Raw genomic sequence first — 280,306 nt, forward strand, 5'->3', positions numbered from 1 at the left:
ATCATTCCCCTAATGTAGATCACTTACACGGTTACACAATCTTCCCCATGATGAGTACCGCTGCAGCGTGGTTTATGGATATCATTGCTTCCTTTGTTTGGATTATTTCCTCTAGTCAGTGTCCCAGAAGGAGATGGCAGGGCTAAAGGGTATAAATGCTTTAGTGACCCTTGGCGTGAATTACTATATTGTTTTCCAAAGGTTTTCCTCTTTAAAAAAAAAAACCTGCTAAGAAAAAAATACACATCTCTTTTTCAACCACATAAAAGAAAAGCAAAAGAGTATACTACAGAAATTTCTACAACATTCGGATGCTGATCTTTCTAGACAGCTTGTGTTACATAGATATATATGTAGATGGAGAGATAAAAATAATTTTTAAACAAAAGGGATCATATTCCTATGCCGGTTTTGTAGACGTGTTTCACTCTCTCTTTCCCTCCCTCCCTCCCTCCCTCTCTCCCTTCCTCCCCCCCCTCTTTCTTTTTTTCAACTGAAGATGTTCTGGATTTTTCTAGTTGGTTCTTTGAGTAGCTGTGCCTGGCACTGGAACGATGAAGTGGGAAACTGCTATAAACCAGACGCCCTGCCAACGGTTTTGCCTGAGTTTAGTTGTTGAGGTTCAACAAGACCCAGTGAGAGACGGTGTCCCTTTCACAAAGTCATAGACTCAAAGAAATTGCCCAAGGTCACATGACCAGAGAGTGGGTGGGTAAGGGGAGTGGGGATGGGAGGTGGGGGGTAGGAAGAGTGGGGGGTTATTGGGGGGTGGTGCTTGAGCAAAATTCTTTGAATCTCCAAAACAGATGAATATACAAAATAGTACAAGAACATATTTGTGTTTGTTTTTAATTAGCCTTTTTATTGTACCCTTTTTTTTTCAAGTGAGGATCCCTCACTGTTCCTGCCTCCTAGAGCCTCCATGAGCCACAAGAAGAGGAGAACTCGGGAGAGGTGGGTTTCCACAACATCAACTTACACACAGAACTGAACAGACAGGCACAAAGTCATTATTGAGGTTAAGATGATAGCGAAGGACAAGGGAGGACAGAGGATGGGAAGTAGGGTACCCTTAGAAAATCCAGCCATCCCCAGCTGGGTGCCTTAAGGGAGCCATGGTTGGCTCCAAAACCAAGAGGAATTACAAGACAAAGCCATTTAGAATAGCACGCGGAAGACAGACAGTACAGAAGGTAAGAGGGACAGTTTGGCAACTGGGAGCAAGGGATTGCCCCCTCCACTCCCTGTAGGATTCCTTTCCTCAGCCTCTCTGGTCTGGCGAGAAGGGGCAGGTCTGGGATGCCACATGCTCTAGTTGATTTGGAAGTCACATTTGAGGTCTGTGTGCTGCTGCTGGCTGCCGCCGCCGCTGCCAGCACCACCACCCCTCATCACCTCCTCCTTCTCCTCCTCTTCCTTTCCATTCTTCATATTTATTTTTAATTATGTATACCTTGTGTCTGCGTGTGGGTATGTGCACACGAGTGCAGATGCCCCTGGAGGACACAGAACCCCTGGACCTGGAATTCCAGGCACTTGTGAGCCACCTGATGTGAGTGCTGGGAACCAGCTTGAGTCCTGCAAAAGTAGAGCCTGCTCTTAATTGCTGTGCCACCTCTCCAGGCTCCCCCAGATTCTCTTTGATGGCTGCATTGACCATTTGGTCTTAAGGTGTACATTCTCAGAGGGCCAACAGGTGAGTACCATGTCCTCTTTCTCGTTCTTAATCTTGTAGGCTGCATCATAGAGAGTGTGATGGCGGCCCTGGTCTGGCTTCTGTGGCGGGGTGGGCATCCACTATCTGCCCTGTGTCGCCATGCGGGCCTCCCGGATGGCGTCCTTGTTCTGACTCAGGCAGAAGAACACTGCTTGTGTTTCTTTACCTTTCTCTGGTGCTGATGGTTGGGCATTGTCATTCCACTGGATGCCCTGGTGACACATCAGAGACAGCGACACGAGTGGCTGTGTTTCTGGAAGTGAAGAAAGACAAAGAAGAACAGCAGAAGAACTGAGCCTTTGTGACTGTTTTGTTTGGGGGTTGGTAGGGTTTTTTGTTTGTTCGTTTTTATTGTTGTGTTGTGTTTTGGTTTTTTCTTTTTCTTTTTTTCTGAGACAGGGTTTCTCTGTGTAACAGTCCTGGCTGCCCTGGAACTCATCACTCTGTAGACCAGGCTAGCCTCAGACTCACTGAGATCCACCTGCCTCTGCCTCCCAAGTGCTGGGACTGAAGGTGTGCACCACTATCACTGGGTCTGGTGGGTTGGTTTTGAGACAGGGTCTCATGCAATCTAGTGTAGTATCAAACTAGCTAAGTAGCTGAGGATGCTCTTGGATTTCTAATTATTATGTCTCTGCCTCCGCAGTGCTGGGATTATAGGTGTGGCTACCATGCCTGGTTTATGTGGTACCAAAGATCATCTGAGCCCCAAGGCTTTGTCTATGCTTGATGGTATATACATCAAGGCTTGTATATGTATGAAGGCAAGCACACCATCAACTGGACTCCATCCTCAGCCCTAAGCAATGCCTTCTTGATGAAGCTGGGCAGAATATCTAGCTAGATAGACAATGGTAGGCAAATAGATAATTACAAATATATTAACTCTGCTTTACTTGTTGCAATATTGCTTCCAATATGCTGCAATATTGTTTTGTTTGTATGTTTGGAGACAGACTCTTACTGTGTTGCTGAGGCTGACATTAAACTCAAGATCCTCCCGCCTCTGCCTCCCAAGAGCTGGAATTTATAGTCTTGCTTGTCTCGATGCTACTCTTTTTATCCCTCATAAATTCTTACTCTTTTGGAAGTGGGTTTTCTAGAAATTTCAACTATATTTATATAGTTGAGTCCATCTGTTGTTGCCTTGTGACTTTTTCTGCCAGTCTCAGGCTCATATGTCCATTCTAACTCTAGGGGAAGGCAGTGCTTAAGTTGGCTCTCTCTTCCCAGGAAAGACTACTGTTGATGGATAGGTTCAGCTGGGTCGGAATTCCCTTCCGTCGTTTCCCAGCTATGTACCTAGGAAGGGTTCTTCACTCTGAATGAATTTCGGGTTTCCTGGCTAGTGAAGGAGTTGGAGCAGCCCCAGGTTCTCCAATTTGTCTATGCACCAGGGGCTCCATAAGATGTACTTTCACATCTGCTCCATCAGATCCCAAGAATCCAGACCTCCACACAGTCACAGGAAGCCAAGATCTTCAATGGCTTCCTGCCCAGTCTAGGAGTAGTCAGTGAGAGCAGCCGGCAGCCATGACTGCTAGGCTCCAGGAGCTGGTAGCCCTGTCTCTTCCTCTTTGTTGGAGCCCTTGCTTGGAATCCAGCCTGAGAAGCATCCCTGATCACTGCCTCCCCGGCAGTCGGGGGAACTGCCACAGCCACACTCCTGGGGAGGCCAGTTACTTGGCAGCTGGGTCCTCTGAGGGAAGCCACTCATCCTGTGAGTCTGGATGTGCTCACTGGTGGAAGCAGGGACAGGACCTTCCTCCAAAGCTGTTGCAAGGGTGACAGTGATGGATGGGTGGGTGGAAAGAGCCTGGAGCTGTTCCTTGTGTAAATGGGCATGGATCACGTGCGGAGGACACCACTGTCAGTGTTTTCATCGCCTTTACAGCTGTAGCAGAGGAAAAGACTGTCCTGAGGTCTGTGGGCTGGGTCTGAGAATTAAAGTGATGTAAGGCAGGATAATAGGAGAAGGCAGACAAAGTAATACCAGCTTAACGTGGCACGGGAGAATGCCTAGAACCCGAAGATCCAAGGACCCAGGATTGAATTAGACCAAAGTAGTAAATTAGGAAAACGTGGTAAGGCTAAGGGGCAGGGCTTGGAAGAGTGAGCTGGGTGGGGAAGCAACAAGGATGCTAAAGGTTTGCACAGGTTTCCTTGGGCCCCACATTCTCAGCCTAGAGGATGAGAACGACCCTTCTGCAACAGAGGGACCATCCTTTAAAGACAAGGTCTCACTTTGTCGCCTTGGATGATCAATCCTCCTGCCTCAGTCTCTAGAGTGCTGTTCAGGTGTATGTCACTGTGCCTGGCTCACACAGGAATTTCAACTGTTGTTTTTCCTTTTCTTCCTGGTGCTGAGGATGAGCCTCAGGTCTCATGCATGCTAGCCAAACATTCTACCACTGAGCTAATCCCTCACCTGCTGCTTTTAAGAGCAAGGAAAGTTGTACACCTTTAATCCCAGCACTTGGAAGGCAGAGGCAGGTGGATCTCTGTGAGTTCAAAGCCAGCCTGGTCTACTAAGTAAGTTCCAGAACAATCAAAGCTGTTAAACACAGAGAAACAAAACAAACAAAAAAAATTAAAAAGAACAAGGGAGGTCAAAGTGATCTTGCACCTGCCGTTTTTCAAAGGCCTTTAAATGAAAACAGTCAAGACGCCAGAGATTTGGGGACAGCCTGTTAATGACTTGCTCACTGTATTTGGGCATAGTGGCCTTAGGGAATGCAGGTCTACAGCTGGAATTCCTGGTGTCTGACAACACACAGCTCTGTCATTTCCCTGTCACCCAGGACCCAGGGCACCTGGAAAATTTTTCTTCCTGGCTCAGTGGAGAACTTGTTGTGTCCTGGGTATCTGAAGGGTGTGGGCCACCAGGTGACAGGCAGCCTCTAGGCACAGGGCACCTGCCTGTGTGACTCCTCCCATTTGTGTCCTTCCCTTCCCTCAACAGGCCTGACAGGAATGGACCCATTTCTCTGGTGGCAGATCAATCCAGGCAGGGACTACCCCCATCTGCCTCCCAGACTCCTGATACCTGAGGTGCCTCAAGACATGCCTTCCCTTTCCTGAATCTCCAGATTTCGTCTCTTTTGGTTCCCTTCTAGAGACATCAGGTCTTTCTAACTCAGCCTGGGGCTGCCCTCTGTCACGGCATATTTGATCATATTGTGTGAAAATGTGTCACTGTTTTATTCTGATTGGTTTAATAAAGACCTGAATGGCCAGTAACTAGGCAGGAGAGGTTAGGCGGGACTTCCAGCAGAGCTAGGAACTCCAGGTTAGAATCTGGCACCGGGCAGATTTCACCAGCAAGACTAGAGCAAATCCAGTGTACAGAATGAAGGAGAGATAAGGCAAAATGTATTTAATAGAAACTGATTAAATTAAGTTATAAGAGCTAGTTGGGAACAGCCTAAGCTAAAGCCAAACTTTCACAATTAATAATAAGTCTCCATGTCATTATTTGGGGTCACCAAAGTCTGACAAGAAAGACTGACAACAGCCCTGGAACCTGCCCAACTCACACAAGCCTGAGTGTTTTTTGCTGAGCTTTCTTGTAATTAAAATCCCAGAACCCTGGGCTCTGGCAGCACTGATGAGGGCTTAAAGGTAGGCGGGGTTTCAGCTTTTTGTCGTTAAGGAAGTTGTCGTGGAAATCCCCCCTTTTCCAACCACCTTCAGATTAATAATAATGAACAGTAGGGGTGGGAGAGAGGGCTCCTTTGTTGAGAGTACATACTGCTCTTCCAGGGGCCTGAGTTCCATTCCTGGCACCCACAACTGGTGATTCACAACTGCCTGTAACTCCAGTCCAGGGGATCTGACGCCCTCTTCTGGCCCCCACGGGCATCTGCACTCACATGTACATCATCACCACCCCAACACATAATTAAAAATAAAATAAATTTAAAAAAAAAGATAGGAAGCCAAGAAAAGTAGGAGTTTTTGAGGTCAGGCAAAATGATATAGAGAGTATCATGCCAACCAGGGTTCAACAGTTAAACTTTGTCTCTAACGAGTCAGACAAGCTGGTCAGTGACGCACACCTTTAATCTCAGCACTCTGGAGGCAGAGGCAGGCGGATCTCTGTGAGGTCGAGGTCAGCCTGGTCTACAGAGTGAGTTCCAGGACAGCGAGGGCCGTTACGCGGAAAAACCCTGTCTCAAAAAACCAAAAGAAAACAACAATGTAAACAAAGTAAGAAGTTGGTCAAGGTGTCGCATACCTGTCATCCCAGCACGCAGGACATTGAGGCAGTAAAATCTTGAGGTCAGGACAAAGGCAAAGCAGCAGCAGCATTGGTAGAGGAGGAAGAGGAAACCTCAAGAAGGGAGAAGATATTTACTAAACATAAATCTGGAGAAGCACCAATCATAAAAAGAATTCCTACAACTCAACATACAAGCAATCAGATTAAAAAACGGACAAAGGATTTGAGTAGACTTTTCTTCAATTTAAAAAACACATGAAAATATGTTCAACGTTCAGCATCACTGGGCAGAGCTGGAAGTCAAAACATAGGGAGATACCACTGCATACCCAGTAGAATGGGTATCATCTGTTTCATTCAAAACAAGAAAAACGCTGGGTGATGGTGGCGCACACCTTTAATCTCAGCACACTAGAGGCAGAGGCAGCCTGGTCTACAGAGGAAGTTCCAGGACAGGCTCCATAGCTACTGAGAAACCCTGTGTAAACAACCAAAACCAAAAACAAGGAAAATGAGATTTATCTTAGTGGGAGAACACAGCCACATATGGAAAAGGGAAATAAGCGATAGGGGGATGTGTAGAAACTGGGGGGACACACACTCCCGGAGAAGGAATGGCTGCAGTGCGAAGCAGTCTTGCAGTTCCTCAGAAAGTTAAGCCTAGAGCTGGGGAAGTGGCTCAGTCCATAGAGTACATACCTAGTATGCTTGGGGCTCTAAGTTCAAACCCCAGCACCTGTGAGCCAAGCACTGGGGAGGTGCAGGCAAGCAAGAGGAGCAGAAGTTCAGGGTCATTCTTGACCACATAATGAGTTCAAGGTCAGTCTAAGCTACATTTGAGCCCCTGTCTCGGATGGATGGATGGATGGATGGATGGATGGACGGGTGGATGGATGGATGGATGGGTGGATAAATGAGTAAAGTTAAACTTATAGTTACTATAAAAACTCTCAATTTTATTTTTGGGCATACACCCAAGAGAATGGAAACACACAATCACACACAGACTTGTGTGCACAAATGTTCACAGCAGTATTGTTTTTTTTGGGGGGGGGGTGTTTTGTTTTTTCGAGACAGAGTTTCTCTGTAGCTTTGGTGCCTGTCCCAGAACTAGCTCTTGTAGACCAGGCTGGCCTCGAACTCCCAGAGATCCTCCTGCCTCTGCCTCCCAAGTGCTGGGCTTAGAGGCGTGCACCACCACCGCCCGGCTTAGCAGTATTGTTGTAATAGCCACAAGTCTTCAACTAATGAACGGACAAATAATAAAATGTAGTGAATTCATATAATGGAATATCATTCAGCAATAAAAAGAGATAAAAAATTGTGCCTTTGAGATGACTTAGCCGGGAAAGGCATTTGCCACCAAGCCTAATGACCTGAGTTCAAGCCCTGGGACCCACATGGTAGGAGAGAGCTAACTCCTGCAAGTTGTTCTTTGACCTCCACATGTAGCTGTGGAATGTACACACACACACAAATGCAATTTAAAGAACGATAGATGAAGTACGTACTTTGTGGATGGACCTTGAACACATTACAAAGACAACAGGTCACGCATGTATGATTTCATATATATGGAATGTCTAGGATAGGCACATTCACAGAGACAGATTAGTGGTTTGGGGAGAGTAGGTTGGAAGAAGGCTAGGGAATGACTAATGGGTATAAGGTTTCCTTTGGAGGCGATGGGGATGCTCTAGACCTGGATAGTAGTGGCAGTCATCAACCTCATGAGTGAACTAAAAATAATACTGGACTATACTCTTTAAATGGTGAATATAAAATGTTTGTAAATTATCTAATTGTTTTTTTAAAAAAGGAATCAGTGCACATCAAGTGCTATGAGACCGTTGAGTCCGTGGTAACCCTAGGGGAAATGTCAGCCATCAGGGTAAACTCCTCTAGATCCATGGTAACCCTAGGAAATGTCAGCCATCAGGGTAAACTCCTCCAGATCCATGGTAACCCTAGGAAATGTCAGCCATTCAGTGTGAACTCCTCCAGATCCATGGTAACCCTAGGAAATGTCAGCCATCAGGGTAAACTCCTCCAGATCCATGGTAACCCTAGGAAATGTCAGCCATCAGGGTAAACTCCTCCAGATCCATGGTAACCCTAGGAAATGTCAGCCATCAGGGTAAACTCCTCCAGATCCATGGTAACCCTAGGAAATGTTAGCCATTCAGTGTGAACTCCTCCAGATCCATGGTAACCCTAGGAAATGTCAGCCATCAGGGTAAACTCCTCCAGATCCATGGTAACCCTAGGAAATGTCAGCCATCAGGGTAAACTCCTCCAGATCCATGGTAACCCTAGGAAATGTCAGCCATTCAGTGTGAACTCCTCCAGATCCATGGTAACCCTAGGAAATGTCAGCCATTCAGGGTAAACTCCTCTAAATTCATGGGCTAGTCCAGAGAGGGACAAAGAAACATCATCAAAATAGAGTGTGGCCTTTAGAGACTATTTTATTATTATTTTAAAATTTTTATTTACATGTTTTATGTGTATGGGTGCTTTGCCTGCGTATGTCTATGTGCCATGTGTGCCTAGGGTAGGAGGCCAGAAGAGGGTGTCAGATCCCCTGGAATTGAAGTTAAAGATGTTTGTGAGCTACCATATGGGTGCTGGGAATTGAACGTTGGGTCCTCTGGAAGAGCAAAGTGCTCTCAACTGCCGAGCCATCTCGCTAGGCGTAAGATTATTATTTGTTTGTTTGCTTGCTTTGTTTTTGTTGCTTTTTGTTTTGTTTTGTGACAGAGTTCTCTGTGTAACAGTCCTAACTGTCCTGGAACTAACTCTTGTAGACCAGGCTGGCCTTGAACTCACAGAGATCCACCTGCCTCTGCCTCCTGAGTGCTGGAATTAAAGGTGTGCACCACTACTGCCTGGCTAGATTATTGTTGGTTTTTTTAAATTATTTATTATGTATACAGCATTCTATCTGCATGGATGTCTGCATACCAGAAGAGGGCACCAGATCTCATTACAGATGGTTGTGAGCCACCATGTGGTTGCTGGGAATTGAACTCAGGACCTTTGGAAGAGCAACCAGTGCTCTTAACCTCTGAACCATCTCTCCAGCTCCTAGATTATTATTTCTTAAAGATTTGTTATTTCTTAAAGATTTGTTTTTATTTTCTATACACGTGTTGGCCTGCACCTGCCTGAGTTATGCACCATGTGTGTGCAGGAACCAGGGGAGGCCAGAGCCAGGAATCAGAGCCCCTGGAAATGAAGTTGCAGGCTGTTGTGAGCCGCCCAGGGGATGCTGGGAACCAGCTCCTCTTTTACAGCAGTAAGTGCTCTTAACTCATGAGCCATCTCTCCAGGCCTTAGATTATTTTATCTTATTGATTTTGAGACAAGGGTTCATGTGATCCAAGTCGGCCTCAAACTGGTTATGTAGTTGAGAATGACTTTGAAACCCTGATCCTCCTGCCGCTGCCACCCAAGAGCTAGGATTACAGGCCGGCAGCACTTTGCCTGGTGTCTTACGGTAGTTCTTGCTACTGCCATAACAAATGCCGGCGAACTATGGCTTAAGACAACAAAATGCCTTATCTAGCAACCAGAGATCAAAGGTCTGCAGTGGTTAACTCAAGTTGTCAACAGAGCTGTGCTCCTCCTGGGGCTCTAGGAAGAATTTGTTCGGGCCTACTTCAACTTCAGTCTTTTCCCGGCCCTGGGCGACCACAGCGTGCAGGCACCACCGCCCCACCCTCTCTGGCCCTGACTCTTCTCTCTCCTTCTCTAATGAGTTTGTGATTAAAAGGGTCTGTGGATAATCTGGGATAATCTCCAGATCTCAGGATTCTTAATCACAGCCGACAAGTCCCTTCTGCCATACAAGGGAACACCTTCACAGCTTCCTGCAGTTAAGATAGGTGCATCTCTGGGAAGTCCACAGGCTGCTTAAGTGAGCAGTGTTCTAGTGGGGCTGAGTGTGCTGGGCCTTAGCTGTAATCCTTCTCATCTGTACGGGGTTTAGAGTCCTTCTGTGTGACCTTTTTTTCCTCTCCTTGAACTGATCCTGGGGACTCAATGAAATAAGTACTGAGCCTACACTGTAAGGCAGGGAGTAGCACTCAGGGGACGCACTGGGCCAGGTCACACAGACACAGAGAGGCTCAGGTTCAGAGCTTTTATTATTTCATTTTCTCTAAATATTTACTTATTTATTTTGAAGCAGGGTCTCACTGTGTAAGTCAGGCTAGCCTGGAACTCACAGAAATTCTCCTGTCTCTACCTCCCAAGTGCTGGGTTTAAAGGTGTATGGCACCATGCCCAGTTCATTTTTTTTTTTTAAGTTTCATCGATTCATTGTGTGTGCTGATTACACCCCAGGAGAGCCGAGGGCAATGGGCAGTGGCAGGTTCTCTCCTTTCACCGTGTGGATTCCAGGGAGTGGACCAGGTCCTCAGCTGCGGCAGCACCTGCCTTTACCCACTGCCATCTCCCTGACTCCAAGACTTTTTTATGTATTCAATTCTGAGACAGGGTCTCGTGTAGCCCAGGCTAGTCTCGAACTCACTATGTAGCCGAGAACAACAGCGCTGAGACCACAGCCAGCTTTGTGCAGCTCAGGAATGGCAGTCAAGACTTCGTGCATGCCAAATAAGTGATCCACCAACAAAGTCTTACCCGTCAGCCCCCAAATTAATGATGCCTCTTTTTTTATTTTTTCAGTACTGGAGATAGAACTTAGAGCCTAGTGCGTGCTGGGCAAACACTCTATCACTATGTGATATCCTATAAGATTTTAGAAGTTTTGATTCACTTTCCCCACCCACAGTTCCCAGACCTTCTCTTCCAGAGCAATGTGCTCTTGGTGCCTGCATCAGGGGGACCCCTCAGGCACCTGACAACTTGGAGGACAAAGCTTCCCAAGGTGAGCCTGTTCCTACGGCCTAGATGTGTCCTTAGCAGGCAGTCCTGAAACTAGGAGGGTGGAGGGTGGGATGTGGGCAGAGAAGATTTTTTTTGTGGGTATCCTTGGCACAGAGCCCCAGAATTTAGTGTCCATCCGTCTGGGGCATGTCCTCCACAGCAGCTGAGGCTGGAACCCTGTTTGCCAGGAGCACTCTTCTTCTTAGAAAAGGCTTAGTGAGAATCTCATAATCACTCCAGTGTGGTTTATGGTTTTGCCTTGGGTGCTATTACTGTGTGGGAGAAGAGCTCTCCCGGCCCCACAGATCCCACAGATGCCGGGGGAAACTGCCATGGAACCTCCCGATGCCTCTGAGCACCTCTCCCCCACCCCACCCACCACGATGGTCTTCGTGTGCCATCCTATTCCAGGAACTGGGTTATGCTGCATCTGAAAGCAGGGCTCGGTTCCCTGGCACATCTGCGGCCGTGGAAGGAGATGGGACCCGTGGAAGGGCATGTGATAAGTGAACAGAACTGACCCGTGGGATGGGAGAGGAGGGGATAGTGATCTTGGGGTGCACAATGTCCCCAGCTCTAAGGATGATAGCTCAGGTAGGGACAGGCGGTCCATGAGCCTCACGCTCACTCTAGGTTGTCCCCCAAAAGGATTCTGGCATGGTGGCCCTTATCTGTAATCCCAGTTCTGAGGAAGCTAAACCAGCCTGGACTACAAGGCTAGTTCAGAATCAGCCTGGAGCTATATAACAAAACTTTGTTTAAAGGAGAGAGAGAGGGAGGGAGGGAGGGAGGGAGGGAGGGAGGGAGGAAGGGAGAAAAGGAATTTGAGCCCGGGAGTAGTGGCCAGTGTGTCATCTCTGAGGCCGGAGTAAGTCCACTCTGGAAACGGTGTCCAGCTGTCTTCAGGGCTGAGACTGGTGTAAGGTTCCCACTGAGTGTCGGCCAAGCTCGGGTACAGTAAAGAGGCAATGGCCTGATGTCAACTTCCACGAGGGTGGCAGCCAGATGTGAGGCCAGCTGTAGAGAACAAGTAAGCTCTGTGTGTGGGTGGCCAGCAGTAGGGAGGCTTGGGGATAACCAGGGGGTGACAGAAGTGGGGAGCCAGAGGGCAAGCCATCTGTGAAAGGCTTGAGGTCAGCCTACCCCGGCTCAGGCGTTGGGAGGTGACTGTCCCCAGGAAATTAATGATGCTCTTGGGTGGATCTCTATCCAGGGAGGCTGTTTAACCTCTGGAAAGAGTAGCTGACAAAAATACTTTGCACTTGGCTGGGTGGAAATAAACAGGGACATGAAGCAAGTCTGTACATCATCTGTAAACCCAGTCACCAGCTCCCCCTCCCTGGGCTGGAGGAAACCGCTCAGGGTTGCTGCCTGCTGAAGGAGCCTCCCTGGCTCAATAATGCTGCTGTGTCTTTAACTGGCGCGTCCTCACTTCCTCCTTCTGGGCTTTGGTACCTGTTGTGTACCAGAGTGAGGCTACCACTCCTGTCTTCTGCACTCTTACCGGTTAGCCCACCTCCAGCTGTGTCCTCTAAAGCCAAGTCGCTCTTCTTCTGCAGCTCTCATAACACACTCATGACACACTCGATCACGTCCGCCCCTCTTCCCAGCACGCATAATCTGCTTTTCTGTTTGTTTGGTTTTGTTTTTTTTTTTGAGACAGGGTTTCTCTGTGTAGCCCTGACTGTCCTGGAACTCACTCCGTAGACCAGGCTGGTCTCACACTCACAGAGATCCGTCTGCCTCTGCCTCCCAAGTGCTGGGATCAAAGGCATGTGCCACCATAGCCTGGTTACGATCTGTTTTTAGGACATTCAGATCTAGCTCCAAGGGACACTGACCTTATCCTACCCCCACCCAAAAGTACAGGAATGAGCTTCAGGGAATCCCTATGGTTGGGAAATCATGTGCAAAATTAAACATAGGGCCTTTTCAGAGGGATAAAGGCAGTGGCCATAAAGCCTGATGACCTGAGTTTGATCCCTGGGTCCCCCTTAGTGGCGGGAGAAAAGTGATTCCTGCAAGTAGTCCTCTGGCCTCCACACGTGAGCAGCAGCACGCGTGCCCACACACATATATACACACAAGAAATAAATGAACTGGGCGGTGGTGACACACGGCTTTAATACCAGCACTTGGGAGGCAGAGGTAGGCAAAACTCTGTGAGTTTGAGGACACCCTGGTCTACAGTATGAGTTCCAAAACAGCTAGGACTATACAGAGAAACCCTGTCACAAAAAAAAAAAAACAAAAAAACAAAAAAAAACAAAGAAGAAAGAAGAGAAGGGGAAGGAGGAGAAGAAGAAAAGAAAGAAACGTAATTAAAAAATAATAAAAATAAATGTGCAGATAAACAGATAATCAAAAAAAATCAATGAAATGATTCTTAATGATGTTCTCCTATACTCTCAGATCAGTGTCTAGCCCAGCCATCATCAGAGAGGCATCCTCAGACAGCTGACAGGGATCGCTGCGGAGACCAGAGCCAAACAAACATTAGGAAGAGAGAGCCCAGTTGGAGGTCTCTGACACACAGTGGGAACTCAAGGAATCCCAAGAAATGGGGGAGGAGGAATTGTGGAAGCCAGAGGTGTCAAGGACATCAGAGAGCACATCCACAGAATCAACAAAACAGAACTCATGGCTCACAGAGACTGAAGTGGCCATCTCAGAACCTAAATGGGTCTGCGCTAGGTCCTCGGCATTTATGTTATGGTTGTTGGCTTGGTGTTTTCGTGGGGCTCCTGAGAGTGGCAGGAGGGTATCTGACTCTTTTTTGCCTGTTCTTGGGACTCTTCCTCCTTCTGAGTTGCTTTGCCCAGCCTTGATGTGAAAGTTTGTGCCTGGTATTATTGTATCTTGTTGTGCCATGTTCAGTTGATGTCCCTGGGAAGCCTGCCCTTTTCTGGGGGAGACAGGGTGAGGGGTGCATCTGGGGAGAGGACAAGTGGCAAGGGACCTGGGAGGAGCAGAGGGAGCAGAAGCTGTGGTCAGGAGGTACTATATGACAGAATAATAATTAAAAAAGGAATAAGAAAAGGTAACTCAGCCGGGCGGTGGTGGCGCACGCCTTTAATCCCAGCACTCGGGAGGCAGAGGCAGGCGGATCTCTGTGAGTTCGAGACCAGCCTGGTTTACAGAGCTAGTTCCAGGACAGGCTCTAAAAAACCACAGAGAAACCCTGTCTCGAAAAACCAAAAAAAAAAAAAAAAAAAAAAAGAAAAGGTAACTCACAAAGTAAGTTCAAAGTACACCTAATAAACTTAATAACTGTTTAATCTCAATAAAAATAAAAGTAAATGTGCAGATGAATGGATGATCAAAATGTTGTATCCAATGGAGCACTGTTCAGCCATGGCATGGAAGGAACTACCTGCTAAACAAAACAGCAAGAGCATGTGATTCCGTTTACACGCAATCTCCAGAACAGGCAAAGCATTTAGGCAGGAAGTAGTCTGTGGCCGCTAGGGTCTGGAAGAGAAGAAAAGGTGAGGTGGGTGCATGATGACTGAATTCAGGGTTTCCATCTGGAGAGTGGATGTATTTTAGATTTACCCCGTGCAGTGACTGTACTAAACGCCACCAAACTGTGCAGGTTACAGTGGCAAATTTTATGTCAGCCCTGTTTAGTAACATTGAAGAAAATAAAATGCACATTTCCGAGGAGAAGGCTTTTGACTTTGATCAGATTCTCAAAAGGTTAAGGAGCCCTGGTCTAGTCCAACACTTTCATGGGGTGCAAAGAGAGGGAGGCCCATGGAAGGTTACTTGGGTGGAGCCCAGCCACCTGCCCACTGGCCTGACTGAGCACCCTGCCTTCCTCTGTTCTTTGATCCCACTGAAACCTCCCAGCCAGGCTACCCACAAGCCCTGTGGCTCCACAAACAGAAAAGGCCTTCCAGCAGGACTGGGACTACAAGAATGTTTGTCTTTCTCTCCGTGAACTCCCAAGCATCTAGAGTCCACCCCCCCACCCCCACACCCCCCCACCCTCACCCCCAAGTTGTGTAGAGCTTCAGAAGTAACCTTGGGAGGAAACGGTCTTGTCTCCATTTAAGAAAAAGCTTGTGCTAGTTCCAGGACAGCCAAGGCTATCCTGCTAAAAAACAGTTTGCTGTTTGCTAGGAAGGAGGGTTCTTAGCTGACTGCCTCAGAGGGACATTCTTTACCCAGATGGTACCCTGCATTGACCTTGACCTGGACTTCATGAGATCTGCAACAGTTTGGGGTTCTCTAGCTGACATACTCACGTTTTTTTAAGTTGTATTTTATTCTTTTGAGATAGGGCCAAACTACATTGCCTAGGCTGCCCTGAAACTCACTATATAGCTTAGGATGGTCTCGAACTCAATTTCTTTTGCCTCCTTCTAACCAGTGTTATTCCACATGCACTATCAGTCCTCTTGAGTTTTAATTTTAATTGACAAGTAGTAGTTGCGCATGTCTGTAGGGCACATGTGGCATTTTGATACCCTCCCCTTCCTCTGTCATTAGCTTGACTGAAAACACACAGGAGTCCCCCAACACGGAGACCATTCTCAGAAGTTTCTGTTGGTTCCTCTTTGTTCTGTTTCTTGCTGGTTAACTACACCAATAAAGATAGTTAGGAATGCATACACCCTCCTTTCCGGAGCACTCCCTAGTCCCAAGTTGGGGGGAAAAGACACACCTGGAAAACTGCTTGCCAGAAATGCTGACCACAACAAAATCGATGCACCAGTTGCTTTAACCAACCCAGATTTTTTTTTTTGTCTCTTTTCTTTCTCCATTCTTTTGATTTTTTTTCTTAACAGGATTTTAGCCCATGCAGATCTAATATCTTCTATGTAGTGGAGGGTGACCTTGAACTTTTGATCTTCGTGCTTTAACCTTCCCAGTAGGGAGTTGTGTCTTCTTTAGATCCTCTGCTCTACAGCTCTCACCACCATGAGCCGAAGATGGAGAGCCCAGCACATTCCAAAAGAGCTGTTTTCTTAAACATTTCATAATTGAAATGACTACCTGTCTGGTACCTACATGCCTTCCCGTGGAAAACCACATGGGTATAGGTCAGTGACAGAACCCTTGCCTAGGGTGCAGCAAGGCCCTGGGTTCAATCTCCGCCGGTGTTGGAACACAAAACCACCTTTACCCACACTTGGAGATCCAGCACATCTGTGGTCTCCGCGTTTGTGGGAAGACAGAAGCATCAGGATCCTTTGCTGTAGGACTAAGTTTAAGCATAACATGGGTTAAAGAAATCATGTCTTTATTTTATTTTATTTTATTTTTGGTTTTTTGAGACAGGATTTCTCTGTGGTTTTGGAGCCTGTCCTGGAACTAGCTCTTGTAGACCAGGCTGTTCTCGAGGAAAAAGAAAAAACCCATGAGACTTCCTTGTCATAACGGTCACTGGGGATGAGCCTGTGTTTGCGGCTAGAAGCTCTTCCTTCTCTGTTACTCCTCCTTTTGTTTGTGGACTACACAGTTCCTACAGAGGAAGGAAATCTCACCAGCACGTATTACCTAGGCCCCTTACGGCCTTTCACTCTTGTCTGCATCCCAGAGCCTGCTCCTGCAGGGCCCAGGTCACAGAGCATTTACCTGGTGTATCCTAAGTGCCCCCGGTGTCCCTGGAAGACTCTGTGGGAGTATAGGGGAGCAGGAGGGCTGCCCTTGGAGCATGCGTCAGTCATGGGGTGCAAGATCTAGATGAGCTTGCAGTAAAGTCCTGGCCCTTGTGAGGGGTCCAACCTCAGAAGCAAACCAGGTAATTCCAGAATGCATTAGAGCTCTGGGGTTTTTTTTTTTTTCTTTTTTCTTTCTTAAAAAAAAAAAAACAAAAAACAGATACACGTAGAAATTTGGAAGCCGGGCAGTGGCCAAGAGGTAGGAGTTCAAGGCCAGCCTGGTCTACAGAGCAAGTTCCAGGACAGCCAGGGCTACGTGAGAAACCCTGTTTCGAAAAACCAAAAATAGAAATGGAAAGAGATAGAGGGGATGGGGCGGGGGAGGGAGAGAGAGAGAGAGAGATTAATTTGAGGTAACAGGAAAGTACATCTTCACTTAGGAACCAAAGGCAACATCTGTATGCAAAGATCCCAAGTATGGAAAAAGTTAGGCTGTCCTAGGAAGTGAAGTCCCCATGGCTACTGCGTGGGCCGGGCAGATGACAGGGGCAGGGAAGCTTGAAGGCCGGCCAGCAAGTGATGGTTCAGGGCGGGAGCATCTGGGGGAGTCTGGGTAGGGGATCGCACAGGGCAGCCAAATTACTACTGTCCCCATTCCAGCCACTTTGTTTTTGCCAGCTACTGCAGCCATACTCTGTCCTAACCAGTCGGTGACGCCTTGGAACTCTCTAGCGCCTCCTGTGACGTCAAGAGTCTGACCAGGGCATTCTCCGGGTCTGCGAGCGAGCCTGAGGAGCCGCTCGTGGCGCGCGGGGTCGCATCCTGATGAAGAAGTCTAATGACAAGCTGTCCCCGCCCAAGTTGATCGGTGGGTGCGCGCCCCCGCGCGGGGCGCTGGTTGCTATGGACGCTGCGGCGGCCGCTTGCGGGCGGGGTCGCAGGGGGTGCCGCGCTGCGCAGGCACCTTGGCGGCCGGACGCGCAGGGCCAAGCTGGTAACCTGGGGGCGGCACCATGAAGGCCCTTAAGAAGGAATCTCGTGTCAAAATTCCAACCAGCAGGTTCTTGGAGGCCGCAGAGATTATCAAAGGTTGGCGCTGGAGGCCTTGGGTGCTCAGGAAAACCCTACAGGGATGCTTGGGCTGGGGTTAGGACACTACAAATTCGAGGGAGGGTCACTGAGACCATGGGGTACAGGACACAGACGAAGGAGGGAGACACAGCGCTCTGGAATTCAGTTTTGGTGATACGGCAAGTGAGGGACTAACAGAGACTTCTGGGGTCAGTGGGAGGTGGACTGACTCAACTCAAATTATATCTTAGGGTGGGGCAGGGGACAGGCTTCCTGGTTTGGGTGAGTTGCCTAAGAACTAGCGAGCGCTTGATGAGATTCTTGGGAATTGAGGCAGGGGTCACCTAAATAGTCATGCTGGGGGAAAATCCACCAGTGAAAACGACAGCAAAAACCCTAACTCTACTGGTTTCAAAGTGCCATTTATTTCCTACCACTCGGCCTTTCCAGCCTCATGACAGATATCCAGGCTAACATGGGCTAGCACCATGAATGTTTCTATGACTGTTTGCAACCCACTCCCTTTTTAAAAATGTCCTGCTGGGAATGGAATGCAGGGGCCCTGTGTGTGCTAAGCAACTCTCTGGTACTATCCCCTCACCCTGTTTTCATTTACTGAGGTCTGTCGTGTGTGGACATTGTGTGACTCCAGTCCTCCAGAAATACAATCAAGCGAAGACCCAGAGGAATACCAAAAGACTTATAAATGCAGAAATGGATGCCTATAGGAATTCAGGACCCTCGGAGCTTTTGAGTTAGGCCTTGGCTGGTAGACTTAGAGGAAAGGGTTTTCTGATGTCCACAGCTTGTATGGTAGATCAAAGGAGAAGACACCTAAAAAAAGGAAGGTTTTGCTTCTCTGGGTGTGGAGAGCAGTGTGAATTCATGGATCAATGAACACAGGAACCAGAGGACTCCATGCAGGTGGGCAGGAGCCAGACCATAAAAGGACTTCCCATGCAAAGTCCGAAAGTCTTGTTGTGTGACCTTGCAGGCCCTGAGGGAACCCAGCTTCCTAGGCCTGGTGTAGCAAACTGTGAAGGGGGGGGCAGGCCAAGAGTCAGTAAGAGTCCCCTGGGAGGCCCAGAGAACTAAAAAGACCCTAGTGGGCTTTTTTTTTTTGATTTGTCTTTCTTTTATGTTTCTTCCTAGTATAAAAAGCTAGTGCTGTTTCATGACATACTTTTAATAGTTAAGAGAGAAGGAGAGAGAGGGGGAAAAAATTCGGTTTCCTTTCCCAAGGGCAGCCAAGGGCTCTCCTAGCCACTGCCTCGTGCTCACCTACTTTCAGAGTGACCTTAATCAGATTTGAACTTTCTGCTGTAAACAGATCAAGGAAGGATTTCTTTTCATCGTGTGTTTGTTTTTAATAAGGGAAGGCTTCGATTTGTTAAATAGTCTTTGAGTTAAGAACATGTACCACAGTGAGGAGAGGAAAAAAGAAACAGTGTTTAACAGCCAAGGTCCCTTTCTCCTGAACTTTCTCAGAAGCCTCCAATGTAGCCCGCCCACCTCCTCAGTATGTCCAGTCCACAAGTGTGACCTTGGAGTGTGTGTGCTGTGTGTCTCTGGGGTCTCTGATTCGTGAGCGTAAAGGCAAGCAAATGTGACTGGGGACCTATTTAGAAACCTGAACCGAGTCCTGTGGCTCTCCTTGGCCTTGTTGCTAAGCTACCAGAAGCACCAGGTGCCCCTTCTAACTACAAAGACAACTCTGCTCTGGGAGGGACAGGTCCTGGCTTGGTTCCCTCAGCTCAACCCTGAAGTCAGCTTCCCAAAAGCTTTCAACAACACTGAGGAAGAATGACAACATTTGTGCAAGAAGTAGAAAGGAAAAATCAGATCCCTTCATCTGTCCCCTCTACGGGTCCCTTCTTCCTGACGCCCTCGGCAACTCCTCTTGCCTTAGCAGAGGTATTGCCCAACTGTCCTATTCAAAGAGGCTTGTCTCTGACCCCTGTCAGGACAGAGAACTGGCAGCCCTCTGGCTGACCAACAGCCCCGCTCATCTTGGGTTTCCAGAATGAAGCTCACGGGCCTCAAGTTCAGCGGTGACGCACCTCCACCCTGTGTGGTTCTCCAGATCTCCAGAATACCAGAACTGCCACCAGCCTGCGGACTGGTCCCTCCTGCCTCGTTTGCCTCCAGTCTGTCTGTCTCTCTGTCGCTGGACGGATCATTCTGACATGTCACTGTCAGCATTCCACAATCCTGTACCAGGGGTCAGACCCCTGATCTGGACGCCATTTACTATCCAGTTCAGTTCACCAGCGAATAGTCACGGAGCACCTTTGCCATTGTTGGTTTGTTTTGGGATAAGGCCCCAAAGCCACCATGCTGATGTCCCTCATCCCGATCAGCAGCCCTGCCTCCCCAGCAAGCTTTCCGTGTCATCCAGCCTTGCTCCTACCATGGCCTTACCTGGAATACGGCGTTTGCAGGTCCACCTCTGCAAAGCGTTTGTGCCCTTCCAGCTCTTCCGGGCCGGATAGCTGTCCTTGCAGCTGTTCCTTGAACCTTCTTTGGGGCCTTCAACTCTGCAACTGGCATAGTTGCTCTCTGAATGGCTAATCAAGCCTATTGGCGTGCTTTTTCATTCACATTAAGATCACTGTGTGTTTCCTTCAAGAGGACCTGAACTAATGCCTTGTCTATTACCCCCTTTGTCCTTTGTAGCACATAGAAGGTGTTTGGTTAGCCAGGCCTAGTAGCTCACACTTGTAAAATCAGCCCTGAGAAAACTGAGGCAGGAGAATTGCCATGATTGTGAGGCAAACCTGGGCTAAATAGTGAGTTCCAAGTCAGCCTGGGCTAGAAGAAGTCCCTGTCTCAAAAAGAAAACAGAACAACAAAAGTAGGTACTTGGTGGATACTCTCTAAGATGGACTTCACTTTAAAATGCGTATATTAGTTTAATGAATGTTTAGTTAACCAGAGCACGTACCATCCCCCAATTGCGCAGAGTGGCAGCGTTTATTGTAAGGCACTCAAGATAGTTCAAACCTCAGACCAGAGCTTTCCAGGGCTGCATCAGCCTCAACCCATCAGGGTCTGTTTTGCTAGCTGAGCGTGGTGGGATCTTGGGCCCCAGAAGTCATCAGCAGTGTTGAAGGTTTGTGTTTACAGTATCTACCTGCAATTCTATACTCATCAGCGAAAGGCCTATTCCTAGGGAAGGTGTAGCGCAGGCACGGTGATGGATAGAAGAAACAAACGCCCTGGGAAACATAAATAATACGGAAATGCTTCTGACAGCGGTTCTTCAGCTGACCGCAGCTCCCTCGCGGGTACCCACCTGCTTTGATGTTTGTATAGAAGGGCAGAGAATTCAAAATCAGAACCCAAGCCCGTTGTGATGGGGGCCAATAATCTCAGCATTCAGGCAGCTGAGGCAGGAAGATGGCAAATTCCAGGCCCGCCTGGGCTTCAATAGGAAGATCCTCTCTCAGAAAGAAAACTTGTGCAGGGTGGTGGCACACGACTTTCTCCCGGCAGAGGCAGGTGGGTCTCTGTTCTACAGAGCGAGTTCCAGGAAAGCCAGGGCTCCACAGAGAAACCCTGTCTCCAGGGGGAAAAAAAAGAAAAGAAAAGAAAGCTAAACATCAAAACCCAAGGCAGCGTCTCCTGGTGTGGTGGAAGATCAGACTGAAATGGGGTCAGACTGCTCAGCTCTGCGTGTGTCTGTGTGTGTACACTTTGTGCAGAGACCCTGAGCTACTTCGCCTGTGGAGGAGATGGACTTAGAGTTATGTTTGGAATGATTAAAAAAAAAAAACCCACCTGCAATGTGGACATTTCCTTTAAAACAAACAAACAAACAAACCAGTTTGATTGTGTAAACCAAAGCCCCTGCCTTGGTGTGGTCCTGGTACCACAGATTAGAACACTTTGAGAGGCGCTAGATAAAACTCCAATGTTGTTCTAAACACCCGAAGCGCTGGATAAAACCAAAATGTTGTTCCGAACGTCCTGACGGCTGAGTTTAGGTCCCTTTGATATTTTTGTATAGATGTTTACATCAAACCCTTCTCAACCAGGGGGAGGAAAAGATGAAATCACCAACGAGAGAAGCAAGGTGTACATCTGAAAGAGTTAAGCCACCTCTCTGGAGGTAGACAGAATGCGTCCTGATCAGAGGGCCTCTGGCTGTCACTCAAGTGGCATAAACTCTGGTCCCTGAACTTTTGTGCAGTTGCGTGGGCCACGAGTGGCGTCTATCATTTCAGGCTGAGTTAGACCCTTAAATAATCTTGTCTTCAGTCTTGACCCCCTAGGCTATCTCTGGCCCTGCCTGCCCCTGTCCTCAGGATAGGCTGAAATCCCTTGTATGGATCACTAAGCCCTCCGTGGCTGGACTCCTATTTCCTCCTGCCTTTCTTCTTCCCACCCCCTCTCACACCACTCCAGTGATTTCAGAGTTCCAGGGGGTTCTCCCTCTTCTCTGGCCTCCAGGCCTCTTCACACAGTTCCTTCTGGAATTTTGTTGTTGTTGGGCTTCTTTTCCTCCTTTGCTCTCAGTAGGAAAATCACCTCTTTCTTAAAGCTCCCCCAGCCATCCCTGGGTTGGGGGCCCCTGCGTGCCAGACTAGTGTCCCACGTTCAGTCCACCTGGCCATTTTGTCCCCTGAATCTGTTCTCATCTCAAACTCTGTCTTCCTAGACCTCAGCAAGTAGCTCTGGTTGGCCTGATCTCCCTATATAGAGCAGACTGGCCTGAAACACAGAAATCCTCCTGCCTCAGCCTCTCAAGTGCTAGCATTAAAGGTTTCTTTCTAAAAAAAAAAAAAAAAAAGCACATGATGGTCAGAAGGGGCTATCAGACCCCCTGGGATTGGTGTGTTTGGTGTTACAAATGGTTTTGAATTGGCATACGGGTGTTAGTAATTGGAACCTGGGTTCTCTTCAAGAAAAACAAGCGCCAGATAGCAGGTCTTACGACACTGGTCAGAACTGTCTTGGTGGCAGAGGCAGGTGGATTTCTGTTAAGTTCAAGGCCATCCTAGTCGCTATAGCAAATTTCAGGCCAACCAGGACAACACAGCAAAACTCTGTCTCAAAAAGAGAAAAAGAAGCCCAATGCCAAGCCGCTGCATGTGGTGGCTTGCACCTGTAACCTCAGTGCTTGAAAGGGGGAGTTAGTAGGACCACCAGGGTTATCCTGGGCTACATGGTGAATTCAAGGGCAGCCAGGGTTATATGAAACCTTATCTCAAAAAAAATCAAAGTTAACAGGATAGTGGTGTCGCATGCCTTTAATTTTAGCACTCAGGAGGCAGGGGCAGGCAAATCTCCGTGAGTTTGAGGCCAGCCTGATCTACAGAGGGGGTTCAGGACAGCCAGAGCTACACAGAGAAACCCTGTCTCAAAATAAATAAATAATAAAATAAAATAAGGTAAAAATGAAAAGGGCCAAGCCCAGTGGTGCCCAATTTAAGTCTAGCACTTAGAAGCAGGTGGATCCTTATGAGCCCAAGGCTAGCCTTGAACCTGTGGTGTGAGGGTGAACCCAGGACCTCACTAACCTGCACATGCTTGCTAGGCAAGCACTCTACCACTGAGTTTATTTCTGTATGAATATATGCAGAGTGCTCTTGGCACATATCTCTTTGCTTCTCTCCAGAAAAGAAGCGGGCAAAGGCAGCCGAACAGCCCACTCCCCCCATTCAGGAAGAGCCTGAGCCTGTCAGCAATGTCTTACAAGGAGATGACATTCTTGCCTTGGCCATTAAGAAGGAAGACTTGAAGAAGGTAAGGTGGAAAGGCCAGGGATCTCTTAGAACATCCAGTCACTGTCATGATCCATCCCTCCACTGGCTTTCTGATCCCAAGGAGTCACCAATTCCATGAAAGAAAAAAAAAAGCCATCAAATACAATTTATTTTACTTTAGTATCTGGAGGAAATTACAGGAAGTTAGGTTTTCAAATTTTGAGATTCTAGTAGAGCCACAAAATAGTGAGGTACCTTGTGGCATCACACCCATTCTGCCGACGGGCCAGTAAGTTCTAACAGCATAGTTAGAAATGAGCACAAGGCTGCTGATCTTCAGCCTTTCCCCTTATCTGGCAGTCACCCTTACATAGTCTGTCTGGACATGCCAGGTGTCATTTTCCCTGCTCAGGTCTGTCACAGGCATTTCCAGGTCATGAAGTATGGATGGAGTTGGGGAAGCAGTCTCAGGAATTCTATCAAGAACTGGTGTGTGTGTGTGTGTATGTGTGTGTGTGTGTGTGTGTATGTGTGTGTGTGTGTGTATGTTCCTCCTCCTCTTCCCAGGTAGCATTTTCTTTGGCTTTGTTTCTTTTTTAGCAACACGTTCCTCGGCTTGCAGAAATAGAAGGGAAGCCTGTCATTACACAGAAATTTATCATCCGTAAGCTCAAACCAAAGGATTCTAGCCGGAAGGTCTACCACTTGGTGGCACACCCCGCTCATCCCGATGCCGCCACGAAGCCCCTGGACTACTCTGGTATGGCTTCGCTAGGCCTTGCATTCTCTGGTGGGTGTTGGAAGGCCCACTCTCTGTGAAACAGTCGCTCTGTGGGTAGTTCACAGCTTCTGTTTCTCCATCCCTCTTTCCTTCCCAGGTCCGGGTGACAACTACTTAAGCAGTGATCAGATCCTGCCTCACCAGATCTTGGGGAGTCTTCAGGACTTTAAAAGAATTGCAGTTGCTCGAGGGAACACCCAGGTTTGCTCCCACAGAGCTCTGGGATCAAGAGAATTTGGCAAAGCCATTTGCTCCCCTGCAGAGTCAAAAGGGCATTTGTGGAGATGGGGGTACATGGGTAGGGTTCGAGTGATACAGGTCAGCCTCTGGGCCTAGATGATAAGGTATCCTTTGGGAAGTAGTTGTAAGTTACAGAAGCCAGTTGCCCATCGAAATCACCTCTGGCTGAAGTGGGGGTTTACTGAAAGGAATTGAGAACTTGCCTTGTGAGAACCTGGGTCTGGATAAACTGAACCTCACAAGGTAGCTAGCAGCTCTGGGCCCAGCTCCTCATTTCCCATTTCTGGAGAATGGATTCTGGAGGGAGATGTCCTCCACTGTCCCCTGTGCTACCTTCCTGTCACATAGCACTCCTCTAGCTCAGATTCTTCACTTCTATTGGCTCAGTGATCCTGGAGGAAGTCATCAGTGGATCCTGGAGGAAGTCATCCTAAAGGATGCTGTCCTTTCTGGGCAGAGGACACTGGCAGCGCTCCCCGGGTCCCCTGGTTTGTTTTCTGTCCCTTGCCACCCTACGGTCCTAAAGAGGAGTGATTCTTAGAGCAGGGCAGAAGCCAGGACCTGGCCCAGGTCAGAACTCCCTTCCCTACTTATTCATTCCAGCTGGCTAAGCTGATCCACACCCAGCCCTGTTTGATGACCCTCATCTCAGCTAAAGAAGAGCCGAAGCCAAAGGCCCCAAAGGAAGAGAAGAGACCTCCATGGGCTCCACGTCTTCAGCACAACTTCCTAAAGAACTGGCGACGGCACATTGCCTTGTGGAAGAAGCAACAGCAAGTCCTTAGTGGTGAGCTAAGCTGCCAGGGGCCTGCCAGGCCTCCATCTGGTGCAGGGGCTCTTCTGTGTCTTCTCCCCCACCCTTCCGCAACCGGGACTCACACCGACTAGCATTTGTGCTATCACTATTGAGAGCTTTGGGTTCTCAGGCCTCCGTGGGTCCTGAAATGAGCCCAAAAGTGGACCACCCGGTTCATAGCGCCAGAACCTGTGCTTTCTGTCTGGGTGCAGCGGTAACATTCTTCCTTCTCCCTCTTTAAGAGCATCTGAAGAAGCCCACGAGTGAGCTGCTGATGCACACTGGCGAGAGCTACAGAAGGATTCAAGAGGAGAAGGAGCTCATTGACCGTGCACTTCCAACCCAGCATGATGGAAAAGTGGGTTGTACAGAGAGTACAGAGAGAGGGCAGGAGGGAGGGCAGGAGAGAGGGGGAGAGGGAGGGGAGGAGAGAGGGGAGGAGAGAGGAAGGGGGAAAGAGGGAGGGGAGGAGAGAAGAAAGGGGAAAGAGGGAGGGGAGGAGAGAGGGAGGGGGAGAGAGGGGAAGAGAGAGGAAGGGGGAAAGAGGGAGGGGAGGAGAGAGGAGAAGAGGGAGGGGAGGAGAGAGGGGAGGAGAGAGGAAGGGGGAAAGAGGGAGGGGGAGAGAGGGAGGAGAGGAGAGAGGGGAAGAGAGAGGAAGGGGGAAAGAGGGAGGGGAGGAGAGAGGAGAAGAGGGAGGGGAGGAGAGAGGGAGGAAGAGAGAGGTAGGGGAGAAGAGATGAAGAGAGGGAGGGGAGGAGAGAGACATGGGAACTGGTGCCAACTTGTCTCCAGTTACACGGCTGGGGAGAAAACAGCCTGTCCATTACCAAGCATTGTTAAGCCCTTGGGATCTTTATTGTGTTATATTTCATATTTGGGGGCTGAATAATTTAGCCTGTGGTGGTCCCTGGTCGTCAGTTTATCATAAGAGCCTTAATGTTTGTCTCCTAAAGGTTTTTAATATATATGTAGTCTAACCAAGGACAAAGCACTGTGCTGTGCACATCAGTGAGTGCCTGGGTTGGGATCAGCTCGCCCCATCTCCTGGTATCTTGAAAACAAGAAAGTTGTTAAATGCCCACTCTTCTGCCATTGGGTCCCAGTGGATGCCCCCACCAGCCTCTGCCTGAGGTACAGAGGTGACCTCACTACTCTGTCCTTCCTTTTCAGGGTTTCAAGGCAGCTAATTGGTTCTGGAGTCCATTGGAGTACCTGGGAGATGAGGTGACAGGTCTTCTCATGACAAAAACAAAAACCCAGCGTGGTCTGGTGGAACCCATCACACACATCAGGAAGCCCCACTCCATCCAAGTGGAGACTGGTGAGGAACAGGGCCCCAACCCATAAACTTCTCGTGCCTGGTGCGGGAGGCCAGGCAGTATATGGTGATGGTCAGTATGACTCTGGCCCAAGTCCTGGTTCGGTTGGCTTTGAGCAAGTCCCAGACTCTACCTGGGATCCAGTTCTGGCCTCAGTGAAACTGATAGACGTGGTAAGGGAGGCAGGATAGTTAGGGTCCTGGGCTTTCACCAGCCGCATGCAACTGTTGCGTCCCTGGAATGTGATTAGTCTGCATGGAAAAACATGTCCGTGTAGACCAGTTTGAAAACAAACAAACAAACAAACAAACAAAAACCAGTATTTTAGTAGTCATTTCTATATTTATTGCATAATAGTCTTCATATATGGGGTTAACTAAACTGTGTTAAAATGAATCTCACTTAGAGTTTGGCCAGATTTACCTTTTCAACATGCATATAGAAAATCTGAAGTCACACACACACACACACACACACACACACACACACACACACGGCTTGCATCCGTGGTTTGTATGTAGTGTACTTCCGTGGGGTCGCCATGTTTTAGAGCCCGTCAACCTGCACAGATTCACACCCCAGCTTTCTGAATTTGTATGAGGTGTTTGGCTCCCACTGTCCTTGATCTTCTATCATAAGCATTGTGAGGGGGTTCAAAGGGACATTATATATGTTAAGGGTTTCTGGTTTCTTGCTAAGACTCAAGAGAAAGTAGTTGGAGTTGTTACCGCAAGCCAAAAGATTTGTCTATTTGGCAGCTTATTTTGTGGGATTCCTGTATAGGGTTGCTAAGGACATATAGGACCAGAGAACTGAAGTAGAGTTGCCCCCACGGAAGATGTATTTACCCCCCAATTCTTCTCAGGAGTGCTGTCGGGATGGGTGTTCTCAGGACCCCTGGGCAAAGGGTAGGAAGCAGGCATGTTGGCAGCCTGTGCTGACGGTCTTCCATCTCTATGCTAGGATTACCCGCGCAGAAGGATGCGTGGTACCGTTACACCTGGGACCGGAGTCTGTTTCTGGTCTACCGACGCAAGGAGCTACAGAACATCATGGCGGATCTGGACTTTAGCCAGCAGGTTGCTAATGCCTTCATACCCTGTCCTGAGGTGTTTCAGGTGATAACTGCCAAGCAGTTCACACTGCCTCTCTCTGCTCCTCTTAGGATATCGATGGCCTGGAGGTGGTGGGCCATGGGAAGCCCTTCTCATCTGTCACAGTGGAAGAGCACTCACCCTGTGAGAAGAGCCTGAAGAGTTCCTCTGAAGACACTATGTTCCTGTGAGTTTGAGCCCTGGGGAGAGAGGCAGCTGGAGAGCATGCTTGCCCTGACATCCGCCAGTGTTAGAAATCAAAATCAGAGTGACCTTATCCCAGTCCTGCCAGTAGCTGCCTCCCTTCCTCTAAGCCATTCCAGCACGTCTGCCAGCTGTCTGCTGCCATCGTCTCCTTCCCCACAGCTGGATCCTAGTGGGGGAATGCCCATATATTACTGTGCTACTTAAATGTCCTCACCCACAGAGCCCTCCACAGCTATTAACAGGGAATGGCCCTGGAGAGAGACTTGAAGAGACCCTTGCAAGGCTGATGGAGACTCTAGATTTCCTGATGACTGTGTCCACAGTTCCAAGTGGCGTGAGGGCTCAGCCTTCGGGAAAAGAAATAATGGGTTTTTCTTACAGAGACTCACTGACCAACTTCTCTGACATGGTCCCCATGCCGATTCTCGGCCCTTCCCTGCTGTTCTGTGGGAAGCCAGCTTGCTGGATCAGAGGCAGTAATCCAGACGACAAGGTGAACTGCCCTTTCAGCCTTGTGCACTTGCAGGAAGGGCTTCCCTGATGGATCAGGCCCCAAGGTGACCGTGACAGTCACAAGGAGTCCACACGGTTTCTATATGTGCTTTTATTTGATTGCACATTCTGCATGCCTGAAAATGGTAACAGCAGCACTAACTGAAACAAAAATGAGATCACAAGGCTAGGAAGGCTGCTGCTGGTGGGGCACACCTTAAATCCCAGCACCCAGGAGGCAGAGGCAGGCGGATCTCTGTGAGATCGAGGCCACACTGGTCTACAGAGCTAGTTTTGGGACAGCCAAAGCTATACAAAGAAACCCTGTCTGGGGAGAGGGGAGACAGAGTGCATGTGTATCATTGATAATACCTAGTTTTTACCTCATCCTCAAGCAGGCAAATAAACTCTTTTACATAGATAGGGTTAGATGGAGGTTTTAGGATAATTAATAATAATAATATAGTTTTATATATGTACGTGTGTGTGTGTGGTATGTATGCAGGCTTGCATACATGTGCATGTCCAAATATGTGTGAACCCATGTGTGGGCACAGTGCACATCCCTTGTGTGAACATATGTGTGTAGGCCTGAGGCTGACACGGAGTGCCTTCCCCTCTTGCTTTCCACCTGTGTACTAAGGCAGGGGCTTTGACTGAACCTAGAGCTAATGATTAGGTGAGTCTGGCTAGCCAGCTTGCTCTGGGGACTCTGTCATTACCTCCTGTGTGCTGGGATCACAGGCAGGCTGTCACACTCAACCTGGCTTCTGGAGATCCAATCTCCAGTCTTTGGACCTGCAGACTAACCTCTGAGTCACCTCCCCAAGACCAGTTCTAGAACATTCTTCAGATCCTTAGGAGCAGAAAAGAATTCCAGGTGTAAGAATACTTCCCTTCTTAGTGTTAGTGATAACCTCAGAGGCAATTACCAGTGTAAGGGTTGACAGCACTCAGGGTGACCAAGCCCAGGGGACCAGTGTGAACCCTGGACTTTCAGAGGAGTCAGAGGAAACAGGGATGAATTGGTCACTGTAGGGCAAGACCTCAATATATGCATGTACATGTGTGTACAAGACAGTGCTTGTACCCACTCCCTCCCACAGAAAAACATTGGAATTGCTGTCCGCCTGACATTTGAGACCCTTGAAGGGGAGAAAACGTCTTCAGAACTGACCGTGGTCAATAACGGCACTGTGGCCATTTGGTATGACTGGCGACGGCGGCCCCGTACGGATTTTTTCCAAGACCTAAAGAGAAACAGGACACAGAGATTTTACTTTAACAACCGGGAAGGTACCCGGAAGCTACCCTCCTTACCAGCTCCCCATTGGCCTCAATGACTGCGATACTCAGGTGTTCAGTTAGTACCTACCAGTCTGACCCCTCCTTCTGCCTTGACCCTCCCATTTCTCTCACTAAGTGTGTGGTTTGCAAGCACACGAGAGAACTCCGGGAGCACAGACCTGGGGCCAGGATGACCAACTGTCCCCCTGACTGACTGGAGCTTTCCCCGCTGTAACAATGTCACATATCCTCTGGGGATGGCTGGTGACCAGATGTGGGCGGGCTGGGCTGCAGTGTGTTTTCTACACACAGGTTGATGGCTCGGCTGGCTCCGCCACCACAGCCTCTGCCTCTGTCTCCCTCAGGTGTGATCCTGCCCGGGGAAACCAAACACTTTACCTTCTTCTTCAAGTCTCTGAATGCTGGCATCTTCAGGGAATCTTGGGAATTTGGGACTCATCCTACCCTCCTGGGAGGTGCTGTCCTTCAGGTCACTCTCCACGCTATCTCACTGACCCAGGACCTTTTTATGGAGGAGAGGAAGTTGTTGGAGGTAAGAAGACTTAGAACCTCAGCCACGGGGACAGTACGTGGATCACTCAGGGGTGCCTCCAGGGGTCTTTATTTGTCCTATCCTGGGAGGTGATCTTTCTCACCACATGACAGATAATTCCTCTTGCTTAGGAAATCATACCTTTATGATGTAGAAGATGGGAGGGCGGGCTAGGGCGGGACAACAAGTGACCCTTCCTTGCAGACCTGAGTTAGAAGGGAACAAGATGAATCCCTGAGATCCAGACTTCACAGGGGAACGTGCGTGTGGAGTCCCTAGCTTTTCCCACTGGGGCTGTGAGGCTGCAGTGGATTGAGGTTGCTTTGGCAAGACTTCCAACCCTGAGAGGATGATTTAAATAATCAGCCCCGGTCCCCTTCTCCATTATTAGCCTCCCTGGGGAGTGTAAGGTGAGCGCTGGGGGCTGTTTGTCCCTGTTGGGTCTCAGTGCCGCTCCCTTGTGCCCTGCTTCGTGGGATTCTGTGGAAAGTTGGGTTTTTATGCCGCGCCCTCCCTACACACAGCTGCCTGCTTCGGGCTGGGACTTGGTTCATGCCAATCAGATTGTAACTTTGATAAAGGCCAAGTTCACTGTATTTGCTGACTTGAGGACCTGTGTATGGAGAGATACCCTTCTGCAGGGTTTCTGTGACACTCACCGTGTGGCCAGGCTGGAGCCAAGTTCACTGCCATCCTCACCAGCGCCCTGACTGTCCACTCTGTCTCTCCCCCTTCTTCCAGTGGGGCTACTGGAGGGTCCAGTCCTGTGCCGGAGTGGCTCTCCTCCGGGACTGGCCTCTGCCGGATGCCTTTTACCTTTGTGAGGTGAACACAGATGTTTGGAGAGACCTGGAGATTTTTGAGTCTCGAAATAATAACAGGTCTCTGTGTAAGCCAGAATGACTGACACCCAGGCAGGGACTCAGACTTGACTCTAGAGTGTTCTGACTTTCTCTTTGAGGATACACGGGCAGTGGAGAGCCTAGGCTGCCATCCTGTGCCATCTTTCTTTCCCCAGAGTAAGCTGGCTGCCCACGAGGCTGTCACCATCGCACAGAGGGTGCTGCAGGAGTTACTGAGGGGCAGCTCGACTCCAGAGCGTCCGCCGTCCCCCGTGGATGCCTACCTCACCGAAGAAGACTTGTTCCACTACAGGAACCCTCGGGTATGGGTTGGCCCTGTGCGCTCTGGGTGACTGTCATAGTAAACCCTTCCACGTGCCCAGCGTCTTCCCCAAGAAACGCACCTCCTCATGGCACTCCTAAGAGATAACGAGTGCGGTTTACATCCTTACAGGATGTAAATACGGGAAATGAAGGCCTGGAGATGTTAAAGAGTGTACCCCAAAATAGTTCACAAGTGGGCGGATGCTTAGTAAGACCAGAACAGCATATAATTCTTCCTTTAAACCTCGCCTGTCTTGGAAGGCCCAAACGCGTGTGCATGTGTGTGTGTGTGTGTGTGTGTGTCCCTCTTCTTGGCTGCAGTTGCATTACCAGCATCAGGTGATCCAAGACCTGCAGGAGCTGTGGCAGCAGTACTCCAGCCTGCCCCTGAAGACTGAGGAGGCCGAGGCAGGTCAGGAGGATCCCCTCAACTCCAGAGTGCAGCCTGCTCCGATGCCGTTAATGTTTATGAAGAAGTCCCAGGGAGACCCCCATCACCTGGTGAGCAGCGGGAGCCCGGTAATGGAGGCCCCTCAGCTGCTCTCGAGGCAGGAGATGGATAGCCTCAGAGAACTCCAAGAGCCCTTCCTCCCTCAGAAGACTGGCACCAAGAGTTTTCCACGGAAGAGCATCATGGAGGAGATTCTTGTGGAGGAGAGCCCTGACCTGGAGCCTACCAGGAGCCCCTGGGAGCTGGAAAGCCTTCCCCCGCCCAAGTGGAACCTCTGCATGGAGGACTTCAGAAAGGTACCCCCAAGGCTCTGAGGGGTTGGTGGAGAAAGCCCCTGAGTATGTTGCTCCTTTCTGGAACCAGCTGGGGAGGCTCCAGCAACCTCCCTTTCCCTATGAGCACATAGATGAAACCTGAGGGCCCAGAAAAAAACAGTCTCTTGAGTCAAAACTATTTTTTTTTTAAATAAGAAGATTCTGTGAAAGCCTTGAAGAGTGATGTTCATGGGAACAGATTTTTGCGGGAGGTGTCGGGCTCCCATATGGAAGCGTCTTCCATAGCTTCTAGTTTTGGGGCCCTGTTCTGTGTAACCAGGCCCATTGCTAGAGAACACAGGGACCCTTGGAGTTCTGGTCCAGAATGGTTACCAATGGTGTCCATGACCCTAACCAGGCAGTGCTGACCTTCCCTGAGGAGGCCCAGAGAGAGGATGGCCTCATCCGGCTCAACAAGGCAGCTGTGGAGCTATGCCAGGAGCAGAAGCCATTGCAGTCTGACATCCTGCACCAGATGTGGTAGGTATCCTCGAGGGGACCACCCCAGGTCTCCTTCCCTAGAGCCTGGGAAGGTAGTTCCAGAATCCAGGAGGCTAGGTTTCCCTTCAGCTCCGATGCTAAGAAATGCGGCAACCGTCTCACCCTCTGGAACCTGCCACAGCAGCCCCACAGCTGCCTGTGGCTTCTCTGGGGAGCAGTCACAGCAGAACAAAAAGTTTGCCCCTCCCTCTTCCCCTTGTCTTGTTCTTTCTCAAGGAGCAGAAGAATGGGGGGAGGGGCAGAAGACACTTGAAGAGAGAGGGAACCTCACAAGTTTCACTCTGTAGCCAACCTGCCATTGCCTGGGTAGACTTAAGTGGCTGGGTTTCCATAGGACACAGTCCCCGGGAACTTCATACCGGGAATCTTGTGCAAGGCCCAGCTCTTCCTGTGGAGCCTGAGTCTAGCCATTGCTCCAAGCTGGAATTTAGACTCTGGAGCAAGACTGAGTTCACCCGGGCTTCTTAACACTAGTCCTAGACCTAATCTCTTGTTTGCCGCCACAGGGAAGCCAAATTCCAACGTGAACACTTGCAGAGTGTCAGGGAGGGTTGGCTGCTTGGTAACGTGGCATTTTCCTGGTAGTTTCCCTCGTTGGAGTCCTAAAAGGGAGGCAGCCGAGCCTCTGAAGGTTCAAGGACAGGTGAAGCCTGCTGGCCTTCCTTCAAGGTGTCTTTTCCTCCAGTTTGCAGCTGTGGCGAGATGTGATTGACAGCCTGGTAAGCCAGTCGCTATGGCTAAGGGCTCTTTTGGGCCTGCCTGAGAAGGAGACGGTTTATTTGGACGTCCCAGAAGAGCAAGGTCAGACATTGTAGGGTCTCACCTCTCTGTGGTCTTCCTCAGTCCTCTGCCCTGACGGCAGCAGGACCTTGGCTGTTTATCCCCTTATGGTAGGTATGTGATGGAGTCCATAGATGTGGGGCTCATCCATCTTTGTATCTGTTGCCAGGATTTGAGGCTCACATCAGTGGAGCCCCTTGTTTAGCACATTGAGTCACTGGGAGTTTAAAAATATTGGAGCTGGGATTGAACTGTCTCTTGCTCTTGTCACACAGTCTTGTTCCATAAGGTCACGTGGAGGGCTCAAGGAAGCCCCCCCCCAGCCCTCTCTGCTCTCTGCCTACTGAGCCTGTTTTCCAGCTCACCTTGGCATAAGCCTGTGGTGTAGGCCAGGCCATAGGGGGCCTTCGGTATGTCTCCCACTTTCCCCCTCTTAGGTCATAAGTCCCCTCCAGCCACAGAAGCAAAGGTGGCAGTCGGTAAAGTTGGAAAGGAGGAGCGGAAAGGGGCAGCCCAGGAGAAGAAGGTACCAGGTATCAGAGACAAAGAGGAAAAAAAGGGGGCCAAGACGCCAGGGAAAGAGGTATGTGCAGGTGTGGTCTGCACCCTGGATGGGACTGGGGAGAACTCTTGGAGCGGCTCCAGGAGAGCCTCTGGAGAGAACATCATACCTCCCTCAGAAGCTGTCGAGGTTATGGGGTCTCCATTTCTTCATGCAGGACCGCCTGAACAGCAAGAAACAGAAGACGAAGGATGACAAGAAAGTGGTGAAGTCTGCAAGCCGGGACAGGCTCTCCTCAGAAGATCCGACCACTGACAGCACGGTCCCTTCCCAGGAGCCCATAGACCCCCTGGTCATGGAGAAATATACCCAGAGGTTGCATACTGAGGTGAAGGAAAGAGGGGACCGCACACCTCCCCATCCTCACACCTGCATCTTTCATTCCCTTTATTCCACTGAGGAGCACCTGCTTTTACCTACCAAAAAAAAAAAATACCAGAGAGAAATGAAGGCAGGCCAAGGAAGGTTGCCTTAGGCAGAGGAAGCAGCTGGTGCGGAAGAGGAGTGGGCCAGCAAAGTGGTTAGGAAGCGAAGCTACAGACAGGGCCGGTGGGCAAGAAGGACTTTGCTGCCCCGTGTGAGGCCTTGGAGTTTTCTCTGAGTGACCCCAGAAGTCATGCAGAATTTCTCACTGGGCTTGATATGATGGGACTTAGGGTGCCTCTTGCCGACCTTTGATAAATAGACTCTCAGGAACACAACAGGAAGGAGACCCTTCCCTTTCCAGAGCTGCCTCCCCCCACCTCCCCACAGGTCCACCCTGGCAGGCGCATTTCTTGGGAGAACACCTTGTAGGTGCCTTAGTCCTCTTTCTGTTGCTATAAGAAAAGCTGATTTGGTTTTAGGCTCTGCAGGCCACAAAGCCCAGGAGTAGGGCATGGGAGCGGGGAGAGGGAGAGGGAGAGAGGGAAGGAGAGAGGACACTTGCTGCTTCACTCATGACCCAAAGCAGAAGGGCAGCTGGCCTCGTGTGGAAGGTGCACAAAAGGAGGAGCTAGGACTCTTTTGCTCTGCGAGGGTGGGCTCCTCACGACTCAAAGACCTCTTAAAGGTCCCCAGATTTCCCAGCACTCACACGGGAATGGAATTTTAGGCGAGCTCTAGAGGGGGCGATGTACATTGGAAGGACATGTGTCCGTCTGTTGAGAAGATTTCATCAGGATCTGATCTTCAGCAGCAGGCCTGCAGAGATGCCCCCAGGCCATCTTGGACTTTTTTTACTGCAGTTTTTCTGAGGTGTGGGGAGATCTACAAAACCACATTCACTATGTCATCCTATCTAACAGGGATACTTCGTCTTTCACAGATAAAGCATTGTGGACCTGAGCTTACATTACTGTACATTGTGGGACCACCCTAGGGTCTCATTTGACCAGTTCTGTTTACTGCTGCCTGTGACATCACTGAGTTTTCTGATGGCTGATGGGGTCTAGAAAGTATTTATAGGGCTCTGGGGACTCGGGGTATAATCCCTTCTTTGATTCTATGGTACTAAGAGTCAGTTTTCTTAGGCTGTGTGGTCCAGCTGCAGCAGAAGGCTCAGACTCGGTTTTGGAAGCTTCAGCGTGTAGATCTATGATCTTACAGGAAGGAGAGTTGGCTTCTGGAAAACCAACACAGAATTGGGTCTGAGCCCAGGCCCACTCCAGATCTAAAAAGCAATTACACGCAGCAATTCACTGTACAACTTTGGCATTCCTCTCCGTATTTTCTCTTTTTGCAAGGCCGATACATTGGTGCCTTCTGCAAAGTGAGCGAGCCCTTCGCTTCTGATGTCTGTCCCGTTCTTTCAGGTCTACGGGCTGTTGGATACCCTGATTACTGACATGATGGTCCTGGCAGATGAGCTCAGCCCCCTAAAGAGTGTTGAAGAGCCTTTGCATTTTTGCAGCTGACTCTTGGGCCCACGCTGCCTCCTGGGAAAAGGGTTAGAAAAAGTCAATAAAGAATCTTTAGGTTCCTACCACTTCCGTTGTACCTCTGAGCATGCTGGATCTCCACTGTGTCAGGTGATGTCTGTATCCCACCTGCCCACACGTGGTTCTGGGAGCCACCCACATGTAGGGAGGAGATGTGCAAATGACAAGCCCAAGAACAAGGGGGTAGCAAGGCAAGGAATGAAGTCAGGTGACAGGGCAGATTGTCCCCGCCTCAGGCCCACGTTTTCAGGGTCATGTTTCCTGAAGTCAACACAAGTGACCGAGTGAGAGACTAGGAGCAGAAGCAGAACCAGATCTGGCTTCCCGAGGTCTTCTACTTCAGCTCTCTTCATCCCTCAGGTGGCACTGGCCAAGCTTTCTAAACCCCGGAGGAACTGGGGCCAAGCCCAGACCCACCCCAGGTCTGAAGAAAAACAAACAAAAGTACAACTATTTGTGATAATCCAAGAAAGTCTCACAAGTACTGTTTTCCTCTCCCGGTCTGTTCTCTTTAGCACCCTTGTCCTAAACCAGAGGTTAGGATTTGGGTTCTAGTCTGCTTTCTCCCTTCCTCCAGCTAACATATCTGGCCCGGAGCCAGTTTTCTGCTCTGGTGAAAAATGTAATTTCAGTGGGACACTGAAGGTTTTAAATTCAAAATCAGCCCGAGCTAGATAATGACTCTGAGGCCAGCCTGGGCTACACCTGGAGACAAGGTCTCAAGTGAAACAACGAACGAAACAGCTTTAAGAATTCCCACTCCTTCCTGGAACGAAGGAATGCGGACTGTGAAATAGGTGAAGGGTAGCAGCTGGGACAGAAAGGCAGTGCCTGCTCTGCTCGGGTCATCCTGGGGTTTCTGTTGTAACAAATGGGAAAAAGAAAAACTTGTGGGCTGAGGGTCTTTAGGAGCAGCAGTGGATCAAGGGCAGCCGGCAGCTCGGGGGCACAGCAAAATCCTGTGGGACTCGTACCTCACGAGCCTTCAGCACTCTCCAGGTGAGATGAGGAGGAAGGCGGTTCAGAGGCGGCAGGGCCTTCCCAGAGTCGGAGAGGCCAGGCGAAGCCAGCAGGGAACAGAAAAAGACAACCCCCGGGGGGTGTTCTGCCTTCTGTTTTACAGTCCTCTCGGCTAGGAGGGGTAAGGGCGTGGTAGGGGGTACGAGTTGCCTACACTCCCACCCTTTCCCCCCCCCATCTAGCTAAGGAGGCAGTAGAAAGGTCAACTCGCTGCAGGGTGGGAGTGGGTCAGCCCCAGGTCTGTACCCCTGAGGTCACCGGCTGACACACAGGCCTGCCTCCTCCCCCCCGAAGGCACCGCCCGGCAGACGGCAGGAAGGGGTTAAACACGCCCGCCCGTCATCCTGTGTCCTGTTACTGCTGAGGCAGACTTGCCTGGCCAGCTGAACAACTTTCCTCCGGAGAGTGCTGGCCGGCAGGAGTCGGAGAGGCAGCCGCCTGAGAGGCTGAGCTGCAACCTGCTGGGGACTCTACTGTCCTTCAGAGGGCCCTGTGCCTCTGGTCGAGGGTGGGGCTCCCGAGACCAGGGTCTATGGTGGATGGCTCTGGAGCTGCTCCTGAGGCTGTACCATCCCCCACAAGTCAGAGGTTCACTGCAGAGCCTGCTGGGGCTGGGGTGAGGGAGCCCACACTGGAGGTAAGCTCCCTCCCGCGCCGCGGTGGTGCCCTGCATGAGGGCGGGGGCTAGAGTGGGCTCAGTCAGGATTTAGTCTCTCTCCCAGGCTCGAGAAAAGGCAAGGCAGGGCAGTGGAGGAGGACCTGGAGGCTTCTTACCTGTAACCCTTCCTACCTTCCTGGTCCCTCCAGAAAGGGACGCAGGGCCATCCGGAGGTTCTCAGTGGCGTTCCCCTCAGATCCTGGCATATCTCCGTATTTGCACCTCTAACCTTAGGGTGGCCCCTTAGTCCACTCCAGTGCGCCCCTGAACACAGCCAACTCAGGTCTGATGAAGCCAGACAGCCTAAGGTTAGCTACCATCCAGTCCCACATCCCTCTAGCAGCAAGAAGGACACTGCCACTCCCCCATTGCTCACTCTGGGCTTGATGGGGACAGAAGATGGGGAGGGGTGCTGGCTGGTGGGGATGCACACATACTTTGGCAAATTCGTGTGTGATTGGTTCTTTTTATCTCTCTGAACCTCCACCCTGGGGATGCCATCTGCTTCCTCAGTGCTGACTTTTAGGAATTTCTCCATCCCCCACCCAGCCACCCTTCTGGACTTGTGTCCTGAGAAGTCCCTCCACTCCAATTCCTCCTTGAGGACCCGTGTGGAGGAGGGAGTCTATACTCTATGCCCCCACCCCCAGACCAACCTATGCCCTCTCTCTTACTAGTACCCTCCTGCCTCCTTTCCATCTCTAAAGTGGCCTCCCCAGGTCCTGGCTGCTCAGCACCCTTCCCTCCACCTGGCAGGGTCTGGCTCAAGGTCACTGCAGTAATTCCATACCCGCTGCCGCTGCCGCACCGTCTTATCGGCAGCTGGGTTTGTGTTTCACTCCCTTTTATTCCTGGGCATATTGTGTTCGATAAAACCTTCTGCTTGTAACACCGCTGGCAGGGCTCCCAGCCGCTCCTCCCGCCTTCCTTTCCTCTCAGCTTCAGCTTCACTCCTGCTTCGGACCCTACCCTGCCCCTCATGCTCCTTACTATGTCCCTACTATGTTAAACTCCTTAAGAGTAGAGGAACGGCTGGGGTGGAGGTTCAGGCATCTCCTTTTGTTTCTGGTCCCTTCCTTTCCCAGGCTCCAGCAAAGGTGTGTAAGCAATGTCAATGTCCACCTTGTTCCTAGGAGAAAAATCCAGGTTTGACCATGGTGCCTACACAGAGGGTCCCTTCCCATGAAGGCTGGTTGTACCCACCCCGGCAAAGTGAGAAGGCCTGGGAAGCCAGGCCCAGGTAGGGCTCTGGTAGAGTCAGGAGGTCTGACCTGACTGGTTCTGCCAATTCCAGCAGCCCAGCAGGGAGGAGCAAGTACACCAGGGCAGGCTGCACTCACAATTATTCCCCATCTTGACTCTGCCACTGCCAGCCCGCCCTCCCACTGGGGAGGTGAACACAGGTCTGAGTCACTAGCGAGGGGGAGGGCAGGAGTTAAACAAGTTGTGGCTGTGGCCATTCTCACAGAAGGCCAGCTGGACAGAGAGACACAAGGTAGGCAGCCCTACGGGCCAGGGGGGGCAGTTTCCACAGACTCCCATCCCTCGGCCCAAGACTGGGACCCCCAGGTACTCAGAACGGAGGTGATTATTCCCTTGCAGCACAGGAAGGACAAACTTCCTGTACACAACCTTCACACCTATCCTTCAGGAGGCTGGGACAGCTGGCCCGCCAGAGGGCGATCGGGGAGGGGAGATCTCTGTGGTAGTAGGGGGCTTTCATGGAGAAAGTGGAGGCTCTGCCGACCCAGCTTCTGTGTGTGTGTGTGTGTGTGCGCGCGCGCGCGCGTGTGTGCGCACATATATTCGTGTGTAAAACTATATTAGTGCCATGACTATGGCAGGAGGCTCCTACTTTGAGTCTCTGACAAGGCCTTGGTGGACTCTTATGCCTCCTGAGGCTGTGGGAAGACATGGGGCTGATTGTCCCTTTGAGTCTGCCTCTATTGAGCTGTCAGGTCTGCTGCGTGCCTAGGGCCTTGGTAGTTTGCTTGAATTGCCCCTGTCTTCAGGGAACTTCCGTTCTGGCTGAAAAGGTGGTTCTGAGACAAGTAATCAGATTAAATTAATTAGCTAACTAAGCGACAGGGACAGTAAGTGTTGAATTAGTCTCAAGGAGACTTGGGTATTTCAGTTTTACCCCTGCCACCTACATGCCCTTTGCCGTAGGCGGTCACCATGGCACTCCGTGTGTCTGTGGCGGAGGCCAGGGGGTGTGCCCCAGTACTCACAGATTCCCCACTTTGCTGGTTGCTTCCCTCTCCTCACTCTTCCCTTTGCGTCTCATCTCCAGCTCAGCGCCACCTCCTATAGGAAGTTGCCCACTATTTTCCCTGCTTGTGCGTCCTTTACCCCTGCACATGCCCACACTGGGCCGTGATCATACCCTTTCACTGGGCCGTGGGTATTCTACAAGCACATCGCGGGACTTGGGGAGAGACCCTCAGGAAATAAGTGTTGCGAGAATTAAATTATGAAAAATGGCCATAGGAGAAGAGAGAATAAAGGGCTAAGCTGGAAAGGTCACAGCGCAAATGGCGGAGGAGAAAAGCATGAGCAAGGCGGGAGAGTGACATTCCTGGTGGTCACTGGGTGATCCTTGAAGCCACACATTCAGGTGGAGGGAGCTCTGTGACCGCAAAGGAATCGTGGACAGATTCTGAGTCCCACTGTCCCCATATGTGACTAGATATAGGGATTTCAACATCTTGGTCTGATGGTCGTATAGACGAGAATGCCAAACAGGGTCCATTGAATACTGAATACGGCAGGAAAGATAAAAGTGTCGGCCAAAAGCTTTCACTGTCAGCAGGGACGGTCTGGCCAGGCCATACTCGATGAGGAAACGAACAGTGAGGGAGCCACTGATCCTGAATCCCAGGTCCTCTTTTTCCCAGCCCCATGTGGAACCCAAGGACACAGCCGCCCTGCTGAAAGCAAGGCGGCCCATCCTTCGAGACCGTGACCTCAAGACGGTGGCCCTCAGCCCTCTACCTCCGGCGGGGACGGGGGCTGCCCACCTCCAAGTCCCCAACCATGACAACTTCTGCGCTCCGCCGCCAGGTGAAGAACATTGTTCACAACTACTCAGAGGCTGAGGTCAAGGTGCGCGAGGCCACCAGCAATGACCCCTGGGGCCCACCCAGTTCCCTCATGTCAGAGATTGCTGACCTGACCTTCAACACAGTGGCCTTTGCTGAGGTCATGGGCATGCTGTGGCGGAGGCTCAATGACAGCGGTAAGAACTGGCGACATGTATACAAGGCTCTGACACTGCTGGACTACCTGCTCAAGACGGGCTCGGAGCGTGTGGCCCACCAATGCCGTGAGAACCTCTACACCATCCAGACACTCAAGGACTTCCAGTACATTGACCGTGATGGCAAGGACCAAGGCGTCAACGTTCGGGAGAAGGTCAAGCAGGTGATGGCTCTGCTCAAAGATGAGGAGCGCCTGCGGCAAGAGCGAACCCACGCTCTCAAGACCAAAGAGAGAATGGCCCTGGAAGGCATGGGCATTGGCAGCGGGCAGCTGGGCTTCAGCCGAAGATCTCGGGGCTCCCCCTCGTCCTACACCTGTGAGTAGACCCTAACAGTATGACTGGAGAGGGTGGGTAGCCCAGCCACAGTCCTGGCTCTGTAGCCAGGAACAATAAATGACAGATAGTTCCTATCTCAGAAAGGAAGTTGGGAGGACCCATCCAGATAAAGAATGTAACGTGGTAGCCCGCACGCCTTTAATCCCAGCACTCGGGAGGCAGAGGTAGTCGGATCTCTGTGAGTTCGAGGCCAGCCTGGTCTACAAGAGCTAGCTCCAGGACGGGCTCCAAAACCACAGAGAAACCCTGTCTCAAAAAACCAAAAAAAAAAAAAAAAAGAATGTAACGTGGAAAGCACAATGCCTGCACATAGTAGGTGCTTAGTGATGCAAATGAACTAATGACATCATCAGTTGTTTGCCCCATTAGTTAGCTGTTGAGAGGGCGGCGTGGAGGTCGAAATGCAGGCTCTGGACTTGCTTTGGTTTGGTTTGGTTTTTCGAGACAGGGTTTCTCTGTAGCTTTGGAGCCTGTCCTGGAACTAGCTCTTGTAGACCAGGCTGGCCTCGAACTCACAGAGATCCGACTACCTTTGCCTCCCAAGTGCTGGATTAAAGGCGTGCGCCACCACCTAAGGCTAAGGCTCTGGACTCACATACGATTCATTCTGTTCCTTCCAAGCTGCGTGGCTTGGGCAACCAGCTCTCTGTAGAGCAGAGGTCCACTTCTCTCCCTCTATTGTTTGATCTGAGAACTGAAGGAGACAAGGCCAAGAATGCCCTTGACCCTTTTACTCAGACACCTGACTTTCTGTAAACCCCCACCACTCAAGAGTCCTTGTCCTTGAAAACAAGGGTGGCTGATGATGAAACATTCTGATGGCTTGCCACAGTGGTGGAGGCCTTTGTGACCCGGGGAATACCAGAACGGCCCTCCTCTATAAAGCCCATGATGGCCTACTTGGGCTCCGAGGCTGTGATTTTCTTTGATTGGCAGATCCCTTCCTCCTAATCCCTGTGGCCCCAAGCAGGCTACGGTCCTATTGGAAGAGTTCAAGAGCTGAAGTCAGGGACCTGCATTAAGTCCTGACTTAGGACCATGGCCAGGCACCCCCTGCGTTGTCTACTCCTTGACAAGGGGCCCTGGCATCTGCCTTAGCAGTGCAGTGGAAAATCCATAATGGGTGTCCAGTGTGCTGCCTGTCTCACTGGCGCCTGAATAGCCAGTCTCCTTTGGCTCACCCTCTGTGAGCCCCAGCTTCTGGGCAGGCAGAGGAGTGTGGGGCCCATGGGGACAGGTGTGCTCACGGGAGCCACACTTGTTACAGCTGCGTCCTCATCCCCGCGCTATGCCTCAGACCTGGAGCAGGCACGGCCCCAGACGTCTGGAGAAGAAGAGCTGCAGCTGCAGCTGGCCTTGGCCATGAGCCGTGAGGAGGCTGAAAAGGTGAGACCTGGGTCTGTACAGGGTGTCTGTGGAGGAAGGAAAGAGGTCTGGTACTCACTAGCCTCCGCTTGGGCTCTCCACCCTGGACCTGGAGACCCTCTCTAGTTCCCAAGGCGGCACAGGGCACGTCGATGTGCCTGATCTGTCCCAGTCACGGACTCCAACTTTTGGTGGTTCTCAAGCAGGACTCAGAAGACGTGGTGTGTAGTTGGGGGTCTGTGGTGTACCTTTGGGGCCTGCTCCTCTCTTTGTGCTTAGGAGAGGTGTGTGCTGACATGTTCTGAGAAAACACGGGGACTATTGCTCCCTCTATCAACTGTCCTTCCTCCGATATCTCCACATCTTTGCCATGACTTCTATGGACTGACCAGGCTGGAAACATTCATGCCTCTTCCATGGGTGGGCTAGAGAGGTTGTCAGGGTACCTAGAAGAAAAAGATAGGTGAGACCCGAGTCTGCACAGGGTGGCTGTGGAGGAAGCAAGAAGTTTGGGGCTCACTAGCCTCCACTTGGGAGGCTGATTCTTAAGTTGCATCTCAGACCCACAGCAGGGAGACAGCCACCCTTTCAAGGCCCAGCCCCTTGAGCAAGGGGCATCTCTGTCTCCATGACTCTGCCTAGGCAGGACTGTGCTAGCCCTGGGGTGGGAGCACTGGGCCAAGTTCATCCCTGTCTTCCTCCCTCACAGCCAGTCCCCCCAGCCTCCCACAGGGATGAAGACCTTCAGCTGCAGCTGGCTCTGAGCCTGAGCCGGCAGGAGCATGAGAAGGTAGTATAGGGGCAAACTCGCCCAGGCCACAGGTGCCTACCACGATTCGGTGACGGTGACGGCATTGGTGGCAGATCAAGGGGCACTAATCAGCTTCTCTGCTGCGCTAATTTGGGTGTCTCCCACCTGCTCTCTGCTGACCCCCAATCCCTTGCTCATGCCCTACCTGTCCCTCCTGCAGGGGGTGAGGTCCTGGAAGGAAGATGACTCTCCAGTGGCGAATGGCGCTGAACCTGCTGGCCATCTGCGGCGGGACAGAGAGCCTGGGAGAGAAGAGAGAAAGGAGGAGGAGAAGCTGAAAACTAGTCAGGTAGACAATGGGCTGAGGAGCGCCGCTCAACCAGGACTGGATGTAGCCGAGTTGGCATCAGTACAATGTGCAGAGCAGAGCTTGCTGCAAGCACTAAGTGGGAAATGAAGGTGGCGGGAAGCGAAATGGCCTATCAGAGTCATGATGGAGAAGCCTTGCACTTCCTGCCACTGAATGACTTGGGACGTATGACTGGCCTCAGTTTCCCTTTTTGCACAGTGGGTGTTTTGGACAGTTCCAGCTCTCACACCGTAGGATCACGTGATACTGTGGGTCTGGATTAGGAGCTGGTTCAAGCGCATGGTGCTGAAAATAGGTTCCCCGGGAAGGGGAGCAGGTGGCCACTGAAAGCAAGATAATTTTCCCAGGTTACTCATTCTGTCCCTGGGGTGCCTCTCTCTTCTTCCTCTCTTGTGTCTGTGGTGGCCAGTTTCTCTTGAGTACTAGGCTAGGGAAATAGACTCATTCCGCCCCCTCATAAAAAAAAAAAATCTATCTGTCTAGAGTACCCCTTTCTGGTGGCCCGGGATCTAGCATAGCTCTGCCTCTCTCTGACTGTGTAACTATATGACTCTGGGCAAACCCTTTCCTCTCTCTGGGCTTCAGCTAGTTGGCTCATCTGTCACATAGGTACATTACCTACCTCACAGGGGTGTTATGAGATGGGACACTGGATGGACGAGGAAGCGTTTTATAAATGGGAAATGCTGATCAGAGGTGAGGGGTCATTAAAAGATGCCTGTGCAATGAAGAAAGGAGGGGAATGAGCTGGCGTCGAGTCAGGCCTCCCCTCCCTCTCAGCCCCACCCACTTCTGAGCCATGGTTGCCTCTCCCCTCCACAGTCCTCCATCCTGGACTTGGCGGACATCTTCGCACCTGCCCCAGCCCTGCCTTCCACACACTGCTCTGCTGACCCATGGGACATCCCAGGTGGGCATGCAGGGCTTCAAGAGGCCCCCCTCAGACTGGCCTCTAGGAGCCTCCTCCTTCCAGCCACCTATTGGCAAATCACTTCCTCTCTTTAACTGAGGATCAGTGTGCTGCCTCAGGGAGAGGGCCTTGCTGTAAGGGGGGCGTATCTGCAGATCTTAGCTCCTGAGAAGCTCTACAGAGGGCCTGGTTGCCCTCACTGACTAGCCAAGCCCTGATGAGGCCAATACTCCCAGGTTTGGGGGTCCAAGTTCCTGGTCTTATTTGTTAAACATGGACTTGAGAGTACCACTGGCTCCCAAGTGAGTATCCCACTTGTGAAGTGGGTACCACACCACCCAACCTGGGCTGGGCAAATGAGAAGGGCCCTGGACAAAGGGTATGGGAGTGTTGGGATAATGTCAGTGCTATCTCCCTCTCCTCTCCAGGTCTCAGGCCTAACACTGAGCCAAGTGGCTCTTCCTGGGGACCTTCGGCAGACCCCTGGTCTCCAGTTCCCTCTGGACATGCCCTGTCCCGAAGCCAGCCTTGGGATTTGCTTCCTACTCTTTCCTCTTCCGAGCCCTGGGGCAGGACCCCAGTGCTGCCTGCCGGATCCCCCATGGCAGATCCCTGGGCACCAAGCTCCCCCAACCACAAACTCCCCAGCACTGGAACAGACCCTTGGGGGGCCTCTCTGGAGACTTCTGACGCCTCTGGTAAGTGGAAGGCACATGGGTGAGAAGCTGGGTCCCCTTCCCTCCAGTACCGAGGACAGTCTATGGTGAGAAGGCCGTATCTCAGACCCATCTCTACCCTTTTCTCTGGCTCACTCTATTTCCCTCTTTCTTCCGATTAGCTCTAGGTGGTGCTTCGTCCTTCGACCCATTTGCCAAACCTGTAGAATCCACAGAGCAGAAGGAGAGCCTGGACGGTGCCCAGGCCCTCGCCCTGGGGAAGTCTAGCAGTCCTGTGGGTAAGAGGCCCTGGGATACAGCTGTTTGGTCTAGGGGGGACTCAAAGGGCACCTCTGCCCTCTTCCTTCCCCACCGCCGAACTGATCACCTTTCTTTCAGAACTAGACCCATTTGGAGACACCAGTCCCAGTTGCAAGCAAAATGGCATGAAGGACTCTGAAGCCCTTGACCTGGGTGTTCTAGGGGAGGCGCTACAGTCAGGAAAGGAGGTGCGCCCCTGCCGGACTCCGGAGTCCTTCCTGGGCCCCTCTGCCTCTTCTTTGGTCAACCTGGACTCACTAGTCAAGACACCCCTGGCTGCAAGGACCCGGAACCCCTTCCTGACAGGTAGAACCCTGGCCTGGCGTCTGGGACTCCGTTTGGCCGTGCCACTCCCGCCGTTGCAAAGCCTCTTATCCTCTGTTCTCTCGCCCGCAGGTCTGGGTGCTCCGTCCCCTACTAACCCGTTTGGCGCGGGCGAGCAGGGCAGGCCGACCCTGAACCAGATGCGCACCGGCTCGCCCGCGCTGGGTCTGCCAATGGGACCCGTCGGGGCGCCCTTGGGCTCCATGACCTACAGCGCCTCCCTGCCCCTCCCGCTCAGTAGCGTGCCGGTCGGAGCGACCCTCCCCGCCTCGATCAGCGTCTTCCCGCAAGCCGGAGCCTTCGCCACGCCGCCCGCGACCCTGCCTCAGCCGCTGCTGCCCACGTCCGGCCCGGCGGGACCTCTGCCCCCGCAGGCTGGCACCAATCCCTTCCTTTGAGACCCTTCGGCGCCTGCGCGCGAGGCCACGCCTCCTCGAGGGCGGTCGTGCAGGTTGAGCATTGATCCTGGCTCCTGAGGACCCCTGACAGATCCTAAACGAGCTAGGGATTGACATCTAGGGGACGGAGACTACACCCGCCTAATAAAGACTGGAATCTACGTCCTCAGCTCTTACCAAGTGGACTTTTTGAGGGGTGTGGCAGCTGGGTCTGGACCACAGCACTGATTACCAGCGGAGGCGGAAACTACTTGATAGTCTGAATTCCCTCAGAACCCTCTCAATCTCCCATTCCCATCTTATGTCGGCCTGGTGCCTTCCTTCCCTACGCTCTCACTCATTCAGGCCTCCATCCGCTGTCACACATGGGCTACCCCGCTAGCCAGGGGTAACAGCATTTACTCATTCCTTGATGGGCGATGTACCTTAGGCAGAGAATTTCATGTAATCATATTGCAAGGCACCTCCGCAGTTATATTGTTACTCAGGACTTCAGCGTTTGTAGGGCCCTACCCAAGCTGAGCATGCAGTGCTCCTTGTCCAAAACTGGGTTAAGAATTTCAAAACACAGTTGGATGGATATGGTGGTGACACATACCTGTCGTCCCGGCACTTGAAGGAGGCTGAGGCATGAGGATACTGAGTTCAAGGCCAGCCTGGGCTCATTTTCTTTTTTCTTTTAAAATTAAGACAAGAGAAGGAGAACAATAAACTAAGGGCCCAGCCCTCCCAAGTGAGGTGGCATAGGTCTTTCTTACTACTTCTGCCTAATAGCTAGCTGAAGCTTTGAGGGGTACAGTAGTATGCTCACAAAACTGGAGTGATGTGTGGCAGGAATTCAGAGTCAGACAGTCCGGCTGTCTGTGCCGGATCAGGTTTAATTCAGTCCAAGACTGACTGTCTTGGACAAAATGCTGGGCTCACCCAGGGGGAACCAAGGAGGTCTAAACCCACATCTTCCGGGAGCTAGGACGGCAGCAAGGTAGACACACCAATAACACTGGATAGGCTGCGGCATAGCCAGCCACGGGAAGCCCCCTTATCTTATATCTGACTTTATCATCTTAAATCCCACCCTGCCCCTGCCCCTTTCACCAGGGCTGAAGGGAGCCACCTTGACCCCCAGAGGTCTGGCCCTCTGGAGGGTTGTTGCAACATGTAGAAAACCAAACACGGGCTGGCCCTGAGCTTCTGGGGGTTACCATGGTTATCCATGTGCACCTGGGACTTAGGGCCTGACCTATCAGGCAACCTGATGCTGGTCCCACTCTCTTTGGGGTCACAGACTGTACCTGGGTTTCCTCAGCCTGAAGCACCACCGCTGGTGGAGGTGGCACAATAGCCTGCCCTTCCTGGGTACATGGGCAGGAACTATTCTGCTCATAGGGAGGGAGGCCACAAGACTGCTTGCTGCCAGTAGGAAGGGCAAGGGCAGCTGCTGGGAGGTCAGCTGGGCCTGCCAAGCTCTGCTCCGGGGCCGAACTTAATGATAATCGCTTGGTAATGAGTGGTTAGGCGCTCCTGAGTAAATGACTTTACCTCTGTCTATGCCTCTGTTTCCTTACTTGCAAGAGTTCCTTGTGGGTTTACTATGCAGATGCTCCCAGACCAGTGACTCTTCATCCCCTTCTGTCTTCTGCCCCACCCAAACCCTGAAGGGTCAGTGTGCTTCGTGGCTCTGGGGTTCTGATACTCCCCCATAGCTCTGCCCCTCCACCCCCGGAGCCCCGAAGAACAGGTTGGTGGCCTTGCTTCCTGGAGCTACCAGGCTCGCCTTCCTCCCCAAGGCTGGCCCTCTGCTCTGCCCTGTCTGGGGCACTCCCCATTCCCAGCATTCTTTCCTCATGGCTCAGTTCTCACCCCAGTTCCATATTAACTCCCTGGCTCGGACCTCTCATCCACCTTCATGATGCCATCACCCCAAATCCTTGGCACTCATGACAGGGCTCTTGCCCTCCCTTGGGCACGGCTCTTCCGGCAATGAAGGGTGTGACCCAGGGCACTGTCCACCCCCCCACCCCTGTATGTTGCCCTCACATTCAGACTCAGGGTCAGGAGCCCTGTCTCTCCTCTAGGTCTTCAGATCAATTCCTTCCAGCCAGCTCCTGCCCACCAATATACAGCCTCCTTCACCTCATCCCTCTTGAAATCAAACCCATTGTTTTTCCTCTTTCCCTTTCCTAGCTGGGGCTTGAGGGGCTGCCTGCTCTTTGCCCAGTGTCACCCAGACAACCCTCATCAGCAGAAGGTCCAGCTTACTAAATCCAGAGGACATTTGTCTTTTCTCTTTAGGCATTTTATTCTGTTCTTCTGCAGTGTGCATGCATGTGTGTGGTGTGTGTACGCACGCACACGTGCACACATGGCACAGCACATGTATGTGGATGGATGCCAGAAGACAGCCTAAGAGTCATTTCTCAGGTACCTTCCACCTTTTGAGACAGGGTTCCTTTTCATTCATTTACTTATTTTATTAAGTGTATTGGTGTTTTGACTGCTTATGTCTGTGCACCACATGCATAAATTGAAGACAGTTGTGAGCTACCATATGGATGCTGGGAATTGAACCTGGGTCCTCTGGAAGAAGAGCCAGTATTGTCAACCATCAGGCCATCTCTCCAGCCCAGGATGTGGTTTCTTATTGGCCTGGAACTTTGCTAAGTAGACCAGGCTAGGGCAAAGAACTCAAGGGATCCATCTAGCTCTGCCTTCGCCTCCCCGTTGCTGGGATCACAAGCACAATGCTGCTCTTTTTGTTTAGCTTTTTATGGGTTCTGGGGTTGGAACTCAGGTCCTCGAGTGCTTTATTGACTGAGCCACCCCTCCCCCGTGTTCCCCCCTCTCCCACAGCTCCTGCTTCAGACAAAATCTTTCTTTGAAGCTCACGTTGGCCTTGAACTCATGCTCTCTGTGTCTCGGCTTAGGAGGCCAAGGGGAGAAGATGGAAGCAGAGACACAAGAAAAGATATTACCACACCCAGTTGCTTTTTAGATCCCTGTGGCTCTGCTTCCGGGATGCAAATGTCTTTGGCAGTATGCATGGGCCCCACTGTGTACTCAGCTCTCTGCTCCCAATATGCTATTTTCTCAATGGCTGGCTGCGCAGAAGAACCTTTCTTTTTTTTTTTTTTTTTTTTTTTTTTTTTTGGTTTTTCGAGACAGGGTTTCTCTGTGGTTTTGGAGCCTGTCCTGGAACTAGCTCTTGTAGACCAGGCTGGTCTCGAACTCACAGAGATCCGCCTGCCTCTGCCTCCCGAGTGCTGGGATTAAAGGCGTGCGCCACCACCGCCCGGCAGAACCTTTCCTTTCTAGTCATCAAACCTTGCCACCTCCATTCTACTTGGACGTCTCAAAGGCATTCAGACCGATAGGCCCAAAATGACCTCATGACCTCCTCTGTCTCCATACTCTTCAGAGAAAGGCTTCACCCTGTATGTTGACTCTGACACCCTCTCGTCTCTGTAACTTTACCCCACCCCTGGCAAGCCTCCTGTCTCCCCTGGGTGCTGCCATGACCTCGCTACCCCTGCTTCCACTCTTTCTCCTTTCCAGTGTGTTCCCTACCAGAGAGACCTGGAGCACAGACCTAAGGGGCTGCTCTCCTGATTTCAGCCCCTCAACAGCTTTCTTCTGTCATCAAAACTCCCTTTCTCCCCCGAAGATGTGACTGTGCACCGGATCACCTGTGTAGCTTGTACGAGATCCTGGGTTCCATCCCTAGCAATCCCCCTTTCTCAGACTCTACCTGGTCCGACCCTTCCCTAACCTCCTTTGTCAGCTTGACACCAAACTAGAGTCATTTTGGGAGCAGGAACCTCAAATGAGAAAACGCACCATAGGCTTGTCCTCACCAGATTGGCTTGTGGGCAAGCCTGTGGTTCATTTTCTTGATTGATGTTTGAGGGACCGGTTCACTATGGGCAATGCCACTCCTGAGGGGTTGGTGGTCCCGGGTGCTGTAAAAATACAGGCTGAGCAATCTATGAAGAGCAAGCCAGTAATCAGTGTTCCTCTATGGCTTCTGCTATGGTTCTTGTCTCCTGCTTTGAATTCCAGCCCTGATGGGCTGGCTGCTTTTGTGTGTCAACTTGACACAAGCTGGAGTCATCAGAGGAAGGAGCCTCAGTTGAGGAAATGCCTCCTTGCTGTAAGGCATTTTCTCATTTAGTGATCAATGGGGGAGGGCCCAGCCCACGGTGGGTGGCGCCATTCCTGGGCCACTGGTCCTGGGTTCTAGAAGAAGGTGGGCTGAGCAAGTCAGGGGAAGCAAGCCAGCAAACAGTTCCCCTCCAAGGCCTCTGCATCAGCTCCTGTCTCCAGGATCCTGCTGTGTTTGAGTTCCTGTCCTGACTTCCCTCAGTGATGAACAACAATGCTGAAGCCAAATAAACGCTTTCTTCCCCAACTTGCCTTTTTGCAATGGTTTTTCATCACAGCAATAGAAACCCAATTAAACCAGCTCCTGTCTGCCTCCATCACCTGTCTTTTGACTCGCCGCCCTCCAGCCATGCTGGGCGGCCTTCTGCTGTTCTCCAGTCCCAACTCCTTCCCACAGGATCCTTAAGCCTTCTGTGCCTCCTGCTACTTCTCTCACCCACTGCGAGGTCTCTCTCATTCTTTATAGTTACCGCATAAGTAGGACTTCCTCTCCTTGGCAGAGCTTTCCTGCTTGTCCCGTCTACCAGATCAAGCCTCTTGCTAGATTATACCCACTCAAGGTGCTTGTCACAGTGTGTGACTGAATATTTACTGGCTACAGACTGTGAATAAAGGCTAAGGAGCACACTGGTGTCCAGCGCCTGGTAGAGAGCAGTGGACACGACCTTGGCTAAATAAAGCCAAATGAAGCAAGTGGATAGGGTATGCAATAGGACGTATTGGCTCAGCGTCATCTTCCAGGGAAAGATTCCTGCAGTGGGTGGGTTCTAGGTTGGACCTTGAGATTGGCAGCCTGAACCAAGCAAATTTTGCTGCCTGAGCAAATCCTTCGGTTGGAGTCTCATTTCTCGCTTGTGAAAGGGGCAAGGGTTACGCACAATAATAGGATTCTCTGAGATCTCACGCCCTCCCAAGGGCGAGGGTAATTTTTCCCGCCACTCATTTTATTCCAACGTTTAGGCGCGGAAGCTGAAGGAGCTTCAAAAGCACGGCAGGTCTGTATTTCTGCGCTCTACCGCCGGGCGGCGCTCGGAGACCAGCCACAGTGCCCGAGACTTGGCGAGGATCGGGCTCTGGGTCCGCCCCTCGCAACTACCGCCCGAACTGGAGCAGCAATACTGGGAGTGTGGGCCTGACTGGGCCCTAGCCGCCGCCGGGTCTCCCTGCGTGGGGCTGAGCCTCGCCGCTCGCTGCAGGTATGAGCAGGTCACTACAACATGCCTTGCGCCTGTGGGGCTCGCGATCGTCTCTCAGGCACAGGTCTGTGGTGTCTGCTGAGATCCTTCTGCATGCCTGGCCCTCCCCAACACCATCTGTTCCTTGGTTCCAGCAGGAAGGCTTCCTTTCTTTGCCTCCCCTTATCTGCTACCGGGCTAGCTCTGGGTCTACCCTAACATACCACCTCTAGGAAGCCTTTCTAGAATGCTATGCTGTCCAAAGCTGCCCCGGAAGCACCATGCGCTGTCATAGCCTTAGGTCGCTGCCACTGGCCTGTTATCATTTAGCTGTGTTCCTAGGGCCACTCTCTCAGGCTGAACTCCCTGAGACAAGCCTATTTGATTCTCTGGGTGCTCTGTGGGTGTGGATAGTACAAGACCTGGTCCCACAGAGTGTCCTGTACTCTGTTTTTGGTTGTTGTGGGTTAGCCATCCCTGCCTACTTCTGGTTGTCCTTCGCCTGGCCCAGTCCCAGACCTAACTCCTTTTGACCTGTCCAGACACTGGCAGTAGCCACTCCCTTTTACAGGTCACTGACATGCATGCTAGGGATGCCTGCAGTGCAACCACCCCAGGGAGGGGCCCTGCATGGGTGACAGAACCCAGCTGGAAGGACCATTCTACTCACTGTGACCCGCTGTGACCTCACAGATAGCCTACCTACCGCCAGGTCTGAGAAGCTGGGGGAGCCTAACCTGGCAGGGAGCCCCCAATGAGCCACCTTTCCTCACCACCCCCAAAACATAAGGGGGAGCACAAAGGCCACGGTCTCCCCCGTGGTTCAGAAAGGTGGGCTGGGCTGAGAGTAGGAGTTCCTGAGGCTGGGAGGAGTTGAGCTGATTGGGGTGGGCAAGGGAGAAGCAGTCCCCATTTATATGACCTCTCTGCCTACCCTAGGGGTACCTCCTCCCGGGACAAGGACCGAAGTGCTACAGTTAGTAATTCAGTGTCCATGCCTGCTGGAGGAAAGGCTAGCCGGACCAACTGTCCTCCGCCCACACCTCAAAAGGCCCCCAACCGTCTAATCCATGAGAAGTCACCCTACCTCCTGCAGCATGCCTACAACCCGGTGGACTGGTGAGTTCTGTTGGACTGGTAAGGGCCCAAGCTCCTCTGAGATTCCCAAGGCTGCCAAGTGATGCCTCTTCCTGTTGGACTTAGGTACCCTTGGGGACAGGAAGCCTTCGACAAGGCCAAAAAGGAAAACAAGCCAATTTTCCTCTCAGGTATACACCCACCTTTCCTAATATGGGGTTCGGCGACAGGCAGCAGGTCGGGGGAGGTCTTCTGGGTTCCAGCGACCCTTTCCTGCCCTCATGTCCCTCTTCCGTCCTAGTGGGGTACTCCACCTGCCACTGGTGTCATATGATGGAGGAGGAGTCCTTCCAGAATGAAGAGATCGGGCACTTGCTCAATGAGGACTTTGTCAGTGTGAAAGTGGACCGAGAAGAGCGGCCAGATGTGGACAAAGTGTATATGACTTTCGTGCAGGTGCGCCATCTCTGGTGGCAGTCTCCTCACACCTGTGTATGACCGCTCTCCTGACCCTTGACCCTCTGTCTTTCAGGCCACCAGCAGCGGAGGGGGCTGGCCGATGAATGTGTGGCTGACCCCCAGCCTCCAGCCATTTGTCGGGGGCACCTACTTCCCACCAGAGGATGGTTTGACTCGAGTCGGCTTCCGAACAGTGTTGATGAGAATCCGCGAGCAGGTTGGTGGATATCAGGGAGGGGAGGGACCATGGAGGCTGAGGCCCATGCTGACCTCCAGCTGTGTGTTCACCTCCGGTAGTGGAAACAGAACAAGAACACCCTTCTGGAAAACAGCGAGCGTGTCACCACAGCCCTTCTGGCCCGATCTGAGATCACTATGGGTGACCGACAACTGCCGCCCTCGGCTTCCACCATGAACAGCCGCTGCTTCCAGCAACTGGATGAAGGCTATGATGAGGAGTATGGCGGATTTGCTGAGGCCCCCAAATTTCCCACACCTGGTCAGTGACCTCTGACCTATGTCACGACTGTCTTGGCTTAGATAAGCGACCCAGTGACCCTGGTCTGTCTTGTGTGGCTGAGCGACTCAGTACCTTTCTGGTCCCCAGTAGACCAATGATAACCTGACCTCTGACTAGGCAGTGACCTGTGTCCTCTGAGTGGAGAGTGGAAGTTTCCCCCATTCAGCCTGACAGAGACGGATGGACCAGAGACTGCCTGACTTTCTCACCCTCCTCTTCCTGTTCCACAGTGATCCTGAGCTTCTTGTTCTCCTATTGGCTCAGTCACCGGGTCACCCAGGATGGCTCTCGGGCTCAGCAGATGGCCTTGCATACCCTGAAAATGATGGCCAACGGGGGCATCCGGGACCATGTGGGGCAGGTGAGTGGGAGGCCAGGTTCCTTGGAGAGACAGCAGGGCTGGTGACAGAGGCTGAGATCAACCTAGCCCTACGTCCTGCCTGGCACAGGGTTTCCACCGGTACTCCACAGACCGCCAGTGGCACATCCCCCACTTCGAGAAGATGCTCTATGACCAGGCTCAGCTATCGGTGGTCTATTCCCAGGCCTTCCAGGTGACTTTTGCCCCTAACTTCAACCCTGGCTACCAATCCCAAAGCCTTCCAGGTAACTGTGGCTTCCTCCTAATTTCAACCCATAATTCCGTCTCACATCCTGGATACCCGGGCTTCCCTCCCCTCACTTTCCTGGGTGACTATCCTCTATTGAATCTGAGCCGCCCCAGTGACTTCTGTTTACAGCCTCCCATCCCCTACAGATCTCTGGTGATGAATTCTACTCTGATGTGGCCAAAGGCATCTTGCAGTATGTGAGCCGGAGTCTGAGCCATCGGGTGCGTGTGCACTGAGGCGGGGGGTGGGGGGGGTGGGGGGGGACACGACCTTGCTGCGGGAGGGCTTTGGATGGTGACCAGACAACTCTCCTGTCCCCACAGTCCGGAGGTTTCTACAGTGCCGAGGATGCTGATTCTCCTCCAGAGCGGGGCATGAAGCCAAAAGAGGGTGCGTTCTACGTGTGGACAGTCAAAGAGGTCCAACAGCTGCTCCCAGAGCCTGTGGGAGGCGCCAGCGAGCCACTGACCTCGGGCCAGCTCCTAATGAAGCATTATGGACTCAGTGAGGCAGGCAATATCAGCTCCACTCAGGTGAGGACTTCCGGGGACACAGGAGGAGGACCCCAGGCCCACCAACTGCGTGGGTTCCTTCTGACTAAGGCTGTTTTTCTCAGGACCCCAAGGGGGAGCTGCACGGCCAGAATGTTCTAACGGTGCGGTATTCGCTGGAGCTGACTGCAGCCCGCTTTGGCCTAGAGGTAGAAGCCGTGAGCACATTGCTCAACGCGGGGCTGGAGAAGCTCTTCCAGGCCCGGAAACATCGACCAAAAGCACACCTGGACAGCAAGATGCTAGCCGCCTGGAACGGTGGGGTGGCCCTCTCTAAGGCCTGATCCTATTTGCTAAGGCCTGATCCTATTTGCTAAGCCCCTTCTATCAGCGCATTCTTTCCCCCCAGGTGTCTTTATTTTGAATTAGAAAGGAATAGATGCAGATTTACAGTCCAAATAATCTGCCTGGGCTTGGCCCTTGGAGCCTCGGGTGGGTGGGTGTCCCTGGAGAGATCTTGTTGCCCTCTTACCACCCCTGGCCTCTCTTCCCTCCAGGCCTGATGGTGTCTGGCTTTGCTGTGACGGGGGCTGTCCTGGGCATGGATAAGCTGGTCACTCAGGCCACCAATGGCGCCAAATTCCTCAAGCGGCACATGTTTGATGTGGCCAGTGGCCGCCTGAAACGGACATGTTATGCAGGCACCGGGGGAACAGTGGAGCACAGGTAGGGGGCTGGGTAGGCCAAGGGGGCCATCTTATGTGATTCCAAGCCCTGTTCTTCCCCTTCAATTGCCTGATCAGTCGCTACTCTGCCGTGCGCACACTCAATACTCCTGGACCCCTTGATTCTTTCGGGAAACGGGCTAACTGTAGCCTCAAGAGAGGTGGATGTTGAGGATTGACCGAGAGAAGGCATGACGAGTGTCCTGTCTGCTTATTCCTGGGCTAGCCCTCAGACTTCTCCTTCTCTCCCGTACCCCTAGTAACCCACCCTGCTGGGGCTTCCTGGAGGACTATGCCTTCGTGGTGCGGGGCCTGCTGGACCTGTATGAGGCCTCACAGGAGAGCTCATGGCTCGAGTGGGCTCTGCGCCTGCAGGACACACAGGACAGGCTCTTCTGGGATTCCCGAGGTGGTGGCTACTTCTGCAGTGAGGCTGAGCTGGGAGCGGACCTGCCCCTCCGTCTAAAGGATGGTCAGTGTGGCTGTGGGCCAGTCCTTGGTCCTAGTCAGGGTTGGGCATCTCCTGAGGGGGGGTTCCTCACTTCATGTCTTTATTCTATGTGACTTTGGTAGTCACCTGATATTTCTGAGCCTGCTTCTTAATATTCACACGAGTGTAGTAGCAGTCTTTCCCCAGGGTCAATGGAGAGGTGGGTCTAGCTGTCCTGTGAGCATGCAGTGGTCTTTGAAAGCCACGGATTCATTTGTTAAACAAGAATGCCTTGGTCTCTGCCTGCAGGGAGTTTGCAGTGTGTGGTAGGAACTGAAGACTGGTAACCAGCAAAAGTATAAAATGTAACACACCCCCAAGAGCGTTGAGCTCGCAGAAGGCCTGTGGGACAGCTGTCAACCAGGAGGAGCTGTGTGGTCAGGGAGGCACTTAGGAGAGAGTTTAGGCAGAAGGGAGAGTCCGAGAGAGCCCTAGGAGGATAGGCCGAGTGATGGAAGACCCAGAGACTGGGAGTGGTGTGGGAGGAGGCTGCGGATGCTGGGGTAAGGAAGTGAGGGCTCAGGAGTGGAAGAGGGTTCTGACCTGCTCTGGCTTGAGTGGAAAGAAGTCACTCTGACAGTGGTAGAGAAGATTAGGAACACAGAAATCAGGGTGACCCGTCAAGAGGACTGGTGTTTAGTTTTGGTGGCACTGCTGAAAGCAGCCAGGGGTAGCACCTGAAGAGGGGGACACGGGTAGCACCTGAAGAGGGGGACACGGAGGGATTGGGGCCTGTTCGGGCAGCAGCCCAGAAGGGTGTGTAGATGGATTAGAAGACGTGAAGAAGTTGAGTGCCTCCCAGTCCCCTTGGCAGGATAGAGGGGTCTGTAAAAAAAAAAAAAAAAAAGAAAAATAGCCAGGCCGTGGTGGCACATGCCTTTAATCGCAGCACTTGGGAGGCAGAGGCAGGTGGATTTCTGTAAGTTAGATACCAGCTTGGTCTACAGATACAGAGTGAGTTCTAGGATAGCCAGGACTGTTTCACAGAGAAACCCAATCTCATAAAACAAAACAAAACAAAAAATGAACAAACAAGCAAGCAGCGATCAGACCAACAAGGCATGTACTTCTTTAGACTACCCCTGAACTTCATAACCCAGATTCAGTCTCAGGGCAGAGTCCTGAAACTCAGTGACCATCCCCCTTATGCCACCTCCTGTCCCTTGCAGACCAGGATGGTGCAGAGCCCAGTGCCAACTCTGTGTCTGCCCACAACTTGCTTCGGTTGCATGGCTTCACTGGCCACAAGGATTGGATGGACAAGTGTGTGTGCCTGTTGACGGCCTTCTCGGAGCGCATGCGCCGCGTCCCGGTGGCATTGCCTGAAATGGTCCGTGCCCTCTCAGCTCAACAGCAGACTCTCAAGCAGGTAGGGAGGTAGGGAGGTAGGGAGGTATGTGGACTGAGACCCAGGCCAGGAGGGCAGCGGGGTATGGGAGCCATGAGTGGAGCTCACTAACGTGTGTAGGTGCTTACAAGGTCGGGGGTCTTCTATCTGTGGAGCGGAGGTGTCTGTAGAAGAGTAGTGTCAGAGGAGATGCCTCTGGGCCAGGGACATGCCTGTGAGGTCTTGTCACTGGGCTGTCTTGAGTATAAAGGCAAAAATGAAGGGGCTAGAGCCGGGTGATGGTGGCGCACGCCTTTAATCCCAGCACTCGGGAGGCAGAGGCAGGCGGATCTCTGTGAGTTCGAGACCAGCCTGGTCTACAGAGCTAGTTCCAGGACAGGCTCCAAAGCCACAGAGATACCCTGTCTCGAAAAAAAAAAAATGAAGAGGCTAAATATGGGTTCCTGGTGGCTGGGTGGCTGGTGAAGTGTTTCTCTGTAAGGCTCTACATGGTGGTCTGATTAATTCTGTTTCTTTGTGCTTTATTGCTGTGTCAACTCTTTAGTGTACACCACACACACACACACACACACACACACACACACACACACACACATTTTTCTGGCTTGTGGCCTGGTGTGGGTCAGAGTGTTTTGCCTCAGGTTTGCCTATGAATACTTGTGTCTGTGTGTGCATATGTGTGCAAGTATGTTCTTGTGTATTTATATGTGTGGCATCCACTTTCTTTGGGCATCTGCTGTGCAAGTATATAACTATTCTATGCTTCTTGGTATATTGTGTGCCATCCAGTGTATCAAGTCTTCCGAATACCCTCCCCCCAGATCTGTATATCCAGCACAATGTATGACATTGCTACTTGTGTGCCTTCCTGTGTGTGTGTCTGTGTGTCAGTGTGTGGTTTACGTGTTTCTGTTTGCCAAGCATTAAATCTGATGAATCCTCCTGGTGGCTGAGGTGAGTCCTTTCCCTTCTTAGGGACAGTGGGTGGGTGGAGGAAGGACGGGGAGGTTCTGGCAGATCTGGGGCCTAGCTTCTCCCTTTCTGACACTGGATGTCTTTCCTGTACTGGCCAGATTGTGGTCTGTGGAGATCCTCAGGCCAAGGACACCAAGGCCCTGATACAGTGCGTCCATTCCATCTACCTCCCTAACAAGGTACACATCCCTGCAAAGTTGGGTTCACCCTCTGCCTCCCTTTGTTGCATCTCCCTACTCGGCTGGCTCCCGACATCCTGCCTTTTGGAGGCTTGGGGGAGAGGTCATGTCCCACTGGGCTCTGCAATGACTAGTTCCTACTCCCGGGTGACACACTTTGCTCTGCCACTGCCCCAGGTGCTGATTCTGGCCGATGGAGACCCATCGAGCTTCCTGTCCCGACAACTGCCCTTCCTGAGCACCCTTCGACGAGTAGAAGACCGGGCCACAGTCTACGTTTTTGAAAACCAAGCCTGTTCCATGCCTATCACTGAGCCCTGTGAACTACGGAAGCTACTACACCAGTAACTGCCCAGAACCCTTTGAGCTGGGCCAGAAGACAGAAATTTCCAGCTGATCAGAGACTTAGGCCTTGCAAGACTATCCCCTACAGCCACCACTGGGAACCCTGCCACCAGGTGATGACAGCCATTCTTGTAGCTCCCCCATGGGCACCGGCTTACCACGAAATAAACCTAACAGTGTCCCGTGGTGACCTTGAGACCCTAGCTTCTCTTGCTCTGGCCTGGGACATTCTTCTGCCTCCCCAGCTACCTCCTTTGTCTCCTCTCATTGCCCCTTCACCTTCCGTGGGTCACTAGCCTGATCTTGCCTCTGTCTGTGATTAAGAAGCTTGAATGTAACTGAGTCAGTGGACCAAAACCAAGTACAGGAACCAGAGTGAATACAAGGTGAATACTGGCCCAGGAAGGGAGGCCCCTGTTAGGAAGTGGCCTGCCATCTTCCACCTGGTCCCTTCATTTAAAGCTAGGGAAGGGATAGAGCTCAGCATAGGCTTTAATATTTAACAGAAAGACAACATTACCGTCCACTGTTGAGTACTGTAGAAACTACTATGACCAGAACCAAGACAGCTCTTTGGGGTTACCCATTCAAGCCTAGCATCACTACAGGAGGTCATGGTCATTCTCTGCTTCCTGCAGGATGGTCTGGGGAAGGACTCTCCTTCATGGGGAGCATCTGCTGTGTTGGAAGCCCTTCCCCAAATCCATCTGACTCCTGCTGCAGAGGAAGCTGGCACCTTCCCTGGACCTCCGCCTGGCCTCTCGATGTTAGGAGATGCTCTTGCAGGCCATCCTTGACAAACGATGGTTGGAAAACTCCACAGAGTTGCCATTAGGGAAGGAAGCTGGAGGACATGCTTGGGTTGGGCAGGTATAGAATGAGGGGGTTCTGAGATTATAAAGAAACTATTTCTTTGAGGTCTGCCGAGTTTGATCATTGTCCTAGCCTCCAAGCCAAGCAACACAGATAGCTGGGAGAAGCTGCCAGAGAGACAAAGAGGAGTGGATGGGGAGAGGGAGGATGTCAGCAGCAGGGAGGAATAGAGCAGGAAAGAACCTAGAGACAGGGCATTGTCACACACGCAGCTACACATGGTCCCTGAGACCAGAGTTGTCGCAGTCTGGGCAGCAGGCCCTTGGTGCAAGCCACCAGCCCATCTGGAGGGGATTAGCACTCCGGCCAATGAGGTCAGCTGGCCCCTTTCTTGATGGATCCCACTAAGCCTTGCCAACAAGTCAAAGACCAGACACGTGGAGCCTGCGTTGGGGGCAACAGGAAGGAAGAGTAGAGCATGGGGAGACACAGGTGGCCTTTTTGGCAGCCCAGCACTGGATTTGGAACAATCTGGGCAGTTCATGCAGTCCCCTTGCCCCTGTGGTCCCTTCGACCCTCATGAATGAGATGGTGCAGCAGGAGCCTTTAGCTCTCTCTGGGGCTAGCTATCGGAGGGCCAGCGTTGGTAGGAGTTCAGCCTGACACCCCTGAGTGTACCACGTTCTCCCTGGAGTCTTCAGAATGATGGCAAAGATCGCTGAGGCTGCTTCTTCCCGCCAGGAGGTGGAGGCACAGCTATAAAGGAAAGTGCATTTGGTGTTCTCCATTCACCCTGCCTTCCTTTTGCTTCTCTCATTTCCCTTCTGCTCCCAGGCAGGCACAGGGCTAAGGCATCTTGTAAATAGATTGAAGAAGGAATTACTTCTCCAGGGAAGGCTGGGTTTTCCAGAGCACAGGCTGAACATGATCCTTACTAGATGTGAAGTCGTTTTAAAAGTCCCACATCTCCTCCTCTTTCTTGGCAAGGGCCACCTTACCGCCTTCCATGCCTCCTCTTCTGTCAGCAGGACTGTACCCGGGGCAGCTTTTTTGTGGCCTAGGATCACAGTATACATGGCCTCATGGTTTGGGAGTTATTTCATTTCCCTGAGCCCCAGATTCTTTAACTGAGAAATGGGGATCCCATTTAATTCCTGGAGATGTGGAGGGAACCAAATTGGATGCTTGCGGCATCCCTAAGTAAAAAGTACCACAAATGGATGATTAATTTTGTTCTTAAGGGAACCAGTAAGCAGTAGGGAGGGGCAAAGGCTGCAGGGACCTACAGGGGCTTGCTGAGCAAGGCATATATGGGGTACTCTAGCAAACTCAGAAGAACATTTGGATCATATGTAGGTCTAAGTTGATAGGAAAACAGGCATAAACAAAGGAGGTTTTTGTTTGTTTATTTTGAGACAGGGTTTCTCTGTGAAACCTTACCTATTTTTGGCTGTCCTGGAACTTGCTTTGTAGACCAGGCTGGTCTTGAACTCATAGAGATCCTCCTACCTCTGTCTCCCAAGTGTTGGCATTTAAAGGCATGTGCCACCACCACCAGGCTCATAAAGGAACTGTTTTGTTCCTCTCTTTCCACTTCCCATTCATCCAAAAGAAATTCACTAAGTGCCCTCTGTGTATGTGTCAAACAGTAGGCTAGGGCTTGGCTCAAGGAGCACAGCCTAGGGGCAGAAATAAGTCTACACTCATCTCTGTCCAGACGTCGTACTGTGAGGTTTCTCACCTTTGACCAAGTCAAAGCTGTGTCCTCGGCCAGAAAGAGTGGGTTAGAGAGATGGCTCAGTGGTTATGAGCATTGGCTGCTCTTCCAGAGGACCCGGGTTCAATTCCCAGCACCCAAATGGCAGTTCACTACTGTGTAACTCAAGTTCCAGTGGCATGCAGGTCAAACACCAAAGCACATTTAAAAAAAAAAATCTCCAGACAGAAAGAGCCAGTAAGAAGGGGGTGGTGTTAGAGCTGAAACTTGGAACATTGACATGAAAGACTTCCTATCTTCTCTTGCCTTTCTCCTTCCTTCCATCACTCAGGTAGCAGATAGGGTCCCCTGACACCCTAGGCTGTCCTAGATGGCAGATCTCCCCACTTGCAAACTCAGGGAAGTAGGTCTCAATTTCTCAAGCTGGTGCCTGCTTGTCTCTTTTCTTGGTATGTTCCGTAACAGGGGCAGTCCAGGGATAAAGATGCGAGCCTCTGACCACTGGAGAACTGTGGGGCTGGGCGAGCTTCTGGCTTGCCTCTCCGCTTCAGAGACCGGCTGCCAACCCTAGGGCTCCAAGATGGTGGCCAAAGGGCAAGCCCACCTGCTTGACTGAGGACACTAGGGAGGGAGGGAAGAGGCTGTCAGGTTGTAAGAGCAAGCCTTAAATAGCTCCTCTCTCCCAGAAGGGGCCCCGAGTTCAAGACTGGCACCTCACACTCGGAATGAGAGCAGAGACTCCCTCCAGGAGAAACAGGCACTTAGGGGATCTGCTCATTAGCATGAAATGCAAATTGGCCTGGCCTCCTTTGCACAATTCAATGCTGGGATTTGGCGAAAGGGCAGCTAGGAAGGTGACAGCGCAGCAGCGGCTCTGCCCTCTTCACTCCACCTTGGCAACTGGCCGGAGTGGGAGTTGAGACGGCCCCAAACCCCATGTCGTGGTGCCAAGAGGTCTCTGGAGGATGTGTGGGTGGTGCATCTTTGCCAGGGAACAACGCCTGGGAATCAGGGGCTGCAGGAGGTGGTCCGATCCATTCCTCAGCTTTTCCGCAGTGGCTTGGGCTTTCCTGAGTCTAACGGATGTGGAGATGTTTTCCTATGTCTGATCTCAACTCTCCCCTCCCGCTACCCCCCCCCCTCACTCGCCCACCTCACATTCAGAGCTCCTCCAGTGGCGCTTAGCCCTCTGGCACCCACGGTGTGAGGGAGCTAAAACTGATTGAGACCCCGAATACGGAGAGATGAGGCGGGGCAAAAGCCGGGGTCTTCGCTTGCATGCACACGCCTGGGACGCACACATGAACGCAGGCACCACTTCCAGCAGAGTGGTGGAGGAGAGCAACTATGCCGAGCACTTATCTCTCAGACAGGCTTCCTTTAAGTCATATTGAGAATCTGAGAAAGGGGAGAAACTGAGGCACAGAGTGGAGCTCTGCAGGATGAAGTAGGTAAAGCTCAGCTCACACTCGAGGCCCACAGTGGTCTTCGCAGGTGGTCTCCACTTAGGCTTCAGGTGACCCAGGCTCTGCGGTCTGGTGCCACCCCTGGAGCTACGCTTTTCTAGGATGAAGTCCCCAAGAGGAGCTTCCACTCTGCAATGATCTCTAGAAGCAGGAAGCTCAGAGCATCAGCCAGAAGGGTTAGGGTTATGCCAGGGTCAACGTCTTAGAAGTGGACCCGGGATCTGGACCAGCAAACCTAAGAGGATGGTGGGAAGACACTCCCAGACCACACCCACCTCTACCTTTCTAGCGTCGCCTATTTCCCTCAGTTACCTTCCAGCCTGAAATACCGGGCATTCCACTTTTCTTCCCTTTCTCCAGTCGGGCTCTGGGTTCAAGCGTAGGGTGGGTGATTAACCAGGTGGAGAATCGAATTTCACTGCGGGACCCCGGTAACACCCCTAAGTCCTGGGGTTCTTGTCTCCCTTCTTTTCCAGTCCTGCTTAGAGCTAAGTTCTGCCTTCTGGCTGCTGTCCAATTCGGGGGTGCGTAGGGGCTACCCCAGGACTCAAAGCCAAATACTCTGATTTCTAAAGGCTCCCTCCGGGGGAGTCCCAAAGACCCTAAAGACTAATAGAAAAGTAGGCTCGGTCTAGGCAACTGTCTGATTGGACCCAACCTTCGGGAGCGATCCCAGGGGCAAGAGGAGGGGAGAAAGGCGGTCCTGGTTTTGGGGTGGGAACCGGATTCCAGCTGTGGTTCTCTCCCCCCGGTACCCCCTCCCGCACTGGCACGGCGACTGACCAATAGAAGGGCGGCTCTGGACCGGTGACGCACGGCGATTGGCTGTGAGGTTGGCTGGGGAGAGGCGGGGCCGAGGCTTGAAGTTGGAGTGAGGGATCCAGCTGTGGTGTGCGCCGGGCTGCTCGCCGCCGCTTTCGCTCGCTCGCTCCGCGTCTCGGCCGGAGGAGGAGGCAGTGGCGCCGGCGACAGCTACGGCAACGGCAGCCACGGCGGCGGCGGCGGTGACATCTCCGCCTCCACCCCCGCCCGGGACGGCCCCCCACCGTCTCCCCGCCCCTCCCGGTTCTCTAGCCCGCCGCGGGGCGGAGGAAGGAGCCGGCCCCCACCCCCTCCAAACCCACCCCCAAAGAGATCCCTCCTCCCCTCCCCCCAGCTGCCTCTGGCGCGGAGCCGGGACGATGCTGACCCCTTAGATCCTTCTCCAGCTGCGCCGAGGGAAGAGGGGGCGCCCCTTCCCGGACCCTTGCCCTCTACCGGGTGGCCCCTTTTTTTCCTCCATCTCTCGGGGACTGCTTCGCCGAAGGTAGCGCCAATTCGGGCAACCGGAGCCTGGGCGCGAAGCGAAGAAGCCGGAACAAAGTGAGGGGAAGCCGGCTGGCTAGTCGGGGAGCCCCCGGGAACCCAGGGGAAGCGGGACTCTCGCCAGGCGGGGCTTCCCTCCGACCCGGAGCCCCGCGGGCAGCATGCCCCTGCGGGCAGGGGGAGCAGGGCTGAACTGTCCCTCCTGGGGGCTCAGCAAGCTCTCTAGAGCCCCCCACATGCTCCCTCGCCGGGGTCCCCCGGTTGCGTGAGGACACTTCCTCTGAGGGGCGCCGCTCGCCCTCTTCGGACCTCCCGGGGCCCCGGCTGGCCAGAGGATGGACGAGGAGGAGGATGGAGCGGGCGCCGAGGAGTCGGGACAGCCTCGGAGCTTCACGCAGCTCAACGACCTGTCCGGGGCCGGGGGCCGGCAGGGGCCGGGGTCGACGGAAAAGGACCCAGGCAGCGCGGACTCCGAGGCGGAGGGGCTGCCGTACCCGGCGTTGGCCCCGGTGGTTTTCTTCTACTTGAGCCAGGACAGCCGCCCGCGGAGCTGGTGTCTCCGCACGGTCTGTAACCCATATCCTTCGGGGCACCGCGATGGACCGGATTAGGGGGGTCCACAGGGGGGCGGGTCGTGTCGCCAGAGGGGGCGGAAAGCCAGGTGAGTTGAAGAAGTGAGTCTGAACTGTAGACAGTTGAGAGGGGGGACTGCTGAGGAGGGGAGGGGGCGTCCGAGTAGAAGCGAAGACTGGAGCAGGCTTGGTGGGTACCCTAGGCGAGCCCCACCTCCGAATACACACACCTCAGTCTTCCTTGGGCGGGGAGGGGGGTGGAGGATTGAAATCCAAGCTAGGAAAAGAGAGGAGACGTGACCCTCTGGTATGCAGCTGGATGCTCTACAGATGTGGGCAGAGGAGGGTCGTCATCCTCCAGATGTAGGCAGCTTCGGGAGCCTGGGCTTTCTACTCCAACAGCTCGCCCGCCACGGGTTAGCGAGCTGGGTTTGGTTTTCGAGTTTGGGGGCAGGGGTGGAGAGGAAGCTGCGGGGACGGAGGAGGGGAGACCGCAATCTCCTGGGGTTTTCTTATGCCCCCGCCCCAAAGTTTGCGGCGGATTCTAGGGTCCAGTCCCCCGACCTGGTCCTCAAGGCTGAGGTTTTTACTGACCTAGCGGGAAATGGGGGGGGGGAGGTCCTGTCCCCCGCCCCCCAACACCCTCCCAGTCCGCGGGTTGGAGGCACAACAAGGAGATTTCGGCGGCGGCTGATGTCAGGGGTGCAGAATGAGAACAAGATGTGGTGAAGGGGGAGCTGTCTGCCCCCAGAGCTGGACGAGAGCCCCTTTCAGAGAGAGCCCAATGCGGTCAGCGCCCTCCCCACCTCAAATCTTTATCTGAATGCTGGTGACTAAGGTTGGGTTGGGGAGTTTTGTGCTTTTTTTTTTCTTGTGGGGGGAGATTGACAAGAGCTCCGGCAAGTGGGGGATGGGATTAAGCTCGTCCACACACTACGCCTCCCCTTTCACAAATCAGAGTGCTCCAGCTGATGGCAGACCAGGTATGGGAAACCGCAGTCGTCTGAAAGTGTTGGGGGTCCAGGAGACTGCCAGCGTGTTCACTAAGGAGGACTGAGGTCGGGTACCCCAAGCCTACTCTATGGCTAGGTTTTGGAAGTGCATGCCCCACATTCCAGGCAGATGAATTTTGCTCTTCACCCACACCTCTTCCTAGCCTGGAGCAGTCAGAGAGCCCCTGGTCCTCTAAAACCCTAGCACAAAGCCCTGGCATGACTGACACCCAGCTCTGGGGTAGCAGAAAGGTGGGGTCTAGCTGTATTAATATCCCAGTGATCGACAGCCTCTTCTGCTTCTCCAGCCCAGAGGTTCTCTGGGACTCAGGGTGGGAGACCACAATTCTCCCCTGGTAGCCCTTGAGAGTCCAAGCCGGGCTCTGCTTTGGAGAGCAGGGGCAATGGGAAGCTTGGTGCCGCCCTCACTCTGCAGCGCTGCTGCCTCTAGTGCGGAAAGCAGGGTATAAGCTTGCGTCCCCCACCCCCTGCTCTACACTCCGGAGTCTTTGAAGAGCTCCCCTCATCATCCCTCCCAAGACTTTGCCCCTTCCTTCCTTTCTCTCTGAGCTGAAGAAAGGAGAGTAGGGGATCTGAGGTCTGTGGTCTCTCTAACTGTTAACAGACACATCTCAAATTGTGAGCCTCCATCCCAAAGTCCCCTTCTCTGTGGCAGAGATGGGGATGGGGAAAAGAAGCCCTCCTCTCCACTCCCAACCACACTATGAATGGGAAAAACTCCAGCAGTCCCTGCTTCTCTTCCTCAGGGATTCTTGGGTGACTGGAAGGTCTTGTCTCCTCTCCCTTCCCAAAGCCCCTAAAAGCAGACCTCTGGGCAAGCGTCTCTGCCAACTTGCCCTATCTCCAGGTGGAGGATCTGGAGGTAAATGCTTTCCTGGAAGGAGATAAGTGACACAGGCTCTAAGTGGGAAGAGAGGTTAGGGGAGCAGGCCCAATTGGGGAGGGGGTGGTCTTGGGTGTGTAGAATCTATGTCCCTATATCTAGACTAGCCAGCACACCAACTGAGGGTATGCTGAGAACAATTTCTTGGTAAAGGGGGCTGCCTGCCCGAGTCCCCCATTGTTCCAGTTCCAATCTATCCATCATTCTAGTTCCAATCCTATCCAAGTGACAGGGGCAACTGTATTTCCACTGCCAGAGAGGTACTCTGAACTGCCCTCTAGCCTTTCCTTTCTCTCTTTTTGGTTTCTGAGAGGCTTCTGTTAGCTCCAGGAGTCCCCAATGTAGGTCATGAAGACATTGGTCCTGAGGGACTTGAGGACAAACTTACCCTCTCCAGTTAACTGAAGCTAGTTAGCCCTTCTCCCTACTATACTTTTCTTGGCCCTTTCCTCTTGCGGCCTCATTATGAGGTCAGATTTCCTAGAATGGAGATCTAGACGCAGGTAGGAAGTGTGTGTGTGTGTGTGTGTGTGTGTGTGTGTGTGTGTTGGGAAAGGAGGAAGGACAACAAGATGAAGAAGGGACACAAAAAGTATATGCTCCTGTACTGGGGAGGAGAGGGACATGAGCCCCAAGCAGCTCCGCGGCAGGCCACAGCCTCCTAGGTTACAGGGATTGCTGCCTTTGCAGTGTCTCCCCTCCCGGGAAGGAGTTCCTGAGCATTCCCTCTCGGGCAGTTGTGTCACATCTGGAAGTTTGTGTAGGAGTTTCTCCAAGCTCAGAGCCCAGCACAGCTTTTTCTCATTTGGAAATCACAGGCTGGCATTTGGGATGCCGAGAGAGGAGGGGTGGGAGGGGGGCCAGGGAAGGAAAGGGGAGTCTGCCAGGAGTCGGGGTGGGGGGGGAGAAGGGGGAGGCCTGAGAGGCAGGAGTCCTAATGGCTTCCAGAAGTGAATGTGAGTGTGGGGCTGTGTGTCACTGTGTGTGTCTGAGTGTGTGCCTTTAGAAGGGAGGAGGCCCTAGGAATTTCTCTAGTCTTCCTTGCCATTGTCCCAGTGCCCCCAAGTCTTCCTATTCTTCCCAAGAGAGGATTCTCCACTGGGTCCTCAGAGGAAGTGTGTGTGTGTGTGGGGGGGGGGTGTTGAATCTCCTATGTTCTCTCATCCCAGTTTCAAACCCTAGACCATCTAGAGAAGATTCTAGGGAGAACGGCTAAAGGAGAGAATTAAGTGGACTGGGGGGCAGAGGATCTTTGGCAATTTGTCCCAGATCCTCCATTCTTCTGGGTCATATAGACTCCTTTGCACGCACTCTGCTACACTGCTGGGGGACTCCCCATCACCCCTAGTGCCAGTTGGAGCCATTCCTGGGATTACCCCTCCACCCTGCCCCCCTTCTGCTACTCCCGCCCCAGCTCTCACCCCACCCTGCCTGCCTTAGTTGGGATGGCGACAGACACACTGCTCGCATACACAGACATGCACACACACACACACACACACACACACACACACACACACATGTTTGAATCAGATTTCTGGCCTATTTCCCCTCCCAAAGATTCCAGTGGCATTCTCTCTTGTGTCTCTGTGCCTCCTGTCTCTGTCTCTGGGTGGGGCTGGCTGCCTTTCGGGCAGGCTTCAGTTTTCAGTGTAGTTGGAAACCTCCCTCCCCACACACCCACACACTGGAGCTGGGGGTGCATAGGGAAATAGGCTAGTTAGAGGGAGGGGGCCTCTGTTGGGGAATCCTCTTTTCTGAAAGGGAAAAAAACGAACACAGGCCATCAGGCTGAACCCCTGAATCTTCTTCCTCCCTAAGAAGCACTAGATGTCATAGACCACCATTCTCTCTGTAAGATGGGTGAGGCGAGGACCTGGTCCCCCACCCCTCAATTCTTACTAGAAGGCCAGAATTCCTGGGTCTGGGCCAATTTCCTCCTCAATGTTCTTTAGTCTCACATTTCCAGACTTCTGGAAGGGAGGGAGGTAGCTCGAAGGCCTGCTTGCTGTCTGGGTTAACACCCCGGGCCCAGGGCCTTAGATCTCTAGTTGCCAGGCTAGGCAAAAGCTGTGTCTAGATAAAAACCTATGGAGAAGACTCATCTGTGGATATAACATGCTCTATTTCCCTCTCCCAGGAAGGAGGGGAGGGGAGGAATGATAGAGAGGTCATCTTCTGCCATTCTTTTTCTCTGCTTTGGATGGTGGGCTGTGGGGAGGAGAAAGATCCTCCCCTCTGCTGCTCCCACCCTTTGGGATCCACTCCAGCCCGGACAGTCACCATAGCAACAGTAGACATGTGACTGCACAGGTCTCTCATAGTCACTATGGCAACCACTGTCCCCCGTTCCCTTGGTTACCATGGGGCTCTGTCACATGGTTTCCCCCCCAACCTGATAACCTGTGGGTCTCCCTGCTTCTGTTTCCTTGCATGGGGACAAGACAGCAGTCTGGGCAAGGGGAGCGCATGTGTAAGGGGAAGGGGGGTGTCTCTCTAATCACCGTGGCAACAAATCCACACCACCTGGTGACACATTCTCCGGTTGTTATGGCAACAGAAGAACATCACACAGTGACATACTGCCATGTTCCCAAGGAAACAAGCCCCACCCTGAGAAGGGTGAAAGACCCTCTTAGATATTCTTCTATTCAAATTGTTCTAGATTTGCCTGTCCCTTAAGACTTATCCACAGTGAAGGGACGGTGGAGTCGAAGGCAGGTCCACGGGGACAGGCTGGGTGGCCAAGGGGCCCGGAGAAGGGAATTTTGGCTGAGAGCCTGATGTCGGGTTGTCTGGGTGCAGATTCTGACTATCAGGGGCCCCAGTCCGAGCCAGTAATAAGTAGGAAGAGAAGTGGGGGCCATCCCTTCTGTGGGATCAGCTCTGTCACTCCTCACACCACTGTCATTGCCTGTCACCGCCGAGGGCAGCATCAGGGAAACATGAATGGGGAGGCTTCTGGACTGACAGGTGACTGACTGACTGACTGGTTCATTCATTCATTCGCTTTTCCTGTGCACTGATCATTTGCTATGGACTACATGTTACACTGGGCTCTGTAGTGTGGGTGCTGTTAAGGGTGAAGCAGAGCATCCCTACCTGCCAGGAGCCTATAGCCAGCAAGGGAGAAGAGCCAAGCACATGACTTAACTCCGTGGAGTCACCGCTCTTAGATGTCCTCGGGAGTATCCTGGAGCCCTTCCCCCCACCGTTGTTCTCATGGGCCCCTCCTAGGCGCTGCTTCTCCTGCAGAGAGGGGTGGGCTAGCTTGGGGAGCACGGACCAGTTATTAAGGGTAATTGCGTCCTTTCCTTTCCAAGTGGTGGCTTCCTCCCTGTCCCCATTTTTTTCCAGAGTGACCCCTGGCTGACCCCTATTCTGGAGAGAGATCCGACAGCTACACTCAGGAAAACAGCCCCATAGAAACACTTTCATTTCCCCCTCTCACCTACTTCCCTGCTCTGAATCTAAGATTTTATTTCACTTTTTACTCTCTCTCTTTTTTTTTTTTTTTTTTTTTTTTTGATTTTTTCGAGACAGGGTTTCTCTGTAGCTTTGGAGCCTGTCCTGGAACTAGCTCTTGTAGACTAGGCTGGTCTCGAACTCACAGAGATCCACCTGCCTCTGCCTCACGAGTGCTGGGATTAAAGGCGTGCGCCACTGTTGCCTGACTTACTCTCATTTTTTTAAGGGATGGATATTATGAAAACTGAAATGTCTGAGGTGTACAGGTGGTGACACGGATGTGCACCCAATAGAAAAGAGCCTGCTGACAGGAATGGGGAGCACTTCAAGGTGGCCGAGGAGGAAGTTAGTGCTGGAGATTCAGAGAGTGGTGGGGTCATCTGGGAGGATTGTTACTGGGTCTCTGAATCTTCCTGGTCATCTCTTCATGTCTGGTGAAAGCCTTCTCATGCCAGAAGCAAGGCTAAGACAGGAAGGGTCCATGGACTTCTGGGCCCCAGGTGGACTAGCAGGGCAGGCAGCAGGGGTTGCCACAACCCCTTCCTCTTTCCTTCTGTCTCGGCTTGTCTCAGAGTCCTTTGCTCTTTCTGTCTCACTCTTGTTTTTCCATGAGGCAGCTAGGCTGTGTTGTTGTTTATCTGTGGGGTCCAGGGCCTGGAACCTTCTTTATCTAGAGGTCATCTTGTATATCTTCATGCCAAGGGGTGGAAGGTAAACCAAACCTCTCAACAGAACTCACTACACGGAAAGGCTTGGGGTTTAGACTTCCCTCTGGCCCTAGCTGCTCGGATCTGGCTTAGAAGACACAAGAGGTGTGGCAGAAGCCTGGCCATGTATGGTGCTACTACTGCCCTCTCTGCAGAGCTGAGGCTTCTACCAAGTGCAGGGTCTGGCATGGGTCTTGTTTCCAAAAGACATGAATGTGGCTAAAGGCTAAGGACTTGGAGAAGCCAGGAAGCTGGTGCTTGAAGCCAGAGCCTTGGGTTCCTGTGAAGTGGCAAGGGGAGCAGGGCTGCAGATGTGGGCTCGCTTTCTGATACCAGGGCTATCCTGAGTCCCTGTCTGCCTGCGTAGTTGTAGTGCAGGGAAGATAACGGAGTAGACCATGCGCTTGGAAGCCTCCATCTCATCTTGGCTTCTTGAGCAACTCTGGCATATGACTTGGCTTCGGCTCTCTGGGTCTTGCTGTCCTTGGGTTGTGGGGAATGAAATGATCCACCCTGGATGCTTCGTGGGGCTGTTGTGAGCAGCGATTGTGGCATTGTGTGAAAGTGCGTGGTAAACTGTAAGGCAGGCTTAATCCGACTGTAGGTTTGTGTAACACATTCGCATACATTATCTCACTTGCTTCTCACATCTACCCAGTGCGGTGGGGAGAGGAGGATCAGATTCACAGCAAACTCATGGAGCCTGGCATTTCCACAGGCGCAATCAATTCTATTCCCTACATGGCTTGTGCAAATAGTCAGGGTATTTATGGCCTCCTCTACCTTACAAATGAGGAAGATGGGGCTGGAGAGATAAAATGACCATGGCAGGCCCAGCTCCTTCCAGCTCACCTCTTGTGTTTCCAAAGGCCTTGGGAGGTTAATTGACAGGTAGCTAGTCTGACCTGGAAGGCGTCTTCAGCTCAGGCTTTGGAGAGCTGTTTCCTTGACACCTGGTACCTGGTTCGAGCGCATCAGCATGTTGGTCATTCTTCTCAACTGTGTGACTCTGGGTATGTTCAGGCCATGTGAGGACATCGCTTGTGACTCCCAGCGCTGCCGGATCTTGCAGGTGAATATGTGTGTGTTTCTATCCGTGTGTGTGTGTGTGTGTGTGTGTGTGTGTTAGAGGAAGGGTTGAGTGGTTCTTGGATCGTAAAGCCTGAATTCTGTTCTGCCAGAAGCCCTGGTCCAGCTGGTGGGCATTTGGTGGGGTGGGTGTCCCCTATTCTTCTCAATTTTGGCAGCCGCTACTCCTCACTTTAGGCCTTCGATGACTTCATCTTTGCCTTCTTTGCCGTGGAAATGGTGGTGAAGATGGTGGCTTTGGGCATCTTCGGGAAGAAATGCTACCTGGGAGACACTTGGAACCGGCTTGACTTTTTCATCGTTATTGCGGGGTGAGGGCTTGGGTTAGGGTGGGAGGTCATTGGGCAAGTCTCCTGCCTGTCTGGCTGTCCACTCCTCCAGGGCTGCCTGCTTGCAGGGCTCTGGTCTGTCATCTGAACCCCTACAATGTTCCTTTGGGGTCTGTTTCCCTTTGAGTTGACTGTCATGGCTTGGGGGTATCCTTGTCCCCTAGACAGAGAGCTGATCTTCAGCTTCCCTTGGTGGAGGAGAGGGAAGAGTCCTAGGTCATCCTGCCACCTCGCAGCAGGATTCTTCACTGGCCTCACACTCAAAGGGCCTCCATCCCGGCCCCTCCCCACAGGATGCTGGAGTATTCGCTGGACCTGCAGAACGTCAGCTTCTCAGCAGTCAGGACAGTCCGAGTGCTGCGACCGCTCAGGGCCATTAACCGGGTGCCCAGTGAGTGACCCCTTAGCCCTCACCCCTGGACAGAGGGCCCTCAGAGGAAATGTGGCACATTCATCATGACCTGAGGCAGAAAAGGGCACAGCAGGAACCCAGTCAGAACCTCTAACCCTGGTGGTATCATTAGGAAAGCTACCTGGGTTCCACTCAATTCAGCCAGGCTGTGGGCTGGAATCTTAGAAACACCTCAGATGACCCCTTTCCAGAGGAATAAGGGTGGATGGGGACCAGTGGAGAGACCATCAGACCAGCAAGAGGGGACACCAATTGTTAATGGTCTTTTTGGTTTTCACTGGTGTGACCACACCGGCACTAAACACCACTTCTCTCAAGACAAGGCTACTCCACGCCTTACCCTCCGGCTGTGGTTGCATTTCTCCCCCTCCCCCACTTTCCAACTCTTGCAGTGACTGCTGAGACCATTATCTAAATTAAACCGCATTGGTTTCTGGAGCCAGCAAAGGTTTGGCAGCTTCAGCTCCCCTGACTTTCTGCCCCTCTCCCTTTGCAGGCCCCCTTTGCAATTCCTCAAGCTGCAGATGGTCCCCACTGGGGCCTCAGGAGGGGGCGCTGTGCTTGACTTAATGCCTGATGCTGCAGTAGCCGTGTGTGTGTGTGTGTGTGTGTGTGTGTGTGTGTGTGTGTGTGTGTGATTTGCTTACCTCTGGGAGGACAGAACTGCTGAGTGAGTGGAGGGGGGCATGCTTGATGTTAAAGGGAGAGTTAGAAGAGGGGCGTGGCTGGCCTCCTCTCCCAGGTGACAGCTGCTAAATTGATAGACCTCAGACTAACCACTGCTGTAATTCCCTTAATGTAAGCAAGCCCTGAGGAATTGATCTCAGTTGGAGCTCTGATGAGCTGAAGGGGGATGGGAGGAACTAAGGGGCGGTTGACAAGGGCTGACTGGCTGGTCAGGATAGGGTGGCTGTCGTCTCCGGAAAGGTTAACCAATTGTTGTGTTATTGTTTAGAACCTTTGCCCCAAAGGGAGCAGAGCCCACACAGGGCACTTTGGGGGTCACATGGGCCACTAGAGGTCCATCACTTTGACAGGGGCTTAGGATGTCTGAGTCTCCTAAAGGCTAGTTCAAGTATTTGGGTTAATGAGTCGTAGACCCGGAGTGAGGAATGGATCCCTAACCAGGCTTTTATTTGGGGGTGGGGATGCAGTGACTTTGCCCATGGACATTAACTGCTATGCTCTCAAGAAGACAGAGTTATATCTCTTCAAGAGACCCTGATTTCAAGACCTAGAGCCAGCATGGAACAGACACACAGGGAACAGAATGCAAGACCGGGCAATGGGGGTGGGCTCAGAAGCCTGGTAAAGCGCTGGTCATCTTGGCTGCTTTCTAGCCTTCCAGGATACAGGAGGTCTGTCTCAGTTTCCCCAGTGGCACCCTGGGACCATCATTTAGGAAGGTCAGGTGACTGAGTCTGGTGAGAGAAGGAAGTGGGAGGTGTGTGTGTATGTGTGCCTGTGCCTCGGGGAGCAGGATTTGGAAGCACAAAAACCTAAATTTAAGTCCTGGCGCCTACATTTAGCAGCTCCCATCCTGAGCATCTCACGTCACTTCTGGGAGCCTCAGACTTCTCATCTGTAAATTGGGGGTGATATCATCAGCCCCGTGGTGACAATGAGACAGTGAGGTGGGACTCAGAACCCGAGAGGGCTTTGGAAGCCACAGTTACTGGGGATAGGTGTTGGTACCATACAATAGATAATATGGGCGGGCCAATGGAGCTTCCAGGGCTGTCTGGGAGAGTTAGACATGTCTACCAGTCTCCCCTCCAGCTTAAATTGGGCCTTCTCAGCATCCCCAGTGGGCCCTTGTGGGGAAGACTGCCAGGCCTGTGGCACTCAGCTTCGCTGGACCGGACTGGAACCCCCAGCATGGCTCTTCTGCCCCCACAGGCATGCGCATCCTCGTCACATTATTGCTGGACACCTTGCCTATGTTGGGCAATGTCCTGCTGCTCTGTTTCTTCGTCTTTTTCATCTTTGGCATCGTTGGTGTCCAGCTGTGGGCAGGGCTGCTTCGGAACCGATGCTTCCTCCCCGAGAATTTCAGCCTGTGAGTGGTGGACCCGGTGGGTGACGGACGGGGGTTGGGGGCTGTGGACCTCCCTTGGTCCCTGGCTTCCTGTCGCCACGGATATAACTGTTCTCAAATCTGGCACACATTTGGCTTGTAAACCTAGCTACACATTGGAATAACCTGGGGCATTTTCAAGCCCTGACGCCCAGGCATGCCTTTCGGAGGTTCCCATTGCATTGACCTGGGCTTCAGCTTGGATCTAGGCATTTGAGAAGCCCCCCAGAAGCCAGGCACAGTGGTGTACAACTTTAACCTCAGAACCCCGGAGAAAGGATTGGGCTAATCTGAGTTTCAGGCTGGCTTAGTCTACATAATGAGCTTCCGGCCAGCCAGAGATATGGAGTGAGACACTGCTCCAAGAGAAAGAAATGGGGGGGGGGAGGTGAGGAGGGAGGAAGGGAAGGAGGGAAAGACAGAGACTCCTTGAAGACTAGAGGTATAGCTCAGTTGGTAGAGTGCTTGTCTGGTGCGCACAAAGTCCAGGGTTCAATTCCCAGCACCCTAGCGCTCAGGAGGCAGAGACAGGAGGATCAGAAACTCACAATCATTTGGCTACGTAGAGTTTGAAGCCAGTCTGGAATATACACACGGCACAAGGTTGACGAAGGGTGGGAGGGTGGAGAAACAAACCATTCCTGTGATTTTGACTTGCAACAAAGTTGGAACCACTTCCCTATTGTAGACCTCCGGGCTGGGGAGTTCCCGGCCAAGCTCTCACATCCCTCCCTGCCCCCAGCCGTGTCTAAAAAGCCCTGTTTTGCCCAATCTCCTCTTCCGCTTTAGGTCTGGTTTATCCCCTGTGTGTCTCTGTGCATCCACACCAGCCTTTTTATCCTTGGCTTCTCTGTGGGGAACCCTACTCCCCAGTCTTACCTCTGTCTCTCCCTCACCCCACAGCCCCCTGAGCGTGGACCTGGAGCCTTATTACCAGACAGAGAACGAGGACGAGAGTCCCTTCATCTGCTCCCAGCCGAGGGAGAACGGCATGCGGTCCTGCAGGAGCGTGCCGACACTGCGCGGGGAAGGTGGTGGTGGTCCGCCCTGCGCTCTGGACTACGAGGCTTATAACAGTTCCAGCAACACCACCTGTGTCAACTGGAACCAATATTATACCAACTGCTCTGCCGGCGAGCACAACCCCTTCAAAGGCGCCATCAACTTTGACAACATCGGCTATGCCTGGATTGCCATCTTCCAGGTGGGGCCACATGGGCTGTGGGGTGTTCCCCCAGAACAGTCCCAGGAGACAGCACAGACTGGGGCTTATCCTCAGGGTGAGGGTGGAGACTAGAGGAGGCGCTAGCAGTCCCAGCCCGAGTCAGCTGTCTCTCTCGCCTCAGGTCATCACTCTGGAAGGCTGGGTCGACATCATGTACTTTGTGATGGACGCGCATTCCTTCTACAACTTCATCTACTTCATTCTCCTCATCATCGTGAGTGGCCCCTTCAGCCCTCGTGGGAGTGGGAGATAATGGGGCTTCAGATGAAGTTGTGAACAGAGGGGAAGTTCTTAGCTCCCAAGTCCTGTAGAGGTGGTGGCGTCTGTCACACTGTGGGAAGGCCATGGGGTGAGACGGGAGAAATCTGAGATCAAGGCCAGACTTTACCGCTTACTGCTATTAGGACCTTTTGCAAGTCATCTTCTTTGAGTCCCCACACCCATTATAGGCTTCTGATTCTTTTTACCCATATAGTAGAGGGTTCTCAAACCCCCACAATGTTGTCATCACCTTCCCTAGGGGTACCCAGAAATGGCCAAGTGTGGTTCTGACTTCATGAGCTCTAGGGGAGCTCTGCCGATATGCTGTTGGAAAAGGGATAGATGCTAAATATCTCAAAATGTTTGCAAGCAAAGAATCGTGCACCCAAAACTCCAATTGGTATTGAGAAATACTGTGAGATTTCTTCTTCCTTCCAGCTCTGAAATTCCAAGGCTCTCGGAAAGCGGAAGACAGACCAAAGCAGTATCATTTAATCATTTTAATCACTACCAGTCATAGTAGATGCTTTCATGGCTACCACTTATAGCTGATATTTATTGAGCACTTACTGTGTGCCAGCCACTGTTTCCCGAGGGTTGGGCATTTCATCCTCACCATGATCTCATTGCTACCTTTGTTTTCCAAGGAAGGAAAATGACTTTTCCTCATTTATCTGCCCCTACCATGTGCCTTGTCTAAGCCGTGGATCAGTGTCTCCAGGGAGGGCTATCAGTGCTAACGTGGCTGTTCTTCCTTATATGCTCCCGTGATGTGGCCACTTCAGGGATGGTGGCCTCTGTCTTCTAAGTGAGAACTCAGAGCTCTAGAGGGTTGGCCACTGGTACAAGATCACGTAGGAAGTTGGGGCTAGAGTTGAGATGGCAGCTCCAAGCTACCAACTCCAAACCTAGCCCTTCCATTTTCCCACGTCACCAAGAGGTCAGTGCAGAGACAGGTGGAGGGCTGGATACTGAGAAAAGGAGATTAAGGAGTCGGGTGTGGAGGTGCATACCTTTAATCCCAAAACTGGGAGGCAGAGGCAGAGGCAGAGTCAGGCAGATCTCTATGAGTTCCAAGTCACAGTGCTCTACAAAGCAAGTTCCAGGACAGCCAGGGTTATACAGAGAGACTCTGTCTCAAAAACCCTAAGGGGGTAAAAGTGAATGAATGAGATTAAGATCAGTCACTCAGGACAGCTTCTGAGAGGTAAGGACAGAATGAAGCTACTTCCAAGGAGAGAGAGAGAGACGGTTCCCTAGGCTACCATAGCTTTCCCAGGTGTGAAAGAATGACCAAGCTTGGAGCAAAGCTTGGCTGGGGACCTTTACCATCCCTGACCATTACCACAACGGTGAGGCCAGTGCTTCAGGATAGCAACTCATCTGAGAATTGTTGCCGTCCTCAGACTTGCTTGGGTGGGGGAGGGATAGGCAGGGACACGGGGGGGCCTAGTTTCCACCCTCCCACACACCTCCTGAAAATTCTTCCCAAACAGCTCTTTGGAATCACACTAGTGAAGCTAATTATCATAATTACTAGGACATGCGCACGAGAAAAAAAAAAAGGTCTGCTTTGTCACCACAAATATTTATTTCCATCATTCAGGTTTGTTGTCCAAGCAGTAGGTTACTCAGGGTCCTGGGGAAACTGAGGCATGGAGATGGGGACCAGGGGAAGATGGGCAAATCAGAATGATGGTTTTGTTAGTCCGTAGGATATTGAAATCCTGTCGTTATGAGTCTCCCCCAAGGTCACCCAGCTAGAATTGAAACAAGTGGGAGAATTACAAGTAGATCTCAAAAGGTTTTGCTCCAAGTTGAAGGTTCTCCGTCTCCAGTATTACGTTCATTTCTCCAGCCTTTTCTCCAACTAGAAACTGGGGAGACACCTTGGAGTCTCTGCGCATACACATTTAAAGGCTGGGAACTGGGGCTATCTCAAAGCATTCTATCACCAGCAATAGCAACACCCTGAATGTCCAGAAGGCTCAATTTCAGTCTTACTTGGTCTGTATTAGCTAAGTGATCGTGGGCTAATTTCTTGATCAGTCTGAGCTTCAGCTTCTTCCCTGCTCAGATGCAGAGTACAAAAGTGTCTGCTCCCCAAATTATCATGACAATAAAATGGACAAATGCCTGGACCACTGCAAATCCCCGTGCCTGGCCCACAATGAATTCATTGATTGTGGCAGCTGGCATCGAGATTCGCTTTTCTTCAGGACATCTCCTCTTTCTGGCCCCACCCCTGCAGGTGGGCTCCTTCTTCATGATCAACCTGTGTCTGGTGGTGATTGCCACACAGTTCTCCGAGACCAAGCAGCGGGAGAGTCAGCTGATGCGGGAGCAGCGTGTACGCTTCCTGTCCAACGCTAGCACACTGGCAAGCTTCTCCGAGCCAGGCAGCTGCTATGAGGAGCTGCTCAAGTACCTGGTGTACATCCTCCGCAAAGCAGCCCGCAGGCTGGCCCAGGTCTCTAGGGCTGCAGGTGTGCGGGCTGGGTTGCTTAGCAGCCCCGTGGCCCATGGTGGGCAGGAGCCCCAGTCCAGTGGCAGCTGCTCTCGCTCACACCGACGTCTGTCTGTCCACCACCTGGTGCACCACCATCACCACCACCATCACCACTACCACCTGGGTAATGGGACGCTCAGAGTTCCCCGGGCCAGCCCAGAGATCCAGGACAGGGATGCCAATGGGTCTCGCCGGCTCATGCTGCCACCACCCTCTACACCCACTCCCTCTGGGGGCCCTCCGAGGGGTGCGGAGTCTGTGCACAGCTTCTACCATGCTGACTGCCACTTGGAGCCAGTCCGTTGCCAGGCACCCCCTCCCAGGTCCCCATCGGAGGCATCTGGCAGGACTGTGGGTAGTGGGAAGGTATACCCCACTGTGCACACCAGCCCTCCACCAGAGATGCTGAAGGATAAGGCACTAGTGGAGGTGGCCCCCAGTCCTGGGCCCCCCACCCTCACCAGCCTCAACATCCCACCTGGGCCCTTCAGCTCCATGCACAAGCTACTGGAGACACAGAGTACGGGTGAGAGCGTGGGTGGGTGTGCTGGGACCCCACAGTTGGAGGTTGGGTGGTAATCTAGAAGACTAAGGGTCTGGAGTCTGAGGACCCAGGGCCCAGTTCCCAGTTTCTCGTGCTGCTTCTTGTAGCTCTGGAACCTTCCACCAGTTCCGCTTTTTTCTTTTGAGCCCTAATTGTTTCATGTGTTTAAACGGGAGCTAGGATTACTGTATATGTTACTACAATGTAGAAGGAATGACAGTTGTCACACATGCATGCCTCCCATGTACTATGCCTTTGGCCATCACATCTAACTCCTGCTGCTGCCCGATGATGTGCCCGTCACATGCTTTGCAGGCAAAATCAGCTTGAGTCCTCTGGACAGGTTGGTAATGAGCCTGCATGCATCCTTGCTGTGTGCATAAGAGAAAAGGTGACTAGGAATGTTGGTGAGTGTGACCTCAAGACCACCTGACTCCGCAGCCCACTCTGTGTCCTTTGTCCCAGGGATCAGCGGGGAAATGGTGTGTGACTGTGGCAGTCTGGTGCCTCACAAGGTGACTGCTGTAAACAGAGAGACCTAGAGCAGGAGCAGCCAGTGCTGAAAGCAGCCAGCCTGTGGGTGGAGCCTCGGTGGCCTGGGGGAGTGGGATGCTTGCCGCCTATAGGCTGGCTACCCAGGCAGACACAGTCTGGGACCCGTGTTGCAGGGAGGACGTGGTGACAGAATGCAGCGGCATATGTGAGATGTCCCTTGGGAGTGTGTGTGGAGGCCAGAAAGTGTCAGCACAGAACTCAGAGTGAAAGGTTCTTAGGCTAGCTCTCCCCCTGCCCTGCCATGGGTCATTTCACATGTAGGCTTCCATTTTCCTCTGTGTGGGATTGAGGCTGTCACTACCGTGGGAGCTTACTGATGGCCTGCGGTACACAGATACACTCAGGAGGGGGACATAGCATCTTGTCTGTCCTAGGGGTCAGGCCTTGAGCTGACGACCCCTTCACACTTGTTTACCTGAGTAGTCTCTAAGGTGTCATTCATTTCTCATATTCTGTGACCAAAACAGGATTTAGATGAGCAAGGATGCCTTGGGACATGTCCCTGTGTATATTCAGAACATATCTGGTATACTGTGTGTGCTTGGGTGCATGAAGGAAAGTGGGGGGTATTCCGTGTGTGTGTGTGTGTGTGTGTGTGTGTGTGTGTGTGTATGAGGGTACGAGTGACTGATTTACATGCATTTGGGTATGGTGCTTCTTCCTGGTGTCTGCATAGGCACATATGTGCATGGGTCTATATATAAACATTAGATGGCATGAATTTGTTTGGGTATACATGTGTGTGCTCTGTGTGTGGGTGTGTATATGTGTGTGTGTATTGTGGTGCACAGATTGCATGTGCTCACTATACATGTGCACAGTGTGTGCGTGTATGTGGGTCTGGTATGTGTGGTGAGAAGGGTGCTCGTGTAGCTGAGTGCCAGAGATCCCCTGGGAAATGCTACTCAGCACTGTGTACTGGGTACAGAGCTACACTCTCTAGGGAGGGAAGCTAGTCTAGGTTCCTGACAGAAAGCTCCTAGGACATAGGACATAGCTCCATAGGACATAGCTGTACAGGATCACAGAGGACATGGTGGCTACCTCTCTACCTCAATTCTAGGATCCTCAGAAGTGACCATCAATAGGGTGCCATTGACATTGGGATATTTTGTTATTCAGGAACAACCCATTCACTAAGTGCCTAGCATACTGGTGACTGTAACCCCCAGCCTCTCTCCCACAGCCTCTACATCCTCCTAGGGCAGGGGAGCTCCTGGCGAGCATCTTGATGCTCTAACATCTACTCTTTTGTTCCAGGAGCCTGCCATAGCTCCTGCAAGATCTCCAGCCCTTGCTCCAAGGCAGACAGTGGAACCTGTGGGCCAGACAGTTGCCCCTACTGTGCCCGGACAGGGGCAGGGGAGCCAGAGTCCGCCGACCATGAAATACCTGACTCAGACAGTGAGGCTGTGTATGAGTTCACACAGGATGCTCAGCACAGTGACCTCCGGGACCCCCACAGCCGGCGACAGCGCAGCCTAGGCCCAGATGCGGAGCCTAGTTCTGTGCTAGCTTTCTGGAGACTCATCTGTGACACATTCCGGAAGATCGTAGATAGCAAATACTTTGGCCGGGGAATCATGATCGCGATCCTGGTCAATACACTCAGCATGGGCATCGAGTATCACGAGCAGGTAAGGATGCAGCCTAGGCTGGCTCCAGATAACAGCTCTTCCTTAGGGTTGATTCCTCTTTGTGTTGAAGTGGCTGAGAGAGGGGGATGGAAAGGAAGTGATGGGGTCTCTCGAGGGTGAGTGCAATGATTGTCCTTGTGTGTTTTCTGAATCTAGAGGTTGCCCAGGCAGCTGCAGGTATGTTCTGTCTGGGAAGGCTTCTCAGAAGAAGGACGCAATAAGCCACCAGAAGAGACTTGGGTCTTTGGAGAAGGCAAGGCAGGCAGGAGATGTATTAACTCAGTAAGCAGAGGGTGATTGACAGGCAGGAGGGCCATTCAGGTAGAAGTGAGGGATTGGCGGTGTTGAGTGGCCGTGCCTGAGAGAATATCAGGGAGCAGCCATGAAGCAGTCTTGGCTTGGCCTCAGGTCAGAGCCTTGCTGTGAACTGGGGTAACTCTGGGTAGGTAAGGGTGTCCAGAATGGCCAGGTGACTAGAAATCAGTGAATTTGAGGAGCTGCTCCAAGGAGAAGGGTGTTTGGTCAGGAGAAGAGGCTCAGCAAGGACCGTGAGCTGTCTTCAAATATTTGAAGGACTGTCATGTGGAAGAGGGAAGCTTAGTCTGTGGGTTGATGATGGCTGCCGGCTACAGATCTGGCTGAGAGGAGGAAGCTACCTCCAAGCTGTGCAGATGGAATGTTTGGCCATTCGGGGGACTGCACTGGCCTGGGCTGTCTAAAGAGGTTGGCCAGTCGCAATGTGTGTGTGTAGGTTCTCCCTAATACTGCTCATCTGGGTGTCCTGGCCATCCTGGGGCAGCAGGGAGGGGACTGGCCACCAGAGCCTCTCTTTTCCTGGTTTGGAACTGAGCGTGTATATCCCTCATTCCTGATTCCCATGCCAAGACAGAGGTATTGAGAGCTCGAGACAGTCCAGCATGAAATCGGAGGGGCGTCTCAACCAGTAGGCACCTAGCCAGGGTGTGTGAAAGCAGTAAAATGTTCACTTTCCAGTGGGTTCTGAGACCCCGTAGCCTCACCTCACTGACCTCTGCCCTGGAGATGACATGAGCCTTTGACTCTTAAACTGTCCTGTCTGGCCAGGCACACCCCTCATTAACCCATCCCATTGGCTCTACTCTCTCTTGCTCGAAGGACCCGGTATGGAGGGTATAGAGCAGCTATGCTATGTACGGTTCTTCCTGTGTCAGAGAGGTGTGTGTGTCTGGCTGGAACCACACACCGGCTGTAGTGCCAGTGGGTGGGCATGCATGGCACTGGGTGGGTGTGTTGTGTCTGGGCTGCGTGGGGTGTGGGCATGTATGCACGTGCTGGTTCTGCCGCAGAGAGGTGCTCTACTCTGCCAGGTGGTTGGGGGAGAGTGGGGACAGCATCTTCTCCTTCTGTGACCCAAGAGATGGCAATCTCTAACCTCTGCCACCTCGGATCCCCTAGCCTGAACTGCCACCTCCTCTCTTTCACTCAGGGCCGGCTGTGCCCGTCCTGCTCTCCCAAGGGAGCACATTTCTGGTGCCCTCCTCTCCCCCCCGGGTGGGGGGTGCACCCAGCAGTCCATGCCTGGCCAGATGCTGCTGGTGGAGGCTTTGATTACACGGGGAAGAAGCTGAGTCACACGGGCTCAAGGCAGATGAAGCTGCAGCAAGAGGGCTTTCAGTTAGATGTCAAGAAGGATGCCCCTTTTGGAGAGGAAAGAAAAGTCATTAGTTGAGGTGCTTCCGGCATCTCCTTACCCACGTTCCTGAGGAAAGAGGCGACAACCCTAGCTTCCCCCTTAGCCCTCATTTTGAACGGGCAGCATCTGCTGGAGGGATAAGTTTGTCCTAGTACCTGGTGGCTGACGGCCCCATGAGAGTGAGTGGGAGTCCCCAGCAGGCTGGGCAGATGACTGGTTGCCGCCTGGAAGGCTCAGAGGGTAGGCAGGGTGGCATAAAACCCCAGAAGCTGCCATGGTCCTGTGCTTGCAGGCACTGTGGCGTGAATGTCCCACCATCTGGGCTTCTGAGCAGGCTGAAGGAGAGCGAGAAAGTATGCAGGGCTGAGAGACAGCGACACAGAGGGGCTTAGAGGGGACGCAGGGATGGGACAGATGCTTAGAGGGAAAGATGGAGACCCAGGGGGAAAGGGACAGAAAAGACAGAGACAGAACTGTGGAAGGAGAGACAGAGACAAGGGGACAAGAGATGGAGACAGACATCTAGAGAGACAGAGGAAGACAGGAAGGACACTGAAGACAGAGACAGAGACAAAGGTCCAGATGCAAAGGAGGACAGGGATGGGGCAGGGAGGGGGAGCTCAGGATTCAGATGGAGCTGACTGCAGGGGAAGTGAAGCTGATTGGAAGGAAGGCTTGCAGATGCTACTGCAGTGGCTCTTGGGCCCCAGGCTCCTGGTGTCCCTGTGGGGCTCTTAATGAAGTGATTACATCCATCAATTCTGGTATTGATCAGCTTGGGGAGCCCTGGAGAGGGGATGCTGTAAGTGATCCTAGCCCTCTGCCCCTCTCACGTGCTGTCTTCTCCTACTGCCATCTGCTTTGCCAGTTATTCCCTTTCGTTGCTCAAGACAGTGCCTGTCCCTTCCACCTTCCTCTTGATGGGAAAACATCGTTTTGTTATCTTCCCCCAGACCTCCAAGGCTGGGACCATGTTGACTTCAGCATTCCTCTGATTCCCCTGTCCCTTAACCACTTGCCAGCAGCATTAGTGTGTCCAGAAAGATTAGTGAGAAGGACAAGGACACAGGACACTGGGGAGTACCTGAGCAAGAAAAGTAATGTAGTGTGACTATAGGATGGAGCCAAAGCATGTGTCCCACCAACAGGGGCCAGTACAAGGGAGTCCAGAATGGTGAATTATCAACTTATCCACCTGTTCATCCATCTGCCCATCAGTCTATCCATCCACTCCATTTTATTCCATCATTCATCCATCCGCCCACCCACCACCCATCCATCCATTCATCCATCCCATTCCGTTCCATCCATCTATCAGTCTACCCACCTATCCATCTATTCATCCATCCATCCATCCACCCACTGACCCACCCACCCGTCCATCCATTCCACACACATATCCTATGTGTCAGAGTTGGACTTATGCAGTGGTGCTGATAAATGTTTATTGTGTAGCCCTTAATAAAACAAAATAAACTAAGCTGGCCATCCCACTACTCAAGAGGCTGAGGCAGAAAGATTGAAAGTTCAAGGCCAGCCTGCACCATTTACTGAGATTCTGTATATAAAAAAAATGTAAATATTTACTTATTTATTTTATCTATATATGTGTGTGGTTGGGTAGCTGTGTGTGTATTGTATGAGCAGGTGCTCATGGAGGTTGGAAGAAGTGTCAGATCCCTTGGAACTGGAGTTACAGACAATTTTGAGCTGCTGTGAGGGTTTTGGAAATCAAACCTATGTCTTTGCAAGAGCAGTAAGTGCTCTTAACAGCTGAGCTGTCTCTCTAGTCTTCAGATTTTTTTTTTTTAAATAAAGAAAGGCTGAGAATATAGCTCTGGAATAGAGTGCTTTCCTAGCATGCCCTAGGCCCGAGTTTTAGACTCTAGTACTACAGAAACAAACAATCCCAACCTAATTTGCCAGTTTTCGTGGTGTAAATGTTCCCACCATAGCCAAGGATGTGGAGTTGGAAAGGGATGGACCCTAAGCTGAGTCTACAGGACAGCCAGGGCACAGCCATCCAAAGATGCAGCAAGGCGGGGGGTAGGGGGGACGACAGAGGTGCCAGACACTAAAACCTAAGTGTGGGCATTCGGAATGAGTGGGGCACTGGGTATGGGCTGGCCAAACAAGTAACACGAGATTAAGCTGGGAAAAACTCAGGCCAGATCTTAAGAGGCACAGAAAGGAATCTGGCTTGTGTCGATAGGTTCTTAGCAAGGATTTTTAGCAGGTCATATGACCAGGTTTGTGTTTTACCAGAAACATCCTGGGAGCTGTGAGGAAGTCGAGTGGGAGAGAAGGGGTTGCTGCCGTGGTCCATGCTCTGTTTTCATTTCTGGAGACAGAGAGGAGGGGGCTTGGGAGAACCCACCAGACCCAAATCCTTAGACTTAGCACCAGGTAGCTATTAGGAGGCGGCGGGGGGGGGGGGGGCAGCAAGGCCTCCAGTGGGGAGCAGGGACTTGAGATGATATCTGGGGGCCAAGAAGCGGCGCTGTGCCCTGTGTCCCATCCAGGGCCTTTCTGTGAGTTGGGGTCTTGGAGTCATAGGCTAATTGTCTCTTCTTGGTTCTGAATCCAGTAAAGGAAGGTGCTACCCACTTATTTTAGAAGCAAGATGGCAGCAGATAGGGCTGGGGAAGCTGAAAAACAGAGAGAGACTGGTGTAGCTGGCCTCTTAGGCCAGGAGAGGACAGGATGGGCACAATTCTGCTTGTCCCTAGTGTCCGGACCCATCCTGTCACTGCAGATACACGTCCAGAGAAGGTTTCTATTTATAAGTGGTTGAGGCTGGTTCGCAGCAAAGGAAGTGAGGGTATGATGGGGGTGGGGTCCACACGTGGTATGCCTAGACTGTTGAAGGGGGGTCACAGACTCCTTTTTGGTTCTGTTGAAAGCCGGGAGCACTCTCTCTTCAGACACAGATATGCCACATAGATACTCCAAGCGTGGCATTTGAAGGCAAGGCTTTGTGGATGCCTTCTACCTGGGCCTGGCCCTTGCTTTCCAGATTGTGGACCAGGGCCCGTGGGCCCAGCAAGACTTTGGGTAACAATTCCTTGATGGCCGACCTGCCCCATATTTTCAAGGGGTCTTGGTTGAGGGGAGTAAGTAGGGTACTGTTTGGAGCTATGGGGCTGTGTCCTTTTAGGCATCCCCTGGTTCTAGGCCTCCCCAGTTTCATATGGGGCACACATCTTGGGCACAGCCCACTGGGAGAATTCTAGGATGCCAGAGGGTGGGGGCAGAGCCAAAGCACCCAAGCGGTGTTTTTGTTCCTTTTCAATGGTAATTCACACCCAATGCCAGGTGCTGGCCTCCAGGGGACAAAGGAGAGGTGTTCACACCTTTACAACAGGTGAGGGGGCAGGATGAGGGCACAGCCAGCAGCCTAGCTTGGAAATGTCCTGGCTTGGCATAGGGGCATAAGGTGATCAAGTCAGGAGTGGCAGGAATGGGAGGGAGGGCTCTGAGGAAGCCTGAGCCGCCAGGAGGTGCAGGCCTGGTGGGGGAGGGGTAAGGAAGCTGTTCCTATAGCTCAGATGACAGGCAATGAGAGCCCTGTCAAGGGGACAGCACAGAGAGGACAGGAGTGGGCGGGGCTGTACTCCTACTGACAGGGTCTTTGGCCCTGGCACCCGACTGTCGGGATGGATGAAGGGCAAGCATGACTCCCAGATAACTATGAGGCTCCAACGCAGAATCCCCAGGCACGGTGGAGTGGGAAGAGGGGGAAGGAGCAGGTTCGAAGAGGAGGTGAAGGCTTTGTTTTGGACGTGTTGAGTTTGAGATGGCTGTGGGCCATGCTGAGAGGGCTATCAGGCAGGCACTGGCCGTCTGGATGAGAAGCTAGGGACTTGGAGGACTTTTGTTTAGTGTCCTCTACACTCTCCCTCCAGTGACAGCTGGAGGGTGGGAAGTGAGGTGATGGTGGAGGGAGGGCATCGAGGGAGGGAGTGGGCCTAGGATGAACTCTATAGAATATTGGCTGAGGAGAAAAGAGACCGCTGGAGAAGAGTCCCCTAGAGAGGCAGGAGGTGGCTGCACAGGGCCACCGAGACCAGGTGAAGTCCTGGCTGGATATTGCTAAGGCAGTTACTACCAGAAGGGCTGGAAAAATCCTTCCTCGCAAGGTGAGGGGCCGTGTTGGGGCAGGGACGTGACTTCTAGTTGAGTGTGCAGGGCATCTGTTTGGGGCCAGAGCAGGAGAGCGCCATGTGAGAAACGACAGGGAAAACTGATATAAGGGATCCTAGTGCAGGTGGAGGAGGAGGAAGATGAAGGTGCAGGCTGGGTGTGGGAAGGAACCCAAGGGTGGCCAAGTTTGGGACAGAAACAGGAAAACAGGTAACTGTGGGCCGAGCATAACACAACCATGCGGCCACCCAGCAAACATGGGCTGTTTGGTCAGCACAGCCTTGTTCGTGACTGACTTACTATACTCAGCAGTTCAGAACATAGCAGAGAGGCAGGGACATGGAGACTGACCTGAACCAGAGACCTTACGGGCAGGAACCCTCTGAAGTCAGTAGCATGAGATTGGCCCTCAATAGCCGACCATGGGCTTCAGGCCAGAGGTTGACCAAGAGGGTAAGGAGCAGGACCGACTTTCCTCCTTCCTTATTCCCTTCCCTTCCTTTTTAACATCTTTATGAGAGTCTCACTGTGTAGCCCAGGCTAGCCTCAAACTTAGGCAATACTTCTGTCTCAGCCTCCTGAGTGCTGGGGTTACAAGTGTGTATCACTGTTTCGTTGGCATGGTGCTGGGGGATCAAACCCAGACCCCACATATGCTAGGCAAGCACTCTACATTCGCATCACACACACACACACACACACAACACACACACACACACACACACACACACTTTTTTTTCTTTTACTTTTTTTTTTTTTTTTTTTTTTGGTGAAAGATGGGTTATTTTCTAGCCCGGGCTGACTTAGAACTTAAAATGTAGCCATAGCTGAGAATCACCTTGAACTCTTTATCCCTCTTCCTCCTGAGTACTGAGATTACAGGCATGGGCCACCATGCCAGGCTCAAGGCTCCAGAATTTTAAGTGGCCGGGGCTCGGGTTGGCTGTCTTGAAGCTGAGCCAGCACTGGCAGGGCTATGCCTACCTGGCAAGTATTCAGCTGGGAAACTTCTAGTAGCTGGAGAGATGGTGGGAGAGATAAAGCTAGCTGCTGGCTTAGGGATACAGGGGAAATACAATGAGGGTGCTGGGGGTGAAGTCTGCGGAGATGTGATATCCGGGCTGAGAGCCGTATACGGTCTGTGAGATTGTTTGGGAATTCTTCACCACCCTACCGTCCCCTGATTTCTCACACCTTCCAGGATACTTGCCTTCTCCTGACTCAGGCACCCTTATCTGTCCCTGCAGTCAGCGTAGACTCCAGTTCCTGGGAATAGGAACTGGGGACAGCAAAAACAGGGTTGAGATTAGCTGGGGAGCCCAGATTGGTGAGCAGAATCTTCTAGGATTGGTGGAGCTGCTAGGCGCTAAGGAAATGGACTAGGCATGGGGAGCAGACCGGAGTAGCTTCACCCAGCCCCTTCGTAGCTCTGGTCTGGCTTCTCCACCTTTTCCTGGGAAAGGCACTCACTGCCTGTCAGAACCAGCTCTCGGGCCTCCTGCTGGGACAGCTGCAGTATCTCCTAATTGGTCTTCATCTCCCCTCCAAGCCATCTGCAGGCTGCCACCACTGCAGCCAGATTAATCTTTTTAATACACAGACATGCACATTTCCTCCCTCCCTGCAGAAACATCAATGGCCCCGTGTTGTAGGCCAAGGCTGGTCCTGCTGGAGTTGTGGCTGGAAGCCACTTTCCTTGTGGGCCCTGCAGCCCCATCCTTTCCCACTCACGACATTTTGGGTCTTGAGTATGACCCCCACCCACCCACCCAACCACACACATAGTCCCTGCCCTTTGTGCTGCTGCTACACCAGCTGGGGATATTTCCCACGGATAATTCTTCTTGAGTGCCCCCTCCTGTACTGGCCCACTGACTTAGCTGGCTTCCAGCTCCGTGTTGCTCCTAGCTTTTTCTCCCGCTGAGCTGTGGCTCGCAGAACAGAGAGTTTGTTCTGGCACACTTGAGTCCTGCTTCTACCGTCTGGATTCACAAGGCCACCCGAGCCTGGGCCTGAGCGTCGAGTCTTCAGTCTTCGTAGCCTTGAACTCCCCTGTCCTGCAGAGAAGCCTCACTGCAAGGTGGTGGCTCTCTGTATAACACAAGAGGTTCCGGAAAGTCTGAGCTGCTCAGGGACTTTCCCAAGGTCACACGGTAGAAAGGTTCGGAGTTGGCAGGCCTACTGTCTTTGGGTTCAGTCCCACGTTTATATCAAGAATGTCCTGTCCACAGAGGCCACTTTAAAGCATAGTCAAGGGACTTGGTATGGTAGCAAGCTGCTGACCCTGTTAACTCACTGCACAGTGATGATCAGGGGAGGGCAGGTTGGGAGATGGGCAATGAGGGACTCTAGCCAGCATCAACACAGAGCAGAGGTCCCAGCCTCAGCTGCAAAGGCTCAGGCTGTCAGCCACTTCTTATATAATGTATTCACTCGGCCCTGACATCTAGGAACGGCAGGGGATACCCAGTCAGAGACCAGAGAAAGAGGATCTGAAGCCAGGAAGGGCATGAGGGGAACCTGGAACCTGCCTCAGGGACTGAGTGTGGTAGATGTGGTATCGTGAGACTTGCAAAGAAGCCATGTAACTCGTCAAGCTCCCACACCTCTGCAAGCTTCAGTCTCTTCAGGCCATGTCCTGTCTCTCCATCCCTTGTTTGGTTGGAAGTGTAGAGGAAATGAACTCTGGGAGGCCCTTCGTCCACTGGGTTCTAGCGAAAGTGACTCCACCTCTGCCCCTGTGAGTGGTCAGAATTATGGCTGCAGTCCCTAGGGCCACCGTGTTACTAAGATTGTGTCTGTGTCCTGTCCTGTGTTGGCAAAACATTCCCAGCCTCCAATTTAGTAGCTTGGACCTGGCTTTCTGGAGAAGGAAGGTTTTATGTTGGTTTGTTTTTTGTTTTTCTTCTTCCATGGATCACCAGGGGATGGACTATTAGGTTTTGGAAAAAGAGAGGCCTGGCCCTTAAGTGTGTGCAGAAGAGTAGCAAGGCTGAGGCCAAATGCCTGGTTGTTCACTGTCTACCCATACCAGGCACCCCAGCTTCTCCAAAACTGCTTGGCAGAGCTGGGTGGGGTCTTCAGCCTTTGCTGCCCCACCTCTCTGATGGAGATCCGTGGGATAGCCCTCCAGGGGTCCCTTGTACCTGCCTTCTCTCTGAGCCCTTTGCTGTGTGCTGATAAACTGTGCTAGTATGTGCCCCTAGGCTATTGATGCAGACTGCCTAGGGTCCCCAGGATGAAACCTGTGTACACACAGTAGCTGTTTGCACTTTTAGAGCAAACCCCTGCATATCAAAGATATGGTGCTGTTAGGGCATGGTGGCCCAGGACTCAGGAGACTGTGGCTGAAGGTGTGTGAGTTCAAGGCCAACCTGGACTGGGTTATATAGTGAGACACCTCCCCCTCCCCCCTTTTTCCTTGGTCTACTTGGTTCCAAAAAAGTCTTGAAAGTTACTATGCTTTCAGCTGTTTGGAAGGAGTTTGATGCATTTTGAGTCTTAGTGGATTTTTGAAGTACAGATTGAACTATCTTGTATTCATTTGCATTGTTTGGGCCAGCTGGTAGTGGCACTTGCCTTTAATCCAGTACTTGGTAAGCGGACCTCTGTGAGTTCGAGGCCAGTCAGGTCTACAGAGCTAGTTCCAGGACAGCCAAAGCTACACTGAGAAACTCTGTCTGGAACCCCATCCTAACCCAGAAAAAAATGTTTGGAACCAGAAGTGTTTTAGATTTGAGAGTATTTCCATGTGCATAATATGATATTTTAGGTTCAGGACCTATGTCTGAGTTCATTGATGGTTAATATACTCCTTGTACACTCAGCCTGGTTTAAAAATCATATATTTGAAGAATACTTGTGCTTTTGTTTTGTCTCAATTTTTTGGTTTTGGTTTTATAATAGGATCTTATTATGTAGTCCTGACTGGTTTGGAACTCGCTATGTAGACCAGGCTGACCTTGAATTCACAGAGATCTGCCTGTCTCTGCCTCTGGGTACTCAGGTGTGTGCTGCGAATGAAGGCACGTGTCACCCTGCCTAGCTGGTATATTTGTTCTGACTGTGTCCTGTCACGTGGTCAGGTGGAAATTTCCGCTTGTGGCATCACATTGGTTCTCAGGAAGTTGGAGGTTTTGAATTTGGGGTTTGGGATTAGAGAAGCTCAATCTATGTACTCTCTGTGACCTAAAATCCACCCTTGTGGATTCTACCTCATGCTGCTTTCATGTCTGCTTGTGCCTGACACCCACATCTGTAGCAGATGTGTTCTGCGCTCAGCCGTCATTTGCCTGGATTCCCGGGCTCCTTACTGTCTCTGTGGCTTTGGTCTGAATCCTCATGGTTTAGTGTTATCGGGGTCAGGACAATTCGCTTTCCCCGGATCTTCCTGCCCTCTGTCTTAGAGCCCATTCCCACCATCTCCTAGCTTCTTCTGCTGCCCTAGAGCATACGCAGAGGAAGGTTGTTAGGTGGGTGGCAGGTGAAGAAGCCTGCTCAGGCCTGGAGCCTGTGGCCGTACCTGTGTGTTCAAGGCTCAGGGAGGAGGGCTGTGTAAGTGGAGCAGGCTCACTGACAGTAGCAACTTGGTCACTGGATTTTGGAGTAGAGTGGGGTCAGAAGAGGTCTGAGCGCTGGGCTTTATCTACACTTAAACGGCCTCTTCCCTGCTTTCTGCACTGTGCTGACCCTGGAGGGGCCAAAGGTCCCGCCTTGGTGTGACCCTATTAACTAGAGCTGGTTACCGTGTCCTCTCAGGACTCAGAGCTGGTGAGTCAAATACTCACTCAAGATCTGCCAGAGCAATGGAGGGCCGAAAGAGCTCCCCCAGGAGCTCAGGTGACCCTCAGACACCCAGGCCTGCCTTTAGGAAGAACTCCATGCATGGGCTGTGACCCCCCACCCCCAATGTCCCAGCCCACTAGTGAGAGGCCCTTTCCTTCCAGTTCTCTAACTGCCCTCCCAGCCTGGTCACACAGATTGGGGCCATTAAGATACATTTGGTTGCGCCAAGGACCTGGCTTCATGCTTGAGCAGCCAGACGAGTCATCTGGGTAAACAGGAGGAGGTGTCTGATGGAATGAAGGCCTCATTTGGCTGCTTCTTCCCTTTTCTCTCTCCACCCCCCCTTCTTGGTTTTTCGAGACATGGTTTCTCTGTGTAACAGTCCTGACTTTCCTGAAACTCACTTTGTAAACCAGGCTGTCTTCGAATTCACAGAGATCCAGCTACCTCTGCCTCCCAAGATTAAACGCACCCTTCACCACTGCAAAGATGTGGGTATTTCTTGTAATTCAGCTTCTTGGCCGGGCTGCTACTATGCACATAGGGCTTTTGGTTTGTCGCGGTCACCTGTCAGGTGGGCAGTGAGCCCACTAAGATAATCACATCCTTACCTACATCCCAGCCCACAGCCAAACCATGCACCTCCCTTCTCCCCCAGCTAGGATGATAGCTCCTCTTGCCTACTCACCTCTCCCCGACCCTGGGGCTCTCCTGGGAGACCCACTCACCCTTCGGAGTTCATCACAAGTGCTCCCTCCCATAGCCTTTCTCCGCATCGTCTCCCCTCATCTTGCCCTGAGCATCCAGATTTTCTATCTGGATCATATGTTTTGGCACCACGGCAGGTTCTAAGGTCCCTTGTGGTTATTCAACTGTTTAGTGTATATACAACTTGTTTCTAGCCAGACACGGGGCTCCTGGGAGGCGTGCTTTTTACAGCTCTTTCAATGCCTGGTATATTGCTAACCATACAGCAGGCTCTTCCTTCATACTGGAGGGAAGAGGCTAGTGAGCTGGAACAAGCAGATGAGACAACTTTTGTCGTCTGTTCTGAGGGCCTCGCTAGGATGCATTCATGGTCCCATCCCAGACCTTGGATAGGAACATAAAAGGAATAACCTCAAGTGTTTTACAGTTGGCCAGAGAGGTTGGGAATCTTACTGAAGGTCACAGCATGAGTGGCAGGATAGGGTAAGGATTAGTCCAGATACCATCAGGCACAAGCTGCAGATGCATCCTCATTCTGGGGATTGCCCTCCTGCTTGCTAACACACGAGTGACCAGGAACGTGTACAGTTGCAATTTATCTGGGAGGAAGCAGGCGTAGCCTTTGTTATTTGCAGCAGGCTGCCAAGCTCATGGAGTAGCTGTGGTATATGTATGACTGCACGGACTATAAGGTGGGGTGTGCCCCCATTTAATGTACCTTGCTAGTCTGGGTCTTAATACAGGAACTGAAAAAAAAAATCTTAGATCCCCTAGGAGAAACTGCAGAACCCACACAGTAGCCCCCCAAAAACCTTTAGTCTTGGGACCTGAGATCCAACCCTGGGAATGATCCCAGGGTGGCTGTCCTTCAATACCTTTCTTCTTAGATACTCCCTAAGGTTGCCATTTGGGCTTCTCCTCTCCCTGGGGCCCCATGTTCAGGAGGACTGGGATATGGGACTTGGGGATGAGTCTACTACATACGCCACTGCCCTCTAGCCCGAGGAGCTCACCAACGCCCTGGAAATCAGCAACATCGTCTTCACCAGCCTCTTCGCCTTGGAGATGCTGCTGAAGCTGCTCGTATACGGTCCCTTCGGCTACATCAAGAACCCCTACAACATCTTCGACGGTGTCATTGTTGTCATCAGGTACGACTGCCCCCTCCTGCCTTTGTCTGAAAGAGATTCAGCCAGGATGGCTTGGGTTGGGAGACATGGCCTCAGAATTCCACCCTTTATCTTCTCTCTGGGTCTCGCCTTGCTTTCCTAGAGCCCAGGCCCCTTTTTCGGCTGCCCTCCTTACATCTAGCTCTTGTCCTCGACCCTACCCAGGCCTGGGGTGGGTAAGGATCAGAGAGTTGGCTCTCAAGTGGGGTTGGAGGAAGAATGAGATGCCGTCAGTTTCTCTGCTCACAAAGTGCTTGGAAAACCAACTCAGACGTCCAGCAACTTACTTTAGGGTTTCCAAGACCTGGAAAGAATTCCATCCCCCACCCCCAACCCAGGGCCAGAACGACTTTATTGGTTTCTGGAATTGGCTTTAGATTTCATTAGAAGAGAACAAAGCAAATATTCCACAACTCGATGCTCTTGCATTGGTGGGATTTAAGGAGAGGGCGGCCTGTTGCCAGGATGTGATCTCTGGCTGAGAGGGGAGGGTCAAGCAAGCAGGAGCTGTCACCTGGATTTTCAGCTCCTCTGAAGCCAGACGTACTGTGCCTGACCTTGTTCCAACCTGTGCTGGGAAGCTGGGTCTCAGAGGTCACCAGTGGGTCCTCAGAAAGGGAAGTCAGGCTGCAGGGGTGTAGGGACTCAGGCTGCCTGCCTCCCACAGTGTGTGGGAGATTGTGGGCCAGCAGGGAGGTGGCCTGTCGGTGCTGCGGACCTTCCGCCTGATGCGGGTGCTGAAGCTCGTACGCTTCCTGCCGGCACTGCAGCGGCAGCTCGTGGTGCTCATGAAGACCATGGACAACGTGGCCACCTTCTGTATGCTGCTCATGCTCTTCATCTTCATCTTCAGGTGAGCACACTGCTGGCCAAGAGTGGGGTGGGACTAGAGGCAGGAGCACAGGACCCTGATCCGATCTGGAACTTCCTGTGTCTCCAGCATCCTGGGCATGCATCTCTTTGGTTGTAAGTTTGCATCGGAACGGGATGGGGACACGTTGCCAGACCGGAAGAATTTTGACTCCCTGCTCTGGGCCATCGTCACTGTCTTTCAGGTTCAAGGGTCGTAGGGCAGGGGTGAGCTGGGGAGGTTGGGCATGCAGTCAAGCCCTGACTCCTGTCCCCTGCCCACAGATTCTGACTCAGGAGGACTGGAATAAAGTCCTCTACAACGGCATGGCCTCCACATCATCTTGGGCTGCCCTTTACTTCATCGCCCTCATGACGTTTGGCAACTACGTACTCTTTAACCTGCTTGTCGCCATTCTGGTGGAGGGCTTCCAGGCAGAGGTAACCCCCTGCCCTGCCCATCTCACCCTAAGAGGGCAGTCTCCCAACTCCCAGAAGGGATGACTGTCCCTTCTTTCTGCTGCTTACCATGAGGCCTGGGAGACTCTCTGGACTAAGCCAGGGTGGACTTGGGGTGGGGAGTGCTGGGTCTTTTGAAGCTGTCATCAGGGGTGAGACAGGAGATGGCTGTGTGGGTTGTAAGTTTGCAGGTTGTAGGGTCCTTTTAGTCAGCGAGGTCCTTCCCCAGAAAGACAAGCCAAATTTGAGGACCTAGGTAGTCGAATCCCAGAACATGGGCCTTTATGGTACATGTAGGGAGGATCCATCTGAGCTGAGGGGTGTGGGAGGCTTGTGTGCAAATCATCTGAGCACAGGCTGAGCTGATGAAGATGCCACCAGGGCCCCAGGCAGGGCTGAGCTGCCCAGGGTGAGAAATGAGCCCAATTAGCTGTGGGCATGGCAGAGATGAGCGTCCTATTTCCAGCCCAGACTCCATCACCTCCGTCACAGGCAGCGTTATCAATTAATATTGATTCACATTGATCCTGCCCTGGCTGTGCCAGGGCACAGCTTCTGTCCCAAAGACCTACCTCCTTCTCCCTCAGCTCTGCCCGTCTTCCCACCCAAGCTCTCATCCCCACTCCGTCACGCCAGCACCTCAAACAGGGCAGGTTGACCCAACCTAAAAATTCACCAGGCTGGGCCTGGAGAAGCTCTTGGTCCAGTTCTCGCTGGGTGACCCGGATGGAAACTCCCGCTGCGGCCTGGTCTATAAATACCTAGCACACGGTGGAAAAACAAAAATCTATTTTCCGACTCTTTCCCAGTCTTGCAAGGGAGGGCTGTTCCCCCTGGGCCGGGCTGGGCTGAGGGGGTGTGCGTGTTGGGCACTAGCGGTGTGCAGGAGGGAGCATCTGTCCCTCACTGGCCCTTCTCCACTTCCCTTTCAATTGTGTAGTTATCCATGACCACATTTCCTCCCTGCTGAGTGACAGCAAAGGCAGCTTGAGGTGTGTGGGGGAGGCTTTAGTGAGAGGTGGGTGGGTCTCCTGCACTGCCAGTGTGCCGCTGGCGCTGTCCTTGCCATAGGACGCTTCTTTGAGGTTTCCCCCTGGATCTGAAGATTTGAGAGATACCACAGGGTTCTCCCAAGAGCGTCATGATTGGTAGCCACTAGCTGCCTGCCAGAGTGAAGAGTTGAATGGGGAAGGGTCTCTTCAGTCCCTTCCAAAAACAATTCGTGATGACTGAGTTTATTCTCAGGCTCTCAGGGGAAAAAAATCCTGAAGGAAGTAGAAAATACCCTAGCCTATCCTCCCTCATCTAGCTCCCATGGCAGACCTGGGGTGTCCAGCATAGATAGCTAGCCCCTTCCCCACCAACTGGCTTTCACAAACACCTTGCTACATTGAATGCAGCTGAGCTGGCCTGGTTGCTAGGCAGCAGCAATGACTGAGTGTGGGAACAGAGCTGCCAGGCCCTTATGTCTGGCCTGGTCACCCTGGCCCTGCTGGAGGCCTGAGAGCTTTCCCAGCATGGGAAGGACTGACAAGGGCCTCACAGGAAATTCCCTCCTAAGCCTTCGTAGTGTAAGTGCCCTTCCCGGGGAAAGTGTCACCCAGGGCCTGGTGCCTTCAAGGGCTGGGTTGGGGTTGATGCTTCAGGTAAGGTGTACAATAGAGGAAGAATTTCAAGGTTAAGCTTCCTCTCCCTGGGGTGGGGTGCAGCTGGAGCCCTGAGGGGTTGGACCAGCGGCCCCACTGTCCTGCATGGGGTGTCATTCAATGCTCATGACGGGCACCTCTGGAACCTCCTGTCCTTTCCTCTGTAGGGTTTCGGTAGGTCCCACAGTCTGGCAAGGGGGGCTAGTTTTGGGGTCGTGATAACCTGGAATACTGTTTTGCTTTTATAAACAAGACAACCCACCTCAGTGGAAGGAGCAACTGCCCCATTTTGGCGAGCCTCAGCGGGAGACCTCAAGGGTAGTTCTCCTGCTGGCCTTAACATCCTGCTAAGAGTGGGTAGGGGTGGCTTTGGGGACAGAGCCTGCTTGGCTGCTGATTTCCTGATTCCCAGGGGGTAGTGCCCTGAATTCCTGTATATTTGTCATCCATGCTCTTAATTAGATGAACAAGCAGCAGGCCCTGTGTGTAGCCATTAATTGATACTAAACGACATCATGGCCGCCATCCCACTGTTACTTGTCCCTTCTCATCCCACCCTGGGCAATCGCACCCATTCTGACTGGAGAGGACTTGGGCTGAGAGTCTTAGAAACGATGAGACTGGACTCTGCCCCACATTGAGGCCCTGGTCCTATCTTTTATCCGCTTCTCCATCCTCTCCCTCCGCCCATTCCTACCCCTCCAGCCCACACTGACACCTTGGAACAGAGAGAGGGATCTGTGCTCTTAGCGGGAGATGTGGGGCGCAGCCCATAGTCTCTAACTGCACAGGATGGGGCAATTTCCTTAACTTCTGTGACCTCAGGTGCCCACCCTGCAGGATGCTTGTAATGGTGCCATCTCCCACCTTGCAAGGACGTGAGCTTTGCTCATGAGCCGTTGAAGGCTGGGCATGGTGGCAAACGCACCTGTAATCCTAGTCCTGAGAAGGCAGAGGCAAGGGGACCGTGAGTTCCATTCCCGTCCGAGCCGTGCAGTGAAACCTTGCCTCAAAAGTCAAGGACCGTGGATGCATTCAGTAGAATGCTTGCCTGGCACGGTCAAGGCCACGACTTTGACCCCTAGTTCCACAGAAAAGCACGGTGGCTACTCTTACAAGGATTATTGGAGGACTTGATCCTTGCTGCACTTGCCTTCCCTCTGTGGCCTCTGCCTTCACCCTTCAGATTCATTCAGGCCTGGGAGCCTGAGGCTGAATTCTAGAAGGCTGTCCTGTCCCCACTCTCCCTACCCTGTGTCCTTCATTTCCTTTTCTTCATCCTCTTGGGACATTGCTGATCTATTGAAGGCCTGAGTGCCTGTGAACAGCAGCCCTCCCCTACCTCCCCCTCTCCCTGTAGGAAATCAGCAAACGGGAAGATGCGAGTGGACAGTTAAGCTGTATTCAGCTGCCTGTCGACTCCCAGGGGGTAGGTATGCGATCACGAGTCGGCATGCCCCTGTGCCCAGTGCCCCCTCCACTCTGCCCCTGTGTCTCTGTGTTCCTGTTCATGCTCAGCTGTCGTGCAACCTGTGGTCGCCGTGGTGGTCATTGGTGTCATGAGGTTTGCTTTGATTTTAAGTCCCTTCCCCACTCCCCCCACCTTAAGGACACGGAAGGGAGGAACTTTTTTACTTCTACCCACATCAGGGTGCAGAGGGCACATTCCCATCCCTGCCAGGCCTGTGGATGGGCCAGAGAAGGAAGGGACTTAGAATCCTCTATGTGCACACGTATGTGGGCACCGCATGCGTGCCTGCCCGCACCTGGGTCCTGAAGGAGCCTGAAACATCCGGCCTCGGTGGAAGTAAGACCTGTGGTCATAGAACATGCTCCCTCATTCTTTCCCCCATCACCCCTTGCCCTGGTCTCCACTGGAGGTCCCATAGATATCTCAGCTCAGTACAAGTCTTTGGAGGATGCAGGGATGGATGTAGCTCTGGTCATCCTGTAACACGATTTTAAAGCCACCTTTGAGTCTCTGACCACCAGTCACTGAATTAAATTCTACCAGCCGTCTCTGAGCACGTCTCTCCATTTGGCCCCTCAAGCCAAACCTGTACTTTGCTGTTTCCTGCACTGACACTAGAATGTGGGGCGAAGTCAGGCTTCTCATGGGACCCCATAGGGCTATGCATCCCTAGCAGCCCCCTGGAGATCCCACTTGATAATTAAAGGCCTCGTTAGGGATGTAAACTGAGTTAATGAAAATGATCCCCTGAGATGCCAATTATCCAGTATTTATGTCCTTATCAAAAGTAGCAATCAAGTATTTTTTAATAACTTCTTAAGGAAGAGTGTATAATTACTGGGAAACCTACTGACCTGCTAAGAAGGAAGGGAAAAAAATCTATCCCAGAGACCGAGAGAGAAGTAGAAATGGGGCCAGGAAGAAGCTGGAGCTTGGGGTAGGTGGAGGCCAGGGGTCAAGGGACTCACGTACCATCTTTGTGCTAAGTTGCTCTGGCTTGGGTCTTTCTGTTTCCTTCACAGATCCACACGTATGAGGTTCAGGGAGGGATGACATGAGGAGAGGGGAAGGGGTCCTGAGTAGGCTTTTGGAATTGGGGCTGTAGTGACCACTTCACCCTGGTTCTCCACCCCTCTGGCTTATGCCACCTGCCCATCCAGACACCCCTTGTCCCCTCAGTTAGTTTTAGTGCCAGTCCAGCCAGGCTGCCTGTGCTGTGGGCTTGGTTATCCATGGCCTTTTGTAAGGTTTGGCTGGTGGGAGGCAGAGGCATCAGCCATGGGAAGCCCCAGGCCCCCAGCCTGGGTGGTCTGGCCCGTCCCCATGCATGCCTCCTGTCGTGGTTGCTGGTTCCTGTGGTCTGTGTGTGGTGTGTTCATGTGATGAGAGGGAGCCCTTGTCCCAGACTGATGACACCTCCCTGTCCAGGGTCCTAATGATCCACCATTCCCTGACCCTAGGGAGATGCCACCAAGTCCGAGTCAGAGCCTGATTTCTTTTCACCCAGCGTGGATGGCGATGGGGACAGGAAGAAGCACTTGGCCTGTGAGTAAAGGCCCTGAGGGGAATAGTCTCTGTCCCCGAACCTGCCTGGATGGACTCAGGATCTCCCCTCTCCTCCCGCAGTGGTGGCCTTGGGAGAACACCCAGAGCTACGGAAGAGCCTCCTGCCACCCCTCATCATCCACACGGCTGCTACCCCAATGTCACTGCCCAAGAGCTCCAGCACAGGTGTAGGGGAGGCACTGGGTCCCGGCTCTCGCCGCACTAGTAGCAGTGGGTCCGCTGAACCTGGAACTGCCCATCATGAGATGAAGTCACCGGTAAGGGATTGCACGTCGGTGTCCCACTGTGGGAGAGAAACAGGGCAGCAGGATGACGGGCTGGACAGAGCAACCAGGGCTAGGGAAGCAGTGTTCTTACCCAGCGCCCCTGTTCTCATCCCATGTGACCCTGGGCAGGATTAACTTTTCTGGGCCCCTCCTATAGATCAAGGATGGGGTACACATTCCCCCTTTATACTTAAACCCTCATTTAGCTCCTGCTACCATGCTAGATTCTGCTGTGGATATTGTGAATGAGATCTTTACTGGCCAAGTACTGTGAGAGAGGTACCATCATTGCTTCCATTTCACTGATGGGGACCCCGGTCTCAAGTGGCTGGAGTGAGTGACGAAGCCAATTTGATAGTGCAGAAGACTATACTCATACTGTCTTTTTATTTATTTTTATTTTTAGGCCTTTACCTCTAATTTATTATTATTTTACTTGGCATTTTGAAGCAGGGTCTCACTACATAGCCCATGCTGGTTTTGAGCACATGACCCTCCTGCCTCAGTCTCCCAGAGTACTAGGATAAGAGGTGTGCACCATCAGCCAAGACTTTATTTATTTATTTATTTATTTGTTTATTTATTTATTTTGCTTTTCTGAGACAGGGTCTCCCAATGTAGCTCTAGCTGCCTGGAATTCACTAGTAGACTAGGTTGGCCTTGAATTCACAGAGCTCCGCCTACCTCTACCTCCAGGGTGCTAGGATTAAAGGTGCATACCACCACATTGGCTAGCTAAGAGTTTTTTTATAATTGCTATATTATTGTATATGTTTATGTAGTAAAGTGTGGCATTTGGTGCATGCGAATATGAAATGATGTTATTAGGCTGTTAATAACTATAGCATCTCACATACCTTTTTGTGTCATAACATATGTCTACTCTCTTACCAAATTCAAAACATGCATTACGTCATTGCTCTCTATAGGCACCGTGCTACTATAGGTGTACTTCTTTGCTCTGATTGACATTTTGTTCCCTTGGACCAATAACTCCGAGCCTCCCAAGCTCCATGGGGCACCCACCGTTCAGCTCCTGGATACATTCATTCCTTTCAGAATCCAAACTGAGATCATGGGAAAATCTGCCTCTCTGTGTCTGGCTCATTTTACTTAGTATCCTTTTCTCCAAGGTCGCCCACGTTCCTGGCAGTAACAGGATTTTTTTTTTCCATTTTTACTATTTGGATTTAAGTGCGTATGTTTGTGTGTGTGCGCGTGTGAACATGTGTGGAGGCCAGAGGTCAGTGTTGGATGTCTTTCTCTATTGTCCTCCACCGTATCTTTTGAGAAAGAGTCTCCGGCTCAAACTGGTGCTCGCTGACTGTCGAGACTGGCTGGTCAGCAAACTTGGGGGACGTGCTTGTCTCCACCCCTGACCCGGTGCTAAAGTTACAGCTATGCACAACCTGGCTTTGTCCATGGGCGCTGGCTACCCGCACTTGGGCCCTCATGCTTGTGTGGTAGGGATTTTACCCACTGAGCCATCTCCCCAGCCGCCTTCTTTTTAAAGGCTGAGTGTTGTATATGTGCCATATGTTCTTTTTAGTTAAAAAATTATTTCTATTTTTAATTATAAACGTGTGTGTGTGTGTGTGTGTGTGTGTGTGTGTGTGTGTGTGTATGCAGTGCTCTCAAGGGTTCAGAAGAGTGTGTCTTATCCCCCTGGAACCAGAGTTATAAGCAGTTGTGAACCTCGTGATGTTTTCTTTGAGAGAGCATTGTATGTTCATAACCACTAAGCCATCTGTGTAGCCCCATTTTTAAAATCCTTTTGGCTGAGGGACACTTTGCTATTGTGAGCAGTGATGCAATGAACATGAGAGCAGAGCTGGGATTTTTTTGCATAGTGATTTAGAATATTTTCTCTCTATACCTATAGTTGTAGAATTGCTGGACTATACAGTCATTCTCTTTTTAGACTTCTGAAGATCTTCCATATGGTTTTCCACGGTAGCTGTACTAATTTATATTCCCACCAACAGTGTGCAAATGTTCCCTTTTCTCCACATTGACTTGGACCATAGTTATTCCAACAGGTGTAAGGTACTTAGTGCTTTAACTTGTATTTGGGGAGTTTGGAGATGGCTCGGGAGGGAAAGCACTTGCCACACAAACATGAGGACCTGAATTTGAACTCAGGACACACAGAGAGAGAGATTTCATATATACACACAATCTCTCTCTCACACACACAGATCTTATACACATATACACATTTCATATACACATACACTTCATACACACACACATAAATCTCATACACACACAGATCTCATACACACACACACACACACACACCTCATACACACATAAATCTCATACATACACAGATCTCATACACACACACACAGATCTCATGCACACACACCTCATACACACATAAATCTCATACACTCAGAGAGAGATCTCATACATATACACACACAGACTTCATATCCACACACATACAAAGGTGGAAAAGAAACGATTAGCATTTCCCTAACGGCTAGGATACTGAACATTTTCCATGTTTTTGCTTGCAGGTTTTGTCATCTTTTGAGAAATGTTTACTCGGGTCCTCCATTCACTTTTGTTTTTTGTTTTGTTTTGAGGCAGAGTCTCTGTATCAGGCTAACATTGAGCTTGAACTTGATGTGTAGCCAAGGGTAGTCTTGAACTCCTGCTCCCTGTCTCTAATTCCCTCCAAAGTGCTGGAATTATAGGCCTGCATCATTGCACCTGGCCTTCAGTCGGATTGCTTTGTCAGTGGTTCTCAACTTTCCTAATGCTACGACCTTTTAGTACAGTTCCTCATGTTGTGGTGACCCCCAAACATAAAATTATTTTCGTTGCTACTTCATAACTGTAATTTTGCTACTGTTATAAATCATAAATATAAATATCTGTGCTTTCTGATGGTTTTAGGTGACCCCTGTGAAAGTGTCATTCGACCCCAAAGGGGGTCGCAACCCACACGTTGAGAACCACTGTCTTTCTTGTTACTGAGTTCTTTCTTGCCGTTATTTTATGCTGCCTCTCGGTAATGACAATACTCATCTACCTGTTAAATGAAAAACAAGTGTTATTGCTTGAAAAACAGAGGCACGGAGAGGCTTAATAACTGGAAAGTTGAAACAGGGTCGGAACTGAGGCATTGGATTCCAGACTCTTGATTAACATCGCTTCTCCCAATGTCCTTTCCAGGGAGGCTCACAGGCTAGGGGTACACATGAGAAATGAAGATCCTTGTAGCCTCAGCTGAGTTCATTTCTCCTCTGCTCACTCCACAGCCAAGTGCCCGCAGCTCCCCACACAGTCCCTGGAGTGCTGCAAGTAGCTGGACCAGCAGGCGCTCCAGCCGGAACAGCTTGGGCCGGGCCCCCAGCCTAAAGCGTAGGAGCCCAAGTGGCGAACGGAGGTCCCTGCTGTCAGGAGAGGGTCAGGAGAGCCAGGATGAGGATGAGAGTTCAGAAGAGGAGCGGGCCAGCCCAGCAGGCAGTGATCATCGCCACAGGGGTTCCTTGGACCGTGAGGCCAAGAGCTCTTTTGACCTGCCTGACACCCTGCAGGTTCCAGGCTTGCACCGCACAGCCAGTGGCCGAAGCTCTGCCTCTGAGCACCAAGACTGCAATGGCAAGTCAGCTTCAGGGCGTTTGGCCCGGGCCCTGAGGCCAGATGACCCTCCACTGGATGGAGATGATGGTGATGACGAGGGCAACCTGGTAAGATCCCAACAGGGTACAGTGACCCCTCACCCCTTATCTTGAGAGAGGGCAACCTTGCCCAGGCAGCAGTATAAGGGATTTGTCACCAGGAATGCTCAGTTTGCAATCTGACCTCTGAGCAGCCTCTTTCTCTCTGCCACCCTGCAGAGCCTCAATCCCGCATGCTTGTGGCCAGGGCTGACTGCTCTCCACTGTCCTTGGTGGATATGAATGGTTTCAGGCAGATGTGTATGAATCTTTCATGGCCCTCCCCCTGTGACTCAGGAAGACCCATCACTCATCTCTCTAAACTGATCGCTCCCCTCCCCTCCTGTCCCCCTTTCTCGTCTGAACCTCATCACAAGCCTTGACTTACAGCATGTCCTCAGCCACTTCCTCCTCCCCCATCCCATTCACCACCCCTTTAACCCTGAAGATGAGCACAAGGACAGGGATGCAGGATGCAGGGGTAGCCCATGAGAAGGGGCCATGCCTCCTCTGCCCAGGTGGATCTGAGCAGACAGCTGTGATGGGTACAGTGTTTGATAAGTGATGCAGCTTCCAAACCCAGCAGGGAGGGGAGGAAGAAAAGCAGGGAGCTGGGCTGGAGGCTGGAGGCTGGAGGCAAGAGACCTGGGATGCAGAGGAGGAGGAGTGGATGAAGGAGGACGATGCTGGGGGGCTGGTGTGTAGGGAGTTGAGAGGTGGTTTTAGAGATAAAGATAAAGAACAGGGCAGAGGGCTGGTAGAGGCTGGGAAGGATGGACCAGGCTCAGGGCTGCTCAGGAGACAGACGTTGATGATTTGGAGTCCTGGTCCTGCTCACACCCGGTGTTCCTTTCTTAGAGCAAAGGGGAACGAATACGAGCCTGGGTCAGAGCCCGGCTTCCTGCCTGTTGCCGAGAGCGAGATTCCTGGTCTGCCTACATCTTTCCTCCTCAGTCAAGGTCCGTTGTGTCCCTACCTGGGGATGCCAGCCATGGGGATGCCAGCATGGGGCTGGGTCCCAGGGTAAGGCAGCAGGGGTAGTAGTCTGCAGGTACCTCTCCTTCCAGCCTTTACCTCTGTCCCTGGAGCAGGTTCCGTCTCCTGTGTCACCGGATCATCACCCACAAGATGTTTGACCACGTGGTCCTCGTCATCATCTTCCTCAACTGTATCACCATCGCCATGGAGCGCCCCAAAATTGACCCCCACAGCGCTGTGAGTCACCAGGGTGTAAACACGTCTGTTGAATTGTGCTGAGTGCCAGGTTCCTCCTGGGTTAGCAGTCAGAATAAGAAAAGTAGGAGAGAAAGCTCAAACTGTCCCCAGTCTGCCTAAGGTCACACATCACAGACATGGCAAGGGGATAAGCCAGGGCTCCCTTTAGGTCTCCTGGACTCTAGCCTTTGTTTCTGGTCCCATCGCCAAGATGCCTTCAGTGTCCTCTCCTGCCTCAGTTTCTCTTCTACTGGCATAACAACCCAGCTGGGCACTTTATTGCATAAACACACACACACACACACACACACACACACATATATATATATATATATATTTATATGTATTATCATATCTTCTGAGCCCTGTCCTGAGATGAGGTGACACATAAGATTGATCCTGTATGGGCAGAACGGTACTGCTTTCCCTGTGCCTGGCCAGGAGTCTCAGTGTCACTGTGACTGGTACATTGCTCGGGGACATCTCACACACACACCCCACCCCGAGGGTAACACAGAGCTGAATGGAGGAGCTACTGTTTGTTCCCTGAGGTCTAACCAAGTCTCAAGCAACTATGCTTTGGGGGGCCTTTGGAGGGTAGGAGGTACGTTGGTCACCTCTGCTTGTACTCAGAACAGCAGAGGTCAGAGGTTTCATTAGCTAGACATCCTTCCCAAGGGCCTCAGTTCTTTGGATGGGCCCAGCCTATTCTAGGAGCTGCCTCTCCCAGCCTGGCATCAGAGCCCTTCCCACTGGCAACAGTTCAGGTTCTAGAAGGGTGACAAGGTGGCCCTGTTTCCCCCTCTTGACAATCTGCACCACTTGCTTCAAGGTGGTCAGAGGTTCCCTCACTCCTCCTTGCTGCTTTCCCCATCGCTGTTCAGATAGTGCTGCTGGGACTTGGTTTCTATTCGGGTGGGCTCCAGCCAGGCCAGGAGAGGGGGAGAAAGCCTGAGAGCTGGAGGGGCCTGCCCACCAGGACTAAGTGGGTAGGTGAGAGAGTGCCAGCACTGGGGACTCCCTTTCCGGGATGGTGCACCCCCTATGCCTGCCTGCTGTCCACCCAAGACCCATACACCCTGACACAGTCTCTCCGCCTTCCCACTTTGTCTCCATCCTTTGCCCCTCCCCGTTACACACACACATGTTCAGTACTGTTGGCCATTCCTCAAGCTCCCCTCTCAGCCATAGGGCTGACTTCAGCCCATAAACGCCAGGGCACTGGGTCACCACCACCAATGCCCAGCATAGGCATAAACGTAGTACCTAGGATAGCACAGTCTGTGCCCAAGCATCCCAGCCTGCCCGCTGCACCATTTCTGGGGCTCACAGCAGGAAAGCAAGTGTGTTGGGTAGAATGGCTGGCAGGGTTGGAGATCTAGTTAAATCCTGCTCCAGTTTCAAGAAAGAAATCAAGGAACCAGAGATTCAGATAGCAGCCTATCCCATCTACAGCACACAGCAGAGGTTCTTCTGTTCTGGGCAGGGGCAAAACTTTCCCCAGAGCCACAAGTGAGGCCGGAGGTGACACGGTGAGGGAACAAGTCTCTGGAGCTGTTTTGATTTCTTCATGCAGAGCAGATCTGGTTCATGGGTTGGGCCTCCTGACGGGTGGTTCCCGCCTTCTCTCTCCTGCAGGAACGAATCTTCCTGACTCTCTCTAACTACATCTTCACCGCGGTCTTTCTGGCTGAGATGACAGTGAAGGTGAGGGGGGTGGGGGTAGCACTGGTTCGGGCCCTCGGATCTCCGGTGGGTGTGGGGATACTAGAACTCGTAGGGTAGGAAGGATGCCACGGTGGAGGGCAAGGCTGGGGATTGCAGGGAGAGTGCCAATGATGTGGTGGTGTCCCCAGGTGGTGGCACTCGGATGGTGCTTTGGGGAGCAGGCCTACCTGCGCAGTAGCTGGAACGTGCTGGATGGCTTGCTGGTGCTCATCTCTGTCATCGACATCCTGGTATCCATGGTCTCCGACAGTGGCACCAAGATCCTTGGCATGCTGAGGGTGCTACGGCTGCTACGAACCCTACGTCCACTCAGGTGACTCCCCCACCTTTCCTAACCAGCACCCCACAAGGGAACAAAACTCTGCCTCCTGGCTATGACCCCACAGGTAGTTCCGTGTTCCACTCCAGACAACACTCAGGTCACTGTTCTGGTCATTTCCCTCCAAAGTCCACAGCCACTGTGAGATCTGCACACCCCTTTCCAGTGCGGCACACAAGGTCCACAGCCACTGTGAGTTCTGCACACTCCTTTCCAGTGCAGCACACAAGGTCCATAGCCACTGTGAGTTCTGCACACTCCTTTCCAGTGCGGCACACAAGGTCCATAGCCACTGTGAGTTCTGCACACTCCTTTCCAGTGCGGCACACAAGGTCCACAGCCACTGTGAGATCTGCACACTCCTTTCCAGTGCGGCACACAAGGTCCATAGCCACTGTGAGTTCTGCACACTCCTTTCCACTGCGGCACACAAGGTCCACAGCCACTGTGAGATCTGCACACTCCTTTCCAGTGTGGCACACAAGGTCCACAGCCACTGTGAGTTCTGCACACTCCTTTCCACTGCGGCACACAAGGTCCACAGCCACTGTGAGTTCTGCACACTCCTTTCCAGTGTGGCACACAAGGTCCATAGCCACTGTGAGTTCTGCATACCCCTTTCCAGTGTGGCACACAAGGTCCATAGCCACTGTGAGTTCTGCATACCCCTTTCCAGTGTGGCACACACATCTGTACAAGTCAGCTCTGTTGGGAGCACAATATAAAAAATCATAACCCCACCCCCCATCCCATGGCCTCCAGCTGAAGCTTTCCCTTCAAGTCCCCTCAGGGTGATGTTCTTGCCAGTCCTGTGAGTGACACATCTTCCTACTGTCTTTTCTTACCTTCTGCCCCCTCAGGGGTCATCCCTGCTAACTCTTCCAGCAGGGGATCTTCCTTCCCCAGCCAGGCGGCCCCAACCTCCTAACTCAGAATTTCTCCTGAGTGGGGATGATGCCACACCCATGTGCTCTTTCTCTGTCTGTACCGATCATCTCCTCTCCCCTGTACCTCTCTGCATGCCCCTACTACCGGCTCCTGGTTGTCATCACCCCCACCTAGTCATCTCTGGGTATTGTCTCCCTCCTGTTGAGTCTTCTCCACTTCCAGCCTGATCAAGAAATATACTTGCTAGCCTGAGAGTGGAGGTGGAGCTGTGGGAGCTGTGGGTGCCTGTTTGGGGACTGCAGAGGGGGGAAGTCCTCATGGTGGGGGCTCTGTGAAAAGGGGACTTTCACATGGCATGCTGGGAGGGCGGCGTGTACGGACAGCAAGCTATGGTTAGGGTGGGAGGAAGGGTCCTAGCAGGGAGTGTTTGAGCATCCACCACCCCTCCTCTGCTCTCCAGGGTCATCAGCCGGGCCCAGGGGCTGAAGCTGGTGGTAGAGACGTTGATGTCCTCTCTCAAGCCCATCGGCAACATTGTGGTCATCTGCTGTGCCTTCTTCATCATTTTTGGCATTCTGGGGGTGCAGGTGTGCAGGGATGGGTGGCCTGGGGAGTCTGTCTGGGAGAGCCTGGGGAATCCCTCGTCTCCTCTTGGCCTTGGGTTAAAACGTCTCTTTCTTCCGGGGCCTAGGCTTCAGGCCCCTTTGCCTGATGGGAGTTTTTCGGAAAACTAGGACCCCTTAGGGTGAACCCCCTCCAAAGGGGGTTTCACAGAGGCTTCAGGCCCATTGGTAACTGTAGCCTGTTGTCCCTACCCCCTATGTCTTGATCACACACGTCAGTCTGCTCCAGGATCTCCCGCTTTCTTTGCTTCTCTGAGCAGGGTGGGCTGAGTGCCAGGTCTGGGGATCTAGGGCCCAGACAGCTGGGCCAGGTTAACGGAGTGCTGGCAGGCAGGCGGGTGTAGACCCTAGACAAGGCAGGAAGTGGGGGCTGCCTGAGAAACCTGGCTTCGGGCCCAGAGAAGGAACTTGGCTCTGGAGGAAAAAGAGCCATAGCAGCCTGCAGGGTTCAGCAGACACCCCAGGGAACTGGGGGAGCCCCCTCAGCCCATCTTCATCTGCTAGTGTCCCCACTCCAGCTGCAGGGAGGACAGCTGACTGTTGGGCAGTGTGGCAAGTCCTCGGTGACTGAAGCTACTCTCCCCTCCTTCCTCCTTCTGCTTCTACAATGCCCACTGTGCTCTGGGGAGGGGCTGTTCCTTGATTTCCTAGAAATTCTCTAGCCCCAAGGACCAGGCTACATTTACCAAGGCTGTGCAGAGCCTCTCTAACCCACCCCCATCCCACATGTGGTCTGGGGCCAACCCCTTTCCCACTTCCCTTGGTTTGGGAGAGTGAGCCATTGTTGAATTCAATCCCATGGGTTTATGTTTGCCCTGAATGGTTCCCTCAGGCCCCTGATCCTCCTGTCCTTCAAATCCCTTCCCCTAATACCCCAGCAGGCACGGCCTGGGCTATTCTGAAGCAAGAATAAGCTTTCTAGGCAGACCCAGATGTAAGACCTTTTCTGCTGCTATGGTCTTAGTGAGTGAGTGAAGGTCTCTGAGCCTCAGTTTTTCTCTCTCTAAAGTGGGGCTTATAACCTTTGCACCTCATAGTTACTATGAGAGGTAAACCCTACTCAGTATGGCCCCTCAAACTTGAGCATCCATCAGAATCACCCAGGCTTCTTGTTAAAAGATGGTGGAGCCCACTGTAGCATACATAGCTGATCCAATAAGTCTGGGTAGGTTAAAGAAGCATTGTTCTCGGGTGACTTTTGGACCCCCCCCCCCCGCCCCAATCCTGAGCACCACTGCTCTTGGTAGAGGGGTAATGGCTAACTCTCTCTTTCCACGTTGTCATTCTTCCCTGGGAAAAGAAAGAGGGCATCTACAGGGGAGCTTCCTGTCAGGGTTTCTGACTGACCCCAGAGGTGAACAGCCCCGTAACTCAGGGCGTGTTACATCCCTGGACTCAGAGCTATGGTAGGGTTGGGAGCCCCAGGCTCACTCTCTTTCTCCCACATGTGTGTCCAGCTCTTCAAGGGGAAGTTCTTCGTGTGTCAGGGTGAGGACACCAGGAACATCACCAACAAATCGGACTGTGCTGAGGCCAGCTACCGATGGGTCCGGCACAAGTACAACTTTGACAACCTGGGCCAGGTGAGTGATAGGTTTGGTATGAGGAGGATCCTGGGGGGAGGAGGACAGGACACTTCCATCCTGAGCAATGTGTGCCAAGTCAGCCAGAGTGGGCAACCACAGAGTCTGGCCTTCAGCTGGTTCACTGCCACTGTGTCCCAGGGCTAGTGAACCGGCACACCCCAGTGAACAGACCACAAAGGCCTGTAGCTTGCCAAAGATGGAGGGATGGAGGCTCAGAGAAGGTAGGGGACTGGCCCAGGGTTCCAGGGTCTCATGGTAGAGCAGAGAACACATGTGAGGTTGAGAGCAAGTTAAATTTGATATGAACCCTGGCACCATCTTGGTCAGCTTTGGGCAGCCGACCTATGGGGACCTCCAATTTCCCATCTGGAAAAGAGTTCACCCTGCTGTTTTCTTGGGATTTGTAATGTATAATTTATGAAATATGTATTTGCTTACCTCATCAGGGTTTATTTTTTCAGAGGATCCCTTTTCCTCCCCATTCGTGGAAACAGATACATAGACAGTGACATAGCCAGGCTGGGGCAGCCCAGGGTTATATATTTGCCTACCATTCTTGGGAACGTGGGTTTGATTCCTATTACTGCACAAGAAGAAAATGAAGTGGCTGGTTCTTGCTGGTTTGTTTTGGTTTCTAGACTTTGAGGGCCTTAGGAGCCTCCACTCTAGATGAGGCCAGGGACTTAGTTATCTCTCATAGCTTCTGACCAACCATGGGACCCAGGACAGAGTGTTCTCCTGGGACTTGGAAAAGGGATCCCAAGATATTGCCAGGAGGTGCTTTGGTGGCACGTGGTGGGTAGTCTGGCCACACATTCTAGATTTCAAATGGTCTGTCATTTCCTCTCCTATCCCTCCATCCCCCCCCCCCCCCAGGCTCTGATGTCTCTATTTGTGCTGGCCTCCAAGGATGGTTGGGTTGATATCATGTATGATGGGCTGGATGCTGTAGGTGTGGACCAGCAGGTAAGGTGGGGATGAGAAAGACCGTTTCTGGGTTCAGGTCATTCAGCCTGGGCTGGTTGCCAAGAGTAACCAGGCGAGCATGGGTCAGAAGAACATGCTGCAGCTTACTGCAGGGCTGCATCTGTGAACCTTCAATAAGTTTACTTTTTTTTCCCCCAAATAATGGGCGAACAGTTAAAAATTGGTAAATTTGGCATGAGAAGCCCAAAGGTCTGAGAACACGGGGCTCCCGTTCCCTCAGGACAGGAGTCAGCAGGAACAAAGAAACAGCTACTAGATAGAGAGTAGCCATCCTTGCCTGGTGCCAGCTCACACCAGCCATTCACTTGTCAGATCCCTGAAGCTATTTAAACTCTGTACAAGTCCAGCCAAGGTGGGCAGCACCTGAGATGGCCTCCCCGTCAGGCTGAGGTGACAACACGGCCTTCCTGTTCCCCACCAGCCCATTATGAACCACAACCCCTGGATGTTGCTGTACTTCATCTCGTTTCTGCTCATCGTGGCCTTCTTCGTCCTGAACATGTTTGTGGGCGTGGTGGTGGAGAACTTTCACAAATGTCGGCAGCACCAGGAGGAGGAGGAGGCGCGGCGCCGGGAGGAGAAGCGGCTCCGGAGGCTGGAGAAAAAGAGAAGGAGTAAGGAGAAGCAGATGGCCGGTCGGTAGTCTTTCCACGTCTCTCTGGGTCATGCTTGACCTTGGCCTTGCGACTGCAGGGGGTTGGGAGCTGGGGACGGGGGGGGCTGGGAGAAGTGCTCCCAGCCCCCCTCCTCATCTCCTTTCCCCAACAGCATGTCCGCCTTTAGAGCCTGCATGAAGCAGACCGGGTCAGCTCCATGGGGAAGGAGCTGTCCCCACTGGAGGCTCCCTCGGTCTCAGCCTCAAACTCCCCAGAGGATGCCAGGTAGAAACTGACACTTAGTGTCTCAGTTGTCTCTCAGAGGAGGGACATCCACCTGACCTGACATTACACCTCCCTGTAGTGGTGTCCAGTGACCCAGGGATTAGCATAGGTGCCGATTCAGATCAACACAGGCTTGCCCAGAAAGTATTCTAACCTCTGTGCTTTCTCAGAGGCCTAGCTGCTCAGCCAGGGCTCAGGTGAACCTGCAAAAAGCCAATGGTTGAGAATGAACTTTAGAACCACAGCCTTTTCCCTTTCTCCAACAAAAATGCCTGGCTCCTTGATGGTTGGTAGTTTTCTTGCCAAAGAAGAAAGAAAAGAAAAGCCGGGTGTGGTAGCACAAGTCTATGATCAGAGCACCCAGGAAGCAGAGACAGAAGGATCACAGGTTCAAAACTAGTCTGGGCTCCACAGTGAGTTTAAGATCAGCTTGGGCGAGACAATGAAACCCTGTCTCAAAAAGTCAAACAAAGAAAGGAGGAGGGGAGAAGGAGAAAGTGAAAAGATAGGAAAAAAGGCTTCTCTCGTACCTGGAAAGATTTTAAACTCACAGGAAAGCTAGATGACCATTCTTTGGCCCAAGACCACCTCCAGGCCCTGACCTGTGCTCCCAGCATCTCTTGCACGGGGCAGGGGAGGCTTCATGCCTCTCACCTTCAAGCTTTGCCATGGACAGGCTGAGACACATGGGAAAGACACACAGAGTTGGGAAGGGAGGCGAGCAGCTCTGTCGCTGCTTTGTTTCTGGCGTGTGTGCAGGTGTGTGTGCACCTGGCTCCCATTCGGGGCTCCTGTCTGTCTGGTGCTCTGTCATCTCCATGCCTCTCTCAGTCACAGCCCACGTCCTTCCATGTGTCTCTGTGTGTGGGTTTCAAAGCCTTTGTGTGTCTTTCTGTGTCTCTCCCTGTTTGGTCTGTGGGTTTCCCTCTCCTCCACCCGCTCACAAACTGTCTGCCTTCCGCCGATCAGATGTGTGCCGCGCTCTGAGTTTCCCTTTGGTGTGTGGAAATGTGAGTACCACCAAATAAATGAGTCAGGGGCTCAGTGCCTCTGCCTGCTTGTGCCCTCAGCTGCATCTCCTGCTGCCGGCGGCAGGTGCTTGGAGGAAGGGGAGAGGGCCGAGTTACAGAAAAGGATGAGTAGGATGGAGCTAGAGATGCTGAGGGAGGATGTGGAGGGGGACTCTGGCCTCCAGGTGGCCATGAGCAGGTGCAACTCCCTGTCTCCCACATCCACCCTTCAGAGGCCCCCCTCTACCCAGCTCTGGGTTGGGGTCCGGCCTTGGCTTTCCTGTAGATTCCAGAGCTGAGCAGGTACCCTCTCCCCAGGGCCACGCTCCCACTTCTGCTCCATCCACCGCACACCCCTTGCAGTGAGATGCCTCAACATGGCTTCTGCAGATGGATTGTTTAGGCAGGAGGCCCTATAGCCCCTGCCTGGCCAGCTGTCTCCACTTCTGGGGTCTGTAGCTGTTCAGGTGCAGCTGAGACCACAGCGGGGGTGGGAATGGACACGTCTGTTCTGATGGCAATCTGCCTGCTCCCTTCCAGCACCTTCCCACCCCTGTCACCCTGAAGAGTTGGATAGAACATTTGTCTTGTTCGGGTGCCAGAGTCTGGGGTTGGGCAGCCAGAAGCGATGGCTATTGCTCAGTAGACCCTATTTGTAGGTAGAATAAGGGTTGGAGCTGAGGGGGAGTGAGCTGCTGAGGGGCCCTGCCCAGCGCATCTGGTCCGGTCAATGACCAATGTCGTGTTTCGTTCTTTTAGATCTAATGTTGGACGATGTAATTGCTTCCGGCAGCTCAGCCAGCGCTGCGTCAGGTACTGCGTCTGGGGTGTGGGTTCATGCGTGTGGGGACATGCTCTTTGCTCCCTCTCCATGGCTCATTGATTCTATACTCTAGGGGTGAAGGGCTGAGGGTCCTTGGGGCCCCAAGAGGGCAGAGTCGGAAGCGTTGGGTCTGCGTCGTCGTCCACCACCCCATCCCCCCCACCCCAGGCCCATGCTAAGCTGGATGGAAGTGAGGCGGGCCTGGCCCCCTCTGGCTTCACAGTTCTTGGAGGGTCCGGGTCTTCTGAAGAGGCCCCAGGATTCTGCACCACCTCCCTGTTCTCCTGTCCTCACCTTTTGATTATTAAGCTGCAAATCTCTCTGCCTTCTCTTGTCTGAAGGGGAGCCTTTCATCCAAGGAAGAGGATGAGAGGAGCAGGGAGGGGAAGGATTTGTTTTTAAAATGTAGCAATGAATAATTGAACCAACTCATTAACAGTCAAGTAATCACGGTGGCCACCTTGTCGCTACAAACATCAGGAACTGGGAGCTGACAGAGTGCCTTAGCTACAAGCTTCTCCCCCAAAAGCCAGAGGTTTGAGAACAAGTTGAGTCCCTACCTCCAAAAGCTGTGTGTGTCTCTGGGAAGACTCCCCAGTGCCTGCCCCTCACCCTGTGCCCGACTCTGTCTCTTAGTCCCCTTATACTGGTCCCAGATGGAGGTTGGGAGGATCAGAGTCTCTGGCAAGGGCTGTGGGGCCTCATCACATCCCCTGACGTCTCCACCTGGTGGTTCCCAAGCTGTTTATCCCAGGATTCCCCTTCTGGCCTCCTCCCACAGATTCTGCAGTTCAGAAGACTGTCTGAAGTCGGGAACATGTGAATAACGGCTTTGTTTCCCTATTTTTACTAATCAAAGGCACTTTAATTGCTGATCAGAGCTTCTGAGCCGCAGAAGGTCATACACCTAATGGTGGTGAAGAGAACTGTTTTGCCGTTAAATTACTCTATGGGGTCTTCACATGAGCGAATGTATGACTTCCTTTAAGCCTTGAGAAATTTTATTGAGAATGAAAGGTTCCCCACATGGCTGCTTTCTCTGTTGCCAAGGGCTTGGGTTTTCAGCCTGGGAATCGCTGATGATATCATTCCTCACTGCCCAACTCAAGCAGGCACCATCCCCGGGGGAATGGGCTGCGGGGTCTGCGAGGGCTCAGAGACCTACCCATGGGGTCTTCTGAGCCTTGGCAGGTCATCATCTCCCGTTGCTATGGTCCTGAGCTATGGTGTTTGACATTGGCTAGTGTCCCTCTGGGGGCTCAGGAGTCTCTGGCTGGTTTGTGTCTCTATTGCTAGGTTCCCCGTGTCTCCATGTTGAATTGTTTTCCGAATCTCTGACATGGTAGGGGATGTGGGGAAGGCGGGAGGAAGCAGTCTTCAGCTTAACCCTTCTTAGGTGTTGGGCAGCAGGTTGGTGTGGAAACTGAAGAACCCTAAACACCACCCAATCACAGGGCTGGCCCACTGAGGCTCTGCCCCCAGGGGACTGCCCTGTTAACCAGCATGTGTAGACACTCCTGTCAAGGCATGCCATTCCTGCGCCACAACACACACTGACATCCTGTACTCCTACCCAGGGCCCCCAGCTTGCTCCAGCTGGCATGTGCATTGGTCTCTTTGGTTGTAGCAACAACCTAGACTCTGAACAGGGTCTCTTAACATCTTACATCCCTCTTCTCAGGGACTGGGGTCCATCAGGGTCTAGGCCAGAGCTTGCCAAACTTCAACATGAGTAAGACTTACATGGAGAGATAGGACAGGGCTTCCAGAGACTCACCCTAAAGGTCTCCCACAGGGATCTTGTCCCTGAAATTCTAATAGACTCCCAGATGCTGGGGTGCGGGTATGCCAGCCTACCTACCACGGTGACAGGCGTGAACTCAAGTCTCTAGACTAGGATTTCTGGGGGTCCAACATATGAACCCCACTTCCTGCTAAAATATCTTTACCCACCCTTCTGCTGCAGCCAGCAGAAAATATCACGTGCCCCAGGGAAAGGTGAAAGGGAAAAATGGATTATGGAGACACTAAACAGACACCTAGATCTGAAGGGAGAGAGAGAGGGGTTTCTGAGTGACAAGACCAGCCCTGTGACCCTTGACCTCCAGCACCAGCTTCTACCTCAGCCACCTCGAGTCTCCATCCCCACTCATCCTCTCTTCTTCCCACCGGGCCAGGACCCACAGAAGCATGGCTTTTGTTGTGAGAGGGCCTATATCTCTACTAAAAGCCTATTTGTCCCCTACCACTGTCCTTGGCAAGCCTGTCACCCTGGCTGTGCCTTGGGTTCCTCATGACCTCTACTAACTCACTGTGCCCGTTGCCGTCACTCACAGGCCCCTCTACTCTCCTCATCTGCCCCTGGCCTCCCTAGGGGCCTGGTGCTCTTTTCCCGCTGGTTCACTCTGAGCCCTATTCTGCCCACAGCAGTTGCTACCAGCAGGAGGCTGGGAGGTCAGGCTGGAGGCTGGGGTCTTGCCATCTCATCCTGGTGTTGGGCCACCTACTCTCTGGGTCTCTCTGGACAGTAGAGGGGCTGCTGGAGGACAAGCCACTCTAGTTGGCTCGGTGCTCTTTTGACTTGTGTGCTAATGGAGGATTTCCTGGATGCCTGCCAATGAGGGCTGGGGGCTCAGGTAGAAGAGTATTTGGGACCTGTGGCCATGAAGACATGTTCTGCCTCAGTCATTCCCTGTCCCCTAGCCCCCCTCCCTCCCGCCCAGTTGCCTGGAGGGTCCCTGGCTGAATGCAGCCCCCACCACCACTCAGGCTCCTGAAGCAAGGCTGGAAGGCATGGATGTTAGTGATACCTCTATTTGGCTCTGGCGAACTTACGATAGTCAGGCTGGGGTACCAGAGGACGAGGGGACTTCTCCCTTCCAGCCTCCCCTCGACATTGTCTCTACTAATAATGGGGCTAATAAGGAGCCGCTTCTTTTAACCTAATTGTATTCAAACATTTTAGTTAATTCTCCATTCATATTTTAGCATAATGGTATCGGGTGTGCTCGGCATTTATGGAGATTAATGCAGAGAAAGTTCCGGCTGCTAAAGCAACACAGGGTGACTAGCGCCCTCTGGTTCTCATGGTACTGAAGGAAGGGAGGAAGGAAGGAAGAGGCCCTGGCTGGCCCAACCACCCTCCACTATCGGGTGTGGATGACCTGCGGTCTCATGGAGTCCCCTGCCTCCGGCCTTTCCACTCCCTATACTCTTGGGTGTCGGGAGGGTGGCCTGAGCAAAGTCACACTTGACAGGCCCATCTCTGAAAACAAAGAGATGGGTTGATGCACCTCTGATGTGCACCTGGCCTTTAGGGGTCTGTGCCCCAGGTTATCCACACCTCAAGGCCGATGTGGAGTCAGGTTGAATGGGTTTTGCAAACCCAAAACTGCCTCTTCTGGGCACGCTTCTTCCTTTGGCTTTTGGTGGTGACTCGCCCCCAAGCCACTCCCTACCTCAGTTTACCTCTCTGTGAAGAAATCCTCTGCATGGGAAAAGATAGTTGTATTTGAGCTGGCCTGGGCCCAAAGCTTTCTGCCACCCCCAAGCCAGCTGGTTACTGGCATGGGCCTCTGTAGCCCCCGCTGACTGGCTTCTGCCAAGACCTCCTAAGAGGGGAAGGGCTGTCTGGGACCTGAGGCGGGCCATGCTTTCCCTGAGGGGGGGTGCTCTCTTCCCTCTGTGTGACTTCCTGTGAGACCTATCTGTTGGCACATTTCCAGATAGCCTGTCCCCACCTTGGCCTGGCCCTTACTTCAGCACCTGGAGGAGGGTCCTCTGAGATCTGCCCCCAGATTTCTCTGGCCTGCTCGGCAGGATAACCCAACAGTGTGACTTCCCTAAGGGGTCGGCTAATTACAAGAGTAACCCTATGCCTGTGACAGATCTCAGACAGCGCTTCCAGCCCAGCCTGCAGTGTCAGGCCACCCCAATACCCAGGGTAGACTGGGTACTGCCTCATTAGAAACTGGGTGAGTCTGTGGGTGGCACCCTCCCAGCTTGAGTCTGGGACAGAGCAGAGCCCTGGGCCTCCCCTCTACCCTCCCCACACGAGGCTGTGGGAAGTCCGAGCCATTGTCCTCTGGGGGCCCTGTGGTAGGTCAGCAGGCAGCCAAGATGTCCAATTTCCAATCTCTGGTCCTATCGCAAATCCCAGATCCATGTAATCCCTTCGGCAGGCCCCAGAGGCTGAGCCTGGAGAAGGCATCGCAGCCTCGCCTCTGTGGCTGGAGCTCCCTCTGAGCCCGATTAGATGGGATCTTTCATCTTATCGACCCACCTTGCTACTGAACATGGAATCAAAGGTGTTATAAGAAACTGGCACAATTTAGAGACTGCCCTAGGATATGAGCTCACCCAGTATCTAATGTAGGGGAGGGGCTCTGCATGTCCCTATCCCATTCACCCCTGACTGCAGGCAGTAGAACAGATGCTTGACTGGGGACAGGGCAAAACAGCCTGTCTCCTGCAAAAGGCACTGCGGGGGGGGGGGGGGGAGGTGGGTGCCATTGGGATGCTGGTGACATGGAATGTTTCAGCACTGGCGGTAGAGGCTGTCGGCAGGGAAGGGCTGTGGGTGGAGGGGTGTGGGGGGCAGGGCCTGATGTTTGCTCTACTCTCTTTCCTGCCGCCCCCCCCCCCCAGAAGCCCAGAGCAAGCCATACTACTCAGACTACTCACGCTTCCGGCTTCTTGTCCACCACCTGTGTACCAGCCATTACTTGGACCTCTTCATCACCGGTGTCATCGGGCTGAATGTGGTCACTATGGCCATGGAACATTACCAGCAGCCCCAGGTAAGAACAAGTGAAGGGCCAATAGCTTTGGGACCTCCCCAGAGGAGGCAACAACCTGAACTCTGTGTGCCAGGCAAGCGTTGGAAACAGTGCTTGGGTCTTTGTACCTGCAGCAGTCTCCTTAGAGGTGGCTATACCCTTTGTTTTATAGATGAAGACACTGAGGCCCAGTCGGTTGTCTTGACCAAGATCACATAGCTAGCACGTGGGGGATCAGTACATTTTTATCGAGCATTTAGCGTATATGGCTCTGGGCCTTGGACAGTGAAGAAGACAGACGGATGTTGGCCCTCAAGACATAGATTCTAGTAAACCCAAAAGCTCATCTGTTTCCAGCCATCCCTCTCGTCTACCTTCTAGCCCTCAGTTTCCCCATCTGTACAAGGAGGAGGTTAAGCTGATAATATGCACGCCTCTCTCCAAACTTGACGCTCTGTGCCTTCTGGCATAGTCTCATGTGCTCCTCACCACCTCTCAAGGAGAAATTAAGCACCATGAATTGTCATGGGGTAGTGGTCAGGGATAGGCTGTCATGGTAGGAGAGGGGGAAAGAAGGCTTCCTTAGCTTCCTTCACCCTGCTTCCCCACTTGGGGAGGTACGGTGATAAAGGGGTGGGGCAGGCTTCAGCCTTGGACCTAAGGAAACCCTGCACCTGGCCCCACCCCTGACAGATCCTGGACGAGGCTCTGAAAATCTGCAATTACATCTTCACGGTCATCTTCGTCTTGGAGTCGGTTTTCAAACTAGTGGCCTTTGGCTTCCGCCGTTTCTTCCAGGACAGGTAACAGAGCAGAGGGGTCTGGGAGAGTTGAGAGGAAATAGAGGTGTGTCTCCTGGGGAAACACCCAGAAGGCTTTGAGCCTAAAGACCTTTCTTAACTCTGTGAGTCCAGCTGCCATTCTTGGACTGACGGTGATGGTGGTCACGGATCCAGGGCTTAAGGGATGGGAGGGATGGATTCGGAAGTCTGACAAGGGATGACATAGCGGGTTTTGACAGAAAGAAAGCACTGTGAGCTTGGAACCAGACTGCCTGGGTTGGATTCAAACCCTAGTTCCTCCACCTAGTGACTGGTGACTTCGGGCATTGCTTCAATTCCCTCCTCTGTGAAACATGAACTATCTCTTTCCATATCAGAGTTGTGGTATGGACATAAAGCTCTTAAAACAGTGCTCGGTGGAAAGTAAACATATCAATGCTGAAAACAAAGTCAGATGAAGCTTGTAGTCTCAAGCCTGCTGGGAGACCGAGGCTCAGGCTTGTAGTCTTAGCATGCTGGGAGGCTGAGGACAAAGGATTGCTGAAGTTGAGGTCAGTTTGAGCAACACAGAAGAACACCATGTTGGGGGGGGGGGAGGTTAGATAACGATTAAAAATGAAAAGCACAGGTCCCCTCTGTTCTTTTCTGAGCCCCCATGGCACCCTCCACCACCCCCTTCCCCCACTCATAGAGTTGCATTCCCCATGTTCCAGGTGGAACCAGCTGGATCTGGCTATTGTTCTCCTGTCCATCATGGGCATCACACTGGAGGAGATTGAAGTCAATGCTTCACTGCCCATCAACCCTACCATCATCCGTATCATGAGGGTGCTCCGCATCGCCCGAGGTATGTCCGGCTTTCAACACTTGTGCCTGCCTTCCCACAGTAACCAGCTTGCAGGGGGAGATGGAAAGAGTCGGTTATGGGAATGGCTATGGGTTCCCAAGGGCTTTTTCACCAGCCCCCGCCATAGGGGTTTGTCCAGCACGAGTGGGTTGGGGTATGGGTGGACCATCCCATCAGCTACAGCCCAGCCTGGCTCTCCCAGCAAAGTGATGGGAGACCTGGAGGGCGCCAGTTCTTGACACTGTCCTGTTCCTCAGTACTGAAGCTGCTGAAGATGGCTGTGGGCATGCGGGCGCTGCTGGACACGGTGATGCAGGCCCTGCCCCAGGTAGCTGGGAGGTGGGGTGGGCAGAAGGGAAGGGTCCTCCTGGGGAGGAGGAGGTGCCCTCCGAAAGGGCAGGGGGCTCAGGGAAGCTGACTGGAGAGCCAGCAGCATCTTTTCCATTTCTTTTCCTCTTCTCCAGGTGGGGAACCTGGGACTTCTCTTCATGTTATTGTTTTTCATCTTTGCAGCTCTGGGCGTGGAGCTCTTTGGAGACCTGGGTGAGTTGAGATTGGGGACGGTGGAGGAGTCAGGGCTGGAGAGCAAGGAGGAATCCTGAGACTAAAATGCCTTCTCTCCTTTACCCTCTTCTCCCAGAGTGTGATGAGACACACCCCTGTGAGGGCTTGGGCCGGCATGCCACCTTTAGGAACTTTGGTATGGCCTTTCTGACCCTCTTCCGAGTCTCCACTGGTGACAACTGGAACGGCATTATGAAGGTGAGAGCCCACACAGGGAGGTCACCCCAGTCTCTGACCTAAGGTTCTGTGAGAAGATGTATTAGTCCATGAACAAAAGTGTGTCCCTGCCGGGCAGTGGTGATACATGCCTTTAATCCTAGCAATCGGGAGACAGAAGCAGGTGGATCTCTGTGAGTTTGAGACCAGCGTGGTCTACAAGAGCTAGTTCCAGGACAGGCTCCAAAGCTACAGAGAAACCCTGTCTCAAAAAAAAAAAAAAAAAAGCATATTCCCTTGGTGTACGTGTCAGGGCATTCTGGACCTCTCTTCTGAGGATATCCTCTGACTCACTCATACTTGCCCTGGCAGCATCAAACACCCTTCCACCCAGGTCCTTCTCCCTCAGCACTCGCTTCTGTCCTCCTCCCCCTCACGCCTCCGCCCCCAATGCTTCCCACAGGACACCTTGCGGGACTGTGACCAGGAGTCCACCTGCTACAACACAGTCATCTCTCCCATCTACTTTGTGTCCTTCGTGCTCACGGCCCAGTTCGTGCTGGTCAACGTGGTCATAGCTGTGCTGATGAAGCACCTGGAAGAAAGCAACAAAGAGGCCAAGGAGGAGGCAGAGCTGGAGGCGGAGCTGGAGCTGGAGATGAAGACACTCAGCCCGCAGCCCCACTCTCCGCTGGGCAGCCCCTTCCTCTGGCCTGGGGTGGAGAGGGCCAATAGCCCTGGCAGCCCTAAGCCTGGGGCTCCGCACACCACGGCCCACATTGGAGCAGCCTCGGGCTTCTCCCTTGAGCACCCCACGGTGAGCAACGGTGCCCCTTCAAAAGGGCCATGGGGCAGGAGAGGGGAAGGGAGGGCAGGGCAAACAGCTGCTTGATGAGAGTACATAGGAGCCCAGCAGGCCCCAGGGCTTCTCCTCCATTCTCCCAGCCCTCTTACCTCGAGGCTGAGGGACTAGCTGCCACCTGCCCCTTCCTAGAATGGTTACCCATATTCACTGTATATGGCCACCCTCTAGCAAAGTGGTGGCTCCTCCAGCCTGGTATGGCTTCCCATTCTAGGCTTGAAGCTCAAGGCTAAGTTCTCTGTTTCCTTCCTATTTCTTTTTTATCTTTACCTGATTGTCAAACCTCTTCCCTCCCCACTCTCTTACCTTCCTGACTCCCTTCCATCTCCCTATCCTTGCTTCTTCTCTTTATCCTCCCCTGTGGATCCTGATCATCCTCATCCCCCACCTCTCCTTCCTCCTCCACCTTCCTCCTCCCCTATGCTCTTCTTTCTCACCTCTCTGTTGCTGTGTGTTGTGTATGTGTGTGCGTGTGCATGCGTTCGTGTGTGTGCCTGTCACGTGGGTTTCGCTTCCACTCGCTCCTTCTGCCCCTCTCTAATCCCCTGCCCCTGACACTTCTCACTGTTGCCCCTCTGATCCCTGCCCCTCTGGCTCTCCGGCTCCCTTTATGGGCTGGTCCTCCCAGGACAGACAGATGTTTGACACCATCTCTCTGCTGATCCAGGGCTCCCTGGAGGGGGAGCTGAAGCTGATGGACGAGCTGGCAGGCCCAGGGGGCCAGCCCTCTGCCTTCCCTTCCGCCCCCAGCCCGGGCGGCTCCGACCCACAGGTTACTGTGCCCTGTCATGTGCCATTTCCTCTGACCGTGCCGAGCTGTCTCATGCTGTGCTGTGCTTCTGGCGTGCTTGGGGGTATTGCCTGCCCACGGGGTAGCTAGAGAAAGAGCAACTGTAGGGCCACAGTCGAGCGCTACATCTGGAAGGAGGCAGGAGGGGTGCATGCGGTCCAGGCTCAGCAAGGTGGGGAGGCTGAGATCACACTCTGAGGGGGAAGGAAGGATGGAGGACAAGCTTGGAGAGGGGCTTCATAAGAAAGAACCTGGAAGAGAGAAGAGAAGGGACAGTGGACTTTAGGGGTAAAGGAGGCTGTGCCAGGTCCAGGGGAGAAGAGCCTCTGAGGTTAGTGCAGGTGGCTGTGGTACCCAAAGAGGGACCTGCTTTAGCAGGTCTGTTTCTTCTGTAGTGTCCAGTACCCATCCCCCTCCTCTGGTGGCCTTGTGAGTACAGAACCCACTGGACATGGTAAGGACTGAGTAGGCAGTTTTCTGACCTGAGGCAATGGAAGTGAATTCTGGGATATAAACACGAAGTAGGCTTGCTTTTCTCACCAAAAGCCCACCTTCCTGCACACCTAGGGTGTCCTTCCTCGGGGCCCGGCTCACCCTGAGCTGTTGTTGTCTTGGTCCCCCCAGCCCTGCTTTCCTCCCTTGGCCCGGTATTCCTTCAAGACCTCCACCCCCCTACCCCAGGTCAGGGACGATAGCTCTAGAGTGGGCTAAGGAGATGGGTGTCGACTCCAGCTGGAGCCTGGTGGCACAAACCCTGCTGTGAGAAGGGGTAGATGCACAGGTTCCTAGGGAGCCTGTAGCCTGGTAGAAAATAGACGGTGATTTTCACATGATAAAGACCCGTGCTTCTTGTTAGGATTCAGTCTCAGACCCATCAGTGACCTAGAATGGTCAGTGGGAAAAGGAATGCAGACGGTCCCTTCCCCAGGCTCCCCCATTCTAAACTAGGCCCCCAGGAAAGGTGGAGGGAGGAGGGTGGCCTAGGACAATGGTCAGAACTGCCCACTCACCTGAACACCACTCAGCCTCCATATCCTGCAGATGTTGACCGTCCTTAGGTGAGCCAGACTGATGATGTGGTGGCCCAAGTGCGCCCCCTTCAGGCTAGCTGGGAGAGAGATCCCTTCTCAAGGCCCACATTGGAGACAGGGAGCAGGTTGCAGGCAGGCGGAGGAGGGCCCATGAGGGGAGAAGCAGGAATCTGGGGGCAGGCCAAGTCCTGCTAGGCTTTTGGAAGCGAAGAGAATAGGCAGAAAACAGCCGTCAGATTGTCGGCATTGTCCCCAGTGTGTCCACCCCCACCCCCATGCCGCTCTGTCTGCAGAGAGGAGACGGGGCTTTGCTGGCCTTTCTTCATCTTTTTTTTGTTTGGTATCATCTTTATGAGAGTGGAAGCCCTCTTCGCCACTCTCTCTCTGGGTGGTGGTAGTGTGGGAGGGGGCTGCTAAGAATCCTGGGGTATCTTTAGAATGTGTTTCTGTGTCTCTTGGTCTCTTTGCTTTGCCGGTGTTTGCTCTGTCTCTTTGGTGCCTGCTGCAGACTCTCTGATCCGAGCAGGGGGTTGAGGTGGGAGGGGGGCGGTGCTGTGGGTCTATTGGGTGAGGGGTGGAGAGCGAAATGGGATACCTTCCTCCCTGCTTTATGGAGAGGGGAAGTGGGGGCTGCGAGTGTGCCACGTGTACGCGTCCTGGTTTCTCATGCCTGCTCATCTCTCTCCTGTCTAGATCCCTCTAGCTGAGATGGAGGCTCTGTCTCTGACGTCAGAGATTGTGTCTGAACCGTCCTGCTCTCTAGCTCTGACGGATGACTCTTTGCCTGATGACACTCACACACTCTTACTTAATGCCCTGGAGAGCAATGTACATGCACACATCCCTTGCTGCTCCCCCGGCCTGGGCTAGGCTGGCTGCAGGGTTCCAGATCCTCTTCCTACTCTGTGCCCAGGTCCTACCCAGAGGCACTCACCTGTGGGCACACAGTGCCCCAGCCTTTGCTGGCGTGGATTCTTCCTTGAATTAGATAAGATAAAAACAAGGCCCTGCTCAGAGGGTTACAGGGGCATCAGTGGTGACAGGGTTATTCCAGGAATGACAGCCCCAAAACAGAAGTGGCTTGGGAGCCAGTTTCTGTGTTTGGAGCCCTGTACCAGCCAGCCCCCCCCCTCCCTCCCTGCCCCCCCTTCTCTTGCCTCTCCCTCACAAGACTCATGTTGTCCTGGGTGAGAGTCCCATCTCTGCTGCTACCACCATGCCCGTCCCCGCTGGGGACTGTTCCTGTCTCCTCTCGCTGGCCCTGTGTGTCCTTGTGTTCTGTCCTCCACAAGCACTGGGGGTTTCTTGATACTTTGACCTTTCTGCCCTTCCCTTCCTCAGTTTCCCTCTGTCCCTCTGACAGTGAGCAGCCCCTCCTCTTCTCATTTGCTTTCTGTTGTGAGAGCTGGGCCAGCTGAGGCAGGACCTTGAGCAAAGGCTGGGAGGGTCTCTAGAGGTTGTGCTGGGTGGAAGAAGTGGGCCCTGGGATTGAGAATAGGAGGGAAAGACTCAGACTATACTCAGCCCAGCCATTGTCCACTGGAGCTGGAGCTGGCTGAGCCCATGTGGGAGGAAGAGCCCTGAGAACTGGGTAGTGCAGGGCAAAGGGTTCCAAGCGGGAGAGAGACTTTTGGGTCAGGCCTTGGTTTCCTGTTCTGGGGTCCAGGGCTGATCACTGCCTTTCTTTAAAACAGGTTTCCCAAACCCACTCCCACCTCAAGTCTGTGCACTGAGGGAGTACTGAGTCCCCAGTACCCAGGCCTTGCTACCCACTTCCACTCTCCAGAGTGGTTGTGTGGTTAAAGATCTGGAGATTAGGTGCCCCTTATGGGGCACGCCCCTTGTGCATGAGTCTGACTCAGGCCTGCCCCCTGTGGATCCCTGGGGAAACTTTCAGATTCTCTAAGAGGATTACCAGCAATGCTGGGGCCTGCTCTCGCTTCTCTCATCCCTCCCAGTCTTTCACCATCCCCAGCCCAGAGGCTCACAGGGGATCCTGTGGGCATGCTCTCAGGGTGGGGCCTCTCCACTCCTTCCTCCCTGTATGTAGAAACTCCTCGTATGTCTCCCCATCTCCTCCCATGCTCGTGCCTATCACCTTGGCCTAGGAGGGTGCGGAGGGGGGTGTGGGTAGATGGGGGGAGAGGGCTGTGGGTCTGGTGGAGGAGGGCTTAGTTCCTGCTGTCTAGCTTTTCCTCATTTATCAAACCCAGCTGCATGCTCTTCACCTCACCCCCTGATCCTTTTGCAGATGGTACCCCACCCAGAGGAGGTACCAGGCCCCCTGGGACCAGACCTGCTGACAGTGAGGAAGGCTGGTGTCAGCCGGACGCACTCTCTGCCCAATGACAGCTACATGTGCCGCCATGGGAGCATTGCTGAGAGATCCCTAGGACACAGGGGCTGGGGGCTGCCCAAAGCCCAGTCAGGTACCGAGGCTGGGGTAAACTAGCTTAGCTCACACAGGGAGACCTAACCTTACCTAGGACCAACAAAAGAAGTGGTCCTTATTTTGAGGAAACCCTGAACTGAAGGGAAATACCCAGACTGGAGGAAGTAGCTTTCATCCCAGGGCAGTGAGGGGTAGTGGCCCTGATGGGGAGGAAGGTCGGACAGGAGGCCTCACCGACTCCTCCCTACTCACCCCTCCATGCCCCTTCCCCACAGGCTCCATCTTGTCTGTTCACTCCCAACCAGCAGACACCAGCTGCATCCTACAGCTTCCCAAAGATGCACCCTATCTGCTCCAGCCTCATGGGGCCCCCACCTGGGGTGCCATCCCTAAATTACCCCCACCAGGCCGTTCCCCTCTGGCTCAGAGGCCGCTCAGGCGCCAGGTAAGCAAGTATGGAGGACTGGCCCTGGGCCCTGGGGTAAGGCTCTTGATCAGAACTCCTGTACTGTAGGTAATGAGCAGATGGACACTTTCATTCTTCCAGCGGATGTGTACTGTGCACCAACGACACCCCAGCTCTAGGCACTGGGGACACGGCATACTCGATAAAGCGGAAGTGGCTGGGGGGTTTGCCTCCTACCCCATGCACATACCTTGTTTTACCGAGGAGGCCTAGGGTCCAGGGGACCGGTTGTTTCCAGGGCAACAGACATCCAGTGAAGGTGGTACCCAGGCACCAAGGCTCCCAATCCCAGGCTCAGAGTTTCCCCCATTTCTTCACACTTTGGGCTAAATTCAGGGACACAAGGCAAGGTTTAAGTATCTTTACTTTTGGCCAACCCTGGAGTCCACCTTCTGTGGCTAATGTACCCTAGGAAGGTTTGTGTGCCTTGGGTTGTGGTGTCTGAGCACAGTTATATGAATCTCTGCTCAGCCCCATGCTCTTGGGGAACAGGCACGGTCCCCTCATTTTGCACCCACTCACTGGGCAGCCTCCAGCTACTGGGCACTGAGACCCAGTCCCTGCTCTCTGGGTTCAGCCTGAGAGTGGCGGCATGCATGCCATCAGAACACTGCAGCGGCAGGCTATAGCTGCAGGGTGCTTGTGTAGGTTGTAGCAGGGAATCCAGAAGAGACAAGGGTTAATTTTGTTTGAAGTGGATTACCAGGCACTCAAAACCTGTGCTCAGAGGAGTGAGGGACACTTGTTGGGAAGGGAATTCAAGACCAAGGGAATTGTTTCCTTGGTCTCCCTAAAGGCTAGAGGCACAAAAGGGCCAGTTTAGGAAACAGAATTCTTTCTGCCCCCCCCCCTGGTGGGGGGGGTCCAAAGACTGCAGAGTTCCTCCTGCAGGATTTGGGGAAGCAGAGCACAGAGAACTAAAGAAAGGGTTGGTGGTTGAAGTGGGGGAAGCATGAGCCACAGATCACAGAGGGCTCATAGCCCCCTTCTCTCAGTAAGAGAAGTTAATAGGGTAGTCCTGCAGCTTCCTGGGGTTCTGGAACACCCAGTCTGACAGAAAGGATAGAAGACAATCCATGTTGGGAAGAAATCCCTGGGCTGAGTCCTGCACCCACTCCCTACAGGCAGCAATAAGGACTGACTCCCTGGATGTGCAGGGCTTGGGGAGCCGGGAAGACCTGCTGTCAGAGGTGAGTGGGCCCTCCTGCCCTCTGACCCGATCCTCATCCTTCTGGGGCGGGTCGAGCATCCAGGTGCAGCAGCGATCCAGCAGCCAGAGCAAGGTCTCCAAGCACATCCGCCGGCCAGCTGTTTGCCCAGGCCTGGAACCCGGCTGGGCCAAGGACCCTCCAGAGACCAGAAGCAGTTTAGAGCTGGACACAGAGCTGAGCTGGATTTCAGGAGACCTCCTGCCCAGCAGCCAGGAGGAACCCCTGTCCCCACGGGACCTGAAGAAGTGCTACAGTGTAGAGGCTCAGAGCTGCCGGCGCAGGCCTGGGTCCTGGCTAGACGAACAAAGGAGACACTCCATTGCGGTCAGCTGCCTGGACAGCGGCTCCCAACCCCGCCTATGTCCAAGCCCCTCAAGTCTAGGGGGCCAACCTCTTGGGGGACCTGGGAGCCGGCCTAAGAAAAAACTCAGCCCACCCAGTATCTCTATAGACCCCCCGGAGAGCCAGGGCTCTCGGCCCCCATGCAGTCCTGGTGTCTGCCTCAGGAGGAGGGCTCCATCCAGTGACTCCAAGGATCCCTCGGCCTCCGGCCCCCTTGACAGCTCGGCTGCCTCACCCTCCCCAAAGAAAGATGCGCTGAGTCTCTCTGGTTTGTCCTCTGACCCAACAGACCTGGACCCCTGAGTCCCGCCCACTCTCCCTTTCACCTTTCTCTACTGGGTGCAGATCCTAGCTCCGCCTCCTGGGCAGTCTTTCTGAAAAGTCCCAAACGCACAGCGAGGCGCTTCGCCTGCCTACTTTAGTGGCTGGGGGATCACAAGCAGGACTTCCAGGGAGTCTGAAGAGAGCACAGTCCTGGCACCACCGCCTCCGAGAAGAAAGAAAGGGAGAAGCCCAGTGTGGCCGAGGCTCCCGACACCAGGAGCTGTTGGGAGAAAGCAATACGTTTGTGCAGAATCTCTATGTATATTCTATTTTATTAAATTAATTGAATCTAGTATATGCCGGATGTACGACATTTTGTGACTGAAGAGACTGGTTTCCTTCTACTTTTATGTGTCTCAGAATATTTTTGAGGCGAAGGCGTCTGTCTCTTGGCTATTTTAACCTAAAATAACCGGTCTAGTTATATTCCCTCTTCTTGTAAAGCACAAGTAGGGACCGTGAGTGCATTACAACCCAACGGTGGCCCATCTTCACTGGAAAGCGAGAACCATTTTGGAAACTGTCATGTAACTTATTTTCTCCTTTAACATCGTCATCGTTTTCTGTAGGGGGAAAAAGAGAAAAAGAGAAAAAAAATGAGATTTTACAAATGAAAATGGAATCTTTTTATATATACATACATACATATCTATATATCTATATAAAATAAAGTAATTTTCCAAAATAAAAAGTTAATCACAGTCCAGAGTAAAAACAAAGGGGATGGAGAGATAGGTGTGTGCAGATGGCCATGGGGAGCGGGGAATGGGTGGTGGGAGGGAAGAATCGGGGCTGTTTGTGTGTGTGCTCGTGTGTACACGGGAGGCGGGTGTCTGTGTGTTTGGGTGTGTATGCATTGGTATGTATATGAGCTGCGTGTTTGAGAGAGGAGAAGCTCACATGCCCAGCTGTGGAGGCCTCCATCCTTGCACCTCCCCTGCAACCGTGGCGAGAAGAGAACCCTGTGCCAGGTAGGGAGGGGGGGGGGAAGCTTCTGTTTTTTCTGTCAAAGCTTTATCGCATCCTCGGAGCCAGGCAGCTCAGGGAATGTGGGTAATTCCAGATTAATTCTTATTTCTGCTGACAGCTATCAGCCGCACATTGAAAGCTGGAAATTGGCATAATGAAGCTGTTTTGGTTAATGGGGCCAATGGAGGCTGGGAGGCAGCCTCAGCTGCTGCGGCTCTAAATCTAGGGGCTCCTGGGGGGGAGGGGCAAATGCTGCTGGGTTTTCCTGCCCTTTTCTTCCACCCCAGCATTTGCCACATTCTGGCTGGGTGGTGACCTGAGGTGTCTGGGCTAAACCCTTAGGCCTCATCTACCTACCCATTGAGATCGAGATTAATCTGTGTAAACGGAGCCGGTTGTCCCCTCCCGAGACTGAGACTGCAGAAACCGGGACTGGAGACCTCCTGATGAAGATGGCAGGTTGGTGGTGGCCAGAATACTGAGCTAGGGAGCTGACTCCCTGAGGGGTGATGAATGATCCAAGCAAGGCGCTTACATGGTCTGCTGCTGCCTGCCCAGTGGGAGGGAGCTAGAGGAGAGGGAAGAGGGGGAAAGGCCACCAGCATAGGGGGCAGGGGTGGGGAGAGCCAGCTGGCCTAGAGCCACCTTTCTGGTGCTACTGCTGGCAACAGTCTCTTAGTTGAAGTCTTCCTACCAAAAGGGAGTAGTCAGCCAGCCTGACACCCATCAGCCACCTCGAACATCTGTCCTATTTCCATTCCTTTGAACATCTCTGCCTCTCTTAAACCAGCTCTGAGTGTGTGTGTGTGTGTGTGTGTGTGTGTGCAAGCTTTGGAGTAGAAAGCAAACCCAGGGTTTTTACGTATTTGAGGCAGCACTCTGCCACTGAGCTGCACTTCCAGCCCCTGAACTGAATTCTTGCAGCCTCAGCGACAACCCTCACTCACAGCCCCTTCTGCATAGGCAGCTGGGAGCCCCAGTGCCAAGTTGCTGGTTGCTGGGAGGCTGGACCTGCAGGCGTCCATCCTCTGGCCTATTTCCTAAGCTGAGAGAGCTTTTCTGATGGCTCTATTGGACAGAAATGATACCACTCATGGAAGCAAACACCTGGTTTGATCTTCCTAGGGTGTATGAGAGTGCCAAGTTCTCATTCCTCTAGCCCTGTCAGCTGGAGAAAGGGGTGCTTGGAGAAGCTGACTTTTTTTCTTCTTTCCTTCCTTCCTTTTTTTTTTTTTTTTTTTTTTTTTTTTTTTTTTTTTTGGTGTGTGTGGGGAGCTCTACAAAATTCCTAGAGTTTTGCCACCTGGATCTGGAGATTAAGCTTTTGTATTTTTGTGCAATTCTATAGCTGTCTGTGCCTTATGGGTGGGAGGTTTGGGAGGGGTTGTTCTGGGTTTCCTCCTTCTTCTTCTTCTAATGGTCAGAAGATTCTGGGTCAAGGGGAAGTGGAAAGCTGAACCCTCGCCCCTCCCCCAGCCCTCCCCCACCACCCTCCCTGCCTCTGTGAACACACAGCAGTACAGAACCACCATAGTGTCACGTGAGGTGATACAGAGCACGCCTGGTTCTTCCTAGCATCTCCCTTCCCCTAGTTCTCCCTTCCCAGGAAGGACTAAGGAAGCTTGCTAGGGGCCACACTCAATATTCTTTAGAGTTGCTTTTCAGAGATCTACTGTGATCCACCAGTGAGGAGGCCAAGTGCCCCTCTCTCACCCTGCACCATCCTGGACCTGAGCACATCTCTGGCAGGAAGCAGTGACTACAGGGGCATCTTAGTGGTGCTGTGGGCATATTAACAACAGAGTCAAGGTGGATATTTGGTGGGGGCAAGCATTGTGGCCACTTTCCCAATAATGTGAAGAAGTATTTATCAGCCAGGCATGGGGATGCTTGTGTGAAATCTCAGCCCTTGGGAGGTGGAAGCAAAAGGCTGGCGATTACAAGGTCATCCTCCACTACAGAGTGAGTTGGAGACCAGCTTGGACTCAGGAAAATTCCCTGTCAAAAACAAACAAAGAAAAACCACCAACAAAACTATAACATTGCTAATAGACACCATTGGGTCTGATGGCAAGGGTTCAAAAGTGAAGAAGAGGCTGCCGCTGAGTCTTTGACAGGTGACTGGTGATCTCAGAGAAGCAGAAATGGGGCTGGGAGATAGCAGGTCTTTGGTTAGGACCCTCCAAGTCAGACTTGGAATTGCCCAGGGGCTTCTGAAATAGGGATGCCTTTGGAAATGAGAGCATCTATCTCCCTAACAGTGGTGTTTCCGCCTCTGTTCCATCTTCTCCCTGGGGTTCAAAGAGGAAATTGTGTCAAGAGCGCCAGGCCTCCACCTCAGGCTGCTGCAGCTTCCTCCACCCCCAAAGGCTCCAGGAAAAGGCCTGTCTGGGGGTGGGGAACTGGGAAGGGGAGTGATCTGAGCTGGTGCTAAAAACAAACCTGAGGCTCACACGCAGTCTCTCACTCACTCCTCCAAACGCTTCAGCAAGGGAAGCACCCCGCTATCATTTTTTCCAGGCAGCAGTGGGTTCATAGAGGTTAAGGGACTTGCCTGAGGTCTTCCAGCCATAATTTGGCAGAGCTAGGATTTGACATCAGGACTTGTCCTTCTGCAGCCTGCACCACCTCAGTCCGTTCTCATCGAGGAGAGAATGGGAAGTGATGGAAAGAATCGTGCTTACGAAACGAAAAGGGTTTCAAGTAGGCTAGGGGACCCTTTCTTAAAGCAGCACATTTGTTTTCTAGAAATGTACTTGAGTTTTCCATGTGGCATACTTGGTGGATTAGAGAGGTCCACAGTCTCCCAGCTAGTGAGATCCTAGCCTCCAACGTGATCCCAGTGATCCCAGGGATGATGAGTGCGTCCTTTAACTCTGGGTGATTTCAGTTGCTCTGGGGCTCCCAGGCAACACCCTTCCCTAGAATGGCTCTGCTCTTTGAAACCCTGGCACCTGCTCTCCTCAGCCACCACTTTCTCCACCCTTCTCCTTTCCTGTCCCCACCTAGGCCTCTGCCCTCTTTCCAAACACGTTTCACCTTCAAACGTTCTCCCCACCCATCACAACCTGGTGCCCTGTGGCCTCTTTTCCTCTCCTCTGACCTGCTGAGCTGCCAGCCTGCCCCACCTCTGTGACGGCAGTGTAATGAGGGCGTTAGACACCACGCGGCAGCATCACGCACTCTTGGTGCCCCCCGAGGTCTCTTCTGAAAAGGGGTGAATCCAGGGTGAAGATAGCAACCCTGATGGGTCCTTCCACAGACAGAAGCTGCTGTTCAACTCCCCAAGAGGAAGCTGAAGGTCTTGTCTGTGGGGAAGCCTGGACTGGAATAGCCCATCTGAGAGCTAGGGAGCCACAGCTGGGGGGAAAGGGAGGAGAGTGAAGGCCTACTGCCAATGATGCCCCCCCCCCAAAACCAATGAACTATTTCCAGACAGAGGTGGCATGGTGGGTAGGGGACTTAACTCTCAAAGCAAGATTCCATGAGGACTGGTCCCACCTATAGGGTGCATTAAGAAATGAGTTGCTCGGTAAGCTCCAAGAGGGAATTCTGCTACAAACTACACTCTGCACGCGTTAGCCCCTGTCTCAGTGTACGAGCTTGGCTGAGGCCCACGTTGCCTATTAATTATTACTTTGAAAACTCTGGGATCAGGTACAGCAGTCAAGCCTTCACCTGCATACCAATTAGATGAGGAGCAAGCCGGGGCAGAGGGCAGCCTTGCTGAGCCTGGGAGGGGACCAGGTGGTTCCAGCTAGGCTACAGTCTGGAGGAAATAGGCCTGCTGCTTGGGAAGCCAGAAGGAAAGGCAGGGTGTGTGCTGGAGCATAATTTAAGGGTGTTCCCAGACTCCAAGGGGTTTTAAAGGAGCAACGGAGTGAGGTTGGGGGCGGGGTGTAGCATCGTTTTTGTTTTTGTTTTTTTTCCACACTGTCCCTTTGGCTAGCTCCAACCTGCCCTGGCCCCAGGCAGCATTTCCCATGCCTAGATTACTTTTCCTGTCCCCTTTGCCCTGCTTTCAATCCCCTGCCCTGTATTTGCAGTGATTGTTCCTTGCCATTTTCTTGCCAGAAGAATCCCTGATGCTGGGCTGCCTGGAGATGCTCACTGGCAGGGGAGGCACAGAACATGCATCATCCATCTATTGCAGCGTCATAGCCAGGTGGAAGGGGAGGAGGAGGCATTGGTCACCAGATGGTGTTCCCCTCTGTGCCACAGCTCAGACCACATGGCCTTTGTTGCTCCTTTCAGCAGCCTTCTTGCTAGAAACATCTTGGTTCTGAAAACTCAAAAGCCAAGGAGGCCATGCTCACTTCGGGGACTATTCCTGGTGACACGGTAGCCAACCTATCACGGAAGTGGCATTTTTGAGAAACGCTGTTTAAAGTTTCCCTTTACAAATCAAACTTTCACCCAACCTGTAACAAATTAACCACGTTCGCTGAGATTATTTATAGCTTTGCATCCATTCTGTTAGCAGGCTGTGAGCTCAACCTGTTCAGAAGTTACCTTCTAAGACTGCAATCAGTATTGCTGTGCCTTAGACATCCCAATGGACCGTGTTCCCTGTTTCTCCTTTGGGAATCTTTCACACCTCTGACTTAGAACAATGTGTGTGTATGGAAGATGTGAGAACCAGGTCTAAGACCATTTGTTAGAAGCAACGAGGCATTGAAAGCAACAGCACCTCCCCTCCAACATGTGGGTATAGTTTCATTATATCTGATTATGACTTTATGTGTTGTTCTGAGTCAGTAGGGCCAGGAAGACAATTTTCTCCCTAGGAGACCCCCATAAAAGATGAAGACAAAGATTCCTCCCTTTTTTTCATTACTGGATTTGTTATGCTGCTCAATATGGAGAGGACGGCCTTTGTTCAGCATCTCCTTTTGAGACTCTCTTAAATGAGGTTAGTCTTTCGGACTAGACTACTATTAGACCGTGACAGGAGAGACCCAAACCCTTCTCAGGATATGATGCCCACACTTGGGTAAAGCTCACCAAGAGTTACCCTGTCTTCTTTCACATGGCAGAGCCCCATGTGGAGCCTTGCAGGAGGAAGCCTAGAGGAAAAGGCAAAGGCAGCACCCCCAGCTGGTCATTGGAGCTGGTAGGTGGGCAACAAGCACAGGGCTTTGCCGGTGAGTGTTAGTAACTCAGGCTCCTTCTAGCCAGTCGGCTTTATCCTGGCTTTGACTTTTGCTCTCAGGACTCTGTCTCCTTAATTTAGAGTTCACGCACAGCAATGAACAACTCTGTTTATAAAGATCATAACTAAGACACCTGTAAAACAACCTCTTAAACATTATTCAGAAGTATTGCTCTTGGTATCCCGATCATGGGATGCTTGACTTAGAAATTTGGGGTGGGGGATGGAATTGGTATCCGATTACGCTGTGGCATAGGACAGGTTCAATGGAAACACTTAGTTCTTTGGAACCATATTAGGTGAACTATAGAATCTTAGCAATAGAAGAAAAGGGGAACTCTTCTGGGAAAACCACCACCTACTAAAACTCATGCACCCCCGTTGGCCTAATTTTCTGCCAATTAGTAATCTACATACACAAAGTGCCTTCCAAAAATGCCTGGAAGAGACTTCTCAAAGAGAATTTTTAACTGCATGCCCTATCTTTAGAGAAAACAATTCCCAGCCAAGAAGAGTTCTTGTTTTCCTGCTTAAAGATTTGTAAAAATAAAAGAGCATTATAGAGCCGGGCAATGGTGGCACACGTCTTTAATGCCAGCACTCAGGAGTCAGAGGCAAGCAGCTTTCTGAGTTCGAGACCAGCCTGGTCTACAGAGTGGATTCTAGGACAGTCAGTGCTACACAGTGAAACCCTGTCTCAAACATAAAATGAAACAAAAATAAATAAAAGACAAAATAAATTTAAAAAGTGCATTCTAGAGAATGGAGCCAAGGCTATTTTACCAAGGAATAATTGATTTTATAGCAAATATGTGTGGAATGATACCTTTTGACTGGCAAGCCCTTATGAAAATAATTCTGACCACTGTTCAATATTGTTTACAGTTCAAGGGATGGATCAATGGATGAACAGATGCCACCTATTGCTGTTCATAATCAAAGGGAGCAACCCTCTCTAAATATTTAGAATCAACTCATCAGACAAGAAAACTCTGAAACTGTAGCTCCACAACTCACCAACACTCTGGTTAATAAACAGACCAGTAGAACCACGGCAAGGGCTTGGAATAAGCTCCCTGACCATAACACTCTTCCACAGTCTTCTTCCTCTATCAGACAAAGATCTACACAGCCCTACGTTCATAAGCTTAATTGTCTACACAAGCTATGGAGCAGCTCTTGACATCTTTTTATTGATTATTTATTATGTATACAATATTCTTTCTGTGTGTATGCCTGCAGGCCAGAAGAGGGCACCAGACCTCATTACAGATGGTTGTGAGCCACCATGTGGTTGCTGGGAATTGAACTCAGGACCTTTGGAAGAGCAGGCAATGCTCTTAACCGTTGAGCCATCTCTCCAGCCCCAGCTCTTTACATCTTATCTCTTTCATTAGTTTATGAAAATGCAAATTTGGACTGCAAAACTTCATCCCATGGTCCTTGCAGTCAGTGTTTGTGCTGGCTAGATTTATGTCAATTGGATACAAGCTGAAGTCATCAGAGCAGAGAGGTGGGATCCTCAATTGAGAAAATGCCTCCGTAAGACTGGGTTGTAAGCAAGCCTGAGCCTTTATTAGTGATGGATGGGGAGGGCCCAGCCATTGTGGGTGGGGCCACCTCTGGGCTGGTGGTCCCAGATTCTATAAGAAAGTAGGCTGAGCAAGCCATGGGGGAGCAAGCCAGTAAGCAGCACCCCTCCATGGCCTCTTGCATCGGCTCCTGCCTTTGGGATTCTGCTCTGTTTGAGTTCCTACCCTGGCTTCCTTTAGTGATGAATAGTGATGTAGAAGTATAAGTCCAATAAACATTTTCTTCCCCAAGTTGCTTTTGGTCATGGTGTTTCATCACAGGAATGGTAACTAAGACAGCTTGCCATCCATACTATTGCTGATACGGTCAAAGCATGCCAGAACGTTGGCACCAAGGGGCACAAAGCCCAAATTGTAGAAGCAGCTCTGCAACCTCCTGCATGCTTCAAACCTGGGAAAAGAGGCCATTCGCAGAAGCAATGCAGACAAACAGATAGAAATAACCTCATCCTGGTAAACCCACCTTTAAAATATGCCCAAAGTATAATGGGTTTTCCCTAGGCCAGTCAGTGTCATTTTAAATTTGATCAAGAAGGTTGATCCAATTTTGGAAATGGAAAAATGAGTCCCAAGGACACTGCAGAAGACATAAATCAGCCCTCTTACACCCCCAACTTGGAAGCCCAGAGTCCCCTCCCCTGTACTGTCTCCCAGCTGCCGGGAGCACAGCCAGCTGTAGCCACAGCTGGTCTCCTCGCTTTAGGCCTTTTGAAACATTCCATCTGGCTCCACCCCTAACCTCAAGACAGTAAGATCACAATTAAAAATAATTCAACATTAATCTATCCTTAGTTAAAGATATAAAATTAGGTGTAATAGGAAAAGTAATGAGATTCCTCACAGACTTATGGGGATTTTTTCCTACAAAATGTTTTGGCTAAATTTGAGGTAAATCAAATTGGGTTACAAAGAGAATTTTTATTTAGATGTTATTGATACAAATTACACAGGTCAAATTCATATTAAGGTTCATTCCCAGTTACTCCAAGAAATTCTAACATTAACTTCATTGGAACAATTGATTGATCTAACATCTTGATAAAAATGCCTTTATCATATAAACTCTTGATGATTGTTGACAAAATCAAAGACTTGATTCCTCGGATGCATACTGGACTCAGCTGATGTCTCTTGATAAACCTTGTATTGCAGTTTCAGTCAGCCAGATCCCCACAGCTGGTATTGTCAGTACAGGAGCTCACGTTTCTATTATAGCTGAACAATCCTATCTCTCCAGTTACGCTTAGTTCTTCAGCAGTAGATATCCAAGGTGGTGGTTGCAAAAGACATCCCCTACCAAGTGTAGGAACCTTCCTTGCTGCTCCCAGAATCCAGGTGCCTATTGCAACCGTCTATGTCATCCTTAACCTTTTCCCCTTTGGGGACAAGACCTCCTGTTTCACGGAGGTTGTAGCAACTCTTTACTTGAGCATCCTTTTTTTTCAAAGGGCCACTAAAAAACACCTACCTAACCTTTCTTGGATAAAATGATCCCCCCATTTGGGTAAGCCAGTGACCCATTAAAGGGGACAAAGAAATTAAATATTTACATCAGCTAATTTAATAGCATTTTAGGTTGACCATACAGAACCATCTTTTCGGACCTGGATTACTCCTGTTTTCTGTTTTTCTGGGGGAATCTGGTCAATGGAGGCTTTTATAAGATCTCTGTGCTGTTTATATGCATCGTCATCCCTTTGGTGTCCTTCAGCCAGACTGTCCCTCTCCTGCCACAGTCCCTCAAACTACAATGTAATTGTTATTATTTTGATTGTTTCCAAGACAGGGTTTCTCTGTGGAGCCCTGGATGTCCTGGAACTTGCTCTGTAGACCAGACTGGCCTCAGACTCAGAGATCACATACTTCTGCCTCCTAAGGACTAGGATTAAAAGCATGCATGACCACACCCAGCTCCATGTTGTTGTTGTTATTATTATTATTATTGATTTTAAGATTTGTTGTTGTTTTTCAAGACAGAGTTTCTCTGTAGTTTTGGAGCCTGTCTTGGAACTCCCTCTGTAGACCACCAGACTGACTTTGAACTCACAGAGAACTGCCTGTCTCTGCCTCCCAAATGCTAAGATTAAAGGTGTGTGCCACCACCACCTGACTGATTTTAAGATTTTTTAAACTGTCCCTTTACACCCTGATGTTAAAGATTTGCTTTTTCAGTACCTACTTTTTATAATCATGCATCTATGTCTCACTTTCAATGGACTATTCTTCACCAAGTGTGACCAATAGCCTCACCTTCTGCCAATGGTGGGTTAACAAGGTAATATACCCTGTTAAAACAGAGATTCCAGACAGCTATTATGGAGCCACTGTTACTCATTCTTTTATTAAAGTTTACTGATTATCGATGTCTATTCCAAGAAAGACAATGTTAAATTCTCTTCAACAGCTCCCAGGTAGTATCAATGGGCCTCTGTCTTGACTGGGAATTCCCATGGGGCTTTTTCACCTTTTTGATTCTCTTAAAGGAGACGCTGACTTAAACTCACCTCACACCCCGACTTCTAGCATTGCAGTAATCACAATTAATCATTCCAGGTCTGATGTGGGATGTCCTTCTGTATACTGCAAATATGTGTTGCTTTTAATGGTTGATGAATAAAGCTGTTTTGGCCAATGGCTTAGCAGAGTAAAGCTAGGCAGGAAGTCCAAACAAAGATACAGAGAGAGTAGGCGAAGTCAGGGAGATGCCATGTAGCCACCCAAAATGTGAGGTAACAAGCCACGAGACTCTTGGTAAAATAGAAATTGATAGAGATGGGTTAATTTATAGAGAAAGCTAGCCAGTAATAGCTTAAGCCATTGGTCAGACAATTGTAACTGATATTAAGCCTCTGAGTGGTTATTTGGGAAGAGGCGGGCAGAGAGAAACTGGCCAGGGGGACCAGTGGGCTGGAGTAGACTTTACACAGGTCGGCAGCAAAGACAACCTTTTCACAGACACTTAGATTTTGGGGTAGTCACTGGACAATTAACTTCCCTTGTCAGCATTTTAAAACAGTATACCTAAGCAAAATATTTTTACTCAAAAAATGTTTACTCACCAGGTGGTGGTGGTCCACGTTTTTAATCCCAGCACTTGGAAGGCAGAAGCAGATCTCTGTGATTTGAGGCCAGCCTGGTGTACAGAGCGATTTCCAGGACAGTCAGAGAGACACAGAGAAACCCTGTCTCAAAAAACCAAAAAATAAAAATAAAAAAAAATGTTTACTCAACAATCACTCTTACACAAGGCAGAAGCAGAACTGCCTGACTCACTGAACAAGACTGTGATACTGTTTATTCTTCTGTATCTCAAGACAATCTCAACCTTCTCTCACAGATCTCACAAGACATCCCCAGGAAATAGCTTTTACTGGTTTTTTTGTGGGGGACAAATCTCTCTTCATCTCACACCTATAAAGATTCTGTGGAATTTCATTACTTCCTTTATAGGCCTGCTCTCCCACAAGTACACATCCTATTTCTGGTGCATTTATCATTTCTCAGATGGAGCCAATATATCAGGCAAAGACGCCAACCTTGCTGTAACGAGGCTGGAGCATGGCATTCTTTTGTTACCCCCAAAACAGCCCCTACCCTCACTGCCCTTTCTGCCTTCAAACAAATGCTTGTTCAGACTTTCAATTTACAAACTGATTCTTACTATGTGACTCAAGGCATTCTACTTTTATTTCAAGCTCTTATGGAGTTTGTGACCCCTGGGGAAAGACCATGGACTTAATTCAATTATAATTAAAGGATTTATTGATTGGCTGCTAGTAGGACGACAGCCGTAAAACTGAATCTCAGGCATGTCATGAAGAAAGGGAATGTAGAAGGGATTTTTATTTTTATTTTATTTTATTTTGTGTGGTTTTTGTTTGTTCATCTGTTTTGAGATAGAATTTCTCTGTGTAGCTCTGGTTGTCCTGGAACTTGATTTGTAAACCAGGCTGGCCTCAAACTCACAGAGACCCTCCTGCCTCTGCCTCCCTAGTGCTGGGTTTAAAGGTGTGTCCACTATCGCACAACAGGAAATGATTTTTTATTTATTATGTATACAGTGTTCTGCCTGCAGGCCAGAAGAGGGCACTGGATCTTTTAGATGATTGTGAGCCGCCATGTGGTCGCTGGAAACCGAACTCAGGTCCTCTGGAAGAGCAGCCAGCGCTCTTAACCTCTAAGCCATCTCTCCAGCTCAGGAAACAATTTTTTAAAGGCAAAAACCACAAGAAGACCTTCAATATCTACAAAAGTAAGCAAAGACTAGTCTGTTCTGCCAAGTTAAATGGACAAGACGAACCACAATAATCCTTGGGTGTCTGCATAAACGAATTACAAAAGCCAAAAAAGTAATTATCCATATCATAGCAAGTAGATGGTCATGGCTGTATATCTCTTGGTCAGGGCCACTGATTCAGAGTTACTAGGAACTTGTCTTCCAGGACTGGGGCTAGTGGGCACCAAGACGGAGGGCTAGCATAAAACGGAGTTTCTTTAGCTATCACAAAGCCACCTTAGCTCATACCTATGGTGTGGAATGTCCTTCTGTATATGTGTTGCTTTTATTGGTTAATAAATAAAGCTGTTTTGGGCAATGGCTTAGCAGAGTAAAGCCAGGCGGGAAATCCAAACAGAGATATACAGAGAGTAGGTGGAGTCAAAGATACACCATGTAGTTGCCAAAGGAGAAAAGTGCTAGAACATTACTGGTAAGTCACAACTTTGTGGCAAAACATAGATTAATAAAAATGGGTTATTTTAAGATGTAAGAGCTAGCTGGGAGTATGCCTAAATCATTGACCAAACAATGTTGCAATTAATATAGTTTCTGTGTGATTATTCATGTCCAGGCAGTCTCTGTCTACACACCTCAGACTTATCAGCATTTAACTCTATGCAAAGCCTCCTTCACAGATAAATTCATTCTGTTTTTATTCAACACATTCAATGGCAAGCAGAATGTCGCCTTGCAAAAGGAAACTGTAATGATGACAGCTTCATCATGTCTCTTTCTTTTTTTTTTTTTTTTTATTTATTTATTTATTTATTATGTATACAATATTCTGTCTGTGTATGCCTGCAGGCTAGAAGAGGGCATCAAACCCCATTACAGATGGTTGTGAGCCACCATGTGGTTGCTGGGAATTGAACTCAGGACCTTTGGAAGAGCAGGCAGTGCTCTTAACCTCTGAGCCATCTCTCCAGCCCCCCATCATGTCTCTTTCTATCAGTTGCTTTCTCCATTCCCTCTCTCATGTATCCAGAGTTTCGCAGAAACAATTTCAGTATCACAGACACAAACTCAACAAAATATCTGGTCCTGCCACCACTGTCATTTGTTGGGCCCCTCCATCCCCAACCTGAGAGTAGTTAGTCCCCTGTGATCTTTGTCTTAACAATCTTTGGCAACTGGGTGTAAATTTTTTTTCTAGACAGGGTTTCTTTGTGTAGCCTTGGCTGTCCTGGAACTAGCTCTTGTAAATCAGGCTGGCCTCAAACTCACAGAGATCCACCTGCCTCTGCCTCACAAGTGCTGGGATTAAAGACTTGTGCCACCACCGCCTGGCCATTGACAGATATCTTGAAAGATAAACAGAGTTTGGGGGGTACAGGGAGTTGGGGGAGCTAGGGAGTAGGCAGAGCAGCTTAGAAGGTGTGCTAGGGGCAGGGGTATAATAGTCAAGGGTCCAGGAAACGCATCCTGTCCAGGGAGCTGCCTGGAGTAGCCATGTGTAGAAGCTACATACAGGAGAAGAAGGCTCTTGATATCTGTGCCAGATAAAGCTCTGAGGCCCTGGGCAAACTGTGGAATGTCCCAAGGTTTGAGAGCTCTTATTCTGGTGAGCCAATTAACCAAAACAATGATGTCATACAAACACTATGCTCATTCTTCAAGGACTGTGTGAAAGAAGCCAGGGGAGTAAATTTGGAGCATTTCCAGAGGCAGAGGAAGGCAAGGATCGCCAGGGACTGCACGTTGTTTGTGGAACCTCCCACCTGGTATGGTATGGTAAGGTAAGGATGGAAGGTAAGGCAGGATGGAAAGGCTGATGTCACAGAAGATGGAGATTTGCTCCAGTGCTGAAACCAGATTCCTGTCCTTAAATCAGAGAGCTAACTGGTGGACTCCACGCTGACCTTGAGCTGGAAGGTCCCAGGAAACCAGAAGGGTACTTGGGGGAGCTCACTTCTTAAAGGGTACCAGAGGGAGGCCCCTTAGTCTCCTCAAACCATAGCCAGACTCTAAGAGAGAGTCAGTGGTAAAATGCCAGGCAGAGGTGCTGGGAAGTTGTGTTCAGGGATAATGGAAGGCTTAGAGACCGATTCCCAGATGCTCTGGTCCTAGGGGGCCTGGACCACGGTGTAGGAAGAGAGCTTCCATGGCACTTCGCTCACTTATAAGGTGAAACTGGTCCCAGAGACACAAGGAGCCTGTTAAGGTTACATAGTGCACAAAAGTTCCTACCTGAGGCGGGAAGGGGAAGTAGAGGTGACTCAGTTGGCCATGAGGACCTTTTAGACTGGCAAAGAAGAGAGACTTCGCAAGTAAATGTAACCAAAAGTACACTGACAAGATGTGAAAACTCCTAAAGTCTTCTGCACAGAGAGAAGGTTGAGAGAAGGCAGCGTGGGAAAGGAGAAAAAAGGGCTGAGAGAATCTGCACAGGTCCGCAGAAAAACCACCTGGGAAGCGGGGAGAAACCTCATTCACCATTGCCCACCTCACCCTACTGATTCATCTCTATTCTGGCTTCCAGGACTTCCTGCCTGCAGTCCAGAGGGGTAGGAGATGATCTTTTCTGCACTATCCTCCTGGATCCCTGCAATATGTGCATGAACCCCAGGAGGCTAGAAATACCTTGTCCTGTCTGGGAAACAAGTGCCAAGGGAGATCTCTCTGTCTCTCTGTCTCTCTCTCTCTCTCTCTCTCTCTCTCTCTCTCTCACACACACACACACACACACACACACACACACACACACACCAGGAGCTTGCATGTAAAGATGGTAAATTAAACCAAGAAGATTATTTTGCTTAGCTCCAGGAATGGATTATGGTAAGTTGGGATCCTATCAGGGAAGAGAGAGATGGAGGAGATCCCAGCACAACCAAGCTGGGAAGGCCATTTTAGCAGACCGACAATGTGGAGGTTCAACTTTAAGATGAGGTTGTTACTATGGAGCTCCTCCTGGGGTCTCACTGCCCATCCCCACCCTGGTCAGGGTGAAAGAGAATTAACATATGTAACATGCAAAACATGCGCTTTATATACTTTTCTGTGGACTCCTCAGAAAAGCCTAAAGGATTCCATATGGTAATCCATACTTTACCAGTGCAAAATTGGGGTGCAGAAGTGTCCTGGGCAAAACTAGGGAGCCTCAGAGCTTCAGAAGGCAGCAGCTTAAGAGGACCACAAGGAGGCCACACACCCATCTATTTGGTACTAGGACCAGCTGCATGCCTCACTTTCTGGCTATACTCATGCACGTGCACACATCACAGATACAAGCTATTGTTTGTCAGTTGTTTCTGACAACTTGTGGGGAAGAGGAAGAAGACTACTAGGCTCACAAGCACTTCTCATGTTATAGATGATGAAACGCGAGCGAGATGATCCTGTGTTTACAAAATCAGAAGTGACCCTGCCTTTATAAAGTACTTCTTTTACAGTGAGAAGCTTGCTAAATGCCTCTTCAGGTCTTTCTGACTGGGTTGAAAATATGCGTGTTTCAGATCCCACTGGAAAACTGATTAAGACTCTTTCCCAGGCCCATCAGCTTTGGGGTCTAGTAGCTCAGGGGCCACTGGAAGAGACTCGTCCTGTCAACCACCTTTCCTCACTCTGCAGTCCCTTCCAGGGTTGCAATTTTGGGTACCAGCAGTTTTATTGAGGCGAAGACCCGTGTCGCAATCGCTGAGAAGGACCGGGAGAACTTGACCAGAGGACCCGAGGGCGGGGCCGGGAGGAGTGCCGATCGAGCTGGGAGTTGGAGGCGGCTCCGGGGCAGTTCTGCTGGGGCTGTGCTGAACCGAGATCTCAGTCCTGCCGTGCACCTGAGCCACATGGACCGCCTGTGCGGCTCCGGGGAGCTGGGTTCCAAGTTCTGGGTAAGGCCAGCATCTCAGGATCCGAGATCCGTGCTGCAGAGGGAGTAGTTGTCAATCGCGGAAGTCCGGTCTCCCGCCCGGACAAGGCTTTCCGGGGAAGGCGCGGGACTGGGGGTGCGGCGGCTGATCCGTGGGTAGGGTGTGTATAGCCAGGTCCTAAAGGGTCTAGGCACCCGAGAGGGAACAATGGGTGCCGAAAAGGTGTATGGCCACGATGCCAAAGCATCAGCTGGTCGGGATCTTTATTGCCATGCCTTTCCCTGCCGCGTGGAGGAGCTAGGCAGGAGGCACACTCCTGGCATGGTAGTGGGGCATCAGGAATTGGAAAGCTCTGGTACTTACTTGCCTGTTGGTCTCAGCACCTCTGTCAGTTGACCCCAGGGTACAGAAGGGGCATTTTGCATTTTGTCTGCATCCCATGAAACTCCCAGCACCCGATCTATTAACTATTGCTTGGTTATCCACCCAGTCTTCCTGCGCTACACCCTAGGGCATTCAGAGCCCTGCTCAGTTAGGTATTCGGTATGGCTAGACCTTCCAGGCTCCATTTTTTGGGGGGAGCCACTATTTCTGTGGACAAGATCTACCCGGTTGCAGTTCTGTGAGAAGGCCCTATTTACATCCAGGGTATAAGAGAAAGAGGTGGCCAGGTGGTGATGGTGCTTGCCTTTAATCCCAGCACTGGGGAGGCAGAGACAGGTGGATCTTTATGAGTTCGAAGCCAGCCTGGTCTACAGAGCAAGCTCCAGGACACTGAGAAATCCTGTCTCAAAAAACCAAAGAAAGAGAGAGAGGTGGACTGAGCCCAGCCCTCTCCTTTGATAGATGGGGCAAATGGAGGGCCAGAGAAGAAGGGGCTGGCCCCAAAGCACCCAATTCCATGAAACCAGAGCAAGCAAACTACTGGATGATAGCTCAAGGATGGGGCATTTGCCTCACCTGCAGGAGACAATGGGTTCAGAGCCCAGGACTGCACATGCTCACACACACGCAACCTCTGTGGCTTCCGTCAAATTCTTTCATAAGGCAGCTTGGGTATCCGAAGTGTGTGCATCCTGAGGGCTCCTCTACCTGGCAAGACAACTGTACAATCTCAGTTTCACAGGCAGACCTAATAGGGGGCGAATTTCTGGTCACTCATGGGCTGGTTTCAAAGCTAGACTCGGAATCCTAGCACGTAAGCCTTTTCCCATTATCACCTATTTTGTATACATATTTGGGTGTACGTATCTGGTGTGTGCAGATAAGTGTGTGCAGGGGTAAGGGTGAGGTGTTGTGCATAGACGTGTACTGTTTGCCGGTGTGTTCCCAGGTATGTGTGTGGAAGTCAAGAACCATACTCTAAGGTTGTTGTTTAAGGTGTCTTGGACTAGGTGGGCACAAAGTGTTTTGTGGATTTGGGAGAAGTAAGCGCAATAGAGTACTTTCCCCACCCGGGACTGCCACATGTCTAGAAGCTGGATGGAGCAGAGCAGCTTGTCACTCTGTATTTGGGAGATCAAAGTAGGAGAACGGGAAATTCAAGGTCACACTTAGCTACACAACAAGCTCAAGACCAGCCTAAGAGACAGGAGAGCTTATCTTCAAACAAGCAAACAAACAACAACAAAAAGTGTCTTTGGGGACCACTTTTTTTCTTTGGATCACTAACTGGTTTCAGGTCGAATCATCCAGGCTGACATGGCCTCTGTTCTCAAAGGCCCAGAGGTGACCCTTGGCTTATCAGTACATCTCCTTTCTCTGTTCACTTGGGCTTGGCAGGCGTGACTTCAGCATGGGCATGGTCACAGTGACTAGGCAAAAAGTTTGACAGTCGGGAGGGCAGATATGCCAAGCCTCAGGTGCAGCCTTCCTTGTTCCTTGGTGGCAATGAAGCCCTGAGTAATCAGAACTGCTCAAGGCATTGCTCTCCAAAGCCTGGAACTAGAAACCTCAGGAATTCGCCATTCATTCCTGGCTGCACTTGTCGACGGCTTCATGTTGAGGTCTGAGAAAGCAGGACACTTCTCCTAGTTCAGCCCTGGGAGTGTGCAGAGCTAGGATGTGCAAGGGGCTCAGGCTAGGAGGCTGGAGCCTAAGCTGTAGCTCAGTTACCCGAAAGGCTGGCTCTCGGGGCTAGACTCCCTTAGAGCTGTTTTGCTTTTCGTTTGCGCCTCCTGTAAGTCAGCTGCACCCTTGAACCTTAGCAGCTGCGGTGAGGAGGGATCAGGGTAGCCAGGAAAACCTGAACAGAGGAGAAAATGGAGCAGAGGGTGTGGTAGTCAGGCCATTCTGGGCCACTGTCTACCCACACTTTCCCTAGTGTCTCATGACCTTTCTTTCTCCACCTACAAAATAAGGAAGTGAACCACCTGCTGCTTACTTTGCAAAATGTTTATGGAGATCAAAGGAAATAGAGGATGTGAAATGAAGTTGGGAAGCAAGAAGCTCTGTTGGCAGGTCCCTGCAATCCTACCGACTGGAGGGAAGACAGAAGAATGAGGCTAGAATGGGTGTTAGAACGCTGGTCCTGGCAGAAAAGGACTGGCAAACTGTTGGGACAGAGGTTCTGCTTCCGGCTGTTTCCGGGGGATCAGGGAGCTCCACTCCCCGGAAGGGTAGGAACCTGGGGACCTGTGACCCAGTGGACACACCCACCCTTGTATGTTCACACACGCCGCTTGCTAGGTGGCAAGACACTGCTCCTCCACTCCCTCCGCATCATCTCACTGGGGCATAGTATCAGCATCTCAGAGTATACCTCACGTTTGCACAGAAATAAATTCCAAAGGCGCACTAGGCCAAAGGAAGACTCCGTCTCAAAAAACAAGAACAGAACATGGTGTCACCTGTTTATAATCCCAAGATTTGGGAGGGAGAGGCAGGAGGATCAGGAGTTACAGGACAGCCTCTAGCTATGTAGCAAATTTGAGGTCAGCCTGAGTTACATGAAGTCCTCAAAAAAACAAAACCCAGCCGGGTGGAAGTGGCACACACCTATAATCCCGCAGCACTCAGGAGGCAGAGGTAGGAGGATCTCTGAGTTTGAGGCCAGCCAGGTCTACAGAGTTCCAGGACAACCAGGGATGTTACACAGAGAGACCCTGTCTCAAAAAAGCAAACACAAAACAAAAACCTGAAGAGTGAGTTCAGATGCAAGAGACCAAGGGTGTCTCAGGGATGGAGGAGGTTGTGAATTATCCTTGCTGGGCTTGCTGCCCCATGCTGAGAGGGTCACTGTCTGTTTTGAGATGGTTAGCACTCACTGGGCTGAAGGAAGTACACAGAGAAACCTGGACTGTTCGCTCTCAGAAAGTTTAGTCTGTTTGTATAATTCGCCTGATCCCATGCCCTCTGGAAGCCTAGAAATCCAGAGGCTGACTTGGCATATCTAAAAATAATCAAAACTGCCCCAAAAATAGCGGGTTCCCTGTCACTAGGGGTGTGTAGGTACTTGATTTGAAACCACCTTGTGGGAAGAGGACTCAAGCAAGAAAAGGAGGTGTTCCTAACTTCAGATTCTGGGAGCAACTGAGAAGAGGGAAGTGTTGGCCACTGGAGATCCTCCGGTTTCTTCCCCCTGATTTCTGGATTCTTCTTTCCCTGGCTTTCTCATTGTTCCAAATGTAAGCCTACTTAGCAGCAGCTCTTGATCCCATGGGTCCCACAAGGGTCAGGCCCATGTGGAAAAGATAAGTAATTCTCACTGCTTCCTTGGCTACCCACTCACCCAAGAGGGGGGCTGGGCATTCCTGTGTCTCCTTCTCTGGCTACTAGGTATGGAACTATGGGAAGTCACTCACCCTCAGAGTCTAGCTGCTCTTGGGTGGTTCTGGTCCTCCTACTTCAGCTGCTTGCTGATGATTCTGGGAAGTTGAGCCTCAGACTTGTGGTACAGGGCTCTAAACCTTAGAGCTCTAGGTATTAGGGACTCCAAAGGGCCTTCTTTTTAAAAAATGATTTATTTAACTTTATTTTATGTGCATGAAGGTATCAGAATCCCCTAGAACTGGAGTTAGAGACAGCTGTGAACTGCCATGTGGGTGTTGGGAATTAAACCCAGTGCTCTTAACTGCGAAGCCATCTCTCCAGTCTCCAGGGCTTCCTCTTGGATTATTAGGCAACCATCAAAAGGCATGAGTAATGGACAAGGTTCAAGTTTCGATGTATTGGGCTCCCAAAGGAAGACCGTGTCATGCAAAGAGGCTGGAAGTGGAAGGGCAGTCTGAGTGGACATCTGAATAGAAGGTGCTCACGCTTTAGCCAGCTAGACACCCAAGCTTAGTATCTCTTTCCAGGGACCTAATCACCCCTGCTGGACCAGGCCTCTGGAAAAACATTTCCATTAAAGCTAGAGATACTGAACCTCAGGCTTGTTAGCTTTGGCCTCTGAGTTCTCGGTTTCTGGCTGGGAGATACAGTCCCTTGAGGTCCCAGATTGTCTCCTGTTCCCTGGATCCAGGCTGAAGGCAGAAACTTAGGACAGGAAGTGAATCGGGTGCAGCCTGGGAGAGGATGCATTGCAAAATCTCCTGGCTTCCCTTCCCATCCTGCCCCCCAACATGGTCTTGGAGGTGTGTCTATAATCCCATTGCTCAGGAAGCAGAAGCAGAAAGACTGACATGAGTATGAGTCTTTGGCTTTATTTAGTGAGATCTTGGAAGGAGCGAACAAAGGGCTGAAGATATGGAGGAGGGCTAGCCAAGCGTGCACAAAGCTCGGGTTTCATTCCAAACACCACACCTGTAACCCCAGCACTTGGCATGTGGAGGCAGGAGGATTCGAGGCCTCTCTCAGCTACATATTTCCCTTGAGGTCAACCTAGTCTACATAAGAACCCATCCCACAAAATGAACAACAGGGACTAGAGAGATGGCCCCATGCGTAAGAATGCTTCTTGCTCTTCCACAGGATCTGAATTCAAATTCCCAGAACTAGAATCAGGTGGCTCAGGAGCACCTGTAACTGCAGCTCCAACTTCTGGCCTCCTCGGGCAACTGCGCTCACAAGTGTAGATGCATACACAGACACGCCTATACATAATTTAAAATTACAAAAGCAAATCCTAAAACAATAGCAACAAAAAGGCATTGGAGTGCAAACGGCCTACATCGGAGGCCAGGACTGAAAGTCTGTGATTATGTCCCCTCCCCTACAGGTTGCCTCCAGACTCCGGACACCAGCTAGGCTATTCTCTTGTCCAGGGCGCTGTGCTGAGACAGGGTGTGGTTAAGAGTGGGGTCTTGAGCCTGGATTGGATTTCTCTTCCAAACCGGACATTCCAGTTTGAGTTCGGCTTATTCCCAGCACTCAGCTGGTCCATCGCCAGACGTGGACAGCCCCTACGCCTCAGCTCTCTGAGTGAACTGCTCCAGGAGGGAGGAAGGACAGGCAGCATGGGCCAGAGATGACCAGGGGGTTGAGAGGGTTGATGCAGGTGGATGTCACACTAACACTGACGGGGCACCAAGGGGGCAGACTCGACCCCAAGGGTGGGGCCTGGGACTTGGGTTACATTGCCTGGGTTCAAGTTCCACATTAACCATGGGTCCCAGGTGTCCTGGCACACAGTGGTACTCATTAACTAAAGCCCTTCTGGAATGCCAGCCCTTTTCAGGAATGAGAGGTGTGTTAGGCTGTGTTAGCCCTCACTGGCCTCCCAGGCTTCCTGTTTTTGTCTAAACAGCTCATTGAGGGTGGAAGGGAATCAAAGCATGCCCGCCTCCCCCGCCCCCCCATCCCGGTTTCTGCTGAGACATGTGATCTTACCCATCAGTCACTTCCCAGTGACCTCAGGAGCTGTCTAGCACTGATGGCCCCTCACCCCACCATACAGGATTGAGGAAGTAATGAATCTTCTTTGGACAGGGTCTGTCAGCAGCCTGAGGCCTGAGAGATTGGCTGGCAGAACTGGGGCACAGAAGGCTGGAGTCCTCATCCCCCTCCCCTGCCACTGGTTTGAGTCCACAGGGATCTCAGCCTTGGTGCCCGTTAAGGGGCATCTGCCCTGTGGTCCATTCTGGGTGCCGGACCTTCCACCTTATCAGCTCCACCCAGCTGTTTAATCTCAGTGTTAAGGAAAGCTGTTGTTGCTATGGAGACCAAGTGGATGACTCCGGCGGGGGTTGGGGGTGGGGACTGTGGGGCTGGGCTGCCTCCCAGCTGATGCTCCTCAGACCAGGAGTGGAAGGGGAGTGTTAAGGAGCCCCTTCCATTCTGCCTGAGGGAGTCCAGGAAATTACTTCAACCGTCCCTGTCCTCAGTGACACTTCCACTTGGGTACTTTAGGCTCGAAACCCCTTGAGTTGTTAAGATGGTGCTTAGAGAAACAGTGTGATGCCGTCCTGGTGTTCAGCTCCTGAAGCCGGGGCTCGGGAGAGCACATTACTCATTCATGCATTTTGTTCAGTCAGCGTCTACAGAGAGTATGCCTTCTGGGTTGAGGGCCCGACAGTGACAGGCAAGCAGGTGGGAAGACAAGCCGGATGGTTGCTCTGAGCTCTGGAGGTCCTGCCTGAGTGTTTTTCCTTGAGAGAAGAACCAAAGTTACTCGGTTAAGGTGGGATGGGGGAGAGAACTGATCCAGGCTCAAGATCCCACTCTCAATCACTCCCTGTCTCAGCGCAGTGCCCTGGACAAGAGAATAGCCTAGCTGGTGTCCTGACTCTGAAGGCAACCTGTGGGGGAGGGGGCATAGTCACAGACTTTCAGTCCTGGCCTCCAATGTAGGCCGTTTGCAAGCCAATGCTTTTTTGTTGCTATTGTTTTAGGATTTGCTTTTATAATTCTCAGTTATGTATAGGTGTGTCTGTGTATACATCTGCGCTTGGGAGAGCGGTTGCCCGAGGAGACCAGAAGTCGGATCCCCCATAACTGGAGTTACAGGTGTAACTCTAGGCAAGAGGAGCATCACGGTCCACCAAAGCTGTTCTTTAGCAAACCTGTCCTCAGGGAGCCCATATTCTAGTAGGAGAAGGTAGAAAATTCATAACTGAAAACAATTCACTTGTCTCTAATGAGAGAAGGCGTTAAGGGGCTACGGAGAAAACAGAACGGGTGAGGGAGGCTTGCAGGGTTAAGGAGGGGGCTAGGGAGGCCGCAGTTCTAATTAGATGAACTTTCATGAGACAGTATAAAATGGAAGCAAAGCCTGCAGTCAGTGACGGATGGCCAGGTCCCAGGGCAGGGTCCTAGGGCAGGCTGAGGCAAGAAGGTCAGACGAGGTCAGACGAGGAGGAAGCTGGTAGTGGTTTTGAGGGCTGTGTGACATTTCCTAATTTTTCCTTAAATGCTAGTTTAAAAAAAAAAAAGGCAAAGCAAAGCAATGCAACGGCCATGTGGTCTGATGGGCATGGGATCTGATGGGCGCATGGGATCTGATGGGCATGGGATCTGATGGGCATGGGATCTGATGGGCGCATGGGATCTGATGGGCATGGGATCTGATGGGCATGGGATCTGATGGGCGCATGGGATCTGATGGGCATGGGATCTGATTGGCGTGGGATCTGATGGGCATGGGATCTGATGGGCATGGGATCTGATAGGCGCATGGGATCTGATGGGCATGGAATCTGATGGGCGCATGGGATCTGATTGGCGTGGGATCTGGCTCAGGCTTCCAATAGATCTTTCCCTGTGGTACTAGTAAAGAAAATGAAAGGACAAGAGGCTGAGTCAGAAGCAGGAAACCGGAAGGAGGGCTCTGGAAATAATCCAGGCAGGAGAGTAGAGTAGAGAATGAAGAAGCCAGATTCTGGAGTGATGGGGTAAGGTAGGTTGAGGTTTCCTGTCTATGGGTAAGGATGGTGAAATAGAGCATGGCCACAGAGTTGTGTTTAATCTTTATGTGTACAAGAGGTGGCTGCTTTTGTTTGAGACAGGGCCTTGCTGGTAGCCTAGGATGGGCATGCTGTGGAGCTAGGATAATACGTGTGTGTCACTACACCTGACTTCCCACCAGCTCTTTTGGACAGAGTGGATAGGGTTTGCTGATCTTGCTGATCGACTTAGGACAGGCGGTGGTGGCGCACACCTTAATTCCGGCACTCAGGAGGCAGAGGCAGGAAGATCTCTGTGAGTTTGAGGCCAGCCTGGTTTACAAGAGCCAGGACATGCATCAAAGCTACACAGAGACACCCTGTTTCAAAAAACCCAAATAAATAAATAAATGAAAGAAGAAGCAAGACAAGGACAAAACTGGGTTGCCTAGGATGAGGAGGGGGGGAGAAGGAGAGATCTGGAGGGATGGAGAGAGGAAGGAAGACAGTGCCCGTCGCCAAAGTAGGCAGGCAGCAGAAGGGGTCTCCCAGTTCCGGACCTGTGATGTTTGGGATGTGCCATAGATCTCCTAGCAATAGCTGTGGGGGAATAATCTGAGATTCAGGAATGAGCAGGTGCCTACTGTCTCCAAAGAGACTGTGCCCAATCAGAACACATCTTCCACAAGGAGAGGCACCCAGATAGGACCTTCGCAGGCTCAGAGTAACCATCCGATTCTTATTCCCCAAGGGTACTTGGTTGTGGCTATACTGTTAGTGTTTATGTAATGAAATATGTCCCCAGTAGCTTGTTGTCCTGAAGTGTGACCAGGTAACAGTTGGGCATTTCCATTTTGCCATTCATCACTCCTTCAGGGAAGGTGGCCGTGGGTCTGTCATTACTTGTTTCTGGAAAGTGGAGCTCAGAGGGTTGTGGGAACCTGCCACCATTACATGACTCGAAAGTGGCAGAACTGAGCATAGTGTTACATCTCTATAATGATGACACATGGTAGGTGAAGGCAGCAGGATCAAGGGTTCAAAGCCAGCCTAGTGAGTTCAAGGGTTACACAAAAACTTGCCTCAGACAAGCAAGCTGATGGAGCTGTATACATCTACAGCACCAGGACTGTGTCCTCTGAACCAAGCGTACCTGCCAAGCATACTGTGGACCCCTACATAGGCTCTCTCACCCAACACTCCCTTGTTTAACAGCTTCTGGTCTGCTCCAAGGCAACTGTCCCCATGGTGGAAGTGGGATGGGGGTGGTGCAGCATATGAAGAAAACAAGAGGAGAGCATGGAGTACTCCCTAAATGTCTGCAAAGCTCAGGGAAAAAGGTGTCTTATGGTCTAAGAGTCCAAGAACGGGTTTGGAGACACTGTCACATTGCATGCCCCAAAGCCAGGATGTTTGTCCTGGTTCCACCATGTCAGCTGTCCCTGAAGTTGTTGCCAAAGTCAATGGCAAGCTAAACCCAGCATCATCCCTGTTACATACTTCAGAAACTGGCTTTAAGCTCTCCACAGGACAATGACCCTGTGAGGACAGGTGTAAAATGCTGGAAAAGCTTTGGGGTGTAAGACTGTAAGACAATTCTGAAGCCATTTCTGACAACTCTGAATCCTCTCAGCCTCTGTGCCATAGTGCTTCCCCTCCTCCCCTGGGAACCAAAGACCTAACAGCTACACATGCTCGTACTCAGTTCTTGAAGAATTATCCATATACGTATGTTTTGATTCGGTCCCCTGGGAAACAGGGTCAAAATGACCTCTTACCTCATCTGATCTGGCAACAGCTCTCCAGTCAATTATTGGTAATAGCCCTTTCGAATAAGCCGATCAGAATAGTCAAAGAACAACCCCCCTTGCTTCTGTGGCCCCTTTAAAAGTAGACTGTACCAGCCATTCGAGGTCTCTCAGCTTCCCGAATGCTGAGGGACCCTGTCATGACAGAATTAATAAAATCCTCATGCTTTTGCATCGGCTGTGGTGTGTGAGATGATCCCTGGGGGTGACTCCTCCTCGGTGTTTGGACGCTAGAGTCCAACAGTATAGTCTAGTGGTAGAGTACTTGGCTTGCTTGAGTAAGATACAATGCCCCCAAAATGGGAGACTCTTTCAACATATAGAGTTGGTTTTGTTTTTTTGTTTGTTTGCTTGTTTTTTGTTTTTTGAGACAGGGTTTCTCTGTGGTTTTGGAGCCTGTCCTGGAACTAGCTCTTGTAGACCAGGCTGGTCTCGAACTCACAGAGATCCGCCTGCCTCTGCCTCCCAAGTACTGGGATTAAAGGCGTGCGCCACCACCGACCGACCGGCTTAGAGTTGGTTTTTTTGCTTTTGTTTTGTTTCTGTTGTTGTTGTCTTGGTGGGGGATGGGGAGCATGCCATGGTGCCTGTGTGGAGGTCAGGGGACAACTTTGAGAAGTTGGTTCTCTTCTTCCGCCATGTGTGTTCTGAGGAAATGAACTTTGGTTGTGAGGCTTGGTGGTAAGTGCTCTTATCTGCTGAGTCAACTCCTCCCTCCCTCAGCATGTAGTTTTGGAAGCTTCATACGTACGGAACTGAAAGAAGGTGCCTGTTTTCATATCTACACACAGCTGTTAGAGGAAGGGCATTTGCTTGCTTGAAGCCAGAGATAACGCGCAAAGCAGGTTTTCTTCTGGGTTACCAACCAGCTCCCAAATCATGACACAGAGACTTACTGTTAGTTGTGAATGCTCAACCTTATCTTAGGCTTGTCCCACTAGCTCTTATAACTTTATTTAACTTGTTTCTCTTTATCTACGTTTTGCCTTGGGGTTTTTTACCTTTTATCCCGTATGTCCTACTCCATGTCTAGCTGGCTGGTGGCTACTTGGCTGGCGGCAACCTGGCTGGCTGGATCCTGGCATTTCTCCCTCGCTCTCTCTTTGTCTTCTCTCTCAGGGCCTAGATTCCTCCTCCTCCTCCTCCTCCTTCTCCTCCTCCTCCTCCTTTTTATTCCTTCTGCATGCCAGCCTTGCCTATCCCTCTACTGCCTTGCTTTTGGCCATTTAGTTTATTATTAGACCAATAGGGTGCCTTAGGCAAGTAAGGTAAAACAGCAACATAGCTTTGCATAATTAAACAAATACAGTGTAAACAAGTGTAAACATCTTCACATAGTTAAAAGTGCAACATACGCAAATGTAACACACGTTTGCCTAGTTAAAGTAATATTCCACAACTATTGTGTGAGTATGTATGCATGTGAGTGCATGTGTGTGCATGTGTGTGCATGAGTGCACCACAGAGCATATGAGACAGGGTCTCCTGTTTGCAGCAGCATATACCAGGCTAGCTGGCTCATAAATTTTGGAGGATTCTGTCTCCACCACCATTACAGATGTGGCTTCTGTGCCCCTCCCCCCTTTTGTGGATTCTGGAACTTGAACTCTGATCCTCAGGTCTGTGAGGCAAGTGCTTTATCAATCGAGCCATCTCCCCAAACCCCAATAGATACCTTTTAAAAGATATGAGATACCTCATAACCGCCGGGCAATGGTGGCGCACGCCTTTAATCCCAGCACTCGGGAGGCAGAGGCAGGCGGATCTCTGTGAGTTCGAGACCAGCCTGGTCTACAAGAGCTAGCTCCAGGACAGGCTCCAAAGCTACAGAGAAACCCTGTCTCGAAAAACCAAAAACCAAAACCAAAAAAAAAAAAAAACAAAAAAACAAAAATCTCATCACCTGGATTGGAGTTAGGGCACTCTGCTTAGCATGTTTGGCTCAATCTCCAGGACCAGAAACAAAGACAAAAGTCACAGCTGGGATGTCAAGAGGCTTAGTATAATGTGTGGTCCAGAGCTCCGCTTTTCTCAGTTAGGCGCTGCCTGGAGACAGGTTGGGTCTGTTCTCAATTGAATGTTCACACTGTGGAACACAGAGAATTGAAGGTGGGCCCTCCAGAATAATATACCACAGCACTGTGTCGGCTGAACAAACCACAGACACCATACAACTTCATTTATGGGAAGATCCAAGCTGGGCAGAAGCATCCATTGCATGAGAGGTTAGGATGGGTTCTCTGCGTTGGACAGTGGTGGGGAGGACCCCAGGGCCTCTTCCTGCCGCCAGTGTTGTAACTCTTGATGTGGGTGCTCTTTACAAAGCTGAATGCACCTGTGTGAAAAAAAATCATGAGAGTTTCTATTTCAGGGATACGTGTGCTTTTCTATAGCTCCGTCCCACTTGACTTTTTAAAAAATGCTTTTAAAATAGGAGTTGGCAGGAATGGCAGGATATGCCAGTAATTCCAGCACTCGGGAGGTGGAGACAGAATGATCAGGAATTTAAGGCCACCCTGGGTTACAAGAGACCCTACCTCAAAAAAAAAAAAAAAAGGAAAGAAAGTAAGTGAGTAAGTCTGGGGAAGGATGGAGGGGGAAAAGGGAAATGAAAAGTAAGCCAGGGCCAGACTATGTCTGCCTTCTCCCCTTCCTAGTCTCCCTGATCAGGCTGAGTATTAGACCCAGCTCCATGATTGACAAGGCAGGAACTCAGCAGGTGTGCATATTTGACTTACACGGTCTGAATGGAAACATAAAATGGGTCAGACATGGCGGTCACGTGTATGATCCCAGCTCATGGGAGTCTTAGACCAGGAGGACCATGAGTTTGAGGTCAGCCTGAACTTCATAGTGAAACCTTCTCTCAAAAAACCCTACATAACCGCTGGGCACTGGTGGTGCACACCTTTAATCCCAGTACTCAGCACACAGAGGCAGGTGGATCTCTGTGAATTCAAGGCCAGCCTGGTCTAGAGTCAGTTCCAGGACAGCCAAAGCTGTTAACACACACACACACACACACACACACACACACACACACACAATCCTGTCTTGAAAACAAACAAAATCCTATAGCTTGAACTATACTCAGAGGTAGAACACTTGCCTAGCATGTGCAAGCCCCTGGGTTTAATTTCCTAATACGGAAGAAAGGAAAGAAAGATGGGAGAAGGAAACTATAAAGAACAAATGAATTCTGCTGCATCCTGTATAGGCTTTTGGAATGTAACATGTATGTACCACAACCCCAGTCTCTCGACATGAACACACATACACATGGTTTGAGAGAGGCACCTCCAGGCTTATGTCCTGGCTACAGGCTGCCAGGCTGCTATGTCTGCAGCACTGGACTTTCTCCAAAGCATCCTCCAAGGCAGGAAAGCGGCTCCAAGAAGTGACATTCCCAACAAGTGCTGATCCTAGATGAGAAAGGATGCTCAGGAAGGAAGAGGCGACTCTTGAGCCTTCCCAACTGCTCACTCGCTCACTCGCTCGCTCGCTCGCTGCTGCTCCCTGGAGGCACTAGGATGTGCAGAGTTGGAAGAAGAGAGGCCAGGCAGAGCAGGCTGGGGGTGCAGAGAGTTGGCTGCAGAGGAGTGAAGGAAGCAGGAGGTTGGAAGGGAATCCTGCAGCAGTGCATCAGAGGGTAGAGGGCTACCCAGAGAGGACTAGGGGGGGAGACAGGCTAATGGAAGGAAAGCAGGGTGTAGTAGCTGTCCATAGACAGGTGGGTGGAGAACCCAGGCCCCTGCAAAGTTCCATAGATCATCCGAGGCCAGCTGGGGGTATTAAACGCCATAATAAGGCATTTAGACTTTATCTTCTAGGTAATAGGGAGCCACTGAAGGTTTAAAAGGAATGTATCATATAATCTTTGTTAATTCTTTCATTTCAATATATAAATACCTATATAAATATGTATTATATATGTGCACATATAAATTGCTTGTTCTTTTTGATGCAGTATCTTACTATATAGTTCAGGGTGATTTTGAACTTACCAGATAACCCAAGTTGACCTTGAACTCTTGGCAATCCTCCTGCCTTAGCCTTCTGAGTGCTAGAATTACAGGCATACATTGCTATGTCTGGCTTCGGTCCTTCAATAAATATTGAATATAATTTACCTTAAACATGTTAAAGATTGATTTATTTTGCTTTTGCATGTATTAGTGTTTTGACTGCATCTATGCGTGTGCACCACATGCACATGTATGCGCTACCCTCGGAGGTTAGAAGAACTGGCGGCAGAGTTCCAGAAAGTTGTGAGCCACCATGTGGGTGTCGGGAACCAAACCCCAGTCTTCTACAAGAACAGGCGCTCTTAACCCCTCAGCCACCCCTCCAAACTCCTCACCTAAATTATTTAAACTACTTTTTTCTGGGCATCTACTATGTGTTTGGTACAATAAATTAAATAAAAGTGGTTTACTTCAATGATACTGTATGTTAATGAGAAAGGATGAAAGATAATGCGATAAATGAATAAATTATATGCCGTGTTAGGGGATAGGTGCAGCCGAAAAGGTGGAAGGGGATTGGGATGTTCGGCCTCTGGTGAAGGTGATAGGTGATATTATTATACAAGGGGGTCATGATGGGCCTCATGGAAAGCGAAAGACTTAACCATGTAAGGGAGGAACACTCTGTGAAGAGAAGATGGTATGCGCAAAGATCCTGAGGCAGGAATGAGCCAGAGTGTGCAAAAGAGCCGCTGGCTACCTTTAGGCCAGGAACTGTTTTAAGAGACACAGAACTAGAAATCAGGTTACCGGGACATAGTTCAGGCTACAGGATATGTGGAATAGAGGTTCCTAGTTAAGAACCGGACACAGCATGGGTGACTGAGGTGCAATAGGCTAGAGAGATAAGCCCAAAAGTCACTGGTACCTAACCAGCCTGGAACTAGAGAGCAAAAGAGATCAGCAGAAGGCAAGCCCAGATAGAGAAGAGAAAGGAATGAGTCTGGGCACTCTCACACCAAGAGAAGGAGCCAGCAAAAAGATCCCATGGCCCTGTAGGAAGCAGAGAGCCAGCACCCACATCCTCGAGGTACCAGAAGGAAAGAGAGCAGAGCCCCTTGGCAGGCGCTCTGGAAATAGTAAGAGGTGGTGTGATGGCCAGAAGGCAGGAAAGGGACCCGGTGACAGTGTCAAGGAGGGCGTATTATCATCCCGGCCTCAACCCTGATGGAGCCAAGGCCCAGAGAGGTGAGAGGCAAATCTCCTTGCCTGAGATCACACAGCTTAAAAGAGGCGAGAGCCAGAGTCACACACCAGCCTATCAAGCAAACTGTCCGGCAAGAGTCCGGTACCCTGGTGCATCGGGGGACCTAGACTCATGGTGGTGGCTTTGATGGAGACACATGGAATCAGTAAGACAGCTGTTACTTTCAGGAAGCAAGCAAGTTTGGGGCAAATGGTGTTGGACATGAGGTGACTGAGGACAGATGGGGATATCATCTGAGAGGCGAGGGGGCGTGGCCACATAGGCCTCGGAGACCAGAGCTATTGGCTCAGCTTTGAAGTTCCTGAGTGAAATCTGTGAACAACGATGCAACAACCCAGGGGCTGAGGCTGTGTGCACAGAGTTCACTGGGAGAAAGAAAAGGCCGGTAAGGAATGCTGCTTGCCAGGCTTGGGGGAGACCAAGAAAGAGCCATTGCCAAGAGGCGAGCATAAGCAAGCGAGAGAATGGCTGAAGTCATTTCCCATGCAGAGTCTGGCAAAGCTCAGGGACTGAGTGGCTGCAGGAGGCTGGGGAGGAGCAGGGCTGGAGGAGCGAATGTAAGGACAACTGAGACACCCAACTTGCTTCTCCATCTCCTTTCAAAGCCAGGCCCGTGCTAGTTACCCCTAGAGAGACCCACTTCCTCCTCTCCCCCTCCTCCTTTCTCCTTTTACATGTATGTGCACATGCACATGTTCATATGTGTGCAGGCCTACATACGCGTGTGTGTGTGTGCATGCAAGCCAGAGGACAACCTGAAATGTCATTCCTCAGACATTCCTGCGGTGCCGTTTCTTCGGTAACATCCACCTTTTTTTGAGATAGGATCTCTTAGTGGCCTAAAATTCACCAAATCGGCCTTTCTTCACCTCCCAGTCCTGGCGTCATAAGCACAGGCCACTATACCTGGTTTAAAAAATAAAAACAAAGCTGGTCAGTGGTAGCACACACCTTGATGATCCCAGCACTCGGGAGGCAGAAGCAGGCAGATCTCTGTGAGTTCGAGGCCAGCCTGGTCTACAGAGCAAATTCCAGGACTACCCAGAGAAATATGTGTTGAAAACAAGCAAACAAACAAACAACAAGAAGAAAAGAAAAACAAAGACCACTGAGCTCCCCCTGACCTATCAAGCTCCACCCCAATCTGTAGGGCATCCATTTGTGCTTTCTTGTCTCGTTTGAAAGTACTGAAGCAGCCAAGCCTTCAGAGTCGCGCACGTGTGAGAGAAACTTCCAATTCCAGTAACAGAAAACAAATCTGCTTCAGGAAAAGCGGATTTATGTGCATCTGTGACTTGCATACAAATTAAATGATAGTTGGAAGGTGGGCGGTATATCCTCAGGCAACACTTGTCTCTAGGTGGATGGAATGGTGGGCGGGTGTCTCATTATTTGTTTGTATTCTGGGGGCTTCTTGTGAAGAACATCTAATGCTTTGGGAGAAGAGGGAAAGATGAGTCCATTAGCCACCTTGGAGGGAGTGATCTGAATACAAAGCGTTTGTGAATGAATGTGTTACCGCATCACCGTCTAAGAAGTGTGGGAGAGCTGTGGCAAGAGAGTGACCGGCCACGCTGAGCTGCTTGCAGGAGCTAAAACACAGACCTCCCAGGCTACACCCAGGGCTCTCCCTCTGAATAGAGACAGTTGCTTACCTTTCCCTTTGTAATCTGCAAAGGCCTCTGCCCCTCCCTTTTGTCTCACGTCACTCATTAAGGTACAGGAGGGCAGAGGATGGCCACCCCATCTTTTCCTCTGTGGTGTGTGTATTCGTTAGCACTTGTCTTCACACAGGAGGGTGTGCTTTCAGAGATCCAAGGTTGATGATTATCTCCACTCATTATTTTATTACATTTATTTATTTGGAAGGGTGTGTGGAAGTGTCACAATGCAAGTGTGAAGGTCAGGGAACAATTTACAGGGAGTTGGTTCTCTCTTTCCCCTGTGCTTCTGGGGATGGGGCTCAGTTTATAAGTCTTGGTTGGCGACTGGTGCCCTTGCCGAACCATCTGGCTGATCCTCCACCTTTGTTTTTTTTTTTTTTAGACAAAGTCTCTCAGTGAACTGGAGTGTCATCAATTGTGCTAGACTGTCTGGCCAGTAAATTTTAGGGATCCACCTGTCTCCCCACAAAAACACTGGGTTACCAGTGTGGACCACCATGCTGGGTTGGTTTTAAAACAGAAAGAAAGAAACTTGGATTCTAGGAATCCAAGGTTTCCATGCTGATGCAAAAACGTCATCCACCTAACCTTGCCACCTAAGGACCCAGCAAGCTCTCTCCTTGCCTAGGAGTGTTCTGGAGAGGGAGGTTTGTTTTTTATTTTGGGTTTTTTTTTTTTTATTCATCTTGAAAAAAATAGGGGAAAGATTAAGAACATTGAAAGACAAAGTTAGCCTGGGAAGGTGAAAGGCAAGGAGACATCAGTGACCTTGCAGGATAATAGAAATACCGTGTCTTTATGGTGGCAATGGCTTTGAGGAGTTACACAACTGTCAAACTCACTGGCTTGTACACTTTAAATGGGTGCAGTTTATATTGCGCTTAAATTATCCCTCAGTTAGGAAGAGTATGAGGAAGCGAGGCAGCCTCGGGCTCCTGGGAGTTCACACCAGGTCACTCCTGCTCACCTATCCACAGGCATGCTCAGTCTCCTGCTCTCGCCTATCCTTCACCCCATGCCCACCTCCTAGGTCAAGCCACCTCCCTGAGGGACAGCTGTGCATGCAGGAAGTCATCGCTACGCTAAACCGTTCTGTCTCTGTTCCCCAGGACTCCAACCTGTCTATATATACTGATACTCCGGACCTCACACCCTGTTTCCAGAACTCCCTGCTGGCCTGGATCCCCTGCATCTATCTGTGGGCTGCCCTGCCCTGCTACCTGTTCTACCTGAGGCACAACAAGAATGGCTACATCGTCCTCACCCGCTTGTCCAGGATCAAGACGGTCAGGGGCCCCGAGTTGCCTACTGAGTGGGGAGACCTAAAGGATTCTGATAAACCCCTTGTCCCTCACTGATAACTAAACCAGTGTTCCCAGCCTGCCCCTGCCACTGCCCCTTCCCCAGTTATGGCTCATAGAAGCTTACTAACAGGGTCTGCAGCCCTTCCCTGTTTTGAAAGTTGTAGAATGTCCAAACAACAGAACTTCCCGCCACCCACCCTAGACGCTCTGAGTAGGCAGATCTGATAGCTTTATGATGGCTGCATGAGCGGGGACCCCTCCCCAGCAGGGACTGGCATTACCCTTTAGAATGGAGACTCCAACCTGTGCCCTGTCTGCAGGCCCTAGGCGTTCTTCTGTGGTGTGTCTCCTGGGTGGACCTCTTCTATTCCTTCCATGGCCTACTCTCCGGCTCAGCTCCTGCTCCTGTCTTGTTTGTCACACCCTTGGTGGTGGGGATCACCATGGTTAGTGTGGGGCCCAGGAAACTGTGGGGAGGTCTCCCGTGGGGGGTGGCATATGCTGAGACCGTGGGCCCTGAGGAGGAGGGTGGGCACATGGCAGTGGTCAGAGGGTAAAATGACTGCCAAACATCTGGCCACACCAGAGGGGTTGAGAGCAGGCCCAGATGTGTGTGCTTGGGCCAAGCCTTCCCTGCCCTTCCTGTACAGTTGCTGGCCACACTGTTGATCCAGTATGAGCGGCTCCGTGGGGTGCAGTCTTCAGGGGTGCTCATTATCTTCTGGCTACTGTGTGTGATCTGTGCCATCATCCCCTTCCGTTCCAAGATCCTCTCAGCTGTGGCAGAGGTAAGAGGGTCAGACCTTCCAGGTCTAGCCCTGCTCAGGAGTGCGTTGGCAAGGCTCAAGGTCACTGTGGAGTCTAGGCTTCCCCACAATCCCAGGATTTCCCTCTTCGGCACCTTTCATGCTCTTCCTCCACCTACTCTGTCTCCGCTCGGTGGCAGGAAATGGGAGATCTGAGCCGTGCAGGGAAATAGGTCAGAGATCCCACCATAGCTGTGTGCTCCTGGGAATACTGGGGTAGGGGAAGGGGAGGACAGTTTTGAAACTGCCATTCCCAAGGTCAGTATCTAATGGGGATGCCAATGTCTGTCACGAGGACGTGTGGAGGTGTGCATGAAGTCCCGTTCCTTTGTTCTGTTTTTTCTTACATGCTGGGGGGGGGGGGACTTTGCTCTATGATGGTGGGTAGGATGGAGCCCTGACAGTCAGTTGCCCCCCCCCCCCCCGTCTCCCTCTCTCAGGAGGGTACAGGCAAGGAGTCAGCTGCTGATTTGTATGTCAGCACAATGCCTGGCTCAAGGCAGGTCCTCACCATGTCCCCACACCCGACATCACAACACTTCCCTGCCACTCAGCATCCTGGGGTGCTCCGGAGGAACCTGACACCCCAGGATGTTACACTGCAGGCCAGCCTTCCCAAAGGCCTTTGTGGTCCCTCTCCCTCTCCCCCAGGGTAAGATCTTGGATCCCTTACGCTTCACCACTTTCTACATCTACTTCGCCCTGGTGCTCTGCGCCCTCATCCTGTCCTGCTTCAAGGATAAGCCGCCATTGTTCTCCACAGAGATCATTGACCCTGTGAGTTTGCCTGCCTTGGGGGGTGGGAGGGCTTCACAGTTTGTACCTCAGCCCAAAGGATACCAGCAGTCCCATCCCACCCACCCCCCCCCCCGCATCTCACCCACAGTGGGGATGCCACTTCCACAGCAGCAGCCCCATCCCCCCCATCTCACCCACAGTGGGGGATGCCACTTCCACAGCTTGTGAACAGGCTGAAAGCATGGATGGCCTCCCTGCCTCTCCTGGGTGTTGAGATGCTGGGCAACACTCCTGATCCTTTTGTCCCCTCCTCTCTCCTTCTAGAATCCTTGCCCAGAGGCCAGTGCTGGCTTTCTCTCCCGTCTGTCTTTCTGGTGGTTCACAAAGTGAGTGGGCTCTTGCTTTAGCTTAGAACCCAGGAGGGAGAAGTGAACTCCAGGAATCAGCCAACTGATTCCCCTCACTGCCACCCCAATAACTGGATGCGCAGACCAGGGTGGGCCTAACTGGCTATTTGGGCTGGGGGTTGAGTGTGGCCACTGAGCCTGAAGGGGTCTAGCTCCTATCCCTACAGGCCATCCCTGCGTCTGGCAGGCCACAGAGACAGGCGCAGCGGGCTGGAAGGAAACCATAATTAGTTCTGAGCGCTTCCATTTGGGATAAGCTTCCAGCTTGTCATCTCTTTGGCTGCCCCTCAGAGCGGCTGGAGCAGGATAATTGTGTCTGTGACCTGGGTGACAATTCATTAACCGCACGCACCTGAGGCTGGCCTGAACCCCTCCCGCCTTGTAGACATACACTCAGGCCTGGCCAGTGTGGGTTTCATCACCAGGGCCTTAGACAGATAGAGCATATGGGGACATATAGGACAGAGGCAGAGAGAGGCGCAAGTCAGGAGGGGAGAGGCAGCTCGCTACCTGTAACATGTTCACTATGGCAGTGACTATGGGTGCTGCAATTTAGAGGGAGCTCCCTCGACCTTAGGCACTAGTCTTCTAAATTCTGACCCTGTGTGGGGATTCCTCCTCCCTCCTCCAGGTTGGCCATCCTTGGCTACCGCCGTCCTCTGGAGGAGCGCGACCTCTGGACTCTGAATGAGGAGGACTGCTCTCACAAGTTGGTCCAGCGGCTGTTGGAAGCATGGCAAAAGCAGCAAGCAGCAAGGTGAGGCCTCCCTGTGCTGTAGCTCTCCAGCTTAACTTCCCAGTGCCCTGACCCTCTGCTCCCCAGTCCCTTTGGTGTTGCTCAAACATCTGGGATGCATAGCAGGAGTGGGGAGAACAGCAAGCAGAGGGGATGTCTCTGCAGCCTTAGGATGCTGCAGCTGGGAGCAAGGCCTGGGTGGGATCCGTCCTCCCAGGTTTGGCTGAGGACAAGAGGATGCTGATGCTTGGGTACCATTCAGTGTATCCTAGGCACAGCTCTTAGCATATAGAGTACCTCATTCACTTTCTCAGCAGCCAAACAGTGTTCGTGCTATGGTTCCCTTGATTCGGAGAGGGCACTGAAGCTTAGAGATTTAAAGATACAGCCAAGGTCTCCCCACTGATGCTGACAGAGCAATAATCCACACCCAACTGGTCCAGAGGCCCTAATCAGATCTCTGTTCTACTGTGTCTGATTTTAATCAGAAATTGTAAGGGTTTTCCTAGTGAGGGTGGGGCCAGCCCTCTCAGTACAGCCTCTCTTGTCTGGAGACAGTCTGGATGAGCCAGCCTGAGGCTGAGGGCCTTTGTCTTGGCAGCCTCCCAGCCAGGACCCACAGCCAAGACATTTCCCTCTTGCCCACAACCCAGTGTATTGAAGTCAATGCTTGGTCAGCCCAGAGTAACCGGTGGTCTTTTGCTGTTGGTGGAACAAGGAAAGGGCTTGGATAGCAGTATTGTGGCTTCCCTGCCATGGAGCATCTGGAGAGGCCTCTGGAACCCCCAGTTGCCTGCTGTACTCCCTTCTCTGTTCCCCAACACCATCTCTATCCCCTCCCAAGCTGCTCAAGCCTAAGCCTTCTGATGTACCTGGTCTGATCTCTCCTGTCTTAGTGTCCTTGCGAAAGCCAGCTCTGGGAGTCAGGAAGAAAGCCAGAAACTTCTCTGAGCTGGGTACCCAGTGCTTTCAGCAAGCGCCCCTGGTACCTGGAGACAGTCGTCTGGGGAATTGTGTTGTCTAGTCCCCTTCCAGTTCTGAAAGCCAAGAAAAGGCTACTGCCGCCTCCTCTTCTTCATCTTCCTCCTCATCTTTTTTCCTTCTCCCTGCCTAGCCTAGACTGGCAGGCTCCTAGCGTCCTGGAACCATTTCCACCCACTGTTGTTTATTCCCCAAACAGGCCCCAGGCTGCAGCGGTTGAGCAGAAGACCCCTGAAGAGGATGAAGTCCTACTGAAGGCCCGACCCAAGTCCCAGAAGCCCTCCTTTCTGTGGGCTCTGGTGAGAACCTTCACCTCCAGCCTGCTCATGGGTGTCGGCTTCAAGCTGATCCAGGACCTGCTCTCCTTCATCAACCCGCAGCTGCTCAGGTCTCACTACGCCCCCTCTTGCTGCGGCCCTCTCCTGGGTGGAGGAGGGGTGGCTGTCTGCCCTAGAGCAGGAACCAAAGAGGTTTCTCTGCTTTCTGGGTGACCCTTGGTCCATGGTATTGACTCTGTACCTCGATTTCCCACTCCACGTAATCTACACATATCATGTGCCCATCAGGAGGAAGTGTCCCCCTTGAACCTTGTTCAGGAGTCCTCTGGGGGAAGTACCTGCATTTCCCTTTTTACAAATACAAAGGCAGACACGCAGGTGAAGCACACAGCTGGCATGGCAAGGCAGATGTGAGTCCGGGGCTCTCAAGTCCAACCATAGAGCTCTTTCCACTTCTGCCAGCCTCTGCCATCTGTCACAGGAGAGGTTTGGACTGGAGGGAGCTCTCTCCGATGACAGGGTGAGATACAGAACTGAGCCCAGCATCGATTCCCCTCTTTGCGCCACACATCCATTAATTCAACTAACATTCTTAGATTTGCAAATTAATGAAGGTAGTCTTAGGGTCTTGTGGAAGAAGCCGAAGGTAATTTAGGAAGATTACAGTAGGTCACAGGGCCTGAGAAAAGCCTGGGGAGTCCAGGAAGTCAGCCTGCCAGCTTAGAGAACAAATGCTGGCTCAAAAGGTTATCAAAAGAAGTAAGAGAAGGAGGAGGGGAAGGTGCAGCCAGGTGAGTCACAAAGGGTTGGGGCAGTATTGACTGGAGAAAGCTACTGGAGGGTGGGGCAGGGATGGGGAGAGAGAGGAAGCTGGGGGAGGGATATCGTGTTTGCATTTCCAAAGGCTGACCCAGCCTGAGTGTGGGAGGGGTAGGGCAGAGTAGCAAGATGCAGTTAGGCCAAGCAGGTCAGAGGGCAGCAGAAGCGAGGTGTGGAGCAAGGATCCAGAAGCTATTCTGTCAAATCAGCAGGTTCTGTCCTGTGCCAATGGGGGCTCATGGCTCTTTCCCTGATTAGTGATTTCGGAGAAGAAAGAGGCTTAGGTACAGAGCTAAGTGTTGGCCAGCTGGGCCCTCCAAGAGATGCCTCTTAGTGGGGGTCCAGGGGCCCATATCTGGGGTTCAGCTCTCCTAGAAAATCTAAGAGGTTGAGGCCGGAGTTTCTAATGCAGCCAGTGCTGTCTCCTCGTCTGTCAGTAGGGCCTTGGCAGACCTAAAAGACAAGAAGAGAGTGCTGGCCAGATTAGAGGGCCAGAGCTGGGGACACAAGATGAACAGAGAATACGTCTCAGAGAAAGAGAGGCTTCCAAAGTCACTCACAAACTCGGTCCCAAGAAGGCGGCATGAAGTTAGTTAGCAGCTTTACCATGACTGGAGCCTGGGGCAGAGGGGAAGAGTCATTTCATTGCAGCGGAGAGTGTCTGCAATGAACTCAAAGACTCAAAATGTGCTGCAAAGACACATGTGTAGTTTACAGCGCTGTTCTGACAAGTTACCATTGTGTGGGCAACTTGAAACAATAGAAATTATTCCTTCAGTTCTTCCCCACTGTCCAAAATCAGGGCATGGTGACAGGATTGGTGAGTTTTTTCTTGTTGTTGCTGTTGCTATTGTTTTGGTTTTTCAAAACAGGGTTTCTCTATGTAGCCCTGGCTGTCCTGGAACTTGCCCTGTAGACCAGGCTGGCCTTGAATTCACAGAGATCTGCCTGCCCCTGCCTCCTGAGTGCTGGGATTAAAAATGTGCACCACTACAGATAGATCAGTCCTTTTTTTTTTTTTTTTTTTTTTTTTTGAGATTAAGTCTTGCTACAGGGCTCAAACTAGCCTTGACAGATGGTCTCCTGCTTCAGGCTTTTGATTCAGACATTGTCTCCACGCCCCATTTCAGGCTGGTTTTTTGTTTTGTTTTGTTTGTTTGTTAGTTTTTTCAAAAAAAAATGGGTGTTTCTCCTGGGCCTGTCTTGGTTTGTCAGCAGTCCTTGGTTTTCCTGACATGAAAATTCATCACTCAGATCCCTGCATTTATCACATACCTCTCTCTGTCTCTGTCTCTGGGTTTGTGCACGCACATGCACTTGAGTGTGTGCAAATCTCCTATTCTTCTGAAAACGAAAAACTAAAGTCCCTGAATTAGGACCCACTCTACTCCAGTATGACTTCATCTTGACTGATTATAGCTACAAAGACTCTACAGCCACATCAGGTCACATTCATAGGAACCAGAGGATCAAGACACAATTCAGCTCCCAGGAGAACAACAGGCTTGACTCTGATGGTGCTGGGGAAGTTGCATGAGGTCGAGAGAAAGTTTGTCCAATGCACGATGAATCTTGATCATGTTGCTTAGTGAAGGCACAGTGCTACCAGAAGAGGTGACAATACTGAATATCACACAACCATGGGATCCAATCTTTCTGCTGGGGAAATATCAAGTAGGAAGATTGGATCCTGGGCTCAGGGAGACAGAGTAGGGCTTGGAAAGCCAAAACAACTCCTCTTATAAGATGAAAACAGAGGACGAGCTTGGGGACACTTGGAAGTGTTGGGGTGTCAGGGAATTCTCAATGGGCAGTTCAGTGGGAAGATAAGGGGCTGCTGAGAATGGCAAGGAGTGGGATAGGCCAGGAGGTAAGAGAAGAAAGATAGAGGTGGACAAGCACCCCAACAAAGGACAGCATATAACAGTGGGGGCCAAGTACGGGGAAGATCTGTGGAATGAAAATTCTTGTGGCCCTGTTGTGGGGTCTAAAACCCCCAGCATCCAAGAAGGATGAGTAGGAAGGTCTAACCCAGTAGTTCTCAACCTTCCTAGTGCTATGACCTTTAATACAGTTCTTCATGTTGCAGTGACCCACAACCATAGAATTACTTTCGTTGCTACTTAGTAACTGTAGTTTTGCTACTGTTAGGACTTGTAATGTAAATATTTTTTGGAGCTAGAAGTTTGGCAAAGGGGTCATGACCCATAGGTTGAGAGCTGCTGCGGTAGCCAGTGAAAATGTGCCTCTTCTGCCTACCGTGGCATTCAAGGAGGAGATGGCCAGCAGGCAAGGCTGACGATAAGAGATGTTGCGTTGGGGACAGGCTGAAGAGCACACTGGTCTCATACCTGCTCTCCTCCTGACAGCATCCTCATCAGGTTTATTTCTGACCCCACGGCCCCCTCTTGGTGGGGCTTCCTGCTGGCCGGGCTGATGTTCGTGAGCTCTATGATGCAGACATTGATCTTACACCAATATTACCACAGCATCTTTGTGATGGCCTTGAGGCTACGGACAGCGATCATAGGTGTCATCTACAGGAAGGTTAGCCAGAGCGGGATGCACGCTGGGAGAGGTCAATTCTGGGCTGCTTGGGAGAGGCTCATAGGGCTCGGTCCACCTTTTGCTCTTCATCTGTAGGCTCTGGTCATCACCAACTCAGTCAAACGTGAGTCCACTGTGGGAGAAATGGTCAACCTCATGTCAGTGGATGCTCAGCGCTTCATGGATGTTTCTCCCTTCATCAACCTGCTGTGGTCAGCTCCCTTGCAGGTCATCTTGGCTATATACTTCCTCTGGCAGGTAACTCTAGAGCCTTGTCCTCTGTCTCCTTCCTCTGACGACATCTATCTGTGCTGATAGATGAGCTGTGTCATGCCCAAGAAACCACCCCTAGGTACCAGGGAACTTGGTCACTCATTCTTCCTATCCTAGGTGGTGTTTCATCCCTCAAAAGCCAGGGACAAGGGGGTACCTGGAGGCAGGGTGGACGTGGCTGTCGTTATCACTGTTGGTCTGTTTGTATTGTCTTCCCTGTGCATCCACAAAGCCTCCTCTGTCACCGTCTCCTTCTCCACCCTGCCTTCTCCTTTCCTCCTTTTTCATCAACTTTGCAGTCCTGGGATTGAACCCAGAGCCTTGTGTCTATCAGCACACACTCTGCTACTAACACCTCTGCCCTTTGAATTTATTATTTCAAGATGGGTCTCGCTAAGTTGCTCAGGCTGATCTTGAAATCACCTTGTAACCCAGGCAGGCTTCAAACCATCTAAGAAGTAGAATCCCAGTCCTGTGCCAGAGCGGCCAGTTTGGGCAACCCTCTCTGTGCACCACGGATCATCTGTGCTCATCCTCTGATAGCTGGCTGCTTCTGCTGATGTGCTTGTGGCTGTCTGTCTCCTTCATGACTGATGTCTTTTTGCCTTTTGCCTGTCATGTCTCACGTTAGCCAGGGTCTGCTGAGCTCTGTCTACAGACCTTGGTTATCTGTAAGTTCATCTGTCTTCCCTGACCCTCCACGTGTGTGCCTCCTCAGATCCTGGGTCCGTCAGTCCTGGCTGGAGTGGCTGTCATAGTCTTGCTGATCCCACTCAACGGAGCTGTGTCCATAAAGATGAGGAGCTACCAGGTGGGTGCTCCTAAGGCACCTGCATTACATGGGAACACCAGTCGGGGGATGGCACTAGGGCCAGTGTTCATCTTCTGTTCTCAGGACCTCTCCACTCCCTGTACTGCATGTGAATGGCCACAGCCCCTGTACAAACCTTAACTCCTCCATCCCTATCACTGTAGTGACAGTCTTACTTCATAGCAGAAAGACCAAAGCCCAGAGTAACTATGGCAGTCCAGAGACAGGTAGAGCAAGGACTCAAGATGTTCTTACTTCATGGTGCTAAACTGTTGGTAACCAAACAATGAGTTATCCATCTGCAAATGATTGCTGAAATTGTCAGAAGCTCCCTCTACACATAGAATAAATGGCAAACTACCTCAGACCACTGTCTTCGTCACTGTTCTATTGCTGTGATGAGACACATGACCAAGTCAACTCTTATCAAAGAAAGCGTTTAATTGAGGACTTCCTTATAGCGTCAGAGGTTCAGTCTGTTATCAGCATGATGGGGAGCGTCATAGCAGCAGGCATGGCAGACACGGTGCTGGAGAAGTAGTTGAGAGCTTTATTCTCATCCAAAGGAAGAGATGGGTTCAGCATGGGCTTCTGAAATCTCAAAACCCACCCCAGCTGACATACTTTTTCAAACAACACCACACCTCCTAATCCTTCTAATCCTTTCTAATGGTGCCACACCCTGGTGACGAAGCATTCAGTATATAAGCCACTCTCAGCCACTCCAACCACACTCCAAGCTCCCTTGGACCTTGCATGCCTCCGTTTCTATTCCTCGTGGGATGGCTACATTCCAGACATGCTGGCTTTTCCTTTCTATAAGAACCAAACTCGGGGGGCTGGAGAGATGGCTCAGTGGTTAAGGGCATTGCCTGCTCTTCCAAAGGTCCTGAGTTCAATTCCCAGCAACCACATGGTGGCTCACAACCATCTGTAATAAGGTCTGGCGCCCTCTTCTGGCCTTCGGCATACACACAGATAGACTATTGTATACATAATAAATAATAAATAAATATATAAAAAAAAAGAACCAAACTCGGTGTATACCTCTACATGCACTCTTCCCTCTTTCTGGAATATTCCTCACTCTCCTTGCCTCTTTAACACCTTCCCTTCCTTTACCGCTCAGCAGAGACATCACTTCCTTCAGACAAGCACCTTGATTACACCAAGGTCTTTCCCCTGCCCCTACCTCTCTCTCCCCTTGCTACAGCCTGTTCTTTCCCTTTGGAGCACACAGTGATTTAGAATTAAGCATCTATTTTGGTAATTACTTTTCTGTTTGTTTGTTTTGAGACAGAGCCTCTCTATGTAGTCCTGGAACTCACTATGTAGATCAGGCTGGCCTTGAACTCATAAAAATCCATCTGCCTCTGCTTCCCAAGTGCTGGGATTAAAAGGCATGCGCCACCATGCCCGGCCTGGCATTTGCATTTTATTGCCAGCTTCTGACATCAGACTGTCGGTTGCATGATGGCCTGGGCCACATCCGAATTGTTCATCATGATATCCTCCATTTGGCACATGGCTTGACACACAGGCTCTCAGCACACAAGCTCCAAGTGGACAAACCACTGTGGTATGCCAGGCCTTTGATTAGGATTGGAGTGAACAGGAAAAACAAACAATTCCTGCCCCCTGGGAAGCGCATAGTCTGACTGGGGACATTGTGTAAAGGGCTAGGGGTGGGAACGGAAGGCAAGGGCAAAGGATGTTACCTGGTGAGGTCGATGGTGTTGACACTGAAGATGGAGCTAAGCCATCTCTCCAGCCCCGGAGCTGTACTTCTGAGTCCAACGACACAGGCTGTGGGGGACAGGGGTCTAGGCCTTTGAGGTGGGCTGGGGAAGCCCCTCAAGAAAACTGCAATGGCTATAGTCGATGAGATGGTTTGGGAGGTGTGATCCTGGCGGGCAGGAGGTCCGGGGGCAGTGGGGAGGGTATACCACTGATCCTTTCGGCACAGGTACAGCAAATGAAGTTCAAGGACTCTCGCATCAAACTGATGAACGAGATCCTGAATGGCATCAAAGTGCTGAAGCTGTATGCATGGGAGCCCAGTTTCTTGGAGCAGATAGAAGGCATCCGGCAGAGCGAGCTTCATCTGCTGCGCAAGGGTGCCTACCTGCAGGCTGTCTCCACCTTCATCTGGGTCTGCACCCCCTTCCTGGTGAGGCTCTCCACTGCTATGGGGTACCTGGCTGTTACTAGGCCAGCCCACGTCTTGAGGTTCCCTGGTGCCTAACAGACTCCACCGTGACACTCGTTCCCATCCTGTCCAGGTGACCCTGATCACCCTTGGAGTGTACGTGTGTGTGGATGAGAACAATGTGCTGGACGCAGAGAAGGCCTTTGTGTCCTTGTCCTTGTTCAACATCTTAAAGATCCCCCTCAACATGCTGCCTCAGTTAATCAGTGGCCTGACCCAGGTAAACCAGGGCAAGTAGGGTGTCTGCTGGACTTAGGATATGGGGGAAAGCCAGGCAGGGGTCACTTAGTATCAACAGGAAATCAAATGGTGAGAGTTCCTGGGGTCAGGGAAAGCCATGGAGGTTGTGGATGGTTTGGAGTCACGGGGCCTGAGCTCCTCACACAGCCTCCTTATAGCGCTCTGGACCTTATCTTTAGGCAGTGGGAGCCTTGTAAGCCTTGGTTATAGGAGGGGCTCCAGCATTAGTGAGTAGGTCCTTATGCTTAGCCCTAGAAGTTGGGCACCCATAGAGCAATGGTCAGGCTAACCCACACCCTCCCACAGGCCAGCGTGTCTCTGAAACGAATCCAGGATTTCCTGAACCAAGATGAACTTGACCCCCAGTGTGTGGAAAGAAAGACCATCTCCCCAGGTCCCCAGTACCCTTAATCCAGAGCAATCCTGCTCCAAACTTTCTAAGACTCCTCCTGTGACCCCTCTTCTCTGAATTCTACAGCCCCTCCCCAATCCATCTCCCTCCTTAGCCCCTCCCCTAGTCCATCTCCCTCCTTTACCCCTCCGCCAGGCTCCTCATGCCCCTCCCTCTGTCCTGGCTTGGGGATCCCCTCCTTTGCCCAGCCTCCTTCCAGGCCTCCCTGCAGTCTTCCAAGACCCCTAACCCTGTGCATCTTGGTCCTCCCAGGCTATGCCATCACCGTGCACAATGGCACCTTCACATGGGCCCAGGACCTGCCGCCTGCCCTACACAGGTACCACCAGCTTCTCTCCCTCACTTGCTATCCATGCCATGCGGACAGAAGGTCAGATCAAATGTGGTCCCTTCTCTTCTTGTCTCTGTCTTTGACGGGAATGCCAGAAGAACCTGCTATTGACAGGGTGGTGTCAGGGAGGGAGGAGGTCTTGGGTCTGCAGGTGGAAGGCTTGGACCAAACCCAAATCTCCCCACTGACCACTCCTCCTTGCTTTCAGCCTAAACATTCAAATCCCAAAGGGGTCGCTGGTGGCTGTGGTGGGCCCTGTGGGCTGTGGGAAGTCTTCGCTGGTGTCTGCCTTACTTGGAGAGATGGAGAAGTTGGAAGGCACAGTGTCTGTGAAGGTGAGATGGGCGGAGGGCTCCCGGGAAGGCGTAAAGTCTGGACGGCCTCAGACAAACCCTAAGGCAGCCTCTCCGCTGGCCAGGGGTCGGTGGCTTATGTACCCCAGCAGGCCTGGATCCAGAACTGCACGCTTCAGGAAAACGTGCTATTTGGTCAACCCATGAGACCCAAGCGCTACCAGCAGGCTCTGGAGACCTGTGCCCTGCTGGCTGACCTGGATGTGCTTCCTGGTGGGGACCAGACAGAGATTGGAGAGAAGGTACAGAGCCACCTCCTCAGCCCCGACGAGCCAGCTCACGCAGTTGCTAGCTTGAGCCCAACCCCAGATTCCCATACTCACTTGCAAGTTCGTGTCCCATCATGTCCAGCTCTGTGCCAGGAAACAGCTCTATTCCAGGGAGAGTGACTCATGAACAGACAGGGACCAGAGAATGCCCCGGGGTCACGACAAAGGCCTATGCAGGGTGGAAAAAGAACAGTAGGCAGGGGTAGAAAGGTCTCTATAAGGAGAAGCATCGCTCTTGAGTTGACACTTTTTCTTTTAGTAATTTATTTGAACTCATTTTGTGTGCATTGGTGTGAAGGTGTCAGATCCCCTGGAACTGGACAGTTGTGAGCTTCCGTGTGGGTGCTGGGAATTGATCCCGGGTCCTCTGGAAGAGCAGCTAGTGCTCTTAACAGATGAGGCATCTCTCCAACCCCTTGAGCTGACTCTTAATGACTGAGAAAGAGGAGTTCATCATTCACTGATGCAGCCACCAGGTTTTTATTAAGCATCTGCCAGGGACTATGACATGGTAGTAAATGCAGCAGGAGAAAAATGTCTGGTTTTGTACACCTTACATTCCAGCAGAGGAAAGAAAAACAAAAAGCAAGATAAACAAAATATATATTAGATAATCCTAAAGTGGGGGAAATAAGCAGCCCAGAAATGTAAGAATTTGTGCTGGGCTATTTTGTTTGGGAGATTTAGCACTGAGAAATAGAGACCTGAACAGAAGGAACAGTCCTGGAGAGGACTGTGGAGCCCTGGCCATCTAGGGACCTAGACTAGAGCCATCTGAGGTAGAACAGACAATTCAAAGCCTCCGGCAGGTATGTGACTGGCCATTAGCCCAAGGCAGAGAACAATGTGGTTGGAGCAGAGTGACCCAGAGGAAGAAAGGGAAGTGAGGGAGTCATCAATTCAGACAGTGGGAGTCATCAATTCAGACAGCTGGGATGCTGAGAACCCTGCGGGCCATTTGAACACGGGGGTTTTTACCCAGAGTGATAGAAGGGCCTTGGAGAGTGAGCCTAGGAGCAATGGGTGGGCATGGAGGCATTTGGTGCACTTTAACCCGGTGGCCCTGATTGTCTTGGAACTCATTATGTAGACCAGGCTGACCTTGAACGCTCAGAGATCTTCTTTCTTCTGCCCAGTCCTGGGAGAAAAGATGTACGCCACAAAGCCCTGTTTGATTAAGGTCTTTGAATTATAAAACATGAGACTCTCGGTGGAAGTTTTGTTTTTCTTTGTTGGGTTTGCATTTTATTACATGAATGTGTGTGAGAGGTGCATAGGAGAGCCCACAATTGCTACAATGTGTGTGGAAGCCATTTTTTTTTATTCTTTCCCCTTTGGGTACTGGAAACCAAACTCAGATCCTTTGACTTGGTGGTGAGCTCCTTTCTCTGTACAGCTACCTTGCTTTTGTTTTTAAAGTATTTCCTAATGTGTAATGGTTACCTAGTATTACATGCACTCTCTTCATTATCTTTTCCGTGCCCAGTTCAGTTACATTATGTACATTTGCAATGTTTTGCAATAATTACTAGAAGCTGGGCATTCCAAATGTCACTCCAACCTTGTTGTCTGTCTTTATTGAACAGTTTTCAATTATTTCTCCACAAACCTCTGGCAACCACTGCTTTGTTTTTCAGGCTCTGGCTATCTAGACACCGGTGTGAGTGGGTTTGCATAATATTTGCTTATCCAGAGGGTTTCACGTGACATAATGGCCTCAAAGTTCATGTCAGCATTTTCTTCCTTTTTCGGGCTGAATAAAATTCCAGTCTATGGATATACCCCCTGTTGTTTTCCCGGTCATCTGTCATGAACACTGGCATTGGGCAGGGCAGGCAACTAGACAGGGTGCTGAATAGGTTTATCTGCCTCAGAGGAGTCTAAGAGCCAACACCCACTCCTCCTACGACTTTAAAGTGGAGACAGTCAAGTATCCTATGAAATAGAGATTCAGAGGTCTGCCTTGCTGAGTGATATGGAGTTGGCTCTTGTCCCCCGTGGGCCTATCTGACCCCTTCCATCTACCACCATTATCAGGGCCCAGTGCTAGCCCGGCTACACACTGTACATCACCCACCTTCTCCTCCCTCTAGGGCATTAACCTATCTGGAGGCCAGCGGCAACGGGTGAGTTTGGCCCGAGCTGTTTATAGTGATGCCAACATATATTTGCTGGATGACCCTCTGTCTGCTGTGGACTCTCACGTGGCTAAACATATTTTCGACCAAGTGATTGGACCAGAAGGTGTGCTGGCAGACAAGGTGAGGCCACAAGAGAGTGGAAACAAAAAATGAAATTTGGTCCTGGAGGAGAACAGATGGGAGGTGTCGGGGGAGACCTGGAGATGTAGGAACCTGAGAAGCAGAATATGATCCGGGGAAACCCATAGGGAGGCACACCCCAGAGATGCTGAGCAGGCTCTGGCTGGTGTGGGGTAAGCTATGGGTATGCCTGGCCTATGACTCCTCAGGTTTGCCCCCTGGCTCTGTACCCGTGATTGGGGGTATGCCTAAGGATGCTGCAGCTCAGAGCCTGTTGCCTTCTCCACAGACTCGGGTGCTGGTCACCCATGGCATCAGCTTCCTGCCTCAGACGGACTTCATCATTGTGCTTGCTGACGGACAGGTGTCTGAGATGGGCAACTACTCGGAGCTCCTGCAGCATAATGGCTCCTTTGCCAACTTCCTCCGAAACTATGCACCAGATGAAGACCACAAGGACAGTGAAGGTGGCAAAAAATTAGTACCCATCAACCCTGGCCTTCCCAACACCCATCCTTCCTCAGCATCCACCTTGTCTAGGGTTTCTAAGTATCTCTGGTGCTGGGGACCTAGTTCTGGGAAACGGGAGCCACGTGGGTGATAAATGAACTGGACCCATGCAGATTCTACCTTCTCTCCCCTAACTGTGGGACCCTGTATCAGCACCATGGGTCTCAGAGTCTGTTTTTCTGTTTGTTAAAAGAGAAGGAGCTATGGGTCTGGAGAGATGGCTCAGAGGTTAAGAGCTTTGCCTGCTTTACTAAAGGTCCTGAGTTCAATTCCCAGCAACCACATGGTGGCTCACAACCATCTGTATGAGGTCTGGTGCCCTCTTTTGGCCTGCAGGCATAGACACAGACAGAATATTGTATAATATATATGTGTATGTATATATATAATATTGTATAATATATAATATATATTATTATATATATACATATATATTATACAATATATATGTGTGTATATATACACACACACACACACACACATATATATATATATATATATATATATATATAGAGAGAGAGAGAGAGAGAGAGAGAGAGAGAGAATGAGCTGGGCAGTGGTGGCACACACCTTTAATCCCAGCACTCGGGAAGCAGAGGCAGGCGGATCTCTGTGAGTTCGAGGCCAGCCTGGTTTATAGGAGCTAGTTCCAGGACAGGCTCCAAAGCTTCAGAGAAACCCTGTCTCAAATAACCAGGAAAAAAAAAAAGGGACACATGAGCTCAGACCTGGAGTATGTTGTATCGCTGTTTTATGGTTGAATTGCTTTGTAAGTATCTAAGTACTTGGCAAAATCACTCATTTACCAACAGGAGTTTGTTAAATAATTGCATGACCTGGAACTATTTCAGACAGCAGACTGACAAAAAGCCCCTCCCAACACGAATCCCGGAGTCGTGTCTGCGCTCACAAAAGGCCCAGCTCCCCTCTTTGCTGCCCAGTCAGGGCTCCTCTACTTCAATACTCTGTTCTGGAGCCTTCTCTTGGGCTTCCCTGCCTGCTGCTGTGTATGCAGCAAACCGGCAAGAGCATTCCCCAGTGCTCTGCCCTTGAGAAGCATCCTTCCCCTAGTTCTCACAGTGATGGTGGTACCACGAACTTTGATTATTATCCTTTGGCAATGCCTGCCTGAGGCCCTGCTCTCAAGGAAGTAAGATTTAAGGTCAGCCAGCCAGACTGACATCAGAGCCCAGGTCTTCAGCCTATTAAGTCCCCTTTTCTATAGTCTCCAAATGGAAGATTTTGTGTGTGTGTGTGTGTGTGTGTGTGTTGCCTAGCCCATTTCCTTCTGACTGGTTTCTGCCCCCAGAGACAGTGTTTCTCTGCATAGCCCAGGCTATCCTAGAACTCACTCTGTAGACCAAGCTGGCCTCTAACTCACAGAGATCCACAGGTCACTGCCACCAAGTGCAGAGATTAAAGGTGTGCGCCATCACTGCCCAGCTTCCTTCTGGCTGTCTTTTAAACTCTCTCCTCACCCCCTTGCATGTCCATCCAGCCTCCCACTAGCATGGAGGATGGGGTCTCGAGGGCTGCAGAAGGAACAATCAGCCTCTGTGACTTTTCCTTCCCTGCTGCAGCCTTGCAAGATGCAGATGAGGAGGTGCTGTTGGTTGAAGACACGCTCAGCACCCACACTGACCTGACGGACAATGAGCCATCCATGTACGAGGTCCGCAAGCAGTTCATGAGGTAAGTTCCTGAGAGTTCTCAAGGCCCCCTGAAGGCTACATCAGGGCCACCAAACCCCAGTAGGTAGGATACAAATGGACATTCTCTCTGACACTCAAATCCTGGGAACGTGTCCGTGGTCCCTCACCTGGGTCTGACCAGCTGCTTCCACAGACAGATGAGCTCCATGTCTTCAGAAGGGGAGAGCCAGAACCGGCCTGTGCCCAAGAGACACATGAATCCATCAGAGAAGGAGACGCAGGTGATGAAGGCCAAGGAGACTGGCGCACTAATCACAGAGGAGACAGCCGAGACAGGCAACGTAAGTCGAGTGGGCATGGGCTGGAGATGGTGATCGGATCCCTAGGGCACGTAGAGATTGTGTGGGCACTCTTTACAGGTGAAGATGAACGTGTTCTGGGATTATGCCAAGTCTGTGGGGCTCTACACCACCCTAGCTATCTGTCTCCTGTATGCGGGCCAAAGTGCAGCAGCCATTGGAGCCAATGTGTGGCTCAGTGCCTGGAGCAATGATGCGGTGGTAGACGGCCGGCAGAACAACACCTCCCAAAGGCTAGGTGTCTACGCTGCCCTAGGAATACTACAAGGTGAACATACTGAGGTTCCCAGAAGGGGCTCCCTCATCCCTTCTCTCCTTTGCTGACTCCCCAAACCACAGAACCATATACCCCTGTCTCAGAGCCTCCCTAATTCCACCTAGGGCATCCCAAGTCTCATTCTGCCCCTCTGTCCTGGCCTCCTCCCTTGCAGTAAGTGACAGTAAGTGACTCATCTCCTACCTCTCCCAACAAGGGCTCCTGGTGATGCTGTCAGCCTTCACCATGGTGGTCGGCAGTGTCCAGGCTGCCCGCCTGCTGCATGCAGCTCTGTTGCACAATAAGATTCGTTCGCCGCAGTCCTTCTTTGACACGACGCCCTCGGGCCGCATCCTCAACCGTTTCTCTAAGGACATATATGTCATCGATGAAGTTCTGGCCCCCACCATCCTCATGCTGTTCAATTCCTTCTTCATATCCATCTCCACCCTTGTGGTCATCGTGGCCAGTACGCCGCTCTTCCTTGTGGTTGTTCTGCCTCTGGCTGTGCTCTACGGCTTCGTGCAGGTGACAGCAAGGATGGGTGGGGACACCACATGGGGCAGGTGGAGCTCTAGAGTGGTCACAGGGTGTATGAGCTCACGGTGGGGGTGGCGGGAGGGGACTCTGATTGGACCAGGCACTTTTGTAGGCTAGGTTGTGGTTGGATTGGATCGGGGACTTGGGTCAGTTGCTTCACTTCCTTGAAACTTCCTTATCTAACCTGTAAAGTAGACTCTTCGAATCTAATTCGTAGGGATGATGTGAGGATGAAATGTGTTGTTTATAAACTGACAGCCATGGGGCCCTTTCCAATTGGCTGTATTTTATTTATTTATTTATTTATTTATTTATTTATGTGTGTGTGGGGGGGGTGCTCATACACGTTTGTGCATGCGCACAAGTGTGTGTGCAATTGTGGAGGCCAGAGGTCAATGCTGAGTGTCTCCCTCAAACACTCTCCACCTTATTTTCTGGGACAGAGTCTCTCATTGGATGCAGAGCTCACCTATCCAGCTAGGCTGACTGCCCAATGAACATCAAGGATCTGCCTGCCTCTGCCTGCCCTGTGCTGGGGGTTACAGGTGTGCACCACCATGCCTGGATTTCCATGTGGGTGCTGGGGAACCTTAACTCAGGTCTTCATGCTGGTGTGGCCTGCCCTCTACTGCCCTCTACTGCACGAGCCATCTCCTCAGTCCCCCACACCTATTAGCATTATCTGAGTAAACGGCTGTAAACAGTTCTAGAGACGCCGTCCTACGGATGCATACTTAGACATGTATGTGTTACCCGTGTTGCTCTGCATTCAGAGGCAGCTCACTGTAGGGGCTCATGATCACTGGGATCTTTCTCTTCAGGGAGGTGATCAGTTCCCACAGCCCCCTAAGTAAGGAGTCTCCTGTGAGCCACTCCTGGGCAGGCCTGGCTATCTTTGGCCCACAGAATACAGGCTAAAAAATGAAGGCAGAGGGCTGGAGAGATAGCTCAGTGGTTAAGAGCATTGACTGTTCTTCCAGAGGACCTGAGTTCAATTCCCAGCAACCACATGGTGGCTCACAACCATCTGTAATGAGATTTGGCGCCCTCTTCTGGCCTGCAGGTATACATGGAGGCATGTTGTGTACATAATAAATAAATAAAAATCTTAAAAAATAAATGAAGGCAGAACCATGCTTTTGTGGGGTTATTACCCTTAAGTGACTAGGAAGAGAGGGTAAGAGAAACTTTTTCAGGAAAAAAAAAAAGATACGAAATTATTTTTGCAGTCATTTGTCTATAAGCACATGTCTAAGCTAAGTGAGGAATCTCACCACTTGGGAAACTAAGCAAGATAGTGTCATAGTTCGTAAAAGATGATGAGATAGGAGGTCACAGGGAATCAGGGAGAGCTTCCTGGATGAGGCGGGCTGACTGGCTGAGCGAAGCTGGTCAGAGGGGAAGAGTAAAAGTCTGGAATCCGTTCTACAAGGAAATGCAGGAAAGGCCATCGAGGTCTCGTGGGAAGAGCAGGAGGAGGAAGTGCAGGGAATTGTTTGGAAGACGTGCAGGACTGAGTTGTGGTTCAACATCCCTGACTGGAGTTCTCTTTCTCTTCCGGGTCAGCGCTTCTATGTGGCCACATCCCGGCAGCTGAAGCGACTGGAATCCATCAGCCGTTCACCTATCTTCTCCCACTTTTCGGAGACTGTAACGGGCACCAGTGTCATCCGGGCCTATGGCCGAATTGAAGACTTCAAGGTCCTCAGCGATAGAAAGGTGGACACCAACCAGAAAAGCTCCTACCCCTACATCGCCTCCAACCGGTCAGGAGCCTCCCTTTCCCCTACAGGTGCCCGCAGGCTATCTGTGGTTCTGGGGGGCCTCCAGTACCCCCTGCCTTTGTTCATTCCCCCCTATTGGTCCCTACAGATGGCTGGGTGTCCACGTGGAGTTCGTGGGGAACTGCGTGGTGCTCTTTGCCGCCCTGTTTGCGGTGATCGGGAGAAACAGCTTGAATCCAGGGATCGTGGGTCTTTCTGTGTCCTATGCCCTACAGGTAAGGTGGGACCTGGGACACTAGGCAGGGCCACCGCTGGGGCAGAGAACACACAGGACTCCCAAGCCATCTGCTGAGTGCACTCCTCCACTTCACAAGCAGATCAGTCAGGCACGGGAAGACACTGCCAACCAGGGAGTGTGCTGTAGTCTGGGGAGGTCTTCCTGGCCGGAAGAAGAAAATGTGACAAGAAGCATGGGGATGTCGTTCATTGGCAATGTATTTACCTAGTATGTGCAAAGTCCTAGGTTCAAACTCAAGCACAGGAAGGAAGGGAGGGAGGAGAGAAGGGAGGGAAATAGCCAAGAGCTTGGAGGAATTTCTGTACTCTGAGGTGCTAGAGAAATGATCTTGGAGCTTGGACCCAACAGAACTGTCATGTCTGGACAAGATGTAGGTCAACCTGACTGAGGTCTGAACGTGGGACATTGTCGGGCCAGACCACATGATATGGTACATGCCTGCAGGGAAGCTATAGCTGCCCTCTGTATCCTTTTTCTTCACTGAAGAACCAACCAACTGAAGATAGAAAATGCTTGAAAAGGCTGGGAATGATGGTGCATGCCTGGAATCCTAGCACCTGGGGCAGGAGGATGGCTGTGAATTCAGTGTCAACCTGAACTATATAGTGAGACCTTTTCTCAAAACAAAACAGATTTAAAAACCTCCCCCCCCCACAAAATAATCTGACAAAATATTCTAGAAACTTCTACCAAAAAAAAAAAGCAGAAAATAAACAAACAAGACGACTTCACGGAGCCTCTGAATGCGTGTAACTGAAGTGGCGTGTAGGCTTTGTGTTAGGTACCTGAAGTAATCTAGACGCCATTCACAGCATTCAGGAGGGTGTGGGTAGGTTTCATGTAAACAATAAGCCATTTTATGTGAAGGACCTGAGCATCTGCGGATTTAGGTATATTCAAGGGTACCCAGAAGCAATGCCCTGTGGATGTGGAGGAGTAAACAGATGAGGTGACTGGAGCCTGGGATTGGAGGTCACCCTGACACCAGCTTGCATGGTCAAAGAGTTATACAAGCTGCAAATGGGATTTTTTGTAAAGCTGACCACATTGTCGGGGCCTCAGGTGGCTCAGATCTGAACGCACTGGTAAATAGAAAGCGATGCTGACAGGGCCTGTCTGCTCGCACCTTAATATGCATGTGACTCATTTGGAGACCTTGTTAAAATGTTCGTTCTCATTCACAAGCTTCCGTTCTCAGCCGGAGCTTGGATTCTGCATTGCTGTCAAGGCTCTTGGTAACACAGGACAGACCCTGTACTAGCTCCACTGACATATTCTGGGAGCATGGTAGGAGTGGAGAGCCTTGGGCCTATGGACTCACGCGCTGCGTTTTGACAGGGTGCTCTGAGAAGTCTAATACGTACCAAAGTTTGAGGCGCACTGAGTGAGGCTGTCCTCCACTGAGTCTGCACTGCCACCGCCTGAGGCACGGCTGTGATTAGAGGCCTCGTCAGTACTCGCCTGTAGGTCTTAGAAAGGATGGATCAGAAGAGAAAGCTCCTGCTGGGCCTCTCCCGTAACCCAGTTCCTTTACTCAGGTAACCTTGGCTTTGAATTGGATGATACGAATGATGTCAGACTTGGAATCTAATATCATAGCCGTGGAGAGAGTGAAGGAATACTCCAAGACTGAGACCGAGGTGAGTTCCAAGATGAGCCCTGCAGCAGAAGGTACCCGATGACTTGAGGAAGGCTGCTTGGTGGCCTGTCATCGCCGTGCTTCAAGGACAGCTGTTTAAGTGGCTTCCACCCACCCATCCGTCCACTCTCAGAGTATCAGGCCATGACTGATGCTACAGATAGAGCGCTCAGGGTTCAGCAAAAGATTCTGAGCCGGGGGAGGCACAAGGCATGCAGATGGCAAGGCTCTGGGGCTACACACAGCTGTGCTGATCCTGGGGTAAGTGAGCTTCAGAGAATGGGCAAGTTTTGACAGATGAGATGAAGTAGGGGTGGGGCAGGGGAAAGATGAGCATCGCAGTCAAAGAAACAGAGGTGGAACAGTATGCCTCTCCTTCTTTGGTAGGGGGAAGTTTCGAGACAGGGTTTCTCTGTGTAGCCCTGGCTGTCCTGGAACCCACTCTGTAGACTACGCTGGCCTTGAACTCAGAGATCCATCTGCCTTTCCCCCGCCCCCGCCCCAAATGCTGGGATTAAAGGCATACACCACTACCACCAGAATTGTTCTCTCCTGGGTGGGTACAGATTGTTCTCCAAAGAGGATGTGTTTCAGACCTCTTCATGCCCAGATGCTGCACCACCTCTGAGCTCTTAGTGTCAAGCAGCCCACTTTTTGACCTCCAGCCCTGTGTTGCAAGGCTCCAGTCCTCTGCCCTCTATGAGATTCCAGCACTGTGACCTGCCTTTGTTTCCCCAGCCATCAACTCCTGTCTTTCTCACTTTCCCTGTTCAGCCTGGACTCTATGTTCCCTAAAGAGAGGCTCTCAACCTGTCCCAGTCCCTGCCTACAAACCCCCACCCTATCTGAGCCCCCTTGTCCACATCATACCTGCGCAGAGCAGCTAATGTGAGCTGGAGAACGACGTCACTAATGTCATAACCACCCTCCACATCTGGTATCCCTGCTTCGCTTCGCTGAGAACTATGTGCTCCCACTTTCAAAATGGTCTCTTCAGAGCATTCTCTGTCATCAAACCACATCTGTGTGTTGTGATATTTTGTTTTGGGTTTAACAAATAAAGCTTGCCTGAAGATCAGAGAACAGAGCTAAGTCACTAGAGGCCAGGCAGTGGTGACTCGTGCTTTTAATTCCAGCACTAGGGAGGTGAAGACAGGAAGGGAGAGGGCTGGGCAGAGAGGGGACTATAAGGCGGGAGGAGACAGGAACTCAGATGCAGTCGTCAGAGGATGCAGACTGAGGAGGCAGTTTGAGGATAGGACCACCTCTTTGGTCTAAGCATCGGTAGAGGTCTCTCTAATGCTTGGTCGCTCTGCTTCTCTGATCTCTCAGCTTTCACCCCCTAATATCTGACTCCAGGCTTTTATTAAGAACAATTAGAATTTGTGCTGCTTCTGTTCTCTGTGCTCAACCCTCCACCTTGCCTGACCCTTCGTTCCGTGAGAAAATAGGTTAAAAATGATGTGAACCCCCTTCACCTTCAGCTCTTCAGTGCTGCCTGGGCATCTTCCTCCTCCTTCCTTTTTCTTTGAGCTGATGTTTTCCCTTCTCGTTTCAAAGTCCAGCCCCTCGGCTTCTATCAGATCATGTGCTAGAGACTATGGCTTCCTCTACTAGACCATCTGTCTTGCTCCCTCTGTTGGATGATTCTCATCTATGTTCACCTTCCATTCTAGACACAAACAACCCCCACCCCACTTTCCCCTGCAACGCATTGCCTCAGTTCTCGGCTCTCCTTTGTCGTGAAGTCTGGGGGTTTTTTTTGTTGTTATTGTTTGTTTGTTTTTTGTTTTTTGCTTTGTTTTGTTTGTTTGTTTGTTTGGGACAGGATTTCTCTGTGTAACAGTTCTGGTTGTCCTGGAACTAACTCTGTAGACCAGGCTGGTCTCGAACTCACAGAGATCCGCTTGCCTCTGCCTCCCAAGAGCTGGGATTAAAGGCGTGTGCCACCACTACCCAGCCATGAAGTACATTTTAAGCTGTGATCTACACAGGTTTTACTTCTTCCTTACCCTGGCCCTTGCCTGCTGGAGCCTGCTTTCCACGAAAACAGCTCACTCGTAACCTACCTGGCAAGTCCATTCTCCTTGAAGTGCCCAATGAGACCCTTTGAAACTCCACTGGGAACTGGGCATGGTGGTGCAGTCTTTTTAATCCCAGCACTAGGAAGGCAGAGGCAGGAGGACCTCTGTGACTTTGAAGCTTGAGCCCAGCCTGGTCTACTGTGATAACTCTTTCAGTAAAATGCGGAACAAACATGCCCAGAGCCCTGGGTTCTATTGCTGATATCAAATAAACCTGGCCTGGTGGCTGGTGCCTGTAAGCCCAGCACTTGGGAAGGAATTCAGAGTACCAGCCCCTGTACTACAGAATGCAAACAGCAAACAGCGTCCCCTTGTCTGTCGTGTCTTTCCTCTAGACAGCCACTTGCCTTGTCCCCTCTGTCACCTCCTTCAGGTTACTGCTGTCACCCCTTTCAGGAAGCCTTCTTGAATAACGCATAGAAGAGCAACCCCAGACTCTTCTGGCCTCAAGCCCCCGCCACTTGTTTCGCTATAGAGACTTGCTGACGTATAAACCATGCACCCTTGTGTATGCTGGAATGCAAGCCTCCTAGAAGGAGAGCTTTGTCTCATTGGTGATACATAGTAGTAAAGAATGAATAAAGGTGATGAAAGGAGGTGCTAAAGCAGGCAGGGAGCAAACCTCAGAGATCTGTAACAGATTGGTAGGGGCAGGACAGAGAGGTTCTGGAGTTAGCATTTGGGGGCATGAAATCAAAGAGAAAAGGCTGGGGGCGTGGCCCAGTGGTAGCCTGTTTGCCTGGCAAGTGTGAGCCCCTGGGTTCCATCAAAGGATAAAGGAATTCATTGAACCACAGGGTGTCAGGCCTCCCCATCAGGGACCATGGTGGGTGAGGATTGAGGTGTCTGGAGAAAGGTGGGGCTGAGCAGCGGGAGAGGGATTGAACAGGTGAGACCGTAAGATTGAACTGATGAGACCATAAGAACCCAACTGTCTCCTGCTAGGCCCCCTGGGTGATAGAGGGCAACCGTGCTCCAGAAGGCTGGCCTACACGTGGGGCAGTGGAGTTCCGGAACTATTCAGTGAGGTACCGTCCGGGCCTTGAGTTGGTGCTGAAGAACCTGACCCTGCGTGTGCAGGGTGGTGAGAAGGTACTGGTGCCTGGGGACCTTGCCACATCCCTTGTGGGGAGAACATGGATGCTATCCATTGGGATGCTGACAGAAACCTAGAGATGCCCCCGACAACCTTTCCCATGCCCCACAGGTAGGCATTGTGGGCCGTACTGGGGCTGGCAAGTCTTCCATGACTCTCTGCCTGTTCCGAATCCTGGAGGCCGCAGAGGGTGAGATCTGCATCGACGGACTCAACGTGGCACACATTGGCCTCCATGACCTGCGTTCTCAGCTCACCATCATCCCCCAGGTAAGAACCTGCTGATCCTGCTCCTCCCTGCATCCCTTTCCCAAACCCTGAAACTTCAAGAACTTAAGAACTGAGCCCTAGGGCCTGCTTGGAGAGAGGCCTCCACAGAGGGGAGCAGAGAGAGTCAATAGAAGAGCCACCCAGGCACAGATCTGGAAGGGCAGACACTTCGGCCAGTCAGAACTGCCCTTGGGCTCCTGAACTAGCACATGGGAAGGACCCCAGGCTCCTCCCAGCACAGCAGGGCCAAGGTTTCCTGTTTTTCTCTCCTGGATGCACCGTTTCCAGTGGCACAGCCTTTGCTGGATCCTTAGGGTGTCTTTCTGCCAAGTAGACACTTCGGAAGCAGATTAGTGGCCCTGCTTCCTGCCTCAGGCAGGGGACTTAGCGACTGGCCAGGCTGAGGTTTATCACTCCCCCACAGATAGTTTTGTTATCTCCCTGGTAATGTCCCCCTTCTGGAAGACTGGGGACAGAGCAGAAAGCTGCTGCCTGGTCACTTTCCTTTCCCTGCTCCTGAGATTCCCTCTAGGGTATAAGCTATTTCTCCCTGATTTTATGTCACCAGGACCCCATCCTGTTCTCGGGGACCCTGCGCATGAACCTGGACCCCTTTGGCCGTTACTCAGAGGAGGACATCTGGAGGGCCCTGGAGCTGTCCCACCTCCATGCCTTTGTGAGCAGCCAGCCTGCAGGCTTGGACTTCCAGTGCTCAGAGGGTGGGGATAATCTCAGGTAGGAATGGGGCTGGACACGTCAGGAATGCTGCCCCCAACTGGAGGCCCTGTGGGTGCTGGGCAGAATCCTGATGAGCCCCTAACCCACGCAGGCATGCGCCTCAGCCAGGGCTGCACAGGAATGTTATTTCCTATGGAGTATATCCTCGAAGGCACACGGCGCTTCCTCAGACTGCTCACACAAGACTCCCTTGGCATTTTAGGAAACAAACTCAGAGAGGGCAGGGGATTAGCCAAAGTTGCACAGCTAAGAGAAGGCATACCTGGGATTTGAACCAGCTCTGGTTCTCATCTAATTCGACTCCAGTGACATTCAGATGGAACAGTCCCACCCTTGTTGGAATCTTCTGGGCTCTAGGGTCATGTATGTACCTGTGGCACAAGTGAGAGGAAGCCCATGCTCTCTGGAAATATGTCTGCCAGGATAGAGGCAGTCAGATGAGGAATATACAAAGTAGGTTCTCTCTGTATTCCCTGTGCCCCCTCCAGACCGTTGGGTTCCACATCCCGAGCCTCTGGGCTATGTGGTCCAGAGATCAGCAATCTGTTCCTACTGAGTCAAAAACCTCAAGATACCTAGATTTTCTTTTGTATTCTGTTTGAGTTTGTTTCTGGTGCTAGATTCACCAATGCTAGGCAAGGTCTTTACTGCTAAGCCATGTTCCTAGTCCTAGCTGTGTGATTTAGGGCAAGTTGCTTAACCATTCTGTATCTCTTTTACATTCACTATATAAATAGGGATAATAATAGTCTATGCCTGCTTGCATTGCATTCCCTGATAATAATGTAATATGAGGCTGGAGAAATGGCTCAGTAGTGAAGAGCAGTGGCTGCTCTTTCAGAGGACCCAGGTTCAATTTCTAGCACCCACATGGCAGCTCACAACTTGCTGTAACTCCAGTTCCAGGAAATCTAACCTCATTTTTGGCTTTGGTAGGCACTGCACACATATAGTACACAGACATACATGCAGGCAAAATATATACACACACACATACATATAAAATAAACACTTATAATTCAAGCTACACACACATACATATAATTATATTCTTTTTCTAGTAGTCACATTAATAGGCAGCATAGTGATACCCCTTCTCGAGAAAGGCATGGACCAGTGAGGTAGCTCAGTAGAGTAGGATGCTTACCGCACAAACCTGGTGACCTGAGTTCGATCCTTGGAACCATGGTAAAAGTAGGAGAGAATCGACTCTACAAAGTTATCCTCTGACCTCCACATGCGCGTGCGCGCGCGCGCACACACACACACACACACACACACACACACACACACAGACCTTATATACACATAACTACATATACACACAAAGAGACATGCACACATAATAAAAATAATACTGATGATAACAAGAGAGGCAAACAAACAAGGATAAACAGGTGGATTAATTAATTAATTAATTTGGGGCTAGAGAGATGACTCGGTGGTTAAGAACACTTGCTGCAGGGTTGGAGAGATGACTCAGAGGTTAAAACAGTGGCTGCTCTTCCAGAGGGTCAGAGTTTGGTTCTCAGCACTCGCATCAGGTGGTTCATGCCTACCTGTAGATTCAGCTTCAAGGGACCCAGTGCCCTCCTCTGACCTCCACAGGCACACACACATACACACACAACACACACGCATACAACACACACACAACACATACACAGCATATAGTCACACAGACACACAAGCATACACATAAATAAAAACACATCTTTTAAAAAGTTAATTTTCTTACCTCATTTTTTGAGACAAGCTTACAGTGTAGTTCAGATTAGCCTAGAACTTAAGGTAATCCTGCTTTAGTTTCATGAGGACTAGAATTATAGGGGTATGCCACCATACCTGGTAGAATAAATATTTCTAAAAATGTAAGTATTTGTTTAGTGGCACTCATGTGTAGAACAATTTACAAGAGTTAGTTATCTCTTTTCTTTTCTTTTTTTTTTTAATTTTTTTTCGAGACAGAGTTTAGCTGTAGCTTTGTAGACCAGGCTGGCCTCGAACTCACAGAGATCTGCCTGCCTTTGCTACCAAGTGCTGGAATTAAAGGCGTGTGCCACAACTGCCCGGAGAGTCCTCTTTTTCTAAAATTGGGTTACAGGAATCAAATTCATGCCATCAGGCTGAATGGCAAGTGTCTTTATTCACTGAACCATCTAACTGAATAGGCCCTGGAATAAATTCTAAAAGCATATTTTATCTAGCCCAATGTATCTAAAATAATATTCAATGTGTCATCAATATAAAAGCTAGTAGGTGGTATATGTCTATCATCTCAGACCTTGGGAGGCTGAAACGGAAGAATTACCTTAATTTTAAGGCCAATCTGGGCTACATCACAGTTTCTTATCTTTAAAGAAAAAAAAAAAACATAAGCCTGGTGGTGGTACATGCTATTACACAGAGAAACCCTGTCTCAAAAAGTCAAAAAAAAGAAGTTATCGTGGATATTTTTTTCCACAGAAGTTCAAAATCCTGTATGTATTTTCCATTTTCTTTTTGTTGTTTTGTTTTGTTGTTTTGTTTTTTTCAAAATAAGGTTTCTCTGTGTAGCCCTGGACATCCTGGAATTCACCATGTAGACCAGGCTGACCTTGAACTCAGAGATCTGCCTACCTCTGCCTCCCAAGTGCTGGGATTAAAGGTGTGCACCACCACTACCTGGAGGTTATTTGTTTTTTGAGACAGGGACTACAACTTGCTATGTTCACCAGGCTGGACTAGAACTCACAGAGATCTCTCTCCCTCTACTTCCGCCTCTGCCTCTGCAGCCTCTCCCTCTGCCTCCCGAGGTGATATGCCACACCTGGCTGTATTTTCCATTTGCAACACAGCTCTGTCCAGAATAGCTACAATTCAAGTATGAAAGAGCCAGATGTGCCCAATCAGTGGTTTCACTTTGAAGGGAGCAATCCTGGGCCAGTTCCGCTGAGAAGCACTTAGCCCGCGTGCACTCCTGTGGAGTGTCAACGAGTTCTCTGCCCTTTCTGCCCTCTCTTTTTTTCCTTACTCTTTCCTTTGGGTGCTGGGGTCGAACCCAAGACCTTGCACATGCTCAGAAACACTTCTCTGCGCCCTACATTCCTAACCCTTCGTTTTCCTCCTTATATTCAGGACATACTCATGTTTCAAAACTCGAAACAAACAAACAAAAGGTCACATCTGCCCAGCGCTTAATGTTTTGCGGTATTCAAAGTCCTCCGGCCTCCACCATCTCATTTCAACTCTTCTGCTGCCCTGTGGGCTGGAAATAGAAACGGAATTACTTGCCCAAAACTGCCTGGCCAGGCAGAGGCAGGGCAGGGGCCTTAAGGAGATGTGAGATTTTGTCCCCATCACTTCTCTTCCTTCATCACAAGGCTTCCTCAAACAGAAAACAGGTGGTGCAGGCCCAGTGACACATACCTGTAGCCCCAGCTACTTGAGGCAAGAAAATTGAAAGTTCAAGGTTAGCCTTGGCTGGATGGAGATGTAGTTCTTGCTTAGTGGATGTGAGATCTGGACTGAATTCCCAGTACAACCCCTCTACCCCCCCAACTCTCAAAAAAAAAAAAAAACCCTGTAAGGATAACTGTGTACCTTTAATTGGCTTCTACTTCCATAACCACATGTGGTATGGCTGGCGGCAGTATGGGCTCTCCAGCTTCTGTCTTTAGAGCTCCTAGCTGCTTACTAGTCCCCAGCACTTCCCCAAGAGCATCTGTAGCCCTTCACACCAGCCTCAGAGACAGAAACTGTCCCTCCTCCTCCCTCAGTGAGCTTGTGGTCACTTTAAGTATAACCTGCAGCCTGTGCCAGGCCCACCATTAATCAGCCCTGAGTTCTATCTGGCAGCTCGTTCTGCTGCCAGAACCTTCATTAGTTGCGGGAAGAGGCCAGGGAGGGAGGCCGGTCTTTACTTTGGCTGTGACTCACCCCTCTGGGAAGGGTTGAGGTATTTGTCCTTGGGTGTGTGTGTGTGTGTGTGTGTGTGTGTGTGTGTGTGTGTGTGTATGGGGGAGAGGGGGTGTGCTGTGGCCTCTGTGGTTGGGAACACAGCCTGGCTTTGTTTACTGCTTCTGGCTTTCAAGGCTGGAGGTTGAAGATAAGGATCCACCCTCCTGATTTAAGTGAAGAAAGATGGGGAGTCCCCAGGTCCCTCCCTTCCTTGCCTCCCAAATAGAACCGTGCTCTCTATTCCCTGTGTGGGTAGGAGATGGCTGCCAGAACGGTCTAATCATAGTTTAGCAAGATGGCGTGAGTGGCTTGTATGCAAATATCCAGGAAGCACAGTCCCAGTATGTTCTTACTATCGCGTCTGACTGATGATACGAGGTAAAGACACTGTGGCGCTAGTTGAGGAATGTGGTCTGGAAGGGAACTCAGAAAGAGACCTGAGAATACATACAGCAGAGCTCTCGCAGTGATGCTTGGCTCTGGGTCTGGCCCTCCAGGTCCCTCATGATAGTACAAAGCCTTCTCCCTGCTCCTAGAGGGCTGTGGCAGAACCAGGAAAGAGAAATAGTCCTGGGCTGCTGAGAGGAAGTAGAGGCAAACATGTTGGAAACAAGGCCGGGAAGGTAGCCTGGGTACCTAGCTGGCAACTCCTGCCTTCTTTCTCAGTGTTGGCCAGAGGCAGCTCGTGTGCCTGGCCCGAGCCCTGCTCCGCAAGAGCCGCGTCCTGGTTTTAGACGAGGCCACTGCTGCCATTGACCTGGAGACCGATGACCTCATCCAGGGCACCATCCGTACCCAGTTTGAAGACTGCACTGTATTGACCATTGCCCACCGGCTCAACACAATCATGGATTACAACAGGTGGGTCATGGAAAGCCAGGGGGGTGAGGGGATGGAAAGTCATGAAAGGTGAGGGGATCTGTGGCTATCACCTGGGAGACCGGAAGAGGCAGGGCCAATGAAAGTACCTGGGCATGAGACTCTTGGAATTGGCTATGGCATGGGAGTCCAGGACAGGGCTCCCAAGTTATGCTTAAGAGGCAGAACAGAGCAGGGTTAATTGGGTTCAGTGATATCTGCAAAGGCACAGGGTCCTTGTGGAATTACCAACAAGTGGGGACCGTACACCAGGCTCCCTAGATATTGGAAACGGCATGGACCTCCTCCGTGCTCCTTGCTGTGAATGGGAAAGGGGAGGGGAATGGCTCCTCACATCCCATCCAAGCTTGCTGGTGGAGTGTTTCCATGACTATCACTTCATCCGCATCTCACCACTGCCTGTGGAGGACACACAACAGGTCACAGGGAATGAGATAAAGCTGTTTGGGAGGTACATGACAGCTTCCCGGGTCCCGTCCTTGTTGACTAGACCCTAACAGTGCCCGGAAGAGCGGATACTTGTGAAAAAGGCATGGTGTCTAAGCCAGAGCACTGAGATCGATTGTTGTGGGACTGTGGGTCACTCGTGAAGCTTCTCTGGGCTGTTCCATGTCTCTTGGAACTGCTGCTGTAAGGAGTCAGCGAAATTATGTTTAAACTGAAGGGAACACTGAGAAATGTCAGTTTGCTCCCCAGTCCCCATAAAGCCCATGTATTGTGGTTCCCTTAGCAATCATTCTTCCTAGAGCGAGAAAGACAGCCTTGCCCTCGGCATCTCTTGGCTTCCTTGGGTAGGGGGATGAGTCAACCGAGGCTTTCTCTTGGAAGTGTCCCCATGCAGCCAGCAGGATCTGGGGAGGGGACGCCTGATGCTACCCTGTGTGTGTCCCATCCTTACCCCATTTCTAGCCCCCACTCCCATTCAGGACCCCACTGGGAAAAGAATGCAGGCTGGCTGCAAGAGCTGGGCTCTGCCTCTGAGGAGAGAGGCGGGGCTGAGAGGATCTTCCCAGATCCCTGCCCCAGCAGCCCTAGGGTGGGAGGTTCAGGGCCACCATGGGGGGTGGGAGTTCACTCATTCTAAAAGGGCAGGCAGAAATTAATCAGAGAGTCAGGTTACAGAGCCTGTAATTAGAGCCCACGGGAAGTAAGCAGGGATTCCTGTGTGCAAGCAGAGAAGTCAGTCTACACGGGGTGGCAGGGCCTTCTCTTCTAAGAAAGGGCAGTGCCAGGTGGACCCAAAGGATGGGGAAAGGGTGAGAGAGGAGAAGAGAGGAAGGGAGGGGGTGAAGGCCTCAGAAATAGAGGCAGCAGAGCTCCAAGGCAGGGAGTACTGAGGCTAGAGAGTGGAGCCGGAGAGAAGAACCAGCCCCCAAAACTGTTCTTGAAGACCGTGCAGATTCAGTTGGTCTTCATGTTAAGGGCCAGGAGACACCATTGGAGGCTGAGTTTGGAAAACACAGCCTCCAGGCCCAGGTTTGGACAGGGGCCAGGTAGTAACGTGCACTCCTTCCCAGAACACAGATGTAGGAGCCCAGCAGGTAGAGATCAGAAAGCAACCTGCCCCTCTCACAAAGGAGTCTCTCTCCAGGCTTGGGGGCCTCTGACCCTCCCACCTTACCCTGGTGCAGCTGCCTATGGGTCTTCTGCCAGGTGCCTGCTGTGTGTGGCTGATAGGAGAGGCTCTAATGCCAGGCTCAGGCTTGCCTGGGGTGGGGCAGTGGTTCCACGCAGCAGCAGCAACAACAGCAGCAGCAGCCCAAGTCCCAGATTGCAGCATTGGCCTCACTGCAGCCTGGTTTCCTGCCGTGTGCCTTTGTGAGCTGGCATAAAACAGACGCATGTCCACCGGGCCTACTGCAGGCCCGTGACTCCCTGCACACAGCCATCTGAACAGCCCTGCGACCCCAGCCAGAGGAAGGGCTCATTAGGGAAGGCTTTCCAAGCCCAGACTAGCAGAGATGAATAAGACTTTGTGTTTGATTCCAGACACCGCGCCGTGCACTAGGACAGCTAACAAAATAGCGAAAATAACCAGCCTCGCGAGTGTGCGCGTGTGGCCTATCAGTTGCGCTAAGTGGGCTGGCTGAGTGGGTGGGCTGACATGTCACCGCGAAGCCTGAGCTGTACCCAAAGGGCAGGGCTGGCCTCCAGGGCTGGGTCTACACTGTTGGAGACCTAACTACTTATTCTCTTTTGGCTAGGGTCCTGGTCTTGGACAAAGGGGTAGTAGCTGAATTTGATTCTCCAACCAACCTCATCGCAGCTGGAGGCATCTTCTATGGGATGGCCAAAGATGCCGGACTCGCCTAGAATACATTCCAAGGGTTTCTTCCTTGTCTGAATTGTCAACTGCAGAATGGACTTGATGGCAATAAGTGGGGACATTTGTGACATTTATTATTATTTTATTATTATTATTCTGCAAGTTGCCACCAGACTAGCCATACTTATCACAGGAATGAGGAAGTGAGTGGGAATCTAGTTAAAAGTCTGGTTGAGACCAGCGCCTGGGTCTCCCAGCCTAGCCTACCATTAGTCCCATACTGCAGTTTTGGGTTTTGTTTGTTTTTCAAGACAGGGTTTCTCTGTAGCTTTGGCACCTGTCCTGGAACTAACTCTTGTAGACCAGGCTGGCCTTGAACTCATAGAGATCAACCTGCCTCTGCCTCCCGAGTGCTGGGATTAAAGGCATGTGCCACCACCGCCCGGCCCATACTGCAGTTTCGATTTGTTTTGAGACCTCACTCCTGCCTCTACATTTTCATATTTTCCATTGTTTTTTTTTAAACAATCCTTCCTCCTCCTGGGCCAGGGACTGCTAGGTCAGGCTGTCTGCCCCAGGAATGGAGTTCCCGTATTGGTGCTGTCTGAATCCACTTCAGATAAGATACATGTGAAATAAAACTGTGGTCAACAGCAGATACAGCATGTGTTGCCTCCTTCTTCGTGTCTCCAAAGCCTGGGGGGCTAGAACCTTTGTGAAGAACCAGAAGTGGAGGGCCTCCTACACTTCTCTGGGGCTGAGTGATCTGAAACCTTCAGACCTGGAATTTTTGGCCGCAAATATCATCTTCATAGCCAAAATTCACAGAGAAATTACAGTGCCTCCCACTCCACTGGGCAGATGATATGGAAGGTAAGAAATAAAGGCCCTGGCTGGGCGGTGGTGGCGCACGCCTTTAATCCCAGCACTTGGGAGGCAGAGACAGGCGGATCTCTGTGAGTTCGAGACCAGCCTGGTCTACAAGAGCTAGTTCCAGGACAGGCTCCAAAACCACAGAGAAACCCTGTCTCGAAAAACCAAATAAAGAAAGAAAGAAAGAAAGAAAGAAAGAAAGAAAGGCCCTGAAATCTGACCTGAGGCCTTAGCTTCTCGGAAGAGCTGTTGAGAAATTTACTGGGGCCATGTCATTGCTGTCTTCCAAGCCTGTTGTTCTCCAGGAGTTAAAGTGGCTCCTTTAGATGCCTGTTTACCAGGAAGACCACTGGTCATTCCGTCTCCACAGGTCAGCTGGGCGAACAGGAAGGTCAGAAGTGTCCCTGGTCCTTGCCTCCCCAGCCCCTTGGAGCCATTTTGCATGAGTCAACAAAGGTTTATTCTCTGCAGAGCTTACCTGGTACCAGGCTGCTTATTCTCTGCAGAGCTCACCTGGCACAAGGGCTCCATGTGAAATGGATGTTCTGCCACCTCCTCGGCTTTCTCACCCTCATCTGTACCCTTACTCTTGGTGAAAAGTGACTGGCTGTAGGTGGCGGTTGTTTTTCTTTCCTCACCCTAAGTGCTTGCCAGTTGCTGAGGAGGCTGAGGAGACAGCGCCTTTGATCTGCTTTTTCTATATGCCCTGGGTTGGCCTATGCTGCAGGACCATTTGTTAAAGGTTAATCCCATTTTTTTCTGGCAGGTTGTTTCCGAGTATATGGAAGGCGACGTCCATCCTTGCTCTATCGCAAGGATGAAAGCACAATCGCCCAAATTATTCTGCCTCTCCTCGGTGCTAAGAAAAGGTCTCTGCTATGCTCTCTGATTTATTAGGCCAATTTGGCATGACGTCTGCTCTGTGAGGCACTAGCTGGCCTGAACCAACAGGAGAGTCATTTGGCATGCCTCTCAGCTAGGAATCTGAAGGTGGGAGGCTGTTTCCTGTCCTGCCTCGGCCGTTTGCTTCTGAACTCACGGAGGCCATGACAGGTGCTGACAGCCCAAAGGGGAGGCTCAGTTGTGTCAAGTAAATAGGATAATCAAAAACTGCGGTTAATAGGGGATGACCTCTATCTAACTGGCTCAGCGGCTCCAGGGAAGCAGAGTGACTGCCGTAAACTGGGAGGGAAGACGCCACAGAGAATCTGTCTCCAGCTGCTACTGCCGAGGCCTGAGTGCTGCTGGAATAGCAGTGGCACCGGGGTGGAGGAGGCTCAGCTGGGGAGCTGGTCCTTCCCTTTCCCTCCCAGTGCCAGCCCCATGGGGCCTGACAGCAATCTGAACCCTCTGTGATTAGAATACAGGGCTGTTTACGAGGGCAAAATGAGAGAAAATGGACGTGGTCAGTTAACATTTAATTTTAATACCTGTTATGTCTGAACAGTCGACGACACACAAGGAAAAGTCTCCTGTGAATGTTTACACAGTGTGAACACATGCTTTCAGGATGCAGTAGAGGAGAAGTGCATTCAGTTAACAACGCTTGAAAGAAAATCCCTTGTTATAAATTACACAAAGCATATAAAAATATTTCTCTGAATGCATAGATTAAGACTTCAAACTCACCTAAGAGCAACCATGCAGTTTCATCCCACTGCCAGAGGCAATGACCACAGAGGACTTCAGCAAAACACAGGGCATGGGGCAGAGCCAAGTGGAACCTGTCCCCCATTTGGGACACCAAGACCCTTGGTCACTCTGCTTCTGCACTCTGGAGCACTCTTCTGTAGCCCACCTCCCAGCCAGGTCTCTACTGCTTCTGAGAAGCTCTCATCAATTGGGGTGGCTGATGGAGTTTGAACTCCAGTAATTTAGACATGAATTAATACTGAATTTATTTCTTCCAAGATAGAACCACACTTAATTGTATCAGTAAACTAAGTTTTTCCAAAGCAAATTGGGGGAGGGGGGAAGGTTAGTACATCTAGATAAAGTAGATTCTGATGGGTTGAAACACAGGGGAGGTTTCCTCATTAAAGCACTTGGGAGAAGGGGGGCGTTGAGCAACCGCCACTCGGCTATGCAAACACTCTACAAGAGGAAGTCACCAGCTGTACCAGGGGTGGGTATGATTAATCCACTACACAGTGACCCCATGAAGCTGGCCTTGAACACCTCAACTTCATTCCAGCATTCAGGTGGCAGCAGGAGGCCATGACCTCAGCACAACATCCTCTTCCACGACATCTGCATGTTCTCATTCAACTGCAGTGTTCTAATACAATTAAGTTAATAGTCAGGAAGTTAAGTTTCTTTGGAAACTATAGGCACTATGGGGAGAAAGCTTAAGACAGCAGGGATCCTCGTCAACAGCTGCTCCAGCCCCTGCTCTCCTGTTTGTCTGCATGGGCCAGGTCCTATTTCTCAAGTTAAGCTGTTTCAGCAAAACGGAGGCTTTTCAACTTTAACGATGCCTAGAAGGGGAAGACTCTCTGAATGAACTCTTGGGAAAGATCCTTACCCATGCTCCGGAGTCTGATTGGGTGCTCACAACTGACTGTCCAGTGGACTGAGGGTGGTGATAGGGGGATTCCTAAGATCCAACAATTTGTTTACAAAAGCAACAGATTTCAGAGTTATGTAAAAATCCTAATAATTTCCAAAATAACCTTTATCTTTGATACAAAAATAAAGATGCTAACTCCTTTAGTTCAGTTTCCCACAATGACCGTTAAAACAGCAACAAATTCAGGCTCAAAAACTGTTTTTCATTTCTGGTGGGAAGTGAGAGTGGTGGGCGTGGACCAGCAGTATTTGTGCTCTTCTTGAATGGTGCAATTCAACAAGGATGACAGGAACTGCTTCAGAGTAAAAATGTAGTGGTTCCTTTAGAAAGCATTAGAGAGCCCTCTAGTGACTGTGGACGGGAGGAGACGTAAAGATGACTGTCCTGAGAAGGTGGCAGTCATGAGTGGTCACAAAACAAAAGTGGGGGAGAGGGAGGGGAAGCTCTTTTGGTTAACAGCCTATTTACAATTAGGTAACTATATTTTTAAATACTTTAAACCTGAGTAACATTTATAAATACGCTATGTGAACCCTCACAGCCATGTGCTTGCTTTCCCCAGTCTTCCTCCCTAGTCGGTTCACAATTTCAGGAGCATCAATCACGAGCATGCAACACCAAGAGAAGTGCTCCCGGCCCTTCAGGTGCACTGTCAACAGGAGTGGCTGGAAATAGGTCCGCTCTCAGGTTCTGCGTCGACAACTCTAGACTCTGCACATAAAACACTGGCTATCGTACCTCTGGCTTCTGCCTCTCAAGACCACTTCTCAGCTGTTCAGAGATTCAGCAATAAGTTTATTGTGCACCAAGAGGCTTGGAAGAGTGGCACCGCTGCTGGGGGTCGGGGTTCCCTCCTGCTGGGGCTCATGTTAGTGTACACTACGCAGTGACACCAGGGGCCCTGGGGGGCATCCGAGGCTTTGGGATCAATGGCTTGTCCTTTGGCCCAGAGGTGACACATACTGTCACAATACTCAGTGATAAAAGCCCTACTACGTTAGTATGTCAGTTTTGAAGCTCTCCGGTTGTAGCAAGGTCTCTCAGTCAGTGTGGACGCAGCATTTCTGAACAGAAAATTATTCTCACTTATCATCAGAACCAGCTCCAGCTCCTGGAAATCCTGAAGTCGGGCCACATCTTTGTCCTAAAATAAAACAGGGTGATGAGTTAAATTTTCCTTTCCATTTAGTTACTTTTTTATTATGTTTGTTTATTTGCTTATTTTGTATGCACACATGTTTGTGTCATACATGATACACAAGTGGAGGTCAGAGGACAACCTGTGGGAATGGGCTCTCTCATTCCACAATGTGGGGCTCTGGGATAGAACTGAGGTCATTGGACTTAGCAGCAAGTGCCTTTAACCACTAAGCCATCTTGCCAGCCAAGGGCAACAGATTAACAGAAGCAGTTTGTGTCTATGTTTGCTGGGTTGTACTGTAGTATCTTGGTCTATCTTCAATCTAGAAGGAAAATCAAATCCCTGGGGCAGCTAAGCAATGATCAGTCCCCAGGTATATCCTGAACAAGATGGAGAAGGCCCGAACAGTCTCTGATGTAGGATGTGAATGTCCTGAAGGGACAGGCAAGTGGCTATCAGTTTTCTTCAGGAACCAAAGAAGCCAGCAGTTTGATGCTGAAGAACCTTAGCTGGCTAGAGGCCCAAGTGGGCCTCACCTCATCACAGAACACCCTAATAGAGCACTAAGGCAAGCCCCACAGACCCACATAACATTCTGCTTATCTTCCAATCTTCAAAAATGCCAGTGTGAAGCCGGGCGGTGGTGGCGCACGCCTGTAATCCCAGCACTCGGGAGGCAGAGGCAGGCGGATCTCTGTGAGTTCGAGACCAGCCTGGTCTACAGAGCTAGTTCCAGGACAGGCTCCAAAACCACAGAGAAACCTTGTCTCGAAAAAACCAAAAAAAAAAAAAAAAAAAAAAAAATGCCAGTGTGGCCAGTGGTGGCGCACAACTTTAATTCCAGCACTCGGGAGGCAGAGGCAGGTGGATCTTTGTGAGTTCATTCAAGGCCAGCCTGGTCTATAGAGCTAGTTCCAGGACAGGCTCCAACTCTACAAAGAAACCCTATCTCGAAAAACCAAAAAAAAAAAAAAAAAAAGCCAGTGTATTAGACAGTGTTTTAGAATATAGTAGCTCACACCTTTATTCCCAGCACTCAAGAGGCTGAGACAGGAGTTCTGCCATAAATCCACTGCTGGCCTAGGACAAACAATAAATACAACTGAACTATGACCTTAGCTCCCTTAGCCGTTTGCTACTTACTGGCTTTCCCTTCAGCTATGACTCAATAACCAAGGAAGAAGTTAGGCGTGCTCCAAATGCAGACAGCAGCCACTCAGTTGTGCTGGGCAGACTTCTTACCTTTCTCAGCAGAGTATTGGGTAACTTCCTGATCTTTTCCACTTGGTCTGGATTAACACCCAGCTCACAGCAGCTCACTCTGAGCAGTTCTTGGTAGGTGAGCTCCTGTCGATCCAGTTCAATTTCAATGAAATCATTTTCCCGAAGAGATGGGTTCTGAATCCTCACCTTGAGTACCAGCTCTAGAGAAAGAGAAGTGTAGCTCAGTGTGTGGAACTGAAGGTCTGTGCCACCCACTAAGAAAACCTAGGCCAGTCAGGAAGGTTTGTTTACATCCACTACTGGCTCTGTTGGAGCAGTTTCCTACATTGTCTTCTCCACTGTGGTTCACCAAACAAAAGGGGGCAGGAGTAACAGCTATCCTAGCTCTGTAAGGGCCACTAATCTCTGTCATTGGACATAAGGAGGTAAAGACTCCAGAAGGGTTTGAGTACCAATTACACATGCGTAGGGAAAGAAGAAGACGGTCAGAAAGATGGCAGGACAAGATGTGGTCCCCGAGAGATCTTCTGACAGGATTCAACAATTATGGATCTAAAGTTACTTAGGACACATAACATTCCTTGAAATAAAGACAGAAAAGGAGCCAGGAATGGATTCCATCACATACTTATAATCCCAGCAATATGAAGTGGAGCGAGAAGGACAGCCTGGACTTCTCATAACACCAAAAACAATTCATCCTAGCAACTCAGGAAACAGAGTCAAGCAGATCTCTCTGTGAGTTTGAGTCCAGCTTAGGCTACATACCAAACCTATTAACAAAAATAAAAACAAAACAAAAAAACCTACCGCCAAGTCAAAATAAAAACAGCAAAGGAACAAAAAAAAAAAGTTAAATCTAAGCAGGACTTGAAACACTACACCTTGCTAAGTGAGGATCCTTGCTTGGGAGTAGGTAACATGACAGGCAACATGACAGGAATGAGCCAGGGTTAGAAGCAATCTATCCGCCTTTACATTGCAGACCCGGCATCAAGATGCCTGAAGCCAAGTAATCACATGCATTTGTCAGTTCTGCCCTGCTCTTAAAGTACAGAACGGCACAGCATCATAGGTCCGACATTAACAGCTATGGTACCAGGTCTTCTAAACTAAGAAGTCAGGTGAAAACAGGTGAAAAGGAAAGGTAAGTGTACACCAGACGACATGGATTTTACTGAAACTAGAACTGTCTGAATGAACTTGTTTCCAATGTTCTTAAAACAGTCAGGCATGGTGGTGTGCTCCTTTATCCCTAGCATTTGGGAAACACAGGCAGGTGGATCTCTATGAATTCAACACTAGCTTGTTCTACATGCATTTTGGACCTAGCAGGACTATATAGTGAGACTCTGCCAAAAACAAACAAACAAAACCAAACAAATACATACACAGAAAGAGAAATATGCATGAGTATGCATATACATGTGAATATGTATATACATACAAACACATGTATGTTTATTTGCTTCCTTCTCTTCTCCCATCCCCTCTTTATATCATCCCTTCTTTTCCCTTCTCTCTAATTAAGCCTAGAACTGTTACACCTATAGCAAGAAGGACACTTAATATCCACATCCTAGCTTCTTAATCCTACTCTCTACCCAAAAGAACCAGGGCTCCTAGGAGAATGGTGAGCTGCAGTGTTGGAGTGGGAAAATGACACTATAAACCAGGAACATCTTGTTGCACTAGAAATAAGGATGTGTTCCAAGAATAATGGGGATGTGTTCATAGAACATTAAGAACTAGCTTGAAGGGGTTCCCACTGGCTAAATTAGGAATAATCTGAATATCAAAAGAATGACTGTATCAAAGTATTACAACACATTGAATATAATATGAATTATGAGTCCAGGCTGGAGAGATGGCTCAACAGTTAAGAGCACTGGCTGCTTTTCCAGAGGACCCGGGTTCAATTCCCAGAATCCACAGGGTGGTTCACAACTGTCTGTAACTCATTCCAGAATATCCAATAACCTCTTCTAGACTCTGAGGACACCAGACACATACATGGTATACAAACATTCATGCAAGCAAAGCAGTCATACCAGAAAAAAGTCAGTATGGCTATAACTGAGAAGGAAAAGTCCTTCTTTACTGAGATCTTTTTTTAAATTTTATCTTATCCCCTTAACTGAAATTACATAAAGTTGTGAGTTGCCACATGGGTGCTGTGAATTGAACCCAGGTCCTCTGGAAGAGCAGCCAGTGCTCTTAACCACTGAGCCATCTCTCCAGCCCTGCCCCCCAAGTCCTTCATTATAGAAGAATAGCAAGTAAAAAACAGAGAAGGAATGATCGCCTATTTCACCAAATAACTCTCTGAACCCTTCAATATTATAGAGAATCATCAAGAATTATCAAGAATATTAGGGGAAAAGGGCTGGAGAGATGGATGAGCTTTTAAGAACACTTGCTGTTTTTGCAGAGGACCAGAGTTTAGTTCCCAGTACCCATATGCCACATGGCTCATGAGGCCTGAAATTCTAGTTCCAGGGATCTGGCACCTCTTTGGTCACTGTGGGCACCGTCCATACATGGCACACTTACATGAAGGCAAAACACTCATATTCATAAAAAAAATTTTTGGGGGGTCTTTTGAGACAGGGTTTCTCTGTGTAGCCCTGGTTGCTCTGAAACTCATTCTGTAGACCAGGCTGGCCTTGAGCTCACAAAAGATCCACCTGCATCTGCTTCCCGAGTGCTGGGATTAAAGGTGTGCACCACCATACCCAGCAAGAAAAAATTTTTGTTCCTAGGAATGATAGAAAAGGAACAACATTTCCATATTTTCAAATAAAAAGTTTACAGTGTATGAATCCTGAGAGAAGGGAGTTCCTTGGAAAAGGTCCTGGAACCTTTCCCTGATTCTGCATACACCCCAGTTAAACAGACCTCACTCCCGAGGCAGAGGCTGTCTGCTGGGAAGGCATTACCTTGCATATTAAATGGAAACGCTCCAGTGAAGAAGAACGGCTGAAATGCTGGCGCTGGTCCTGCATATGTCCCGTTTTGAGGCTCCAGAGACACCGGTGGCTTAGATGGGACAGAGGAGAACAGGGAGCGGTTCTGACTCACTGGTGGCTGACAGACAGGACCAGGTTTTGTGCTTTCTGGTGTTCTGAGTATGGCAGAGGGGGCAGAAATATCACCATTCTGAACCAGTGCTAAAGAGGTGTGGTCCCTAGGAAAGGCCCCTAGCAGAGGGGGTTCTGTGGGGGGCAGCAATGGCGGTGAGCCGTCTGCAGGGGGTGATGCTGGAGGTGTGGAGGGGCCCCCATTCTGCAGTTGGGTGGAGTCTTCTGCTGCGGACGTGTAGATAAAAGGGAAGGCTGGGTTGGCCAGATAGTTGGGAACAAAGGGCAGATCTGACTCCTTCTTCAGCTGGGGGAGCTCGTCATCGTCATCAGTTTCTTCCACTTAAAAACAGAAAGATACAGACCATGAACTCAACAAGAAAGGAGCATGGTGGAAACTAGTGTCACTTGAGATGTGACAAATACTTTGGTTAGGACTGACTGCCTCTTGAGGTCAGAAGAGAGAAGAACATCTTTACTGTCTTCACTTTTACAGATTATAAAACCACAACTTATAATATTGGAATCCTACAAATAATGTGGAATCACAACCTTGGCATAGTAACTAATTTACAAAAGTAACACCTGTTATCTGATCAGCATCAATGTGGCCAATAATACCACATCTTAATGTATTTGTTTGACAAAATCAAGTAATATTACCCCAAACAGACTTACCTCCCATAATCTTTCTGATTTCTCTCCTTGATGTTAACTGCACTGGCATTTCCCCTTTTGTTGTAAGAATGTCTCTGTCAGCCCCTGATTTTAGCAGGTAAGAGACCACCTGGCCATGGTTGCGCTTACATGCCCAGTGTAAACAGGTCCTGTCCCAAAAAAAGGAGAAAGAATGACTGAAGAAAGAGAAAAGGTGATTCAAGATTCCAAATTACAAACATTAGTAAATAAATATACATAAGCTTGTTAGACTTCAGCTAGAACTCAGAAGTCAAACTAGCAATCTCAACTTTTCATTTCACAAAGCAGATAATCAAAATATTAATATAGTCAGGAACGGTGGCACATGCCTTTAATTCCAGCACTTGCAAAGCAGAGGCAATCAGATCTCTGTGAATTCAAGGCCAGTCTGCTCTACATAGTGAGTTCCAGGACAAACAAAGCTACATAGTGAGACCCACCCCCATCTTCAATAATAATAATATTTTAATATGCTTAAATTTTATTTTTAAGTTTCATTCTTGAGGCTGGAGCTGTAACTCAATGGTGCTTGCCTAGAACACACAAGGCCTATCTGGGTTCAATCTTAGCACTGCAAAATAAATAGATAAAGTTCTAATTTTTAGACCTCAAGAAACATTAATCTATGACAGGAGCTTCTATTTCCAAGGTTCCAGAGACTGCCGGCTGCTGACTGCAGTGACATTTCAGGATGCTACTCCATTAGTAAGATCCATTAGATCCTGGTCTCTTTAAACAGATTTCTATGTTACCTCTTTAGTTTAGAAACTAAGGAAACTATGTGCATCAAGTGCCAGCTGAAGAGTAAATATTGTCAAACTAATAGCTATCTCCTACCTGCGGTTTCTCTGTCATGTCAGTCATACTACAGCAGGGACTACTGCATCAATCTTAGCTGCTTACTCCCCTTTCCTCGGTTTCTTTCCTACACACACCTACACACATACACGATTTCCAAATTTTCACTTTTCAAAATGCTGGGTTTTCTCAATCTCTCCAGCTACCAACATATTCTCATCTGCTCAAATGAAACACTGCACACATACTTTTTTACTCTGGAGGCACTGAAAACAAAGATATCAACAACCAAATTGGTTCAAGAATAGACCCTGCTAACAGCCTCACTAAAGCAAAAGTACTTACTATTGTACACATAGAGGTGCTGCACAGTCCAAAGGACTGTTTAATACTGTAGAGAAATTTAGTTAGCATCCCTCAAATACGCCATCTTAACAGAAGCTGCACCCTCAGGGGCAAAGCGGAGTGCATATTATGGAAGGAAAACACTTTTCCCCATTTTAATTGACCCCATTTATCAACTCTCTGATTTAACCTAGATAATCACTGTCAGAGTTTACAGCCAAACTCAGATAAGATAATGAACAGAGAAGAGGCTCAACAAAGAGGCCACTAACCTAAGAAGTACAACCATCGTAGAGTTTATTTCATTTCAAGGAAAAGTTGATTTGTCTTGTGTATCTTTACATTAATAACGTAGAGAACACAGCCCGAATGACTGGGTGGAGTCACTCATTCACCATTCACCCGCCTTTCTTGTACTCTGTAACAAAAATGACTGCCCACGTGGGGAAAACAGCAAAGAAGCTTTTAAAATTCTTTTGTCGTGCTGTAACCCAGGGCATCACACATGCTAGGCAAGTGATTGATCACTGAGCTACACCCCCAGCAGAGGGTGAACAGAAGGCAGCATCTACCTGACATATATAGATGCGTGTGTATGCATGTGTGTATGTGGATGCATGTGTGTATGATATCAGAGACTGAACCAATGTTTCACATATATTAGGCCAGCATGCAACCATTGAGCTACATCTCCAGTCCAAGTGCTTATTTCTTATCACTTATTAGTGAACCTAGGATAATAAACATTGCTTAGCATAGGGGGATCCAAAATTTCCTTGATTCTGAGCAAACCACAGCTACGAGTGTGTTTGTGTGAAAATGTCTATGGCACAGGCTTGAAAAATGAATAATTACAATACGGTGAGTACTCAAAAATAAACGGATCAAGCTGAGCAAAAAACACGCTCCCTCTTGGAAAGAAGTACTTAGTCAGCCGTGAGCAGAGTGAAGGAGTAAGACTGTGAGTGGGTCAGAGACATTCTGGACAAACCACCAGCTAAGAGCACTACCACGGAAATGGGGTTAAGTGGACACAGCATGCCCCAGCCACCCTGGACCCTCATGACCACTGTTTCAGTCTAGAGCTGAGTGGCTATGGGCAGCTATAACTCACAACCACTGCAGTCAGGCAGTATTTTCAACTTCTTCATAAACCATAATACTTGTTTCTAAAGCCAAAGGGGACACATGACACTTGAATTACAATTGATGTGGAAACTCTATTTTTGAACTTCAACTCTTTAAACTTTATATTTGCAGTCCGAATATCCCATTAGGGCTGGAAAGTATTTTAGACCAGAGGCTTTGGGCATCATTCATCAACTGGGCATCATTCATCACTGCTGAAACTGTGGTTACTGAGCAACTAGGAATTGAAAGCAGTCACCAGTCTACTTTTCAATATTGAAAAGAGTTGGGTTTTTTTTTTTCAGGGTGACTTTATATCCCAACATGTTGCCTAATAACAAGAAAATAACAATAGCGAGCACAAACTTAATACTTTACATGTTGGGCATCGTTCTAAAGACTCCACTCATTTAATCTTCCAAACATCCCCTGAGGAGCTGGGTATAGTGGGGTTTGCCTGTAGCCACAGCTACTCAGTAGACTAGGGTAGGAAGAAGGTAACTTTGAGGACAAGAGTTAAGGCCAGTCCAGGCAACACAGCAAGACCAAGTCAAGAAAGAAAGAGAAGGGTAGGGGATCGAGAGATGGCTCAGCAGTTAAGAACACTGATGTCCTTCTACAGGTCTTGAGTTCAATTCCCAGCAAACCACATGGTGGCTCACAACCATCTAATATGGAATCTGATGCCCTCTTCTGTCATGCAGGCATACATGCAAGAAGAGCACTCATAAAGTGCATAAATTAATAAATCTTTAAAAATTTTTAAAAAGAAAAGAAAAACCTAATATTGTGATCATTCTTCACTCATTTTACAGTCAACAAAGCTAGGACAATTCGCAAATAAATAAGCAAACTAGAAAGCGTGTTAGGTGGATGGATAGTGTTATGGGGCAATAAAGCAGAGTAACAGATTAGGAAATGTCAGGGTTTGGGAGGGGAGTTGCATAATTTACTTACTGGTGTTTTGAGACAGGGTTTCTCTCTGTGTAGCCCTGTCTGTAAACCAGGATGGCCTCAAACTCACAGAGATCTGCCTGCCTCTGCCTCCCAAGTGCTGGGATTAAAGGCACGCGCCACCACTGCCCAGCTGGAGTTGCACAATTTTAACTGATAACCAAGGAAAAGCTTTACCATGAAGCTAACATTTAAGCTAAGAGCTGAATGATAGAGAGCAAACCATGGGTATATGGAAGAAAAGCTTTCTAGGCAAGAAAGAAGGCAAAAGCAAAAGTCTAGACTTGGGGTGTATTGTTCCAGGAAAACCACGGAGGCCAAGGGAATGGAAAGGAGTGAACAAGGAAGCAAGTCTCAAGAGATGGGGCCAAAGGACAGGTAAGGGAGTGGAAATCGATTTTCAGAGGAACATGGGATCCACTAGAGGACTCTGCACAAAGTGATCCAACTGTTCTAAGTCAGGGTCCCTCAAACCACGAGTTAAGGTCATGATATAAGCAAGGACACCATGCAACTATCCAGCAAGGTGAATGGCGGTGGCTTTGTATGACAGTGTGGCAGTCAGATAGTGGTTTTGAGAGGTAGTCAGATCCTATGTGAACATAGAAGCAGCAGAACTGGCTGACTGTATGTGGTGTGTGAAGGAAAGACAGGGACCGAGGACAGTGCCTACATTCTGGTCTGGTCATATAAGAGGCTGAGATGAGAAGGCGGTAGGCCAAGAGCATGAAGGGATGAAGGGAATCTAGGACTTCACTCTTGGATTGAATTGATGGGAGTGGAGTAGAATTAAATCTATAGGAAGCCTCTTCCCAGGACTTCAACCTCACTTGACATTCACTGTATGTCTAGCAAGGGCAGGCACTGTGTTGAGGGCGACAGACGCTGGATTCACTTTCAGCTCTACCAGTTACTTAAAGGTGAACAGTAACATAGATTAATTAAATCCCAGATTTAGTAATTTAGGGATATTTTGAAAATTGGGTGGTTTACTTAATTTTCTTGGGGACACAGTTTCTTGATCTTTAAGGTGGAGAAAATAATAATGACATATGTCCCCAGATAGTCATAATGAGATGTCAAGGGTTCAGAACCATATCTGGGCCACAGAGCACGTTCAATGCACGGCAGCCACGTATTATCCTTCATCTCAGTAAAGGCTAACAATCCTGAAATCCCTGGAAAATGAAGTGACTCAGCCAAGAGCACACAGCTAAGCAGGTACAGCCTGCAGCAAGGCCAGGCTCACTGCTCTGTAAAACACTGCCTCCCAGTGCCAAAACAGCGATTCACAGCTTTTGGAAGGCATGACAAGACAAACACAAGTGGTTGCAAACACTTGAGACAAGACAAGAAAAGTGTTTGTTCACTGTCTCCTAGCTGTGGACAGCTATCTGGGATAGTTTCTTTAGGGAAAGGAGGCAGGTAGATTTCTTAGGAAGCAAGGAAACCTCAATTTTGACTCTGATATCATATTAACGATTGTGCGACCAGGGCAAAACATTCTCTGGAATTCAAATGATCTCCAGTGTATGGGTGTACGATTTCCATGATGTACAACTCTATTTACAAAGCTGGGGGGAGGTAGATTCAAACTTACTTTAACTTTAAACTAGCAAATAGGCTAGTTAAACATTACCTGAATTAAGTAGAAGTGCAAAAACGGGCAGAATACCACATTCGGTAACTTCAAACTAAAGGCTCGATCGCATCTTAAAATGAGACTCCTTATTTAGTTGGGAAGGGGGCAGGCAATCTGCAAGCAGACTTCTAAAGCCTTGGGTGAAATTCTCTGTTGGAAATTGTACTAGGAAAACAAAACCCTCTACAGGGCAAACAAATGAGCCTCCTCCCAATAGCCAGCTGTAGGCAATAGCAAATCACTGCTGCATTGAAACCACAGAGGCAAATTATGATGCAAGTGGTGGGGTTTTTGTAATTGTTTCTTTTCTCCTGGTCTTGGCTAGAGAAATAGTGCTGGTTCTACGACTGGCATTTGCGCGGTCGCTTATGCTTTCATCTCTGCACGAAGTGTTCTTCAGAAGCGCCCCTGGCAAAATAATTCAAGCCTGATGAAATCCAGAGCAGAGTCGCTGAGAATCAAAGTCTCTAGTATCACTTTTCGGGCCAAGCATAGCCAGGGGGCGCGGGGGGGGGGGGGTATGATGGCGTGGACTCTAGTGTCCTAGAGGGCGCTGGCCGCGGTGGACCACGGTAGGGTATGATTTGGGAAGGATGCGCTTCGGACTGCTCGAGGCAACGAGGCCAGGGCTAATCTCGAAAGGGCACAACCTCCGAGGCCTGAGGTGCCAGCCTTCACCTTAGCCAGCGTGCTGGGTCAAGGCTGACTGCTCCACGCCCCAAGCTAGCAGCCCTGAACCCTCAGGCCTCCCCCGCTCGCCACTTACCAGCCGTTGACCTCATTTTGGGAGTTCACATCCACCCCGCTCTCCACCAGTTTCTGCACCTCCCGAATGTCCCCCAGGGCCGCTGCCTCCCGCAGCCTCTCCTGCTGCTCCTTCTGCTCTAGGAGGGCGTTCATCTTCCCCAGGGCCCCGGGCCCCCGGCCGCCCCGCCCCGAGCCCGTCAGCGCCGCCGCCGCCTTCGCGGCCCGCTCCCGGCCATGAGGAGGGAGCGTCGGGTTCGGCCGCCCCACTCGCCTCTCCTCCCACGCCCGGCCTGGGCCCTGTGCTCCCTCCCGCAGAACCCCGGCTGTTGGCGGCCCGCAGGCCCAGGCCTCCTCCCCCGCCGCGCCTTCCGAAGGCCGGCTCCGGGGGACCCTATTTAGTGTGACAACATTAACCCAGGTACTTTTCGTTCCGACCAGCGGGCCCGCCGCCCCAGCCGGCTGTTTATGTAACCGCTGCACTGGATTATCTGCTGTGATTCATCCTCTATTTTTAGACCTCCCAGCTTCCAGCGAGGAGGACAGACACAGGAATAGTTGCGGGGCGGAGGGACCCGACATATTTGAGAGCCAGAAAAACCATATCCTCTGAAGCAGGCTGCTTAGCCGGCATTAAAAATAATTGGTGGGTTTCCACCCACCCCCCAAGTTTAGTAGCTCTTTTTTCTTTATCTGAGCCAATTTTTGCCAGGCAGGACGGGAAATGGGCTGAAAACGATCCTTCTATAATATGCCCATTATTTGCAAAGATAGATGACACTGTTCTTATTTTTGTCGGTGCTTGGGACCATTTAGCTAGAATATTTATTTCAGTACTTACTGTTTTACCCCTTATCGTTTTTAGACAGAAATTCTTCTAACTTGGCTCTTATGAAAAATAACATTGTTTACAGCTTATAAACTGCAACTCATTATTTCTTATAAATTATAATTACTCTGTAAGTCATGTAAGGAAAGGCGGGGGCGGGGGGAGCGGGGGGGGGGGGGGGCAGCGCTTAGCCATCCAGGTCCTGATCGTAGGCGCTGAGGGTAGAGCTATGGTGTGTTCATAATCAGCAGTGTGCAGTACTCCTTGCCTAAACTAGCTAATGAGGCTAAGAGCCCCGGTTGGCACTGTTCTACTACCCTGTGGGAGAAGCAGGAAATATTGTTTTGCTGAGCCCAGGTGCCTTGGAGAGATCTCTGATGTGGCGCTGGCTAGAACTTTGCAGATGGACTGAGAAGATCAAGGAAAGTGCCCTGGGGAAGCAGAAAGGAGGGCCTGAACAAAGAGGAAGTGAGATAGGAAGGGATAAATTTAGGTATAGTCTTTACTTCCAATTCTTGGAGCTGCCAAGGGCTCCCAGCATGCATTTGTCTTGTTACTGTTTAAGAAAAAGCAATATCTGTTTATTATGATACAGTAATTCAGAGAGTACACACTGCACACCAGGAGTGATGAACATCAACTGACTAAACACTTAAATTGACCCCAGTGGCAAATTGGAACTCTGCTTGAGCTTATACTTTTGTTTATTTCCCCAATTTAAAATTTAATTCTTAGATCCAGCATGGTGCTCCATCTGAGGCTCATGGCAATGGCATTGGAACTCTCTGTCTTTTAACACAATCTGAGTGACATGGAAAGAAAGAGTAGTCTTTAAAAAAAAAGGGGGGGGTCATTTAAAAAGATAGTAGTAACTGGTGGTATAGTGTAGGGGTAACGTAGTGACCCAAACAAGGCTTCCATCCTGAGAACTGGAAAAAAGCAAACGAGTCAACAAGCAGCGGCAGCAACAAGGATTAGGTGGTGACTGCCCTCCAAAACTTATGTGTTTCAAAGATAAGAGTTTTTAAATTTTCTTTCCTTAAAAGGATTATATCAGGACAATTTTAAAAAAAAAAGATGGGGGGCTGGAGAGATAACTCAGCAGTTAAGTGCACTTACTGCTCTTGAAGAGACTCAGGATTTAATTCCCAGCACCAACATGGTGACTCACAACCTTCTATAACTCCAATTCCAGGGAATGAGATGCCCTCTTCTGGCTTCTGCAGGTCTAAGCATGCACATACGTATGCACAGACATACATGCTGGTAAAACACACATACACATAAAATAAAGCAAAACAAATAAATAAAAGAAAGAAAGAAAGAAAAAGGCAACTGAGTGTGAGCCAGGAGAACAGCTCCACAGACTTCTCTCTAGGTTCCTGCCCTTCTTGGCTTCTTCCTGCCCTGGTTTCCCTTTATGATAGTCTGTAAACTGAAAGGTGAAATAAACCCTCTTCCCTAAGTTGCTTTTGGTCCTGGTATTTATCACAGCATAAAAAGCAAACTATGACAGCGTCCAAACCCAGGTCCTCACGCATTCTTGGCAGGCACCTTCCTGACTTAGCCATCTCCTGAGCCCGGAATGCACTTTTTAATCTAGTGACTTGAACTGTCCAAGGATCTCTATTTGTTTTTGTTTGTATTTATCTCTTTTGGTGCTGAGGATCAAACCCAGGGCTTCACAGTGCCAGGGTAGCTCCATCTGCCATGAAGCTATACTTCTGGCCTAGGAAGCTCTTTCTCTGTTTTGTTTTGTTCTGTTTCTGTTTCTTTTTTCTAACTTTCCTGTAAGTGGAGTGGCTCAGTCTAGGGGGTGGGTATGGATGCTAAATGCAGAAAGGAGATCTGGCTTGGAAGTTGGGGTTTGGCACTCATCAGCAAAAAGTGTTAGCTGAAGTTATAGGAACAGAAGAGATAACCCCAAGAGAGTTGGTGAGTACCAAGAGAAGACAGCCAGACAGAACTCTGAAGAACACTCCGAATTCTAATGGTGGAAAGGAGAGAAAATCTCTAAGGAGCTTGAGTGTGAATAACTGTAATCCCGTGGGAGGAAAAGCAGATGGGTGGGTGGATCAGTGCTGAGTGATTCACAGGCAATAGAATGGGTAAGAACGGACCAAAAGGTGTGAGTCTAACCTTAGATTGTCTGTGACCTTGGAAAATTCCAGTGGGACTGTGGAGAGGCCTTCGGTTTTTCTGTTTTTCTCGGTCTCCCCAGGTAGGCTTTGAACTACAGAGCCAAGGATGACCTTGAATTTCTGGTTCTCCTGCCTCAGCTTCCCAAGTGCTCTATTTTAGCCTTTTTGGAGTTTGCTTCTCTCTAATTTTTCAACCCATCCTAGTCCAGCTCCCATTTATGAGTCTCAAAGAATGTTTTAAAAAGTTTCTCGCCGCCGGGCGATGGTGGCGCACGCCTTTAATCCCAGCAGAGGCAGGCGGATCTCTGTGAGTTCGAGACCAGCCTGGTCTACAGAGCTAGTTCCAGGACAGGCTCCAAAGCCACAGAGAAACCCTGTCTTGAAAAACCAAAAAAGTTTCTCGCCTACCAGACTTTCAACAGTGTTCTTCAATGTTACCAATGTCATGTTTTCTAAACTATTTTTGTTTGTTTGTTTTGCTTGTTTGTTTGCTTTCGTTAATTGTAAACTTTTCAGATTTCTGGTTGGGGAAGGCGCCTGCCTGATATGCTAACACACCAGGAAGCTGAGGTAGAAGGATCAGTCTTGAGCTTGGGGTATCTTTTCCCCATTTTGCTTGGTTGGAGCTTTGTTATGTTCCTTAGTCAGTTCTGCGGGGAGGGTTCTCTCCTACCCTTTGACAATAAAGAGGGTCGCTCCCTCTTGCTAATAAAGGGATTAAAAACCTGTTGGGCCGGGCGATGGTGGCGCACGCCTTTAATCCCAGCACTCGGGAGGCAGAGGCAGGCGGATCTCTGTGAGACCAGCCTGGTCTACAGAGCTAGTTCCAGGACGAGCTCCAAAGCCACAGAGAAACCCTGTCTCGAAAAACCAAAAAAAAAAAAAAAAAAAAAAAAAAAAAAAAAAAACCTGTTGGATCTCATTTTTGGTATTTTTGATAGTGCTGTGTGAAAATGTCCCCGTTTTACCTCACCTGCCTAAGGCACTTTCTGATTGGTTTAATAAAGAGTTGAATGAATAATAGGTAGGCAGGAGTGAATAGTTAGGACTTCTGGGTAGAGATAGGAATTCAGGGGAAGAATCTGAGGTGGGGATTTGCCAGCTAGATTCAGAGGAAGTAGGGTACACAGTATGGAGGAGCAGAGTGTAGATTAATATAAATAGGTTAATATAAGTTTTAAAAGCTAGTTGGAAACAATCCTAAAGTAAGGCCACACTTACATAATTAATAAAAAGTCTCCGTATCATTTATTCAGGAGCTGGTGGTCCAAAGAAAGACTGCCTGCAGGGCTCCTCTATCAATGGGCAGAGTGTATCAATTCACTTGATCTTCTCACTAGCAATGGTGAGGAGGACACATAAACCCTATTTTACAGTCGGGGAAACAAAGGCACAGAAAGAGGTTTGCTGAGAATCACAAACCTAGGCAGTCTGGCCCCTTAACTATGGTAGAGTATTACTCCACTTCTTAACCTTAATTTTTTTTTTATTACATCCTATTTTATGTGCCAGCGTCGGTGTGTGGGGATGCACATGTGGAAGACAGGACAACTTTCAAGATTCTCTCCTTTCACTGTGTAAGTGGAGTCCTGGGGCTGGAACTTCATTGTCAGGCTCATCAAGATTAGCCATTTCTCTGACCCCACCCCCATTTTTTTATTTTTTAGTCTTAAATTGTTTGAGACAAGGACTCACAGGGTAGCCCATGCTGACCTGGAACAAAAGTGCTGTCCATCCTACCAAGGTGGAGTTACAGGTTTGTTCTATTGCTCCCAACAGAATACAGTTTTGTTTGTTTGATTTTGGATTGCTGGGATTAAAGGCGTGCATTACTATGCATGGCCGAATTGACCTTTTTTGTTGTTGTCTTGTTTTTTCGAGATGGGGTTTCTGTACACAGCCCTGGCAGCCCTGGAACTCGCTTTGTAGACCAGGCTGGCCTCAAACTCACAGAGATCCACCTGACTTTGCATGATTCCTGAGGAATAGACTCTAGAGGCTGACCTCTGGCCTCCTTTTACGAGCATTTGAACACACAGCAACACTCGCACAACACACACAAAACGAAGGAAAATAAATTCCTGCATGGGAGGTATCAAGACATAATTCCCACATCGCATTTAGCCCATTCCTTGGTTTTCCACCGTAAAAAAAAAAAAAAATCAAAGAAATCCGGACAAAACCAGGTAGAGGAGTCGGGGATTTAGTACAGCGGTAGAGCGTTTAAGTGTAAGGTCCCCAGCTTCAATGACAAAGAAACACGGCCAGGTAAAAGAGGCACTAACTATAGCGACTAGGAAAATGGAGGATGAGCATGAACGCAGCTCGCTCATCTCGGTTCCCTCGCTGGAAGATGGCACCCTGGGCACCACGTGGACAAAGAGACATCCTCTCCATTCCGGGGCACTGTCAAAGCCTCCAGAGCTAGCTTGCTTTTTCTCGAAGTGAAAGGGGCCGACAGCGCAGCCCGTTAGCGAGGCTAGGGCTCGGCGGGCCCAGACGCGGCGGGGCGGAGTCAGCGCTTGCCCTCGGCCTGGCCCGGAGGTCCCGCCCCCTCGCCGGCGGAGTCGCGCCGCCTTCGCCGCCCCGGCCTAGGCGTGTCTCCGCGGGCGCACGGCATGCTGGGAAGGTGCCCGGGCGGCGGCCATTTTGTCTTATCGGCTCCTCTTTGGAAGAGGCTTTTCGGCTTGAGAGTGGGCCGAGGTGGGGTTCTGGCGACCAAGTGGCTGGTCCTTTCCGTCGGTGGGTGCTAGGGCTGGTGGGAGCAGCCGCCCGGAGGAAGCACCATGATTTCGGCCGCGCAATTGTTGGATGAGTTAATGGGCCGGGACCGAAACCTCGCCCCGGATGAAAAGCGCAGCAACGTGCGGTGGGACCACGAGAGCGTAAGTCCTGTGGGCCTTGGGCCTGTGCCCAAGCGCCTGGGGGAGGGGAGGCGAGGGAGGGCGCGGGCCGGGCCAGGCTGGGTCTCGGCGCGATTTGGGGTCCCGGTCGTGCCGCCTGGAGCACCTGACGGCAGCGGGAGGCGGGAGGGCTGCCCGGGAGGGAGGATTCCGCGCGAACCCCGGGGATAGGGCGATTTGTTGTTCTGGGGAGGAAGTCCGGGATTGCGCTCGGCGGGGCCGAAAGGAGCACCTCGGTGAGGCCGGGAAACGCGGGAAAAAGGAAGGAAGGGCCCATTTTTATTACACCGGAGCTCCGGGCTTTTTACCGCATGCAAAAGAAGGGCAAATCCTTCCGTTATTTGGGTGCAGCCATCGTGTTTAGCCTGATTTCTGACCACTATTAGTGGGAGAAATTGTGGCAGTGTCTCGTTTAGGGGTTGTTCCGTTTCGACTCTTCTTTGGGAAAGTAGACATTTGATACAGGTCATAACTTGATACAGTTTATCGTAAACAGTGTTTGTATTTAGCAATACTGCTAGATGGCAGTTGTGTTTAAGTCCCTCAGGTAGGCGCGTGTCAAGGTTTTTTTTTTACTTTCACATAAACTCATTGGAGCCTTTTACCTACTTGGGCTTCACTAGAACTCCGGCTTCGCAGGTGAGAGCTGGAAAAGCTCGTTCAAGGTCTTTTGGTACTCGGCAAAAGCGACGTCTGGTTTTTATAGCTCCCTTCAGCTTGCACGGTTCTGTGCAGCTGGCTCCTCAGAAATATTATATTGTATTTTAAGTATTTTTTTATCTAGTTTTGAACGTGGAGCACACTGTTTGAAATCTTAACCGGAGAATAGACGGACTTTTTCCTTTGCAGTTACAATCAAAACAGTAAGGAAATCACTTGCTATTAAAAATAGGAAGAAAGGGTTCAACAAAGGCTTTGTTGAGACATTGTTTCACTTTGTAGGTCAGGTTGTTCTCGAACTTGAAATCCTTTCTTAGCTTCCAGAGTACTGGGATTACAGGTGTCTCCACGCTTGGCTAACATAGATAGGCCTTTCAGGAAAGGGAATTATGCATTGTTTTCAAACACAGGGTTTGAGTAATGTAAAAATTTCTCTTTTGCAATGGAGAAAAATGAAGTGGGGGTACATGATTATTTTTATTTTTTTATTTTTTGGTTTTTCTAGACAGGTTTCTCTGTGGTTTTGGAGCCTGCCCTGGAACTAGTTCTTGTAGACCGGGCTGGTCTCGTACTCACTGAGATCCGCCTGCCTCTGCCTCCCAAGTGCTGGGATTAAAGGCGTGCGCCACCACCGCCCGGTTTAGTCAAACACTTTTTAAAAATAATCATGAGCCAGGCGGTGGTGTCTAGACTCTTGGTTATGTCTTGACCCTGTTGGCTTTCCTTGGCCTCTGTCACAGTGAATTTCTCTGTCTCCCCAACGCACTTAAATCTTTTTTTGTTTGTTTTGTTTTTGGAAACAGGGTTTCTCTGGCTTTGGAGTCTGTCCTGGAACTAGGTCTCATATTCCAGGCTGGTCTGGAACTCACAGACCTCCGCTTGTCTCTGCCTCTGGGATTAAAGGCTTGCGCCATCACTGCCAGGCTCACTTAACTCTTCTATCTAAGCTTTTTTGTTTTGTCTTGTTTGTTCCAGACAAGATTTTTTCACTGTAGGCTGGCTGTCATGGAACTTGCTCCATAGACCAGGTTGGCCTCTCAGATCTCCCTGCCTCCCAAGTGCTGGGATTTAAGGCATATGCCACCACTGCCCGGCTCAGTGTAAGCTTTTGAAAAAGTTAGGAAACATCACCTGGGCTTGGTGGCACACACATCTTTTATCCCAGTACTGGGGAGGCAGAGGAAAGTGGATTTTGGTGTATTCAAGGCTAGCCAGAAACTCTCAAAAATAAACAGCAACCAAGGCTAGAAAAATTATGTTTTTTTTTTCCCCTGAAGAACAAATAGGACTTTTGTGGTCCGGTTTAAAGTGAAAAGTAATTTCTCTCTTTACATCTTAGTTTTGAGCATGTTGTGAAGAATAGCACATGGTAATTTAAGTGGATAAGTTTATGACTTCTCAGTGGTGAAAGTAATGAGGTTTTGACGTCATCTCAGCCATAGATGTGCTTTCCCTTTAGTTTTAATGCTTTTTATTGATAGAACATTTAGTGATTGTCATCAAAGTATTTCATGCCTTTAATGTCGAAGTTGCATTGTATTCTGATTTCAAGGATTTCCAGGCATTTAATTGACATTCCAAACTCCTGTCTTCAGAGTTAGGGGGTGGTGCTGGTGGTCCTCACAAGGAAAAGCCTGCCTGCCTTCTCTTCTGTTTTTCTTCTTGTTGTTTTTCGAAACAGGGTTTCTTTGTGTATCTTTGGCTATCCTGGAACTCCCTATGTATACCAGGCTGGCCTCAAACGCACAGATCTCCCTGCCTCTGCTTCCCAAGTGCTGGGGTTTAAGGCCTATGTCACCACTGTCTGCCTGTGACTTTTCTAAATAGTGCAGATAGTATAGAGTGTAGTAAACATGGGGAAGGAAGCTCTTGGTGTTACTTGTGTGTCAGATGCTGTGCTTTCGATTGCTAATAGAAACTCCAAAGGGATGGACAAACTCAGCATCTGAATGTAAAGGGTTCACTATCATATCACTACTGCCTAACATTGCAACATAGCTTTGCATTTTTACTCCATTTGGGAACTTTTCTTCTTAAAGTTTTTTATTGTATTTGGTGGGTGTGGGTAGATGGGGGTTTGGATATAGGGCCTCTGGCTTTGTGGCAGAGAGAGAGCCGTCTCTCTGACTCGTAGTTGAAAATTTCTTCTTTGCAGTACTTGGATTACATGGAGAAAAGCCACATAACTGGGCAAACCATTTTGTTTTTACTTTTTTGGAATAAGGATGAGAAAATGCCAAAAAAAGAAGACGTGGAAATGGAAATCAAGTCTGATGTAGTGCATGCCTGTAATTTTAGCACCCTGGTGGCAAAAGAGTAAATCAGAGTTCCAGGCTAGCTTAGGTTAACCCTGTCTCAAAGCAAAGGGGAAAAAAATTAAATTCCAATTATTTTATATATATATATATATATACACACACACACATATATATATATACACACACACATATATTTAGCAGTCAGAATAGAAATTTGGATGGAGGTATTTGTGTGTGTGTTTAATCTCAGCACTCTTTGATTCCAGACCAATCTAGTCTATATAGGAAGGTCCAGGCTATCCAGAGCTACATAGTGAGGCCCTGTCTTTTTTTTTTTTTTTTTTGGTTTTTCGAGACGGTTTCTCTGTGGTTTTGGAACCTGTCCTGGAACTAGCTCTTGTAGACCAGGCTGGTCTCGAACTCACAGAGATCCGCCTGCCTCTGCCTCCCGAGTGCTGTGATTAAAGGCGTGCACCGCCCGGCCGGCCGGCCCTGTCTTTTTTTAACATTTATTTTTAATATATATGTTTTGCCTGCATGTATATGTGCCTCAGAACTTCTGGAACTGGAATTAGTCAGTCGTGCTTTGCCTCCTGGTTGCTGGGAATTGAACCCTAGCCCTCAGGAAGAACAGGCAGTGTTCTTCCCTACTGAACCATGGGGGGGGGGGCAGGGGAAACTTCACCTTAGTGTTAATAGTAGTTCTAAGATAGGTTTTTTAAAATGTATTTGTATTTATACACATCCCATACACATTTATCTTGTGTGCTATATGAGTTCCTGAATATGTGTGTCTACCATGTGAATGCCAGAAGAGGGAATAGGACCCCACTGGAATTGGAGCGTGGATGGTTGTGAGCCACTATGTAAGTGCTAAGAACCAAACAGCAAGTACTTTACTTTTTTTCCATTTTCTTTTCTCTCTCTCTCTCTCTCTCTCTCTCTTTCTCTTTTTGTGGGGGTGGGGGCTTGGTTTTCTAGACAATTTCTCTAGTAACAGCCCTAGTTGTCCTGGAACTCTGTTTCAGGCTGGCCTTGAATTTACAGAGATCCAACTGCCTCTGCCTCCCGAGGGCTGAGATTAATGGTGTGTGCACAAGTACTCTTAATTACTTTAGTTGTAAGATAGCCTTATTTGACTGACGGGTAATTTATTTTAATTGCATATTTCTGTATCCCTCCAGCCTAGCACAGTGATTTTAAAAATCTTCTTATGGGCTGGAGAGATGGCTCAGTGGTTAAGAGCACAGACTGTTCTTCCAGAGGACCCGGGTTCAATTCCCAGCACCCACATGGCAGCTCACAACTGTCTGAAGATCAGTTCCAGGGGATCTGACACTTCACACCAATGCACATAAAATAAAGTTAAATAAACCATAATATATATATATATAAAAAAAACAAAAAAAATCTTCTTATATTTATTGGGGTGTGGGGATGGGTGAGTATGTCAGAGGACAATTTAAGAATGTTCTCTCCAGGGCTGGAGAGATGGCTCAGTGGTTAAGAGCACTGTCCGCTCTTCTTGTGGTCCTGAGTTCAATTCCCAGCAACCACATGGTGGCTCACAACCATCTGTAATGAGATCTGGTGCCCTCCTCTGGTGTGTGGGCATACATGGAGGCAGAATGTTGTATACATAATAAATAAATAAATCTTTAAAAAAAAAAAGAATGTTCTCTCCACCTGTGGGTTTCAGGGGTTTGATCATTAGATTTGGCAGCAAGTACCTTTTACAAGATGAACCATCTAGCTTGCTTCTGTTTTTTTTTTTTTTTTAGTTGGGGGACGGAACTTTGCTAGAATGTGATACTTAGCTGAAGATGACCTTGAATGTGTGCTCCTCTTGCCTCTACTTTCAAGTGCTAGGAAAGTACATTGTTAAAGTTAATTTCATCTGTACGTTTAAAAGTGTTGCTTTATAAAACTTATTTTTTTAAGAGACTATGTTCTGTGTAACAGAGCAACCTTAAACTCGTGATATTCAAGCCTCTACCTCCCCAGTGCTGGGTTTATAAGCATGTCAAGAATATTCTTGGGTACAGTTATTTTACTCTGTGTGTATGTGTGTGTGTGTATGCACTCATATGCACACTGCTAGAGTGAGCACTTTTGTGAAGGTCAGAGGATAGGCAACCTGTTTGATTTTGGTTCTGTCCTTCTTTGTGGGCTCCAGAGGTTGATCTTGGGTCTTTTGGCTTAGTTGCAAACACCTTTATTATTTGAGCTGTCTCGATGTTTGCTTTCATGGGGAGTGGCAAAAAAACACAAGCCCTACCCTTGTTGAGTCTTGCTTAGTGTAGTAGTGTTAGTGCTTTTCAGGCTCTTTGAGAGTAGTTTTCACCCAACAGCAACTCTTTCAAGGATTCATTAACATGTGCCATGTTTGTGCTTTGCATATTTACAGCCACTGGTGGTTTTGCATTAAGCAGTTTGTCCTACCTTTGGTTGGTGTTAACACCTTAGTAATGAGGAAAGCATGCGATTGTAATTGCCTGGGGTAAGTACCTTAGGATCCAAGTGGAAGATTTTAGTGTTGCCAGAGAAACCCTTAGAAGCTGTATATAGAAGATTACAAAGTCTAATTTGGAGCTTTTAGTATTTGTTAATGTGATAAGAATTGTGTAGTTCAAATTGAAGGCTTACATTCAGAACCTCCTTCCAAAAGTGAATTCAACTGTGGATGGTGTAACTGACTTTTACAATGTCTGCAATTAAATGTGGTTGTTTTATTTGCAGGGAAAAGGTCTTTTTAAAAAAATAATTTATTTAACTTTATTTTATGTGCATTGGTGTAAAGGTGTCAGCTTCCAGGGAGCTGAAGCTACAAGCAGTTGTGAGCTGCCATGTGGGTGCTGGGAATTGAACCCCGGTCCTCTGGAAGAGCAGCCAGTGCTCTTAACCATTGAACCATCTCTCCAGCCCGGGAAAGGGTCTTTATATTTTTCGAGGATGGTCTTGAGTGATCCTCTTGCCTCTAGGAGTGTACTGAAGTTGCTTTTGTCGTGTACCTTAATTCAAGCATAACATGTTTGCTAAAGGTTACTATGAGGAGAATTGAACTAAATGTACTTCTAAAACTTTTTGGATGTTAGCAGATACTGTCACAGTATCAAACAACTTTAAAAAAATAAAGATTGTATGTTTGCCACACTGTGTACAGGTGTTGGAGACCAGAAGAGGGCTTTGACTCCTCAGGAGCTGGAATTACCTGCCATTGTAAGCTTCCTAACATGGATGCTGGGAACCAAACTTGGATCTTTCAGAAAAGCAGGAAGTACTCTTAACTGCTGAGCTATTTCTTCTTCCCCAAACTTAATACTTAAAATGTCTGTCCGTGTTCTTACTTGGGGAAAAAAATTCCCCCAGTGCCTGAGATGGGGAAGAGGTTCAGTTTGGGAGGGAAAATTAAAGGTATAAAATTAGTGTCTACAGGGGATGGGTCTCAGATGGATCAGCACTGCCAAACCTAACAGCCTGAGTTCAGTTACTAGGACCCATATTTGGAAGAGAGAACCAACTCTCACAAGCTGCTTTGTAACTTCCAGATGCATGCTATAGCATATGCACACCCACATACATACAAAAATAACCAAGCAAACACTTTTTAAAATTAGTGTAGTCCATGATACCATACTATTAAATATTAAATGCCTGCAGGCGGCTCAACAGGTTGAAGAGTGTTCTTTCCTAGAGACTCAGTCTAGACCCCTTCTGGGCTGGTTTTTGCTTCTTTCTGGCTGTTGGTCTGACCACGAGGCTTCTTTGTTGCTTGCCTTATCTGAGAGTCTTTGCAGCTCAGCTCTACTATTCTGAAAGGCACTATATGAACTTTTATTTTGGGTTTTGGGGAGGTGTCCTCTGAATCTGGTCGGTTTCAGAGACTTCCTGAAGCTACCTTGAGTTGTTTACTTCTGCTTAAAAGAGCTTCCCTGCTGGGTGGAATAGTTCAGATACCCCCCCCCCCAATTGTTTGAGGTGGTTCTATAGTACCTGTCTTAAATTTATCTTGTATCTCTAAAATACAAAGATGTAATGGAGATCCCTGAACAGTTGGGGGCTTCCTCCCGGACCTGGGAATAGGCACGAAGCACATACAAACACCTGATTTCACAGAGAAATCCTTTATTAAGCAGGGAACAAAAGTTTCTGACTCAGTCAGAAAACAGCAGCAAATGACCTTGCAGGTGTAATTTTTTTTAAATTTATTTATTAAAGATTTCTGTCTCTTCCCCGCCACCGCCTCCCATTTCCCTCCCCCTCCCCCTATTACGTCCCCCCCCCCCTCAGCCCGAGAAGAGCAATCAGGGTTCCTGCCCTGTGGGAGGAAAACTATGCTCACATTCCCAGAAAATGGACTATGGATATTTTCCTTTGTTTAGAATGTTGGTTACATGTTGTTATAGATAATGGTCAGAAAGCTAAACAAGGGAGATTAGATTCAGAGTTCTTGTTTTTGTTTTTTTTTAAGGGGGGGGGTGCTGTGGGGCCTTTTATCCTGTCACTTGTATTTTAATAAAATGCTGATTGGCCAATAGCCAGGCAGGAAGTAGAGATAGGGCAACGAGAATGCTGGGAAGTGCGGTCCGCAGTTGTGACCTAGCCTCAGAGGAAGCAAGATGTGACTGCCTCGCTGAAAAAGGTACCAAGCCATGTGTCCAACTCAGACAAGAATTACAGGCTAATGTAAGTTATAAAAATTAGTTAATATGAAGCCTGAGTTACTGGACCAGTTTATGACTAATGTAAAAAAAAATGAGGAAAAGGGGAGGTCAGTGTTAGAATGGACTAGGATGCAGTGGTAAAGGACATATGGGATGAGAGAAAGGGGGCAGGGGTATTTTTCCAGAGAGACAAAGGACTGCCTCTGGATAGAGAGAAGACAGATATGACAAATACAAATGGTGGTTTATAAAGATAAAACGAGAAGCCCTGTGTTAGGGTGAAATGTTTAATTTTAATTGGGCATATTAATTAGGTGAACCAAAGGGGGCTTCTGATTGCTGGACTTCAGAACTTCAATAACTGGTCCTTGGTAGTCAGCCTCAGGAGGGAGAAACAGCTAATAACAGAATAGACCTTGGTGGCTAGCTTTAGGAATGTCATCTCACGGTTTTTAGTAAGGCAGAGGGAATGGAGAGAAGGGGAAGGCCTGCCAGAGCCACATGTTCGAGTGAACTAGTCCTGATGTGGGGTGCCCTTCTGTATGTTATGAATATGTCTTACCATTGGTTAATAAAGAAACTGATTTGGGCAATAGCCAGGCAGTAAATCCAAGCAAAGATACAGGGAAGAAGAAGAAGGTGGCATCTGGAAGAGCTGGAGTAGCAAGATGTGAGGTAACAAACCACAAACCTCGTGCTAAAATATAGAATAATAGAAATGGGTTAGTTTAAGTTGTTAATAATAAGCCTGAGCTAATAGACCAGTTTGTAATTAATATTAAGCTTCAGAGTGATTATTTGGGAACTGACAGATGGGAGAGAAGCCTTTAGTTACAGTGTCCCTTCATATGATATATTGAATAAATAGTGAAAGTACATTTGCTTACTAATGGTTTGATTTGTCTTGTGATAAAATACCGCAGCGAAAGCAATTAAGGAAGGAAAGGGTTTATTTTGGTTTACAGTTGCAGAAGGTTGCAGTCTTCCATGGCAGAAGGAGCACAAGGCTGGCCAGCCATTCTTTACCTGGCCATGCAGGAGAAGAGAAAGAATAGGAAATGGACCCAGACTGTAAAACCTCAACCTGGCTCAGCATGCTTCCTATAAGGCTCAGCCTTCTTAAGATTTCATAAACTTCCTAGATAGTGCCAACAGCTGGAGGCCAAGTGTTCACATACATATGTAGCACGAATAATAAAAACTCAGAGCACACCTGTCTTTAGAGGTGATTTTCACCAAGGGAGATGGCTACTTCAGTTCCTTTCAACAGAACTGCATTGTTTTTTAAATACTAGCAGAATTGTGTAGGCACAACCCTCAGGCCTGAGATTGTCAGTGGAGTGACAAAAAGGAACTGGTAATGACTGCAATGACTGAGTGTGAGTACTACAGTGAAGAAAACCAGAGGGTGCACAGAGCGTGGGGTGTCTGATAGACTTGAGAAGGCCTTTTCCTACAAATTGACCTTGAAATACTGGAACCTAAAGGCGTGGTACGAATCAGCCTGAGGGAGGGCAGAGAGAAGATTGAAGGAAATGAGTGTTATTGGGAAATTTTAAGTAATGTTACAACTGAAGCCTTTGGGTATTTTGGGAGGGGAGTGGGAGTGAAGTTTGAACTTCATTATATTGAGAAATGGTTGAAGGCTTTGAAGCAGTGAAGATGTTCACTGCCCAACTACTGTGATGATTGAAATTTTATCATTCTGCCGGGAGGCAGAGACAGGTGGATCTTTGAGTTTGAGGCAAGTCTGGTCTACAGAGTGAATTACAGGACAGCCAAGGCTATACAGATGCCCTGTCTCAAAAAATTTAAGAAAAAGAAGAAAGAATTTTATCATTCAGAATGTGTAACCTGTAAGAGAAATATGTGAGCCATGACTGTAAAGCACTGTGAGACACAAAGACTAATTGTCTAAAGTATAATCCCACTGTAGCTGGATTGGAACCATAGCTCTCAGACTGACTCTTACAGACCCTCTGTTTAAAACTGCCCTTGAAGTTCCTTCTGCTTTTCTTTGTCTTTTGCTTCTTAAAAACTAGATGGATTCTTTTAGCTTAAAAAAATTTAACTAGGCATGGTGGCACAATTCCCACATCCCATTACTCAGAAGGCTGAGACAGGAGGAACTCAAATTCTAGGCCAGCTAGGACTGTTGGGTGAGAGTATTCTTAGAATATTGGTTTTAACCTCACCCCCCCCCCTTTTGCCAACTGCCTGTCAAAAGTTAGTAATTTACAATAGAAGTTCTGTGATCATTCCTTAGGATTTTAAGCCAAGGATTCATGTCTATAGGTGCCTGTAAATACATTTATATTTGATTTAAATTTACATGCTATGATTTGAAGCTGTTCTGATTGGTTACATGATCTGACTACAAGGGCAAGAAATAACTCTATACAGTAAGCCATTTTTTTTCTCCTTTCAACTGATGGTCTTGGAAATCTTTGAGAGTTTTAAGTATTAATTTAGTACAAGGAAGAATTTCACTGCTTAGTGTTAGGTTCTGATAGATTCAGGAAAACAAAAAATCTTTAAAGTATTGTTTGAGATTGAAAGATTTTTTTTTTCTTTTTTCTCCAGGGCTTTGTGTGTGCTGGACATCTCCGGCCAGCCTGTGACTCGGAGATGATCAGAATTACTGATCCTGCTTTTTTTTTTTTTTTAAGCAGTAAATAGTATTTTCATGATTCCCTGAATATATTAGGAAATTGATTTTTACTATTTTCTTTGAATTTAGATAGTGCGTGCTCCCGAGCTCTCTCTTTCCCCCTCTCCCTCTCTTTCGAGACAGGGTTTTTCTGTGTAACTTTGGAGCCTGTCCTAAAACTAGTTCTGTAGACCAGGCTGGCTTAAAATTCACAGAGATCTGCCTGCCTCTGCCTCCAGGACAATGGGATTAAAGGTGTGTGCCACCACCGCCCAGTGAACTTTTTTTTAAAATAAAAGTAAACGTGTTTGCAAGAAAATATTCTTAATAGAAGTAAACTGTGAGTCTGTTCTTTTCCCGTTACTAAATACTCTGTCAGAGTAATTTAAAAATTGGTACATATTCTTTCCTGATTTTCCCTAAAAATTTCAACAATATCAGCATATATGAACCTGCCTTAATTTATGTTCACTATTTGATTCCTGTTGAGTATGTAAATTGTCTTTTGCCATTTCTGACCAGGCTGGAGGGAGAGGGAGAAAGGGGTGTTGGGAGGGAATGCGAGTGTGAATGATTATGTAAACTAATGGTCAGTATCTAGAAAGATAGTGTGACTAACATGCTGAGCGGTGGTGGCACATACTTTTAACCCTAGTACTCGGGAGGCAGAGGCAGGCAGATCTCTGAGTTTGAGGCCAGCTTGGTCTACAGAGCTAGTTCCAGGACGGCTGAGGCTACACAGAGAAGCCCTGTTTTGAAAAAAGAAAAGAAACACTTTAGGTTTGGCAAATAGTTTCAAATTGTGTCTTAGCCCTGTGGTATTGTTTAGAGCATTACTTTTCCTAACTGATGCCAGATGCTGTTTCATTGTCTGTCAGTCAGTCTGTCAGTCTATTTTTGGGCAGTTTGACTTGAAGTTGGTGGAAAGTTACCATTTAAAGTTTTCTGATTATAGCCAGGCATAGTAGCGCATGCCTCAAGTCCTAGCAGTCGTGTGACAGAGGCATGTGAGTCTGAGTTCCAGGGCAAGTCTGGTCTAGAGAATTCCAGGACAGCCAGAGCTATAAAGAAAACCCTGTCTCAAAAAGAAAAAAAAAGTTTTCTGATAATACTACCTACCAAGATTGTTGGTTGTAAGCCAGTAAGTATTTCCTTAACAGTTGAAACTGTCTTACTGAGATTTAACTCTTCTGCTTTAAGCTTATCAAACAGCTATATCCTTACTGCATTGTGGAAATTATTGCTCCCACCCCTTCTTCCTATTAGTAGGTTGCTGGGTCCATGGTGGACATGGAGTAAAGAATTATTGAATAAAGAATTGTGGCTAGTGAGCTGGCTCAGCAGTTAAGAGCACTGACTGCTCTTCCAGAGGACTCAGGTTCAATTCCCAGCACTCACATGGCAGCTCACAACCGTCTGTAACTCCAGTTCCAGGGGATCTGACATCTTCATACCAATGCACATAAAATAAATTTAAATTAAGGTGAAGAAAAGGCATTGAGAGTACTTGCATGGATATTAATTTGTGATGAGTATTTATATTTTTCACTGATTAATATTAAATGCCAAAGACTAATATCTTAAATTTAGAGTGATTGGCACAATTATATCCCAAAGAAAGATAACCATATGCAGTCAGGCACCAGAGTGCCTCTGTTACCCCAGTGTTGGGCAGCCAGAGACAGGTGGATCCATGGGCCTACTGTAGAGCAGCCAGACTACCCAATCAGCAAGGTCTAAGTTCAGCAAAGGACACTGGACACTGTCCCCAAAAGAAGTGGAGAGCAGCTGCAGGAGCCAGCTGATGTTGTTAGCTTTTACACTTACAAATAAATGTAGTGAGGAGAAAGGGAGGAAGGCATTCGCCACCACTTCTGGCATTGTCATGCATTTGCACGCAATCACAAATATGCACATGTATACAGCATACAAAAAGTAAAAGGTATTATGTGGATTTGTTGTATTATTGGCATTAATAACATTATTTGAAACACCCAAGTATGTACTACCAGTTATTCAGTGTTGTAAGCTTGATTTTTAAAATCTGCAATTCCTGGGGAGAATCAGAAGTAGTTTAAGGTCTGAAGGTATTGCTCAGTGGTTAGAATTTATCAGTCTGGGTTTTATCCATCATTTGAATTTTCAAAAATTATGATTAAAGAAATTGTATTTTGTGTTTATGTGTGTTTGTCTGAAGACAACTGGTGGAAGTTTGCTTTCATTCCATCCTATGGGTTATGGGAATTAAACTTGGGTCTTCAGTCTTGGTAGCAAGCACCTTTACTCACTGAGCTAGCTGTCTTGCCAGCCCTAGATTGATCTTTTTGGATAGGCCTCAGACTCCCAGTGATCCTGCCTTAACCTCCCATGTGCTTGATTACAGGCACATGCTACCGTGACTTTCTGTTATTATAGTTTTGTAAGGCGAGATCACTATAGGTCTCTGGTCTTGAACTCAGCTTCTGTCTTGGTTTCCTAGTGCTATAGTTACAGAAATGTGCTACTATATCCAACTGAGAGGTTCAGAAATAATTTGAGGAAATATTAAATGAGAAAATATTAAATTAAGGCGTGGGAACTGGAGAGATGGCTTAGCACTTAAGAACACCTTTTGCTCTTGCAGAGTCTCTGGGTTCTGTTCCCAGTACCCTCGTGGTGGCTCACAACAATCTGTAATTCCAGTTCTAAAGGGATCCTCTTCTGACCAGTGAACACCAAGCATGCAAGTGGTATACATACATACATGCAGACAAAACACTCATATCCATAGAAATAAATCTTAAAAGTAATTTTCTAAAGTCTAGCACATAGTCTTTGTTAAATATAGGCAACCTATAAGAATATTGTCTAGGGGGCCTGGAGAGATGGCTCAGCAGTTAAGAGCTCCACTGTTCTTCCAGACGCCCTGAATTCCTTTCCAGGCATCCAGTTGGTGGCTCAAAACCATCTGTAATGGGATCTGGTGCCCTCTTCTAACCTGCTGGCATTTATACAGGCAGAACACTGTCTATACAATAAATAAATACTTTTTTTTTTTTTTTAGGGGCCATGCTAATCTTCTCTGTATCGTTCCAATTTTAGTATATGTGCTGCCGAAGCGAGCACAAATAAATACTTTTTTAAAAAATAAGTATTGTTTGAGGCCAGCTGGGCATTGTGGCTCATACATAAAATTGACACGCAGGTGCTAAGACAGAATTGCTATGAATTCAGAGCCACATGTACTATATAATGAGTTCCAGACTGCCCTGGGCTACAGAGTAAGACTTTGTCTCAAAAAGAAGGTGGTGTGGAGCGTAAGTTGAAGAGAATGATCCTAAAAAAGTCAAATATTGGTGTTTCTAAGAAAAGTTGTGTGGAGCAAGACAGGTTGGAACTAGCACCCTCAGAACCACACATGTGCACACACAAACATATTAAGTTATATCAGGTTAATGTTGTAAAACAATCTGTTTAGACTTGATACATGAAGCTTAGATTTTCACCGTATGTGTATTTATGATCAAGGTGGCACATACCATTATGTGTGAGGTCAGTCACCACTTCTACCATGTGGGTCCTTGGAATGAGCTCAGGTTGTCAGGCTCAGCACCAGCTGTTTTTACAACATGAGCCAACTCTCCATCCTCTTTAAATTTTATTATTATAATTACGTGTGTGAGTGCATAATGTGTGTGTGTGTCTGTCTGTCTGTCATGGTGAGCCATGTGGAGGCCAGAGGACAATTTTGTAGAATCCATTCTCTTTCTTCCTTTACATGGGTTCTGTATATTGCCAGGCAGGTTAACTAAACAGTCTCAGTGACCACTTTTTGTTGTTGTTGCTGCTGGTGGTGTGTGGGTGGGTGTGTGGTTTCGTTTTTTCATCTCACTATGTAACCTTGATTGGCCTGAAACTCTATAATAGAGATCAGACTACAGAGATCCACCTACCTTTCTTTGCTTCCTAAGTTCTGGGACTAAAGACATATACCACCGTAACACCAGGCCTTTGCCAATCTCTCTTTTTTGGTTTTGGTTTTTCTTGTAACAGTCCTGGAACTCACTCTATAGACCAGGCTGTCCTCTAACTCAGATATCTGTCTGCCTCTGCCAGGATTAAAGGCGTGTGCCACCACTGCCCAGTTGCCCATCTCCTCTTGAACACTAGTTTTTTTGAGACTTGATTTTGTTGTGTTTCCCATGCTAGCCTCAAACTTGTCACTCTCTTATATTAGCCTTCAGAGAGCTAGGATTACAACTGTGTACTTAACCTTACTTGACTTGGACCGTTGGGTGGTTTGGTTTGTTCTGTCCTTCTATCATGTTCCCCTCCCTTTAGAGGAACTTGAACCCCAGAGCTTTGTATTCACCACTAAGCTGTGTCCTTGGCCCGCCCTTCCTTCCTTCCTTCCTTCCTTCCTTTCTGAGACAGAATCTCATTAAGTCTCCTAGCTGGCCTTGAACTCACTCTGTAAACCAGGTAGACTTTGAATTTGAGCTCCTCCTACCTCAATCTTCTGTGTATCTAAGATTAAAGGCTAGTGCTGCCCTTCCTGGCCAGATAGATTTTGACTTCAATTTTTATGGGCAGAGCTGTAAAACCATACTGCTTTGATAAAGAAAAATCTGTTTGACATTTGGCATCAAATCTTAATTGTTGAGAAAAATTTATTACTCAAAATTTATTACTCAGTTTATTTTGTGCTAACTATAGAACTCAGTACCGTTTCTTTCATCTCAGGCATGCAGCCTAGAATATGCTCCATTCCTACCCTTCTTATTGTTTAAATGTAATGCATTGATAATCACAGTAACAGTGAAGTTTTGGGTGAAAGGCAATAGCTTGGAATTTTGATTAATGTGCTTTAGTTTACTAAATTAAATATGGGATCTGGAAGAGTTTCTCAAAAGTGGGCTTGGTGTGATGGAGCAAACCTTGGAATACCAGCATTTAGGAGACTGAAGCAGAATTGTTTTGCCTTCGAGGCCAATTTGGGTTACATAATGAGACACTGTTTCAATAACAAATGCTTAACAGGAAAGAATTAAATTCATTTCATGTTCATAATGTTTTCTTCAAAGGGATCTAGTAAGAGTCACTCAGTGAAAGTATTGGTGTGTGAAATGTCTAATACATGGACAGGTAGGGGAACTTTAGCAATAATATAAAACTAATTTACTTTAAATGAGTGTTATCTTTGATTTATACAATGAGTCCACAAGGCCTAATCTGTAAATAGTTAAAAATCTGTTAACTTCAAAGCTTGAATATCGATTGTGGGGAACTCGCTGTACAAGACACCTGAGTACTACAAGAAGGTTAAAATAAGTTAGGATGGGAAAGAAAAACTAAGAATGAGATCATTCAGATATATTACTGAAATATCACAATGTACCTCATGTCAGTGACAAAAATGGATTTCTAAGAATAATGTAGGTTTTTTTTAAGATTATATTTTTAATCATGTGAGTGGGAGGCCTGTGTGTATATGTGCATAAACACAGGATTTGTATGCATGCCAGAAGAGAGCTGGAGTTACAGGTAGTTGTGAGGCTACCAACTTGGTTTCTGGAAATGGGACTCGGGGTCCTCTGCAAGAGCAGTACCTCCTAAGTGCTGCGCCATCTCTCCAGCCTATTAGAGGTTGTTTGTTTTTAGGTAATAAAAATTTATTGCCAGGTGGGGTGGTACACAGTTTTTATCTCAGCACTAGAGAGGCAGAGGCAGACAGCTTTCTGGGTTCAAGGACAACAGAACCATACAGAGAAACCCTGTCTTGGGACACCCCCTCTCCCACTTCGTTTTTCTGTATTATTATGAGATCCATCTGCCTCTGCCTCCTGAATATCATGCTCAACTCACAGCCAGTTCTTAAAACACCAGATCATATTTGAACAGACATAATTAGTTTATTTTTAGAAAATGACCATTCTATAAGTCGTTCATTTTGTCAAAATTTATAAGTCGTGTTCGTACTTGGTCAATAATACATCAAGACATAAATATTATTTGGCACCGTTTCTAATGGAAATTTTAGAGCTAAGCAATTTTTGAAAGTTAAGTACTTTTTTTTTTCTTTAATAGGTTTGTAAATATTATCTCTGTGGTTTTTGTCCTGCGGAATTGTTTACAAATACTCGTTCTGATCTTGGTAAGTGATTTTTCTGTTTATCTTTGTATTATACTTACAGTTAAACTTCTTTAACCGGGCATGATGACACAGGCCTATAATTTCAGCAGGAAACAAGGGGATCTTGAGTTGAAGGCCAGCTCAGGTTATGTAATAATAAAACCTTTTATCCAAGTAAAACTCAAAACTTTCTTTATAATCCTGAAGTTTTTTTTCCCCTTGAAAATTTGATGATAAATAATTTTTACTTGATTTAATTATGAATATGTTAATACATTTTAATCTGATCAGACATACTGGCATAATTAAATGTTCACACCTACACTTGTAAAACACTAAAGTGAAAATTGTTCACATGTACACTTAACTCTCTATTCTAGAACAGGCTAGCTTGAAATATACTTATGTGGCTTAAGCTGGCCTGAAGCATAAAACAGTCCCTCTCCCTCTATCTTCTGAATGCTAGAATCACGGTATAAGTGATCGTGCCTGGTCAAAAGTGCACACTATGCTAAAGGTGTGGAATAGGTAGTAACACCAGGTGTTACTTCTAAAACACAGTTTTAGAAGATTGGTCTTGGTAGAGACCTGTTTTGAAAGTCTGTAGAGGGACTGAGAAAACAATTGCTGGGTTCTAGAATCGTGGCTAGTGCCAGATATGGGCCATCAGGATATTGTAAAAGTCAGGGCTGAGTCAAAAGACAAAATACAGAAGATTTTCAGTTGAGAGAAAATTCGGCTTTGACACTGTTTTTTGAAGCAGTTGTTCTTTTTGTTTTTGTTTTTTTTTTTGTTTTGTTTTGTTTTTTTGAGGGTGTTGGCAGGATTTCTAGCCCAGACCTGGTGTTTCCAGTAGCATACACCACCATGATGACAACCAGAACTGTCACCAGACATTGACAAATGTCCTCTGGGGTCTGAATAACTCCCAATAACGAACCACTAATTTCAGTATTCTTGGACATTTCTCGGTACTAACTTTTCTACTCTAGTGACCCAGAAAGATAAGGCTTATTTTTTGTAGAAATTGACCAGAAAGACCCAAAGTATAAACTACAAACATAATTGGCTGAGTTGTGAGTTCTCTCACATTACTGATATCAGTGTTTGCCTTGGGGAATATTGTGGCTGGAAGAGTCTGGATCTTGACATTTTAAGCATAGCACAGGGAAATTGTGAGCGAAAATGAAATTGTAAAAACAATCTTTAAATAGCTCTGCCCCGTCTCTCTTCGGAAGAGGTGGCTGTGATCTCCACTCTCCTTCTCCCCCTCCCCTCTTCCCCCTCTCCCTCTCACTCCCCCTTCCTTTTTACTAAATAAACTACATCTAAGCTCAAAAAAAATTTTTTTTTAAATAAGTACTTAATAGTAGTGTTCTCTTAGAGGCATCTTGGAAGCTATAGCTAGAAAATTTCCCCTGGTGTAGAGAGCAGGTGAACACCTTAGAAAAGAGATCTGTTGCCTGCATCCTGAGCATCTCCTTTTAAAAAAATAAGTTCTTGGCTTCCCTTTGGTAAAGGCCCTTGTTTACAAATCTTGCCCATCCATTCTAATTTCCAGTCAGAATTTGGAAGTATCTTTTAAAAGCTTATTGCCGGGGCTGGAGAGATGGTTCAGTGTTTTTAAGCACTGACCCTTGCAGTGGACCTGGTTCAGTTCCTAGCATCCATGTGGTAGCTCCATGTGACTCCAGTTTTAGAGACTCCAGTGCCCTCCTATGACCAGGTATATAAGTGGGGTACATATATAATATGCTGGTAAAACAGTCTTTGAAAAATAACTTGCCTGTCAGGGAACACTAACCTGGCAGACATGTGAAGAATACCTTCAAGTTAGGTTAGCAAAATGGTAAAGGGAGGAGCTATGATAAGAAATGATAGAAAATACAGTAGGAAAAAGTTTGAAATGCTTAAATCTTACCTAACTTTAGTATCTTCAGAGAAATGGTATGTGCACATTAGAAAGAGTAGATTACAATTAAGCTGAACTTCTTAAAAATAAATCTTTTAGAAGTTAAAACTAAAGAAATGTGAAATAAAAGCCAGTGGATTGGACTGGCGGTCTGGCGTAGGGGGTACATATGCTTGCTCTGCGAGCATGAGGATTTGAGTTCAAACCCCAGCACCCACATGAAAAGCTGCACATGCCTGTCATGACAGCATTGTGGGGGTGGATGGCAGGTAGATCAGAACTTGCTGGCCAGCCAACCTAGCTGAACAGCGAGTAGGGGAAGACACCAAAGTTATGCTCTGATTCCTTCAAGCTTGTACATAGACACACAAAAGTGCTATACACTCCCATGTATCCTTTCTCAAACAAGTTTTCCAGGATAATGTTCATTAACCTGACAAGAATAAAGAAAAATAAGCTCTGGTAGTATATCTAATACAGTGTGGGTAAGGAATTCTTTAAGATAGTAACTCTAGTAAGCTTGAAAAGTAAGTATCCCAGATGGAAGTAAGACAAGGCTCTCTGAAGAGAACAAAAATTGCTGCCTTGTCTTTAGGGAAATAGTATGGAGATACTTTCTTAGACTAAGTGGAAGTATTTAAGGGAGATCAAAAATATATACATAGAAAACAAATCTCAAGGAAAGACACAAATACCTTCCACGCCTTTTGTTTGGGCTACAGGGAATGCTGTTGACCTGGTAAAAATGTAATTCCAAAAGATAGCTTAGCTTTTTTTGGTTTTGTTTTGGAGACAAAGTCTCCATGTAGTCCTGGCTGTTCTGACAAGACCAGGCCGAATTCCTGAGTGCTGGAATTAAAGTTGTCTGCCACCTTACTCGGCCTAACCTAAATTTTTGATATGTAATATTGATTAAAAATAAGCACAAAATTCCAAAACAAAGCCGGGCGATGGTGGCCCAAGCCTTTGATCCCAGCACTTGGGAGGCAGGGGCAGGCAGATCTCTGTGAGTTTGAGAACAGCCTGGTCTACAAGAGCTAGTTCAGGACAGGCTCCAAAGCCATAGAGAAACCCTGTCTTGAAAAACCAAAAAGAGGGGAGATCACAAAAAATTCAAAATAGTGGAGCTAAATTTCAAAAGAAATGGCTAAAAGTAAAAAATGGTTTGCATTTGGTATTGAGAATGAGACTTGTGTTACTTAACTTTATGTACAAGTATTTGAAGGTAATATCAATGCTGGTTCAGATAAGTAGTCTCTAGCATCCAAGTTTTGTAGTAGTATGGAACAGTTTTCTTCTTTCTCTTCACTCTTGCTCTTGTCCCCTTTGTTGACTTAGGAGACTAAAGAGGTCAATTTTCATGATGCTCTGTGACTCAGTTTCAATTTAGTTGTCTGCAGTCTACTTAGTGATTTGTTTATTTTTATTTTTAAGGACTGTATATATTGTAGTTGCCATATTGGTACTGTATACAGCTGTATTTTATTTCACAGGGATGCTAGGATCAAACCCAGGGCATTTTACATATGAAGCAGGTGTTCTACCACTCATCTATTGCCTCAGCCACTCCCTGCCCCCCCCCATAGTAGCATAGCTTTATTCTGAACAAAGTGGCATTATTTATTAGAAAGGGATGCACTGCCCTAGATAACTGCAAGTCACATAAGGCCTCAACCTTATAAAAAAAAAGAAAGAGAGAGAGAAAAAAAACAAAAATGATGTAGTCGTCTCCTCTTATCACTTAGGAAGCTAAGGCAGGAGGATCCTCAGTTCTAGACCATCCTAGGCTATGTCGAAAGATGCTATTTAAGTGTGGCGGGTAGGAATGACCCTTTTTATAGCTAGTGAATGTCACAATAATTTATACATGCTCTTTTTCTCTCTCTCAGGTCCATGTGAAAAAATTCATGATGAAAATCTAAGAAAACAGTGAGTTGTACTTTTTTGTGTGTGGGGGGGTCATTTTCCCTTCCTAGTTATTTAGTTTAAAGAAACAAGCATTGAAGAAATAACTGGAACTAATATAAAATAATGTTGCATGGAAGTCTAGTCACTGGCTGGGCATGGTAAGGTTAGTTTCAATAATGATATTAGCTGCCATATGAATGCATATTATATGCTTAATTTTTCTATATTATATCTGTACCTTCCTTTGTTTGCCCTGTTAAAATTTATAATTATTTTGTAACTCCCTCCCTTGTGTGTCAGAAGACACCCTCAGTTGTTTAAGATAGGATCTCTTGTTCGATAATGCATATGGCAGGCTAGCTGGCCCAGGCGTTTCTAGAGGTTTTCCTGTCTTTGCTTTCCATCTCACTATAAGAATGTTGGGATTATAAACCTTTACTGCTGTACCTGGCTTTATATGGATCCAAACTCAGGTCCTCATGCATACACAGTAAGCATTAACTCCCTGAGCCATTTCTGCAACGTCCATGGCATAGGAATCATTTGAGCATCAGATGGTGTGTATGTGGCAGCCCAAAGTGGGGTGTCCTTGATTATTTCCACTTTATTTAGTCTCCTGTTAGCTAATTCTGTCCAGTCTTTTGAGCTACCTTGCTTCAGGAATCCCCTTTCTCTGTTTTTCAAGCACTAGGAGTATAAGTGACTACCATGCCTGCACAGCTGCTGATGCTATTATTGTTGTTATTGAGACAGGGTTTCTCTGTGTAGCCCTCGATGCCCTGGAACTCGCCCTGTAGATGAGAGTGACCTTGAACTCAAAGAGACCTACTGGCCTCTGCCTCCCAAGTGCTGAGGTTAAAGGTGTGCGTCACCATTGCCAGCTTTTAAAATTTTTTATTTCTTGAGACACTGTCTTACTATGTAGCCTCGCTAGCTTGGAACTCACTATGTAGGCCAGGCTGGCCTCTAACTCACATTTATCCATCTGTCTTTAGTATGTAATTAGCATATGCCAGCACAGCAAACAAATTTTTAATTTTTAAATAATATTTATTTGGTTTGTGTATCTTACACAGTGCACACCAGTGCTGTGGTACACTTATGGAGGACAGCTTCTAGACATTAGTTCTTTCTACCATATGAGCTCCTAGGAGCAAACTCAGGTTGTCAGGCTTAGCAGAAGATTGTTTGCTGAAGCATTTCACTGGTTTATAGATAAAATTTGCCCTGGGTTCAAGGTCATTGATAGATCCAGTGCAGTAGTAGAGCTGGTACTTAAACCTTTGTCTTGATTTTTTTTTTCTTTTTTTTGTTGGTGTTGTTTGGTTTGAGACAGGGTTTCTCTGTAGCTTTGGAGTGCGTCCTATAGTCCAGGCTGGCCTCTAACTCACAGAGCTCCACCTGCCTCTGCCTCTTGAGTGCTGGGATTAAAGGCGTGTGCCACCACTGCCTGACTAAACCTGTGTTTAAAGCTTGTGTTTTTACCTTGGCCTGGTAGTGCAGGCCTATAAAACCCATTATTTGGGAAACAAGACAGGAAGATCTAAGTTCAGGGCCAGTCTGGACAACTTTTCTCAAAGTCTGGCCTTTTCTCAAACAACAAAGTAATGGATTATAGCTCAGATAGAGCACTTTGGTAATATGTGTAAGGCCCTGCTGGGTTCAGTGTATAGTACCATCAAATCAAATAAACAGCAAACCAATTCTTCTTATTTTATATGCATTGGTTCCTTGCCATGGCTGTTGAGTCCTCTGGAACTGGAGTTAGAGACAGCTGTGATCTGCCATGTGGGTGCTGGGAATTGAACCTGGGTCCCTTGGGAGAGCAGTCAGTGTTCTTAGCCACTAAGGCTTCTCCCCAGCCCTGCAAACTGATTCTTAGACAACACTAATACATTGTATAATGCCTTTTCCTTTGATAGATACAGCCAGAAATTTGCTTCATGTAATGCCTTGTTTATTCCTCAGTCTAAATGCAACAGTCCTAGAGATGGGTTGATAGAGAATATATGATGTGTAATGGTTAAAAGTTGATTTATTTTCATTTTATCAGGTATGAGAAGAGTTCTCGTTTTATGAAAGTTGGCTATGAGAGAGATTTTTTGCGATACTTACAAAGTTTACTTGCCGAGGTAGAGCGTAGAATTAGACGAGGTCATGCTCGTTTGGCATTATCTCAAAATCAGCAGTCCTCTGGGGTAAGTATGACATAAACTTTGTAAAGAGCCCTTGTCCTCTGGAGACCCAGATATCTCATATTTGTCTTCCATTGATTACTTTTCTTCTAAAAATTACATGAAGTTTAAAAAACACCTTTTTTTTCTGTTGAGGTTTAGGGAAGAATCTTTCCCCCTCTTAATTTTTGTTGGTTTGTTTTGGTGGTGGTGGTGCTGGAGATCAAGCCTCAGACTTTGTACATGCTATCAAGTGCTCCACTACTAACTACATGGTAGCCCTCTAGATGCGTCCTTTATTCTAGGAAAACTCAGAAAAGTGGTTTCCTAGTAACTAGCCCTGACCCACTGACCATTGCACTTCCGTGAGGAGAATGAGACAAGCAGATTATCTAGGGGGAATTGCTTTTCCAAGGAGAATGTGACTAGAAAAGAATGTTCTAAAGGTGACCTTTGTAATATAAGGCAAACAAGGAACTAGCTAGCAGAACCCAAAGTGGGGTGGGGGGTTGCGGACATAAGACAAGGAAGGGGTCATTTCTTTATACAGAGTCAAAGCAAAGTTAGGGTGTTGGGTGCTAGGAATAAAGGTGTTTACCCTCACTGCTGGCTCTAACTTGAAGTCTTGATTCTCCTTGCCTTCACTTTCCAAGAGATTATACGCATATGCCATGATGTCCAACCTCCTCCCTCCTTCAGTTACTAAATAGAAACACCGAGGGGCATGGTGGCATCATCCCATATTAGCCCTTGGGAGGGTAGGGCATAAGTCTCTTTGAGTTCAAGGCCACTGGGCCAATAATTTTTCTTTATTTTTTAAATTGGGGGGGGCGTGTATCTGTATCCATGAGAACTTGGATGTTATGTTGCTTTAGGAGGTGGTGCTGTGATCAAGCCCAAGGCTTTGTGCATGCTATTACCAGCTCCATCCCTGGACCTAAGAGTTTGAAGTATTTTCATTAGTATTTTACTTATTAATGGCAGTATTAACACACGTTACTTTTTTTAATAGGCTGCTGGTCCAACAGGCAAAAATGAAGAAAAAATTCAGGTTCTGACAGACAAAATTGATGTGCTTCTACAGCAGGTGAGAATTGTTGGCAGAAGTATGAGAAAAAAATTTGGAGCTGGGTGCTGCGGCTTCTGTTTTTACCCCAGGGTGTAGGAACTGGTGGAGATGGTAGTATCATGATTCTGTCTTAAGAAACAAAAAGACTGACACATGACTGATGAGGTCAGAAATAAACATGAAAAGGAATTTGATTGGTTATACAGGAAATACAAACCGAAATCTCACAGGGAGATTTAACAGTATTTGAATTGCCCCAATTAAAAAGAATAGCAGTAGTAAATTATTTGAGCATTGTGAAGGATTTGCGCTCATTAGAATTATCAGACGTTGATGGTGGGTGTGTAAAATGATTCAGGTACAGGTATTCCAGAAGAGTTTAATCTGCTCTGTGTGTGTGTTTACTTTGGTTTTTAAAAAGGTTAAAATGTACTATGAGACACTCCTTTACTCCAAACAGAAATTAAAACATGTCTATACAGCTTGTGGTCTGCTATTCACAGTTTTATTTAAAATCATTGTGCCCCCCCCCCCCCATCTCACCCCAGTAAAAAGTACTTGTGCTAGTTCAGATGTTCATCAACAAGTGTGTTCGAAAGCCGGCTGTGGTCATAATCTCAGGGCTAAGGTGGGAGGAATGCCATAGTTCAAAACCAGTTTTGGCTATATGGTGCGTAGCAGGCCAGCCAAGGCTAGAGGTAGAATATTATCTTAAGAAAACCAAAATTACAGGTTGGAGAGATGGCTCAGTGGTTAAGAACACTGGCTGGTCCTCCCAGAGGACCCGGGTCCAATTCCCAGGATCTACATGGCACCTCATAATTGTCTTGTAATTCCAGTGTCAGGGAATCCAACACTGTTGCACAGACACACATGCAGGCAAAACACCAATACATAAGATACAAAGAATTATTTTTTTATATTTATTTATTTATTTATTATATATACAATATTCTGTCTGTGTGTATGCCTGATGTCCAGAAGAGGGCACCAGACCCCATTACAGATGGTTGTGAGCCACCATGTGGTTGCTGGGAATTGAACTCAGGACCTTTGGAAGAGCAGGCAATGCTCTTAACCTCTGAGCCATCTCTCCAGCCCCAAGATAGAAGGAATTATATTTGCAGTTGTGGCTCGTGCCTTTAATCCCAGCATTCGGAAAGCAGAGACAGACAGATCTCTGGGAGTTCAAGGCCAGCCTGGTATACAGAATGAGTTTCAGGACAGGCTCCAAAGCTAGAGAAACTCTGTCTAGAAAAACCAAAAAAAGGAAAAATAGGTTGTGATTATATCCATATAATGAAATAATATTCTGAAGTCTAAAGGAATTTAGTATTTGCAGTAATAGGAATAAACATCTAAATCATCTTGAGTGAAAGAAACTATTGAGGAAAGAATACAAACCACATTATAATACCATTTACAGGAAATTTGGAAAATTCAGTCTTGATCTATAGTGACACAGATTATTGATTGTCTGGTTATATGTGTATGATTGAGGTTGGAGGACGTACTAAAAAGAACTCTTTTGGGGTTGGGAAGAACTTGTCTAACTGGTAATGATGGTGTTTCTTGGATAGATATATACACATGTGTCCACACTTAAAAACCTTTGTTTTTAAAATCCACATCATCTAAGCTGTAAAAGAAAAAAAATCACAAGAGTCAAATAAAACTCAAGTGGGTTCTTTTTTTTTTTGTTATTTTTGGTTTGGTTTTTCGATTTTTCGAGACAGGGTTTCTCTGTAATAGCCCTAGCTGTCTCAGAGCTAGCTCTTATAGACCAGGCTGGGCTTGAACTCACAGAAATCTGCCTCTGACTCCCAAGTGCTGAGATTAAAGGTGTACACCACCATTGCCTGGCATAAAACTGAAGATTTAGCAAGCAAAAAGACATTTATAAATCTACTAAATGCTAATGAAGCAAGGGGGTGTAAAATTTTTAGCTTGGTTGAAAAGGAGTCTTGACTCTTAAGTTTTTTCTGTCTGTCTTAGATTGAAGAGTTAGGATCTGAAGGAAAGGTAGAAGAAGCCCAAGGAATGATGAAATTGGTTGAACAGTTAAAAGAAGAGAGAGAATTGCTAAGATCTACAACCTCGGTGAGTTTCAACCTTTATTATGTTCTCAAGAAGCCTGTTAATTATAAATTACTTAGAATCTGTTCTTCCTGGGGAACCTTGGAATCCTTTTTTTATTGTCCTAAATTCAGTCTTGATCAAGCATTTTGTTGTCCGCATGTGTTGGTTTGGCTAGTCACAAGGTTACGTCACGAGTCTATCCTCAGATGACATGAAGCTATAGAATAAAAAGCCCTCAGCTTGCTCTGGTGTGCTCACTCTTTCTGTACTGCCGTGCCCCTCCCACACACATCTACCAGCACACAGTGCTGAGAATCAAACTTAGAGTATTGTGCTTGTCAGGCAAATGCTGCCTCTGAGCCATTTTCCCCCATTTCACTCCAGTAGCAAGCAAGAAATCTTCTTCAACAGCAGGCATGGGCCAAGTGTCTTCTTAGTCAGTTTAGTACAATCTAACTGGAGATAGCATTTGATTCCACAGGTTGGGAACTCAATCCTAAAGCTTGTATTTTGCTCACCCCTTCTTTCCTCCCCCTTTCTCCCCCCCTTTCCCTCTTATGCACATGCATAAGACGCAGTACAATACACACACAATCCTGGGCACATATATGTCAGATGTCACTCAGATGCCCGAGGTTTTGCCTGTGCTTCTGACTAACATTAAAAATTCAGGGCTTTCACAGACCCTCACCTCGGGTTCAATTAATTTGCTCCCGTACCTCACAGATCTCTGAAACACGTTTACCAGCTTATTATAAAGGATATTACAAAGGATGCAGATGAAGAAGAGATGCATAGGTATGGGAGAAGGGTTGTGAAGCTTCCATCTCCTCTTCAGGTTCACCACCTTCTAGGAACCTCCATGTATTCAGGTATCTGGAAGCTCCCAGGCCCTTTTCTGGGTCATATTGGAGACTTAATTCTGTAAGCATATGGAAACATGGACAACTGGGTAAAAACATGATTAGATGAAAAGAATACAATAATACAGTAGACCAAGTGGGGGACCTAGCATCTTACCTGTCCAGATCTTTTTGTGACCTCCCTGTAACATCCCTTACCCTGACTGTTGTGCAGAATCCCTTAGGGCTTTGAGATCAAAAAAGTAGGTCTTGATAGTCTACTCTAAGTCTCAAAGGTGAAGGAAGGTTAGTGTTTCTGTGGCTTGCCTTAGGGAAGGGAGTTATGAACTAAGCATGGAAATAGCCATACTGCTGGTAATGTCTCTTAGGAGACAGAGGCAGGCAGATCTCAGTGAGTTTGAGGACAGCTAGAGCTACAAAGAGAAACCCTGTCTCAAAGCAAACGAAAAAAATTAAAGGAGCTGGAGAGATGGCTCAGTGGTTAACAGCACTGGCTGCTCTTCCAAAGGTCCTAAGTTGAATTCCCAGCAATCACATTGTGGCTCACAACCATCTGTAATGAGACCTGACCCCCCTCTTATGTGCAGGAATACATGGAGGCAGAATGTTGTATACATAATTAATAAATAAATCTTTAAAAAAAAATAAAAAAATTGTCACATGTTATCTCACTACAAGCTGTAGTCTATATTTTTACATTTATTTATTTAATGTTTATGTGGTCCTGTCCTAGCATGTGTGTTAAGACCAGAGGGCACATTGTAGGCATTGGTTCTCTCCTTACAACATGTGGACTTCGTGTTATCTAACTTGGTGGAAAGAGCCCATATCCACTGAGCCATTTTTCCAGCCCCTCAATAAAACTATTAAAACAATTCTTCACTCTCTGGCTAAGCCTCGCCTTTATTTGTAAATGCTCATATGAGCCTGACTTATATTTTCATTGTCAAATCACTCAGTACTTACCTTAGTTTAAAATTGGCAGTCTTGAAGTGTCTCCCTCTTTAACTGTGAGTGGTGTAGTGTCTGCCTTAGATGCTACTGATGAGATGTAATTGGTCACTGTTTCTGTTCCCTCAGTAGTGTGAGCTCATATTCACCTTGAATTTCTTAATAATTTTTGAGTTATTGAATCTATGTGAAAGAAATTTTGACTAAAACAACTTTCTGAAAGTAAGTTTTTCAAGGAGATGTAGGTGTTCAGCAGAGGCAAAGTTGGTTGTTCTTTTCAAGTCTTTCCTCTCTAAACTTGAGCAATTGTGTTCAGCTTATGGCTGGAGAGATGAAAGATAGATGTTGAGTTTCTTTTGGAATGTATTCTCTCTTCCTCAGATACTCTCATAGCAACTGACTTCTCATTTCAGACTATTGAAAGTTTTGCTGCCCAAGAAAAACAGATGGAAGTTTGTGAAGTGTGTGGAGCCTTTTTGATAGTAGGAGATGCCCAGTCTCGGGTAGATGACCATTTGATGGGAAAACAACACATGGGCTATGCCAAAATTAAAGCCACCGTGGAAGAGTTAAAAGTAAGTTTCTCGTAAGCATATATAATCTGAAATCTCTAACTATCGCTGAAAATACTGTATTTTAGTATAGCTAAAAATTGGTCAAACAATGATAGAAACCTTGAGTGGCCTTCTGTTGCTATTTATATTTCTTTAAAGCAGCGGTGTGCTAGGCTGTTGGTTGATAAGCATGCTTTAGTGTGCCCACCGCTCTGGGTTGACCCCAGTACCAAAAGTAAAAAGAAAATAGGCAGTGTTTCCTGTGGCAATCTGTTGTTTATAAAAGTATTTTATTTCCTTAATTTTCAAGTCAGAAATTGAAGCTTTACCTAAAGAATTAGCCAAATAATTGTATTTTATGTATACATATGGTGCTGAAATTTCTACATTTCCGCTTAGGTTATGGAGTTCCATAGACAGCTTGATCTATAAATTGCTTAGGAATGTCTTAAGAGCTAAAGTTGTATAAAAATCTATCTTGAGCTGAGGTTGTGGCTCAGTGTTAGATCACTTGCCTAGGATTCTTGGCTTTCTGGTTGGTCCCAGCACTACAACAAATAAATCCAACTTGATTTCCTTAGGAAAAGCTAAGAAAAAGAACAGAAGAACCTGATCGGGATGAACGTCTCAAAAAAGAGAAGCAAGAAAGAGAGGAAAGAGAAAAAGAACGGGAGAGAGAAAGAGAAGAACGGGAAAGGAAAAGACGAAGAGAAGAGGAAGAAAGAGAGAAGGAAAGAGCTCGTGATAGAGAAAGGAGAAAGAGAAGTCGTTCACGAAGTAGACACTCAAGCCGAACTTCCGACCGGAGATGCAGCAGGTCCCGGGACCATAAAAGGTCACGGAGTAGAGACAGAAGGCGAAGCAGGTATGTAAAGCTCTGACAGTGTCTGGCTCATGATGAGGCCGTAGTGGACAGTCATGAGCAAAAAAATTACTAGATGATCTTTCATCATGGTGGGGCTCATGGATAATGTCCTAAATTGAAATTGTTGTAAGTAAAAAATGCACTAAGTCACTTGTGGATCTTACAGTAAGTACTCCGCAGAGTGGGTTGCTTGTCCTGCTTGGTTACATGGCTAATGGAGAACTATGAGTGGTTGCTGACACCTGGGATTAGAATACGTGTCTAGCATGTGTTGCTGTCCTAGCCTGGGTGGTGATAAAAATCCTAAATTTGAAATAGAATGACTGATGATGCATATTACTTTTTTTTTTTTTTTTTTTTGGTTTTTCGAGACAGGGTTTCTCTGTGGTTTTGGAGCCTGTCCTGGAACTAGCTCTTGTAGACCAGGCTGGTCTCGAACTCACAGAGATCCGCCTGCCTCTGCCTCCCGAGTGCTGGGATTAAAGGCGTGCGCCACCACCGCCCGGCTGATGCATATTACTTTTATGTTGTCATAAAGTCAGATTATTTCATGGTGGGTATATGCTTCTCTGAGCCCTTTTAGTACGGTCAGCTAAAGTTGTTTCTTTTTAAATTATTTAGAAGTAGAGATCGACGGAGAAGCAGAAGCCATGACAGATCAGAAAGAAAACATAGATCTCGCAGTCGGGATCGAAGACGGTCAAAAAGCCGAGATCGAAAGTCATATAAACACAGGAGCAAAAGTCGGGACAGAGAACAAGATAGAAAGTCCAAGGAGAAAGGTTGGTTTATTATGAGAGGTGCTGCCTATAGCCCAGATCTCCATTTTTGATTTGCGCCAGAACAGTCAGTTCAATTTCAAGCTGTTTCTTTCCTCTCCAGCTCTGGGTTGTGAGAGTGGAAGTCCACCCAAGGCTGATCTTACTAACGCCTCATTACTCAGTTTGCAACCCTGAAGGTTTTCTATAGATTCTTCTGAGTTTGTATTATCGTCTGTCGGGGTTGGGAGTGCTTAGGCTGTAGGGTTTTTTAACCTTGTTTATTTGGCTATATTGTTAACTCTACAGTGTTCTGTAATGCCTCACAAAATCTATGTGCATTGTTCATTGGTCCTGTTGAGCAACATTCACTTAACCTAGCGTTTGACTGCTGTGTTCCCAGAAGTTGAACCCCTTACTGTACTGTGACTGTTTTATGTTCTGTCCATCTTGCTTTTACTCTCCTCTGATGTTGGCTGGTTTTGTATTAGTGATATTGAAGAACTATAAATTTTGTCTTTGGCTGGTTTTCACAAAAGTAATTTCTTTTAGCCTTTACTTCAAGATAATGTTTTTAAATCATCAAGATCTACTTTTAAAATCTACTTTTGTTTTGGATTATCTTAGCATTTTTGATTTTATATTAGGGGTCTGTTTTTGCTCTATATGGTTTAAAGATGAGAGGAAGGGCCTGTTTCTGATTTCCTCAGTCCTGGTTCCATCCTGTCCTGTTGTGCATGTCTGTCCTGTGGTGGTGTTAAGTTACACTGATCATGTATGTAGCACTCACGTTTTCTTTTTATAGCTATTTTTTTCCTAGATTGAGTTAAGAACTAGCAGTATACAAGGACTAATTGTTTTTTTTTTTATGCCTCTGATCATTTGCAGTGAGGGGCACATGGTGCATCTCTTAGAAGCTTTAATGTTTGCCATTTTAAATTCAGAAGTTGTTTCTGTGATTCAAAAGTTAATTGGGTATTAACTTTATTGGAGAGGGTCTTTTGTCTTATTTTAGCAAGGCTTTGGCATGTTTTTGGAGTGAGGTGTCAGTTTTCAAGAATTACGGGTGTCGAGTCATCTGGTGAGTCTTAGATCAGATTAATCATCTATGTTTTGTGAGGCTTTTGATCCCATATTTCTATTGTTGCATTGGTTGCTCTTTCCAGTTGTGCCACTTAAATAGACACATTTGTATAATTTCTGGGTAAAGCAAAAATATGTCCTGAATTATTTACTGATCTGTTACAAGATGAGTTTAGTAAAGCTCTTGAGTTGGCTCTTGAGACTTGGGAAAAGAACGAAGACTGGATACTAGGAAAGCTATCAGACCTATCTTCTTTGGGCATGCTGTCAGTAGGTATGTGGTGAATCCATTGACTTTTGAAAGTTCTGGACACTTCTGAGTACAACCTTCTGGCCTTTGGGGTCAGATGTCTATAATAGCAAGCATTTGATAATGGCAGGTGAGTAAGGCTGTTCACTGCCTCAGGTGCTATGATCAAAACAGAAGTAGTTTAACTCCACAAACGAGAGGTCATTTCTCACACAGCTATCTGGGTGCTCTCTTTGTTCAGAGAGTTCCCATTTAATCCATAACTCAAATCCACCACACATTTTGGATATCCTTAGGACTATTAAGATCTACCATATTTACATAGGCCAGAAGATAAGATTTTTGGACTGCTAGTCCTCTACGGGGCAACAAGACGACTCTTCCTCCTTGAAGCTGCCTGTGCACCGGAGAAGCCCATAAGGCACAAAGGGAGGACTTTCCCACAAGGTCAGTTAGAGCACAGTTCCCACAAGTGGACAGACAGGCATGAAGCTAGTCTTACAGCTAACCACTTAGACATTGCTCTGTTTGTTTCACAAAGGTTGGACCTAATACACACTCCTTTGCTTAAGAGAGGGAGTTCGTAGTGTCTGTAACAACAGTCCATGTAGGGTTCCTCTCTTTAGCTTAATCTTCCCATCGTGATCTACTTTGCTAGACTAGTTATTCTTGGTTTCACAGAGCAAGTCTAACATTTTCTGCAGAATCTTTTTTAGAGGAATACTTAGAACTGGAGGGCAGAGTGCAGGTGTGCCTCTTTGCCTTAGCCTGGGCTTGACAGCGGCAGGGGGCTAGAAACTACTTGTTTTTGTAGCTGAACTAAGTTTCAAGTTTTTCTTAAGTGAAACAAAGCTCTCTTAGGTGTCTTTACAGCTAATTAAAACGGGTCTGGGGCCTTGGATTTTTAAGATCCCATTTTCTTATTTGTTTGTTTGTTTATTTAGGCTTTTCAAGACAGGGTTTCTCTGTGTAGCTTTGGAGCCTGTCCTGGAACTTACTCAGTAAACCAGACTGGCCTCAAACTCACAGAGATCCACCTGCCTCTGCCTCCCGAGTGCTGGGATTAAAGGTGTGTGCCACCACCACTGCCCAGCTAAGATCCGTTTTCTTATTTGGTATGCTCCTCTTGAATATTTAAATCATCAAGAATATTCTTTTAATAAAACATATCACTGGGTGAACATGTCATTAAATATTAATTTTTTTTCCTGGTTACCATTTTGCCCTTGTAGCTTAATTAACCTCATGCTAACAGCTTTGTGTACTGTCTTTCATACCTTTCCCGTTTCCTTTGTATATTCTTTATCTAGAATGAAAATTTACTGAAGTTTTAAATTAATAGATGAATTTAGCAACTTTTCACAAGTTTGAGAAATTTGCTATTTTACTTTTGTTTCCTTTCAGGCCCCTTCTTGGCCTTTCCTATAAACTACAAACATCACTGGCGAATTCTGCAAACTGTTTGTTGCAGGCTGTGGGAAATGGATCTTTCACCTCTGTTGTTTCCCTTATTAAAGAGTAATGTATTTGTTGTATTTCACTCTAAATTCCATGGTCAATGTCTTCTTTTATGGCAGAAAAGAGGGGATCTGATGATAAAAAAAGTAGTGTGAAGTCCAGTAGTCGAGAGAAACAAAGTGAAGACACAAGCACTGAGTCGAAGGAAAGTGATACTAAGAATGAGGTCAATGGGACCAGTGAAGACATTAAATCTGAAGGTGACACTCAGTCCAATTAAAACTGATCTGATAAGACCTCAGATCAGACAGAGGTAAGTGTATTGTTTCTCACTTTGATTAGGGCTTTTTGTTACTGTTTGACAGTGCAGCGTAAGTATGCACAGATGAAGATGGATCTAAGCCGAGTAAGAAGACATACAAAAGCCTCTTCTGAAGGAAAAGACAGTGTAGTCCTGCAAAACATTTTGAGGTACATTGTTTTGTCTCAGCTATTTTGTAGCAGACTCGTGCCCCCATTAGTGTGCCTCTTTGGAAATTATTGTCCACGTATGTAATATAGTCACCATTGAAAGTTAATTATCTTTTTTTTTTTAGGGATTTTGCTGTCATTTCTTTTTTTTTTTTTTAATAAAAAGGTTGAACTGTTTTTGTTTTTTTCTTTTTGGTATTAAGTCCATCTTGTGTTGGTACATTGGCAGAGACTTATGCTGTAAAAATTTAAAACTATTTCTGAGGCACATGTTGGACTACTTTGTTTTAATTAAACTGCTAGTATTTCTTTGTCAAGGATGTTTCTAGTTTTTTGCTTTATTGCCTTGCATTCTAATGCAGTTTGTTCTGTAACTCGAGAGCCAGTAGCATTGGATTGATGGAAGTGTAGGGTTTATGAATTATTGCAGCTGACTACCATACCTCACACAGCGTTGGTGTTGTGAGCGGCCCATGAAAAGCCAAATTAGAAATCAAGGATTCAGTCAAACTAAGCAGGTACTCATGCCAGGTACTCCTTTCTCTACCCACATCCGTGTTTGAATGCTATTGCCTGTGACCTTTACGCTTAACTGTTGTGTATCTTTTTTGTTCTTTACAAGAAGCACAGAGGGGTTTTTGTGTATTGCGTGAAATTTTACAAACCATGTTAACAGAATGGAATTTTTTTTCAACTGTGTGTAGGGATGCAGTGGTGCCCAGAATTAGATATCTTTAAAGAATTTTAAATACAATAAACACCTCATATTATCCGCCTTGTTACATTCAGTGCAATTCTCAAGTCTTTAAGAGGTATGTGTTTAACGTTTCCTACTGTGTAGGAGAATTTGCGGTCAGCCATAGTATAGAGGAATAGTCACTGGCTGAGACATTGAAAGCAACAGCATCTAGCAAGAACAGACACTTGGATCAGTAACACGAAGAACTGATTGATATCAGATGAGGTTGGGTTCTTAAAGAACTGTTTAAAGCTAGGTTTTATAGATGTTCTTAAAACTAATAACTTCAATCTTTGGGCTAGTGGCGTGGGATGAAATAATCCTAATGAAAGGAAGTACCAATTAGATGATATATTGGTGGCATTCCTGTTTTAGAAAAGCAGTGTAGGTATGTCTGTGTGAACCATTCACACATAGGCAGCACACACAGGCACATGGCTCTATGAACCACGTTGATGCCTTGATATAGAAACAAAACGTTTCAGATACACGTGTCATGGTTAGCAGTTAGCGACTGGGCCAGCACTTAGTCGTAAAATTTTACCTTTTATATGCTGTCTAATTATCAATTTTCCCCAAATTTTGCATTGTAGGACTACTGTTGAAGATTTTTTGAAGAATACTGAAAACGGCATAAAGTGAAGATCAACATTAAAATGAGGTGAAAGAAAGCTATAGTGGCATAGAAAAAGTATAAAGCTCAGTTAGTTATTTGTTTTTTATTATTATTATTATTATTATTAAAAATTAATTCAGGACTGTTGTGACCTACCAGATTTCAGAACATGTGTTATTAGCACATATGCCACTTTGAAAACTTAGGTCCTGTATCATATTTTTTTCTTTAAGACTTTTTAAGAAATATTCTCTAAACATGTGGCTTGCTCAGTGTTTAATTGCAAGTTTTCAGTCTCGGACTTTGAAAACAGGATTAAACGTTAGTGTTCATGTGAAGCAGACTGAGTGGGACTCCATTTTTACACTTCTGCTATACTTAGCCTTTGGATTTAGACGTGAAAATAAAGTATCTCTGACTTTCTGTTACAGAGTTGATTGTCTGTGTCATTGAAAGGCTTTAGTGTTGCTCTTTTTCTAATAAAGCTGTTGACTCCAATCTAGTCCCTTGTTTTTAAATAAGAGGCACACTGTTAATACAAGTGTTAGTGGATGTTTTTCTAACTTGTTTTGTTGAAGGGTAATTTTTATAGAACTTCCATTTGATGTTTTAATGGTGCTTCAATTTGGGGTGGTAATGAAGAAATTTGGATTTGCTTTTAATAGCAAAAGTGTACAGTGAACTAGAATATATTTTTACACCCATGAGAGGTTTCTTTAGTAGTAAAAGGTTCTGAATCACCTTACAAACTGTCTTCCTCTGTCAACCTAGGAAATGATCTAGGCAAACATTCAGAAACTTTCAGCTAGTTATTTTCCTTTAAATTCTATACCAAAATTTTCTTTTAACCCAATCTTAATCCATTTAAAAATGTATATATTTCTCTGTATGGAGTGGTGTAGTGTATATAACAAGGATATTTGAAAAACAAAGCAGGTGATATTTCACATGGAAGTAGCAGCATGTTTATACCTAGCTCCATCGACTGTAAAGTGTTATCCTCAAGTACATATATATCAGCAGTTCCTTGTGACATAAAGTTTTTTAATACTAGCATCGGTTGATAGGTAAAGAAACTGAGCAGATGGCTTCATGTTGATCAGTGTAAGGGCGTTTCTCACTGTTGTGCCACTGTGTTCCTTCTAGTATGCATTTATGGGTCATTACAGAATTTATTAGCTAAAATACTCTATCGAACTTTGATGAATCATGAAGCAACCACTTTTAGAGACACTATATGAGAAATGTTCATGGGGATAAGAGGTCCCCTGGCTTCCCCAGCTGATCTAGAGATGCAGCAGAAGGTGGGGAGCTGCCTCTGCAGTTGTACAAGATGAGGCAGGTGGACATGAAGGTAGTTGTCAACCACAGTCTGGCAGACGTAGAATCACCCAGTTCTGAGCTCTGCTTTGTGTAGCTTATAGTTTGATGACATTGTTGTATTAAGAACATAATGTAAGAAATCTGCTCAAGTATTAAAATGCCAGATTGCTTTCTTCTGCCTCATCTAGACTCAACAGTGAATTTAAATGCAATACAGCAAATGGGCTCTTGTAAAAAGACATCCTCAGTGGACACTGAGTTCTATTGATGCAGACACAAGATTTGAGAAAGCTCTCTTAAGGTGCCTGCTAGAGAGGCTAGGTACTAACTTACTATAAGAAACAAATAGGGGGCTGGAGAGATGGCTCAGTGGTTAAGAGCATTGCCTGCTCTTCCAAAGGTTCTGAGTTCAATTCCCAGCAACCACATGGTGGCTCACAACCATCTGTAAAGAGGTCTGGCGCCCTCTTCTGGCCTTCAGACATACAGACAGAATATTGTATAATAAATAAATAAATATTTAAAAAAAAAAAAAAAGAAACAAATAGCTGTTGCTGTCATTTGGTGTTTATGTGTTTGAGAGTATAGTGAATGTGTCACGTCTTTTTGAAGAGCCAGTTTTAATCAAATTATTCTAATTTTGAAATCGGAGCAAGCAGTTAATCTTTTTTAAAGTGCTTTTTATTTTGGAATTTTCTTATCTCATGAAAGTGTAACAGTATAACCAATCTCTGTTAATTTATGTCCTGTAAGACTCATAGTCCCTTGTGTGCCTGTGTCTGTGGGGGTACGGTGCAAAAGTGTGTATGCGTGCCTGTGCCAGCATGTCTACTCTTCTGTATTCTTAAGCAAGTCTCAGTTATGCTGTTAACTTGTGTCTCTGAAAGACACAATATCTGATGAGTGTTTTCTCTGTAGTTCTCAGACTAATAGTCCTTTGCCTCAAAACTCTCAAGAGGGTGGAAGACGAACAACTCCTGTAGGGTGTAGACAGACTAGACAGATGGCCTCTGCAATAGATCCCAGCTACCACTTTTGTACCTTTGTAATCATGAGCGGTTAAGTTGTTCTGCTGAGATGTTTTCCTCTAGAACATTTCTCACCTTGAATACAGTTAGTGTTATAGGAGAGCCAAAGATCATTCCAGGATGTAAGAACGTGGCTCATGGAACCTAGGGATGTACAAACTGAAAATTTTGCAGTGGGAGTTTTTTAAGTTCACATCTATTCTGTTTCTAAAGATGCATAGCTGCGTTGTAGATGAGTGATGTGTGTGCTTAACCATTGCCTTGTATGTGCATGAAACAGTCTGTGGGGCAGCACTTCCTTCAGGGTTGGTTTTCAAGCTTGCGTTTTTGACTGGTTTTTATTTGCTTGTGAAAGGACCCAGGATGACTGCATTTTAACTTGTTTGATAACTGCAATTGTAATGCTTGTTCTTGGTTTAAAAGCAACAGCCGAAGTGTTCAATCTCTGTCTTCCTTTACTCTTACTGCCTGCTCCTCTAACGAGTTCCTGATGTTGCCTCGTCCAAGCGCTTGGTGGGGGCAACAAAGTAGGAGGTGGGGAATATACAATATAGATGTCTTTATATATGATGGTGTCCATCATATATGTTCTGAATTTGCTTTTTTCAGGTACTATATATGGAAACATTTTGAGATGTAGGATACAGTACTCTGAGTGTGTTGCTTTTAAAAAAGTGTTTCAAGTTAGTTGAAACAGGGTAAATGGCATTTTCATTGTGTCAGAATTATGGATTTTCTATTAAAATGCATTTTCAGAGTTTCATAGTTGGTCTGTTTCTTCTCAGCCATCCCAGACAGATCAGTTGTCTGTCAACAGGTTTTCTTAGGAGCAACTTTGGAAACAGTTTGGCACAGCTAAGTGTGCTGTACTCAGCCCTAGGTACATATTCTTGAGAAACTCTTAAATGTTGCCAGGAGATGGATGAGCAAATGTCTTAATGTCATCTTGTGTAATGAAGAAAAGAAAACCCAGACCAACAAAGCCCTGGGAAGATCCCATCAGCATTTGTGTCGGATAACTAGTGTGACAGACACATCCCCATTGCGGAATTCACAGGTGTGAACATGAACTTCGGCTCCACCATGACCATGGATATTGCAAGATGTAATAATGTCCCCAAAAAGCAAGCCACAGAAGAATCTACCCATTATGGTTCACTTTGGTAAAGGTCAAAACAGGCTGTTAAAATACATGGTAAATGAAAGAAACACGAAACAGTTGACATACAGATCACAGTTAGTGGCTACTTTGAGAATGACCTTGGAGGGCGAAGGGATTTTCAGAGTTGTGGCCACTGTCTTTCTCAAGCTGGACAAGCTCTTTTTCATTTTGAATTGTATGTTTGTGTGCTTTTGTGTATATGCTATATCTTAATAAAAGTTTTTAAGTGGGAAAGGTTTTTGGCATAGGTAGTGACTAATAAACATACTAAATTAACCTCAGTGCATGGAAGATTTTAAAAGCACACTTTTCCCTTTTATCCTTTAAATGGTCTTACTGTGTAGCTCAGGCTAGCTTGGAACTTGGAAATCTTCCTCCCACTTGTTTAGGTTCTAAGAACAGCACCCCACTTACACTACCTACAGGACATGCGCACGGTGTGCGACATCTTTCCTTTCATTTAGATAGCAGCCAGGGATGGATGCGCCTTTCTTTCCTAAGCTTTCCAAGGAAGGTTTAAGTGCCACGAGGTATTAATAAAAATGTTTACTCTTCAAGAAAAGTGATTAGGACTTGAAAAGTCCCTACAGATGCTTAGGGTTCACATAGCCAAGCATTAGTTCCTAGCGGTCGTTCCTCCTCATCACACTCCTCGGGTCCTTTTAGGTAAGCCGAGGAGCGACCATTTATTTTATTATTTATTTGCTCTTTTTATTTTTCAGGACAGGGTTTCTCTGTAACCCTGGCTGCCCTAGAATTCACTCTGTAGGCCAGGCTGAGGTCTGAGATTAAAGAAAGGTGTATGCTACCACTGCCTGGCAAGCTGAGGCTCTTAATGGAGCAGATGAGCAAGGAGAACAGGTCCTCACACGCACAGCTACTGACCTACCACTTGTTGCTGCCTCCTCGCAGCTCTTGAGTTAGGCCTGGACTACTTCCGTGAGCACAGCACAGGAGGTGATTACTTACCAGTCTCTATCACTGTAATAAGCGGATTGATTTTGTGCATCTAGGAGTCAAGGGTGTTGATTTTATTGTAACTCATGTGTTCGGGGCTTTTGGTCTGGTATTCTGCTGTGGGGTTCATTTCACTTAGAAAAGTTTGAGAGTTATTTGGTGGAGTTGTTTCCTGTTTTTACATTCAAGATATGAAGTAAAACTTTTAGTGCACTTCTTGAAGCTCTCAAGTTTTGTTTTAGGTCTTTGAGCTGTAATCCCAGCATTTGGGAGGTTCAGGGTTATTTCTCAGCTACACAGGAGGTCCAAAACCTCCTACTAGAGCTCTAGTAGAAGCTATTAGAGCTCCATGTGTGCCCCCCCCCCCCATTTTGTTTTATACTGAAGTGTGCTTACTAATTTGGAGCAGGTAAGAATTTGCTCATTAGCCTTGTGGTTTAGTTACTGTAGCCACTGGATATCACCTACATACGTTCTGCCATTAGGATAGTATTACCCTCCTAAGTAATTTGCTGTGTATCAATTAAAATTTTTTCTAAACATTTATTTTAAAACAGTTCTCAGTGTTGTACAGATAGTGATTTCTAGCTATTAACCTAACTAGCCTCAAGCCTCTGCCTAAATTTTCCTTATTATTGAAAGTGAAACAGGGGAGTTACCACTTGTGGATCCATCCTGTCCAGTCACAATCACTGTTACCGGAATCTTGGAGCTAGACACCTCGAGCACACAAATTCTCACAGTGCCCCTTTCATTAGAGACCTGGATATCGGGCACGTTGCAGGTGCAGGAGTGTGAAATGAATCACATACCATATAAGCCATTTTCCTCCGACTGTTGGGTAATCCTTACATCAAATCTCAGCTGCTGGGAAGTCGGTAATAAGGAAGCAGTGAACTCTCTGAACTGAGAATACAAATAGAATGTGTTGGTTCACAAGGAGCCCTGGTGTTTTAATTAAACTCAAGGATCAGGGTGACTTGATATTTGAGGAGAAATGGCTATGTAAAGACGGATGGGTGAGTGGGTATGGGCAGGTCACAGCTGAGTGCTTATAAAGTGACAGCCATCTAAAACACGCCAAGAGTCCTCTTGGCTTGGGATGTGAACACCACCAACCTTGTTCGGTAAGCCAGTGAAGCCGCCACCAGCCACAGTGGTGCAAGCTGTTTTCACGAGCTGTCTTAGCCTTAAGCCGATTGTTTACTCAGATCCTGAATCCACTTCATAGGTAAGTGGGACTGGGTGTATATGCAGCTCAGTAGTCGAGTGTCAGTATTGGGGTGTGGCACTTCAAAATACACTTGGCCTCTTGTGGGTAAACAGCTCCTGCTCAGAGAGCTTGGAAATGGGGAAATTTTCCAAAGTTCAGATGTGGTCAGCTGATTGTCACGTGGGTCTAGGCTTCGTGGTTGGCGATGACTGCAGACCCCGCTCTTCTGGAACTAGTAAGTCAGTGTTGCAGCTTCGCTGTTGTAGCAGGGCCTCTCTGTAAGAGGTGACACCGTGTGTCGAGTGTGCTCATACTTCCCGCTCTTCACCAAGAGCTCTAGCTCCTGAAAGTCTTGGAGTCTTTGAATGTCTTTGTCCTAAAAGTTGGGGAAAGACTTAGTGATTCCAGAACGCTGTGTAATGTCAGTGGAATAAGGCTTACCGTTGGCCATTTCAAGTTGGCCTTTGTCTCCATGGTGAATCATCAGCAGTTGGTTTATTTTTAAAACTTTATTTTTGAGACAAGTTCTCTCTGGAGTCCTGGCTGGTCTAGAACTCAGATCCATCTGCCTCTGCTTCTCCAAATGCTGGGAGTATCAAGGTGTGTTCCCTTGAGCCTAGTTCATATTTATTTTTCATGTTAAAGCTATCTGGAAAGTATGATTATCCTGTGACAATTATAGTTTACAAAGAGTACATCAATGAAGCTGCCAGAGGCATGGGGGCGGGGGGGGGGGGGGGGGTCCTGGAACTCAGTGAAGACCAGGCTGCCCTCAGAGATTGTCTGACAACTTCTGACTCCCAAGTGCTGGGATTAAAGGTGTGCACCACTACACCCAACTGTGTGTGGGGCTGAAGATTTCTATTTGTTGGCTTGGTTTTTAAGACAGGGTTTCTCTGTGTACTTGGTACTTAGAAACTAAAGGATTGGCTCTGCGGAACATTGTTCACCCACAGAGTGTATTGGGCGGTGTGTGACCTACCTTTCTGAGCAGCGTGTTTGGCAGCTTCCTTATCTTCTCCACTTGCTCTGGGTGGATCCCCAGTTCACAGCAGCTTACGTGAAGTAGGTTCTGGTAACTCAGCTCTTGTCTGTGCAGTTCAATTTCAATGAAGTCATTTTCTTTGGAGTTTTGAATTCTTATTTTAAGCACCAGCGCTGATCACCCATAAATTCAAACAGATTTTTAGATAAAATACCCATTTTAGAGATTGTTGACATCAGATATCACAGCAAAGATGATTCTAAAAACCTGAAGATAAGTAGACTTGGAGCTATTGTAGATACTTTATAAGCTGAGACTAAGTGCTCGACTGGCTGAAGTTGTGTGCCAATGTCAGGTCTACTACAGACAGAAAGCTTGGAGGTTGATACCAGCTAGTCACTCGGGGGGCATTTTAATTTCTTGAAAAAGACATGTCTGCCATGTGTGTGCAGGTGCCTGTGGCCACAAAGACTGTCAGATCCTCATGAGCTGGAGTTCTTGGCAGTTGTGAGCTGCCAGATAAGAATCATACTGGGCTCCTAGAAGAACAGCTTACTGTGCTATCTCTCTAGCTCCTACTTATCTTTGGAAGTGGGTCTCAGACAGACCTTAAACTCAAAGTTCACCTACCTCAGCTGTCCAAGTGTTAGAAATTATAGGCATGCACCTCACACTTAGCTTCTTCCTTTCTTGGAGTTGAGGATCAAATCCAGAGCGTTAAATATATGTAGGGTAAGCACTTATCCTGAACTATACTTTGAGCCTGTATTAAGAGATTTATGTATGCAGTGGAGGGCTGGAGAGATGCCTCAGTAGTTAACAGCACTGGCTGTTCTACCTGAGGACCCATATGATGGTGACAACCGTCTGTATTTCCAGTCCCAGGGGACCCAGGGCCCGCTTCTGGCCTCTGAAGGCACCAAGAACACATGTAGTTCACAGACACACATGCAGAAAAGCACCCCTGCATATAAAAGTAAAATATGCAATGGGTATTTAGTGCATTGGCAGTGTGTAGCAGTCATGGTACTTAGTTGGCCATTTGAGAAGTTACTAGGAAGTCTGGACAAGGTGCTGGCCAGTGGGTGTGATTCTTCTGGCATCTCTTAGCTAGGATGAGTCAGTATATTTTGGGGACTATGGCCTAGAGTGTCAATCTTGTCAACTTATTATCTCAAGAACAGTGTGAACTAGAACTACACTGGGTAAACCACATGGCAAGCACAGGCCTACATGGTCCTTACCTGGACCCACGGTGGTGTCAGTTTTGCCATTACATGGATCAGTTGACAAGTGTGGATTCGCATTCATGCCTTGTTCATTTTCACCTGGGGGAGAGTTAGGAAAGAGATGGGCTGAGAAGGAGTCCCCAGCCTCCGCTTCCTGCTTATCATCACCCAAGTCTATTCTACCCTTTCACAGGAAGGCCAGGAAAAGGACTGATCAAATTTAATCTTAACAATAAAAGCTTTTTTATTTCCAGGTAGGGCATGCCACAGAGAATGTGTAAAAGGTCAGAGCACCTCCGTAAGTGGGCTCTGAGGATTGGGCTTAGGGCTTAGGCTTTTGTGGCTATCCCATAGACCCTAGTTTTGCTCTTGGACTTTTCTTAACTACCAGCCAAATCCTGAAAGGAAGTCGATTCTGTGTTTTAAAGTGGTGCTTGATCTGGGGAAGAGATGCTTACAAACTGTGCCCGTGAGTTTCTGCTGGCTTTGCTATGCAATATTTGTGTTTCCAGGTCTCTAGCACAGCTACATACAGAAAGAGAATCATTAAAAATCTTCCTTAGAGACAGGTGGATCTCTGAGTTCGAGGCCAGCCTGATCTCAGGCTACACAGAGAAACCCTGTCAAAGCAAAACAAAAAATACTTGAAAGAATTGAGTGGTGGTGGTCCACACCTTTAATCTGGGAGGCAGAGGCAGGTTGATCTCTGAGTTTGAGGCCAGGCTGGTCTACAGAGTGAATTGAGTTCCAGGACAGCCAGGACTACACGAGAAAACCCTGTCTTAAAAAAAAAAAAAAAACCTGAGGGGCCGAGGAAATTGCTCAGGGGTACAGCACTTGCCCGTCATGCCTGAGGCCATTGGTTCAGTCCCCAACACCACAGAGCAACAGTGAAACTCCAAAGCCATGAATGGATATTTACAAGAGGGTAGAAAAGGCAAGTGGTAATAAGGGGAAATTGCAGTGGTGCCCAGGTAAAGACAGCACAGTACTTAAAAGCGTGAGAGCTAGAATGGGTACTTTCAGGCCAACAGCCCAGAACACTAAAGCTTTGGGTCTCCAAATGCAGCCCTACTTGTACAGCAGCGTCAAGTAGCTCCCAGCAAGGAGACAGTCCTGGTCAGCACAGCCCCCTCCTCTCACGTCAGTAATGAATGTCCCTTTTCTCAGCACGAAGGGATTAACGAGGTTTTGTCTGTTCTTCCAACCTGAGCCAATGAGGTGACTCAACCCTATGCATAGGCGGCTGGGGCGCATCTCAGACGCCGCTTGTCAGTGGAGCACTAGGTTTGTGTATCTCTGATAACTCTCAGGAACTTTCCCAAATCTAATTGGGAGGGAACAAATCAGGGTCTGAATTGTACAGGAAAATGAGGCTAGTAAGCCCTACCCCACGGGGTGGCTAGAAAAAAGGAGTGCTCAAAAGGCCCTCCTAGCACCAGATAATGCTGCTGGTGGAGGGAGAGAACACTGGGTCCAGTTGCTCTGCTCACGACTGGCCCACTGCCTATGGAACTAGCCACCACCTTCTGCACACCACCCTCTGCCACTATTCCCTTGGAGGACTGTTGAAAACAGGATCCACTCACCTGCCAGCGTCTCCCTGATGTCCTGTTCAGGCTCCTCCATGAGAGATGAGTGGCCCCTCTCAAGTTAGTATAAGCTCCCAACCAAATGTGTTTCCTAGTGTCTCAAGTATGTGTAGTAAGATAGTATATACTGTCACTGGCCTTGTAAAATGGACAAGGTCGTGTTTATTGCCAAGTGCACAGGCTCAGGTGTGTCACGTGACTCTTATAGCATGCTGCAAGTGAAGGCAGAGACTGAAGGTCAAAGCGTTTCCCTTCCTAGGCTGTGATCCCTGGATATAACGCAGGGGAATAACACTTGGGTGGGAATGGAGCCCTTTGCTCTGGCCTGAGTACCAGGGACCAACCAGGCACCCCAGAACCCTCCACCAGAGTCAGGCTTTCCTTGGGAAATGTTTGTGGATCCGTATTAGGGATAGAAATATCAAGCCCTCCGTTCCCGGGATTGGACAGTCCTGCTCTCCCAGCTCCTCCCTCGGTTGCTATGCATGCCTAGAAAGAAGCTGGAAGTCCCTGGCCATACCTGGGCAGGCTGGTTTGTGAAAATGATCTCTTGATTGTAAGCATCAAAGGGCAAGAGGCGGGCTGGGGCAGGGCTAGCTGAAGGGTGGGTGGGGCTGGACAAAGTCCCCAGTGAGACTGCTGTCCTGAGCTCTCAAAAGCAGGCTGTCAAGTAGGAGGAGCATGGACTGAAGCCAAATGTGTGCGTGACTGGCGTTAACATTCCTGTGACAGAAGACAGCAAATGGACAGTCCATCCAGTGAGCCTCCAAACACCGGAGGAGCCTAGAGGTCTTAGATGAAACGCACACCTACTGCAGGAAACTGGCTGCCTGGTTGGGCACCCTATAAGAAGTACGAGTTAGGTGATCTGGGGTGCGCTGCGAGCACTGGAACCAGTGGTTAAAGTCCTGGTTGTAATGTACAACATGGTTGAGAATCACTAATTTACCCAAATTGCTTCAGGTTGCAAAAGAAGAAACTGAGGTCCAAGGAAATGAAATACTTGACAGTCATGTAACCAGCTAGGCACAAGCTGGCGATAGACTTGGGTGGCATGGTTGCCCCCTCCCCCACCATGCTGATGATGCCTTCCTGCCAGGAAAGGAGAAGGTAGGAGTGACCCACAGGAGGAAATAGGTCTGCCTGACCTGAGCATGGATATGGAATTGTACTTTGGCCAGCTGGGCTTCCAGGGTGTGGTGAGCTAGAAGCAGACATCCTGGATCACCCCACCTGTTGAAATAGACTCGGGGGACAGGAGCTGTAGCTGACACACTGAGGGAAAGCCTCCGCTCGTCCCTATATGTGTTGTGTCGGCTTGTCCTCTCAGTGCCCGTGTGTGCAGTCACCCAGCCGCACCATTTCCTTCCCTTCACAGTGCCACCGGCCCTGATTTGAGACCGCCTTCACTGTACTGTTTCCCTGTATCTCATCTTCTCTAACTCATGCTAGGATGTCACTGGTAGTTATAGAGGACTATACTGTGTTTTCCACAGCCAGGAGAGCTAGATTCCCCTTCATAGATTTTCTTTTCTGACATTTTTTCCCTAACCATTGTTGTAGGAAGTTTTTTGTTTTGTTTTTCCATATATATATATATATATATATATATATATATATATATATATATATATCCATTTTAAAGTGTACTAAGGCCAGGCAGTGGTGGCACACACCTTTCATCCCAGCACTCGGGAGGCAGAGGCAGGTGGATCTCTGTGAGTTCGTGGCCAGCTCTGGTCTACAAGAGCTAGTTCCAGGATAAGCTCCAAAGCGACAGAAACCCTATCTCGAAAAAACAAAAACAAAACCAGAAAAGTGTACTAAGAACAGGTAAGATGGATCAGTAGGTAAAAGGGTCACTAAGCCTGACAACTTGAGTTCAATTTCCTGAACCCAGTAAAGAAATGAAAGGAGAAAACCAACTCCTCAATGTCACCCCTGATCTCCATGTGCAGGCTTTACCACTGAGCTATACTCCCAGCTCATTCTTTCATGGGTCTTCACATGCATTTGGGCAGAGCGCAGATAGTGACTGCCTTTTTTTTTTCCATGCTGGTCTCTTTCCTTTTCCTTTTTCCTGAGACAGGGTTTTTCTGTGTTGTCCTGGTACTTGTTCTGTAGACCAGGCTGGCCTCGAACTCAGAGATCCACCTGCCTCTGCCCCCTGAGTGCTGGGATTAAAAGTGTGCTCCATCACCACCTGGCTCCACACAGGGTTTTCAGGGATGCTCGTACCAATCAGCCTTTGAAAGCAGACAGTGCTCTCCTGACCCCTCTGCCAGCCAAGGGAAGGCTAGTTAGCATAGAGTTTATAATAAGGACAATGTCTTTTGGGGAACAAAGATCAAGCAGCTTGTGCAGCCACAGCCACACACATGCAGGCACACACAAACACACACACGCATGCACGCACAATTAAACTCAGTTGGGGCAGCAAGGTGGCTTTAGCAGTGGGTGCTTGCTGTGTGCAAGCTTCCCTGGAAGCTCTATGCACCCACTGTGGTACCCACACGTCCCCATCCCCACACATCATGCTCATATGAGCGATAACTTCATGATTGTTTCCCCACACCTTGGGTTCCACCACTGGAAGCTGTTTGTTAATATTCCTGTCTTTATTATTTACTTAGAGACAAGGTCTAATGTGTCCCAGGCTGGCCTCCTACTCCCTAGATGGTAGATGAGAATGACCTTGAATTTATGACCCCCCCCAAGTGCTGGGCTCATGGGAACGCACCACCACACCTGAGTTATGTGATATTGGGGAGTGAACCTCAGGGCTTTGTGCATGCCGGACGAGCACCCTACCAACTGAGCTATGCCTCCAGTTGGTTCTGTTGTTTAAGCTAAGGTACACAGTGTTTTGGGGGAAAGGTTTTTAATGACTGAGGAAGGAGATGTGGAGGCAAGTAGTTTGGTAAGCAGCCTTGTGGCAGCTTCTGCATTCTCGTGCGGTGTGGGAAAGATAGCTGGGGGGTCCTGGTGATCCTAAAAGGTCCAGTGGTGTGGAACCACCGAACCCCAAAAGCCTCCGGTGAGTCTGAGACCAACACAGTTTCTTATCTGATAAACAGTACAGGGGAAAAACTCAACTACTGGCTCCATAAAACACAAGCTTGTTGGTTTTGGGTTTGAAGTCTCCCAGCTGGTGGTGCTGTAGAGAGCTTACTGGGTTTTAAGAATGCTAACTAGGAGGTTAGGCCTAGTTGGAGGAAGTGGATCCCCTGGGGAGGGGAGGGAAGGGTCTCTCCTGGGCCACCCCTTTCATCGAGGCTCCTGACTGCCCTGAGGTGAACATTTTGTTGTGGCCAGTGCCCTTCCGCTTGATGCTTGCCCTCAATACAGTCCCACAGAGGTGTTGTCACACAAACAGGGATGCAGCCTGAGGAGTCTTGAGCCAGACACAGAAGAAGCAACGTGGGAAGTTTACAGATGAGGTGAACAAGCCTCAGAGCAGCACATGGAGGAATAGAAATGGGTTAATTTAAGTTGTAAGAGCAGCACTCGGGAGGCAGAGGCAGGCGGATCTCTGTGAGTTCGAGACCAGCCTGGTCTACAAGAGCTAGTTCCAGGACAGGCTCCAAAACCACAGAGAGACCCTGTCTCGAAAAAACCAAAAAAAAAAAAAAGTTGTAAGAGCTGGCTGCAGACATGCCTAAGCTATCGGCCTAGCATTTATAATTCATATCCAGTCTTTGGTTATTTGGGGAGCAGCTGGTGGGACAGAAAAGTCGGCCTACAAGTGAGACCCAGGTTCAGGGAGAGATCCTGTCCCAAAGGAGTAAGCAGAGACGAAAGGACAAGAGAACACTCTAGTATCCTCTTCTGTCTCCATGCATGCACATGGAAGCACACACACACATTTTTAAAGCTTAGTTTTAATTTTGACTGTGTGTGTGTGTGTGTGTGTGTGTGTGTGTGTTTGTGTGCATCTGTGCATGGGACTGTAGGGTCCACAGAGGCCAGAGGCATCAGATCCCTTGGAGCTAGAGTTACAGGTAGTTGTGAGCCACTCTGGAGACTGAACTTAGGTCTTCGGTCCTCTGCAAGAACAAAATTCTTATCAGGGTATGGTGGCACACCCTTTTAATTCCAACAGAGGTAGAGGCAGGCAGATCTCTGAGTTTGAGGCCAGCCTGGTCTACTTAGTTTCAGGACAGCCAGCACTGTCTTCAAAAAATTTTTTCTAAGGTGATTTTTTACACCAGGAACTTTGCTTGATGTATTTTGCAGTGTCAGGGATCAAAGTTGGAGTCACAGGCATGTTGGGCTAGCTCTCTACCACTGAGCTAGCCCTCCAGCCCATACTGACCCATTTAAAAGTATTTTTTCCCTAATGCATGGACGGCATTGTGCAACATTACCTGAGATCTTGTTTCATCACTCTGAAATATACCCTGTGTTTATTCTTTATTACCTGTCACGTGTCATTTCCCTTCCTCATCCTAATAACATGCCATCTACTCTCTGGACCTATGGATTTGTCTGTTCTGAACACTTCCTGTCACTGGAGTGATAAGTAATGTTCTGTGTCTGACTCCTTACTCTGCGTAGTGTTTTCAAGGCTCATCCCCGCTACAGTTTGGATCAGTATTTTCTTCCTATAAATTGATGGACATTTGTTTTGGTTCCATTTTGAGCGATGATGGTCAATGCTGCCACAGCCTTGCACAAAATTTTGGTATCAGGTGATCTGTGTTTCATGGGGTGATCAAAGGAAGAGGGTCACTCCAAAGTGCAATTCAGGTTCCATCAGCAGGGAGGAACAGTTCCTCCTTGGACGAACTGAGCCCCAAACAGCTGTGCAAAGGAGTAGTTATTGATTGTTACACAGAAGCTGGTTTTGGAGTGAAACAAGTTCCTCATACCAAAGCCCCGATCTAATCTGTATCCTTTGAGAAGGAAGACATCACACCCTGCAGCTTCAGTCCTTGTTGCGTACTATTTGCAGCCCAATAATGTAAGTTGCACCAAGTGTGCCAGGTTCGTCCAGTGATCAAAGCCACGCATAGACTGTAGAGCTCCTTCAGCAACGACTCTCCGGATAACAGAGAACAACCACTGTTTTCTACGATAAATTCTTCAAGGTCTAAGTGCTCCTAGAAACCAGCTGTTCTGATGTTTACCCTGGATACAGTGAGGATGACTATTTCATTCTGATGTTTACTCGAGCTACAATGACTCTTTAGATAGCTACTATGTTGTGCTTGTTTTGTTTTCGCCTTTTTAAAAAATATTTATTTATTATGTATACAATATTCTGTCTGTGTGTATGCCTGCAGGCCAGAAGAGAGCACCAGACCCCATTACAGATGGTTGTGAACCACCATGTGGTTGCTGGGAATTGAACTCAGGATCTTTGGAAGAGCAGGCAATGCTCTTAACCTCTGAGCCATCTCTCCCGCCCCCCCCCCCTTTTTTAAGACAAGGTATCACTATGTATCTCTGCTTGTCCTGGAACTCACTCTGTGGACCAGGCTGGACTCAGACTCACAGAGATCCTCCTGCTCCTGCATCTCAAGTGTTGGGATCAAAGGTGTGCACACCATGACCAACAAGATTTTGGACAGACTAGTGTCTTTTTGATGTGTGTGTGTGTGTGTGTGTGTGTGTGTGTGTGTGCGTGTGTGCACATACACACATTATATATACGTAGGAATTGCATTTGGTTCAAAACCGCCCCTATGTTTAATGTTTTCAGGAGCTGCCAAACTGTTTTCAAAGTAACAGCCACTCTGCTTTGTCACTGACGTTGGGAGGGGATCCAAACTTTCTACCTCCTCACCAAGATGTCATTGCTATTGCTTTTTTTTTTTTTAACTTAGAAAACTTTTTTTTCTGAGGTCTTCAAAGATTATTACAATCAAAGGATCTCTCTGAAAATGTCCCAAATTAAATCAGAGGCTCATCATCCAAGTGAGACAGACATCTGTGCCAGAAAGGCTTTTAGGCTGTGATAGTTTTATATGACTTAGTTTTTCTTAATTTTTGAAGTATCACTCCTCCCATCATGTGGGCTCTCGGATCCAGCTGGAATCATCAGGCTTGGCAGCCGAGAGCCTCTGCACTCAGCCATCTCCCAGTTCCTCGGCACTTGTCTTAACTATTCGCTCTGCTGTGTATGCGGGTCGCATCTTAAATCTTGTTTTTGAGACACTGCTGCACTGTGGAGCTGTTGTTGCCCTGGAACTTGCTATGTAGACCAGGCCGGCCTCATACTCCTAGAGATCCTTCCTGCTTCTGTCTCCCAAGTGCAGGGTTCAGAAGCGTGCACCGCCAGCCCGGCTCGTGTATTCCTATCTTAGTGTAGTAGTAACTTTTCTCACTGCTGTCACAAAAACAAAGCTGGCAAATCTTCTTGAGGAAGGAAGGGCTTATTTCAGCTCGTGAGTGGAGGGCACAGTCCCTCATAGCGGGGGAGACATGGCAGCAGGAGGCAGCTGCTCACTGTGTCTGCAGTCAGGAAGCAGAGAGAGGAATGCTTACGCTGAGCTAGCTTTCTCCTCTTTATACACTCTGGGACCTCCACCTGCACTAGGTCAGTCTTCACACCTTATTTAGCCCAGGCTAGAGACCTCCTCACAGGCATGCTGGGAGATTTGTTCTCCAGGTTATTTCTGGTTCCTGTTAAACTGATAGTATTAACCATTGCACCTGACAGTTCTAAATTCATGAAAAAAGACATTTTAGCTGGTTGGGGCACACACCCTTTAATCCCAGCACTCGGGAGGCAGAGGCAGGTAGATCTCTGAGTTCAAGCCCAGCCTAGTCTACACAACTAGTTCTAAGATAGTGAAGGCATACGAAGAAACCCTGTCTTAAAAAGCAAGCAAACAAGCACAAAACAAACAAAGACAACAACAAAAATATCCACACATTTTATTTTTTTTTTGAAGTCACGATTATCATTTTATTGTAAGAATATAAGAAAGGGGTGTGTGGCCGGGCGGTGGTGGCGCACGCCTTTAATCCCAGCACTTGGGAGGCAGAGGCAGGCGGATCTCTGTGAGTTCGAGACTAGCCTGGTCTACAAGAGCTAGTTCCAGGACAGGCTCCAAAACCACAGAGAAACCCTGTCTCGGAAAAAAAAAAAAGTGTGTGTGTGTGTGTGTCTGAACAGTCTAGATGAATATAAGAAAGGGCTGTGTGTCTGAACAATCTAGGTAGGTAGGTAAGCTCCACTCTTCTTGAGAAAGCCCTGAATCACAGAAAAAGAAAGGAAACTTTAATGTCATTTTTCACAACCTTAGAAATTCTACTACACTAAAATGTAGTGTTTTGCTAATATATATATATATATATATATATATATATATATATATATATATAGTGCAATGTTTGTGCCATTGGTATTTCTTTAAGTCTACTTAGGACAGTTCCTTGAATGACCCTCCCTGGACTCTCACAGTTTCTGTGAGTCTTGGCAGTTGGCAAGTTAGGATGCAAAACAAAACACACACTTGCGGAAGTTGTTTCCACGTGAAAAATGGCGTAATATTTGCGAGTTCTTAGTCTTCTCATTTGTTTTCCTGAGAGTCCCATTTCACGTCTCGTCGAAAGCTTTATCATCAGTATTTAAGTATCTTGACTCTCCGTGCTTCAGGACAAAGAAGTCCTCAGTCTTAAGTCCCTATCTCTCTAGAGCGTCCTTCAGTTTCGCTGGAGGCTCTAAGTAGTACTCATCAGCTAAGGCAAAAGTTCCCCAGTGAATTCCCACCGATGTGAATCCTTACAGCGTCTTCTGGACCAACATGCTGATATTTCATAAGCCACCTTGGCTCATACGCTCCAATGGGAATAGCTGCGAGGTCGAAGGGCCCAAATCTCTTCCCTATCTCTTTGAAAGCAGGGCAGTAGCCAGTATCCCCAGCAAAGAAGAACCGGTTCCAAGGCCCCAGCACAGACCAGCTGCCCCACAGGACCCTGTTGTCGTCCAGGACGGCCCTTTTACACCAGTGTTGGGAAGGCGTGAAGACAAAGGTGACCTTGTCGTGGCCGGGCACGCAATTCTCCTCCCACCAGTCCAGCTCGATCACGTCTCACAGCCCCATTTCTGCATCCAGTCGAGGAGACCCAGAGGCACGAACCATCTCAGGTCACTGCCAAACCGCTCATTCAGAGCCAGGACAGAGCCGTAGTCCAGGTGGTCGTAGTGGTTGTGACTGATAAGGACCGCATCTATTGGGGGGAGCTCACTTATGGTACACGGGGGGGGCGGCGGAATCGCTTCGGGCCCATGTACTGCGAGGGAGAGGCGCGGGAGCTGAACATGGGGTCCGTGAGGAAAATGAGCTTGTCCATCTCCACCATCAGCGTTGCGTGGCCCAGCCACGTGACTCGTAAGCCAGCCTCGGTCACCCCGGCTTCTTCAGGGTCACTGATAAAATACGGCTTAAGCACTGGGAGCTCTTTGTCAAGTTCCTCTTTGGAGCCTGGGACACCGCTGTGGTCTTTCTCCGTTATCAGCCACCTAAGGACATCTGGAATAGAGATGTTTTTCCACGTTGGCCACGGATTAACCAATCTCCCATCTTTTCCTTTCTTCGATTTAGTTACGTCTTCTTCTAGTCTATAATCCAGTTTGAAGCTTTTCCTGGAAAACCTAGAAGACACACTTCCTCCTGAATTCTGTACTGAATTTTGGCGCTTCCTTACTGGTTTCTTTGGGATATTGGTAGCTTGTTGTTGGAGACTGGCTGTTTTCATTTTCTTCCATGTCCTTTGGTGAGAAGCGTGAAGCTGCAACCTGGAATGCAGGAACGGCTGGATCTGAGGCCCCAAATGCGGCTACTCTCCCCTGGACGACTAAAACCACAGTGGCTCTTCACCCCGGCGGCTTCACAGATGCAGGCGCCGCAACTCCTGAGGTGCGGTAATTCAAAAAAACATGGAACGCTTCACGAATTTGCGTGTCATCCTTGCGCAGGGGCCATGCTAATCTTCTCTGTATCGTTCCAATTTTAGTATATGTGCTGCCGAAGCGAGCACCCCACACATTTTATTATAGGATAAAAATCCTGGGAGCAGGCTTGGAGAGATGGCTCAGAGGTTAAGAGCAGTGACAGCTCTTCCCAAGGTCCTGAGTTCAATTTCTTTTTTTTTTTATTTATTTACTTAACTTTATTATGTTTGTTGGTGTGAAGGTGTCAGATCCCCTGGAACTGGATCTTCTGACAGTTATGAGCTGCCATGTGGGTGCTGGGGATTGAACCCGGGTCCTCTAGGAGAGCAGTCAGTGCTCTTAACCACTGAGCCATCTCTCCAGCCCCCTGAGTTCAATTTCTACTACCCACATGGTGGCTCACAACCATTAATAATGAGATCTGGTGCCCTCTTTTGGTGGGCAGGCATACATGCAGGCAGAATGCTGTATACATAATAAATAAATAAATAATCTGTCTGTATGCTTGCTGGCCAGAAGAGGGCACCATTACAGATGGCTGTGAGCCACCATGTGGTTGCTGAGAATTGAACTCAGGACCTCTGAAAGAGCAGTCAGTGCTCTTAAAGTCTGAGCCATCTCTCCAGCCCCCAATAAAAGTATTTTCTTTACTAAAATGTAATTATCTAGCAAGTAAAAGGTTTATTTTGTGGTATATAATTTTAACTACGCAAAGATGTGTTACATTTGTTTCCATTGTCTTTGTTAACAATGTAAAGATGTGTTACATTTGTTTCCATTGTCTTTGTTAACAATGTAAAGATGTGTTACATTTGTTTCCGTTGTCTTTGTTAACAATGTAAAGATGTGTTACATTTGTTTCCGTTGTCTTTGTTAACAATGTAAAGATGTGTTACATTTGTTTCCGTTGTCTTTGTTAACAATGTAAAGATGTGTTGTATTTGTTTCACCTTGCCTGCCTAAGGCCCCTGATGGGTCTAATAAAAAGCTGAATGGCCAGTAGCTAGGCAGAAGAAGGATAGGTGCGGCTGGCAGGCAGAGAGAATAAATAGGAGGAGGACTCTAGGAGGAAAGAACAAGGGAGAAGGGGAGGGACACACGTGAGGCCAGAAACCAGGCAGCTTTCTGTCAGCCAGACCCAAGAAGCAGTGAAAGTAAGATATGCAGGAAGGAAGAAGGTAAAAGTCTCCGAGGCAAAGTGTAGATGAAGAGAAACAGGTTAAGTTGTTAGGGCTAGTGGGACAAGCGTAAGATAAGCCCAAGTGGGGGCTGGAGAGATGGCTCAGAGGTTAAGAGCACTGGCTGCTCTTCCAGAGGTCCTGAGTTCAATTCCCAGCAACCACATGGTGGCTCACAATCATCTGTACTGAGATCTGGCGCCCTCCTCTGGCATGCGGGCATACATCGAGGCAGAATGTTTATACATAATAAATAAATAAATCTAAAAAAAAAAAAAGATAAGGCCAAGTATTTATAACTAAGTCTCTGTGTCGTAATTTGGGAGCTGGTTGGTGGCCCAAGAGAAAAAACCTCGTACAGCCTGTAGAGAGAGGCAGAAGGATTAGAAGTTTAAGGTCATCCTTGGTTACACAATGAGTTTGGGCTACATGAGAGTCCATCTTAAAGAAGAGAGGGGCTGGAGACATGGCTCAGTGGTTAAGGACACTTCTAGAGGACTTGGGTTCTGTTCCCAGCACCTACATGGTGGCTCACAAAGGCCTGTAACTCCAGTTGCAAGGGATCTGACCCCTCCTTTCAGCTTCCAAGGCGTCCTGCACGTTTTCACGTGTCCCGTACCGATAAGGAGGCACAACCTGCGCGTAAACAAGGAGAGTTTGTGAAGGCTCTTCTCAATGAACTTCTCCACATGGTCCTCAGAGTGAAGCCGGGAACCAAATGGAGCAGTGACCCCATGAGTGTCCTTGCAGACATTCTGCATGCAATAGTTTGGAATTCTCCTTAGCTTCCCCCCCACCCCCAGCCTCCAACTTGAGTGATTGTGCATTTACTGTCTTTTTAATTCTAGCCTCCAAGGGAGCGTGAAGAAGTCCTCTGACTGCGGAGGTCAGAGGACAATTATCTGGCATCCTTTCTCACTTTCTCCCTGGCTTGGGTACTAGGGGGGCAAATACAGGACACCAGGCTTGTGTGGCAATTATCTTTAACTGATATACAAAAAAAAAATTACCAAAAAGGCAAAAAAAGGGCATTTTTTGCTTTTGTATCTTTTTTCCATGTGGATAGTCAACACTTAGTGAAAGTCTATTTCCTTTCTCTCCGTCTTCCCAGAATGCTCCTCCCTAGACCTGGATCCCCTGGGATAGACACTGTTGTTCAACGCCCGAGTTGGCTTTCAACTCCACACAACGTGCCCCTCTCCTCTACTCTTCTGGGCCCCGCTGATCCTCCCCTCCCTCCTACTCACACGTGGACCAGGGGCAAGGCGGTCCCCATGCTGCCATTCCCCTCACATCCACGAGGGGTCGCACTATACCTGCCTGCGTTCTCTCCGAGAACCTGCGGTTAATTCCTTCCGTCCTGAACCTCTCTCATCCTCTCCCAACACCACCTTCGGGTTTAAAGTCCCAGAGCTGTTTTCCCGGTTCTCCGAGAAACCCATCTTTGTAAGCCATCTTACGTGATTTGAACAGACCCGTGGGCAGCATGCATTCTGACGCCCTCATTCAATACTCCCGTACTGCACTTCCCTCATCAACAAAATAATAAGAATTCCCATTGCGCTGGGCGCTGTCCGAGTGGGCGGAGAGCAGGATCTCATTGTGAGCGTGGTGCCCGGCATCTTCCAGGTGCTGGGCATTTTCAAGGTTCCCGATATACAGCAGGTGCCTAATGAAAACAAGGCCTTCACCAAGACTTCAAAGTCTCTCTTTCTAAAATCTCCCTATATTAGTTCCTCGTGTTCTCTTCGACCTTCGCAGCAAGTTTTCCTGGATGTAGGGATCCCTATAGTAGATTCAGGCTTGACAAGCCATCCAAGTCGGACGTGAGCGTTTTTATTTTCTGTCCGTGGAAATTTCAACCTCCGTCTCCTTTTCCTGTGTTGTGTGGTTTGAAAGCATTTTCTGAAAAATTCAGGGTTGCCTTGGTGTACTCTAAAAGCTGTTGCCCTCCTTCTCCTTGGGATCCTAGCTAATGAGGAGATGGCTCTTGATTTTGGACACTCATTTTCCTTGGTGGACTACAAAGATGGCCTCTGGCCTCACTCGGCATTGTTTGCGGGTGTCTTTCCATTTCAGATACATTGTTGCCAGTGTCCACCCAAGGAGCTCAAGCTCCACCTGGGTCCCAGCTTCACCCTCGGCTTCTTTTGACTCCAGAACCTTCTCTCAGCCCCTAGTAGGAACCTGGGGCCTGGGTTATCCCAAGCCCTCTCTTTCCAGACAAACCGTATGAGCCACCATGTCCAGTTTATGTGGAGATACTTGGGCATTCTGGGATTTTGGTATCTCTGTCCCCTGAGCTCTGTGGCACCCAGATGCTCAGGCTGGGGTGGGGCAGGAGAATGCCTTCCACGGTTAGGATTTTGCCGTTGTAATGCTCTCAGCTCTGATGCTCAGCAGTCAGGACCCCACACCCTCTTACTGTCGTCACAGGGTGGCATGCTACGCTAAGGAAGCCCAGTTAACAATCCCACCAGCCTGTCACACCTTTTGCCCTGTTTTCTAGGTACTCTGGGCCCAGGCTGACTCATACCCTCCAGCACCCTGGGGTTGTTTGTGCTCCTGGTAACGTGTAGGGTGGAGCTAGGGGTGACGGATGAGGTTTCCAAGGGTTGGTGTTCAGCCCTCTGAGGGGTGGAGGGTAGACAACTAAGCTACTGGCTGTAGACCAAGGATCAGACAGGTGGAGGACAAAGCTAAGACATGGCAGGAAGTGAGAGGCCTTGACTGTTGCTGAAGCAAGAAAAGGGGTGTCTGAGAGGGGGGTCGGGATGGGGAGCTGTGGCTTTGGGGTAATGACTCTGAGTGACTCAGAACCCCTGGGTTACTCCCACTGAGTCCACCTCAGGGGCCGTGACTTTCCAGGCCCTGTCCTCTTCCGGCCCCCATCACAGGCCTCCCCATTTCCTAGGGACCTGTGTTAGTGTCTCCTTAGGGCTTAAGGCGATATCTGAAGCCTCATGATAGTCTCCTCAGTCCTCCTCCCGGGCCTTCGAGATCTGAGTTCCCACAGCTGCCGCTTGGCTATGGCTCCCTGGGCTACAGCCATGCTGGACCCGGGCTCCTCGACCGGCTTGCACGGTGTTCCTCCCCCACTGATGTCCTCTGTGTCCCAGCTGCAGGCATGCCCAGGCATGTTCTCGTGGTGAGGCAGAAGGCCAGGGCTGATAAGCCTCTACTTATCTCCCTGAACTCTGTGAACTTCTCCCTGGCCAAAGTAAACTCATGGCAGAGGCCAGAGTCCATATGGGAAACCACAGAAGTTGGTGGGGATTGGAGGACCGTGGCCTTGTGATTGGAGAGTTTGTGGCCTACCTTGATGACCTATGGGTCTGAGTTTCAAGCCCCTACCTTTTGCCCAGATACACCTGCTTCAGCAATTGTCAGTGTCTGTTGGATGGCCTTCTATTTTCACCTAAATAGCATTTGTGGCAGGCTTACCGTGTGCCAGGCCCCATCTAGTCACCAGGGTATGCCACCCGTTCTAGTCCCAGTAAGATTTTAGAGACAATGACACCTGAAAACAGGAAAACCAATACTGGGAAGGGCCACAAACAATGCAGGTGATGTTCCTTCTCCCTTGACGTAATCCGGAAAGGACTTGCTAGGATGTTTGAACTGAGATCGAAGGAAGCATGAGTGAGCCAAACACACAGGTGGGAAAGAAAGTTCCAGGTCAGAGCAGCGGAAAGTGCCAGGATCCTGGAGCAGTAGCATGTGTTTGAGCAACAGAAGGCTAGAACAGAGTGAATGAGAGCTGGGCAGAACTAGGGGTGTGTGCGTGCTTGTGTGTGTGTGTGTGTGTGTGTGTGTGTGTATGTGTGTGTGGACTGTGGTGTGTGTGTGTGGACTGTGGTATCTGGTGGGGATTTTGGACTCTGTTCCAAGTGCAAGAAGAGCTATCAGAAGCCAATAGGGCACAGAGAAGCAGTGTGAGTTTGTCAAAAGGTTCCTGTCTGCAAAGGAAGGATGGTTTGCAGCGGGGAGAAGGGAAGCAGGGCCCAGTTAGGAAACGTGGCCATCATCAAGGTAAAGCTGGTACAATGGCAGCCAAGGGAGGTGAACAGACTCAGGCAGGAAACACTGTCTCTTTGACCCTGGTGTCTGCCCATGCAATAGAGGACAGGAGATGGGAATGAAACGTGACTGATATTTTGAACCTGAACATGTGGTCAGATGGAATTGCTGCTTGCAGACCTGGTGGGCACTGTTTCAGATCCTCTAGTTCTCCTGAGAGGAGAGGATTTCCAGACCCTAGACACAGAGGCTGGCTTGTGAGTGAGCACAGGGCTCTGGGGAGCCCTGCCTTCCACAGTGTGGAGGAAGCAAGGAGAACCAGAATGCCACTCTCTGCCTCACAAATCCATCCATCCATCCACGCACCCACCCATCCACCCACCTACCCATCCATCCACACATCCATCCATCCATGCATCCATGCATCCATCCATTTATCCATCCATCCATCCATCCATCCATTTATCCACCCATCCACCCATCCACTCATCCATCCATCCATCCATGCATCCATTCATCCATCCACCCATCCATTCATCCACTCATCCATCCATCCACTCATCCATCCATCCACCCATCCATCCATCCACTCATCCATCCATCCATCCACCCATCCACCCATCCATCCATCCACCCATCCACCCATCCACTCATCCATCCATCCATGCATCATCCATCCATCCACTCATCCATCCATCCACCCATCCATCCATCCACTCATCCATCCATCCACCCATCCATCCATCCACTCATCCATCCATCCACCCATCCACCCATCCACTCATCCATCCATCCATGCATCATCCATCCATCCACTCATCCATCCATCCATGCATCCATCCATCCACTCATCCATCCATCCACCCATCCATCCATCCACTCATCCATCCATCCACCCATCCATCCATCCATCCATCCGCTCATCCACCCATCCATCCATCCACCCATCCGCTCATCCACCCATCCATCCATTCACTCATCCACCCATCCACCCATCCATCCATCCACCCATCCGCTCATCCACTCATCCATCCATCCATGCATCATCCATCCACTCATCCATCCATCCACTCATCCATCCATCCACCCATCCATCCATCCATCCACTCATCCATCCACCCATCCACCCATCCACCCATCCATCCATCCACCCATCCACTCATCCATCCATCCATGCATCATCCATCCATCCACTCATCCATCCATCCATGCATCCATCCATCCACTCATCCATCCATCCACCCATCCATCCATCCACTCATCCATCCATCCACCCATCCATCCATCCACCCATCCGCTCATCCACCCATCCACCCATCCACCCATCCGCTCATCCACCCATCCACTCATCCATCCATCCACTCATCCATCCATCCACTCATCCATCCATGCATCCATCCATCCATCCACTCATCCATCCACCCATCCACCCATCCGCTCATCCACCCATCCACCCATCCGCTCATCCACCCATCCACCCATCCGCTCATCCACCCATCCACCCATCCGCTCATCCACCCACCCATCCATCCATCCATCCATCCATCCACTCATCCATCCACCCATCCATCCACCCATCCACCCATCCGCTCATCCACCCATCCACCCATCCGCTCATCCACCCATCCACCCATCCGCTCATCCACCCATCCACCCATCCGCTCATCCACCCATCCATCCATCCACCCATCCGCTCATCCACCCATCCATCCATCCACTCATCCACCCATCCACCCATCCGCTCATCCACCCATCCACCCATCCACTCATCCACCCATCCACTCATCCATCCATCCACTCATCCACCCATCCACTCATCCACCCATCCACTCATCCATCCATCCATCCACTCATCCATCCATTCTGTGTGCATTCATTCATTCATTCAGGAAAATTTAAATGAGCACCAGAGACAATAAGCCAGATACTTTCCTGGATTCCATGGAAAGAGGAGAAACCCAAAGAGCCAGTGTTGTCTGCTGGAGACAGATCTTCCTGGTGGAAACACTGCCACTTTGCTCTCTTGGGACAGTGCCTCCTAACTTTCTGGAGACACAGTAGACTCCTTTCTCATTTGTTTCCTGGCTTTCTGGTCAAAGACAGGCCATCAGTAAGCTAATACGTGGAAAAGAGATTACTTTAAGGTTAGGCATGGTGCTATGTGCCAATCATCCTGCTACAGGAAGTAGAGACAGGAGGATTGCGAGTTCAAGACCAGCCTGAACTGTGTAATAAGACAATACCTTGTTTCAAAACAAACAGGAAAAGAAATGCATCTTATAGAAAGGTGGATGGGTATGTAAGAGAAACAAGACTGGGGAGGAGGGTCTCCCAGGCAGCTTCAAAAATCGAATCTCAGATTCTTCTCAACCCAATTTGTTCTCACAGAGTGGCTGCCACATCCTTAGGAAGGGAAGAAAGACAGAGTGGACCGTAGTGACCCTGGGGTCACTGGAAAAGGTTTTGTCTTGGAAAAGCTAGGCCGGTGCAAGGCCAACATTGTGAAAATGGCCTGGTTACCAAGACCAAGGGATTAGGAATCTCAGTGAAACAGAACAGGTGGGGGGGGGGGCAGACGTGGGCCCCTCTGAGGGGCCTGCTTCATTCCCTCAGAGCAAAACTGCCCAGCTCACTGCAGGGCTCAGAGTGTGTGCAAAGAGGGTTGCTGTTTGAGGGTTTCTGCTATGCGAAGAATTTTCTTTGTGCTTCCTGGTGCTTTATCCTGCAAGGAATGGGGAGTGGAATCATGGGTCTCTGAAGGCTCATAAACCAGAGTCCCCACCTCAGTGCTGCCGCAGCACAGATGGGTGACCTCAAGTACTGTGATTAAGTCCCTTCGGAACAGCTCAGACAGAACAGCGATTTCATTAGACTGGGTTTAGGAGAGGCAGACCCAAACGATTGGGGGACAGCTCCAGGAGAGACGGGGGTCACTGGGACGAGAGAGGAGGCTAACACAGGAATCTAAGCTGGACTGAGTCAGGGTATGGGTGGAGGGAGAAGGATTTGAGAGATGTAAGTAACTCAAGAAGCGTGTGTTGAGAAATTGGTGACGGCTGTGGCCATTTCTTGGGTTTCTGGATCGGACGCTTGACAGAATAAACTGTTCACTGAATCAGGAGCCAGAGAAGGACAATTAGGTTTGGAGGATGGGATCGACTTATACCTCAGTGCCTGCAGTGTGAGAGGTTCCACCCACTGCTGGGAATACAGATGTGAAGCTTGGAGCACACACTGAATCTAAAGATGCTGAACCATAGGTCACTGGAGCCTGGGTAGGGTTTGCAGAAGAGGACCCTGGGTGGAAACCCTGTTACAAGGAAGAGTGGAAACTGGCAGCAGCAAATGTCGTGGGGACACATGGAGGACAGAGTCAGAGTTCTGGTCCCTGCTAGGTCCAGCCCAGGAAGTTCTACCCCTAGCCCAGCAATTCTTCTCTCCAGGGCTTGGCAGATTTCTTCTGCAAAGGAAGTCGTGTCCTGAGACTCTGTGAGCCTCACAATCATCACCCCCCTAACACAACCCAAGAACATCCATAAACAGTGTGTACACGAATAAAAACCAGGTATGGTGGTGAGGGCTGTAACAGCGGCACTCAAGAGATGGAGGCAGGAGAATTAGAAGTTCAAGGTGATCCCTGGCTGCATAGCATGTTTCTCTCTCTCTCTCTCTCTCTCTCTCTCTCTCTCTCTCTCTCCCTCTCCCTCTCTCTCCCTCTCTCTCTCTCTCTCCCTTTACACTCTGTAGGGTCTTAAGCTGGAGTAGTACTCTCTCTATAGCCCAAGGAGGCCTTGAACTTGTGGCCATTCTTCTATCTTTTCCTTTCCTCCTTTTTTTTTTTTTTTATGAGAGGGTCTCACATGCTCATATTGGCTTGAACTCACAGCTGAGGCTGCGATGCTGTGTCTGGTCATCATGCCCAGCTTTATAGTCTCTTTTATATCAGTCACCTGGATTCTAAGGTCCAGATCTCATTTCCAGTCCAGGTGCTGACAATGGCAAAACCTCAGTAAATCCGATCACCGTGGCGGTTGAAATCCAGATCACTCAGCTTACCCACCCTTTAAAAAAAAACAAACGACATTTTACTTATATTGCTTTTGTGTACCAGGGTGTGGGGTGCCTGTGGAGGTCAGAGGACAATTTGCAGGAATTAATTTCCTTCTTCCACCATGTGGGTTCTGGGAGTGGGGCTCAGGTCATCAGGCTTGGCAGCTAGCTAATTGGCTGGATCTCCTTTTTCAAAGTGAGACACAAACTCACATTGTGCCTGGCAACTGAAGATTCCTTTATAAGAGTTGCCGTGGTCTGGCCAGGCAGTGGTGGCGCACACCTTTAATCCAGCACTCAGAGACAGGCGGATCTCTGTGAGTTCAAGGCTAGCCTGGTCAACAGAGGGAGTTCTAGGACAGGTTCCAAAGCTACAGAGAAACCCTGTCTCGAAAAACAAACCAAACAAACAAACAAAGAGTTGTTATGATCATTGGTCATTGTGTCTCTTCACAGCAATAGAACAGAACACTAAGACACACAATGATCATCAAAGTCACCCCGAGCTGGTAGTTTCTGAGTTCATTGTCTCATGCCCAAGAAGGAAAAGGAAACTCTGACAAAGAGTAGAGAAAAGAACTCCCCAGTGGCAAGGCCTTTAGGGTGTAGCCGCCCTGGCTGCCCTACCCAGCAGCCTTTTATAGACGTCCATCAGGAACTGGGTAGAGACTAAGATCATCGTTACTGGGCTTAGTCAGTTTTGAGCCCATCACAGACTGAGCCAGTAAAGTGTGCACGCGCCTTATACCTACACCCTGGGTCCAGCTGGGGAATTACTCAGCCGTCTAAGGGAGGGGTTCCTGGCAATCTTTGTCAAGGTCTTAGAAAACTTAGGCAGGCTCAGGCAAGAGCTCACTGGTTTGCAAGGAAAACAAAAATGAAAGACTTCATGCCAAACCTGGGGTCTCGGTCACCATGAAGAAATCAAACTGTGAAACTTTTGGCTTCCAGAGGTGGGAGTGTGGTTCAGTCACAGAGTCTCAGTGACTCTGAGGTCAATCCCTTTCATGGAAAATAAAATAAAAATAAGAATATATAAACAGGGGGTTGGCCGGGCGGTGGTGGCGCATGCCTTTAATCCCAGCACTCGGGAGGCAGAGGCAGGTGGATCTTTGTGAGTTCGAGGCCAGCCTGGTCTACAAGAGCTAGTTCCAGGACAGGCTCCAAAGCTACAGAGAAACCCTGTCTCGAAAAACCAAAAAAAATAAAAAAATAAAAAAAAGAAAATAAACAGGGGGTTGGAGAGATGGCTCAGTGGTTAAAAGTACCTGCTATTCATCCAGAGAACCGGAGTTCTGCCTCCGACACCCAGTCCCCAGGTCAGGTAGCTCTGAACTGCTGTCACTCCAGCTCTCGGGGATCTGACTCTCGCTTCTGACCTCTTCAGGCACCAGCATGTGTGTGTCACACACACACACACACACACACACACACACACACACTTGGTTTTTCAAGTCAGGGTTTCTCTGTGTAATAGCTCTGGCTGTCCTAGAACTCTCTTTGTAGACCAGGCTGGTCTTGGACTCACAGAGATCTACCTGCCTCTGCCCAGTTTAAATAAAATATTTTAAAAAGAATAAATAAATGAAAAAAAAAAGACCCTTGAGCAGGAAAGGGCCATTAAGCCTCTGCTTTGCCTAGGGTCCGAATAGCCAATGTCCTTCCCTGAGCACAGAATCTCAATGTTGTCCCCTTCGCATGGATAAGTAATGACCTGAGAACAGAGAACAAGAGACAGGCTGGGAAAATTATGTCTAAAAATGCATTTTGTGTGTGGTTGCTGGCATCTGGAATGAACTGGAAGCAAATAGATAAGGCGCCTTTTCAGGTTTCAAGGGAACCATGCCATCAAATAAGTCATAAGCCAGAGCTAAAAACAGAAAAATCTATTTGACCCATTGGGCCTTCAGACCACCTTCAGGTCTCGAGACTTCTGTGGGCAGCAAAGGCTGAGCGGTTGTCGGAGAATGCACCCACCTCAGAGGTGGCCTTGGACAGGAGTGGCAAGGCAGACTTCTGGAGGGTGGGGCTAGGGGCGGCAGAGAACAGTGAGATTGCTGAAGGAGGAATATAGGTCCAGGACCCACTCTTTCCTTTCCTCTCTTCTGAAGATGATGGGGTCTGTGACTTTTCCCACCTGTGTGGGTGTAGCATGGAAGGGACTCAGATAGTCGCCCCAGATTTCAAGGCTTCATGAGAGCCCAGAGGAGCAAGATCGGCCTTTCTGCTGGAGGACCTAGCCTGTACAGGGTAAAGAATGACAGCTCATCTGTGGGGCAGTGAAGTCCACGCTCCCTGAGAGAGGGTTGGTGGTGACCTTGGGCAGCCTGTGGTGGCAGAATTGCTCACCAAAGTGTCCCACCAGGGTGGCAGCATGAAAATAGTGTGTGTCTCTCATGAAACCCACTGCACATGGTTTTCTCCTTGTCAAGTTGGGAGCATAGGCCCCAGTCCCTCGCATCTATCCCAGCCCCCAGGCCTGGTCTGGACTCCAAATCCCAGCAGGCCAGATCCTGAGCCCTCCCTGGGGATGGGGTCAGGACCACTCCCCAGGGTACTTAAGTGATCTCCTGAAAGAGGAACACGTGGTCTCCCTTTCTTCCTCCCGGAGGTCGTAGGTTGCGTTCCTGTGGCTTCCTGGTTCCCTCTCTGGTGGCCCAGATCTCCCATTAAACCTGGATATTTCTTAATTCGGCTTGTTTTGATTTGGCTTGATTGGGAATTTTTGCGTTGTCAGGGAGCTTGTATTAAGAAATATTCCTAACATTCCTTGGCTGAAGTATCTCCTCAAGGCTCCCGTGACAGCCATGTTAAAGATGTCCTGTCTTGAGCTTGAAACACAGACCAGTTGGATAGTTCATAAGGAAATAGATTCCACACTAAGCCATCCAAACCTTGTGTCTGCAGCTAGTGTTTCCATGGTTAAAGAAGCATCAAAGCTGTAAGAACAGGACAGTTGGAATAGGACAGAGCCGGTGCCCTGGAGATGGACCCAGAAAGGGAGGTGAAAGC

At 49.2% G+C, this 280,306-nt stretch overlaps 8 protein-coding genes, 1 non-coding gene and 2 pseudogenes across 35 annotated transcripts; 6 read left to right on the forward strand and 5 right to left on the reverse strand.

The window, feature by feature from the left end:
* The first annotated feature begins 17,216 nt into the window (after positions 1-17,216).
* On the forward strand, positions 17,217-35,688 carry LOC121456827 (MYCBP associated protein). The gene is made up of 19 exons (XM_041665304.1): positions 17,217-17,306; positions 23,130-23,257; positions 23,818-23,977; positions 24,096-24,199; positions 24,842-25,025; positions 25,277-25,392; positions 26,214-26,355; positions 27,317-27,432; positions 27,519-27,634; positions 28,036-28,147; positions 29,253-29,442; positions 29,799-29,986; positions 31,005-31,151; positions 31,474-31,899; positions 32,276-32,397; positions 33,104-33,219; positions 33,636-33,781; positions 33,918-34,088; positions 35,554-35,688. Exons 1-19 carry the CDS (start codon positions 17,264-17,266, stop codon positions 35,653-35,655), a joined length of 2,829 nt encoding a protein of 942 aa, XP_041521238.1. The 5' UTR covers positions 17,217-17,263; the 3' UTR covers positions 35,656-35,688.
* An 840-nt stretch (positions 35,689-36,528) lies between these two features.
* Epn3 (epsin 3) lies at positions 36,529-46,788 on the forward strand. Of its 3 annotated transcripts, none has more exons than XM_041665695.1 (10): positions 36,529-36,678; positions 40,255-40,934; positions 42,223-42,341; positions 43,030-43,110; positions 43,292-43,420; positions 44,264-44,351; positions 44,780-45,049; positions 45,190-45,306; positions 45,407-45,634; positions 45,725-46,788. In XM_041665695.1, exons 2-10 carry the CDS (start codon positions 40,394-40,396, stop codon positions 46,048-46,050), a joined length of 1,899 nt encoding a protein of 632 aa, XP_041521629.1. In that variant the 5' UTR covers positions 36,529-36,678; positions 40,255-40,393; the 3' UTR covers positions 46,051-46,788. The 3 variants fall into 3 exon arrangements, with proteins under 3 accessions (XP_041521629.1, XP_041521627.1, XP_041521630.1); XM_041665693.1 differs by lacking the exon at positions 36,529-36,678 and adding an exon at positions 37,049-37,336; XM_041665696.1 differs by lacking the exon at positions 36,529-36,678 and adding an exon at positions 38,731-38,852.
* A 4,513-nt stretch (positions 46,789-51,301) lies between these two features.
* Spata20 (spermatogenesis associated 20) lies at positions 51,302-58,856 on the forward strand. 3 transcript variants are annotated; one of them, XM_041665042.1, is made up of 17 exons: positions 51,339-51,404; positions 51,955-52,095; positions 52,323-52,502; positions 52,587-52,651; positions 52,762-52,916; positions 52,993-53,136; positions 53,217-53,418; positions 53,670-53,800; positions 53,889-53,993; positions 54,197-54,271; positions 54,374-54,583; positions 54,667-54,859; positions 55,099-55,267; positions 55,527-55,738; positions 56,926-57,125; positions 58,178-58,258; positions 58,436-58,856. In XM_041665042.1, the coding sequence occupies exons 3-17, from the start codon at positions 52,378-52,380 to the stop codon at positions 58,604-58,606; spliced, it is 2,238 nt and encodes a 745-aa protein (XP_041520976.1). In that variant the 5' UTR covers positions 51,339-51,404; positions 51,955-52,095; positions 52,323-52,377; the 3' UTR covers positions 58,607-58,856. The 3 variants fall into 3 exon arrangements, with proteins under 3 accessions (XP_041520974.1, XP_041520977.1, XP_041520976.1); XM_041665040.1 differs by lacking the exon at positions 51,955-52,095 and having other exon boundaries at positions 51,302-51,404; XM_041665043.1 differs by lacking the exons at positions 51,955-52,095; positions 58,178-58,258 and having other exon boundaries at positions 51,302-51,404.
* Positions 58,857-63,526: 4,670 nt separating this feature from the next.
* Cacna1g (calcium voltage-gated channel subunit alpha1 G) lies at positions 63,527-128,882 on the forward strand. Of its 17 annotated transcripts, none has more exons than XM_041665719.1 (38): positions 63,535-64,481; positions 71,508-71,619; positions 71,814-71,947; positions 72,259-72,356; positions 74,277-74,436; positions 75,358-75,658; positions 75,801-75,893; positions 78,192-78,975; positions 80,809-81,185; positions 93,493-93,644; positions 94,330-94,515; positions 94,603-94,717; positions 94,797-94,952; positions 97,977-98,045; positions 99,548-99,632; positions 99,714-99,910; positions 103,192-103,623; positions 104,452-104,552; positions 104,685-104,808; positions 106,447-106,515; positions 106,665-106,849; positions 108,204-108,330; positions 109,824-109,949; positions 110,829-110,918; positions 111,361-111,553; positions 113,590-113,643; positions 118,301-118,452; positions 119,125-119,234; positions 119,927-120,060; positions 120,318-120,388; positions 120,525-120,603; positions 120,701-120,822; positions 121,244-121,597; positions 122,271-122,414; positions 124,157-124,291; positions 125,715-125,892; positions 126,131-126,300; positions 127,446-128,882. In XM_041665719.1, the coding sequence occupies exons 1-38, from the start codon at positions 64,240-64,242 to the stop codon at positions 128,175-128,177; spliced, it is 7,143 nt and encodes a 2,380-aa protein (XP_041521653.1). In that variant the 5' UTR covers positions 63,535-64,239; the 3' UTR covers positions 128,178-128,882. The 17 variants fall into 17 exon arrangements, with proteins under 17 accessions (XP_041521670.1, XP_041521653.1, XP_041521655.1 ...); XM_041665735.1 differs by having other exon boundaries at positions 63,537-64,481; positions 78,192-78,573; XM_041665721.1 differs by lacking the exon at positions 113,590-113,643.
* Positions 128,883-143,892: 15,010 nt separating this feature from the next.
* Abcc3 (ATP binding cassette subfamily C member 3) lies at positions 143,893-195,144 on the forward strand. Of its 2 annotated transcripts, none has more exons than XM_041664548.1 (31): positions 143,893-144,020; positions 161,573-161,749; positions 162,088-162,213; positions 162,418-162,555; positions 163,225-163,350; positions 163,636-163,697; positions 164,350-164,475; positions 165,635-165,823; positions 168,902-169,079; positions 169,176-169,337; positions 170,071-170,163; positions 172,130-172,333; positions 172,446-172,592; positions 172,919-173,006; positions 173,277-173,343; positions 173,564-173,690; positions 173,774-173,950; positions 176,071-176,238; positions 176,528-176,705; positions 178,329-178,440; positions 178,594-178,741; positions 178,820-179,027; positions 179,233-179,543; positions 181,122-181,321; positions 181,428-181,554; positions 183,116-183,217; positions 186,246-186,392; positions 186,508-186,666; positions 187,235-187,401; positions 192,010-192,204; positions 194,427-195,144. In XM_041664548.1, the coding sequence occupies exons 1-31, from the start codon at positions 143,976-143,978 to the stop codon at positions 194,533-194,535; spliced, it is 4,563 nt and encodes a 1,520-aa protein (XP_041520482.1). In that variant the 5' UTR covers positions 143,893-143,975; the 3' UTR covers positions 194,536-195,144. The 2 variants fall into 2 exon arrangements, with proteins under 2 accessions (XP_041520482.1, XP_041520483.1); XM_041664549.1 differs by having other exon boundaries at positions 143,959-144,020; positions 161,627-161,749.
* A 1,623-nt stretch (positions 195,145-196,767) lies between these two features.
* Ankrd40 (ankyrin repeat domain 40) lies at positions 196,768-210,066 on the reverse strand. The gene is made up of 5 exons (XM_041665188.1): positions 209,708-210,066; positions 204,054-204,202; positions 203,235-203,717; positions 200,314-200,495; positions 196,768-199,074 (listed from the first exon to the last, which is right to left on the reverse strand). Exons 1-5 carry the CDS (start codon positions 209,839-209,841, stop codon positions 198,928-198,930), a joined length of 1,095 nt encoding a protein of 364 aa, XP_041521122.1. The 5' UTR covers positions 209,842-210,066; the 3' UTR covers positions 196,768-198,927.
* A 5,224-nt stretch (positions 210,067-215,290) lies between these two features.
* On the forward strand, positions 215,291-250,080 carry Luc7l3 (LUC7 like 3 pre-mRNA splicing factor). Of its 5 annotated transcripts, none has more exons than XM_041664187.1 (12): positions 215,291-215,540; positions 231,857-231,923; positions 235,704-235,743; positions 237,776-237,920; positions 238,909-238,983; positions 240,961-241,065; positions 243,272-243,433; positions 243,994-244,277; positions 244,899-245,059; positions 247,946-248,086; positions 248,192-248,297; positions 249,630-250,080. In XM_041664187.1, exons 1-12 carry the CDS (start codon positions 215,442-215,444, stop codon positions 249,676-249,678), a joined length of 1,434 nt encoding a protein of 477 aa, XP_041520121.1. In that variant the 5' UTR covers positions 215,291-215,441; the 3' UTR covers positions 249,679-250,080. The 5 variants fall into 5 exon arrangements, with proteins under 5 accessions (XP_041520121.1, XP_041520122.1, XP_041520120.1 ...); XM_041664188.1 differs by lacking the exon at positions 249,630-250,080 and adding an exon at positions 248,423-249,623; XM_041664189.1 differs by lacking the exon at positions 249,630-250,080 and adding an exon at positions 248,750-249,623 and having other exon boundaries at positions 215,292-215,540.
* On the reverse strand, positions 228,804-228,895 carry LOC121457259 (annotated as a pseudogene).
* On the reverse strand, positions 241,101-259,383 carry Ankrd40cl (ANKRD40 C-terminal like). 2 transcript variants are annotated; one of them, XR_005975623.1, is made up of 5 exons: positions 259,139-259,383; positions 257,565-257,648; positions 256,318-256,493; positions 255,242-255,711; positions 241,101-241,966 (listed from the first exon to the last, which is right to left on the reverse strand). XR_005975623.1 is itself a non-coding variant. In XM_041664191.1 (4 exons), exons 1-4 carry the CDS (start codon positions 259,176-259,178, stop codon positions 255,568-255,570), a joined length of 444 nt encoding a protein of 147 aa, XP_041520125.1. In that variant the 5' UTR covers positions 259,179-259,383; the 3' UTR covers positions 253,409-255,567. The 2 variants fall into 2 exon arrangements, 1 of the variants encoding a protein (XP_041520125.1); XM_041664191.1 differs by lacking the exon at positions 241,101-241,966 and having other exon boundaries at positions 253,409-255,711.
* A 7,304-nt stretch (positions 259,384-266,687) lies between these two features.
* On the reverse strand, positions 266,688-267,869 carry LOC121457138 (annotated as a pseudogene).
* A 156-nt stretch (positions 267,870-268,025) lies between these two features.
* LOC121457232 lies at positions 268,026-268,132 on the reverse strand. Its single transcript, XR_005975724.1, has one exon. It is a non-coding gene; the product is annotated as a U6 spliceosomal RNA (small nuclear RNA).
* Between the last annotated feature and the right edge of the window lie 12,174 nt (positions 268,133-280,306).

Source organism: Microtus oregoni, unplaced genomic scaffold, assembly GCF_018167655.1.
Source record: "Microtus oregoni isolate MIOR12 unplaced genomic scaffold, Mior012 000015F_ref0000493, whole genome shotgun sequence".
Classification (NCBI taxonomy): Eukaryota; Metazoa; Chordata; class Mammalia; order Rodentia; family Cricetidae; genus Microtus; species Microtus oregoni.

What these genes read in the sequence shown, in the direction of transcription:
- LOC121456827 (XM_041665304.1), top strand. Translation starts at nt 17,264, where the DNA reads ATGAAGAAGTCTAATGACAAGCTGTCCCCGCCCAAGTTGATCG. An exon ending in AGGAGAGGAAGTTGTTGGAG is followed by an intron (nt 29,987 to 31,004) that starts GTAAGAAGACTT and finishes TTCTTTCCCCAG; the next exon opens with AGTAAGCTGGCTGCCCACGA. An exon ending in GCATGGAGGACTTCAGAAAG is followed by an intron (nt 31,900 to 32,275) that starts GTACCCCCAAGG and finishes GACCCTAACCAG; the next exon opens with GCAGTGCTGACCTTCCCTGA.
- Ankrd40 (XM_041665188.1), bottom strand. Translation starts at nt 209,841, where the DNA reads ATGAACGCCCTCCTAGAGCAGAAGGAGCAGCAGGAGAGGCTGCGGGAG. An exon ending in AATCAGAAAGATTATGGGAG is followed by an intron (nt 203,718 to 204,053) that starts GTAAGTCTGTTT and finishes TCTGTTTTTAAG; the next exon opens with TGGAAGAAACTGATGACGAT. An exon ending in CCAATACTCTGCTGAGAAAG is followed by an intron (nt 199,075 to 200,313) that starts GTAAGAAGTCTG and finishes GTTTTATTTTAG; the next exon opens with GACAAAGATGTGGCCCGACT.
- Ankrd40cl (XM_041664191.1), bottom strand. Translation starts at nt 259,178, where the DNA reads ATGGAGGAGCCTGAACAGGACATCAGGGAGACGCTGGCAG. An exon ending in CATCAGGGAGACGCTGGCAG is followed by an intron (nt 257,649 to 259,138) that starts GTGAGTGGATCC and finishes ACTCTCCCCCAG; the next exon opens with GTGAAAATGAACAAGGCATG. An exon ending in CAAACACGCTGCTCAGAAAG is followed by an intron (nt 255,712 to 256,317) that starts GTAGGTCACACA and finishes CCCAACTTTTAG; the next exon opens with GACAAAGACATTCAAAGACT.
- Spata20 (XM_041665040.1), top strand. Translation starts at nt 52,378, where the DNA reads ATGCCTGCTGGAGGAAAGGCTAGCCGGACCAACTGTCCTCCGCCCACA. An exon ending in TGTATATGACTTTCGTGCAG is followed by an intron (nt 52,917 to 52,992) that starts GTGCGCCATCTC and finishes TCTGTCTTTCAG; the next exon opens with GCCACCAGCAGCGGAGGGGG. An exon ending in CCATCTACCTCCCTAACAAG is followed by an intron (nt 58,259 to 58,435) that starts GTACACATCCCT and finishes CCACTGCCCCAG; the next exon opens with GTGCTGATTCTGGCCGATGG.
- Epn3 (XM_041665695.1), top strand. Translation starts at nt 40,394, where the DNA reads ATGACAACTTCTGCGCTCCGCCGCCAGGTGAAGAACATTGTTCACAAC. An exon ending in TGACCCATGGGACATCCCAG is followed by an intron (nt 44,352 to 44,779) that starts GTGGGCATGCAG and finishes TCTCCTCTCCAG; the next exon opens with GTCTCAGGCCTAACACTGAG. An exon ending in GAAGTCTAGCAGTCCTGTGG is followed by an intron (nt 45,307 to 45,406) that starts GTAAGAGGCCCT and finishes CCTTTCTTTCAG; the next exon opens with AACTAGACCCATTTGGAGAC.
- Abcc3 (XM_041664548.1), top strand. Translation starts at nt 143,976, where the DNA reads ATGGACCGCCTGTGCGGCTCCGGGGAGCTGGGTTCCAAGTTCTGG. An exon ending in GCTTGTCCAGGATCAAGACG is followed by an intron (nt 161,750 to 162,087) that starts GTCAGGGGCCCC and finishes CCCTGTCTGCAG; the next exon opens with GCCCTAGGCGTTCTTCTGTG. An exon ending in AGACAGCCGAGACAGGCAAC is followed by an intron (nt 178,742 to 178,819) that starts GTAAGTCGAGTG and finishes CACTCTTTACAG; the next exon opens with GTGAAGATGAACGTGTTCTG.
- Luc7l3 (XM_041664186.1), top strand. Translation starts at nt 215,442, where the DNA reads ATGATTTCGGCCGCGCAATTGTTGGATGAGTTAATGGGCCGGGACCGA. An exon ending in AAAATCAGCAGTCCTCTGGG is followed by an intron (nt 237,921 to 238,908) that starts GTAAGTATGACA and finishes TTTTTTTAATAG; the next exon opens with GCTGCTGGTCCAACAGGCAA. An exon ending in TTGATGTGCTTCTACAGCAG is followed by an intron (nt 238,984 to 240,960) that starts GTGAGAATTGTT and finishes TGTCTGTCTTAG; the next exon opens with ATTGAAGAGTTAGGATCTGA.
- Cacna1g (XM_041665719.1), top strand. Translation starts at nt 64,240, where the DNA reads ATGGACGAGGAGGAGGATGGAGCGGGCGCCGAGGAGTCGGGACAGCCT. An exon ending in ATCATGAGATGAAGTCACCG is followed by an intron (nt 99,911 to 103,191) that starts GTAAGGGATTGC and finishes CTCACTCCACAG; the next exon opens with CCAAGTGCCCGCAGCTCCCC. An exon ending in GGTGCTCCGCATCGCCCGAG is followed by an intron (nt 120,061 to 120,317) that starts GTATGTCCGGCT and finishes CCTGTTCCTCAG; the next exon opens with TACTGAAGCTGCTGAAGATG.